This window comes from Scyliorhinus torazame, chromosome 7, assembly GCF_047496885.1.
Source record: "Scyliorhinus torazame isolate Kashiwa2021f chromosome 7, sScyTor2.1, whole genome shotgun sequence".
In the NCBI taxonomy this organism is placed as follows: domain Eukaryota; kingdom Metazoa; phylum Chordata; class Chondrichthyes; order Carcharhiniformes; family Scyliorhinidae; genus Scyliorhinus; species Scyliorhinus torazame.
In genome coordinates this window covers 135,833,100-136,100,926 of record NC_092713.1, presented here as the reverse complement: position 1 = coordinate 136,100,926, position 267,827 = coordinate 135,833,100, and the positions used below count along the sequence as shown (strand labels likewise).

Here is a 267,827-nt window from a genome sequence, read left to right as displayed (position 1 = left end):
TAGCACTGCTGCCTCACAGCGCTGAGGTCCCAGGTTCGAACCCGGCCCTGGGTCACTGTCCGTGTGGAGTTTGCACATTCTCCCCGTGTCTGCGTGGGTTTCACCCCCACAACCCAAAGATGTGCAGGGTGGATTGGCCACGCTAAATTGCCCCTTAATTTGAAAAATGAATTCTAAATTTATAAAAAAAAGAAATCTGGAACAGTATAAAACACCAGCTAGATCACAGCTGGAGTGCTGCATGTAGTTCAGACTACTGTTGTAGGAAAGATAGCATTGTGCTTGAGAACCACAGAGGAAAATAATGAGGATGTTGCCTGAAATGGAGAATTTTAGCTATGAAATAAGATCGGATAGGCTAGTATTGTTTACTTTGCAATAGGGGAGGCTGAGGGGAGACGTAATTGAAGATAATAAAATCCTGAGGGTTCTGGATAAAGTGGAAAATAAGGCCCTCTTCCACTTGGTTGAGGGGTGCATAACCAATGGGCATAGATTTATGGTAAGAGATTGGACGTTTAGAGAAGATTGAAGGGGAATTTGTTTTCAACGATAGAGTGTTGGGGGTCTGGAACTCACCATGCGAAAGGGAGTCAAAACCCCTCATAAGATTTAACATGTACTTGGACTTGTCACACTTGAACTGCTTTAACCTGCAAGGCTATGGACAAAGATCTGGAAAGTGGGACGAGACTGGATGGCTAGTTGCCAGTCAGCACAGACACGATAGGGCAAATAGTCTCCGTCCATTCTGTAAATTTCTATGATTCAATGATAGTGATCCTGAGAGAACAGCCATTAGGATAGGTAATAAATGACTTTGCAAACTGCACTTAGATCCAAAAAGGATTTTTAAATACTTAATGTAGACACTGGGAGATACCAGTGGATTACATTTTAAGAAGAGAGGCTAAATTGATACAACTACTATAGGTTCTTTACTCTTACATCAAAAACTTTCTAAAATAATAAAATTGATTATCCGATGAAACATGAGGATTTACAGTACATTAACAATCTTTGTAAACTAAAGTCTGTAAAAATATATATTGTTGAGAATACAAAGGGTTAACAATTTCATCTTAATACTCACCACCAAATGGGGATAAAGAGTACTCATATAAATATGTGACTCCTGGGATTCTGGGAGAAGGTGTTTAGGCGTGAGAGAGATCAGTTGATAGTGAGAGAGTTCTGTAGTTAGAGATATCGTATAGTTTAGTTTAATATCCTTTTACCTAGGAACTTGTTTGAATCTAATTTAAGTAGTGTAAATAAATAAACTTTGTTCATTTACTTAGCTTGACGTTCTTTGTTCAACACTACATGCTCAAGACATCCTGACAAACAAAACAGAGAACATCACATGGTACCAGGGGTGGTTCCTAACGTTGTATAATAAGATTTAGAGAGAGAAAGAAAAATCTCCAAAGGAAAAAAAAAACTTGCGAAAATCGAGAAACATAAAATCTCAACCAGACTCCGATCGCAAACACGTCGTGGAAGCCAGTCGCATCGAAGAACAGAGCCCAGTCAAAGCTTTACGGAGGGTTTGCAGACCCCAAAGCAGTCCAGGACATTGAGTAAGTTGGTGCAAACTGGAGAAATTTCAAACAACAGTTTGAACTGTACCTCTCATGTCAATGCCTGGGAAACTGGGAGACCCTTGCTCAGAAGAGACCTACTTGGAGGAACATCCCAATTGAAAAAACAAAATTTTTCGAGGACACCTGTTATGGAAGCCGGAGACCAAATCCCAACAGTGGCTAAGACACTAGTGCATTTTTATAATGACTGTGCAGAAAGACCAATTCGCTTTAGGAGTGATTGCATAAGAAATATGGCTTGGTTATTTTTTACAAATAAAGCGTTACTTTCTGAAAAGAAAAACAATATTTAAACTTTGAACCTAAAAAGAACAGCTTACATGCATCTCTCAACCCTGCCATGTGAGTGCCCCTTTAAGAAAGGTTTGGTCTTACCACATGAGTTGTAGCACAGCTTCAGTGATGCCATTTGTGGGTGGAGTTGGGCCGTGGCTGTCAGGTGAGAGGGGGTTAAGTGTTTGGGTTTTGGTTTGTTGCCTTAGACTGCAGATGAGAATCAGTGTTTCCCTGTTTTCCTTTTAAAGTTGTTCCAGGGAACTGAAAGCACATTGGGTGTGGCAAACTGCATTGGTACCTTTAAAGATAGAGTTGCTTTCCGGAAGGAGTTTTGAATCTGCTGGTTGGAGGCTGGATCTCGGGGAAGGACCAGTCCCATTCAAGTGAGATTACAGTGTGCTGGGCCATGCTCTTGAAAGGGGTTTCAGTTTATTGGGTTTTGTATTGAATTGGAACAGCTACTAAGGAGGATTCATTGCGAGTTATTTACATAGATTACTGCAGGTGTTGTGTTTTCTTTATGTTTGTAACTGCTAACAATTTTTTGCTATGTTTTATATATGTTAACTACATTCGTATAATAAACTTTGTTTTGATGAAAGCGTCTAGGAATCTGATGAATCACACCTGAAGTGAAGGCTCTCGTGCTTATCCTAGCCAAATTCAACATAAAAGTTGTAGGTCAGGTGAACTTCACAATACACTTTGGAGTTTCTAAGCCCTGCCCATAACAACTCTAACACATGATTTCCCATTAAACAGCATGTAAAATGAACATACTGCTCTCAACTCCACTTACACAGCCAGGCAAAAATGATACTTGCAATACAGAAGATATTCCTGCTGCTAATGAGGCTCTTTCAGACCCTGTTTGAAAGCCTGTCTCTGAAGCAGTTTTTTTATGGCCTCTCCAAGTTGTTCTCCCAATCCTTCTGCCTCCACCCGTTCGAAAAAGGATTCTTTAATCTCTCTGAGTTCCGTACGGCCCCTCAAAGATGGTTCTGTACAGCCGTGTCCAGACGTGAACTCATTGCTATCTGAACTTTGATTACCCACTCCCATTTACACAAAAGAACAGGGCCATGCTATGCATATGCAACTAAACTCAAATTTAAAGACAAAGGAGGCCATCAGACTATGTAATAGGCTAATGGCTAGCCAGCCAAGAGTGTCCTGGAGGACAATAGATCTTTAGTGAATCACCTCAGCTGAACAGGGGTATCCTATTTATTCTTATTGACAAGTTTAAGTCTGCATGGTTTGGGGTCAGCACTGCTGCCTCATGAAGCCGAGGACCTGGGTTCGATCCCGGCCCCGGGTCACTGTCCGTGTAGAGTTTGCACATTCTCCCCATGTCTGCATGGGTCTCACCTCCACAACCCAAAGATCTGCAGGACAAATGGATTGGTCATGCTAAATTGCCCCTTAATTGGGAAAAATAATTGGGTATTCTTTGCAGGAGAGTTCTCTGCTCAGGTATCCTGACCAAAATCTATTCCTTCACATAGAATCTAGTCACTTCTTTCATTGTTGTATGTGGGATCATACATTATACAAATTGGCTGTCACAGTGATAGTGTTTCAAAAACAACTAAACTTCAGAAGTATAGTGCTTTGGGGCATCTGAGAAGCTAAATCAATACAAGTCCCTCTCCAATAAAAATTCAATTTCATTCTTGAAAGTTTGGGGCAACCACAATCATTTGGAGGTTAGGAAAGGGTAGCAATTCCCATTTTCTACTAGCCAACGTGTGGAATCATAGAAGTTACAGTACAGAAGGAAGCCATTCAGCCCATCAAGTCTGCACTGGCCCTTTGAAAGAGCACCCTACCGAAGCGCACACTCCACCCTATCCCCACACATCCATCCTATCCCCGTAACCCCACATAACCTTTTTTCGACACTAAGGGCAATTTTGCATAGCCAATCCACCTAACCTGCACATCTTTGGACTGTGAGAGGAAACCGGAGCACCCGGAGGAAACCCACGCAGACACAGGAAGAACGTGCGGAGTCCGCACAGACAGTGACCCAAGCCGGGAATCAAACCTGGGACCATGGAGCTGGGAAGCAACAGTGCTACCCACTGTGCTACCATGCTGGAGAATTACTGATTTTACTCTTTATTGGCCTAGTTTTAAATTTAAGATAATTTAATAATCTTTATTGTCACAAGTAGGCTTACATTGCAATGTTACTGCATAAAATCAAGCTTTGTGATTCGAGCTTCAGACTAAAAAAGGGACAGCGATATTGCTAGGTGTTTATTATAGACCCCCAGATAGCGGGATATTAAGGAGCAAATATGTGCGCAATCACAGAGGTGTATAAAAATAATAATAGGGTAAGTATATTAGTTCATTTCAACTTTCCCAACATTAATTGAGATAGTCATCGTGTTAAGGGCTTAGATGGAGTGGAGTTCTTAAAATGCATGCAGGAGAACCTTTTAGCTCAATATGTAGAGAGTCCAATAAGGGACAGTGCAGTGCTGGATCTAATTCTGGGGAACGAAGTCGGACATGTGGCTGATGTGTTGGTGGGAGAGCATTTTAGTGATAGCGACCATAGCATGGTGCAATTTAAGTTTGTCATTGACAAAGAAATAGACACGTTGCAAAAAAAGTTTTTGGATTAGGGGAGAACTGATTTTAGTAAAATAAGGCAGATCTGGCTGAGTTACTTGTGGGGAAATCTACTGAAGAGCAGTGGGCGGGGGGAGTTCAAAAATGAAATGGGGAGGGTACAGGCCCAACATCGTCCCTCTAGGGTAATAGGAAGGAGTAACAAGCCCAGAGAACCATGGATGACCAGAGACATTCAGGATATGATGAGAAGGAAAAGAGAGGCTTTTAGCAAGTACAAGGGGAGCAAATCATTGGAGGCATTAGTGGAGCACAGAAAGTGCAGGATGGAGCTTAAGAAAGCAATTACGAAGGCAAAGAGGGGATATGAGAAAGCTCTGGCTGGTAAAAGTAGGGAAAATCCCAAGATATTCTATAAGTATATCAATAGGAAGAGGATATCCAGGGAAAGAGTAGGGCCCATTAGGGACCAAGGGGGCAATCTGTGGGTGTAGCCAGAGGACAGTGGTAGGGTGTTGAACGAATACTTCACATCTGTCTTCACCCAAGAGAATGAGAAGGTAGATATAGAACTCAGCAAGAGAAACTGTGAAGTTCTTGAGCAAGTTGTCATAGGGAGTGACAAGGGGTTGGCAGGTTTAAAAGTGGATAAGTCTTCCTGTCCGGATGAATTGTGTCCCAAGATGCTGTGGGAGGCAAAAGAGGAAATTGCAGGAGCTCTGGTCACGGGGAGGGGCCAGAGGACTGGACAACAGCTAATGTGCTATGTGGTTCCACTATTTAAGAAAGTTTGTAGATCTAAGCCAGGGAACTGCAGACCAGTGAGTCTCACGTGGGTTGTCGGGAAACTATTGGAGAAAATTCTGAAGGCGAGAATCTATCTCCACTCGGAGAGGCAAGGTTTGATAGGACTAGTCAGCATGACTTTGTCAGAGGGAGGTCTTCCTAACAAATTTGATTAGATTTTTTTGAGCATGTGACCAGGTATGTAGATGATGTAATTTACATGGATTTCAGCAAAGCCTTTGACAAGGTCCCACATGGGAGGCTTATAAAGAAGGCAAATGCACATGGGATAGAATGTAACCTGATAAGGTGGATTCAAAATTGGCTTAGCTGTAGGAGACTGATGGTGATGACTGGAAGCCAGTGTCCATGGCATACCACAGGGATCTGTACTGGGACCCCTATTGTTTGTCATTTATACAAATGACATAGACGACTATGTGGGGGTTGGATCAGTAAGCTTGCGGATGACACAAAGATTGGCCGGGGGGTTAGAATCATAGAATTTACAGTACAGAAGGAGGCCATTTGGCCCATTGAGTCTGCACCAGCCCTTGGAAAGAGCACCCTACCTAAGCCCACACTTCCACCCTATCCCCGTAACCCCACATAACCTTTTGTTTTTGGACACTAAGGGCAATTTAGCATAGCCTATCCACCTAACCTGCACATCTTTGGATTGTGGGAGGAAACCAGAGCACCCGGAGGAAACCCAGGCAGACACAGGGAGAACGTGCAGACTCCGCACAGACAGTGACCCAAACCAGGAATTGAACCTGGGACCCTGGAGCTGTGAAGCAACTATGCTACCACTGCGCTACCGTGCTGCCCTAAGTCAACAGTGAGGTTGAGTGTTTTGGATTACAAAAGATATAGACAGGATGGTCAAATGGACAGGAAAGTGGCAGAAGGACTTTAACCCTGGAAAATGTGAGGTGATACACTTTGGAAGGAGTAATTTGACAAGGAGGTATTCCATGAATGGCCTGACACTGGGAGGTTCCGAGGAACAAAGGGACCTTGGAATTTTTGTTCATAGATCTCAGAAGGCAGAAGGGCAGAGGTTAATAGCGTGGTGAAAAAGGCATATGGGACACTCGAGGCATAATTTACAAAAGCAGGGAGGTCATGGCGGGATTCTATGATCCTGAGGCTAAGTATTGACGCCGTTGGAAACACCGTCACTTTTCTCGACGGCGTCAACACGGCCTCAGGATCAGCATTTCTGGCCCCTACGGGGGGCCAGCAGGGCACTGGAGCGGTTCACGCTGCTCCAGCTGCTGATCCTGTTGCGAACTGGGCACCGCGGGATCCGCACATGCGCAGTGGCACTGGCACCAACGCGCGCATGCCCAGTGGCACCGGCACCAACGCGCGCATGCCCAGTGGCACCGGCGCCAAAGGATGGAACATTTAAGTTATGGAGCGAGGTTGGACAGGCTTAGGTTGTTTTCGCTGGAGCAGAGAAGACTGAGGGGCGGCCTCATCGAGATATACAAATTATGAGTGGCATAGACAGGGTGGATAGGGAGCAGATGTTCCCCTTAGTCGAAGGGTCAGTTACGAGGGGACACAAGTTCAAGGTGAGAGGCAGAAGGTTTACAGGGGATTTGAGGGACAACTTTTTTTACCCAGAAGGTGGTGACAGTCTGGAATGCACTGCCTGGGAGGGTGGTAGAGGTGGGTTGTCTCACATCCTTTAAAAAGTACCTGGATAAGCACTTGGCACGTCATAACATTCAAGGCTCTGGGCCAAAAGCTGGAAAATGGGATTAGGTAGGCAGGTGCCTTTCATGTGTTGGTGCAGACTCGAAGGGCTGAAGGGCCACTTCTGCACAGTATTTTTCTGTGATTCTGTGGGTGACTCACCTCCTGACTACCCAGACCTGTCCACCCATCTACAAGGCATAAATCAGGTGTGTGATGGAATACTCTCCACTGGCCTGGTTGAGAATCACTCCAACAACTCTCAATAAGCTCAACATAATCCAGGACAAAGCAACTCACTACATTGGCACCTCATTCACCATCTTAAAACATTCATTCCCTCCACCACTGACACACAGTGTCAGCAGTGTATTGTATACAAGATGCACTGCAGCAACCCACCAAGGTTCCTTTCGTAGCACCCTTATTATAATATCTTCAGGAGTCCCTAGAAGGTTAAACAATGAAGGTTTAGTTAGGCAAACAAAAGCAAAGGCCACAATGCCACACACAGCACATACACCCTGTCATGATATTCAGGTAAACATCATAGCACATACATACTGATGGACAGATCAACGGACCAATCAACACACACACAACACCACAGCCAATCACAGGCAAGAGCATACACAGTACAAAACAGGGAATACGACACTTCCTGAGCATTCCAGCAGGAGACAGCTCAGGGCACAGAGCTCACAGCAAGCCACTCAGACATCCACCATGTGCTGAGTGCCACTACAAGATAGTATTAGGAATAGGTCCACAGATTCTAGGGTTATGATCGAACCTCAGTAACCAGTTTACCACTGTAAATAAATGTTAGCAACAAAACTGAGTTGTACCATTCACAACCGTGTTGGTTCGTCTGTGTAGCAGAGTACCAAACACATCATAGTACCAGGAGTAACTGTGGGACCTACCTACGGATCCTCCGGAATCTGCCATCCTGCGCCATGGACACCGTCAGCACGCCGCAGCCGCTACAAATCGCTGGAAACCTCGGAGTTAATTGGAAGCTGTTCAAACAGCGCTTCCAGCTCTTCCTGGAAGCCAACGAAAAGGAGAGCGCTTCGGACACCAGAAAGATCGCCATCCTCCTCTCCACGGCAGGTCAACACGCCATCCATGTCTGCAACTCCCTGGTGTTCGCGGAAGATGAGGACAAGACCAAGTACAAGACAGTCCTTCTCAAACTCGACCAACACTTCAACGTCGAGGTAAACGAGAGTTTCGAGAGGTTTCTCTTCCAGCAGCGCCTGCAGGGTAAGGATGAGCCCTTTCAATCCTTCCTTACGCATCTCCGTATCCTCACGCAGTCCTGCGGTTACGACACCACCTCCGATTCCATGATTCGGGACCAGATCGTTTTTGGGGTCACCTCTGGCACCCTATGCCAGCAGCTCTTAAAAATAAAAGGCCTCACCCTAGCCTCCGCAATCGAAGCCTGTGTCCTGCATGAAAACGCGACTAGCCGCTACTCCCAATTTCAGGCAGCCGAATCGGCACAGCAGGGGTCCTACGAGGCCGGATCGGCGAGGCAGGGGTCCTACGAGGCCGAACGGGTCCAGGCGATCGAGTTCCTCCCGGCCCGTGGCCCAGCCGGGAGCGGCCATTTCGCGCGCTTTTCGAGGCCTCCCGCGTTTGTGCGCGCCAAAAACGACGTCGACACAGAGGGACGTGATGCGCAGGCGGCTCGACGCAAGACCGAACTGCGCATGCGTGGTGGCGCAACGAACGCCATGATGTCACGACATGCGGCAACTGTGGAGCCACACATTTAAAGAGGCAATGTCCAGCAAAGAATCGACAATGCCTCCGCTGTGGCAAGATGGACCACTACGCTGTCTGCTGTCGAGCAGCTCAACCTGCCAATGTTCCCCAATTCCGACAACCTCGCAGGGACGTGCGGACCATTCAGCCTCCTTACTACGAGTCGTGCCCAGACGATATCCAGACCAGTGACACAGACGACCGGGATGGCTTCCGTGCTCCGGTCATTGATGGGAACCGGATGTCTCCAGCCAGGACCCACCAGCCGTTGCAAGTGTACACTGTCAATCCGGGTGATGTATGGTGTGCCACCCTAACGGTCAACCGATCACCGATAACATTCCGTCTGGACACTGGCGCCTCCACCAACCTCATAGCATGGTCAGCCTTCCGTGCCATGAAGGTCAGACCACCAATTCGGCAGTCCCGTTGCAAGATGGTCAACTACAATTAGAACGTTATCCCGGCTATGGGATCCTGCCAGCTCCAGGTGACACACAACACACACACGGCCACACTCTCATTCGAGATAGTCAGATCATCAAAGGACTCCCTGCTAGGCGCACAGGCATGCAAGGTTCTCTACCTCGTGCAGCGGGTCCACGCTCTGTCTTCAGAAGGCACATCTGACTTCCCGGATGCAGAATTCAGGGCACAGCTCCAATCGCTCCTCGCCCACAACCAGGAGGCATTCGAGGGCATGGGCACACTGCCCTACACCTACAGAATACGGCTCAAACCGGACGCCATCCCGGTCCTTCACGCACCTCGCAGGGTCCCGGCGCCACTCAAAGACCGCCTCAAGCAGCAGCTGCAGGATCTCCAGGACCAGGGGGTGCTATCCCGGGTCCCGGAGCCCACGCTGGTGATCAGCTCCATGGTGTGTGTTAAGAAGCCCTCCGGCGAGCTCCGGATCTGCATTGATCCAAAAGACCTCAACAACAACATAATGAGGGAACATTACCCCATACCCAAACGGGAAGAGATCACGAGCGAAATAGCCCAGGATAAAATCTTCACAAAACTGGATGCCTCAAAGGGTTTTTGGCAGATCCAACTGGATCAGTCCAGCCGAAAGCTGTGCACCTTCAACACCCCTTTCGGCGGGTTCTGCTATAACAGAATGCCGTTTGGCATCATCTTGGCATCCAAGGTCTTCCACAGGATCATGGAGCAGATGATGGAAGGCATCGAAGGGGTGCGCGTCTACGTGGACGATGTCATCATCTGGTCCACCACACCACAGGAGCACATCAATTGTCTCCAGCGCGTCTTTGCGCGCATACGGGAAAACGGCCTGCGCTTCAACCGAGCCAAGTGTTCTTTCGGCCAAATCGAGCTGAAGTTCCTGGGGGACCACATTTCCCGGTCAGGGGTCCGTCCGGATGCAGACAAGGTGAGCGCCATTACAGCCATGCCGCAGCCGGCAGACAAGAAAGCAGTGCTACGCTTCCTAGGCATGGTCAACTTCCTGGGGCAGTTCATTCCCAACCTTGCCTCCCACACGATGGCTCTGCGCCACCTCGTCAAGAAGTCCACGGAGTTCCAGTGGCTGCCCACACACCAGAAGGAATGGGAGGAGCTCAAAATTAAGCTCACCACAGCCCCGGTATTGCCGTTTTTCGGCACATCTCGTGACACTAAAATTTCGACTGATGCCAGCCAGTCCGGCATTGGGGTGGTACTCCTACAGCGGGATGACATTGCATCATGGGTCCCGGTCGCCTATGCCTCGCGGGCCATGACCCCCACAGAACAGCGCTACGTGCAGATCGAAACCCCGGGAAAGGACCTTATCGTTGTGGATGCCCTATCCAGAGCAGTGAGCACCCAACCTGCTTCGGAGGGGTTCATCTGTCAGGTCGAAGTGCAGGTGGCCTTCACATCGGCAAATCTGCCAGCTGACGACTCCAGTCTGGCCCGTATTCGCCGGGAAACTGCGGCTGACCCCCTTCTACAATGGGTGATGCACCACATGACGGGTGGGTGGCTCAAAGGACAGTGACTGTAGTTCTACAATGTCCGAGACGACTTGGCCGTCATTGATGGTGTCCTTCTAAAGCTGGACCGGATTGTGATTCCGCACAGCATACACAAGCTGGTCCTCGACCAACTACACAAAGGCCATCTGGGCGTCGAGAAGTGCAGACGGAAGGCCAGAGAGGCGGTATACTGGCCAGGCATCAGTGATGACATTGCCAATATGGTGCTCAACTGCCCCACCTGCCAAAGGTTTCAACCGGCGCAGCCTCCTGAGACGCTTCTGCCCCATGAGCTGGTGACGTCCCCCTGGGCGAAGGTGGGTGTGGACCTTTTTCATGCGCTTGGCAGGGACTATGTCATCGTCATTGATTACTTTTCCAACTATCCAGAGGTCATACGCCTGCACGATTTAACATCGTCCGCTGTCATAAGGGCCTGCAAAGACACCTTCGCTCGCCACGGCATTCCGATTACTGTCATGTCGGACAATGGGCCCTGTTTTGCCAGCCAGGAATGGTCGTCCTTTGCTGCTTCATATGGCTTCACACACGTGACGTCCAGCCCTCTGCATCCCCAGTCCAATGGAACGGCGGAGAAGGGCTTTCACATCGTCAAGCGGCTCCTCTGCAAGGCTGCTGCTGCCGGATCGGATTTCTGCCTAGCCCTGCTGGCGTATCGCTCGGCCCCACTAGCCACTGGCCTCTCACCAGCCCAGCTGTTGATGGGTCGCGCCCTCAGGACCACTGTGCCATCCATTCTGGTACCCACAACCAACCATGCTCCGGTACTACACAGAATGCAACAGCAGCGCGTTCACCAGAAGATAGCACATGACACACGGGCAACTGATCTTCCTGCCCTGGCGCCTGGAGACGAAGTCCGCATCCACCTACCAGAAGGTGGCTGGTCGGCACCTGCCGAAGGTCTCCGACGCGTGGCTCCCCGCTCGTTCCTGGTTCGCATGCCTGATGGGTCCATTCGTAGGCGCAATTGCCGGGCTCTTCGCCTACTTCCACGCTTGCTACGGGAACTTGCACCGACACCACGCCCTCCTGTTGTTCCTGATATCGACTTCGTGGAGCTTCCTGCCACCATGCCCCTTCCGTCGTCACCCGTGGCCAGGCCCATTCCCCAGCCGGTGGATCCAGACCCACCCTTGAGGCGGTCAACCCAAATTCGTCGCCCACCTACTAGACTGGACTTATGAGCCTGTTTGTACATTGAACTCATAATACCACTGTGTTAATATGTTTCTGTTCTTCCTTGTCGTTACAGGAGTTCGTTTTTGTCGTTCAACATTTCCCCGTTCTTTGTTAATGGTACAACCTCGATGTTATGTCGCACCCGACATCGCCCCATGTATATAGTTTAGCACCATGTACATGCTGTAGATATTGCACACACACCCATTCAGCTGCACTCAGTACACACCTCTATTTATAACCACACAGGCACATGTTCTTGTACAAAAGGGGGGATGTCATGATATTCAGGTAAACATCATAGCACATATATACTGATGGACAGATCAATGGACCAATCAACACACACACAACACCACAGCCAATCACAGGCAAGAGCATACACAGTACAAAACAGGGAACATGACACTTCCTGAGCATTCCAGCAGGAGACAGCTCAGGGCACAGAGCTCATAGCAAGCCACTCAGACATCCACCATGTGCTGAGTGCCACTACAAGATAGTATTAGGAATAGGTCCACAGATTCTAGGGTTATGATCGAACCTCAGTAACCAGTTTACCACTGTAAATAAATGTTAGCAATAAAACTGAGTTGTACCATTCGCAACCGTGTTGGTTCGTCTGTGTAGCAGAGTACCCAACACATCACACCCCAGACAGGACGACCTATCATGCCCGTCCCAATTCTGGCCGGTTTGTAGTGCCTGGTTCATGAGCCCCAGCTTCTAGGCCTCCGCCCCTCAGTGGGGGAGCCCGCATTTCATGAGCCCCAAGGGGAGATCAATTGGGTGATCCCTGTGGGTCTCGTGAAGATTATTACACTTATCAAGGGCAATTAGGGTTGAGCAACAAATGGTGGCCTTGCCACTCACATTCACATCACATGAAAGAATAAAAAAAGCAAAAACTTTGTTATAGCATTTCAAAGGGGTTCAATATCATTCAAACAATATTAATGAGACCACACTGAGGAATTGCACTGATTAAATACACATATATCTGCATGGTGCTGCAGCAATAATCAGGAGCAACCATTAGCTAGAATACAGCAGAAAAGGAGGCACTTGCCCATTGTGCCCGAGTTGGTGCTTTAAAAAAACTATCCAATTAGTACAGGTCGCCCTATGATTTTCAAGGGCAAATCGCCCTACTCTTTCCCCATAGCCTGCAATGTTTCCATTGGTTAGAAATTACAATTGGATGAGCTTCCTCCACCCTTTCAGGCACTGTAGTTGCTGCGTGGAGAGAGATCCTTGGCTCCACTCTGCTTCTCTTGTGCATTATCTTAAATTGGCAACAAATTAGTTACCAGTTTTCTGGAAACAAATTTTCATTCCTGTTCTCTTTAATCAGCTGATGCTAATACATAGTAGGTTAATAGCTCAGGATTAATTGCAGGGTCTAGTAATTGACACATTGAACATTTCACTCAGTGGGAGGGGATTTTCCCTGCCGCATGTTTTGTGGTGACGGCCGACCGACCATCGTCCAGCGGTGGGATTTTCTGGTCCCACCATTGTCAATGGGGGTTTCCTGTTGTATGGACCCCTCGATGCCGGCAAACCCGTGGAGGGGGTTTGCGACAGTTGGACCAGATGATTCCACTGGTGGGAACGGTTGGAAAATCCTGACGATTAAGCAAGGAAACCCTGTGGGAATGGCTGTTTCTTGGTGAAAGGTTCTTCCATAGCAGCAGCTACAGTAGGCAAAAAGAATCTGATTCAATCAAAGTGCTTTGCAAAATAATTTGTAGATTTTTTATATTTGCTCATGGGATGTGGGTGTTGCTGGAAAGGCCAGCATTTATTGCCCATCCCTAATTGCCCTTGAGAAGGTAGTGGTGAGCTTGACTTGAACCACTGCAATCCATGTGGTGCAGATAAATCTGCAGTGCTGTTAAGAAGGGAGTTCCAAAATTTTGACCCAGTGACAATGAAGGAACAGAGATATGTTTCCAAGTCAGGATGGTGTGTGACTTGGAAGGAAACTTTCAAGTGACGATGTTCCAATACATCTGATGCTCTTGTCTTTCTAGGTGGTAGAGGCTGCATGTTTGCAAGGTGCTGTTGAAGGAGCCTTGACAAATTTCTGAAGTGCATGCTGTTGCCACTTTGTGCCAGTGGTAGAGGGAGTGAGGGTTTAAGGTGGTGGATGGGAATGCTATTCAAATGGACTATTTAGTCCTCGGTTGTGTTAAATTGCTACAGTATTGTTGAAGCTGTAATTGGAAAGTATTCCATCACACCCCTCACTTGTGCTTTGTAGACAGGCCACGGTATACCATTTCTAACTGTGTAAAATCTATTGACCCTAATCTATGTTTCCTGCCAACTTTTTACGGTTCTGAAGAAGATTCAAATTGGACTCAAAACATTAACTGTTTCTCAGCCACAGATATTGCTGAGTCTTTACAGCATTTTCTGTTTTTGTTTCAGATTCCCAGCACCTGCAGTGTTTTGCTTAATTCTAGCTTATCTCGTACCACATGGCTCAATTTTTGTAAGAGATTTCTTGTAGCTATCCAACCTGTAGGCCCTTCAAAAATAAACTCTAAGCATCTCAAACACTTGTCCAGAGGAAGTCCAGTTACTCCAATTCTCCGGAAACGGCGCGATGTCTGCCGACTGGCGCCCAAAACGGCGCAAATCAGATGGGCATCGCGCCGTCCCAAAGGTGCGGAATGCTCCGCATCTTTGGGGGCCGAGCCCCAACATTGAGGGGCTAGGTCGGCGCTGGACGGATTTCCGCCCCGCCAGCTTGCGGAAAAGGCCTTTGGTGCCCCGCCAGCTGGCGCGGGAATGACATCTCCGGGTGGCGCATGCGCGGGAGCGTCAGCGGCTGCTGACAGCATTCCCGCGCATGCGCAGTGGAGGGAGTCTCTTCCGCCTCCGCCATGGTGGAGACCGTGGCGGAGGCAGAAGGGAAAGAGTGCCCCCACGGCACAGGCCCGCCCGCGGATCGGTGGGCCCTGATCGCGGGCCAGGCCACCGTGGGGGCACCCCCCGGGGCCAGATCGCCCCGCGCCCCCCCAGGACCCTGGAGCCCGCCCGCGCCGCCTTGTCCCGCCGGTATGGTAGGTGATTTAATTTACGCCGGCGGGACAGGCATTTAGGCGGCGGGGCTTCGGCCCATCCGGGCCGGAGAATCGAGCGGGGGGGCCCGCCAACCGGCGCAGCGCGATTCCCGCCCCGCCGAATATCCGGTGCCGGAGACTTCGGCAACCGGCGGGGGCGGGATTCATGCCAGCTCCCGGTGATTCTCCGACCCGGCGGGGGGTAGGAGAATTTTGCCTGGGGTCTCAGAACTTTGCTCATTATTCCAGGAACTGAACCTTTCAATCCTGTATCATCTCCTGCTCCTTTATTTCATTTATCTCTTATCTACCCCATCAATTCCTGCAATCGCTTTTGAAACTTCAAACTAGATCATCACCTAATTTTTATCCTCAAGTTTAATCTATACAATCTTTGTTCTTCTCTATTCCTCCCTAGGATGTGCCTGTCACTGACAAGGCCAACATTTGTTCCCCATCCCTAATTACCCTTGAACTGAGTGACTTGCTTGGCCATTTCAGAGGGCATTTAAGAGTCAACCACTTTGCTGAGTGTCTGGAGTCACATGTCGGCAGACCAGGTAAGGATGGCAGATTTCCTTCCCTGAAGGGCATTAATGAACCAGATGGGTCTTTACAATGTTCCTATGCCTACCAGTACAGGGTTCTAACTAAATGTAACTAGTTTTCCCTAAATGGTTAAGGAAATAAAAGACAATAATGTGCTCAATCTCTAAAATGGCGTGAAAGTTATCGCAATTCTTAATTTTCTGAATCTGCATGAATGCACTTTATTGGATATTGGGGATGTAAAAGAAAATACATGAAAATGAATACATAATAGCATGTATTCTTATTCAAAAATGTGAAGTCTTACAGCGTAGTTCTGTTGGTTAATTGCTGGGTGTTTGGACTTCTTTAAATATAATCGCCCCTAACAGGATCGTAGCGACACATATAAGTCAAAGTATTTCATAAGTTAGATGCACTTTAAATTGAATGAATATCATGGTGAGAGCAGTAGGAGGAATATAGTTGGAACATTGTCTTTCAATCATACCAAACAAAGCCCTATAATTCAGCAGAGCTCACCATTGCCACTGTTCCTCTCGAAGCTGTCAGAAACACAGAAAATAGGAGTAGGAGTAGACCATTCAGTCCATCACGCCCGCTCCGCCATTCAATCTGATCATGGCTGATCCTCTAACTCAATTCCACTTCCCGCGCCCACCCCATATCCTTTGGCTCCTTTAGAGTCCAGAAAATCTATTTCCTTCTTAACAATATTCAGTGAATTGACCTCCACAACCTTCTGTGGTAGAGAATTCCACAGGTTCATCATTTTCTGAGTGAAGACAGGCTTCACGTTTCCATCCGAACAACACTTTGTACAGATTAGGTTACCAGCACCAGCCCCAATGGTGGCATCTCACTTTGCCATTTTCACCTAACAAAGCAAACCACCACCAGTGGGTAATGACACATACTGACATTAATATTTAATTCATTCTGCAAAAAAAAAAAAATTCCTTTCAGTGAAAGTCATAGGCTAAACACAAAAACAGAATGAAATCACTGCAAATGCTAGTTGTGGACTTAATAGATAGTTGCTTGGTAGTACAGAACTTGACTCTTTTTGCAGCAATATTTAGTACTGACATTTTATGCAGTAAACCTGTTATAACCGGCCTGCTTACCATTGGCTGGGGACTAATGACAATCCCCTATCCTGTGGGAGTATGAGCTTCCCCAATGAGGGGGGCGGAGAAATCATTAGCCGATTCCCTGTATAAATAAAGCTAGCCAGTTTGGAACCAGCAGGAAGGAGTGAGCAGCAAGCGAAGTTGTTGCTGCTGTTGTATATATATGTTATTGTAAATAAATGTTATTTCTTTGTATCCTTAAAACTCGTGCTGGATTCTTCGTGGGCCTCACAAAAAAAACGTATTTAATTTGGTAGATAAATGTTGCAGCATCATTGTGTTTACTTACTTAACTGATGATCTAAGATCCGGTACTAGCAGAGAGCTTTTAAAGGAATGTTTTAATTATTTTATTGTGGGTTCAGGAGGAACAGAAATGCGGATTCAAGCCGCACAAATGTTTTGCCCCCTACACCCAAAGAGCCCTCCCTGCTGCCAACAGCTTGTGGGTAAGCTTCCCTTTGGTGCCATCTAGTGGCCTCCTGGCACCCAAGCCTCCACTCCGAACAGCAGCTAAGGTGTACAGCTAACAGACGAGGCTAGGGAATCAAAACTGGGATTAAAGCTTCTGGATTGGGCTGCCAGGGAATTTTTTAAGCTTCATCCTACTCTCTCAATGTTCGCAGGAAGCTGCATGCGAGCGTGGAGTTGAGTTGGATTTGTGAAGGTCATGTGCAGTTGACACATCCAGCCCAGAGGTCCTTTCTGACTGAACCGATAAGAGGCAGTAATTTCCATTTTTAAAATTTGAGTCAAAGGTACCATGAGGCATGACCAAAGAGTAGGGCCCCCAAAGGAGGTGGTGCAATTTCTGGTTGGAATTCCAGAGGTTGGGTCTCGGTGGCTGAATTAAGCTCCCAATGGTGGTGCAGAGACAAAAGGAAAAGATAAGAATCAGAGTAACTGAGAGCTTTGTAGGTCCCATTGAAGAAGCATTTAGATGAACACTTAAAACGCCACAGCAGACTTCCGGTTGTGGCTATGCCTAGGTAGGTCGCACGGTCAGCAGCTCCCGCCGATAACGGACTTCTAGGCCCTTTTATGGAGCTCCAGCGGCACTTTGACGGCGATTCCCGGTGTGGGAAGGAAACAGTGAGGGTCCCCCAGTGCTGTATGGAGTGGACCAGGAGTGGGACGATCAAAAAAGCGGCTTTGGAGAAGAGAGGAGAATGGGTGCGAAAAAACAAGATGGCGGCTGGCGGGGATCAGGCAGCGTGGGCCCAGTGGTCATGGGAGCAGCAGGAGCTTTTGAGAAGCTGTTTGGCGGTTTAAAGGCGGAGATGTTGGCCCCTATGAAGGCGTCAATTGAGAGGTTGGTGGAGTCCCAGAAGATGCAGGGGACGGGATCAAGGAGGTGCAGCAGAAGGCCTCTGATAACGAGGATGAGATTTTGGGCCTGGCGGTTAGAGTGGAGGCGCACGAGGCGCTGCACAGTAAATGTCAGGAGAAGCTGGAAGACCTGGAGAATAGGTCAAGGAGGCAGAACCTGCGGATTCTGGGTCTCCCTGAAGGCGTGGAGGGGTTGGATGCTGGGGCGTATGTGACCACTATGCTGGGTACGCTGATGGGCGCGGGGGCTTTCCCACGGCCCCTGGAGCTGGATGGGGCGCAGAGTCCTGGCAAGGAGGCTGAGGGCGAACGAGCCGCCGAGAGCTATGGTAGTAAGCTTCTACCGCTTCACCGACAAGGAGTGTGTCCTGCGATGGGCGAAGAAGGAGCGGAGCAGCAGGTGGGAGAACACCAAAATCTGTATCTATCAGGACTGTTGGGAAGAGCTGCGTCACCGGTGGTGAAGTTGGTCCAGACAGGGAAAGCGGTTTAGCCGCTCAATGGTGGGGGCAGTACCCGAAGCTAGGGGGTTCGAGAGTATTGTGCCTTGTTTTTTTTTCTTCTTTCTCTGTACGCATGGGGTGTGTGTGTGTGGGGGGGGGGGGGACACTCTGTTTACCTCACTTAGGTGTGGGGGGGGGGGTGTTGGAGACTCGTAAGGGGAGCCGACAATGGGATTGGAGGTGGAGGCGGGAGCGGCCGGGGTCAGCATGAGTCAGCTGACTTGCGGGAGTGCAATGGGGTGGGGTAGGGGGATTAAGCGGATGCTTGACTGGGGTGGGGGTGGGGGGTTATGGGGGGGGCTGCTGGGATGCTGCTTTGCTGACTGAAGGAGAATCGGTTTTAAAGGGGAGAGTTGGGATGGGGAGCCTCCGGCTGGAGGGCTGGAGTATGCGGCTGGCGCGGGCACATGTCTGGCCTAAAAAAGGTGATGGCTAGTCGGCAGGGGGGGTGGTAATTAGCCCCCCGACCAGGCTGATCAAGTGGTACATGAGAGGCCTGAATGGGCTGGTCAAGAAGGCACGTGTGTTTTCGCATTTAAAGGGGCTAAAGGCAGACCTAGCCATGCTACAAGAAATGCATCTGAAGATCGCGGATCAAACCAGGCTGAGGCAGGGATGGGTGGGGCAGGTTTTCCACTCAGGGCTGGATGCAAAGACCAGGGGGGTCGCAATTTTGGTGAGCAAGCGGGTGGCATTTACGGCGGCGGGTATTGTGGCAGATAAAGGGGGTAGATATATTATGGTGAGTGGCATGTTGCAGGGGGCCCGGGTGGGGCTAGTGAATGTGTATGCTCCGAACTGGGGTGATGCAGTGTTCATGAAGCGCATGTTGAGTAGGATTCCGGATTTGGAGTCAAGCAGTCTGGTAATGGGGGGGGGGGGGACTTCAATACGGTCCTGGACCCGGCACTGGACCGGTCTAGGTCGAGATCGGGTAAGAGGCCGGCAGCGGCCAAGGTCCTGAGGGGGTTCATGGACTAGATGGGGGGAGTGGACCCGTGGAGATTTGCCAGGCCAAGGGCGAGGGAGTTTTCCTTCTTCTCCCATGTGCACAAGGCGTACTCGCGGATTGATTTTTTCGTGGTAAGTAGGGTGCTAATGCCAAGAATGGAGGGGTTGGAGTATTCGGCCATTGCGATCTCGGACGATGCCCCGCACTGGGTGGAGTTGGGGCTAGGGGAGGAGAGAGGCCAACGCCCTCTGTGGAGACTGGACGTAGGACTATTGGCGGATGAGGAGGTCTGTGGGCGGATTCGGCGGTGTATCCAAAGCTATGTGGGGACCAATGATACGGGAGAGGTTTCAGTGAGTGTGGTCTGGGAGGCGCTGAAGGCAGTTATCGGGGGGGAGCTAATTTCAGTCAGGGCCCACAGGGAGAAGAGGGACAGAATGGAGAGGAAGAGGTTGGTGGGGAGATATTTAGGGTGGACAGGAGGGTACGCGGAATCCCCCGAGGAGGGGTTGTTAAAGGAGCGCCGGAGTCTGCAGGAGGGGTTTGACCTGCTTACCACGGGGAAGGCTGAGGCTGAGTTGCGGAAGGTACAAGGAACGGTGTATGAGTACGGGGAGTAGGCAAGCAGGATGCTGGCGCATCAACTGCGGAAGAGAGAGGCGGCCAGGGTGATTGGGTGAATTAGGGATAGGGGGGGTAACACGGTGCTGAGCTCAGCAAGGATCAATGAGGTCTTCAAGGACTTTTATGGCAAATTGTATGAGTGGGGGGGGGGGGATGAATGAAGCAATTCCTGGACCAACTGAGGTTCGTGTTATAACCTGCCTGCTTACCATTGGCTGGGGTCTAATGACAATCCCACAATCCTGTGGGAGTATGAGCTTCACCAATGAGGGGGCGGAGAAATCATTAGCAGATTCCCTGTATAAATAAAGCTGGCCAGTTTGGAACCAGCAGGAAGGAGTAAGCAGCAGGTGAGGCTGCTGCTGCTGCTGCTGCTGCTGCTGCTGCTGCTGCTGCTGCTGCTGCTGCTGCTGCTGCTGCTGCTGCTGCTGCTGCTGCTGCTGCTGCTGCTGCTGCTGCTGCTGCTGCTGCTGCTGCTGCTGCTGCTGCTGCTGCCGCCGCCGCCGCCGCCGCCGCCGCCGCCGCCGCCGCCGCCGCCGCCGCCGCCGCCGCCGCCGCCGCCGCATATGTTATTGCAAATATATGTTATTTCTTTGTATCCTTGAAACTTGTGCTGGATTCTTCATGGCCCTCACAAAACTGGTGATGAGGGTTAAAGTGAATAGCTGTCGACACTGCTGAAGCCACCTCCCTGGATTTTTGTTGGATACAGGTTGGAAGTTGTTTATTATGCCTCTGTACGAACATTTGGATGTTTTTGATGCTGCGCTGGAAAGCTGGAACCAGTTTGCACAACGGATGCGTTACTATTTCGGGCAAATACTATCACCGAAAATGAGCGCCAGGTGGTCATATTGCTCACCGTCTGCGGCCCGCATACATTTGGGGTGATTAGGAGCCTTATGTACCCAGCTGCGCTGGACACCAAAACGTTTGATGAACTTGTGAATTTAGTGGGGCAGCATTTTAACCCAACCCCGTCCACGATAGTCCAGCGTTACCGGTTTAATACCGCTGAGAGGACACCTGGAGAATACCTTGCCGATTTTCTATCCAGGCTACGCAGGATTGCGGAATACTGTGACTATGGTGAGAACTTGTCAGAAATGTTACGCGACCATTTGGTTTGCGGTATTAACAATGTGGCCACCCAGAGAAAGTTGTTAGCTCAGTCAACATTGACTTTTCAACAGGCCATTCAAATAGTATTGTCCCGAGAGAGCGCAGAACGAGGAGATACAGGGAATGGAAGTGCATGCCTTGGGGCGCAACCCCTTCCATCCGAAAACGTCACACCGCACTCCTGCGGTACCTTGGGCGAGGCAACGTCCAGATCGACGCCAGTGGCCGTCGGACATTCCTCCCCAAAGTGAGCCTTCTCCAGAACCAATGGATGAGGAGCCATGTCCGTGTCAGACTTGTAGGCGCCGACCCCATCGCGGACGCCGGTCCTGGGGGTGCCAGAGGCGCCGTTGTTCCGACCGAAACTGGGACCAGCCCAGGGGCCGTACCTTCCATGTGGATGAACCTGCGGCGACTACTCCTGAGGACATGGAGACAGAGGACGACTGCCTGCAGCTGCATTGTGTGACAGCTCCCCGTGTGGCCCCCATTAAGGTGACAGTACGGGTCAATGGTCACCCGCTTGAGATGGAGTTGGACACTGGCGCAGCAGTCTCCGTGATTGCCCAGAGGACATTCGACTGCATCAAGCAGGGTATACAGAACCTTACATTAACTAACACACAGGCCAGGTTGGCCACCTACACGGGGGAACCATTGGACATTGCAGGAACTATGATGACCCCTGTTGTTTATGGACGCCAGGAGGGGTGTTTCCCACTGATCATGGTGCGCGGCCATGGGCCCAGCCTGTTGGGTTGGGACTGGTTGTGCCATTTGCGCTTGCAGTGGCAGCACATCCTCCAAACAGTTTCTGAATGGTTGACTGAGGTGCTAGGACGATACCCAGAGGTATTCTAGCCTGGTCTGGGGAAAATAAAAGGGGCCATAGCCCGTATCCAAGTCGAACCAGGAGCCATGCCGCGCTATTTCCGGGTGCGCCCGGTGCCTTACGCCTTGCTCGAGAAGGTAGAAGGGGAGCTCACTCATTTGGAAACTTTGGGTATTATCAGGTCCGTCCGTTTCGCTGACTGGGCAGCACCAATTGTACCTGTAATGAAGCCAGATGCCACAGTTCGCTTGTGCGGCGACTATAAACTTACAGTGAATACGGCTTCACGACTCAACCGATATCCAATGCCTCGCATAGAGGATCTCTACGCAAAGCTTGCAGGTGGACTCTCGTTCACAAAATTAGATATGAGTCACGCCTACCTACAGTTGGAGCTGGACCCTGCCTCCCGACCATATGTAACGATTAATACACACCGGGGCCTGTATGAATATACACGTTTGCCCTTTGGAGTATCCTCTGCCTGCGCTATTTTTCAATGCGCTATGGAGGGCATTTTGAGAGGTTTACCGCGTGTCGCTGTCTACTTAGATGACGGTTTGATCACAGGGACATCGGAGCAGGAACATTTGGAAAATCTGGAGGCTGTCCTTAGACGCCTTTCGAAGGCCGGAGTCCGTTTACGGCCCACAAAGTGCGTCTTTCAGGCGAAGGAAGTAGTCTACCTGGGTTATCGGGTGGACCGCGAAGGTTTGCACCCCGTCGCAGAGAAGGTGCGCGCGATTCAACAGGCCCCGCCCCGACTGACACTTCGCATGTTCGTTCTTTTCTCGGCCTCGTAAACTATTACGGGAAGTTCCTCCCCAATCTGGCAACTACGCTGGCCCCGTTGCATCTTCTGCTAAAGAAAAATCACACCTGGGTTTGGGGTCAGCCTCAAGAAACCGCTTTCCGGCGGGTAAAACAACAATTGTCGTCGTCTGGGTTACTAACCCACTATGATCCTGGAAAGCCTTTGCTCGTCACATGTGATGCATCCCCGTATGGTATTGGGGCCGTCCTGTCCCACAAGATGGAGAACGGGGCCGAGCAGCTGATAGCTTTCGTCTCCCGCACATTGACTGCAGCGGAGAAAAAGTACGCGCAGATCGAGAAGGAGGGCCTGACAGTGGTCTTTGCGGTGAAACATTTCCACCAGTACGTGTATGGCCGCCACTTCACTATCGTGACTGATCATAAGCCTCTGCTGGGACTTTTCCAAGAGGATAAGCCAATACCGCCCATTGCTTCCTCACGGATCCAGCGCTGGGCTTTGTTTTTCGCTGCATACGAGTATTCTCTGGAGCACAAACCAGGATTGCAGATAGCGAATGCCGACGCACTGAGCCGATTGCCTTTATCGACCAGCCCCATGTCGACTCCCACGACCGGTGAGGTGGTTGCAACCCTAAATTTTATGGACACCTTGCCTGTCACGGCATCACAGATCCGTGAGTGGACCCAGACGGAGCTAGTCCTGTCAAAGGTTCGACACATAGTCCTGTATGGTGGGCAGCATAGGCAGCTCCCAGGCGAGTTGCGGGCATTTTCCTCCAAGCTGTCAGAATTCAGCGTGGAAGACGGCATCCTCTTGTGGGGGACGCGTGTGATTATCCCGGAAAAAGGACAGGAGCTGATACTAAGAGACTTGCACAATGGGCATCCAAGTGTGACCAAAATGAAAATGTTGGCCTGGAGTTATGTTTGGTGGCCAGGCCTCGACGCCGACATTGAGAAGGTGGCCCAAAACTGCTCCTTTTGTCAAGAGCATCAGAAGCTTCCGCCGGCTGCGCCCCTACATCACTGGGGATGGCCAGGGCGGCCTTGGGCATGCTTGCATGCGGATTTCGCCGGCGCTTTTAAAGGATCCATGTTCCTTTTATTAATCGACGCCCAGTCTAAATGGCTAGAGGTGCATAAGATGCTAGGCACAACGTCCTGCGCAACAATTGAGAAGATGCGTTTGTCTTTTAGTACACATGGCCTCCCCGAGGTGTTGGACACGGATAATGGCACTCCGTTCACCAGTGAGGAGTTCGCGAAGATGAACGGCATACGCCATATCCATACTGCCCCTTACCACCCGGCTTCAAATGGGTTGGCGGAGCGCGCAGTGCAGACATTCAAACGAGGCCTAAAGAAGCAGTCTTCCGGGTCAATAGACACGAGACTGGCTCGCTTTTTGTTTTCGTACAGGACCACCCCCCACGCAGTGACTGGGGTAGCTCCTGCAGAACTCCTAAGGGCCGGAGACTTTGCACCCGCCTTAGTATGGTTTTCCCGGACATTGGCGCAAAGGTACGCCGCACACAAGAACGGCAGGGACAGGGTTTTTCTCGGCATCGGCTGATTCGGCGGTTTACGCCCGGTAACCCAGTGTTCGTTCGCAATTTTGCTGGTGGTGCCCAGTGGGTCCCTGGCATAATCTTTTGCCAAATGGGCCCTATATCTTACCAGGTGCAAGCCCAGGGTCATCTCCAGCGCAAACATGTAGACCACGTTCGGTCCAGAAGACTATCCCTTCCAAAGATTCCCCGCCCCCGGAGCTCATTGCTACAGTCACAGAGACCAGAGACAATGGAAAGTAGTCCTCACAATCTTCCTCTGGTGCCTCACTCAAAGCCTGCGCAGGTCGTTACAGAACCGCGCGGAGATAGAGACGCCGAGATGACAGAGGCAGCAGACTCTGACTCCGAGATAGAGACACAGGACGCATCAGAGGGGGAATCTTCGGGCCCACGGGCCGTGGATATACAACCATTACGCCGTTCATCACGGAAGCGCCGGTCTCCGTCTCGTACACGCCGCCCGATCCAGCGCCTCGTGCAAATGCTGTCCGGCCTGCGGCAAAACGAGTCCGACGCCCTCCTTCGCCAGAGTCTTCGGTGGATTCCTTGGACTTTGAGGGGGAGGGATGTTATAACCTGCCTGCTTACCATTGGCTGGGGACTAATGACAATCTCACAATCCTGTGGGAGTATGAGCTTCCCCAATGAGGGGGACGGAGAAATCATTAGAAGACTACCTGTATAAATAAAGGAAGGAGTATGCAGCAAGTGAGGTTGCTGCTGGTGTGTATACATATGTTATTGTAAATAAATGTTATTTCTTTGTATCCTTGAAACTCGTGCTGGATTCTTCGTGGCCCTCACAAAAGTTCGCTAAGTTGGAGGAGGGGCGGGTAGAGGGATTGGGGGCCCCGATTGAGATGGAGGAATTGGTTAAGGGGTTGGAGGGTATGCAGTCGGGCAAGGCCCCGGGACCGGATGGGTATCCTGTAGAATTTTACAGGAAATTCTCAGAGCTGTTGGGTCCGCTGTTGTTGAGAACTTTTAACAAGGCTAAGGAAAAGGGAATCCTTCCCCCGACGATGTTGCAGGCTCTGATCTCGCTCATCCTTAAGCGAGATAAGGATCTGTTGCAATGTGGCTCCTCTAGGCCGATTTCGCTCCTTAATGTAGATGCCAAACTGTTGGCCAAGATCTTGGCCACTAGGATTGAGGACTGTGTCCCGGGAGTGATCAATGAGGATCAGACGGGGTTTGTGAAGGGCAGGCAGTTGAACACGAATGTGCATCGGACGAGCAAGTGAACCCCCCCTGAGTTGCAGTTCCCCAAGGCATGTGTGTCGCCACCTGTACCATCAACTCCCCACCCCCACCCCCACCCCCTCCTCCAACTCTCGATTTAATCATGCGTCATGTCTTGTGTCTTGCAGGAACTCCTGCCGATGAGGCAGACCCCGCTCGCGTTCCCCAACCTCAACCCCGACCAAAACCCCAACCTCAAGTGGATAGCAGTGAAGAAGAGAACACGGACAGAGACAGGAGCCCTCGACCCACAGCCCGAATCATCCCAAAGCGCCAGTCCAGGGATGACACTGACTTTCTGACACAGCTGTTTCCAACACCCCTAGCCATCCCAGAGACACTCACCTCAGTTGGGCAATTTAGTGAAGAAGCTCCTGGGGCAATATCTGGTCGACCACACATGTGCTGCGGGACAGCAGTTGGAGGTAGGAACCCCCGAAGGGGCGGACAGTCTGAGGGCAGCCTGACCACAGGGACTAGCTGCCATCTAGAAGGATTTTGGATGTCTGGAAAGGGCAGTCCCATTAATAGTGGAGATGCAGTTGCAGAGCCAGAGACTACATGAGGGGTTGTCAGCAACCATTCAGTGCCTACAGGTGCAGTTGGAAGAGTCCAATCACATGCAGGAGTAGGAGGTGGTGCCAACCATGTTTGTCATCCAGGCCACCACCGCACGGGTGGCGTCCATGGTGGAGGCCTTAGGGGTGAAGGTATCGGCCATGGGTCAAGATGTCCAAAGCCTGGGGCACTGTGCAGGCGGTGGCCGATGCCTAGGACAGGGCTGCCCTATCACTGGCAGTATGTACCAGGGCCATCTGCACATTGCAGCGGCGCGCCAGGTCATGACTGAAGGCATCGCCGGTATTGCCCAGGCGCTGGCCAACGTAGCACAGGTGTAGAGGGAGGATGGGCAGTCACTGGTTGATGTGGCACAGACCCAGGTGGTGACACAGTCACAGCGTAATTAGGCGCATTCCCAGAGGGAGGTGGTCCACTTCCTGTGCTCCACGGCCATGAGCATAGAGACCCCAGTCAGAATGGGAGTGGGCCACCAGGTCTGGCAGCGGCAGGTGGTGGGGGAGCCTCCAGGGTTAGCTCCGCTCGCACCCCCACCCCATGGAGTAGCCTGAGGGCTTTCGGGCATCCTGAGGGAGGAGGAGATGGGACCCATGCTGGTGATTCCATAGTTGGTGGTGCAGAGAGTGGGGGGTGGAATACGGGAGTGGTGGTGGTGGTGGTGGTGGTTGGGGGGGGGGGTGGGGGTGGTGGTGCACCCATACGCCCATGACATACTGGGCAACTGCGGCCCACAGTGGGCATTCAGTGGGGTACGCAGCAAGATGGCTGCCTCACAGGTGGCGGCAATGGCATTGGTCCTGTGGGGGGTCACCCCAACCCCACAGCCCATCCACTGGTCACTTCCCATCATCACCCCCAGGCCTGGCGGATGCCCTCCCCAGGTCACTTCCCGTCACCATCCCCGGGCCTGACAGATGCCCCCCACCCAGCCAGCCGTGCCAATGGCAGGACTGGCAGCCCATTGTCATGCCTCTTCATGTTCTACTTCCTCTCTCCCTTGCCAGCGGTGGTGCCTGTTTCTCAATTATTGAAACCACAAGTGAAAAACGTTATCAATAATGCCCCCGATGGAGGCCCCGCAGATTACAAGTTCAGGCCCGCTAATGATATGCGAACGCCGATTACTGTAGTGCGGAGTAGAACGCATTGATGCTGCTGTCGAGACGGCCAGCACTGACCCCGACTTTGGATTCACGACCAATTCTCCGCCCAATCCCAATTCACAATTCTGACATCGCTGGCCGGAGAATCCCGCCCAGGGAGTGACAGGCACACAAGCAGTCTTGATGCAGATATGGGATAGCAGACGTTTGGATGAGCTGAAGCTTAAAGAGATTGGAGGACCACAGATCCATAGAGCATTGGCATAATAGTCTGGAAATGACAATGGTATGGATGAGGGTTTTAAATGGCAGGTGAGCCGAGGTAGGGGGAGGGATGATGTGATGCAATCATTTGGAGGTAGATATAAGCAGTCCGAATGGTGAGGTTATTTGGGGGTACGCTCAGCTTACAAGTCGAATATGCTGAGATTGGAAACATTCTGGTAAGTGTGAGACACTGGATGGCAAAGTAGTAAAGTCATGAAGAAACATAATGGATTTCTGGCAGAGGCTGCCAAGTTGGAGGAAGCTGACAAACATTAATTTCTCTCCCCAAGGATTCTGCCGAATCTTACCAGCATTTTCTGCTTTTATTTCAGATTTCCAGCATCCGCAGTATTTTGCTTTTATTGCAATGCATCAATGACTGGCTGATAGACAAGGGGTGGAATTCTCCATCCCGCTTGCCCTGTTTTCCAGCGCGGCGCATCCAGCTGTCAGCGGGATTCTCCGTCCCCGCAGCCGGTCAATGGGGTTTCTCATTGCGGCCACCCTACGCCATCGGTAAACCCGCGGGCGTGGGTGCGCTGCCGGCAAAGCGGAGGATCCCGCCAACGGAGAATCCTGCAGAAGAAGTCTGAGAACATAGAAAGATGGGGGGTGAGATTCTCTAATCCTGCGGCAGAGTGTCCACGCCGTCATAAACGCCGTCGCATTTTACGATGGCGTGAAAGGGCCGCTCCCACGTCTAATTCTGGCCCCTCCAGGGGGCCAGCACGGCGCTGGAGCGGTTTGTGCCGCTCCAGCTGCAAATCCCGGCGCGAACTGGGCGCTGCGGGATCCGTGCATGCGCAGTTGCACCGGCGGCAACGAGGACATGCGCAGTGGTGCCGGCGCCAATACGGGCATGTGCAGTGGTGCCGCCGCCAATGCGGGCATGCGCAGTGGTGCCGGCGCCAACGCGGGCATGCGCAGTTGCCTCCTTCAACAAGCTGACTCCGACGCAAGATAGCGCAGGGCCACCGGGGCCGGCCCACCGATCGTCAGGCCCGCCAGGCCACACCGCAGCCCCCCCCCCCCCCCCGGGGGTCGGACCCCCCCCCATCCCCCCCACGGGCTGCCACCCGACCCTTACACGCTGAGGTCCCGCCGGCTCAAAGCAGGTTAGAACGGCACCGGCGGGACTCGGCTCTTTACCTACGGCCGCTCAGCCTATCCAGGCTGAGAAGCGGCGGGCCGGCCGTGTAGAGCGGCAACTGGCGTTGCGCCAACCATGCCGACGCCAATGGCACCAATTCTCCACACTGCGGAGAATCACATGCCGACGCGGGGCGTCGTGGCCCATTCGCGGGGATTCTCCGGCCCGCCGCGGGGCTGGGAGAATCCCGCCCAGGAGAGATTGAGAGGTGGAACTGACCATATGCCTGCGGATGATGTAGATGAAGCAATGGGATAGTCCAATCATATATCCTTGAAATTTACCAGCGGTAATTATGTGGGGCTGGAAGAAAAGCTATGGAGATGATCTGGCTTTGATTGGGTAGGTCAGCGTGGAACCAAGTGAGGGATTATTATTAAGCTGGACAATGACGGGCAGGCATTGGAGGATGATAGTTATGGTGCCAGGAAGTGATAGCACTTACAATCACAGAGAATATTGTTACATCACCCTGGGCAAGTGCGTGGTCAATTCCAGCCCCACATGCTCCAGAGTCACAGCACAAGTGAATTAACCAATAATTCTTACAAAGATTCCCGATGACTTTGGTCCTTGGCTGCCCAATAATAATAATAATCTTTATTGTCACAAGTAGGCTTACATTAACACTGCAATGAAGCCCTTAGTCGCCACATTCCGGCGCCTGTTCGGGTACACAGAGGGAGAATTCAGAATGTCCAATTCGCCTAACATTACATCTTTCGGGACTGTGGGAGCAAACGGGAGCACCCAGAGGAAGCCCATGCAGACATGGGTGGAAGTACAGACTCCGCACAGACAGTGACCCAAGCTGGGAATCGAACCTGGGACCCTGGCACAGTGAAGCCATAGTGCTAACCACTATGCTACTGTGCTGCCCAATAATTACAATCACCAGGTTTGTAAGTTGAAATACAATTACTGTTTATTTATACCAAGAATTATCATGAAATACGCAGTAAATACACTGGATAACAACGAGCTAATACCTACTACCCCTTTAACTGACCCACCCTTTACCCACACACAAAAGACAGCCAAACACGGAGGGGTGGAAAGGGGTAGAAATAATACAGATGAAGGTCAAAAGTGCCGTTGCTTCAGATGGTGGTTCTTTAGCACACTTTCTTCACTGCAAGCTTGCTGATTAAAGTCTCTGGTTTACAAGTAGTAATGGTCTTCTTTGCAGAGTCATTCCTTCAGGGTATCCACAGGTTAGAAAATAGAGCACTTACAGCTCGCAGGCTTTCTGGAGAGTCTACTTATTATGAAACTGGGCCTTCAGCTCAAGGTTCGCCTTCAGGTCTATATATTTCTGTAGAGACATTTTATTTCACACCAAACCTTGCTTTCAACTCGTGTTTTGACTTCAGGTCTCTGCAGTCTCAAGACAACGACACCTAGACTTGCTGGAGAGTAAGCCCTCAAAGTGGCCTCATGGAGAGAATTAGTTAGATTTTTTTTTGGAGAGAGTCAGTTAGGTCTCTTCATCCTGGCTCTCAGAATCAAAACTGAAACTAAACTGGAACCTCATGACTCTGCAAACATTCCCGTGGGATCAGATCCAATCACTAGCTGTTACCGGGCACAGCACTGTCTTTTGGGCCAATTCATTGACCATCAGCCAAATCAATCAAACTGAGTCATTGCTGATACTAGCCAGTCTGTAATCACCAGTCTAAAACAGCACAGCCCTCTAGAATCATCTGTTTGAATTAAAGGCACAGTCCACTGCTTCCTTCTGCTTGAATTAAAGATATAGGCAGCCTTAAAGACCCACGTCCGTAAATCATCCATGGATCAAAAATGTGAAGCAAAGATAAAAGAAAGGAGAAACTAAGGGAATAAACAAGAAATAAACAGGAAGGACCCATACAATATTATTTATGACTTTGGTTTGAGCTATTCTTGCACTGTGCAGTGGCAGGTGGTGCAGAGAGAATTGAGAGATGGGCAGGAGATTTAAAAAGCAACTGGATCGGGTAAGAGGTAGCAAAATGGAAAGTCAGTGACTACATTGATGCAGATGCACCCTTCACGATTCTACTGGAAACTACCTCCAAATAGATACGGCTACCAATCTGATATTGAGGGGAATTAATTCAATAGCCCACAGAGTGTGATGCAGGCACTTCCTGCTGTTAGGTCATTTCAATTATTTTAGCATCCAGTTAGTAATAACAGTACTGTTAATTGGTTGGATGCAACATCAAAGGGCTAATATCTTGTGAGATAGCATCATTCAAAGCTAGCCTGCATCGCTTAAAGTTATACTGCACCTCTTAAAGGTGTGGGTGCATTTTGTCTAGAGCGAGTCACTCTGGAAATAATACTGACAGTCAATATTGGCAGAAGGTGGGAGACGCAGGCTCTAAGTTTCTAAGATGTTGCACTAGAGGCCATTTAGGGGGCAGTTGAAAAATGTCCTGCATTCGCAAGGGGACCAGCAGGCTGTCCAGGCACATGCTCAGGAGGCAGTGAGACATGGAGGTCCAAAGATGTGCAGGTTAGGTGGATTGGCCATGTTAAATTACTCCTTGGTGTTAATGATGTCTAGGTTAGATGGGGTTACAGGGATGGGTGGAGGAGTGGGTCTTTAGAATGGTAGGTGAGTAAAGCAACAGCTGCACATACCAAACATATATAATAGGAGCCATATAATAGGCCATTCAGCCCCTCGGGCCTGCTCCACCATTCAGTAAGGCCATGGATAATCGGTTTGTGTTTTGAATTCTACATTCCCATTTATCCTCAATGATTGCCTTGCCCAACAAGAATCTATCTACCTCCAGCGTAAGAATCTTCAATGACCCAGTCGCCATCGCCTTCTGACGCAGAGGGCGCGATTCTCCCAGCCCCACGCTGGGCCGGAAAATCGGCGCAACCGCGCCACGACGCCGGCGCGCGATTCTCCGAGGTGCAGAGAATCGGCACCATTTGCGCCGGCGCGTTTGGCGCGGCGCCGGCCGCTGGAATCGCCCGCCGATTCTCCGGCCCGAATGGGCCGAGCGGCCGTGCCGATACGACAGAGTCTCGCCGGCGCGGTTCACCCCTGGTCGCTGCCGACCGGAACTCTGCACGAACGGTCGGGGTGCGGCCTGTGGGGGGGTGGGGAGGGCGGCTCCTTCACCGGGGCTGGGGGAGGGGGGGGGGGGGGAGAGCTCCAATGGGGCCTGGCCCCCGATTGGGGCCCACCGATCGGTGGGTCAGCCTCTCCCCCCCCCCCCCCCGCAGGCCTACATTCTGGCGCGGCCGGCCCCTGAACGCAGACATCATGTTGAGTCGGGGCCAGCGCGCTAAAGAAGTCCCCCGCGCATGTGCAGGTTGGCGTGGCCCAACTGCGCATGCGCGGGTTGGCGTGGCGCCCATTTGGCATCACGAAAGGAGGCTGGAGCGGCGTGAACCGCTCCAGCGTCATGCTGGCCCCCTGTGTGGGCTAGAATCGGTTGTAGCCGGGCCCGGTTTGCGCCGTCGTGAAACGCGACGGCGTTCACAATGGCGCGAACACCTGGGCTCCATATTGGAGAATCACCCCCAGAGAGTTTCAAAGTCATACAGCCCTCAAAGAAAAAATGTCCTCTCATCTCTGTCCTAAAAGGGCAGGCGTTATATCAATTAAGGGCTTGTTTCCATGCCCAACACAATAACATGTCCAGCTGGAAAAGATGAAATGAGGGAAGCCAGTCTTGCAGCGTCACCATCTCAGGTGAAAAGGCAGGAAGGAAAGGGGTTACCTCCATTTGGGAATGGCCTGTGCCCATCAGGGGTATGCTGTCCCCTTAAAGATGTTACTCCCTTCTTTGTGACCCCCTCTCCCCCCCCCATCCAAACCACCACCAGCCCTGTCCCGAAGGATGCCGATTCGTCCCACGTACTCAGGACTCAGTTCTAAATCTGGTTGCCATGGACCTTCTCCCGAGGACTGCTTGAGATCCCAGCAGTAGCCACCAATGAGTTCTGGTGCTGCTGGGAGTACTCAGCTGTAGTCAGAGTGGTCTCAAGGCAAAGACTTCCATTCCCTGAAGGACGAAAGTCCCAAAATTAGCTAATTGAGGCTGCCCTCTCTGGGTATTATTGCTACGGGGCAGCCATTTTTTAAAGTAGTTTGTCTAGTGACTGGCTTTTCTATGGAGGCCGGGAGATGGGGGTGAGCAATACGTCCCTGTAAAATTCAACCCATACAAGGCTATCTGTTTAGATTATGTGGTCCAATCTTTGGAGCAGGGTTGCAATTGTTACCGACTGGGGACTCTGAAAACAGCGCGGGAGATTTAAAAAGCGCGGGAGCTGCGAGTCGGAGCAGAGATTTTAAAAGATCGCGGCCTAGTTTCGGGAGCCGTTCGGAGGAGGAGGATCAGTCTCTGTCAGGGAGAGAACCTGAGAACATCTAAGACACTCAGAGGGTAAGAAGGTAAGTAAGTGATTTTTACTCATTTTTACTTTTATACCTTTTTCAAATTGTGTATGTCGGGGGGAAACTGAAGGGACATCACAGAAAAGCTGTGGCCTGAGTGGCTGGTTGGGAATCTACACTAAATTAAAAAAATTAAGCCTCGGTAACTAATTAAACATAATTACTTAATTATAATTTAGAGGGGTATCTAAGCCAGAGATCGGAGAGTACTATATTGAGCTTTCGCATTTCTATTAGAAATCTAGTACTATGAAACAGATAGTTAACAGTAACTTTGAAATTTAAAAAAATATATATTTAAAATTAAAACATTAAAAAAAATTTTTTTTAAATTAATTGACGCAATGTCAGTTCGAGAGGTGCAGTGCTCTGACTGTGAGATGTGGCAGGTCCGGGAGACTTCCAGCGTCCCGGATGGCTTCATCTGCAGAAAGTGCACCCAACTGGAGCTCCTCACAGACCGCATGGTTCGGTTGGAGCATCAATTGGATGCACTTAGGAGCATGCAGGTGGCGGAAAGCGTCATAGATCGCAGTTATGTAAATGTGGTCACACCCAAGGTGCAGGCAGAGAAATGGGTGACCACCAGAAAGGGCAGGCAGTCAGTGCAGGAATCCCCTGTGGTTGTCCCCCTCTCAAACAGGTATACCCCTTTGGATACTGTCGGGGGGATAGCCTATCAGGGGAAAACAGCAGCAGCCAGAGCAGTGGCACCACGGCTGGCTCTGATGTTCAGAAGGGAGGGTCAAAGCGCAGAAGAGTAATAGTAATAGGGGACTCTATAGTCAGGGGCACAGATAGGCGCTTCTGTGGACGTGAAAGAGACTCCAGGATGGTATGTTGCCTCCCTGGTGCCAGGGTCCAGGATGTCTCCGAACGGGTAGAGGGCATCCTGAAGGGGGAGGGCAAACAGGCAGAGGTCGTTGTACATATTGGTACTAACGACATAGGCAGGAAGGGGCATGAGGTCCTGCAGCAGGAGTTCAGGGAGCTAGGCAGAAAGTTAAAAGACAGGACCTCGAGGGTTGTAATCTCAGGATTACTCCCTGTGCCACATGCCAGTGAGGCTAGAAATAGGAAGATAGAGCAGCTAAACACGTGGCTAAACAGCTGGTGTAGGAGGGAGGGTTTCCGTTATCTGGACCACTGGGAGCTCTTCCGGGGCAGGTGTGACCTATATAAGAAGGACGGGTTGCATCTAAACCGGAGAGGCATAAATATCCTGGCCGCGAGGTTTGCTAGTGTCACACGGGAGGGTTTAAACTAGTATGGCAGGGGCGTGGGCACGGGAGCAATAGGTCAGAAGGTGAGAGCATTGAGGGAGAACTAGGGAATAGGGACAGCGGGGCTCTGAGGCAGAGCAGACAGGGAGAAGTTGCTGAACACAGCAGGTCTGGTGGCCTGAAGTGCATATGTTTTAATGCAAGAAGTATTACGGGTAAGGCAGATGAACTTAGAGCTTGGATTAGTACTTGGAACTATGATGTTGTTGCCTTACAGAGACCTGGTTGAGGGAAGGACAGGATTGGCAGCTAAACGTTCCAGGATTTAGATGTTTCAGGTGGGATAGAGGGGGATGTAAAAGGGGAGGCGGAGTTGCGCTACTGGTTCGGGAGAATATCACAGCTGTACTGCGGGAGGACACCTCAGAGGGCAGTGAGGCTATATGGATAGAGGTCGGGAATAAGAAGGGTGCAGTCACAATGTTGGGGGTTTACTACAGGCCTCCCAACAGCCAGCGGGAGATAGAGGATCAGATAGGTAGACAGATTTTGGTAAAGAGTAAAAACAACAGGGTTGTGGTGATGGGAGACTTCAACTTCCCCAATATTGACTGGGACTTACTTAGTGCCAGGGGCTTAGACGGGGCAGAGTTTGTAAGGAGCATCCAGGAGGGCTTCTTAAAACAATATGTAGACAGTCCAACTAGGGAAGGGGCAGTACTGGACCTGGAATTGGGGAATGAGCCCGGCCAGGTGGTAGATGTTTCAGTAGGGGAGCATTTTGTTAACAGTGACCACAATTCAGTAAGTTTTAAAGTACTGGTGGACAAGGATAAGAGTGGTCCTAGGATGAATGTGCTAAATTGGGGCTAATTATAACAATATTAGGCGGGAACTGAAGAACATAGATTGGGGGCGGATGTTTGAGGGCAAATCAACATCTGACATGTGGGAGGCTTTCAAGTGGCAGTTGAAAGGAATTCAGGACCGGCATGTCCTGTGAGGAAGAAGGATAAATACGGCAATTTTCAGGAACCTTGGATAACGAGAGATATTGTAGGCCTCGTCAAAAAGAAAAAGGAGGCATTTGTCAGGGCTAAAAGGCTGGGAACAGACGAAGCCTGCATGGAATATAAGGAAAGTAGGAAGGAACTTAAGCAAGGAGTCAGGAGGGCTAGAAGGGGTCACGAAAAGTCATTGGCAAATAGGGTTAAGGAAAATCCCAAGGCTTTTTACACGTACATAAAAAGCAAGAGGGTAGCCAGGGAAAGGGTTGGCCCACTGAAGGATAGGCAAGGGAATCTATGTGTGGAGCCAGAGGAAATGGGCGAGGTACTAAATGAATACTTTGCATCAGTATTCACCAAAGAGAAGAAATTGGTAGATGTTGAGTCTGGAGCAGGGTGTGTAGATAGCCTGGGTCACATTGAGATCCAAAAAGACGAGGTGTTGGGTGTCTTAAAAAATATTAAGGTAGATAAGTCCCCAGGGCCTGATGGGATCTACCCCAGAATACTGAAGGAGGCTGGAGAGAAAATTGCTGAGTCCTTGACAGAAATCTTTGGATCCTCACTGTCTTCAGGGGATGTCCCGGAGGACTGGTGAATAGTCAATGTTGTTCCTCTGTTTAAGAAGGGTAGCAAGGATAATCCCGGGAACTACAGGCCGGTGAGCCTTACTTCAGTGGTAGGGAAATTACTGGAGAGAATTCTTCGAGACAGGATCTACTCCCATTTGGAAGCAAATGGACGTATTAGTGAGAGGCAGCACGGTTTTGTGAAGGGGAGGTCGTGTCTCACTAACTTGATAGAGTTTTTCGAGGAGGTCACTAAGATGATTGATGCAGGTAGGGCAGTGGATGTTGTCTATATGGACTTCAGTAAGGCCTTTGACAAGGTCCCTCATGGTAGACTAGTACAAAAGGTGAAGTCACACGGGATCGGGGTGAGCTGGCAAGGTGGATACAGAACTGGCTAGGTCATAGAAGGCAGAGAGTAGCAATGGAAGGATGCTTTTCTAATTGGAGGGCTGTGACCAGTGGTGTTCCACAGGGATCAGTGCTGGGACCTTTGCTCTTTGTAGTATATATAAATGATTTGAAGGAACATGTAACTGGTCTGATTAGTAAGTTTGCAGATGACACAAAGGTTGGTGGAATTGCGGATAGCGATGAGGACTGTCAGAGGATACAGCAGGATTTAGATTGTTTGGAGACTTGGGCGGAGAGATGGCAGATGGAGTTTAATCCGGACAAATGTGAGGTAATGCATTTTGGAAGGTCTAATGCAGGTAGGGAATATACAGTGAATGGTAGAACCCTCAAGAGTATTGAAAGTCAAAGAGATCTAGGAGTACAGGTCCACGGGTCATTGAAAGGGGCAACACAGGTGGAGAAGGTAGTCAAGAAGGCATACGGCATGCTTGCCTTCATTGGCCGGGGCATTGAGTATAAGAATTGGCAAGTCATGTTGCAGCTGTATAGAATCTTAGTTAGGCCACACTTGGAGTATAGTGTTCAATTCTGGTCGCCACACTACCAGAAGGATGTGGAGGTTTTAGAGAGGGTGCAGAAGAGATTTACCAGAAGGTTGCCTGGTATGGAGGGCATTAGCTATGAGGAGCGGTTGAATAAACTCGGTTTGTTCTCAGTGGAACGAAGGAGGTTGAGGGGAGACCTGTTAGAGGTCTACAAAATTATGAGGGGCATAGACAGAGTGGATAGTCAGAGGCTTTTCCCCAGGGTAGAGGGGTCAATTACTAGGGGGCATAGGTTTATGGTGAGAGGGGCAAGGTTTAGAGTAGATGTACGAGGCAAGTTTTTTACGCAGAGGGTAGTGTGTGCCTGGAACTCGCTACCGGAGGAGGTGGTGGAAGCAGGGACGATAGTGGCATTTAAGGGGCATCATGACAAATACATGAATAGGATGGGAATAGAGGGATACGGACCCAGGAAGTGTAGAAGATTGTAGTTTAGTCGGGCAGCATGGTCGGCATGGGCTTGGAGGGCCGAAGGGCCTGTTCCTGTGCTGTGCATTTCTTTGTTCTTTGTTCTTTGTTTGACTGAACCAAGTTGAGGATCCGTGGGATGTGTGTTTTACTTCCTCTTCTGGAATTAAGTTTAACTTTTTAAGAAATAGGAAAATATTTATCAGGCAGTGTGTAAAAATCATTCTTGTTTTCTCTACCCTTCTATTCCTGGAGCGCGTATCACAAGCACCTCAGCCAGGCTATCCTCATCATCCCGAATATTCTGCATGTTAATTTCTCATGAATAGAAAGGATATTCAGTTTGTAAATGAGTAATTTTAGCACCACATGGAACATTTTGTTCATGAGAGTAAAGCACCCACAGTTGGCACGCAGATTCTTGGCAAAATGTCCCTTAAATCAAAAACAACAGCTGAACCAGATATAAAACCTGGTTCATTTAAGGCACTGGGTCTTCAGGAACACATTCTACTGGAATCAAAGTATTGCACAAGAGAGGTAATCAATGCTATGATTAAAAACAATCAGAATCCAAATCTCTATCGTTAATTAGCTAACATAAGGGCCTCAGGAAAACCTTTTTTGCCTAATTTAGAGAAACAGATAAACAGCACCAAGGACAACCAGCAGAGCCATGAATTTCAGCAGGATTGACATTGATTCTTGCCGCTTCTTCGTGAGCACACGGGTTTTGGTCGGTTTGATGATACGCTCCCACTGTGTGAGGATGGTCTGTCGAGCCTTTGGCCATTTTCCGGGCCCTGTCAGTCGAAACTGGTATGGCGAGCAGGGGCCAAAAAGAACCTGAAATGCCAACTGTGGGTCACTGAGGAGGAGCTGCTTCAAGTTGGGCTTCACACCAATCTGCTCCGCTAACTCATCCATGTAGGGTACGTAATCAACTTGAATAGTGTGCCTTTGGGAGCTGACATACCTTAGAGAGAGGGAGACAGAGAGATGTACAACTTTAAAAATTCCTGACTTTGCCTTGAATTTCCACACCTTTCCCGCATGCCACGACCTCATAGTGCGTTACTATCCCAAGGGGCTGGCAGCCTTCAGTGCGGTGGAAATTCTTGTTGTGAGCATCAAGCAATCTATCACAACCAAGCTCATCTCCTTTTCTCACTGAATGTTCTGACATACTTTCCACCAAGTGTCACTGGGAAGTTAATATTTTCACTAGCATTTGTTTCTACTGCCACTCTCTTTGAGATCAACAAACTCACTGCCGCCCTGCAGTGCACTTACCAGTAGTTGACCTCTGTGGAAGCTCATACACAAACCTCATATGCTACACTCCTCAATATTAAGAAATTATCCTGATCATAAACAGTAACAAACTCCTGAAATTCTAAGAGTTAAAAAAATTGTTTCAAGGGAAGGAAATCAATATTTTCTCAGATCTTTGAAAAATATTAGTTGAGGTTCCAAGGCAGTACACCTGGTGAGCTATGATCTAGGGGTCTTTATTGCATTTTATCTAGTATCCTTAGTGTAGTAAAACACACCAAGATTCTTTGAAGCAGGAGAAAGATATTTAGATACAAGCCAATCCCCGTTTTAAAATCTTGCATCCTCTCCTGTGTTTATATTATTACTAGCAGATTACCTCAGGGCTGTGCTTATGGTGAGCCAAAAGGATTAGCTTTTTTTATTGTTTCTGCAGGGAGGGGAAAGCATTTAAGCCGATGAATCACATTCCATTTTAAAATAGTCATTTGGTAGCAGGGAACTTGAATATTCGCTGAAAGAAAATACTTTTATGTTGGGGCTTTTCATCTTGCATTCATCAGGACAATCATAAGAATACCAAATGCAAGGGAAACAACAAATTTACACTGTATGAGAAGAAAGTGCTGAATGGTAGGAAAGTGGACTCTGACTGGTCGAGGCATTACCATAGAGAATGCACCAGTTGATGGTGACTGGAGTTAACTGCCAAACATGGTTTGAAATTTAAACCAGGTAGCTTGACTCGGATTGGTCTCTTCTTTTCAGCAATTTTCCATTTTTATTTAAATTTGTGATTTTTTGATGATACATTGGGGTTTGAGCTCCGTAAATGTCTATTGACCTGTGAAAAGCATAAAGGGAGTGATGTTCCGCAGGTATCAGGGGCTGGATTCTCCGATTCTGAGACTAAGTGCTGATGCCGGTGTGGGAACGGTGCCGTTTTACAATCGAAAAAAGTGCAAAACGGCAACCGATCCCCCATCTGGTGGGGGGCTAGCAGGCACGCAGCGTAAAGCCCCCGGCTCTAGCTGCCAATACGGCCGGAGAATTGCCGGGTCCATGCAACATGGCGCCACCTGAGCACGGACCCAGCCTGCCAAATAGTGACCTCCTTTGGCCAGGTTAGCCACCCCCGGACCACCCCCCACCAGTGCCCCCAGCCCCTGCCAAAGCCCCCCTGCCCGCGAATCAGTTCCCCCCCACCGACTGTCGAGTTTCCGAAAATAAATACAACGAGTGACCAACGCCGCCAGGAACTCGGCCCATTGGGGGGAGGGCCTCAGGTAATGTACTGAGGCCATCCATATGGCGTGCGGCGTACTCCTAGAGTACGCTGTTTTGGAGGGGGTGGAGCATCTCAAATGCGGCACCTGCCCCAATTATGGCGCCAACGTGGATTCTCCGGCCGATCGCTGAACGCGATTTTGGCGTAGGAGACCGGAGAATCCTGCCCTATGCTGGAACCTAGGTTGTTAGTAGTATATATAAATGATCTGGAGGAAAATGTGGGTGGCGGAGTTGCTGATAGTGCCGAGGATTGTCAGAGGATACTACAGGATACAGATAGATTGGAGAGTTGGGCACAAAAATGGCAGATGGAGAAATGCGAGGTGATGCATTTTGGAGGATCAACTCTTGGTATGAATTATACTGTAAATGGCACAACCCCTAGGAACATAAAACATACAGAGGGATCTGGGCGTGCAGATCCACAGTTCCCTAAAAGTGGCAATACAGGTGACCAAGATGATTAAGAAGGCATACAGCATGCTTGCATTCATTAGCCGGGGCATTGAGTACAGGAGTTGGGAAATCATGTTGCAGCTGTATAAAACCTTGCTCAGGCTGCATTTGGAGTATTGCGTGCAGTTCTGGTCACCACATTATCAGAAGGACGTGGAAGCTTTGAGAGAGTACAAAAAAGGTTCACCAGGATGTTGCTTGGTCTTGAGGGTGTTGGTTATGAGGAGAGATTGAATAAAATAAGATTGTTTTCACTGGAAAGACGGTGGCTGAGGGGAGATCTGATAGAGGTCTACAAAAGTCAGAGAGGCAGAAACAGGGTGGATAGAAAGTCAGAGGCTTTTTCCAAGGGTGGAAATGTTGTACGTACTGTGTACGTTCCCTCGGCCGCAGAAAAATACTTTTCACTGTACTTCGGTACATGTGACAATAAATCAAATCAATCAATCAATCAATTACAAGGGGGCACAGGTTCAAGGAGAAGTTTAAGGGAGATGTGCAGGGTAGATTTTTCGCGCAGAGAGTGGTGGGTGCCTGGAATGCGCTGCCAGAGGATGTGGTGGAAGCAGGCACATTCGCAACATTTAAGAGGCATCTGAATGGATAATGAATAGGGAGAAAATAGAGGGAAACGGACCAAGTAAGGGCAAAAGGTAGTTTTTTTTTAGTTGGGACACCATGATCGGCATAGGCTTTGGGGGGCCGAAAGGCATGTACCTGTGCTGTACTTTTCTTTGTTCATTGAGTGGTCTTTTACCCTGTTACTCAGCCCCCTCTCAATGCTGACCTGACTGGCCCATGCATGCAACAGACACATGGGACAGATACCATCAGTTTTGCCCTGGGCCAAACTTCCCACAGAGTGCTTCCTACAGGCTCTGTCATGGCAGGGGCCTGACCATTCACCCACCCCTTAACTGAAACAGATACAATGTACTGAAAATCGGCTCCGTCCCTAGCCAGATGTGACTTCCCATCTCTTTCCCTCACCGAGATGCAGGTAAAACACACAAGTACGAGCGGACTCTACCCTTCCAGTTTTTCTTTTCTTATCATTCCCTTTCCTCTCCGTCTTACTTAAATCTCTGAGTACTTTTTCCCTGTGGAGGAGACTATTTTAGGTTGATTTACTCTTTCTATTTGAGGGCAGCCAGATGGCATGGAACTGTGATGGGAATGGGAAGGGAAATAGAAAGATGGGTGGATCAGATGTAACAGGCATATATGAGTGACCATTCTGTATACCTGAGTGTTCAGGGTATCAGCAGCTGTGTTAAGGTACACAATCTTAATGGGTGCTATGTGAGGAACCTCACCAAGAGCGACACGTCTTGGGGCTTTGGATCACCTTCTCTATGGAGCATGGTCTTGCTGGTGCTTTTCTTCCCTTAAATACCTGCCAGATAACTTCACATCCATTGACAATCCTGTACTGTCTCTACTGATGTCAAACTCTCCCTCTTTCCTCTGATAGATAGGCGTCCACTTCCTTTCCCTGGTCTTACTCTTCCTTTCGATCAACTGGATGACCACCCTTATACTCTGAGACATTCACAGTATATTGTTCAGCTGACACACCCATTGAATTAACACTAAACTGTTGGTATATTTTCTTTCTACGTTCACACACCGGTAACTAACAGAAAATATTATTTTGCACAATCTGCCAACATAACACCATATTCCACAGAGTACAATGAATTTGATTATTCACTGCTCCATAGTATATATCCAACTCAAAATGCATCCATCTGATAAGGCGACTGATGTTTCCAGTAGTTGCCTTCGACTCATATTATATTGTTCCAGTGGCTTGTTATTGGGATTATTTTGACACTTGAGCTATAATAGGTCTCGTGTTATCACCCAGGATTTTAATAACTCTTGTATACCACTCGGGAGTTTGATAGGTCCAATGCGCTAGGATTTATTCTCCAAGGTTCTCATTGAGTCCCACTGTTATTAACAAGAAAAAGAGGGGGAATGGAGATCTCAACACATTTAGTAAAACTTAATGAAGACAGTGAGTCGATATGAGACATAAAATGAATTATCTTTGCTACTGATGTATAAAATACATAGCAATAGCAAGGTAAAGCAAAGAAGTGATATCAACCTTTTATAGGACCTTGCTTATATCACATTTAGTGCAGTCTGGTCTCCATTTTATGAAAAGGATATGGAGATACTGAAGAAAGAAAAAAAAAGCACACAAGAATATTACTGGTACTAAACGTATGCACTTATCAGGGATGGCTGAATAGACTGGGGCTCTTTTCTCTCGAAAACAGAAGGCGACCTTGTGCATGAATTACAAAACGTTGGTTTGCAGTTGCAGCAGGTAATTAAGAAGGCAAATGGAATTTTGTCCTTTATTGCTAGAGGGATGGAGTTTAAAAACAGGGAGGTTATGTTGCAGCTGTATAGGATGCTGGTGAGGCCACACCTGGAGTACTGTATACAGTTTTGGTCTCCTTACTTCGGAAAGGATGTACTGGCACTGGAGGGGGAGCAGAGGAGATTCACTAGGTTGATCACGGAGTTGAGAGGATTGGCTTATGGGGAGAGACTGAATGGACTGGGACTATATTTATTGGAATTTTGAAGAATGAGGGGGAATATTTTAGAAACATATAAAATTATTAAAGGAATAGATAAATATAAAAGCAGGGATGTTGCTTCCACTGGCGGGTGAAACCAGAACTAGGGGCGTAGCCTCAAAATAAGGGTGAGCAGATTTAGGACTGAGTTGAGGAGGAACATCTTTAGCCAAAGGGTCATTAATCTGTAGAATTCCCTGCCCAGTTAAGCAGTTGAGGCTACTTCGTTGAATGTTTCTAAGACAAAGATAAATAGATTTTTGAACAGTAAAGGAATTAAGGTTTATGGTGAGGGGCGGGTAAGTGCAGCTGAGTTCACAAAAAGATCAGCCATGATCTTATTGAATGACAGAACAGTCTTGAGGGGCAAGAAGGCCTACTCCTGCTCCTAGTTCTCATCCAGCAGAGGGCAGCAGAGTGGAGCTGCTGATTGGCTGTTGCAGGGAAAATTTGCATCTGTGCATTGCGGTCACTGTATCTAGACAGTAGTTTGTGGAGACGCTGTTGTCAAGTGATTGGCTGGTGACTGGTAAGTAGTTTTTCTTTTCCCTGAGGTGTTCATGTGCGGGGCGCAGTGGTTGCTGAGTGAGTGCCTGCTGAGAAGGGGAGTAAATATTTAAAAAACTTACTGTTGGGAGTTTCCAGCTGAATCCGGTCGGAGTGAGGACAGAGTGACTGCTGGGTAAGTGGTAAAGATTTAAATTGTTTGCGCAGGCCCATAACAGCTGATTTCTGTTCTCGTGCGGGGCGCAGTGGTTGCTGGTTAAGTGTTTCATTTTACCTGTATTTAAGTTGGGCAGTTCCTAAACCCTAGACACTACAGTTGTAGGGTCCCCCACCCTTCCACCTCCTCTAACCTAAGGGGTAGACTGAATAACCGGTAAGCTCTTTCTTTCTTTTTCTTGTTTTATCTAGAGGGGATGGCAGGGAAGGCAGTGCAATGTTCCTCCTGCAGAATGTTTGAGGTGAGGGACACCGTCAGTGTCCCTGCTGATTTCACCTGTGGGAAGTGCACCCATCTCCAGCTCCTCAGAAACTGCATTAGGGAACTGGAGCTGGATGAACTTCGGATCATTCGGGAGGCAGAGGTGGTCATAGAGAGTACCTTCAGGGATGTAGTTACTCCGAAGAATCAAGATAGATGGTTGACAGTGAGAGGGGCTGGGAGGAAGCAGTCAGTGCAGGTATCCTCTGTGGTCGTTCCCCTCAGTAACAAGTATATCGCTTTGGATACTTTTGAGGGGGACGACCTACCAGGGTAAGCCATGGTGAATGGATCTCCAGCACTGAGTCCATCCCTGTGGCTCAGAAGGGAAAGAGGGAGAGCAGGAGAGCAATAGTTATTGGGGACTCGATAGTTAGAGGGACAGATAGACGGTTCCGTGGCAACGAAAGACTCACAGATGGTATGTTGCCTCCCGGGTGCCAGGGTCCGTGACGTCTCAACCGTGTTTTCAGAATCCTTAAGTGGGAGGGGGCACAGTCACAAGTCGTGGTACACATCGGTACCAACAACATAGGTAAAAGAGGGGACGGGGATTTAAAACAGGAATTTAAGGAGCTAGGGTGGAAGCTGAGAGCCAGGACAAACCACGTTGTCATCTCTGGTTTGTTGCCGGTGCCGCGTGCTAGCGAGGTGAGGAACAGGGTGAGAGTGCAGATAAACACGTAGCTGCAGGGATGGTGCAGGAAGGAGTGTTTCAGTTACATGGACAATTGGAGCACATTCTGGGGAAGGTGGGACCTGTACAGACAGGACGGTTTGCACCTGAACCAGAGGGGCACCTATATCCTGGGAGGGAAATTTGCTACGGCTCTTCGGGGGGGATTTGTCAGGGGGATGGGAAAACGAGCTGTGGTCCAGAAGCCAGTGTTGAGAGTAGTGAGGTACTGAGGAGGGTATCAAGGTCACAGGAGTCTACCGGCAGACAGAAAGGTGGGTTGAAGTGTGTCTACTTCAATGCAAGGAGCATCCGGAATAAGGTAGGTGAACTTGGAGCGTGGATTGCTACTTGGGACTACGATGTTGTGGCCATTACGGAGACATGGTTAGAATAGGGACAGGAATGGTTGTTGGAAGTTCCGGGGTATAGATGTTTCAGTAAGAGTCGGGAAGGTGGTAAAAGAGGTGGAGGAGTAGCATTGTTAATCAAGGATAGTTTAACGGCTGCAGAAAGGCCGTTCAAAGGGGATCTGCCTACTGAGGTAATATGGGCCGAAGTTAGAAATAGGAAAGGAGCGGTCACGTTGTTAGGAGTTTTCTATAGGCCCCCAAATAGTAATAGAGATGTGGAGGAAGAAATTCCAAAACACACTATGGATAGGTGTGGAGGTCTCACGGTAGTTGTCATGGGTGACTTTAACTTTCCAAATATTGATTGGAACCTCTATAGGTCGAACAGTTCGGATGGGGCAGTTTTTGTACAGTGTGTGCAGGTGGGTTTCCTGACACAATATGTGGATAGGCCGACAAGAGGGGGGGGCCACATTGGATTTGGTACTGGGTAATGAACCGGGCCAAGTGTTAGATTTGTTTGTGGGAGAGCACTATGGAGATAGTGACCACAATTCGGTGTCTTTCACTATTGCAATGGAGAGGGATAGGGCCATACGGCAGGGCAAGGTTTATAATTGGGGGAGGGGTAATTATGATGCGATTAGGCAAGAATTAGGGAGCATAAGGTGGGAACAGAAACTGTCAGGGAAAGGCACAAATGAAAAGTGGAGCTTGTTCAAGGAACAAATACTGCGTGTCCTTGATAGATATGTCCCTGTCAGGCAGGGAGGAAATGGCCGTGTAAGGGAACCATGGTTCACAAAAGAGTTGAATGTCTTGTCAATAGGAAAACGAAGCATATGTAAGAATGAGAAAACAAGGTTCAGTTGGGTCGCTTGAGAGTTACAAGGTAGCAAGGAATGAGCTAAAAAAAGGGCTTAGGAGAGCTAGGAGGGGGCATGAGAAGTCCTTGGCGGGTCGGATCAAGGAAAACCCCAAGGCTTTTTACTCTTATGTCAGAAATAAAAGAATGACCAGGGTGAGGTTAGGGCCGGTGGGAACAAGTGGGAACTTGTGCATGGAGTCAGAAGAAATAGGAGAGGCATTGAATGAATACTTTTCTTCAGTGTTCACCAAGGTGAGGGGCCATGTTTTTGAGGATGAGAGTGCGATACAGGCGGGTAGGCTGGAGGAGGTAGATGTTCTGAGGAAGGATGTATTAGCAATTTTGAAAAACCCTAGGGTCGACAAGTCCCCTGGGCCTGATGGGATATATCTTTGGGAGGCAAGGGATGAGATTGCAGAGCCTTTGGCTTTGATCTTTGGGTCCTCACTGTCCACAGGGATAGTGCCAGAGGACTGGAGAGTGGCGAATGTTGTACCTCTGTTCAGGAAAGGGAATAGGAATGACCCTGGTAATTATAGGCCAGTTAGTCTTTTGGTGGTCGGTAAGTTAATGGAAAAGGTCCTGAAGGATAGGATTTATGACCATTTGGAAAGATGCAGCTTAATCCGGGATAGTCAACACAAATTCGTGAAGGGTAAGTCTTGCCTCACAAATTTGATTGAATTCTTTGAGGAGGTAACTAAGTGTGTAGATGAAGGTAGAGCAGTTGATGTCGTATACATGGATTTTAGTAAAGCGTTTGATAAGGTTCCCCATGGTCTGCTTATGAAGAAAGTAAGGAGGTGTGGGATAGAGGGAAATTTGGCCAATTGGATAAGTAACTGGCTATCACATAGAAAACAGAGGATGGTGGTGGATGGTAAATTTTCAGACTGGAGACCAGTTACCAGCGGTGTACCACAGGGATCAGTGCTGGGTCCTCTGCTATTTGTGATTTTTATCAATGACTTGGAGGAGGGGACTGAAGGGTGGGTCAGTAAATTTGCTGATGACACCAAGATTGGTGGAGTAGTGGATGAGGTGGAGGGCTGTTGTAGGCTGCAAAGAGACATTGATAGGATGCAGAGCTGGGCTGAAAAATGGCAGATGGAGTTTAACCCTGATAAGTGCGAGGTGATTCATTTTGGTAGAAAAAATTTGAATGTGGATTATAGGGTCAACGGCAGGATTCTGAGGAATGTGGAGGAACAGAGAGATCTTGGGGTTCATGTCCACAGATCTCTGAAGGTTGCCACTCAAGTGGATAGAGCCGTGAAGAAGGTGTTAGCGTTTATTAACGGGGGCTTGAGTTTAAGAGCCGCGGGGTTATGCTGCAACTGTACATGACCCTGGTGAGACCACATTTGGAGTATTGTGTGCAGTTCTGGTCACCTCACTATAGGAAGGATGTGGAAGCATTGGAAAGGGTGCAAAGGAGATTTACCAGGATGCTGCCTGGTTTGCAGGATAGGTCTTATGAGGAAAGGTTGAGGGAGCTAGGGCTTTTCTCTTTGGAGCGGAGGAGGATGAGAGGCGACTTAATAGAGGTTTATAAGATGATGAGGGGGATAGATAGAGTGGACGTTCAGAGACTATTTCCTCGGGTGAATATAGTTGTTACAAGGGGGCATAGCTATAAGGTTCAGGGTGGGAGATATAGGAGGGATGTCCGAGGTAGGTTCTTTACTCAGAGAGTGGTTAGGGTGTGGAATGGACTGCCTGCTGTGATAGTGGAGTTGGACACTTTAGGAACTTTCAAGTGGTTATTGGATAGGCACATGGAGCACACCAGAATGACAGGGAGTGGGATAGCTTGATCTTGGTTTCAGATAATGCTCGGCACTACATCGAGGGCCGAAGGGCCTGTTCTGTGCTGCACTGTTCTATGTTCTATGTTCTTATGACCTGATAGAGATTATGAAAATGTGATGGGGGATAGATGAGGAAATACCTGTACACTTGTGGAAGAATCCAAAACTGGAAGACACAAATATAAGAAAGCCACCCTTAAATCCTAGAGGGAATTCAGGAGCAATGTTTTTACTCAAGGAATGGTCAGAATATGGAGCACATCACCACAAGGATTTTTGAGACAGATAGAGCAGATTAATTTAAAGGGAGGATAGGTAAACAAATGAGGGAGAAGCAAATAAAAGTTACATGACAAGGATAGCAGGAAGCTCAAGTGCAGCACAAACTCAGGCATTGACCTGTTGGGTGGAATGGCCTGCTTTTATGCTGAAAGATCTATGCACTATGATACCTTTTGGCCATTTTTTCTTTCTTCTCCATTATCTCTGCCATCATGGTGCTGACAGAGGGCAGTTTAACCAAACCTGGAAAATGAAATACGAAAGTAAAAGACCATTGTTCACAAACCAGACAATCCCTACAGTGTAGATGGAGGCCATTCGGCCTATTGAGTCTACACTGGCCCTCAGAAAGACCACCTTACCTAGGCCCATTCCCCCACCCTATGCCCGTAACCTAACCTGCACATCCCTGGACCTGTAAGGGGCAGTTTAGCATGGCCAATCCACCTAAAATACACATCTTTGGACTGTGGAAGGAAACTGGAGCACCCGGAGGAAACCCACGCAGATACGGGGAGAAAGTGCAAACTCCACACAGACAGTTACCCAAGGGCGTAATCAAACCCAGGTCCCTGGTGCTGTGAGACAGCAGTGCTAACCAGTGTGCCACCGTGCCGCATACTGAATCAGGTTTACCTCTTCAATATTGTAAAAGTAAATGCAGTTACAACAAAAGCACAGTGCCATTTTTGAGAATAATTAATATGCTTTAACTTGCTGTTTGATCAGTGATTTAATCACCAGAGGTTGATAGAAATGCGGATATTAATAATGTCTTAAAGAGCCCGCTTTGAATTCATGATAACACCCAAGAGGTTATTTTTAAGTTAAGAAGCTAGAGTGCAGGGCCAAAGCCCACAGTGCGGGACAAACAAGAGTTGAAAAATGAGAAGAGATTGAGGTAAATTGGAACTTAGTGATTGAGTGGCAGTCTTAGGAAGATAAGTCATTCTTTTGCTTTGATCAACTCAAAAAGAATAAGTTAAAGCAGATGCAATGACTGCTGGCAAAGTCTCTATTAATCACATTTATTTCCCTCTCAATTTCCCTCCAGATGTTGTTAACTATTGCCAGTCCACTGGACCTTCAAGCTAGAGAGGGATTCTGCATGTATTATTCAAGACAAGTAACCGCCACTGACTACTTGGTTTGCCAACATGGTCACCTCACGATTGTTCTTATTCAGCATCCTTACACTGGCTTTCCTGAGCTCGCCACCAGCTGGCAATATAGAGCAGGAACAAATTATGTCTCTCCTCGGTCAAGGCCTTTTGCATTCCCCAGTTGAGAAAGCAAAGTGTAATTGAAGAGATTAAGCTCAATGCAGCACAAGCTGGGAATTGAAACTTCTACGTTCTAGCCTGTTCAGCACAGTGTCCGTCAGAGCATTTAAGGATTTGTGGTAAATCGTAAATCATCTTCACTTTGGCAAAAATATATCTAAATAATGACATTACCTCGGCAACACACCTTGCTGTATACAATATTACTTCGCTCAGCACTATGGAATTTACATGTAACAAAAATGAAGGATATAAAGTATTAAATGTTGCAAGTGTCCACATACCTCTAAAAACTCTTGTGGCCCAACGTGCTTGAAGTTCAGATATTGGCATAATGGCGCCTAGTGGCTGGATAAGACCAATGATGGCCAGAGTTGGCTGCTCCAACTGAAGTGGAAAGACATATTTGTGGAGAGAAACATGGTTTTTGTTGACTTTAACAACAGACTCATCCAGAAATGGATAAGAGAAGGTGTATCCCGTTGCAAAAACAACAACATCAATGTCTTCCACTGTGCCATCTTCAAAGATGGCTGCAGTTTCAGTAAATTGCTTCACATTAGTTTTCACAAGTATTGCTCCTGATATAATGCGATTTGGTAGATCATCATTGACCGTTGGATGTTGGCTGAACATTCTATAAGATAGAGAAATCCCAGCAATAATGAATAGAATACATTGGTGTCATCAATAAAATTTCAGTCTGGGTTTACAAAAGAACTTAGAAAATGGAAGCACCAGTGAATGTATAAATATTGCAGCTAAGTGGTGGGCAACTACAAAAAGAAGGAGTTTAGTGACTGGAGGTCACGAGGATGGAGGTTCCCTTCTTTCCACCAAAGAGTGAAAACCCAGGAGATGCGATGAGCACAGATTTAATGCTATCACATGGGGAAGGACGGAAATTAGAACAGGTTAGATCCAAGACTGAGGTGGGCACTTAGAAGGAGTACGGGGCAAGATACTAGAGAGTACATGTTCACACTCTCTCTGATGACCAGCACTGCCAAAGTTACCACGTTACCAGAAACACAAATTGAGTGGGAAAATAAAATCGGCTGAACCCTGCTTTGGTGAAAGACAAAATTATCACAAGACTATTTAGAAACACAAGTATCTATACTCCTATGGTTAATGAGTTTATCTGGTGCTTGATCGATATAGGAAATGAAAGTCCCCAGGTTCAATCCATGGTTGGTATTGAATTTGCTTGACCTAAGCCAGAGTAATAGGGCTACAATTCGCGCAGTGCCTCTGGGTTCGGGAAAAGGAAAGAATAGTCAGGATTTTTGTTTCTGATGGAAATTTGCACAGGCGGCACAGTGGTTACCACTATTGCCTCACAGCACCAGAGACCCAGGTTCAATTCTGGCCTTTGGTGACTGTCTTTGTGGAGTTTGCACTTTCTCCCGGTTTCCTCCCACAGTCCAAAGATGTGGAGGTAAGGTGTATTGGCCATGCTAAAATTGCCCCTTAGTGTCCAAAGACGTGCAGGTTAGTTGGGGTTATTTATAGAATTTACAGTGCAGAAGGAGGCCATTCGGCCCATCGAGTCTGCACCGGCTCTTGGAAAGAGCACCCTCCCCAAGGTCAACACCTCCCCATAACCCAGTAACCCCACCCAACACTAAGGGCAATTTTGGACACTAAGGGCAATTTATCATGGCCAATCCACCTAACCTGCACATCTTTGGACTGTGGGAGGAAACCGGAGCACCCGGAGGAAACCCACGCACACACGGGGAGGATGTGCAGACTCCGCACAGACAGTGACCCAAGCTGGAATCGAACCTGGGACCCTGGAGCTGTGAAGCAATTGTGTTATCCACAAGGCTACCGTGCTGCCCCACGTTATCCAGTTAAGGGGTAGGGCGGGGGAAGTGGGCCTAGGTATGGTGCTCTTTAAGAGAGCTGGTTCTGACTCAATGGACCGAATGGCCTCCTGCTGCACCATAAGGATTCTATGGTTCTATGTATGTCTTCTGCAGACAGGCTAGGCCTTGGCTATTCTAGGTACTAAAGAACATTTTGGATCAATGGAATATTCCTGCAGGAAAGAGTTGATATCAAGCCAAGAGAGGTGAAGAAAATAAGTAAATAAGAAAATAATTGGGAGAATTACTGAAGTCTGAGAGACAGAATGACTGAAGTCTGAGAGACTGCAAAAAGTAACATAAATTTGCCTGTAGTTGTGAAAAGAAAATTCTGCCACAATACCAACTCACATTTAAATAACATTTCTAACATAGTAAAACATTTCCTCAGAGCATTCAGATATCTGAGACTTTTTTTTCATTAATGTTTTTTATTGGGTTTTTGAATAAAGTATATTTACCATTATGTACACAAAATAGAATACATATATATATATATAGAAGAGAAAGGAACACGCACAAAAAACAAAACAAGCAACAACAACAAAAAAGTTAGAACAAAATAACTGGTCGGGTATTATTTAAAAAAAAAAAAAATTTTTATTAGGGTTTTCACAAACTATCAACAACAGAATGTAAAAGAAACCCAATAGAATTAAATACAGAACAAAGTAAAACAACCCCTGTGCCCCCCTCCCCCTATACATAAATAATAAATTAACACCCCGAGTTAACACAAAGCAAACATAGCAAATATATACACCCCCTCAGATCCCCCAGGGTAAATAAACAAAAATAAAATAGAACCCCCCCCGCCCGCCCCCGGGTTGCTGCTGCTGCTGACCAATGTCTACCATTCTGCCAGGAAGTCCAAGAACGGTTGCCACCGCCTAAAGAACCCTTGTACCGATCCCCTTAAGGCAAATTTCACCCTCTCCAATTTAATAAACCCCGCCAAATCGTTGATCCAGGATTCCACACTTGGGGGCCTCGCATCCCTCCACTGAAGAAGAATCCTTCGCCGGGCTACCAGGGACGCAAAGGCCAGAATACCGGCCTCTTTCGCCTCCTGTACTCCCGGCAACCCCAAATAATTGCAAGCCCCCAGCCCGGCTTGACCCTGGATCCTACCACCCCTGACACCGTCCTCGCTACGCCTTTCCAAACGTCCTCCAGCGCTGGGCACACCCAGAACATATGGATGTGATTTGCTGGGCTCCCTGAGCACCTAGCACACCTGTCCTCTCCCCCAAAGAACCAGCTCATCCTTGTCCCGGTCATGTGTGCCCTGTGAAGCACCTTAAACTGTATGAGGCTGAACCTCGAGCACGAAGAGGAAGAGTTCACCCTCCCTAGGGCATCTGCCCACGTCCCCTCTTCGATCTCCTCTCCCAACTCCTCCTCCCACTTACCTTTCAACTCCACCACCGAGGCCTCCTCCTCCTCCTGCATCACCTGGTAAGTTTCCGAGATCTTCCCCACTCAAACCCACCCCCCCGAGAGCACCCTGTCCTGTACTGTGCATGGCAGCAGTCGTGGGAATTCCACCACTTGCCGCCTGGCAAACGCCCTTACCTGTAAATAACTGAAGGTGTTCCCCGGGGGGAGCCCATACTTCTCCTCCAGTTCATCCAGGCTCGCGAATTTCCCGTCCACAAACAGGTCCCCCAACCTTCTTATCCCTGCCCAGTGCCACCCCGAAAACCCTCCATCTATTCTCCCTGGGACAAACCGGTGGTTCCCCAATATTGGGGTCAACACCGAGGCCCCAACTTCCCCCTTGTGCCGCCTCCACTGCCCCCAGATTTTGAGGGTAGCCGCCACTGCCGGGCTCGTGGTATACCTCATTGGAGGGAGCGGCAGTGGCGCCGTTGCCAGCGCCTCCAGACTCGTATCCTCACAAGGCGCCGTCTCCAGCCTCTTCCATGCAGCCCCCACCCCCTCCATCACCCACTTGCGCATGATCGCCGCATTGGCGGCCCAGTAGTACCCACAGAGGTTGGGCAGTGCCAGCACCCCCCCCCCCCCCCAACCCTACTCCGCTCTAGGAACACCTTCTCACCCTCGGAGTCCCTCGCGCCCACACAAACCCCGTTATGCTCTTGTTGACCCGCCTAAAGAAGGCCTTCGGGATAAACATGGGAAGGCACTGGAACAGAAACAAAAACCTCGGGAGCACCGTCATCTTAACTAACTGCACCCTACTCGCCAAGGACAGTGGCAACGCATTGCACCTCTTGAACTCCTCCTCCATTTGCTCCACCAGCCTTGTGAAATTAAGTCTATGCAGGGCCCCCCCAGCTCCTGGCCACTGGACCCCCAAGTACCTGAAGCTCCTCTCCGCCCTTTTTAGTGGGAGCTCGTCAACCCCCTCTCCTGGTCCCCTGGGTGAACCACGAACAACTCGCTCTTCCCCATGTTGAGCTTGTACCCTGAGAAATCCCCGAACTCCCTGAGGATCCTCATTACCTCCGGCATTCCCCCCACCGGGTCCGCCACATATAGCAGCAAGTCGTCCGCATAGAGCGACACCCTATGCTCCTCCCCGCCCCGCACCAGCCCCCTCCAGTTCCTCGACTCCCTCAGTGCCATAGCCAGGGGTTCAATTGCCAGTGCGAAGAGCAGGGGGGACAGGGGACACCCCTGCCTTGTCCCTCGATGCAACCAAAAGTACTCAGACCTCCTCTTGTTCGTGGCCACACTCGCCATCGGGACCTCGTACAACAACCTAACCCACCTGACAAACCCCTCCCCAAACCTGAACCTCTTCAGCACCTCCCACAAGTACCCCCACTCTACCAAATCGAAGGCCTTCTCAGCGTCCATCGCCACCACTATCTCCGCCTCCCCCTCCCTCGCTGGCATCATAATAATGTTCAGGAGCCTCCGCACATTCGCGTTCAACTGCCTCCCCTTCACAAATCCCGTCTGATCTTCGTGGATCACCTGTGGCACACAATCCTCAATTCTCGCGGCTAAGACCTTCGCCAGCACCTTGGCATCTACATTTAACAACAAAATCGGCCTGTAAGACCCACACCGCAGGGGATCCTTGCCCCGCTTCAGGATCAAGGAGATCAGTGCCCGGGACATTGTTGGGGGCAAAGCCCCCCCCTCCCTTGCCTCATTGAAGGTCCTAACAAGCAACGGGCCCAACAGGTCCACATATTTCTTGTAGAATTCGACCAGGAAACCATCCGGCCCCGGTGCCTTCCCCGCCTGCATGCTCCCTATCCCTTTGGCCAGCTCCTCCAGCCCAATCGGGGCCCCCAATCCCGCTACCAGTCCCTCCTCCACCTTCGGAAACCTCACTTGGTCCAGAAAGCAGCCCATCCCTCCCTCCTCCCGTGGGGGCTCGGACCGATACAATTCATCATAAAAGTCCCTGAAGACCCGGTTGATGTCAACCCCACTCCGTACCACACTCCCTCTCCTATCCTTAACTCCCCCGATTTCCCTAGCTGCGTCCCACTTCCGAAGTTGATGTGCCAGCATCCGACTTGCCTTTTCCCCATACTCATAAATCGCCCCCTGGGCCTTCCTCCACTGCACCTCCGCCTTCCTGGTGGTCAACAGGTCGAATTCGGCCTGGAGGCTACGCCTCTTCCTCAACAGTCCCTCCACCGGCACCTCCGCATACCTCCTGTCTACCTTCACCATCTCCCCCACCAGCCTCTCCCTCTCCCTCTGCTCTCTCCTCTCCTTGTGGGCCTTAATGGAGATCAGCTCTTCCCTAACCACCGCCTTCAGCGCCTCCCATACCATCCCCACTCGGACCTCCCCATTATCGTTGGCCTCCTGGTATCCCTCTATGCTTCCTCGGACCCACTCACTCACCTCCTCGTCCGGCAACAGCCCCACCTCCAAGCACCACAACGGGCGCTGGTCCCTCTCCTCCCCCAGCTTTAGGTCTACCCAATGCGGGGCGTGATCCGAAATGGCTATCGCCGAGTACTCGATATCCTCTACTCTCGCTATCAGCGCCCGAAGTCGATCCGGGAATAAGCCTTATGAACATGCGAGAAGAATGAAAATTCCCTTGCCCCCGGACTTGCAAATCTCCAAGGGTCCACCCCTCCTATCTGGTCCATAAACCCCCTCAGCACCTTAGCCGCTGCCGACTTCCTACCCGTCCTAGACCTGGAGCGATCCAGTGCCGGATCCAACACCGTGTTAAAGTTCCTCCCCATTATCAGGCACCCCACTTCCAAGTCCGGGATCCAACCCAACATGCGCTGCATAAAACCCGTATCGTCCCAGTTTGGGGCATACACATTGACCAGCACCACCCTCTCCCCTTACAGCTTACCACTTACCATTACGTACCTGCCACCATTGTCTGTCACAATGCTCGACGCCTCGAACGACACCCTCTTTCCCACCAAGATCGCCACCCCCCGATTTTTGGCATCCAACCCTGAGTGAAACACCTGGCCTACCCACCCCTTCCTCAATCTTACCTGATCTGCCACCTTCAGGTGTGTCTCCTGGAGCATGACAACATCCGCCTTCAGCCCCTTCAGGTGCGCGAACACCAGGGCCCGTTTGACCGGCCCATTCAGTCCCCTTACATTCCAGGTTATCAGTCGGATCGGGGGGCAACCCGCCCCACTCCCCCACTGACTAGCCATAACCCCTCCTCGGCCAGCCACGCGCCCGCACCCCACGCCCGGCCCGTTCCCCACGGCGGCAGACCCCCGTCCCAACCCGCTCTACTTGCTCCAGCTCCTCCTTGGCCATAGAAGCAGCAACCCGGTTCCCCCCCCCCCCCCCCCCACCCAGCTAGGATCCCACCTAGCTGCTTTACTCCCCCCATTGCAGTCCCCGCAAGTCAGCTGAATCCAGCTGACCCCGGCTGCTCCCGCCTCTCCTTCGACTCCTCCCATTGTGGGACATGCCCTCCTCCTCCATTACCCATCCACGGCTCTCCGCCTCTCCCTTCCATCCTAAGCGCGGGAAACAACCCTCGCTTCCCCACCCCGGCCCCACCCCCTCCAGCCTTCAGAACGGGAAAAAGCCCGCGCCTTCCACGTGCCCGGCCCCGCCACCTCTGTCTCAGCTCCTTTTACAGGCCCAGTCCCCTCACCCCCGACTCGGGCCTCCCCCTCCCCCGCGGGGACCCATCCCCCCTACCGGCCATCCACCCCTACCCCATTTAATTACCCCCCTCCAAGAGCCCACCCGACAGACCCAACCAAAACAGTGCCCAACCCACCCTAACCACCCTCATCGAACCAAACAGAAATAAGAGCAAAGAACCCCCCCTCAAAGTGTAACACCCCAACAGCAATCCCCGACCACTCATCCCGACCCTCAGTTTGTGTCCAGTTTCTCGGCCTGAACAAAGGCCCATGCCTCCTCCGGAGACTCAAAGTAATGGTGCCGGTCCTTGTAGGTGACCCACAGTCTCGCCGGCTGCAGCATGCCAAACCTCACCCCCTTTCTGTGCAGCACCGCCTTTGCTCGATTGTACCCGGCCTTCTTCTTTGCCACCTCCGCACTCCAGTCCTGGTACATTCAAACCTCAGTGTTCTCCCACCTGCTGCTCCTCTCTTTTTTGGCCCACCTGAGCACGCACTCCCGATCAGCGAACCGATGAAACCGCACCTGCATCGCCCGCAGCGGCTCGTTAGCCTTGCGCCTCCTCGCCAACACTCTATGGGCCCCTTCCAGCTCCAGGGGCCCCTGGAAGGACCCCGCTCCCATCAGCGAGTTTACCATGTGTAGCACCATCGATCACACACGAGGCGAGACGTAAAGAACTTCAATCGAGGCTTTATTGAGCAGACTTGTTCAGACACGTTCCCCAGCAGCTCAGTCACAGAATGCAGCTGCGGGGATTAAACCCAGGTTCTTATACCCCTCCTATCTGGGTGGAGTCCAGTAGGTGGAGGATCCAATCGGGATCCAGCATCTGTCCTCCAATAGCTCCTCGGCATTCCTGGTGTACCGTATTACCCCTAATACATACCACCACATTCACCCCTTGTTAAAAAAGAACCCGGCGGGGTGGTGGGTGGTATGGTGGTAGGGGTTTACAGGGTCGGTGCCTTAACCATTGAACTATATACAATCATGCCGCTTTTACTGGGCCACCGAATTATTCACATTTTACCCGATTTACAGCGTTAACTATTTACAACAATGCCGCTTTACTGGGCCACTGAATTATATACATCTTCAGTCGATTCGATGAGTCGAGATGGTGCCCTGGTCGCCCTTTCTGATCGTCTCAGCCCGGGTGGTGGTGGTGGTGCTGGCTCGGGTCCGGTCGACTCTGGGAGCATCGCGATGTCCCCTTCTGTTTCCCTACTCCTGGACGGGCCTGGGAGGAGGACCGATCCCCCCGGGAAGGGGGTGGCTGTGGTGTGCACCGGCGGGAGTGAGGGGGAGGTGATTTGTGTTGGGGGGGGGGGGGGGAGCTCCGGCAGGCGCCAGGTCCCGCAGAGAGACCGTGTCCTGTCGGCCACCTGGGTACACCACGTAGGCGTACTGCGGGTTTGCGTGGAGTAGATGTACCTTTTCCACCAGCGGGTCTGATTTGTGCGCCCGCACATGTTTCCGGAGCAGGATGGGTCCCGGGGCCGCCAGCCAGGTCGGAAGTGACGTTCCAGAAGCGGACCTCCTAGAGATGACAAGGAGGCGCTCGTGAGGCGTTTGGTTAGTGGTGGTACACAGCAGGGACCAGATAGAATGAAGGGCATCCGGGAGGACTTCCTGCCAGCAGGAAGTTGGCAGACTCCTAGACCGTAGGGCCAGGAGGACGGTCTTCCAGACCGTTCCGTTCTCCCTCTCTACCTGCCCGTTCCCCCGGGGGTTGTAGCTGGTCGTCCTGCTCGAGGCTATGCCCTTGCTGAGCAGGAATTGACGCAGCTCGTCACTCATGAAGGAGGACCCCCTGTCGCTATGGATGTAGGCGGGGAAACCGAACAGGGTAAAGATGGTGCCGAGGGCTTTAGTGACCGTGGCCGCGGTCATGTCGGGGCAGGGGATGGCGAAGGGGAAACGGGAGTATTCATCAACGATGTTAAGAAAGTACGTGTTGCGATCGGTGGAGGGGAGGGGGCCTTTGAAATCCAAACTGAGGCGTTCAAAGGGACGGGAAGCCTTTATCAGGTGCGCTCTATCTGGCCTGAAAAAATGCGGTTTGCATTCTGCGCAGATTTGGCAGTTCCTGGTGACTGTTCGGACGTCCTCGACGGAGTAAGGGAGGTTGCGAGCCTTTATGAAGTGGTAGAAACGAGTGACCCCCGGGTGGCAGAGGTCCTCGTGGAGGGCTTGGAGACGGTCCACTTGTGCGTTGGCACAAGTGCCGCGAGATAGGGCATCGGACGGCTCATTCAGCTTTCCGGGATGGTACAAGATCTTGTAGTTGTAGGTGGAGAGTTCGATCCTCCACCGCAGGATCTTGCCGTTTTTTATCTTGCCCTGCTGTGCATTATCGAACATGAAGGCTACCGACCGTTGGTCAGTGAGGAGAGTGAATCTCCTACCGGCTAGGTAATGCCTCCAATGTCGCACAGCTTCTAATATGGCTTGGGCCTCCTTTTCTACTGAGGAGTGGCGAATTTCCGAAGCGTGTAGGGTCTGGGAGAAAAAGGCCACAGGTCTGCCCGTTTGGTTGAGCGTGGCCGCCAGAGCTACGTCGGACGCGTCGCTCTCGACTTGGAAGGGGAGGGACTCGTCGATGGCACGCATCGTGGCCTTTGCGATATCCGTTTTGATGTGGCTGAAGGCCTGGCGGGCCTCTGTCGACAGGGGAAAAGTAGTGGACTGGATTAGTGGGCGGGCCTTGTCTGTGTACTGGGGGACCCACTGGGTGTAATAAGAAAAGAAGCCCAGGCAGCGTTTCAGGGCTTTGGTACAGTGGGGGAGAGGGAACTCCATGAGGGGGCGCATGCGTTCGGGGTCGGGGCCTATCACTCCATTACGCACTATGTAGCCCAGGATGGCTAAACGGTCGGTGCTAAACACGCATTTTTCCTCGTTGCAGGTGAGGTTGAGGGCGTTAGCGGTCTGGAGGAATTTGCGGAGGTTGGCATCGTGGTCCTGCTGGTTGTGGCCGCAGATGGTGACGTTGTCGAGGTACGGGAACGTGGCCCGTAAACCGTGCTGGTCGACCATTCGGTCCATCTCTCGTTGGAAGACCGAGACTCCGTTCGTGACACCGAATGGAATCCTTAAGAAGTGGTATAGCCGCCCGTCTGCTTCGAAGGCAGTGTACTTGCAGTCACCGGGGCGAATGGGGAGCTGGTGGTAGGTGGACTTAAGGTCCACGGTGGAGAAGACCTTTGTGGTAGTATGTATTAGGGGTCATGTGGGACTGGAAGCCTTAATGTCATTGGCTGACAGATCCCGGGTCCTGGTTGGCCGTTGACCTTTAGCTCCGCCCTGAAGGCGGAGTATAAGAAGCCGGAGTCCTCCCCCGCAGGCCATTCTACTATCAAGCTGCGGGGGAACAGACACGCTTAATAAAGCCTCATCGACTTCACTCTATTCGTCTCACGGAGTCTTTGTGCGCTACAATTTATTAAGCGTGCCTAAAAAGGACTATGGAGCTCAGGATCATCCCGGAATGCCTGAGGATCAGCCCCCACGCAGTGAACGCGGCAGCAGCCTTCAAGCACTGGCAGACTTGTTTTGAGGCCTACCTCAGAACGGCCACCGGCCGGGTCACGGAAGACCAAAAACTACAGGTCCTGCACTCGAGGTTAAGCACGGAGATTTTCTCCCTCATCGAAGACACGGAGGATTTCCAGACGGCGTTCGCAGCACTGAAAAGTCTCTACGTCCGCCCAGTTAACCAAATCTACGCTCGCTACCAGCTCGCGACGAGACGGCAAAGTCCCGGAGAATCGATGGACGAATTCTACGCCGCGCTGCTGATTTTGGGACGAGCCTGCAGCTGCCCTTCGGTGAACGCAAATGAACACACGGACATGTTAATGCGCGATGCTTTTGTGGCAGGTATTAATTCCTCCCAAATCCGCCAAAGACTTCTAGAAAAAGAGTCGCTAGGACTCTCAGAGGCACGGGCCCTAGCAGCCTCTCTAGACGTGGCAGCGCGTAATACCCGCGCCTACGGCCCCGACCACGCGGCAGCCCATTGGGCTCCGTACGTACCCGTCGCGACAAACCCACCCCCCCCCCCCCGGACACCCCACAGGCTTGCGCGGTCCAAACGCCAAGTCGCACCGGGGGCGCCCGCTGCTATTTCTGCGGACAGGCGAAACACCCCCGGCAGCGCTGCCCGGCCCGCGCAGCAATCTGCAAGAGCTGCGGGAAAAAGGGCCATTTCGCGGTTGTGTGCCGGTCCCACGAGGTCGCCGCTGTCCCGGGAGAACAGGGAGCCCTGCAAGCCGCTTACGCTCCCCAACCCCCCCAGCGCCCCATGTACGACCCGCAGGCGCAGCCGCTCTGGGTCCCGACCACCGCGGTCCCGGGAGAACAGGGAGCCCTGCACGCCGCTTACGCTCCCCAACCCCCCCCCCGTCCTCACGTATGACCCGCCGGCGCTACCAATTTGGGTCCCGACCACCGCTGTCCCCAGAAATGAGGGAGCCCCACGCGGTCCTAACGCTCCCAACCCCCCCAGCGCCCCATGTGCGACCCGCAGACGCCGCCATTTTGGGTCCCGGCCACCATGAGGGGAGGAAGGGCGCCGCTATCTTGGACCACCCCAGACCTGTACGACGCGTGGGGGTGGCCATTTTGTCCACCCCCGCCGCCATCTTGTGACCCCCCAGCCATGTGCGATGTATGGGGGCAGCCATTTTGTTCATCCCCGACGCCATCTTGGACGGCAACAACGGACCCCAGTGTCGACGGCTCCACGGGGTTCGAGGAAGACGCTCCACTACTACAACCACGTCTCGCGTCAATTACGCTCGATCAAGCTCGGCCCCGGACACTCCAGACGACGACGACAACGGTGCTAATAAACGGGCACGAGACACCATGCCTAGTCGACTCCGGGAGCACGGAGAGCTTTATCCACCCCGACACGGTAAGACGCTGTTCCTTGACCACCTATCCCAGCGCACAAAAGATTTCCCTAGCTGCAGGATCCCACTCCGTACAGATCCAAGGTTTCTGCATAGTTACCCTAACGGTGCAGGGGAGGGAGTCCAAAAACTACAAACTACACGTCCTTCCCCAACTCTGCGCCCCCACATTACTGGGATTAGATTTCCAGTGCAATCTACAGAGCCTTACGTTCAAATTCGGCGGCCCAATACCCCCACTCACTATCTGCGGCCTCGCAACCCTCAAGGTGCAACCCCCGTCCTTGTTTGCGAACCTCACCCCGGATTGCAAACCCGTCGCCACTAGGAGCAGACGGTACAGCGCCCAGGACCGGACCTTCATTCGGTCCGAAGTCCAGCGGCTACTAAAGGAAGGCATAATCCAGGCCAGCAATAGTCCCTGGAGAGCACAGGTGGTAGTAGTGAAGACAGGGGAGAAACAAAGGATGGTCATAGACTATAGCCAGACCATCAACAGGTACACACAACTAGACGCGTACCCTCTCCCCCGCATACCCGACATGGTCAATCGGATTTCCCAATATAAAGTCCTCTCCACCGTGGACCTCAAGTCCGCCTACCATCAGCTCCCCATCCGCCCAAGTGACCGCAAGTACACAGCCTTTGAGGCAGACGGGCGATTATACCATTTCCTAAGGGTCCCATTTGGCGTCACAAACGGGGTCTCGGTCTTCCAACGGGAGATGGACCGAATGGTTGATCAACATGGGTTGCGGGCCACGTTCCCGTATCTCGACAATGTAACCATCTGCGGCCACGACCAGCAGGACCACGACGCCAACCTCCAAAAATTCCTCCAGAGCGCCAAAGCCTTGAACCTCACGTACAACGAGGACAAGTGCGTTTTTAGCACCAACCGGCTAGCCATTCTGTGCTACGTAGTGCGCAATGGGATAATAGGCCCCGATCCCGAACGTATGCGCGCCCTCATGGAATTTCCCCTCCCGCACTGCTCAAAAGCCCTGAAACGCTGCCTGGGGTTTTTTTCATACTACGCCCAGTGGGTCCCCCAGTACGCAGACAAGGCCCACCCCCTAATACAGACCACGACCTTCCCTCTGTCGACAGAGGCTTGCCAGGCCTTCAGCCGCATCAAAGCGGATATCGCAAAGGCCACGATGCGCGCCATCGACGAATCCCTCCCCTTCCAGGTCGAGAGCGACGCCTCCGACGTAGCTCTAGCGGCCACCCTTAACCAAGCGGGCAGACCCGTGGCCTTTTTCTCCCGAACCCTCCACACTTCAGAAATCCGCCACTCCTCAGTGGAAAAGGAAGCCCAAGCCATAGTGGAAGCTGTGCGACATTGGAGGCATTACCTGGCCGGCAGGAGATTCACTCTCCTCACCGACCCGGTAGCCTTCATGTTCGATAATGCACTGCGGGGCAAAATCAAAAACGACAAGATCTTAAGGTGAAGGATCGAGCTCTCCACCTTCAACTACGAGATCTTGTATCGTCCCGGAAAGCTGAACGAGCCGTCCGATGCCCTATCCCGCGGCACATGTGCCAACGCACAAATTAACCGCCTCCAAACCCTCCACGAGGACCTCTGCCACCCGGGGGTCACTCGGTTTTTCCACTTTATCAAGTCCCGCAACCTCCCATACTCTTTAGAGGAGGTCCGTACAGTCACAAGGGACTGCCACATCTGCGCGGAATGCAAACCGCATTTTTTCAGGCCGGATGGTGCGCACCTGATTAAGGCTTCCCGCCCCTTTGAACGCCTTAGTCTGGATTTCAAAGGGCCCCTCCCCTCCACCGACCACAACACATACTTCCTTAATGTGGTGGACGAATACTCCCGCTTCCCAATCGCCATTCCCTGCTCTGACATGACCGCGGCCACAGTCATTAAAGCCCTGAACACCACCTTCACACTGTTCGGTTGCCCCGCATACGTCCACAGCGACAGGGGGTCCTCTTTCATGAGTGACGAGCTGCGCCAGTTCCTGCTCAGCAAGGGCATAGCCTCAAGCAGGACGACCAGCTACAACCCCCGGGGGAACGGGCAAGTAGAGAGGGAGAACGGCACGGTCTGGAAGACCGTCCTACTGGCCCTACGGTCCAGGGACCTCCCAGTTTCACGGTGGCAGGAGGTCCTCCCGGACGCTCTCCACTCCATCCGGTCGCTATTATGTATGAGCACTAATCAAACGCCTCATGAGCGTCTCCTTGTCTTCCCTAGGAGGTCCTCCTCTGGAATGTCGCTGCCGACCTGGCTGGCGGCCCCAGGACCCATCTTGCTCCAAAAGCATGTGCGGGCACACAAGGCGGACCCGTTGGTCGAAAGGGTTCACCTCCTCCACGCGAACCCGCAGTACGCTTACGTGGAGTACCCCGACGGCCGACAGGACACGGTCTCCCTGCGGGATCTGGCTACCGCCGGCAACACACCCCCCCCCCGACACCATTCACCCAACCCCCCCCTTCCTGCCACCGCCGCACCCCGCGACCGCCCCCTTCCCAGGAGGATCGGTTCCCCTCCCCTCAGGCCCGACCAAGAATAAAGCCCAAGCTGAAACCGTAAGGCTCCCGGAGACGACAACACCGGTACAAGCACCACCACCACCACCGGGGCCGAGGCGATCGACACGGACGACCAGACCGCCCGACCGACTCGTGGCGTCGATCTAAATCAATATATGGACTTTTCACAAGAACATTTTGCTTTTCTCCCGATACCTTCTGTAAATAGTTGAAACAGGACAAAATTGTACATACTGTCTTGCCATATGAATGTTTTCCTCCCAGGACCAGCCCTGTAAACCCTTACCACCATGCGAAGCATCACCCCGCCGGGTTCATTTTTGACAAGGGATGAATGTGGTAGTATGTATTAGGGGTCATGTGGGACTGGAAGCCCTAATGTCATTGGCTGACAGATCCCGGGTCCTGGTTGGCCGTTGACCTCTAGCTCCGCCCTGAAGGCGGAGTATAAGAAGCCGGAGTCCTCCCCCGCAGGCCATTCTACTATCGAGCTGCGGGGGAACAGACACGCTTAATAAAGCCTCATCGACTTCACTCTATTCGTCTCACGGAGTCTTTGTGCGCTACAACCTTGTACTGTGCAATCCGATTGACCATGTTGGATATGCGGGGAAGAGGGTACGCATCTAGCTGCGTTTACCTGTTGATGGTCTGACTGTAGTCTACGACCATCCTTTGCTTCTCCCCTGTCTTCACTACTACCACCTGGGCTCTCCAGGGACTATTGCTGGCCTGGATTATGCCTTCCTTCAGCAGCCGCTGGACTTCGGACCTGATAAACGTCCGGTCCTGGGTGCTGTACCGTCTGTTCCTAGTGGCGACGGGTTTGCAATCCGGGGTGAGGTTCGCAAACAGGGAGGGCGGTTCGACCTTGAGTGTCGCGAGGCCGCAGATAGTCAGTGGGGGTATCGGGCCGCCAAATTTGAATGTTAAGCTCTGGAGGTTGCATTGGAAGTCCAGCCCCAGGAGGGTGGGAGCGCAGAGGTGGGGGAGGACATACAGCTGGTAATTTTTGAACTCTCTCCCCTGCACCGTTAGGTTTGCGATGCAGAACCCTTTGATTTCAACGGAGTGGGACCCCGCCGCCAGGAACATTTTTTGGGTGCTTGGCCGAATTACAAGGGAACAGCGTCTTACCGTGTCCGGGTGAATAAAACTCTCCGTGCTCCCCGAGTCGACCAAACACGGCGTTTCGTGGCCGTTCACCAGCACCTTTGTCGTTGTCGTCTGGAGCGTCCGGGGCCGCGACTGGTCGAGGGTCACTGATGCCAAGCGTGGTTGGTGTATCAGATCCTTGTCTTCAGGCAATGTGGAGCCGTCCACGCCGGGGTCCTTGCCTGTCAGCCAAGATGGCGGCGTCCATGGATCGTACGCGGTCGGGGGTGGACAAAATGGCCGCTCCCATGAGTTACACGTGGCCGGGGGTGGACAAAATGGCCGCTCCCATGGGTCGCACGTGGCCGGGGGTGGACAAAATGGCCACTCCCATGGGTCGCACGCGGCCGGGGGTGGACAAAATGGCCACTCCCATGGATCGCACGCGGCCTGTGGGTAGGAAGATGGCGGCGCCAGTCCCCCCCTCATGGTGTCCGGGGTCCAAAATGGCAGTGCCCGTTGGCCGCCCGTGGGTCGCTGGGGGGGGGTAGAGCCCATGGTCTCATTTGTTCCCCGGAGATAGCGGCGACCCCACGGGACTGGCACACCGCTGCATAGTGCCCCTTTTTACCGCAGCTTTTGCAGGTGGCCGAGCGGGCCGGGCAGGGCTGGCGGGGGTATTTTGACTGCCCGCAAAAGTAGCAGCGGGGGCCCCCCGGGTGGTCTGGGATTCTGGCTGCGCACGCTTGCGGAGGGGTTGGGGTTGCCGGGGGGTCGGTCGCGGCGGGGGTCCATGGAGCCCAAGGGGCTGCAGCGCGGTCGGGGGCATAGGCGCGGGTGTTTTGGGAGGCCACGTCGAGGGAGGCTGCAAGGGCCCGTACCTCTGTGAGTCCGAGAGAGTCTTTCCCAAAAAGTCTCTGGCGAATTTGCGACGATGCCAAACCTGCTACGTAAGCGTCTCTGATCAGGAGGTCCGTATGTTCGTTCGCCGTAACCGCTGGGCAGTTGCAGTTTCGTCCCAGGATCGTTAGAGTGTTGAAGAAATCGTCTAGCGATTCCCCGGGGATTTGTCGTCTCGTCGCGAGCTGGTAGCGTGCGTAGACCTGGTTGACGGGCTTAATGTAGATCTCCTTCAGCAAGTTGATCGCCTCTGGGAATTCTTCCGCGCCCTCGATGGGTGAGTAGATTTCGGGACTCACCCTGGAATGCAGGACCTGCATCTTCTGGTCTTCTGTTGGTCTGCCGGGGGCCGTTCGGAGATACCCCTCAAAGCACGCCAGCCAGTGTTTAAACGCGGATGTTGCGTTTGCTGCGTGGGGGCTGATTCGCAGGCACTCCGGGGTGATCCGGAGCTCCATATTCCTTTTTAAGTCTGCTCAATAAATTGTAGCACCATCGATCACACACGAGGCGAGACGTAAAGAACTTCAATCGAGGCTTTATTGAGCAGACTTGTTCAGACACATTCCCCAGCAGCTCAGTCACAGAATGCAGCTGCGGGGATTAAACCCAGGTTCTTATACCCCGCCTACCTGGGTGGAGCCCAGTAGGTGGAGGATCCAATCGGGATCCAGCATCTGTCCTCCAATAGCTCCTCGGCATTCCTGGTGTACCGTATTACCCCTAATACATACCACCACACCATGGTGACCACATAGGCCCCCATGTCTGACCTCTCCAGCCCCTCCGGGAGGCCCAGAATCTGCAAATCCGTCCGCCTCGACCGATTCTCCATCTCCTCGAACCGTTCCTGCCATTTCTTGTGGAGCACCTCGTGCGCCTCCACCTTTACTGCAAGACCTAAGATCTCGTCCTTGTTCTCGGAGACCTTTTGTTGGACCTCGCGGATCACCACCCCCTGGGCCGTCTGGGTCTCCAGCAGCTTGTCGACAGAAGCCTTCATCGGCTCCAGCAGGTCCGCTTTAATCTCTCTAAAGCAGCGCTGGACAACCTCCTGCTGCTCCTGCGCCCCTGCATCCATGCTGCCTGGTCTCCGCCCGCCGCCATTTTGCTCTTCTTCCCTCGCACCTTCTTTGGGTTCACCACCAATTTTTTAGTCGCCGCGCTCCTGGTCCAAGCCATACACTGTCGGGGAACTATTGCAATCTCCTTCCCACACCGGGAAACGTTGAAAAAATTCCGTTGGGGGCCCTGAAAAGAGCCCAAAAGTCCGTTTTTAGCAGGAGCTGCTGAATGTGCGACTTAGCTCCGCATAGCCGCAGCCGGAAGTCCTGGTAGGGTATTATGTGCTAGCTCAACAACAGCAGCTCTGTACAATTGGCAGTATTGTTTTTAGCACTTAAGTAGGCATCTGTTTGTGGGAGGGGGAAACTGGGGGGGGGTACATATACATTTGGGCACCGGGGAAACAATTAGAGAACAATTACAGAGGGCAATACGCGAATGGATCTGGTGTTGGTGTTGTCGCTTGCTTCTCCCGGATGGTTTTTGCTGCCGTTGTCGTCTCGCGATCACCTCCGCTTCAGCCGTTCGTCCCGTCTTTCGCCCGGATTTTCCTTGTTCTCTGCTCCTGAAGATGCCAAGTTTGTTCTTGTTTCCCATGGCCTCCTTCCGGCTGTCATTCCCTTGCCTCCCCCCCACCTCACTGGTTCCCCTCTATTGTTCCCTGTCTCCTCCCTCTTCCATCCCCTCCCCTTCTCCTGTGATTCGCCTTTCTTTTCTCTTAGGTTTAGCAGCTATCCCCCCCCCCCCCCCTCTGCACCGCACCCCCCCCCCGCCCCCTTCCGCCGGTCTATCCCTCCCTCCCCCGCCTCGGCTACTTTCCTCTGATTCTTGGCTACCCGGCTATTCTTCTGCTTGTTCGTTGGCCGCAAACAGGTCCCGGAACAATTGGGTGAATGGCTCCCACGTTCCGTGGAAGCCGTCGTCTGACCCTCGGATGGCGAATTTGATTTTCTCCATTTGGAGAGATTCTGAGAGGTTGGACAGCCAGTCTGCAGCTTTGGGTGGTGCTGCTGACCGCCAGCTGAACAGGATTCTATGGCGGGCGATCAGGGAGGCAAAGGCAAGGGCGCAGATATCTGAGACTTAATCATGTCAGGGAATACTGGTCTGGATTTTATGTTAACAATTACAGTGACGCAATCAACATTCATCTTTATCAAGGCATAACTCAGTCACCAACCTCTGGTATCTGGACAGGCACAGTCAAACATAGAAATAAGGAAGTTGCTCCACAGGTTTTGCCACACCAGTACCTTGAAATAGATATGGCATTAAACACGTGAAGGGCATGAATTTGCGATATGTACCCACAATATACACCACAAAAAGTTGGTACTTGTGCGTCCAGGTTCAAGTAAGTTTTAAGCAGTGTGATAAGTCTTAATTACGGCCAATCAAAGTCTCTGGGATTGAAAATTTACTTTTACAAGTTTGGAGTCCCATTCCTTTAGATTTCAATTGTTGGAATTTTAAAAAAATGTAATTTGTTTTCTTTTGATCTCTTTTATCTCTCCCTCTTAATCCCATCTTTCTTTTCCTTCTATTGCTCTTTCTGTATATGACTTTAGGTCGAATTGATTATTCTAATTGACACTTTCTGCTTTCAACTTCACATGCCTCAGTGAGGATTCTTCAATCTAATTGGGTGAAGAGACACGTTCTTGAGCCATGCTGCTGCTGGCCCTGTTCACACATGGCACAACTCTCAGGTACAGAGTGTCATGCGGAAAATGATCTTGCAGTATTGTAATTCGCCACGCAAAAAGATCATGGGAAGTCTGTGGGGAGATGTAAGCGTTAATGAAAAACAAATGCCATTCCTTTGCCAGTGACTGCAAAATCTGGGCCAGTAGGATAGGTCATCAGAAGTTGATCAAAATGGCATATATGCAAGTGTGACTTAAAGAAGGCGAGAGATAGCTATGCCACAGTGTTCAGTTGCCTAGAACAGAATGCGCTGGGTACTACAAACCTGTGGCTAGGCTGCAGGCCATAGTTTTCATGATCAAAGCGATGACTCATGGCCCTTTCAACAAACCAGGTAGCAAAAAACAAAGGTATATAGGTATTAATGCGGCTGTTAAACCATATATCTCCGGGTAATCCTCTGTCTGCCACACGGTGCACTACCCAAGCACCACTTCTTGTACTCAGAAATACCTACAGGACATTTCAAAAACACAAGTACAGTCGGTTTTAAAATCTTCCCCATGTGCATGCACAGGTAAATGCTAACACTGTATTTTACTTTCCCCCAAAGGGGAACTAAATATGTACAGTTGGTTCTAGTAGCTCCTATTGGTATATTGGAAAGGACATAAACATAAAGAGGGGACAAGAAGCCTTGTAACATGGGTAAAATATCATGAGCATCAAAGTGAATTTGAAAGTGCTGTTTTTAAATGAACTGAGAGATAGCTTTTGTTTTACACATGATGGACATAGAGCGGTGCAGAAATTGGGTCGCAAACTGTCCTTTCCATCAAACCTGCTGCCCATTGCTATCAGCCTCTGCTTTTATTTCAGGTTTCTAGGTTTTGCAGCTTTCTGTTTTTATTTTTATATTTTTCCCATGGTGCGGGGGACCATCAAGCTCAATTAGAGATTGGGACATCCTTTCAAAATGGCAGCCCAATCTCTGAGGGGCCGGTCTGGCAAGCAAGTTCAGCTCCCCAGTGATGGCAGAAATTCTGGGTGCGATTTTACTAAAAGGGAACAAAGTCTCAGAGCAAGCGTGTTTAGCCGCAGGTTTCCCGGCCCTCACAGCGCCGAGTACCACAAGGTTATAAAACAACACTCTCGTTAGACAAAGGGCCTCAGCGGGGAATGTGCAGCCAAGACTGCACATATCCCTGTTTTGTACACTGAGGAGCTCCGCTCATCGGAACTCTTCAGTGTGGTAAGAGAATGGGGCGCCATTTTTAAATGTCGTCCCGATCTCCGAGGCCCCCGATGTGGCTCCCGACTCTCCCCGAGCCCCCACACACTATGGGAGGGACCCCAGGCCACCCCAACCTCCCCCAACACCCGCGCAGTGCAGGGCATCCCTAGTTTGATCGCCAACTTGGCACCCTGACAATGCTAACCCGCCACCCTGGCAGTGCCCCTGCCAACTGACAGTGCCATTTGGACTCCCTGCCAGTGTCAGGCTGGAGCCCAGGTGGCACCGCCAGTGTGCCAGGCTGGCACTGCCAGAGTGCCCGGGTGGCACTAGCTGTGCCAGGGTGCCACCCTTCCCAAAGGGCATGCACCAGGGGGCCTCCGATCCCCTGCGAGACCCCAATGAGCACCGTTCCATCTGGTCCCTGTTTGTGGAGACCACTACTGAACAGCACTCTTTCCTTTCCTAATCTTTAAGCCTGACCAATTCATACTAATCTTTACTTTCCTGCACTGCACAGTATCTTTAAGATTGACGTCTTACATCGCATTACGTATCCTCAAAGGACTGCTTCTTGCTTGTCCCATGTTATGCACATTCCCAATTGTCACACAGCCATGTAATCGTACAGCTCAGAGGGAACATTTGTTTCAAGGGTTGAACTCTGGCGAGACATTATATAAATTAGCCTTGTGATCAGATTGAAGTATTCAGGATTTTGAGAGGAATCAGCGGGGTTGGACTGAGAGATTTCACTCTGCTGCTGCAAGAGTTTTGGACAAGAGGGTATAATCCTAAAATTAGAGCCAGACCATGCATGAGTGGCATGAGGAGACACTTCTTCATGCAGAGGGTGGCAGAAGTGGGTGGTGGAACTCTCCCACACAAAACAAAAAGGAGATGTGAGCTCAATTAGAAATTCAAAAATCAGAGATTGATATCGTTTTGCTAGATAAGGGTCAAAAAAGGATGGAGAGACAAGGCAGCTGGCGGAGTTAACAGAACAGCAGCTACGATGGCAACTGAATGGAGGGGGGGGGGGGGGTGGAGTGGGGGGGGGGGGGAGGGGGGACAGGCACTGAATGATGCACCAACAAATATGCTATTTGTTGTCACATTCTAGATATCATTCTTTACCCTGCAACCTGTGCCATGTGACAAGACGTGGGGCGAGGGAAGATGTGCCGCAAAAGCTGGTTATAACCAATAGGGTTTGGAAGAGCACTAGGTGACAGACAGGTAAAGTTTCAGTGTAAGTTGGTCGATTCTTTTACATTAGTAACTATTTTCAACAATTCTGAAAGGTGAGACGCCTTATTTTGTGGTGGCCCTTACCTGTTTAGCATGTCGACTGATTTCAACTGCAAGGTCACCCCCAGAGTTTCCAATTCCAATTACTACCACTCTCTTTCCTTCAAATGGCAGGGGTCCTTTATATTCCTTACTGTGCAGGTATTGACCCTTGAACTTTTCTATGCCTAGTTAAAGGTAAGAGAGACAACAAGAGGAATGTTACATGCTCAACACACAATTCTGTCTGGTGATAAAAAGCTTGATACACGGGATCACGTGATGCAGGTGTCGGAATAGCGGTGTCTCCATGGGCCCTGCCGCTACTCGTCCTTTAACCCTCTCATTTATCTTGTTCACACAGCACATGCTACCTAATCCGGGAATAAAAACTCCATAGTATTTCTCAAGACGTGTTCTTGGCTAGATGGTATTGAGAAAATGCTGAGGAATCCGAAAAGAAATCGCAGTCGGGTGCAACTGGGGTGGAGCTGTCTCCTTCAATATGTCAACCCGATCCTCGACTCTTGACTCGGCTCTTTCGAAGGCATTGCAGATGATGACTGCAAACATCATTAAAGTCATTGACGTTGACACGGAATATTAGTGCTCACAAGACTGAGTTGCAGAATGCAAATAAGAGGCTAAATGAAACGGAGGACAGAATCCTGATTGTTGCAAATACAACTTGCTCAGCAGAAGCCTGTTTGCAATCCTTGGAAAACCAGCTTCGCGGTATGTCTGAAAACCTGGAGAACTGAGGCCAGAAGAAACATTTTCAGGTCATCAGTTTGCCGGAAGGAGTGGAGGGTAAGCTCCCTATTAAATTTGAGAGCTGGTTGCCACGTTTTCTTAAGCTGGGTGCATTAAGTTGAAAAGGACACACAGTTCAACATCCCGTCTCATAACTAGCCATTTTCAAAACTTCAGAGATCGGCAGAGAGATATGGAGGTGGTGAGCCGTGGTAGCCCCTGGCTCTATGAGGGGTCAAGAGTCTCTTTTTTTCCAAGACTTCTGGCAGCGACACAGCAGACGCCCAGAGACTTCAATGAAGTAGGAAAGCAACTCAAGGCTGTTGGGGTGAATTATGCCCTGCTTTATCTCGCAACATTGAGGGTGGTATCCCACAATTCCACAAAGACATTCGTCAATCTGCCTAAGGCCTTGGGCTATGTGAACTCCATGGAAGGCAATAACTTGTAGTCACATTCTGCAGCTCACTGTAGAATCCGGACATTATCCCTGTTATAATCCTTCTTGCCTGATCGTACGTTATTATTTGTCACTTTAGCAGGAATATGTTACCAGTTGAGCACTATACTGAAGGTTTTATCATTAAGAAGAATCTCAGGGACTTCCATTTATTTTAAGTGGAAATTCTCCTTCACGTCCTCCTTCTAGTTAAGGGGTGCGCTGTGTGGGTGGTATGGGTAGCCTGGTTGCGAGATAGTCAACCGACTCTTCTTCTTATCAGTACTTTATGAGGGTAATCTATGCTTTAAGGTCCCTTACTTTAATCATGATAAATATGAGTAGCCCCATTGCCGGGAGGCGGGTGAGTGGTTTAGGTCTTCATGGATGGGGTTAAATGTAGGAGGAATTTGGCACCAATCCTCATTCTGGTTTAACTTTTCTCCTCTCTTCTGAGAAGTCTGTCTCCTGAGTATAACAAAGGGAAGGAACTGTTGAAGGGATAGTCCTACAAGCCCTCACACGTGTTGAGGAATGAGCCCTTAGAATTAGTGCCATCGTGAATTTTTTGTTTGTTTTTCATTTTGGGGTGAAAGAATTGTTAATTGGACCCTGCAATGGTACAGGCAGGTCTCCTATCCGAGAAAAAGACGTTATTGTATCTGTGATGTTGTTGGCAGGATTGGAAATTGGGGAGGTATGTTTCGGACACGCCCGAATGTGGCCTGAAAATCTTGTCCTATATTTTCTCCGGCTGATTGAGCAATGGCGGTAGCTAGATTAATAATTTGATCCTGGAATGTATGGGGAATACATCATCCTATTAAGAGAAAAACTATTTTGTCTTTCTTGAAAAGAAGAAGGTTGACATAGCGTTGTTGCAGGAAACTTATTTAGATGACAAGGAAAAGAGTTGAGGTGGGACTGACCTGGGCCAGTTCTCTTGCCTCATTCTCAACCAGTAGTTGTGGCTTAACAGTATTAGTCACAGAAGCACAAAATACTACAGTGCAGAAGAGACCCTTCAGCCCATCGGGTCTGCACCAACACATGAAAGGCCCTGACCTTCCATTTAATCCCACTTGCCAGCACTTGGCCCATAGCTTGAACAGAATAAAAATGTCAATAAAAATGTTTCTTTCAACAGAGAGAATTGTATGATGGGCAAGGGCGGAGCAGGGGCGATATGTGAAAGTCAAGGGCCTTTTATATGGGGAATCTGTCTTGATAATGAATATGTACGATCTTCTTAAACATTCACCTGACGTTACTATAGTCTTCCTGGTCATGGACTTTGCTGACCTGGCGTTGGCTAATTCACTTATAGGGTACAACTTCAATTGTCACCTTAACCCCTTGATGGACAAACTTCCAGTAGCCAGAGCCCCCTTCCCCACCCAACCCAACAGGCAAGCGTCGGTTTGCAAAGAGATGGGGTACTTAGATGTGTGGAGAACTCTTCAACCTCGGTGTCATAATATACACCAGTATATCATGGTGCAGGTGCACACACTGATGGACACACAGTGGGACCAATCAACACACACAACACCGCAGCCAATCACCAGTTAGAGCACACACACTATAAAGACAGGGGGCATCAGAGTTCCCGCTCATTCGAGCTGCAGCTTCCTAGTAGGACAGAGCTCACAGCCTGCAGCACAGATCTTCACCATGTGCTGAGTGCATCGACTGGTTAGGACAAGGCATGTTAGACATTTTAGTTGCTGTGATATGAAGAGTCTAAAGTGCTGTTCCTTTTTCACAAACACACATTTATTTCCTTCCGACAGCCTTTGCACAAATCTCACTATACATCGCCTGACAGAGGCTACCTGAAGCCACTTTACATATCAGTGTCAATTAATGGATACTTAACATAAATGAGACAACTAATTGCAATGTCTCTTAACCCATTACTTAACAGTCTCCCCTTCCTTGGAGAAAAAAAATAATTCGGTGAAAACAAAATTTCAAGAAACTCAAAAACACACACATGATTTCCCGCCCCCTTTTTTGGGGGGACGAGAAAGAAAAAAAAAAGTCACAGAAACAAGCGCCCTTCATTAACAATATCCAAAAGTTTCTGTGAACTCGCCCCTCTTTTTGTAAAACAGCCTGACAGTTGATAGCTCCTGTCGACTCATTTAATTTTTGTTACTTCCCCTCTGTGCAACATCTGCTTCAAACTTATGATGTCTATCCGTAACCTCTTTTCATTGACACTTTTTGTAGAGTGCACATTTTCCCACAGGCATTTATTGTCAATGTGACAGTCAATAGGTATATCACCCAATTCCCCAATCCCAAAATTTCTGTCAATATCATACTTATATAAAAGGCCATATCCACCGCCTCTACAAGGCTTAACGTCTCAGCAGCCAAAGTGCTTTTTACCACTCTCCTTATTTTCTTTGCTTCCCACACAAGTGGGCAACATTTACCATTGTTCCCCAAAAAGAAAATTATAAAACCTCATGTGCTTGAAATCCCATCACACAAATTTGCGTAGGACACATCACTATAAACTATGAGTTTCAAGTGCCTAAGGTCACCTAAAACCAGGAACTTCAAAACACACTCCTGCATTTTTAGTTTGGCCAACGCTTTATTTGCTCTTATTATATCTTCCACTTTGGGATCATTCATTTTTGTACTCAACTCTAAGACATCAAAACTCATGTCCGGTCTAGTCTGTCTACCTAACCAGTTCAGTTGCCCAATTAAACTTCGCAGTTGCTCTGTTTCTATCTTTGAAACCATTGCGTCTTTTTGTGAAACTCGGCCACGACTAATTGCTATTGGGCTGATGCTTTCCAAATAAGATTGCTGACGTAAAGTTGCCCCTAACTTAGTCTGTCCAATTTCCAGTCCAATATATTTAAATGCACCGGAAGCCTGACTTCCAACCCTGAATTCTTTCTTCAAACCAGAGATTACAATAGCTTCAAAATCACTAGTCCCACCCCACAAAAAATCACCGACATGCATCATAAAGATGCCAGAAAGATTTCCTTTATAGTGCCAGTAAAACATTGCAGGATCTGCTTTCAACTGACAACAGCCTAACTTTAACAAAACTGACCTTACCGAAAAATACTAGACTCTAGATGCATCATTTAATCCATATACACATTTGTTCAACTTCCAGAGTACCCCTTCTGTGTTAGCTGCTTCTTTAGAAGGACGGAGAAAAATGTCTCTCTGGAGCTGATGCCCCTGCAAAAAGGCAGCTTTTATATCTATAGATTTGCATTCCCATGCCTTTGTGGCTAATAGAGCCAAGAAGATCTTTAAAATAACCTTTCCTGCTGTAGGTGAATCTACCCTTAAATCCTGATCTTCTAAGTTTTCTTCAAATCCCCTTGCCACAAGCCTGGCCTTTGCCTTATAAGTTCCATCCGGAAGAACCTTTTCCATGCAAATCCATCTGTGGGATAGAGATCTTTGTCCCCTATCCGGTACTTCCGTGTATACCCCAAATTCACTCCAACTATGCAATTCTTTCTGTTTAGCTTCTTTGATAACTTTTTCATATAATTTATTTAAGCCACCAAAATCTCACGTGCATGTGGGCTTCTACGCCTATTAGTATTCATAGTCTTACTCATGTTCCAAGATCTTGATAAACTATGTCCCCTCTCCCGCCTGGTATCTCGTTCTGTACTGCTACTGCTTGATCTTTCCCTTCTGCTGTGGGATGTCCTTTCAATAGTTCTCGACCTTTTCCTGCGGACCTGTTCACTATCCGATGTACTATCTGAACTGGCACTGCGTTTCTGTGCCCTCTATTTTTGAACTTAGTTTTCCCAATCCATTGTCTTGACACCTTCCCCTGAATGCTGTACATTCAACCAATGTTTATACTTTCCAGTGGCCTTCCCTGCTCAACTAATAACAGTTGCATCCTTCCATTGACTAGACTCTTCAGGCAAGTATGTCACTTTTGTACCAACTTTTGGTAGTTGCCCTTTCGGAAAAATGGCCTGTTCTAATTCATCAGAAGTGTTGTGTTCCTCCACAGAAACCCTGTCTATATCAGTTAATTGGTCCTCATAGTTCTGTTACACATGCATACCAGATGACTCTGGTTCCTCGTCATGTCTGTCTGCTCTGTCTAAATTTGAAAATGTGTCATCTGTACCATTATCCTTGATGAGTGTACCCTAACAGTTTGATTACCATGTTGCAAAATAATTGTTTTGCCATCTATGCCTATGATCTTCCCTGGGCCTTTCCATTCATTAGAATTGTCTCTCTTATAGTATACCATGCCTCCTTGTTGAAAAAGGGCATCTGATGGCCGTACGTTATGTCTTAAAGCTCTGCGAATTCTTTCAGAAACTTCTGCTTCCAAAAAAGCTTTTCTACTGCTATGTAATGCATTTAAATGTTCAGCAAAACCAGAGCTAATTGTAGTCCCCTCCCAAACTGGAGGCTGGTCATCCAGAATGGACGGAATTCTAGGATTTCTACCAAACGCTAATTGATAAGGACTATAGCCCCCAACCATCTACAATGAATTCTTTGCATGTACTGCCCATGCTAAAGCTGAATTTAGCCTGCAATTTGGTCGATCTGCCAAAATTTTCCGAAGCATGTCATCGATGACAGCATGATTTCTTTCACAGCCACCATTACTAAATGGGCTTTCTGCAGCCGTATTCATAACTCTGATATTCATGTTTTCACACATATCCCCAAACTCATCATTATCAAATTCTCCCCCATTGTCCATAAGGAATTTTGCCGGTGGACCCATTCCTGTCCCTATCCATTTTTCCACGATTTGATCCAGAATTACTCTCTTTTCTTTACTTCGTACAATCGTTGATTGACTAAATCTGGTTGCTAAATCTACAAAATGCAAAATAAATATATTATTTGCTTTATCCCATATCATAAGGTCCTTGGCCACAATGTCGTTAAAATCCCTGGCCAAAGGTAAGGTTACTATCGGTCGTGCTGGTGTCCTTCCTACAAACTTCACAGCGGTCACTAACCTGTTCTATCAGTTTAGTATAGTCATTATCCCTTACCCCTGCATCCTTTAATAAATTTTTCAGCCTCCGAGGAGACGGATGTGCAAATTGCCTATGCAGTTTTAATACCACAAGCTTTTTATCAGCTAAAGTCCCATTTTCAACTGCCATTAACACATCCTTAACCACTCGACTTGAAATATTATTTGTCAGTAATGGAATACAATAGTGTCCCAACTTTGTAAATTGTAAGTCCACCGTCTTTCCAAAAACTGTTGCCTTACCCTGTTCCATATCCAGTTTAATGTGTGCTTTCTTCATCGACGGTCTGCTCAGAAGCAAAGGTATCTCACTTGATATAACATCCATGCTAATGAAATGATTCACTCCGGCAATATTGCAAGGGATCACCACTCTTTTCAGCGACTTCAGAGTATTATCATCCCCAAACCTGAAACTTGTGGAACTTTCAAATTCCTTAACCTTGTTACGATTTTCAGCATTCAAAGAGTCCAGGTAACATGTTAACCAGTCAATTCCACACACAGTAGATGTGCAGCCACTGTCCAATACAGCACAATTGAAGCATTCTGCAACCAACACCCTCATTACCGGCGTAAAATTGCTTGTCAATAGGACAATGCCTTCTTTCTGGTCACTATCTTTTTCCTCTTCTGACTCTTCCGTGTCATGTGTCGCTTCAAACACTCTATCATAATGAGTTGGATAGTTGAAAGCATAAGACACCAGCCACTGTCGGTATATAGCATTGATCCAGACGATGAGTGGTGTGCCACCCTGACGGCCAACCGGTCCCAAATACGATTCCGCCTGGACACTGGTGCCTCTGCCAATCCTATTGCGCGGTCTGACCTCCAAAGCCTTTGTGTCAAACCAGCCATCCTTCCATCAGCCTGCTAGCTATTGGATTATAATGGCAATGCCATTGATGCCAGCGGCTCGTGCCAACTTGAAGTGACGCACAGGTCACGCAAAGCCATCCTTCCTTTTGAAATCGTGGGCTTCTCGAAAGCCTCCCTGCTTGGCGCGCAGGCATGCAAGCTGCTGAACCTAGTTCAGAGAGTTCACTCTCTCTCCTGATGACACGTCTGCCTTTCAGGACACCGACTTCAGGGCGCAACTCGACGCCATCATCAACCAGCACTGCGACGTCTTCGAAGGTATGGGCACGCTCCCTTACACCTACAAGATCTTATTGAAACCGAATGCCACGCCTGTGGTGCACGCACCTCGCAGGGTCCCAGCACCCCTCAAGGACCGCTTCAAGCAGCAGCTGCAGGACCTCCAGGACCAAGGAGTGATTTCCAAAGTCACAGAACCGACCGACTGGGTCAGTTCCATGGTATGTGTAAAAAAGCCTTCCGGCAAATTGAGAATTTGCATTGATTCCCAAGGATCTAAATCGCAATATCATGAAGGAGCATTATCCAATTCCCAAGCGCGAAGAGATCACATGCGAGATGGCTCGCGCCAAGCTCTTCACCAAACTCGACGCCTCAAAAGGATTCTGGCAAATCCAGCTCGACAAATCCAGCAGGAAACTGCGCACATTTAATACCCCTTTGGCAGATATTGTTACAACAGGATGCCGTTTGGGATCATAACTGCTTCAGAAGTGTTCCATTGGATTATGGAACAAATGATGGAAGGCATTGAAGGTGTTCGCGTCTATGTCGCCGACATAATCATTTGGTCCACCACCCCGCAGGAGCATGTTAGTCGCCTCCAGCGCGTATTCAAACGTATACGTGAGCATGGCCTCCGCCTCAACAGGGCCAAATGCTCTTTTGGTCAGACGGAACTCAAGTTCCTCGGGGACCACATCTCCCAGTTGGGTGTGCGGCCGGATGCGGACAAGGTAGCTGCTATCACAGCTATGAAAACGCCAGAGGACAAGAAGGCGGTCCTTCGATTTCTGGGCATGGTCAATTTTTTAGGGAAATTCATCCCTAACCTCACCTCTCATACCACGGCTCTCAGGAACCTGGTCAGGAAGACGACAGACTTCCAATGGCTCCCTGCCCACGAGCGGGAATGGAGAGAACTCAAAACAAAATAGACCACGGCCCCGGTCTTAGCTTTCTTTGATCCAGCAAAGGAGACCAAAACTTTGACCGATGCCAGCCAATCCGGCATTGGGGCAGTGCTCCTGCAACGTGATGAGGCCTCATCATGGGCCCCCGTTGCATATGCGTCACGTGCCATGACCCCCACGGAGCAGCGCTACGCGCAGATAGAAAAGGAGTGCCTGGGCCTTCTGACCGGTGTGGTTAAGTTTCACGATTATGTATACGGACTTCCTCAATTCACCGTCGAGACCGACCATCGCCCGCTGGTCAATATAATACAGAAAGACTTGAACGACATGACGCCTCGCCTCCAGCGTATTCTTCTCAAGCTCCGGCGATACGGCTTCCAGCTGGTATACACCCCAGGCAAAGATCTCATCATTGTTGATGTTCTCTCCAGGGCAGTCAGCACTCCATGTGACCCAGCGGGATTCGTCTGCCAGGTTGACGCCCATGTGGCCTTCACTGCCTCCAATCTACCTGCCACGCATGAACGCCTCGTCCAAATTCACTGCGAGATGGCGGCTGACCCCTTGCTACAGCGTGTCATGCACCACCTAACAGATGGGTGGCTCAAGGGCCAATGCCCTCAATTCTATAATGTCAGAGATGATCTGGCGGTAGTAGACGGGGTTCTTCTGAAACTGGACCGCATTGTCATCCCGCCTAGCATGCGCCAGCTTGTCCTGGAACAGCTACACGAGGGCCACCTTGGCGTGGAAAGGTGCCGCCGACGGGCCCGAGAGACAGTGTACTGGCCCGGCATTAATGATGACATAGCCAACACAGTGCTCAACTGCCCCACTTGTCAGCACTTCCAGCCGGCCCAACCACGTGAGACCCTGCAGCCCCATGGGTTGGTCACGTCACCATGGACCAAGGTGGGCATCGACCTGTTCCACGCGCTGGGTAGAGACTATGTCCTGATCGTGGACTACTTTTCAAATTACCAGGTGATACGGTTGCACAATATCACATCATCTGCAGTCATCCGTGCCTGTAAGGATACCTTTGCTCGACACAACATCTCACTCACGGTTATGTCGGACAATGGCCCCTGCTTCTCACCATACACTATTTATTGCCGCACATGTACATTCTTTTATAAAAGGGGGATGTCACAATATACACCAGTATATCATGGTGCAGACACACACACTGATGGACACACAGTGGGACCAATCAACACACACAACACCGCAGTCAATCACCAGTTAGAGCACATGCACCATAAAGACAGGGGGCATCAGAGTTCCCGCTCATTCGAGCTGCAGCTTCCTAGTAGGACAGAGCTCACAGCCTGCAGCACAGATCTTCACCATGTGCTGAGTGCATCGACTGGTTAGGACAAGGCATAGGTCTTTAGTTCAATCTAATATCGTGTTAACCCACAGTGAAAGTATGTTAACCAGTTTCTGTCTTAATAAAATAGTGTTGCACTATTTCAAGTGTTGGTGACCTGTATGTGTTCCACGGATCCAGAGCACCCAACACAACACTCGGGATAAGAAATTTCCTTTTTTGACCTGTTCCTCAATGTCATACTAGAAGTGACTATTTTTTATGCCAAGAGCAAACACGCCCCCCCCCTCCCCCCCCCTCCTTTTTTGAGATTGGGAAGAAACTGAGTAGATACATGGCCTTTCTGACCAAGGAGAAGGCTGTCTCTAGGGCCATTTCCTCTGTGCTAAATTCCAAGGGTAACAGACTGATCAAAACTGAGGATATCAATAAAACATTTAAGGAGTTTTAAACCAATTTATTTAAATCAGACCAGACTGGGGATGCACTGACACTGATGGAGTGCATCTTCTCTTCTATTTAGCTCCCAGCGATTTCTGAGGAACAATGGTTGGTCCTAACTGCTCCTATTTATAAGGTAGAAGTGACTCTTGCATTGAAGGAGTTTCAATCTGGTAAGACCTCAGGCCCAGATGGTTTTGGAAGAAAGTTTTACAAGAAATTTGAAGACTTGCTGTCAGATCCTTTGATTGGCATGTATAGTCGCTCATTTGAAGCAAGTCTATTGCCATAGATCCATTGAGTGGGTAATATCTCCCTGATCCTGAAGACAGGCAAGAATCCAGGTGACTGTGTATCCTATAGGCCAATTTTTCTCCTGAACGTAGATTTGAAGCTCTTGTCTAAAGTGTGAGCATGGTACCTAATAATAATCTTTATTATTATCACAAGTAGGCTTACATTACCACTGCAATGAAGTGACTGTGAAAAGTCCCGAGTCGCCACACTCCGGCGCTTGTTCGGCTACACAGAGGGAGAATTCACAATGTCCAATTCACCTAACAGCACGTCTTTCAGGACTTGTGGGAGGAAACGGTAGCACCCGGAGGAAACCCACGCAGACATGGGGAGAACGTGCAGACTCCACACAGACAGTGACCCAAGCCGGGAATCGAACCTGGGACCCTGGTGCTGTGAAGCAACAGTGCTAACCATTGTGCTACCGTGCCGCCCCCTGAAGGAAGTTCTCCTATTGATTATGAAAGGCGATTCGACTGGGTTTATAAAAGGATGGAACTAATGTAACAATGTTAGGAGGGGACTGAAGGTTATTCAGGTTTTTCAAAAATAGGCGTTGAATGGGTTAGTGATCTCCTTAGATGTAATGCGGAGAAAGCTTTTCATAGAATCCCTACAGTGCAGAAGGAGGCCATTTGGCCCATTGGGTTTGCACCGACCCTCTGAAAGAGCACCCTACCTAGGCGCAATCCCCCGCCCTATCCCCGTAACCCCACCTAATCTTTGGACACAAAGGGGCAATTTAGCATGGCCAATCCACCTAACCTGCACATCTTTGGACTGTGGGAGGAAACTGGAGCACCCGGAGGAAACCCACGCAGACACGAGGAGAATGTGCAAACTCCACATAGACAATCACCCGAAGTTGGAATTGAATCCGAGCCCCTGGCGCTGTGAGGCAGCAGTGCTAACCATGGTGCCGCCGTGCCACTTTTGACCAGGTAGAGTGGAATTGTTTGTTTTATATGCTGCAGAGGTTTGGGCTTGGAGGGGAGCATGTTATGTGAATACAGGTGCTTAATAAAAGTCTGATGACAGCAGTGCTTAGGGGTGGTTATAGGTCTGAGAGTTTCTGTCTCCAGTGAGGGAATAGACAAGGATCCCCATTATCTCCGTTATTGTTTGCAATTGTCACATAGGCAATTAGACAGGACCTTTGGATTTTGGGTTACACAGTGGAGGGAAGCAGAACAAGATCACTCTTTATGGATGACGTGTTGCTGTTTGAGTCTGAGCCAGACATTTCTGTTCTCGCTGTTATTGGTGTGGTGGATAATTTTAGCCTGTTTTCGGGCTATAAAATTAATTTTATCAAGCCTGAGGCTATGCCATTGGGTGGGCTTCGAGGTGCATTTCAGTGGTCCCCATCAGGGTTTACTTATCTGGGCATGGTGGTTACCCCCTCCTGTATGGGGCCAATTTCCCCCCGTTAATTGCGTCTATTAGGTGGGACCTGCTCCCTTGGTCATTCTTGCCGATTTCATGGTTAGACAGGGTAGCATTGATTAAGATGAATGTGTTGCCTAGATTACTGTATCCTTTACAGATGCTGCCAATCTTGCTTTCTGCTCAGGTCCTAAAGGAAATTAAAGGGCTGTTTAATTCCTTGATATGAAACAAGATAAACCTTGTTTAAATTTTGCTGAACTGTAGCTTCCCAGTTCAAAGTGGGGGCTAGCGGTGCTGAATATTAAAATGCATCAATTAGACTTGCATTTTATGTTTATAAGGGACTGGGTCAGAGAGGACCCTGTGCTGTTGGGTGCTCTGAGGTACAGACGAACCAACACGGTTGCGATTGGTACAACGCAGTTTTATTCCAACTAGTTATTTACACATCTTGGTACTCAGCACGTGGTGACTGTGTGAGTGTCTTGTTAATGAGGTCCTGGCCTTGTCCTGTCTCCAGATGGACTGGCCAGCAGGTGTCGTGTTTCTTGTCTTATACTGTGTCTGCTCTTGTCTGTGATTGGCTGTCGTGTTATGTGTGTTAATTGGTCTGTTGGTCTGTCTATCATGATGTGTGTGTTGTGATGTGTGTTTGAATCTCATGACAGCCCTCCTTTTTTTACAAGATTATGTGCCTACGTGGTTATAAATAATGTGTCCTGAGTGCAGCTAAAGGTGTGTGTGCGTGATATTTACAGCATGTACATGTGGCGTAGCTATATACAAGGGGCGATGTCAGGTGTGACATGCTAACGAGGTTGTACCATAACAAAAGAAGAAGGACGTTGAAATTTGGACCGACCAAACAAGGCCTGGAACGATAAAACAGTGACATGTTACAATACAGTAGTTGCTAAAATGTGACGTGTGAACAGTCTCATAAGTCCAGTCTAGTCGGTGGGCGACGAATTCGGGTTGAACGTCAGGGTGGCACTCCATTCATCGGCCGGATTGATGGTGTTGACCCGGTTCACATCAATGACCGCAACCCGGAAGGCGTCTTGGTCATCTGTGTCGTCGGTTTGGATGTCGTGATGTGGAGGCTGGATGGTCCGCACGTGTCTGCGAGGTTGTCGGAGATGTGGAAGATCCACAGGTTGAGCCGCTCGACAGTAGGCAGTGTAGTGGCCCATCTTGCCACAGCGTAGGCATTGTCGGGTTTTTGCAGGACATTGCCCTTTTAAATGTGCAGCTCCACAGTTGCCGAACGTCATGACGTCATGGCGTTCGTTATGCCACTGCGCATGCGCAGTTCTGTCTTGCGTCGGTGGCACCTGCGCAGCATGTCCCTCAGTGTTGCCGTAGGTTTTGGCGTGCACAAACGCGGGAGGCCTCAAAAAGCGTGTGAAACGGCTGCCCTCGTCCGGGCCGCGAGCCGGGAGAAACTCGATTGCCTGGATGCGTTCGGCCTCGTGGGCGGCCTGGCTTGCCGATTCGATCGCTTGGGACCCCCTCCGTGCCGATTCGGTCGCCTGAAATTGGGCATAGCGGCTGGTCGCATTTTCATGCAGGACACAGGCTTCAACTGCAGATGCTAAGGTCAGGCCTTTAATTTTTAGAAGCTGCTGGCGTAGGCCACTGGAGGCAACGCCAAAAACGATCTGGTCCCGGATCATGGACTCAGAGGTGGTGCCGTAACCGCAGGACTGCGCGAGTATGCGGAGGTGCGTCAGGAAGGACTGAAAGAGCTCATCCTTACCTTGTAGGCGCTGCTGAAAGATATACCTCTCAAAGCTTTCATTGACCTCAACGTTGAAGTGCTGGTCGAGCTTGAGGAGGACCGTGTCATATATAGATTTGTTCTCGCCTTCCGCGAACACCAAGGAGTTGTATACATCGATGGCGTGCTGACCTGCGGTAGTGAGGAGCATGGCAATCTTTGTTTCGTCCGAGGCGTCCTGTTTTTCGTTGGCTCGCATGAACAGTTCGAATCGCTGCTTGAAGAGCTTCCAATTGGTGCCCAGGTTCCCAGCGACTTGCAACGGCTGCGGTTTGTTGTGGGTGTCCATGGCTCAGGATGGCAGATTTGCCGGTAAGTATCGATTCACTCACTGGTACCATGTGGTGTTGGGTGCACTGCGGTACAGACGAACCAACACGGTTGCGATTGGTACAACGCAGTTTTATTCCAACTGTTATTTACACATCTGACTTGGTACTCAGCACGTGGTGAATGTGTGAGTGTCTTGCTAATGAGGTCCTGGCCTTGTCCTGTCTCCAGGTGGACTGGCCAGCAGGTATCGTGTTTCTTGTCTTATACTGTGTCTGCTCTTGTCTGTGATTGGCTGTCGTGTTATGTGTGCTAATTGGTCTGTTGGTCTGTCTATCATGATGTGTGTGTTGTGATGTGTGTTTGAATATCATGACAGACCCCTCCCCCATTTGGCTTGGCATTGAGGCAGACCAGTCAACACACTCCTGATATTTAGAGTGTGGAGGATGGGCTGTCAGCTGGAAGGAAGATCTAAATTAACTTCTGCTTTCTCTCCCATTCAGGGCAACCCAGACATTATGGCCCATAGATTCGATATCTGGCGAGATAGAGGCATTTGTAGGCTTGGAGACACGTTCAGTGTTGCTTCCTTGTCATCTTTTAAGCAGCTATGCCAACAATTTGACTTCCCGAGACACCCCTTTTTAAAATATCTGAAACTTAGAGGCTTTACCCTTAGTAAGAAAACAATAAACAATGGACTTCCAGAGGGGACCATGGAGTGAGGGGTCGCACATTTGGTGGCTCCTGCTCGTGGGGGATATTGCGGATCTTTTCCCCAGTTAACAGCTGGATCTGAGGAGGAAAAAAGGTGCGGGAGAGTGAGTGGAAGAGATTGACCCTTTGGTGTACGGAGCTGAGGGCCAGAAGCGGTCCAAAAAGAGAGAATCAGTCGGTTACAGCTGGTGCGGCGCCTGCGACGCATGTGGGGATGGCGGAGGGGCAGGGAGCGGCCCTGCCGGCTCAGTGGTTGACGGACCAGCTGGTGAGCTTCTTGAACGAGAAGTTCACCCGGCAACAGAAGGAGAGTCTGGAGGATCTGGCCGGGCCGTGGATTTGATCAAGGTGGTGGTCATCCGCGTGGAAACGAAGCTGACGGCCCAGGGTCAGGTGATCCAGAAGATGGAGGAGGTGGCAGGGGAACACGAGGAGCAGTTTGCCTTGATGGCAGCGGAGATGGGGTTGATATGCGATCAGCAGAGGCGGCTCCAGGAGAAGGTTGAAGACCCAGAGAACCGGTCATGCAGGTAGAACATAAGGACCGTGGGCCTGCTGGAGGGAAGTGAAGGAGCCGATACTGGCGCATATGTGGGAAGGATGCTGGAGAAGCTGCTCGGAGAGAGTGCATTTGCACGACCTTTGGAGGTGGATCGAGCGCATAGGGCGCTAATGAGGAAGCCCCAGGGGAACGAGCTGCTGAGGGCGATGGTGGTGCGGCTGCACTTTTTCCTGCACAAGGAGCAAATTATGAAGTGGGCCAGGCAGACGAGGCGCTGCACCTGGGAGGGCAGTGAAATCAGTGTTTACCAAAACCTGGGTCCAGAGTTGGCCAGGAGGAGAGCGAGCTTTAACAAGGTCAGGGCAACCCTCTACAAGAAGGGGGTGAAGTGTGGGCTATTGTACCGGGCACATCTGTGGGTGACCAACGAAGGCTGTGTATTGTACTTTGGTTCGGTGGAGGAGGTGGTAGATTTTGTTAAAAGCAATGGACTGGCAGGAGAATGAGGACTTTGAACTTTGGTGGAGATGCTATGATGATGCTGCTGTTAACTTATGTTTGGGGCTATTTCTTTCATTTTTGGCTTCAGGTTTGTTCTTTGTTAGGGGATGGGGGTTGGTCTCTTTGTTTGGGCTTGGGTAGGGGTTGTTTTTGCTTGCTTGGACTCATATTCGAGCATGGAAGGAGGGAAATCAGTGGGGAGTTGAACCTAGGGCCATGGGCGGGCTGCCAGGCTAGCTGAGCAGGCTAGTTCATGAAGCACAATGGGGAGTGAGTGGAAGGTCAGTGGGGGGATGGGGGAATAATGCTGACAGGGGAAGGGCTTTCAAAGTGTAAGGGGAGGAGGTTCGATGACGGTGGGTGCCCGAGGACGGGCCTGGGGAGGTGTGGGCGATTGAAGGCGGATGTGGCCACGCTACAAGAGACGCACCTGAAGGTGGGGGACCAGATTAGGCTGAGGAAGGGATGGGTTCTGCAAGTATTTCATTCGGAATTGGACTTTAAAACGAAGAGGGTGACGATTTTGGTTAATAAGCAGGTGGCGTTCAAGGTAGGAAATATAGTGGTGGACTCTGGGGGAAGGTACATTTTGTCAGCGGAAAATTGAAGGGCATGATGGATGTCGGTAAACAACTATGCCCCGGACTGGGCCAATTTGGAATCTATGAGGCGGGTGCTGGGGAATATACTGTCATAATATACGTTGGCACATTATGGTGCAATCACATACACACACTGATGGACATGCAGTAGGACCAACCAGCATACATAACAACGCAGCCAATCACCAGTGAGAGCACAAGCACTATAAAGACAGGGGACAGGAAATGGTCCACAGTTAAGCTGGTATTGCTTATACCCACGTTTACAGTATGTTAGCATAGTTGAACAGTTAATAAAATAGCGTTACACCACTTCCAGCATTGTTGGCTTGTTTGAGAACTAGAACACCCAACACGACATGGTACACGGAGTGGCCGCAATCAAGCACTTGTGAGACCTACCTGAAACTTCTCAGCATTCTGGCATCCTACAGCATGGAGAATATCAACCCGCCGCTGCCGCTCCACATCGCTGGCAATCTTGGGGTAAATTGGAAGATATTTAAACAGCGCTTCCAGCTCTTCCTCGAGGCCACGGACAGGGAGAATGCATCGGACACCAGGTAGATAGCCCTTCTTCTCTCCAGGGCTGGGCAACATGCCATCCACATCTTTAACTCCCTGACATTCGCAGACGACGAGGACAAGACCAAGTACAAGACGATGCTCCTCAAATTCGACACGCGCTTCAGTGTTGAAGTCAACGAAAGCTTCGAAAGGTACCTGTTCCAGCAGCGCTTGCAGGGTAAGGACGAGCCTTTCCAATCCTTTTTAACACACCTCCGCATCCTCGTGCAATCCTGTGGATATGGGCCCACCTCCGACTCCATGATACGCGACCAGATTGTTTTTGGGGTCATGTCGGACACACTGCGTCAGCAGCTCCTTAAAGTTAAGCAACTAACCCTAGCGACTGCCATCGAGACCTGTGTCCTGCATGAGAATGCCACCAGCCGGTACTCCTACATACAGGCAGCTGAAACGGCATGGCAAGGGCCCTATGAGGCAGAACGGGTCCAAACGATCGAACACCTCCCGGGCCGCAGTCTGGAGAAGGGCGGCCATTTTGCGCGCTTTCCGAGGCCTCCCTCGCCTGTACGCGCCAAACGAGGGGACGGTAACGGGGAGGAACGCGATGCACAAGCCCGCACCACGCAAGACCGTACCGCGCATGCGCGGTGGCGCAACGAACGCACTGACGTCACAACGTGTGGCAACTATGGCTCTGCCCACTTAAAGCGGCAATGCCCTGCAAAATCGTGACAGTGCCTACGCTGTGGCAGGCTTGGCCACTATGCTGCCTGCTATCAAGCAGCCCAGCCTGCCAACTCGCAACAATTTAACCAGCCTCGCAGGAATGTTCGGGCAATCAAACCCACCTTCACCGAGTCCGATCCTGACTTCATACAGACTAGTGACACTGAGGACAGGGAGCCTTTCCGCATTGCTGTCATAACCAAGAACAGGCTGTCCCCGAATCGAAAGCACCAGCCGCTGTTGGTGCACAGCATTGATCCGGACAACGAGTGGTGTGCCACCCTGACGGTCAACCGATCCCAGATCAGATTCCGTCTGGACACTGGTGCTTCCGCCAATCTCCTCGCATGGTCAGCATTTCAAATCCTGGGGGTCAAACCACCAATTCTTCCATCCAATTGCCAACTGGTCGACTATAATGGTAACGTCATTCCCGCCACCGGGTCATGCCAACTCGAGGTGACGCACAACTCGCGAAATGTCACCCTACCCTTCGAGATCGTGGGCTCCTCAAAGGACTCCCTGCTAGGCGCACAGGCGTGCAAGCTCCTCAACCTCATGCAGCGCGTACATTCCCTCTCTCCAGAGGACACGTTTGACTTCCAAGATGCGGACTTCAAGGCGCAACTAAGTGCCATCAGAAGGCATGGGCACACTTCCCTACACATACAAAATCCTGCTCAGACAGGACCCCACGCCTGTGGTTCATGCACCCGTCAAGGACCGCCTCAAGCAGCAGCTGCAGGACATCCAGGACCAAGGAGTGCTCTCCAGAGTGATGGAACCAACCGACTGCGTCAGTTCCATGGTGTGCGTCACGAAGCCTTCCGGCGAGCTCCGGATCTGTATCGACCCGAAGGATTAAATCGTAAAATCATGCGGGAGCATTACCCTATCCCCAAGCGTGAGGAGATCACGTGCGAGATGGCTCGAGCCAACATATTCACCAAGCTGGATGCATCAAAGGGCTTCTGGCAGATTCAATTGGACATGTCCAGCAGAAAGCTGTGAACTTCCAACACCCCATTTGGCAGGCACTGCTACAATAGAATGCCATTTGGAATCATATCAGCATCTGATGTTCCACCGCATCATGGAGCAGATGATGGAGGGCATTGAGGGTGTGCGCGTCTATGTGGACGACATCATCATCTGGTCCACCACCCCATAGGAGCATATCAGTCACCTCCAACACGTTTTTAAGCGAATACGGGACCAAGGCCTGCGCCTCAACAGAGCCAAATGTTCTTTCGGCCAGACCGAACTCAAGTTTTTAGGAGACCACATCTCCCAGTTGGATGTGCGGCCGAATGCAGACAAGGTAGCAGCCATCACGGCCATGCAGAAGCCGGCGGATAAAAAGACGGTGCTCCGGTTCTTAGGAATGGTCAACTTCCTAGGAAAGTTCATCCCTAACCTCGCTTCCCACACCACGGCGCTCCACAACCTAGTTAGGAAGACGACGGACTTCCAGTGGCTTCCCGCCCACCAGCGTGAATGGGAGGAGCTCAAGGTCAAGCTGACCACTGCCCCGGTATTGGCGTTTTTCGATCCTGCAAGGGAGACGAAAATATCAACGGACGGTAGCCAATCTGGCATAGGGCGGTGCTCCTGCAACGAGATGACGCCTCGTCATGGGCCCCTGTTGCCTATGCGTCACGGGCCATGACACCCACAGAGCAGCGCTATGCGCAAATCAAGGAGTAGTGCCAAGGCCTGTTGACCGGTGTCGACAAGTTCCATGACTAGGTGTATGGCCTTCCCCAGTTCACTGTGGAGACCGACCACCGCCTGCTGGTCGGCATCATCCAAAAAGACCTCAATGACATGACCCCTCGCCTACAACGCATTCTGCTCAAGCCCGGAGATACGATTTCCAGCTCGTGGACACACCGGGTAAGGACCTGATCATAGCCGACGCTCTGTCCAGGGCGGTCACCACTCCATCCGACCCAGAGGGGTTCGTTTGCCAAGTCGACCCCCATGTGGCCTTCACGGCCGCCAATATGCCGGCCACGGATGAACGCCTAACCCACATTCGCCGTGAGACTGCGGATGACCCCCTGCTACAACGTGTGATGCGCCACATGACTGACGGATGGCCCAGGGGACAATGCCCGCGGTTCTATAATATTCGAGACGATCTGGCAGTCGTTGATGGCGTCCTCCTGAAGCTGGACCGCATCGTGATCCCACACAGCATGCATCACCTGGTTTTAGAGCAGCTGCACGAGGGTCATCTCGGCGTAGAGAAGTGCCGACGGAGGGCCCGAGAGGCTGAACTCAGGCCTGGCATAAATGAGGACATTGCCAACACAGTGCTCAATTGCCCCACCTGTCAGCTGTTCCAGCCGGCCCAACCACGGAAGACCCTTCAGCCCCATGAGTTGGTCACGTCCCCTTGGTCTAAGGTAGGCGTGGACCTATTCCATGAGCTCGGCAGGGACTATGTTCTCATAGTTGATTATTTTTCCAGCTATCACGAGTTTGTACGCCTGCACGACATCACGTCATCGGCTGTTATCCGTGCCTGCAAAGAGACCTTTGCTCCTCACGGCATCCCACTCACTGTGATGTCGGACAATGGCCCCTGCTTCACGAGCCAGGAATGGTCTAACTTCGCCAGCAGGCACAACTTTGTACACGTGACGTCCAGTCCCCTGCACCCCCAGTCAAATGGCAAAGCAGAAAAGGGCGTCCACATCGTAAAGAAGCTCCTCTGCAAGGCTGCTGATGCAGGATCTGACTTCTGCCTCGCCTTGCTGGCCTACCGCTCGGCTTCACTGTCCACGGGCCTGTCACCAGCCCAGCTGCTGATGGGTCGCACCCTCAGGACCACTGTACCGTCCATTCACGTCCCAGACCTCGCCCATGCTCCGGTCCTTCAGCGGATGCAACAGTCTCACGCGCAGCACAAGGCGGCGCATGGCGCTCGAGCGACTGATCTTCCTGCTCTGGCACCAGGTGACAACGTCCGAATCCATCTTCCGGAGGGTGACTGGTCTGCGACTGCTGTGGTTCTTCGGCAGGTGTCTCCCCACTCATTCCTGGTTCGTCTGCCTGATGGCTTCATTCGCCGCCGCAATCGGCGTGCCCTTCGTCTGGTTCCACGCTCGCTACGCAATCCTCCACCGGTGCCACGCCCTCCTGTTGTCCCCGACCTGGACTTTGTAGAGCTTCCGGATACTCTGCACCCTCCTCACCTGGCCGTGGCCCGGCCCGATCCTCAGCCGGTGGCTCCTGACCCACCCTTGAGGCGGTCAACCTGAATTCGTCGCCCACCTCAGAGACTTGATTTATGAGCCTTACAATGTTGGACTCAATGCTTTGTTCTTTCATCCTGTTTCAGCATTTCACTAGTTTGTTTATAGTTTGTTATTAGTTTTGTTGTTGGTGTAACACCTTGTTTTTCTTTTCTCTGCACCAGGCACCTTCCCGTGTATATAGACTAGCCTCATGTACATAGTTATGTAAATACTGCACACACATAGTCAGATACACTCATCAATGTTATTTATTCTCACATAGGCACATGTTCTTTGTAAAAAAAGGGGGATGTCATAATATACATCAGTACATTATGGTGCAATCACATACATACACTGATAGACATGCAGTAGACCAACCAGCATACATAACACTGCAGCCACTCACCAGTGAGAGCACAAGCACTATAAAGACAGGGGACAGGAGAGTTCCCGCTCATTCTAGCAGCAGCGAGCTCAGAGCACAGAGCTCACAGCCTGCATCACAGACATTCACCATGTGCTGAGTGCCTCACCATAGCTAGTGATAGGAAAGGGTCCACAGTTAAGCTGGTATTGCTTCTCCCCACATTTACAGTATGTTAGCATAGTTGAACAGTTAATAAAATAGCGTTACACCACTTCCAGCATTGTTGGCTTGTTTGTGAACCAGAACACCCAACACGACATTGACTGAATCAGTCTAATTACCTTGAGGTCTGCAGCAAACCAGGGGGAACGAGTGCTCCAGACAGATTAACACGCCCTTCCTGCCAGCTTGGGTGCGAATTCAGTCAACAGCCATCCTATAAGGGGATTCTCCCCTCCACCCCGTCAAATCCACCCTCTTCCCCAATGGCGGCCTAGCTGTTTTATAAAACTTCAGATAAAAAGCGAAAAAGTTGATAAGTGGATGTCATCTTGTTAAAGTTACCTACCATCTTACTGCAGCCTGCTGGATATCTGAAACTCGAAGATTTTGGATTGGCCCTCTAGTTTCAAGAGCTTGCCTGCCAACCTCATCGTCCCTTGACTTTTGTAAAAAAAAACATCAGGAAGGAAATCTGCCATCCGTACCTGGTCTGGCCGACGTGTGACTCCGACCCACAGCAACATGGTTGACTCGTAGCAGCCTTCTGCAATGGCCTAAGCAAGCCACTCAGTTCAAAGGAAATTAGGAATGAGTAATGTTGGCCTTGCCGGCGACGCCCTCATCCCATGAAAGGTTAAATAAATAAAAAAGGTTGACTATTTTGCCCAAGATAAAATAGCTCACTGGTGGCTATTTTGCCTCTGTCAGAATATTGATAGCTCAAACTCTACCCCAGGAACTTGGGCACAAAAGTCTCAGCTGACACATCAGGGTAATATTGAGGGAGCTCTGCACTGCTGGAGTTGCCATCTGTTGGATGAGACAAAAATCTGAAGGCCCTGTCTGCTCTCACAGGTGGATTAAAAGATCCCATGGTGCTATTTCAAACTGCAGAAGGCGATTCCTATCCAATATCTCAGCCAACCCAAGGTACGATTCCCACGAAGAACGGCGATCTGGAAAAACTCTCCCACACAGCACTTCAACGCAAATTCCACCTGGACAAATCAATGGGAATAATTGTACATGGCTACAAAGTGCCTGGTAATCTTGGCTAATCTCCACAGATGGGATATTAGAGCCAGCCCCCTACGTACCTATGGGAGAGAACAAACTATGCACCACATCACAGAAGAATTTCTAATCCACAGACTCAGCAGAGGCCTATCCACACTCAAACAGCAGGACCGAAGAAACTGCTTGGCTTATGTACTGTGCATTTGCTAAATAAATAACAGGCCATTCATCGCAACAAGTCCAAGCAGGCATTTACATTCCACTCGAGTCTTCTCTCAGCCTTCCTTATTAAACTCCATCAACATAACCCTCATTCCCTTTGCCCTCAAATGCTTATTTAGCTTTCCCTTAAATTCTTCCATACTATTCACCTCAACAACTCCCCGTGATTTTGCCTTCCACATTCTCGGTGAGAATCAACTCAATCAAACTGTTCCATGAATTTGAAGATATTTATTCGGTCACCCTCCCAGTTTCAGGTGAGAAGTAACCCAGGCTATCATTCTTTCCTGATAAGGAAGAACATTGTAGTTCTGGTATCATCCTTGTAAATCTGTTCTTCGTCCTGCCAGTGCCTCTATCTTAATTTTTGCAATATGGCAACTAGAATTGTACAATACTCCAAATGTGGTGTAACCCAGGTTCTTTAAAAATCGCAGCATCACATAACCTTTACCTTTAGAAGGACGCAATTCAGCCCATCGAGTCTGCACTGACTCTCTGAAAGAGCATTCTATCTAGTCCCACACCCCTGCCATATCCCTGTAATCTTTCAAATGTAATCTTTTCAGATAGAAATTCAATTTCCTTCTAAACACCTCGATCGAACCTGCCCCCACCACCTTCTCAGGAAATTTGTTCCAGACACCAACCACCCTCTGGGTGAAAATGGTTCTTATCACATCACTTTTATTCCTTTTGCCAATTGTTTTGAATCAGTGCCTTAGTTCTTGATGGTCTCGAAACAAACAGTTTCTTACTATTTCTCCTGTCCACACCCCTCAGAATTTTGAACAGCTCAATCAAGTCTTCTTTTAACCATCTTTTTCCCCACAAGGAAACAGACGCAATCTCTCCAATCTATTCTCAGTTACAGTTCTTTATTTCTGGAATCGTTCTTGTGGATCTCCTCTGTACTCTCTCCAAATGCCTTCACACCCCTCGTCCTGACGTCCTGAACAGGACACAGTACTCCAGATGAGACCAAACTTTAGTATGACTGTTCTACTTTTCAACTCTGTCCCTTGTGGAACAAACCTTAGTGTGTTTGCCTTTGTGGTGCTCGAATTGACCCATGTCGCAACATTCATTGATTTGTGTATTTGTATTCCCAGATTCCTTTGCTTCGCAAACTATGTAGATTCTTTTTTGCAAGTTATATGTAACTTCCTTCCTTTTATTAACAAATTGTAATACCCCAACTTTAACTGTACTGAAATTCATTTGTAATTATATGCCTAATTCGAAAGCTTTCTGGTGTAGTTTGTTGAAGTCTTCCTCGTTATCGACTGTACCTCCCAATTTGCTGATATCTGTGTAGCACCGTCAATATGACGCGAGGCAGGTTGAGGTAATGTCAATTGAAGGCTTTATTAAGCAGAACTTTATCCCCAGCAGCGTGGTTACAGAATGCAACTGCTGAGGGAAATGGAGGGAAAAACTGGGTTCTTATACCGGCATTTCTGGGTGGAGTCCAGTAGGTGGCAGATCCTATCAGGACCTGGCATCCCTCCACCAATAGTCTGTCGACACGTGGTGTACTGTATTACCCCTAATACATACCACCACAATCTGCAAATTTAGAAATTGTGTTTAATCCTAAAGTCTACATTTTTAATATAATTTATAGACAACCGTGTCTCCAGCATGATTCTCTGAGACACAACTCACCACTTTCTGCCACTCTGAATAGCTGCCCTTTACACCCACTCTGCTTTCTGCCTTGCAGCCAGTTAATTATCAATGTAAAACTGCCCTTTGACTGGCAATGCTCTGGCATTATTCCTTCAGTCTATTATTGGTCCCTTATCAAAGGTCATCATCACATTGCTGTTTGTGGGAGCTTGCTATGAGCAAATGACACGTTGTGTTTCCTTCATTATAAGTGACCACTAAAAAAAAATGATTGTTTTGAGATTTGGGCTGTCCTAAGGCCATGACGGGTGCTACATAAATTAAAATGTATTGTTTTAAATGCCTGCCATATGTTACAGAATGGGCTCTACTCTCTGTATAATTTGTTTTCTCCAGCTAAACGTCCTCAACATATGACTTAATTGATGAATATACGAACTTCCGGTGGCGGTCATAAAGGAGTAGGTTGCACATTTGATAGCTCCCGCCTGTGACGGACTTTTGGACCTTTTTCTCCTGTTTTTCCCCGGAATTTATTGGATGAATCGGTGGAGAGTGAGACATGAGGAGAAATCCCCATCCAGTGTATGGAGAATTGGACCAGAAGTAAGAAGACAAATTTCTACAAGAAAATGCGCGCAGAGCTGGCAATGCAGGAAAGCATGGCGGAGAAGCAGGGCCACGAGGAGTTGGCACAGTGGTCGGCGGAGCAGCTGGTGAAGTTTTTTGAAGATTGCTTCGCCAAGCTTAAGAAGGACACGCTGGACCCGATCAAGGCTTCGATTGATGAGGTGGTGCAGAATCACAAAACCCACGGACGTGCGATCCAGGAGGTGGAGAAAAAGGTTTCCGAGCACGAGGAATACCTAACCGTGCCGGGCACCAAGGTTGAGATGATGAATGACCGCCAGAAAAGAATGCAGGAGAAGCTGAAGGACTTGGAGAACAGGTCCAGAAGGCAGAACTGAGACTACATTGAGAAAGGGGTGGGTTGGCCAAGTATTCCACTCAGGGCTGGACTCAAAGACCAGGGGGGCAGCAATTTTGATTATTAAACGGGTGTCATTCGAGGCAGGGAGAATCGTGTCAGATAGGGGGGGCATATACATAATGGTGAGTGGGAAGCTGGAGGGGGTGCAGGTGGTACTCGTGAACGTATATGCTCCGAATTGGGATGATGTGGAATTTATGAGGCGGATGTTAGGTAAGATCCTAGACTTAGAGTCACATAATTTGATAATGGGGGCAGATTATAATACAGTCATCGATCCGGAATTGGACCGGCCAAAATCCAGGACAGGGAGGATGCCAGCCGCGGCAAAGGAATTGAAGGGGTTTATGGGACAGATGGGGGAGTAGACTCATGGAGGTTTGCACGGCCAAGGGCAAAGCAGTTTTCTTTTTTCTCCCATGTCCACAAGGCATACTCTCAGATCGACTTTTTTGTGCTGAGCAGGGCTCTAAGCAGGGGGTGATGTATACTGAGTACTCGGCAAACGCAGTATCGGATCATGCCCCACATTGGGTGGATCTATGGGTTAGTTTGGAGAGAGGACAACGCCCGCTATGACAAAGCGGTCTGTGGGCGGGTGAACAAGTCCACCCAGAACTACCTGGAAAAAAATGATACGGGGGAGGTCTCTGCAGCAATGGTCTGGGAAGCATTGAAGGTAGTGGTCAGAGGGGAATTAATCTCGATATGGGCCCACAGAGAAAAGGTGGAATGGGCTGGGAGGTATAGGTTAGTTGAGGAGATACTCCAGGTGGACAGGAGATACTCGGAGACCTCGGACGCGGGGCTACTGAGGGAGCGGCGGAGGTTACAGGTGGAGTTTGGGCTGTTGACTACAGGGAAGGCAGTGGAACGGCTGAAGAAGGCAAGGGGGGGGGGGATCTATGAGTATGGGGAAAAGGCAAACAGAACAATAGCGCACCAGCTCAAAAAAAGGGAGGGGACCAGGGAGATAGGGAGAGTAAAGCGCAGAGGTGGGATCACGCTCCTGGACCCAGTGGGGGTGAATGAGGTGTTTAAGGACTTTTATAGCAAATTATATGAGTCGGAACCCCGACTGGGGTGGAGGGGAGGAGGCAGTTTTTGGGTCAGTTGAGGTTCCTGAGGGTGTATGAGGATCTAATGGAAGGGCTGGGATCCCCAGTTGAGATTGAGGAAATACTGGAGGGGCTGGAGGGCATGCAGTTGGGCAAGGCCCCGGGACCAGACAGCTACCCGGTGGAATTCTATAAGACGTTTTCAGAGACATTGAGCCCACTGCTGGTGAAGACATTTAATGAAGCAAGAGAGAAGGGAGTCCTCCCCCCAACAATGTCTCAGGCCTCAATTTCATTGATTCTGAAAAGGGAGAAGGATCCGAGGCAATGCGGGTCATACAGGCCAATTTCTCTACTGAATGTGGACGCCAAACTGCTGGCTAAGATACTGGCCACAAGGATAGAGGATTGTGACCCGGGGGTGATAGGGGAAGACCAGACGGGATTTGTAAAGGGCAGGCAACTCGAGGCCAATGTGCGAAGGCTGCTCAATGTTATTATGGTGCCCTCAGAAGGAGGGGAGATGGAGGTGTTGGTCACGATGGATGCGGAGAAGGCTTTTGATTGGGTGGAGTGGGATTACCTGTGGGAGGTGCTGGGAAGGTTTGGGTTTTGGGAGGGCTTCATTGACTGGGTGCGGTTGCTCTATCAGGCACCAGTAGCGAGTGTGCGTATGAACCGGCTGAGGTCGGAGTATTTTAAACTACACCAAGGGACGAGACAAGGGTGTCCCCTCTCCCCGTTACTGTTTGCTCTGGCCATAGAGCCATTAGCCATGGGGTTAAGAGCCTCTAGGAACTGGAAAGGGTTGGTTTGGTGGTGGTGGTGGTGGTGGGGGTGGGGGTGGGGGTGGGGGTGGGGGGCTCTTGTATATTTCAGACCCGTTGGATGGGATGGGGGAAGTAATGCGAATCCTGGGGAAATTTGGTAATTTTTCAAGGTATAAATTGAACATGGGGAAAAGCGAGATGTTCGTGATCCAGGCAAAAGGACAGGAGAAGAGACTGGGAGAGCTGCCGTTTAGAATGGTACGGAAGAGCTTTCGATATCTGGGAATCCAGGTGCCCAGGGAAAGGGAGGCACTGCACAAGTTAAACCTATCCCGCTCGTAGAACAAATGGAAGGGGACTTTAAGAGATGGAACTTGCTACCCCGCTATCACAGACCGTGAAAATGGCGGATCGCCCCAGATTTCTGTTTATCTTTCAGTGTCTCCCCATCTTCATCCCGAGGGCATTTTTTAAACGGGTTAATAAGGTTATTTTGGGCGCTTTGTGTGGGCGAGTAAAACCCCGCGAGTGAAGAAAGTGTTGCTGGAGCGCAGTCAGGGAAAGGGTGGCTTGGCACTGCTGAACTTTTGTAATTACTACTGGGCGGCTAATATAGCCATGATTAGGAAGTGGGTGGTGGGGGAGGGGTCGGGGTATTTTAAACTACACTGAGGGACGAGACAAGGGTGTCCCCTCTCCCACCTACGGTTTGCTCTGATCATAGAGCCACTGGCCATGCGTTAAGTGCCTCTAGGAACTAGAAAGGTGTGGGAGCGAATGGAGGCAGCGTCATGTAAAGATACAAGTTTGGGAGCACTGATAACAGCACCTCTTCCGTTCTCGCCGGCCCGATACTTCTGGTTTAGCTCACTGGGCTAAATTGCTGGCTTTTAAAGCAGACCAAGGCAGGCCAGCAGCACGGTTCAATTCCCGTACCAGCCTCCCCGAACAGGTGCCGGAATGTGGTGACTAGGGGCTTTTCACAGCCTACTTGTGACAATAAGCGATTTTCATTTTCATTTCATTTTCACGTCCGATAGTGGTGGCGGCTCTGAGTATCTGGGGGCAGTGGAGGAGATATAAGAGAGTGGAGGGAGCATCGGTTTGGACCCCGATTTATAATAACCATCAGTATGTACCGGGTAGGCTGGATGGTTGGTTCCGGAGATGGCAAAATGCAGGAATTAGGAGGATGGGGGATCTATTTATAGACGAGAGCTTCCCCAGTTTGAAAGCCTTGGAGGATAAATTTGAATTGCCAACAGAGAATGGGTTTAGGTATCTGCAGGTATGAGACTTCTTGAGAAGGCAGGTCCGGCCTTCCCGCTGCTGCCGCTACGGGGGATACAGGACAGAGTAGTCTCCAGTACCTGGGTGGGAGAGGGGAAAGTATCAGATATTTACCAGGAACTTTTGGAATTAGAGGAAACTCCGGTGGAAGAGCTTAAGGGCAAGTGGGAAGACAAGCTGGGGGAGAGATAGAGGCGGGTCTGTGGGCAGATGCCCTAAGCAGGGTTAACACATCCTCATCATGCGCCAGGCTTAGCCTGACACTGTTCAAGATACTCCACCAGGCACACATGATGGTGGCCCGGATGAGCAAATTTTTTGCGGTAGAAGACAGATGTGCGAGATGCGCGGGAAGCCCAGCAAATCATGTCCCCATGTTTTGGGCATGACCGAAGCTTAGAGGGTTTTGGCAGGGTTTTGTTCAGGCGATGTCCACGGTACTCAAAACACAGGTGGTGCCGAGTCCAGAGGTGGTGATCTTTGGAGTGTCGGAAGAGCCGGAAGTCCAGGGGGAAAGAGGCTGATGTCTTGGCCTTTGCCTCCCTGGTAGCCCGGGGGCCGATCGTATTAATGTGGAGAGACTTGAAGCCCCCAAGTGTAGAGACCTGGGTTATCGACATGGCTGGGTTTCTCAGTCTCGAGAAAATAAAATTTGCCTTAAATGGGTCAATGTTAGGGTTCACCCGGAGGTGGCAGCTGTTCGTCGACTTTCACGGGGGAAAAAATGTCAGCAGTAGCAGAATTCCAAAGGGGGTGGGGGAGGGGCGGGGGGGGATGTGGAGTGCCAGACTGTTGTTTTATGGTTGGGATGTGTGAAGATTGTGATGGGGGTGGAAATGTTTATTGTACCATGTTTATGTCATTGTTATTGTTATTATTATAAAAATTGCAAATACCCTAATAAAAATATATATTTTTAAAAATTGATGAATATACCAAATAAAGTAAGTGATAGCCATTAGCTGGTACATTCCTCATTACCTTGACCAGAGTCAAGCTGCCTGGTTTAAATTTTCAAACAATGCTTGCTGGTTAACTGCCAGTCACCATCTACTGGTATATTCTCTATGGCAACGCCTCTGCCAATTAGAGTCCACTTCCAACCAATCAGCACTCTTAAGCTGTTGTTTCCCCTGACATTGGTATTCTTGTGAATTATCCTGATGAGTGCAAGATGAAAGCTTTGACAAAATGTCTTTGTTCAGCAATGCTCAATATGCCCATTACCTACTTACCAAGAAAAGAATCCAGAGGATAATGGGGGTTGGCATGGTGACCAGTAGCAATCAGAACAGCATCGAAAATGGCTGATTCAGAGTTTCCCTCACCATTCTGTGTCACAACGTCCCACTGTCCCGTGGAGGAGAAATCTGCTCGCTTTGTTATGCTGCACACATTGGTCTACAGGAATGGAATGGAGAGGAAATAATTTAGGAACATTATTGCTAAATTCATCCTGCAATTTCCCATAGAGCTCTCCGGGATCAGAACAAGATACAGATCACAAGGAACTTTGACATGGCTTGAATTAAATAAATCATGTTGTTATTTTTCTGGACTTCATCCTTTTCGTCTGCGGCATTTTTTGGCGAGCCCAAGACATATATCTGGTTCCCTGAATAAGTGACTTACGTAGACTGCCCAGCTGTCTACGGTTGATCGTAGCACGGTAGCACAGTGGTTAACACAGTTGCTTTACGAGGGCAGCACAGTGGCATAGTGGGTTAGCCCTGCTGCCTCACGGCGCTGAGGTCCCAGGTTCGATCCCAGCTCTGGGTCGCTGTCCGTGTGGAGTTTGCACATTCTCTCCGTGTTTGCGTGGGTTTCGCCCCCACAACACAAAAGATGTGCAGAATAGGTGGATTGAACACGTTAAATTGCCCTTTAATTGGAAAAAAATGGGTACTCTAAATTTATTTTAAAAAACACAGTTGCTTAACAGCTCCAGGGTCCCAGGTTCGATTCCCGGCTTGGGTCACTGTCTGTGCGGGATCTGCACGCTCTCCCCGTGCTGCGTGGGTTTCCTCCGGGTGCTCCGGTTTCCTCTCACAGTCCAAAGATGTGCAGGTTAGGTGGATTGGCCATGCTAAATTGCCCTTAGTATCCAAAAAGGTTAAATGGGGTTACGAGGATAGGGTGGAGGCGTGGGCTTGAGAAGAGTTCTCTTTCCAAGGGCCGGTGCAGACTCCATGGGCCGAATGATCTCCTTCAGCATTGTAAATTCTATGATTCTATGATCCACACAGTCCATCTTTTGAGTTGAATGACTAACTTCTTAGGATGTACACGAGACAGCCAAAGCCATTTCGTTTTAAAAGAGTCCATTTGCTCCCCTCATTTTTCTTTCCAAGAATTGTGATGGCGAAACCTCTACCTAAGTCAATGAATGTTTTCAATGAGTCTCTATCAGCAGCAAAGTAAACATTATGATACAATACTATCTCAGCCCTATCAGACTCCCTGCCCTATTTTTTGGATTTAAAAAAAGAGATGCCGCATAGCTATTTCCAGTGAAGACGTCCATTTGGTCTGTCCCAGAAGCTGATGATGTTTTGTTTCAAATTAATTTGTGGGGTGTGGGCGTTGTTGGCTAGGAAGGTCATTTGTTGCCCATCCTTAATTGCCCTTGAGAAGACAGTGAGAGGGCAGTGGGGGTTGCTCATTGACTCCCTGATTTCCCAGCTTAACACCAGCAACTCGGGGATAGAGCACTCACAGTCTCTGGAAATTCCCATAAATCACAACAGGGTATGTGCATCTTGATTGACAGCAAAAAGAAAAGATCCCGTTATCTAAAAACACCTTGCTGACTTTATTCCTATTTTCAAAGTAACCATCGCAATTCTGCAAAGATGACATTTGCCTTACACCTGCTCCTGAAGACATTACAGGTAACAATCAGGCGATCATCGCAATGGATCCCAGAATACTCAAAAGGAAGTACAACAATAAGGGATATTTTACACTGAGGCAAATTAGAGTTCTGATAAAAGGTTATCAACCTGAAACATTAACACTGTTTTTCTCTCCACAGATGCCGCCAGACCTGCTGAGTATTTCCATCACTTTCAGTTTTTATTTCATATTTTCAACGTCTGCGGTACTTTGTTTTTGTACCAGATTGGAGTCACTGGAGCAAGAAAAGCAAAGCTAACTCTACATGTTCCATTTAAAACATCCTTTTCGTTATTACTAAATTCAGACTGGATCTAGACAGCTCGGCATTTTAACCCTTTCCATACTTTGAGCATTCTCAAGCTGTAGAAAGTTCAACAAGCGTCAGGCAACAGAATCACAGGATTGTTATGGCGCAGAAGGAGGCCATTTGGCCCATCGTGTCTGTTTTGGCTCTCCAAATGAGCATCATGGTTTAGTACCATTCTCCTGCCTTTGCCCCGTCTCCCTGCAAATTGTTTCGAGTCACGTTATCATCAAATGCCCTCTTGAATGCCTTGATCAAACCTGCCTCCACCACACTTCCAGGCAGTGCATTCCAAACCTTAACCACTCACTGTGTGAAAAAATGATTTCTCACATCGCATTTGCAATGTGATGTGGTCACAGATGGCGGTGAAAAGGTCATATCTGAAACGAGTGTTAACGTTTACTGTTATAGATTCAATCACACACGCACCCCTCTCAAGGTCCCACCTGACCCCCTGATCTCTGAATCCTCTGACCTCCCCCCCCCCAGCCCATTCTATATCCAAAGCCACTGCCCACCCCCACTTTCTCCCCCCCCCGTAGGCCTTACCCAATCCGGTAGGATATACCTCCAGCAAGGCCCAAACGACCCGAAGGCCAAACCACTGACCAACCAACCCCTCCCTCCAAAAAGAAGGTAAGAAATTGGGAACGGAGTGGTAATCCGATGCCGAATGTCACTCCGACGCAGTTTAGGCCCATTAAGAAAGATAATCAATATTTAGATCAGAGGTAGGATTGAAGGAATGTTAGATAAATGAAGAAAGAGAGATGGAGAGGTGTAGGGAGGGAATTCCAGAGTTTAGGGCCGAGACAACTGGTGTGCAGCGAAGAAAACAGAAAATGCTCAAGAGGCCAGGATCAAATGAGCATGGATATCTCTGGGGCAGGTGAGACTGATGGAGGTACGGATTGAGGGTTGGGAGGGTGGGGCAAGACAAAGGAGAAATTTGAAAACAATTTTGAGAATTTTAAAATCAAGTCATTGCTTGACCGGGAGCTAATGTAAGTCAGCGAGCAAAAGGTGAATGGAATTTGGTGCGAATTAGGGCCAGGATTTTCCGGTCCCATCTTGGAAGATTTGGCAGAGCAGCCAAAAGTCCACTGACTTTCAGTGAAAGTGGAAAATCCCAGCAGTTGACGGGGCGGGAAAACCACACCCAATGACACAGGCGGCAGCGTTTTGGATGAACTCAAGTTTAAGGTGGACACAATGTGGGAGACCAACCAGGAGTGTATTGGAATAATCAAATCTAGAGGTTACAAAGGTATAATTGAGGGTTTCAACATCAGATGAGCTTCGGGGTCAAATCTGATAGCCAAGTTGTGAACAGTTCAGTTTAGTGTCAGACTGTTGCCAGGAAGAGGGATGGTAGCTGCAGACTGTAGTTTGGAGCAAGAATTGAAAACAATGGGTTTGATGTTCCTCATATTGGACTGGAGGAAATTGCTGCTCATTCTGTGCAGGGTGTCAGATAAGCAGTCCAATAATTAGCAACAGCGGAGGAATCTAAAAAGGTGGTGGTGAAATAAAGCTGGATGTCATCAGTGTACATGTGAAAACTAATGCTGTGCTTTTAGAAGATGTCACTAAGAGGCAGTACTTAGATGAGAAATAGAGGGCCTCGCTTGGATCCTTGACGACACCATGGATAATGGTGCAGAAGCAGGAAGGGAAACCATTGCAAGCTAAGATTCGATAGATAAGAATGGAACAAGGTGAATGCCATCCCACTCAGCTGGATGACAGTGGAAAGGTGTTGGAAGAAGATGATGTGGTTAACCGTGTCAAAAGCTGCAGAAGGATAAGAATCCTGCTACCAGGTCTACCTATAGCCAAACAAGTGTGTACAGAGGCATCGATCGACCAACTGGTGTATTACTCTCAGAGTGAACAACTTCACCAGTGTTCCTGAGGCAAATCACCATCAAGATGACACATGCAGGGGGCGGCATGGGTGGCACAGTGGTTAGCACGGCTTCCATCATAGCTCCAGGGACCCAGGTTCAATTCCAGCCTCGGGTGACTGTCTGTGTGGAGTTTGCACTTTCTCCCCGTGTCTGCCAGGGTTTCCTCCGGGTGCTCCGGTTTCCTCCCACAGTCCAAAGGTGTGCAGGTTAGGTGGATTGGCCATGCTAAATTGCCCCTTAGTGTCCAAAAGGTTAGATAGGGTTACTGGGTTACAGGGATAGAATGGAAGCGTGAGTTTAAGTGGGGTGCTCTTTCCAAGGACTGGTGCAGACCCGATGGGCCGAATGGCCTCCTTCTGCACTGTAAATTCTATGATTCTATTGCCACAACTTGGGGAGAAGCAGATGTAAATCTTACCTTGAACTGTATGTACTTCATCAGATTGAAGTGCTTAACATAAAGGTGGAAGTACTCCATAATCCTCGAGTTATGCATGTAATTTGGGTAATCTTCAGGAATTGGAAAATCACTATAGCACATCAACTCCTTGGAAGTGTTGATGATCAATGATTTATAGATGCTGGCTTTGCCATCTGTTACATTTTCCTGAACAAACATAATTAAAAAAATAATTTGTAAGAGATCTTTGCAGTATTTTGTGCAAAGCATGAACATTAATATTCTGTAACACCCCCCTTAATTTACATTTTTGAGAATTTGAATTGGTGATCTTTTGTCTTACTCGCAGTTTAAAAGCTTTGCCTCCCTCCCACCCGTTCATAGTCTTACACACCTTGATAAAGTCTCCTCTTAGATGTCTGCATTCAAGTGTGAAAAGCTTGATTTCTACACCAAGCATCTGCCTTTTCGCCTCTCTGTCTGCCTCCAATGATCCAATTGCTTGTCTCACAGTGACCGAAACATTCTAGAGTTTAAATCACAAGTTCTCCTATATGTATTGCCTTTATAGTTAAGTATTCCATTGACCTTATTGTTTGTTGCCGAGCAACAGCTGGGCATGTCTAGAATGTCTGGAAAAGAGAATGCTGAGGGTGTGATCTTGTACAAAGCATTTGGGATTGTGAGGAGGTTTAGGGGAGAGAATGTTCCCATTTGTGGACCACAGGACAAGGTATCCACAAATAAGTCCAACAGGGAATTCAGGAAAAACCTCTCTACCCAGAGAGGGATTAGAATGTGGAACTCACTACCGCAAGTAGCAACTGAAGTAAATAGTATAGATGCATTTATGTGAAACTGGATCAACAAAAGTGGGTGAATTCTCCACCTTCCCAGACGCATGTTCCTTGGCGGCACGCCATCGCTGATAGCTGGATTCTCCGTTCCCACCGCCAGCCCAAAGGATTTCACATTGCAGTCACCCCATGTCGCCAGGAAATCTGCGGGCGAGGGTGTGCTGCCGGCGGAACAGAGAATCCCATTGGTGGAGAATTCACTCCAACAGAGAGAGAGAGAGGGAGAGAAAGGGATGCTGATGGTGTTCATTGAAAAGAGGCTTGTGTGCTGTATAAACAATAGAATACACCAGTTGGTCCAAATTTGTTTTGTAAAGCAGAAATACGTTTTTTGTAAAGAGTATATAACCTGTCGTATAACCAACAATCTATATTGGTTTATACTTAAAAATAGAAAGCAACTCATCATTTATATACCTAATTTCTTAGTTTTTAGGAGGTTTTTAAAATAAATTTAGAGTGCCCAATTCTTTTTTTTCCAATTAAGGGGCAATTTAATGTGGCCAATCCACCTACCCCTGCACATCTTTTGGGTTGTGGGGGTGAGACCCCCGCAGACATGGGGAGAATGTGCAAACGCCTCACAGCTTTTAGGAGTTTGTCTCTTGATGTACAAGGTGGTGGGGTTGGTATTCCTGGAATGGTGTTAACTTGTATTCAGTGAAACATCTTTCGTTATGGTTGGGGTTATACTGCATTACTGGTGTGTGACCAAACTGAGAAGATGTATAATGCAGACTCTGTATCGGTGATGAGAGAGCTCTGTTTACACGTGTTCCGCTCGTCGGCAGTAATTCTTAAAAAACTTTGAGTGCCCGATTTGTATGGAGGGAGCATTGAGCAATATTTACACCCTGCTTGACACCCCATTGGAGTTACACAGCATGAAGTGTCAGGGCCCAAAAGTGTAAGAAATCCTCTCCTTTTTTAAACTTTTGAGTTGGATCATTAGCGGACACAGGATCTATATTTGTGCACAGTCTTTGGACAGTGTAATGGATTCCTAGGATTTTACTGCCTTTTAGACAAATGAAGCACCATGGTGCGGCAAATGTGGGGGAGGTAAGACTATGTATATTTTATAAATAAAGTTTTATTGTTGTTTGGGGTGAGACCCACCATGAATTTGAATGGCATGGGCAGAAAGGGATGGAGTTGGAACACTGTGGCTTTCAGTCACACCAAATGGAACTCTCTCAAACACCAGAGCATACCTGAAAATTCCAGAGTCCTCCAATGTCATTGCTCCTCTCAAAACAGACAGGCTCCAAGTCTTCATCCAAACAGCACTTTATACAAGTGATGCCACTGGCACCAGCCCCGATAATAGCGACTCGCTTTGTCATTTTCACCTGACAAAGCAAACTGGCATTAGTTCAATACAATTTAATAGGGTGAAAATACATTTGAGACACCAATATCCATCATGCTCTTCAAATAAATCGAACATTTTTCTCATGAAAATCAAAGACCAGCCATATTACTGGACAGCAAGGCAATTAGAGATTAATAACAGTGGAGGAAGTGGTCACACCAGCTGTGGAAGGAGTGGGCACCGTTGTGCTGCATTTGGTCTATTTTTTCCCTTTTCTGAATGTTAATTACGGTCACGTAACATTACTGTGATGATATGGTGTGTCTCCTTCTTCTGTGGGAGGTACAGTAGTTGGGAATCTTTCCAAACCAGGATAAAATCATTCAATGCATCATGTCTTTTAGTATTGTCATGCATTCACTGATACCGCAGTAGTGCCTTTTCTTACTTTCAGATATTAATGATGCAGCATATTGAATTGTGTAGCAGCGATATACATTTAACAGTACCACAATATTTGTCACTGCGTCTCTTAGCAAAATAAAACTTGAGCTGGACGAATTTCTGCTTTGGGTTAAAATGGCGATCCCAGTGCGATTTGCACCCAAAATTGAAGCCATCTTGAAAGTTGATTTTTCCCTGGTTTTTCATCCTAACCCATTTGCACATAGAATCATAGAATTAATACAGTGTAGAAAGAGGCCATTCGACCCATCAAATCTGCACCAACCCTCTGAAGGAGTACCCCACACAGGCCCATGGCCCCCACCCTATCCCCAAAACCCCACCTAATCTTTTGAACGCTAAGGGGCAATTTAGCATGGCCAATCCACCTAAGCTGCACATCTTTGGTCTGTGGGAGGAAATGGAGGACATGGAGGAAAACCACGTAGGCAATCACCGACAGGGGCAGATCTACTATGAAACTAATGAAGCTTAAGCTTCAGGGCCCCTAGTCCCGGAGGGGCCCCAGAAGCGACTTTAGTCCACATTGCTTAAAAAATTAGGGTCTACTGTATGAGAAGGGTTTTAAAAAAAATAATAATATTAATAATATAGTGTAATTCAATACAAAATAATAGTTAAAATAAAAATTAAAAGATTATTAAAGTATCATGTAGGTTAGCCGTAAACGAAAAAACGTTCAAATTAAGGATGTTTCATTCTAAATATATTTAATATAAAATAATTATAAATAATTTAAAACACTATTAACATTTATGACAGAAATACAAACAGTAGATGACGTGTCATAACAAAAAAGGGAGCTGTTGACAAGGCAATCACAATGCTAATGTGAATTTTCAATGTGATAGTCCTCGTGATAGCGATCTAGACAAGAATTTTTTTCAATAAAGTGTTCATAAGGATACAATATTTTAATTACCCCTACTCAAATATAAATGTTATATTTAGAAAAGTAAGGTAAATAATAAAGGTGAAATAGTGTTAGATTAGCCTAAGCCTATTGTTTTTATGAAGAGCTGAACGGAAGGTAGGCTATGACCGCATAGCCTAGGCTAATATATTACAAGTATTTATGAAAAAGTAATAAAAGGGTAAATTTGTGTGAAATTACAGATGTTTATTATGAAAAGTGTTCAAATAATGGTAAAATTGTGTTACATTACCTTAGCCTATGAGTTTTGGTGGCCTAGTCTTGCCTAACTTAGTCTAGCCGAGCGTAGGCGAGCTTGAACATAGCCTAGTTTAGCCTATTTAGCTTATTTATTATACAATTTTAAAAATGGCACTTTACTTTCTGAGAAGGGATTTTTAAAAAAAACCTTTCTCAGAAAGTAGACCTAAAATGTTTTCCTTTCAAAGCATGCGACAATTGTCGCACGACACAAATTGATTAATTTTTTGTTGTATATATTTCAACAATCCCAAAGTTTGAGAGTCAGTAGCACAGATGTTGTAAAGGCGGAGTGTCGCGGTAAGTTGGCTGTTCTGCTAATGTAATTTTTTCCCCTTTTTAACAGAGTGTAGCGCACAAAGACTCCGAGAGACGAATAGAGTGAAGTCGATGAGGCTTTATTAAGCGTGACTGTTCCCCCGCAGTTCAGTAGTAGACTGCCTGCGGGGGAGGACTCCTGGTTCTTATACTCCGCCTTCAGTGTGGAGCTAGAGGTCAACAGCCAACCAGGACCCGGGATCTGTCAGCCAATGACATCACGGCTTCACAGTCCCACATGACCCCTAATGCATACTACCACATTCACCCCTTGTTAAAAATGAACCCGGCGGGGTGATGCTTCACATGGTGGTAAGGGTTTACAAGGCTGGTCCTGGGAGGAAAACTTTTGCATGTTATTACAGTATGTACAAGGTGTTTTTCTGTTTCGAACTATTTACAGTAATCATCAGGAGAAAAAGACAAAATGTTCTCGTTAAAAGTCCACATATTGTAGTGTTAGATCGACGCCACGAGTCGGTCGGGCGGTCTGGTCGTCCGTGTCGATCGCCTCGGCCCCGGTGGTGGTGCTTGTTCCGGTGTTGTCGTTTCCGGGAGCCTTACGGTTTCAGCTTGGGCTTCACTCCTGGTTGGGCCTGGGAGGAGGACTGATCCTCCTGGGAAGGGGGCGGTCACGGGGTGCGGCAGTGGCAGGAAGGGGGTGATTGGTGTCGGGGGGGTGTGTGTGTTGCCGGCGGGCGCCAGATCTCGCAGGGAGACCGACTCTGTATAACTACTAATAATAATCTTTACTGTCACAAGTAGGCTTACATTAACACTGCAATGAAGTTACTGTGAAAAGCCCCTAGTCCCCACATTCCGGCGCCTGTTTGGGTATACAGAGGGAGAATTCAGAATGACCAAATTACCTAACTTGAAAGGGCAAATGCATTTATGGGAAAGAGAGATCAATAGATGAGATAAGAAGAGAATAGAAGGTTATACTGACTGAGCGAAATAAAGAGGGATGAGATGGTGCTCAAGTGGAGCATGGTTATCTGTTCAGACCAGGTCAGCTGAATGCTCTGTTTTTGGCTGCAAATTCTATGTAATACTTTGGAATAAAGCAGCTCATAATTAGGACCAATCTTAGGCTCATCAAGTGTTAACTTGGCACACACAGGGGAGGCTGTGGCGTAGTGGTATTGTCAGTGGACTAGTAAATCAGAGACCCAGAGGAATACTCTGAGGACCCAAGCTCTAATCCCCCACTGCAGATGGTGAATTGAATTCAATAAAAACAAAAATCTGGAATTAAAAATCTAATGATGACCATGAAATCATTGCCGATTGTCATTTAAAAAAATCCCATCTGGTTCACTAATGTCCTTTAGGGAAGGAAATATGTCATCCTTACCTGGTCTGGCCTACATGTGACTCCAGACCCACAGCAATGTGGTTGACTTAACTGCCCCTCAAGGGCAATTAGGGATGGCCAATAAATGCTGGCACAGCCTGCGACGCCCATGAACATATTTTTAAAAACCTTTGGAGAAATTGAAGATGTACCTGTATGTTGGAATAGGAAAACCAGCTTAGTTAATGAGGGAGTTTCATTGTCATCCTCGTGGGTTCATTACTCTACCAGTAGATATAGTGCAATGAGAGTTACGTTCCATAAAACAAAAACTAGGTGCTCAAACCGATTAGAGGAATTGCAGTACTGGCACCCTAAGCCCTAGAAGGCACCTGCAATAGTTAGTGTGGTGATGTGCATCAATGTAAATGCATGTAGGCTAGCTAGACACTAGAGGGAGCACTAGAAACATCACACACACACACTCAACCAATAGATAAGTTAGATAGGACCCGACCAATGGACATTCACGATACACACAGAGGTGACACGACCACAGGGGAGCATTACACCAACCCATATATAAAGGACACCACACACATGATCTGCCTCTTTCCAGTGGAGACACTCAGTGAGTACAGAGACATGGTTGATTCAATATTACTCCCACCACATGGATTGCAGCAGCTGGTTAGTCAGTCTGGGTAGCTATAGTAGGATTAGCAGTAGTGTCGAACCCGAGTAATAGAAGTGTAAATAGTTTAATAAACGTGTTGAATTTATCTCCACGTCTGAACCTTCCTTTGTCAAGTGCACCACAAGGAAGCCGCTTATGTTACACCTACAACATAACAAATCATGGTACCAGCAGTGAACTGTTTCAATCCATATAGCCATATCTCAGCGTACAGTGACAACCAGCAATGATATCCAGGCAAGATGTTCGAGATCCGGGTTCTGCAGCAGCTCCAGTGCCACGGCGATCTCCGCGAAAACTGGCGGGCATTCCGGCAAAAGTTTGAAATCTTCCTGGTGGCAGCCGAACTAGAAGAAGTGGCCAATCCTGAAAAAACAGAGCTTCTCCTCACCATCACCGGTGCCAGAGCAGAAGAAATCTTTTTAAAATTCAAGTTCTCCATGGGGCAAAACAGGAGCGACTTCCGGGCAGTCCTGGACAAATTCGGCAAATACTGTGAGGAAAACACACTCCAACCAGCAAGAAAAGGTAAGACCCGGGCAGGATGAAGAGAGTGAGTTGAACTTGGGGGCTTTATAGTCCCCAGGGGCTTCCCGCCTTTCGGGGCGGACCCTGTACCTGGTTCTAGGTGATTGGACTTTGTTCCAATCGCTTGGTTTGATTTCTCCAATACTGGAGCGGTTCCCTGATCGATGGGCGGTCTTGAGGTGTTCGTTAACCTCCTTTGTGTTGGCTCCTGCTGGCGCCGGGGAGTCTGGCTTAGTTTTGTGTGTCCCAAATGTTGCTATTATTACCGGGGATTGCTCATTAGTATGTAGATGGCTGCTACATTATCATGCTGATGATCGCTGGTATCGATGCTGTCTGGGCTTTTGCAGAGTTAAATACACAGCAAACCTGCACCTGCTGGTTTCTGCCTGTGTTGGCTGAATTTCCCATCAGCCTTTGCCGTTCGCCATTTTAAATCGGGAGTTGGCCAATTTAGGTGGCTACACTTCTCATCTACTATGGCTTCCAGTAAAGCAGCGCCTTGATTTGTAAATTCTCCTCCTTATTTTCAAATCCCTCCGTAGTCTCACCTTTCTCTATCTCTAATTTCCTCCAGCCCTGCTATCCTCTGAGATTTCAGAGTTCATTTAATTCTGGCCCTCTCTGGCATCCCCATTTCTCATTGCTCCTCCATTGGCTGGGCATGCCTTGAACTGCCTAGGTGCTAAGCTGCGGAATTTCCTCAGAAATCTTCCCACCTTTGGTCCTCATCTTTTTTCTGATAATACGTTCCTTAAAGAATAAAGAACAATACAGCACAGTAACAGGCCCTTCGGCCCTCCAAAACAACTCTTTGAACACGACAAAGAGAAAGTGCTGGAAAATCTCAGCAGGTCTGGTTCCATCTGTAGGGAGAGAAAGGAGCTAACGTTTCGAGTCCAGATGACCCTTTGTCAAAGCTTTTGATCACTCTTTTGGTCATTTACCCTAATGACTCCTTACGTGGCTTGGTGTCACATTTTGCTTTATCCTGACCCTGTATAGTGTCTTGGGATACTTTATTACATTGAAGGTGCAAGACAAGGTTGCTGTTAAATTGAAAATATTGCTGTTAATACAACTAATAACTAGTGAGGGTGCAGCCTAAGGATGGATCTGCTTAATGGAGAGTGGTTTCTACAACAGCACAATGCAAGAGTGGTATTATATGTGCCTTTATGCATCAGTGTCACTGCAGTTCATGCAGCAATTAGTGACAATATGTGAGATCAGGGCAATAGCTGTTGCTTCTCTCAAATAAAACACATGCACAGAGATTGGCAACATTGCCATCCATGTCAGCATGATGTGATTCTCTCCGTGAGGGGTGAACCAAAACAAGACAATCAGCCATGAAACTTTACAATATTAAGCATTGGCACCAAAGCACTGTTTGTTCCTTCCCACAAGACATATGCTAGGTAATATTGCAGAATTCCTGTAATAATACATTATCAATAGCACCAGCTGTGCTAGACAGATACCACCAGCTGCACTGTTCAAGTATATTTGTGGCTGAATCATGAATCATACAATTCATTTTTTCCCCCAATATATGGCAATTTAGCATGGCCAATCCACCTACCCTGTACATCTTTTGGGTTGTGGGGGTGAGACTCAAGCAGACATGGGGAGAATATGCAAACTCCACGCGGACAGTGACCTGGGGCCGGGATTGAACCCGGGTCCTCGGCACTGTGAGACAGCAGTGCTAACCATTATGCAGTCGTGCTCCCCGTTATTTATATTTTTAAGAAGCAATTTCCGGTAAGTTCAAATTGATCACAGGAGTTGCACTGACCCTGTTAAAATGTTGTTTTTTGTGATCAACTTATTTTCAGTTATATTAATCAAATTTTACAAAGTTTCTATTCTCTTAAATAGTTCAAGGAATCGTGTTAATAATTTTTTTCAATAATTAAACGTTAAAATGCTGCCTGAACGCACTGGTTCATGGCCACAATTGCATTCAGGCATGTGGTCAAGGTGGCACAATGGGTAGCACTGCTGCCTTACAGCGCCAGAGACCCGGGTTTGATTCCGGCCTCCTGTGACCGGTGGCCCTGAAGCTTGAACAGTTATGGGGGCCCCTTCGCAACCAGCAAAGAGGTCTGGGTAACCACTGTTATCTTCTTCAATGGGGTTGTTCCACGACAGATCACCACAAATTTTTTAAAAATTTAACCACTACATCTCAGATTTTGATTAAAATTGCTGTTCTGGGTTATCTCACATGTCAAAGTCACTGGTGTGAATAAAAATTTCCCATGCCTTATAATTTTCGAGTTATGGGGGGATGAAAATTAGGGAAATGTTATATACATACATGATGCATCATAGAATGATGAAATAAAACATTGAAAAGTCCACAGTCAATATAATCTTTTATTTTAGACACCTATGAGAATACATACTACATGAAGCACATTTTACAAAGTACTCTTTTTTCTGTTTTTTCCAGCAACATATTCACAGTTTTGTCATATAAGAGCTTCCTTGCAATGTCATTTTCTAGAGACAATGTGCATAAAGAATTTAAGCGCTCTTCAGTCATGGTAGACCGAAATTTGTTCTTTATAAAGGACAGCTTTGAAAAATTCCTTTCTGCTTCACAGCTCGTGATAGGCATTGTCAAGTACAGCTTAAGCGCAGTAGTCATATTGGGGAACACTTCAATTAGGTGTTGCTCACAAATAAGCTGAAGAACCTCTGCGCATTGCATTTTAGATGGAGTGTTTTCTTCTGTGACTGGGATTTCCTAAGGTACAAATATTCTTTGAACTGATAACACTCGTTTACTAATTTGTGATCAATATCATCTTTGTAATGCGATATTATAAGTTTAATACTGTCCTCATCAATTTCAGAATTGTTCATCAATTCTGAGAGGAACTTGAACCTTTTCGCAATCTGCTCATATGGGTCAACCCTCTTGCGTAACTGGATTATCAAGCAGTCATAGAGTTACGATAGAACTTCTATCGTACATTTGTCAGCTTCTCTCAAAGAAGCAATACCACATGTTCCATCTGAAAATTTCCTTGTAACAATGCGTTTGGTAGCATCAGAATAACTTGAGGTGATATCATAGATGTTTCAGTGCAGAAGGAGGCCATTCAGCCCATCCAGTCTGCACCGGCTCTTGGAATGAGCACCCTACCCAAGCCCACGCCTCTACCCTAGCCCCATAACCCCATGACCCAGTAACCCAACCCAACACTAAGGGCAATTTTGGACACTAAGGGCAATTTAGCTAGGCCAATCCACCTTACCTGCACATCTTTGGACTGTGGGAGGAAACCGGAGCACCCGGAGGAAACCCACGCACACACGGAGAGAACGTGCAGACTCCACACAGACAGTGACCCAAGCCGGGAATCAAACCTGGGACCCTGGAGCTGCGAAGCAATTGTGCTAACCACTGTGCTACCGTGCTGCCAGGCCACTAAACCCCACCCCCTGCAGCACCTCACACACTACTAGGCCCCGTCCCTGTAGCACCACACGCACCCTGAATGGACCCGGCCCCTGCAGCGACTCACGTACCACTAGGCCCCGCCCACTGCTGCGCATCACACGGCACTATGTCCCACCGGCTGCATATCCTGAATGACCTCGCCCACTGCTGTGCCTCACACACCACCAGGCCACTCCCCTTGCAGCGACTCACACACCACTAGGCCCGCCCCCTGCAGGGCCATACGTATTCTGATTGGCCCCGCCCTTGCAGCGACTCACACACCACTAAGCCCCGCCGCCTGAAGCGCATCGCTCACTGACTGCCGCACCCCCTGAAATGCGTCACACTGCATGTGCCGTCAGTCACGGGGTTCTGCGCAGATTGGGCACAGACAGCGACCCGGCGCCGGGAATCGAACCCGGGATCCTGGCGCTGTGAAGCCGCTGTGCTAACCAGTGTACTACCGTGTCACAAACCTTATGCTTCTGATTCATAGTGTGCAATCCTATCGGCTGAATTTTCTCTGAGTTCTTTAACAAACGAAAGTAAAGATGATAGCAGAAGATAACCTTCAAATACATCAAAACCAGGGGTTTGGAGTTTCTGACTTGTTTTGTTGAAACGCTCCAGCACTTGTTCCCGAACGACTGTTAAAATAGCATATTCCAGCTTTACCAACTTGTGGTATAAATTCTTTGCATCTTATTTACATTCAGGCTTCTTTTCTGAGTCTTCAAAAATATGTCTGAGAGTTTGTAAAATATCCATATATCCATTTTTTAATTGTCTGGACTGCTTCATAGTGTGCAGACCATCTAGTTACACTTAAGCTCTTTCGAGAAAAATGTAGATTGCCCTGTGTGTTTAAAATCCCCCATCTTCGTGGAGAGCCAGAAAAGAAAACATACAGCTCCTGCAAAATGCCAAAATAGTCAACAACTTCAGGTACAGTAGACACTGCATTTTCTCCAACAAGGCTAAGTGAATGGGCTGCACATGGTACATAGTCTGCGTACCTGTTAATGTTTTTAAAGAGTGCTTGCAGCCCTTTCTCCGAACCCTTCATGTTAGATACATTATCGTAGGACTGACCACGGATATTTTCAAGTGAAAGCTTATGTTCACCCAGGACTTGTTGTATTTTGTTGAACAAGGTCGTGGGTGAATGGTTTTCTATCGGTAAAAATGTTAAAAATCTCTCACAGGGTTTTCTATTATAGCAGTATCGAACCACAATTGCCAGCTGGTCAACATGTATCAGGTCAGACATAGAGTCAACAATAATAGAGTAGTATTTGGTGTCTAGGTTGTTGATTTGATTCACAATTTCACCTTGCACATGTTTTCCCATGATTTCTATCAATTCTTCATATACGGGTTTGGATAGGTAAGTAGCATTTACTTTTTCATTTTTACATTTTTACATTTCTAAAGATGTTCATGTAAAAATGGGTCGAACTCTGCAATAAGTTCAATGGCCCCCATGAAGTTTCCATTATTTGGTGAGCCCCACTTCTCCTCATGACCTCTAAATGCCAAACCTCTTTCACTTAAAAACTTTATTTCTGCGGCCCCCAGCGTCGACGGCTCCACGGGGTTCGAAGAAGACGCTCAACCATTACAACCACGGCTGGCTTCAATGACGCTGGACCAAGCACGGCCCCGGACGCTCCAGACGACGACGACAACGGTGCTGATAAACGGGCACGAGACACCATGCCTGGTCGACTCCGGGAGCACGGAGAGCTTTATCCACCCCGACACGGTAAGACGCTGTTCTTTGGCCATCCGTCCCAGCGCACAAAAGATTTCCCTAGCAGCAGGATCCCACTCCATACAGATCAAAGGCTTCTGCATAGTTACCCTAACGGTGCAAGGGAGGGAGTTCAAAAACTACAGGCTCTACGTCCTTCCCCAACTCTGCGCCCTCACATTACTGGAATTAGACTTCCAGTGCAATCTACAGAGCCTAACCTTCAAATTCGGCGGCCCAATACCCCCACTCACTATCTGCGGCCTCGCAACCCTCAAGGTTCAGCCCCCATCCTTGTTTGCAAACCTCACCCCGGATTGCAAACCCGTCGCCACTAGGAGCAGACGGTACAGCGCCCAGGACCGGACCTTCATTCGGTCCGAAGTCCAGCGGCTACTGAAGGAAGGCATAATCCAGGCCAGCAATAGTCCCTGGAGAGCACAGGTGGTAGTAGTAAAGACAGGGGAGAAGCAAAGGATGGTCATAGACTATAGCCAGACCATCAACAGGTACATACAACTAGACGCGTACCCTCTCCCCCGCATATCCGACATGGTCAATCGGATTGCCCAATATAAGGTCTTCTCCACCGTGGACCTCAAGTCCGCCTACCATCAGCTCCCCATCCGCCCAAGTGACCGCAAGTACACAGCCTTCGAGGCAGACGGGCGATTATACCATTTCCTAAGGGTCCCATATGGCGTCACAAACGGGGTCTCGGTCTTCCAACGAGAGATGGACCGAGTGGTTGATCAACACGGGTTACGGGCCACGTTCCCGTATCTCGACAATGTAACCATCTGCGGCCACGATCAGCAGGACCACGACGCCACCTCCAAAAATTCCTCCAGACCGCTAAAGCCTTGAACCTCACGTACAACGAGGACAAGTGTGTTTTTAGCACCAAGCGGCTAGCCATCCTGGGCTACGTAGTGCGCAATGGGATAATAGGCCCCGACCCCGAACGTATGCGCTCCCTCATGGAATTTCCCCTCCCGCACTGCTCAAAAGCCCTAAAACGCTGCCTGGGGTTCTTTTCATACTACGCCCTGTGGGTCCCCCAGTATGCAGACAAGGCCCGCCCCCTAATACAGACCACGACCTTCCCTCTGTCGACAGAGGCTTGCCAGGCCTTCATCCGCATCAAAGCGGATATCGCAAAGGCCACGATGCGCGCCATCGACGAGTCCCTCCCCTTCCAGGTCGAGAGCGACGCCTCCGACGTATGGTGCGCACCTGATTAAGGCTTCCCGCCCCTTTGAACGCCTTAGTCTGGATTTCAAAGGACCCCTCCCCTCCACCGACCGCAACACATACTTCCTTAATGTGGTGGACGAGTACTCCCGCTTCCCATTCGCCATCCCCTGCCCTGACATGACCGCGGCCACAGTCATTAAAGCCCTGAACACCATATTCACACTGTTCGGTTGCCCCGCATACGTCCACAGCGACAGGGGGTCCTCCTTCATGAGTGACGAGCTGCGCCAGTTCCTGCTCAGCAACGGTATAGCCTCGACCAGGACGACCAGCTACAACCCCCGGGGGAACGGGCAAGTAGAGAGGGAGAACGGCACGGTCTGGAAGACTGTCCTACTGGCCCTACGGTCCAGGGACCTCCCGGTTTCACGGTGGCAGGAGGTCCTCCCGGACGCCCTCCACTCCATCCGGTCACTACTGTGTACTAGCACTAACCAAACGCCTCATGAGCGCCTCCTTGTCTTCCCCAGGAAGTCCTCCTCTGGAACGTCGCTGCCGACCTGGCTGGCGGCCCCAGGACCCATCTTGCTCCGAAAACATATGCGGGCGCACAAGTCGGACCCGTTGGTCGAAAGGGTTCACCTCCTTCACGCGAACCCGCAGTACGCTTACGTGGAGTACCCCGACGGCCGACAGGTCGCATGTAGACTCAAGTTCCAATGAGTATATGACCTCCTCATTCTTCCTACCAAAATGCACCGTCTCTTACATACCTGTATTGAAATTTATTTGCCAACTCCACGCATGTTCTGCAGACTTAATGGCCGGAATTCTCCGATATCGCGGCCAAGTGTTGAAAGCGGCGTAAAAACCGGAGCGACCCACGCCGGCCTCGACCTGTCCAAGTGCGCCTATTCTGCACAACGGAAGGGGCCAGCACGGGCACCACGGGAAGCGTGATGGCGTGGCCCAGAACAGTGTCACAGACGCGCACGGCATAATTGATGCTGCGCCGCGTAATCGGCGCTGCGCCGCGGTCAAATAGACGGCACCCGCACACACACAGGCCGACGCTGTAAGTTGACCGCCCGCCACGCCGAGGTTCCAGGACCGAGATATGGGGGCGCTCCTGGACACCGTGGATCAGAGGAGGGAGGCCCTGTACCCCGGACATGGCTGCAGGGTCGCAGCCAACACCGTCTGGCGTCTGTGGAGGGAGGTGGGCGAAGCGCCGTAGGGATTACACCCAGGACAGGCAGCCAGTGCCACAAATAGCTCAACAACCTAGTCAGGGCAACCAGGGTGAGTACCCAGCACTGTGCCCACGGCACCAACCCCCCCAACCCCCCCACACATGTGGCACCACCCGCGCCCCGCATGGGGGGTAGTACAACCCCAGCTGTGACCCACATGGCTGCAGCCACCCATGCCAGCTGCATTGGCAGGATGGCCTGTGAACCGATGCCAACATAAACCTAACACTGGGCTGCAAGTATCTGTCTGCCTAACACTGCTGATCTTTTTGTTTCCCCCCCTCCCAGGAGAAGCGCGCCCATAACAACCGGGGGCGTGCCAGGACCGGAGGGGATCCACCTGAATTGTGCCCCCTCAGCTTGCATGAACAGAGGGCCCTGGACATCGCAGGCGGACCAGGAGGTTGCCGATGCCGAAATCGGGGGCGCGCCACCAAGTGAGACCCCCCCTGCTTGGCCCGCACCTCCTCCCCCACCCCCTCAGCCCACCCCTTCAGCCCCGCCTGCGTGTCTAACCATGGATGCTGTATTGTGTCTTGCAGGACCACAGGGCGATCGACCCGGCCAGCGGATGCAGCCTGCCCGCAGCCAGTGCCAGGGCAGCAATGCCCCAGGGACTCATCCACGACGGGGAGGGCAGCCACACCAACATCCCCCCGTCCCAGTCGAGTCACGACGCCACAACCCAAGAAACGGAGACACAGGGGACAGACGGATGGGACACCTCGACGCAGGGAACCTACAGCGAGGACACGGACAGACAGGACACACCAAACCAGGACACCCACACACAGAGGACGGAGAGTCAGGACACCCAGGCCAGGGAACGGACGGACAGGACGCACCACCCCAGGGAACCCCGGACTTCGGGTCCGATGGGGACCTCACCATAACGCCACTGCTATCTCCTACACCCCCCACCATTGCAGAGACTCTCACTTTGGTTGGTCAGTTTAGTGATGATGCTTCTGGGACACTCACTGGTGAACACCACACAGCCGTGCCGGTACAGCAGGTGGAGGTAGGAGCAGCCGAGGGGCCGGACGGTCGGAGGGCAGACCGGCTCCAGCAACCAGCTGCCGCCCAGACGGGTCCCGGGTTCCTGGAGTTCCCACACCCACCCATAGACCAGATGCAGTCAGAGAGCCAGGGACAAGTGAAAGGAATGACGGCCGGCTTGCAGCACCTGCAGAGGCATGTGGAGGAGTCCAATCAGTGCAGGGAGTGGTGCCGGTCATGCTTGCCACCCAGGCCGAAACTGCACGGGTGGCACCCGCGGTGGAGGCAATGGGTGCGATGGTGTTGGACATGGGTCAGGTTATGCAAGGCCTGGGGCTTTCTGTGCAGGCGTGGGCCGTGGCTCAGGACATGGCTGCCCTCTCACAGGCAGCCATGAGCCAGAGCCAGCTGCAGATTGCAGCGGCGTTCAGCAACGTGGCTCAGTCTCAGCACGCCATCACTGAGAGCATCGGCACCATTGCCCAGGTGCTGGCCAGCAGCACAAACACCCAGACAGGGATGGCCAACTCCCTGAGCTCCATGGCTGCAAACTTGCAGACCCTGGTTGATACCAGGACGGGCCTCCAGGACTGCGCCAGGTGCCGGGGGTGCCTTGGGTATTGGATCTGCTCGCACCCCCATCCATGGAGAAGCCAGGGGGCCATCAGGCACCCCGAGAGAGAAGGTGGTGCTGGGGCCCGATCCGGGCCCCCTTGCAGGGGAGGTCCTGGAACACGGTAGCACGGTAGCATAGTGGTTAGCACAGTTGCTTCACAGCTCCAGGGTCCCAGGTGCGATTCCCGGCTTGGGTCACTGTCTGTGCGGAGCCTGCACGTTCTCCCCGTGTGTGTGTGGGTTTTCTCCGGGTGCTCCGGTTTCCTCCCACAGTCCAAAGATGTGCAGAATAGGTGAATTGGCCGTGCTAAATTGCTCTTAGTGTCCAAACAAGGTTAGGTGGGGTTATGGGGATAGAGTGGAGGTGTGGGCCAAGGAATGGTGCTCTTTCCAAGGGCCATTGCAGACCCGATGGGCCGAAAGGCCTCCTTCTGCACTGTAAATTCTATGATTATATGATTCTATGAACACTGCCCCAACCTCGGACTCCCCCCCCCCAGCCCCCCAATCTTCCGTCCCAGGTGCATCTGGTGGGCAACGGGCAGAACAGGGTGGCAGCATGCCATCCTAGTTGCCCGAGGTGCAGCCTGGCCCATCCAGGCCGGGCCGCCCCAGGAAACGACCACCAAACGGGACCCTAGTCACAGGGCAGGAGTCACAGCAGACCGCCTCCACTCCTGCCATACCGTCTAGGGCACCGCCTAGACGTAGTCATCGGGTCCGTAAGGCCAGAAAAGTAGACACTGAGTAAGTTGGCACGTGTGCAGGGCACAGACTAGTTATAGGGGCAAGGACACATGTATGTAATGGTTGTAATTAAACTCACTTTCACACCTGCAGAAGCTGCCTCTGTGCTCTGTCCGATGCGTGTGGGGGTGGGGTGGGAAGTGAGCGTCAGTATGGGTGAGGGGTGATGAAACGTTGTTCTCCGCTGAGTGTGGTGCGCGCCCCCCACCCCCCCGGGTCGCACCCGCCACCCGCCCCAAGCCAGACGACAGGCAAATGCGACGCAGTTTCAAGGCCGCATGCAGGGACGGTGGAGGGTGTTACTGTGGCCATGAGTCAGACATTGTCTAACGATGTAGAGCCCAGAGCTCATCGCAGAGCGGGTTGTCATCATCCTCCATGGCCTCCAGTAGACACGCTTCCACTGACGACCGTGTGAGCCCTGCCCATTGTGCCGCAGGTGGATGTGCAATGGAGGTGTGCATGCGGGTGATCGGTGGTGGGCGGTGTGAGTGTGGTGGGGTGCTGCCATACTGTGTCGTCTGTGCCCATGCTCAGCGAATTTCACTCCCCCTAGTCTGTGAACCATGCGATTATCAACTCCTCCTGTGCCCGCTGGCCCAGCCGGTATCGTTGGGCAGCCTCCCGTCCCTGTCCAGACCCTATGTCCCATACGATGTCCCCCCCTCCACTTCCTCCTCATCTGGAGAGGCATGTCCTTCGTCGTGATCCTCCCTCTTCTCCTCCTCCTCCTCCCCCTGCCCTGCCTGCAGCACATCGCCCCTCTGCTGGGCTATATTGTGCAGGATGCAGCAGACCACAACGATGCGGCCGACCCTCTCCGACGGGTATTGGAGGGCCCCGCCAGAGCGGTCCAGGCACCTGAAGCGCATCTTCTGCAGCCCACAGCACCTCTCGACCATACCACTGGTCGCACAATGGGCATCGTTGTAGCGGTGCTCCGCATCAGTCTGTGGCCTCCGTATAGGCATCATCAGCCACGCCACAACGGGTAACCCCTGTTGCCCAGCAACCAGCCCCGCAGCCAAGGGGGTCCCTCGAATGAACAATGGCGGGGATGAATGATTATGCCAAGATGAATGAGTCATGCACACTGCCCGGGTACCGGGCGCAGACGTGCTGGATCCTCATCCGGTGGTCACAGACCACCTGCACGTTCATGAAGCAGGTCCCCTTCCTATTCATGAACACCGCCCTGTCATCCGATGGTGGCCGCACGGCGACGTGCATCCCATCGATCACCCCCTGGATCATGGGATCCGCGGCAAAGCCTGCTGCCTGGGCATCATGGTGGGCGTAGTCCATGGGGAACTGAATGTACCGGTCCGCTATGTGATACAGGGCGTCAGTCACTGCACGGATGCACCTGTGCACCGATGTCTGGGTGATGCCGGAGAGGTCCCCACTCGGCGACTGGAATGACCCCGTGGCGTAGAAGTTCAGGGTGACCGTCACCTTGACGGGCACTGGGAGAGAATGTCCACCAAGTTCCACGCGGTGCCAGGTGTGCTGTCAGGTGGCAGATATGGGCGACAGTTTCCCGTCTCATCCGGAGACTCCTCCTGCGTGCCCTGTCCGGGAGGACCTGGAAGGACATGCGACGCCGGTACACATGAGGCCTCATCGGGCGCCTCCGTCGCCGTGACATCACCATCACCTCCTCCTCCTAATCGTCCTGTCGGGCGGGTAGCCCGCCAGCCTGGGCTGCTGTCACCTGCCCCTCTGCGGCACGCTCCTCGGCGGCAGCCTCCACCGCCTCACATGCACGCCCTTGCTCCAGCTCCCATAGGGCTTCATGCAAGGCAGCAGCCCCCGTCACGGCAGCTAACATCGCTGGGTTATGGTCAAACATAACATTCTGCAGGGGGTGGGGGTAGACGGAATTCATCATTCCACATACCCCACTCCACAACCAGGTGCCATGGGCTATTTGGTCGCCACTGCTGCCAGCTGGCACCCAGCCATGAATAACCCCGGCCCCAAACCCCCACCCCGCCCCTCCCCGACACTCTCCCTCCCCGGCCCTGACCCCCCCCCCCGACACTCTTCCCCCTCCCCCCTGACCCTGACCCCCCCCCCCCGCCCCCCTCCCGACGCTCCCCCCCGCCGACACCGACCCGCGCCCCCCGGCCCTGAGGTGTTTCCGCCCCCGGCACCGACCCGACCCCTCGGCCTTGGGGTGCCTCTGCTCCCGACAACAGCATCCTCCACGGCCGTGCCATTTCGACATCTCTGGCGTCCCCCCTGCGGTCACGTCAGCGGGACTTCGGCCCATCCGGCCCGCAGAATTGCGGCGTTCACGCGGTTCTGGCCGGGTCGGAGAATCGGAGTCCCAGCATCAGAGGGATTCTCGCGCCCCCTCCTGGCGATTCTCTGACCCGGGGCGGACGAGGAAAATCCCGGCCAATGTTTCCCCCGTATTTTGTTGCAGCCTTTATTATTGTCAAAATCCACAACTTGGTGTCATTTAGAAAATCAAAAAATGTTCTTTCAATCTCTAATTGTTTCTGGAAGTAGTGAACAACAGTGATCAGAACACTATCACTTGTAGAACACAGGTTCCCACTTGTCGTTAGTCTGAGTAACTACCCTTTATTCTACTTTCCACCTTGTCGCCAGTTTGCTTTCTATTCTGCTACTTGACCCCCATCTCCACAAGAGTTTATTAGATAAAACACAAGAACAAATTAGATCAATAAGAGTCACATGGTATTGTTGATTTGAATTCTGTTTACACACTGTCACACGGTTAAACCAGACAGGAGCACTATCCCTAGTTCTAATTAAAAGCACAATCTATTTGTACCCCAACTGACTGACACCATCTTGCTCTCATGGCTGCCTTTCATTGCTCCATTGATTCTTGTGTTCCAGATCTTTTAAAGCTGCTCACAGTCCCCAAAGAGGTCAAAAAAAGTTTCCAACACCAAGGTGCAAAGGTATCCTTGTGAATAGCCAGGCATCGATAATGAATTGAACATAGCTTGGATCTCACGGAATCAAGTTTCCATCTAATTTATAATTGGTATATATATCCTCAGCCTGCCTCCTGATCCATAAACCAATATCAGCCTTTTTGGAGGCACACTTTGACTAAAGAAAATGCTCAATATGATGTAATGTTTGTAATTAAACTCACTTTCACACCTGCAGAAGCTGCCTCTGTGCTCTGTCCGATGCGTGTGGGGGTGGGGTGGGAAGTGAGCGTCAGTATGGGTGAGGGGTGATGAAACGTTGTTCTCCGCTGAGTGTGGTGCGCGCCCCCCACTCCCCCGGGTCGCACCCGCCACCCGCCCCAAGCCAGACGACAGGCAAATGCGACGCAGTTTCAAGGCCGCATGCAGGGACGGTGGAGGGTGTTACTGTGGCCATGAGTCAGACATTGTCTAACGATGTAGAGCCCAGAGCTCATCGCAGAGCGGGTTGTCATCATCCTCCATGGCCTCCAATAGACCCGCTTCCACTGGCGACCGTGTGAGCCCGGCCCGTTGTGCCGCAGGTGGATGTGCAATGGAGGGGTGCATGCGGGTGATCGGTGGTGGGCGGTGTGAGTGTGGTGGGGTGCTGCCATACTGTGTCGTCTGTGCCCATGCTCAGTGAATTTCACTCCCCCTAGTCTGTGAACCATGCGATTATCAACTCCTCCTGTGCCCGCTGGCCCAGCCGGTATCGTTGGGCAGCCTCCCGTCCCTGTCCAGCCCCTATGTCCCATACGATGCCCCCCCTCCACTTCCTCCTCATCTGGAGAGGCATGTCCTTCGTCGTGATCCTCCCTCTTCTCCTCCTCCTCCTCCCCCTGCCCTGCCTGCAGCACATCGCCCCTCTGCTGGGCTATATTGTGCAGGATGCAGCAGACCACAACGATGCGGCCGACCCTCTCCGACGGGTATTGGAGGGCCCCGCCAGAGCGGTCCAGGCACCTGAAGCGCATCTTCTGCAGCCCACAGCACCTCTCGACCATACCACTGGTCGCACAATGGGCATCGTTGTAGCGGTGCTCCGCATCAGTCTGTGGCCTCCGTATAGGCATCATCAGCCACGCCACAACGGGTAACCCCTGTTGCCCAGCAACCAGCCCCGCAGCCAAGGGGGTCCCTCGAATGAACAATGGCGGGGATGAATGATTATGCCAATATGAATGAGTCATGCACACTGCCCGGGTACCGGGCGCAGACGTGCAGGATCCTCATCCGGTGGTCACAGACCACCTGCACGTTCATGAAGCAGGTCCCCTTCCTATTCATGAACACCGCCCTGTCATCCGATGGTGGCCGCACGGCGACGTGCATCCCATCGATCACCCCCTGGATCATGGGATCTGCGGCAAAGCCTGCTGCCTGGGCATCATGGTGGGCGTAGTCCATGGGGAACTGAATGTACCGGTCCGCTATGTGATACAGGGCGTCAGTCACTGCACGGATGCACCTGTGCACCGATGTCTGGGTAATGCCGGAGAGGTCCCCACTCGGCGACTGGAACGACCCCGTGGCGTAGAAGTTCAGGGTGACCGTCACCTTGACGGGCACCGGGAGAGAATGTCCACCAAGTTCCACGCGGTGCCAGGTGTGCTGTCAGGTGGCAGATATGGGCGACAGTTTCCCGTCTCATCCGGAGACTCCTCCTGCGTGCCCTGTCCGGGAGGACCTGGAAGGACATGCGACGCCGGTACACATGAGGCCTCATCGGGCGCCTCCGTCGCCGTGACATCACCATCACCTCCTCCTCCTAATCGTCCTGTCGGGCGGGCAGCCCGCCAGCCTGGGCTGCTGTCACCTGCCCCTCTGCGGCACGCTCCTCGGCGGCAGCCTCCACCGCCTCACATGCACGCCCTTGCTCCAGATCCCATAGGGCTTCATGCAAGGCAGCAGCCCCTGTCATGGCAGCTAACATCGCTGGGTTATGGTCAAACATAACATTCTGCAGGGGGTGGGGGTAGACGGAATTCTTCATTGCACATACCCCACTCCACAACCAGGTGCCATGGGCTATTTGGTCACCACTGTTGCCAGCTGGCACCCAGCCATGAATAACCCCGGCCCCAACCCCCCACCCCGCCCCTCCCCGACACTCTCCCTCCCCGGCCCTGACCCCCCCCCCTCCGACACTCTTCCCCCTCCCCCCTGACCCTGACCCCCCTCTCGACGCTCCCCCCCGTCGACACCGACCCGCGCCCCCCGGCCCTGAGGTGTTTCCGCCCCCGGCACCGACACGACCCCTCGGCATTGGGGTGCCTCTGCTCCCGACAACAGCATCCTCCACGGCCGTGCCATTTCGACATCTCTGGCGTCCCCCCTGCGGTCACGTCAGCGGGACTTCGGCCCATCCGGCCCGCAGAATTGCGGCGTTCACGCGGTTCTGGCCAGGTCGGAGAATCGGAGTCCCAGCATCAGAGGGATTCTCGCGCCCCCTCCTGGCGATTCTCTGACCCGGGGCGGACGACGAAAATCCCGGCCAATGTTTCCCCCGTATTTTGTTGCAGCCTTTATTATTGTCAAAATCCACAACTTGGTGTCATTTAGAAAATCAAAAAATGTTCTTTCAATCTCTAATTGTTTCTGGAAGTAGTGAACAACAGTGATCAGAACACTATCACTTGTGGAACACAGGTTCCCACTTGTCGTTAGTCTGAGTAACTACCCTTTACTCTACTTTCCACATTGTAGCCAGTTTGCTTTCTATTCTGCTACTTGACCCCCATCTCCACAAGAGTTTATTAGATAAAACACAAGAACAAATTAGATCAATAAGAGTCACATGGTATTGTTGGTTTGAATTCTGTTTGCACAATGTCACACGGTTAAACCAGACAGGAGCACTATCCCTAGTTCTAATTAAAAGCACAATCTATTTGTACCCCAACTGACTGACACCATCTTAATCTCATGGCTGCCTTTCATTGCTCCATTGATTCTTGTGTTCCAGATCTTTTAAAGCTGCTCACAGTCCCCAAAGAGGTCAAAAAAAGTTTCCAACACCAAGGTGCAAAGGTATCCTTGTGAATAGCCAGGCATTGATAATGAATTGAACATAGCTTGGATCTCACGGAATCAAGTTTCCATCTAATTTATAATTGGTATATATATCCTCAGCCTGCCTTCTGATCCATAAACCAATATCAGCCTTTTTGGAGGCACACTTTGACTAAAGAAAATGCTCAATATGACGTCGCTAATGACCACATCTTTTTGGTTTGAAATATGGTCACGATGGATCAAATGGCCTCCTTCTGCGCCGTAACAATTCTGTGCAATTCTGGACATCGTAGAAGATAACAATAAATTTTCATAGATTATCATAGAATTTACAGTGCAGAAGGAGGCCATTCGGCCCATCGAGTCTGCACTGGCTCTTGGAAAGAGCACCCTACCCAAGGTCAACACCTCCACCCTATCCCCATAACCCAGTAACCCCACCCAACACTAAGGGAAACTTTGGACACTAAGGGCAATTTATAATGGCCAATCCACCTAACCCGCACATCTTTGGACTGTGGGAGGAAACCGGAGCACCCGGAGGAAACCCACGCACACACGGGGAGGATGTGCAGACTCCGCACAGACAGCGACCCAAGCCGGAATCGAACCTGGGACCCTGGAACTGTGAAGCAATTGTGCTATCCACTGTAGCCACCTAAAATGGCTGATTCCCGATTAGAATGGTCAAACCCCGATCTAAAATGGGGAACGAAAGAGGCTGATGGGAAAATCAGCCAACAGGACTCAAACGGACAGCTGCAGGCAAAACAGTGTATTCGGCTCTGGGGAAGTGGCTGTGACAAAGGAAGGTAGACGACCACCCCCCGATCAAGGAATCGCCCCATTATTGGAGCATATCGAACCCAGTGATTGGGACCAAGTCCAATCACTTGGAACCAGGTACGAGGTCTGCCCCGAGAGGTGGGAAGCCCCTAGGGACTATAAAAATAGGGGCCAAGTTCAGATCGACCCTTCTCTTCCTGCTCACAACCTTCGAGACCCTTCGACAAAGAAACAAGTAAGTCTTACTCCAGCGATCGCTACCAGATAGGTGCTCCAGACTATCGACTCGTACCAGCCTTTTTGAATCCCGCAGGCCAGACCCAATTCGATAGACCATTCGTTTCCCTGACCTGGTGGGCCATCACCAAAGTTAAGTATTGGCCTTTAGTGGTAGGTAGTAGTCTAGAAGTAGGATTATTGTATAAGTATTTATTGCTGTATATAATAAATGATCGTTGATTTAACTTTTACTAAGCGGTGTGCTGCATTATTAATCATTACTTGAGCTTGAACCACGTGGCGGTATCAGAAAGATACCTGGCGACTCGTGAGCAAAGGTGACAGAATTAGAGCTAATAAAACTAAGGCAAATAAGAGCAACATTTTGGCAACATCCTGACAGGACCCGATCTAGAAGTGGAAAACCACTCCGGGAGAACCCAAGAAATTTTGATTTAGAATCCAATTGGAAACAAAAAAAAAAACCCACAAGTGTTCAAGCAGTTCTGATTAATAATTCATAATTTGGAAGTGTGTGTATGCATGCGTAACTAACAGGGCTATAAGGTAAAACTGATAGATTTTTGTTGCGTCAAAACTGACGGTAGTCTGTATTTTCGGAAATTAGCGCAAGCCGTACCCGCATCTATGACACCACCTTAGCCCCCTGTTCCAAATTTAAACGAAGCAAGCGGATAGGAGAGATGGCCATGCAGGCAATGCAACGCCTCATGAACCCCGAGGAATTTGCGGTCACAACGACCAGCAGCAGTAGAGTGGGACAGTGTCCCATTTGGGAAGAGGAGTTCCGGAAATATCTCAAGGGCAAAGGATGGCCCATGTGGAATGATTTCTGCGATAATGAAGACTCAGGTCCTGGAAGTATAGGGCATACTTGGTGGGAGAACATGAGTGAGATCCATAAAAAGAACTTAGCAAAAGCTCGCAAGCCGATGGCAATTGTGTCCTGTCTGGCACAATTGCAAGGCACAGAGGAGGTCGTCAAGATGCTCCGCAAAGAAGTAGAGGGCATACATCGGATGAGTAATGTCGATGTATGCGAGGTTGAGAAAGAGAATTTAGAGTTAAGAAGGAAATTAGCAGCAAAGGACGAAGATGTGGCTGACGCCAAACGGGGTCACCAGTCTTGTCTGGCGCATTTGAGTAGTTTCCAGTCCCAGTATGAAAAGGCTTATCAGGACACGCAGCGTGCAGTCCTGGTAAGGAAAGAAACAGAGAAGCAGGTGGAGACGCTACAGAAGCAATGTAGTGATCTCAAGGCAGCCTTGAGAGCGCTCCGCGCTGCAACCACAGAACAAAGACAGAGCACCATAGACCATGCAAAGTGCTGGAAGCAAATTGCAGACCTGCAGTCACTGCTTTCTGTCCAGAAGGGATTTCAAGAAACCTTTGGGGAAAAGTTAGACCAGGAAGACGGCCCTGATTGGGAAGAGTTACAGGATCAGCGCAGAGATATGTTCAGGGAACATGTGCGCAGGGAAAGCCCCAAAGGAGAAAAGCACCCCACCCCCCACACAGCAGGTAGTTCAGGCTCCCATGAACCCTGTAACAACCCACCGCACAGCCACATCAGACGAGGCGGAATTTCTATATTCCACCCCCCTCACAGTAACCCAATTACGGGACGCGTGTGCGAAAATCACACAGTTCCTCCCCGCTTCAGACCCACACCATTTCTTTGCCACCGTCAAACATCAGGCGACCATGTACGGCCTGGATGAGAGAGAGCATGTAAAGCTCATGGTTCTAAGTTTGGATCCATCGGTAGCAGCAGCCCTTCCCGACCCACAGAACGTAGGAGGAGGCACCCTTGCAGAAATGCATACCGCAATCCTGGATGCGATCGGGTATAACCGGAGTGACCCCGCAGATGGCCTAAATAAGTGTAGGCAGAAGAAGTCTGAGCACCCCACAGCGTTCGCAGGACGCCTGTGGATTCACTTCGAAGCCGTTTTTGGAGACGTAGACCGTGCCCATTTGTCCCCAGACAATATGGCCAAATGGACCCGCACCCTTATCTCCCATGCCACAGAGGCAGGACAGAATGCCTGTAATAGTTATGATCCCTTGGAGGAGGCTCATAACAAGAAGTGGGTGGTTAAAAGATTGTCCCGCGTTTGGGAGCAGTCTGTTCACAATAAACCCGCCGCTAAAACCACCGAGGAAAGGCAAGCTGTCGCACACATGCAGGCAGTAAGAACCACTCCTCACAACCCCACCTGGGTAAACGAGGGAAAGAACAGCCCCCCACCCAAATTACAAGAATGTTACAACTGCAGACAGTTGGGACATTTTGCAAAAGAGTGCAATGGCCCCAAAAAGCCACAGAGAGCCCAGCAGACGGGCACTCTGAGTAAGAAAAAGGCAGAGCCCATCCAGAGCGTTAGCGCCTGTTCGGATCAGGCGGACTTGACCGAAACAGACTGATGGTGTACGGGCTCCCCCAGTTGGGTCTGCGATACCCTTTGGGATAGGTCAGGACGACCCGTAGTCGCAGCGAAAATTCGGGGACAGCGTATCGAGTTTCTTTGGGACACAGAAGGGTCCCGCACCACCATAAATTCCTCCACCCTTTTTCAAAAGGACACGTGGCCCACTACAGCCACTATCACCCTCAGCTGCTTTACAGGCCACTCGCAGTAGGGACACATCACAGCCCCTGTACCCATTCAAATAGGAACCATGACCACAAAACATCCTGTAGTTTTAGTCGACCTGCCCCACACAGCAGAACACATCCTGGGGATTGATTTTATGAATTCCCACCACCTATCCTTCGATCCAGTCAACCAGTGTGTCTGGAAGATGGCAAAATCCGCTAGATCCCCCGCAACGCTAAACATAGCGGACTATATGAACAAAATTAGCGCAGTAGCCGAGTTTTGGTTCAACCCCACCACGCTTAGCACGGACAGGCAGGTTAGGGCAGTCCTGCAAAAGAACAGGGCAGCATTCGCGACCCACAAGCACGGCTGTGGACGGATGACTGGCTCCTTACAAGTAACAGGACCGGACCCTAGACCCCAAAAACAGTACGGATTCCCCCAAGAAGCAGAGGGAGAAATCCTAAAAGTTATAGAGAGCTTATTAGAGCAGGGTGTACTAAGATCAGTAGCCTCTACTAATAATGCCCCGATTTGGCCAGTGAGAAAACCCGACGGATCATGGCGCTTGACCATTGATTATCGGGAACTCAAAAAGTTACCCCCGCAGCAGCCCCCACCGTTGCAACAAGTCCCGAGACCATGCTCAAACAGGGACTCCATGCCCGATATTTCACGGTTTTGGACGTCAGTAATGGATTCTGGTCCATTCCATTGGCAAAGGCGTGCCAGTATAAATTTGCCTTCACTTTCCGAGCTCAGCAGTACACGTGGACATGCCTGCCACAAGGCTTCCACAACTCCCCCTCCATTTTCCACCGACAGCTGGCAAATGGACTAGCAAACTTTTCTCGCCCCGAATGTCTGGTACAGTATGTAGATGATCTACTACTGCAGACAGACACAAAGGAAGAGCACATTGAGCTTCTGTCCGAACTCCTGGAATTATTACATTCCATTGGTTGTAAAGTCAACCCCAAAAAGGCCCAGATATTGGAAGAAAAAGTGGTACATTTGGGTACAATTATCACACACGGCAAATGCGAGATCGAGCATAAAAGAATTGACTCGATCGCTAAATTGCCCCTTCCCCAAAACGTTTCAGCCCTCCTGTCGTTTTTAGGACTGGTTGGCTACTGCCGAAACCACATTGACGGTTTCGCCAGCAAGGCAGCGCCCCTCTCAGACCTCCTAAAGAAAGGGGCCCCTTGGGAGTGGCTTCTGCAGCATACGGATGCTGTGGAATCATTAAAACAGGCACTCATAGCCGCCCCCGCACTACAAGTTCCAGACCCGCTTTCCCCTTACGCAATAGAGGTAGCGACCACAGACTGCACCCTTTCAGCCGTGCTGCTGCAGGAACGACACGACCAGTTAAGACCAGTAGCTTATGCTTCCCGACCTTTAGATGCTGTGAAGCAGGGATTTTCAACCTGTGAGAGGCACCTGCTCGCAGTTTTCTGGGCCGTACTTTTCCTACATTACCGGACTGAACCCCATCACCATTTTGACCGAACACACCCCCACCCAACTTTTACTGGACAGATGACTCAAGGACGGTACCGTCAGCCAAATACGTGCAGCTAGATGGACCCTTCTCTTGCAAGGACGGGACATCACAGTAAAACGGACAAAGACTCACACATACTTAGCGGACAATTTACAGTACCCTGGAACCCCCTATGAATGTGAGATCATCTCTCCACACCATAATACAGGCCCCTTTATAGCAGAAATGCCCCCCAGAAAGATAGGAAATTCATCTCAGAGCTCCCCTCACCCGGACACGTGTGAACCCATTAAGATCTATGGATCTTCCACAGTCTTAGATGGGCAACGCATAACAGGTTGCGGGATTTATGTTGAGGACGAGCAGGGACGCGCCCGCGAGGAGATAGCATTAAAACTCCCCGGACACTTAGGCGCGCAGGCAGCAGAGCTTGCGGCCATTGCATATATAGTGGAGCACCCAGATCCCTTCCCCAGCCCAGCAGACATATACTCAGACAGCCTCTATGTCTGTAACAGCCTTACAGAATTTCTGCCCCTGTGGGAAACAAGAGGATTTGTTTCCGCGGATGGGAAACCCCTCCCCTCAGCCGCCATATTTTACACAAAGCCCAGAACAGGACTTTTGGCATCATAAAAGTCCGCAGCCAAGGTTGAAAAGTTACATTGAAAAGTTTGTATATATCCATTTGACTTTTATCGCCTTGAGCAACAGTGGGCAAGAAACTAAATCATTAATCTCAGAGATGGAAGTTCTCCATTCTGGTTATAGTCAGGAGGAACGAGAAGCCTCCCGGTTCACTGTTAACTGCTTTACAGAAAATGTTAAAATACAAACAAATTCATTTTGGAATGTGAAAGTAGTTTTCAAGAAATAGAAACACTGATACTAGGGAGGCGATTCTCCAAAATGGAGACGAAAGGTTCGCGCCGTCGTGAATGCTGTCGCGTTTCACGACGGCACGTAACGGGTGCGGGGATGACCGATTCTGGCCCCGTGTGCTGGAGCGGTTCATGCTGCTCCAGCCGCCCTTCCTGGTGCCAACTGGGCGCCGTGCCAACCCACGCATGGTGGGGACATCTTCAGCGCGCCGGCACCCCTACGCAACATGGCGTGGGGATTCTGGGGCCCGCGATCGGTGGGCCCCGATCGCGGGCCAGACCCCATCGGAGGCTTCCCCCCGGTGAAGGAGCGCTTTTCCCCGCCCCACAGGCTACCCCCCCCCCGACCCTTCGCGCAGAGTTCCCGCCGGCAGCGACCAGGGGCGAACGGAGCCGGCGGGACTCTGACGTCTCCGCGCGGCCGCTTGGCCCAACTGGGCCGGAGAATGGGCGGCCCCGCCCATTCCAGCGGCCCACGGCCAGCGCCGTGTCAAACGCCGTGGCGCGGTTGCGGCAATTCTCCGGCCTGGGGCTCGGAGAATCGCGCCCTAGATTTAAAAAAAAACTATTTTCCAAATTCATTGCAACCATCAAAAGTACAAATCAAGTGTCAAACATTTAATCTATAATTTGGGGGCAGAAGTCCCATCACTCCCCTTCTCACCCCACCCCGCCCCCTCTTCACACCCCACCCCCTCTCCCCGTTACACCCCAACACCTCTCCCCGTTCACACCCCACCCCCGCTCTCCCCTTCTCACTCTCACCCCCTCCCCATTATCAACCCCATCTCACACCCATCCCCTCTCCCCATCTCAAGCCCACCCCCTCTCAACTCCACCCCCTCCCCCTCTCAACTCCACCACCCTCCCCATCTCAATCCCTCCCCCTCTCAACTGCACCCTCCACCCCCACTCAACCCCACCACCCTCCCAGCCCACCCCCACAACCCCTCTCAACACCTCCCCCTCAACCCCCCTCACAACGCCTCCTCTCTCCCTCTCAACCTCATCCCTCCCTCTTCTCAAACCCACCCCCTGCCCCTCAACCCCTCTGCCTTCTTAACCCCCTCCCCCCTTTCTCAATCCATCACCTCCCTTCTCAACCCACCCCCTCTCCCCCTTTCCAGCTCCACCCCCTCTCCCCCTTCCCAACCCTACCCCTCTCCCCTTCCCAGCCCCACCCCCTCTCACCCCTTCCCAACCCCATGCCCTCTCCCCCCTTCCCAAACCCACCCCCTCTCCCCCTTCCCAACTCCACCCCACCCCACCCCTCCTTCTCACCCCCACCCCCTCCCTCCTTCTGAACCCCACACCACTCTCCCCCTTCTCAGCCCTACCCCTTCTCGCCGCTTCGCATCCCCACCCCTCTCCCCCTTCTCAGCCCCACCCCTTCTCCGCGCTTCTCATCCCCACCCCACTCCCTCCTTCTCAGCCCCACGTCCTTCTCTTCTCAGCCTCACCCCTCTCCATCCTTCTCAGCCCCACCCCCTCTCCCCCTTCCCAGCCCCACTCCCCTCCCCCTCTCAGCCCCACCCCACTCCTCCTCTCAACCCCACCCTCCTCCCCCTTCTCAACCCCCCCCTCCCCCCAACCCCACCCCCCCACAACTCCTCCCCCCCTCAACCCCACCCCCTCCCCTCTTCTCAACCCCCTCTCTCCGCTTCTCAATCCCACCACTCTCCCCCTTTTCAATCCCATCCCATCCTCAAGAAAATCGATCTGAGGCCTTCACACTCTTTTTCAATCTGGATGTTGTTTGTTTTGTTTACTTCAAAACTGAAGGACATTGAGTGTGCCTGTCTCACTCCACTTACTGTAATTACAGTGCAATAAAAGTCACCATGCCAGCAACACCGACATCACCAGAATTATCTTCTCCAGGTAACCAGCGAAGGCCAATTCCACACCAGGACAACAATTTTGTCCCTGCAAGCAGGTTTGCTGACTGCTGCCATGATCACTGTTATCTACAGCTGTTTTTTCCCCAAGTCATTGAACAAAGTCCAAAATAACATTGGCATTTCTTTTTATTTTGATAGCGACTTGGAGTGTAGCTACTTAATGACTGAACTGGCGGACGGGGACCTCAATAAACCTAAGTGGAGCAAATACTGCGATTTGTTGCTTAAAATCCAATGTAAGTGCTGACGCTTTAAGATTAATTTTCTCTCCCGGAAACTTTAATTGCATGAACAACACACCATGAAGGACCACAAAGTTTTTGCAACCAGTGGTATAATGCAAGACTTGAATCCAGACAGAATTTACATTGATATCAAAAGGAAAACATAGTTTTTGGCAGGTTTTAACATGTTTTAGTGGTGTGCAGTACGATTCCCTATGGTCCGTATGAAGTCCAGCTCACACAGGTACAAAGGAATAGTACAATGTATGCAATGAAAGGACTTGGAAATGGGGTAAACACTGAGGAGGATATTACGTGACTTTAGGAAAACATAGACTGGTGGAATGGGAAGATGGAACTTTTATTTGTTAATTTACAGTACCCAATTATTCTTTTCCAATTGAGGGGTCATTTAACATGGCCAATCCACCTAACCTGCACATCTTTGGGTTGTGGGGGTGAGACCCGCGTAAACACGTGGAGAATGTGCAAACTCCACACGGACAGTGACCCGGGGCCAAGCTCAAACCTGGATCCTCAGCGCCATGAGATAGCAGTGCTAACCACTGTGCCACTAGCGGGGAGATGGCACTTAACACCAAGAAAAGTGCATTTGTGCGTTTTTGAAAGGAAGAATGATAATAATAACAATAATGGCAGGAATGTAAACTAAATGGCGCAGGATGTGAGACAGCAGTGCACTGTGCCACATGTCGTGAAGTCTATTCTGTGCAAGTAGTGAAGTCTATTTTCTAGAATGGAACCCTCAGCTTTATAAATTGGGGATAGGGTAAAGCAAGGAGTGATACTAACCCTTTTAAAATCCCTGAGCATTCTCTCCAATTCCGGAAATCACACTTTAGGAAGAATGTATAGATCTTGAAGGTAGTGCAGAAGAGATATACTAGAATGATATCAGGGATGAGGCACTTTAATTAGTTGGGGTTTGATAAATTGGATAGAGAGAAACCAAGATGGCAGGAGGGTGAGCAACAGGGGATTTAAGGTAAATGACAAAACAGTCAGAGGGAAGAAGAGGAAAATTATTTTAAGGAAGCAAGTTATGATGATCTGGAATACATTGCCGGGAGTCGGAAGCAGATTCAATGGGCGCGATTCTCCACTCCCACGCCGGTTGGGAGAATCGCCTGGGCCGCCAAAATTTCCGGGGCCGCCGGTCCGACGCCCTCCCGCGATTCTCCCAAGCAGCGGGAACGGCCCGGTCGAGTTTCGCGGGCCGCAGGCCGGAGAATCGCTGGAGACACCCAAAATGGCGATTCTCCGGCACCCCCGCTATTCTGAGGCCCAGATGGGCCGAGCAGCCAGGCCAAAACGGTGGGCTCCCCCTGGCGCCGTCCACACCTGGTCGCTGCAGTCGTGGGCGGTGCGTGAACACTGGGGGGCGGCCTGTGGGGGGGCGAGGGGGGATCCTGCACCGGGCTTCACATGGAATGTGGGGTGGCCCGCGATCGGTGCCCACCAATTGTCGGGCCGTCCTCTCTGAAGGAGGACCTCCTTCCTTCTGCGGCTCCGCAAGATCCGTCCCCCATCTTCTTGTGGGGCGGATTTAGACAGGACGACAGGCGCCGGCCAACCCGTGCATGCGCGGATGACGTCCGTTATGCAGCGCCGGCCGCGTCATCTATGCGGCGCCGCTTTTACGCGGGCGACAAGGCCTGGCGCGGGTAGATGACGCGGCCCCGATACTGGCCCATTGTCAGGGCCTGAATCGGTCGGGACCGGGGCCGTTCCGTGCCGTCGTGATCCTTGACGGCGTTCACGACGGCGCGGCCACTTCGGCGTGGGAGTGGAGAATCCCGCCCAATAACTTTCAAAGGAGATCTGGAAAAGACACTCAAAAACGAAAATGAAAATCCAGGACATTGGGACAAGTGGAGGGGAATGGGGGTAATTGGGCAGCTCTCTCAAATAATGGCCTTCTTCAATCCTGGATGTTTAAAAAAAGAAAATAAAGTAGAAATGAAAATGAAAATTCTGAACTGAATAGTGGACAGTACATTGCATTTACTGCAGTCATACCAACCAATAATGTCACTGAGACAGATTGTCTGCTCATTGTTCCAGATTGCTGCTTGTTGTCCAGAAATTGGCCTGCTAGCTTTCCTTACATTGGTCGGGACTTCAAAACAATTATCATCGAAGCCCATGGAGATATTCTGTGAGATGATAAATATAAATGCAAGCTCCTTGTTTAGAGCACATTAGTGGAATTCTCCACGGTTGCATCAGCCAGGGTACAAATTATACTTTTATCTGGGCTTGGGGAGAAGATGGGAATAGTTCACCAGAGTTTCCAAAAGTAAAGTTGGTCTTCAGTGGCTCGGCCCAATGATTTCCTTCTATCCCCATAGTCTGGTCATTGGTCTGCACAATTACAAGCCCAACCATGCCAACTAAAGCACCAGGAGAGTGGTGCTTCAGCCAAGGTATTGGCCAGGGTCTGGGCCAGACTGGGACTGGGTCACTCACCGGCGGGGTATCAACGTGGATCTCTGACCCCCGGGATGGACAACATGGAAGTGAGACCCCCAGCTCTGTCCACTAACATGCCCCGGTTAGGCTGCCCTGAACTGAACCACACATGTGCCGGAGGCTCTGAATACCCTGCTACTCCTGGGAGTGGGGGAGCTGAACTGAGAGATTCTTGGCTGCAATCGAAAAAATATGCTCGGTTTTTCAGAGAGTTGGGGCGGGCCAGAGGGGGGGGGGGGGGAGAGAGAGAGAGAAAAAAACAAGTAAAACAATATAGTGCGAAAACGTGACAGTCTTTTCTTTGGATTCAGACAAAAAATACAACTTTCTAATTTAACTTTATTTTTTTAAAAATAGAATAAGTCACACAGATCCCACTGCTTTGGACTCTCGCCAGGCTCACTCTATCATTGAAATATATATCGGATTGCGTACAGCAGCAAGTTGCATTTGGAATGTAAGCAAGCGACTGGAAAGAGAGGATCCCTGTCAGCCTGCCACAGAAGATAGCTAATGCCATTTACTCACCCTCTTTCCCGATCCCTTGCTCTCACTCTTCTTCGTTATCCACAAATCTTATCTGGAAAGTGACGTCGTTTCTGCCTGAACTGCTAACCCAGGAAGTGAAATCTGATGAAGGCTGTTTATCCGCTTCTCAAATGCAGGCATTTTTTTTTTCTTCCCCACTGAAATTATTTCATAAGCAAATCATCAACCTTTGCAACACACCACCCAGGGAGGCGATGGAAACAGTATGAGATTCATTTGAATGTAAATTGATGAAGTTGATTGTTTTGTTATGCTCTTGTCGTATCATAAGCTGCTTCCTTGCGTAAGAATCTCGGGCAACCCCTGGTCCCCTTGAACTGTGAAACCGGACTTTAAACTCAGAAACTGTAAAATGGACACCTTTTCAACAAAGAGTTTGGCCAAATTTTTCCCAGCAAGCTTGGCTGTCTGTGAGTGTGAAAGGAATGTTTGCAGCACACACCCCCCCCCCCCCCCCCCCCCCCCCCCACCCCCCGGGCTTACAACTCATCAGTAGACAGACAGCACTAATTGGATCAGCAAAGGGCACAATGGAAATGCTAATAGCCCTGAAACTCCCCCAGCCAAGAAACAATGTGTTGGTAAAAACTCCTTGTATATGTTAATGAACTTGTCTCCATCGGAGCTGGAAAACCCATCAGCATAATCAGGTCGTAATGGCAGCAATCTCCGGAGCGGATAGCAGACTCGAAAATCCCATCTTCTTAACGAGGTGTGGAAGACCGCGATCTCCCAGGACAATGGAGCTCGGTGACTGGAGCTGGCGACCTGGATGTATCAGGAGAAGGGGCGGGACCTGCGGGAACTTTGAAATGATAACTTACCTGCTCACACAAAAGAAGCTGGACTGGCGCGAAAACTTGAATTTTGGACTATAAAAAGGGTGGTCAAACGGCCATTCGCTCTCTTAGGATCTTTTGCTCTTGCTGAACTCTCTGCCCCTACAACATCTCGAATTGAGCTGGACCTCGTGTTCCAGCTACAGCCTTGGATTGTAAGTATCCCGCAACAGCTTGCGAAGCTCCCGGGACTAGTATAGTGGTTGAGGCTTTGGGGAAAGGGGGTGCATGCTCCTATTTTGTCTTTTTAAAAGATTGCTAAAATTGTGTATGTAAGTTTTAGCAAGGTGTAGTGTATGTACATTAACCCTTTGAGTACTTACAGTGATGTATATCACCACATTGATTTCACAAAAAAAAGGGATAGAGCATAGGAGTAGTTTGGAATTTGGTTTGTGATGTGGGTAATTTATGAGGAGGAACTGGTGGTTTTTGGTTACCAAAACTCTCCAATATTGGGGCTTTTTTAGATCATATCTGGGTCCGTTGTAGGCTTAGTGATAGAGAGTGAATGGTCTGATTAGGCAACAACTTAACTGGACTGAAGAGTACTGTGCACCAGTCGGGTCCGACTCAACCCATACCCATCCGTCTTGTAGATCCCCAGCTCAACACAACAATGCGAATCATCACAGGTACCCTCCGACCAACTCCCCTGGCTACCAGTTCTCACCAACAGCCGACCCCTCACATAAGGAGGGAGAATGCAACGAGAAAGCTCCTGGAGAAAGTCGATATCAACCCATGTCTGCCTCTACACAACCTTACCAATCCACCTGCAGCTCGCCTCCCATCATGCCAGGCCATCTGGCTAAGGCCACAATGCCAAGGAATAACAGCAGAGGCCATGTAATAATAATAATAATCTTTATTATTGTCACAAGTAGGCTTACACTAACACTGCAATGAAATTTCAGATTGTGAAAAGCCCCTAGTCCCACAATCCAGCGCCTGTTCGGGTACACAGAGGGAGAATTCAGAATGTCCAAATTACCCAACAGCACGTCTTTCGGGGCTTGTGGGAGGAAACCGGAGGAAACCCACGCAGGCATGTGGAGAACGTGCAGACAGGAGTGGAACCAAACTCCCCACCATTAAAAATCACTTCCTTATCACAGATCACACAGCTGCCCACCCGGCTGCAGCAAATCGGCACAAATGGAGCCTTTCTAAAGTGGAGCCTTGAAGAGAACGCAGACTGCATCTATGGTGTACCCCAAACAATGACTTACACCACTGAAGGCTGCACCTTGACAAAATTCAGTAGAGGGCTCAGAGAGATCCATTTAGCCACTGAGGAAGCTATTGCCTGGTGTTATGTTCTTGTCAGTTGGCCTTATTTATTACAAGAACATTTGTAGTTAAAGCTATAAACGATTTATTAATATTAAGTGTGGGTAAACTATATACAAGAGAACAGATGAAAAAACAGTAAAATCATGCACAAGCAACCTCTCTCTTTGACTTCCTCTAGCCCAGTCATTTTCAAACTCAGGGTCACGACCCGCCTGGTACACTGACATCATGTACTCTGGGCGCAAAATTACTGAGGAGTGCTTCCTCCATTTTGAAGCTGCCAGCAAGCAAGGAACAGGACTGCGTGAACAACTGAAGATGGATCTTTTTGGAAAGAGAGGGCTAGAGACACAAACAGGCCAGGATCTCACAACTGAATCTGCTGGTGAGAGCTTCGCAGGAGAGTCCACGGCAGGACAAAGCAGAGCTCCAGGATCTCTGATGAACAGCCCATACAGAAATGTAACATTGAATGACAAAGCAAGTGAGACCATGAGGGCCAAGCAGGCTCACCTGTCGCATTAAAGGTAAGCGAAAATGGTGGGTTGTGAAGTTTGGCCGGCGTGGGTCCCGAAGGACAGCTGATTGGTAAAAATGGAAAAAAAGTTTGAAAAACACTGCTCCAGCCAGTCTGAGGGGTCAGCTGACTTTAACATTCACTTATATACTAGTGAGATGCCTAGTGGTCAATTGGCGAATTACAACACAACCATGATTTTAAAAAAATTAATTTATGGGATGTGGGCGTCACTGGTTAGATCAGCATTTATTGCCCATCCCTAGTTGCCCTTCAGAAGGTGATGGTGAGTTGCCTTCTTGAACCGCAGCAGTCCTTCAGGTGTAGGAACACCCATTGTGCTGTTAGGGAGGGAGTTCCAGGATTTGTGTCCCAGTGACAGCGAAGCAACAGCGATATATTTCTAAGTCTAGGTGGTGAGTTACTTGGAGGGGAAATTCTAGGTGTGGGGTTCCCAGGTATCTGCTCCTCTTGTCCTTCTTGATGGTAGTGGTGGTGGCTTTGGAAGCTGCTGGCTAAGGTACCTTGGTGAGTTACTGCAATGTATCTTGTAGATGGTACACACGGCTGCCACTGTTCGTCGGTGGTGGAGGGTTGGAATGTTTGTGGAAGGGGTAGCAATCAAGGGGGCTGCTTTGTCTTGGATGGTGTTGAGCTTCTTGAGTGTTGTTGGAGCTGCACTCATCCAGGCAAGTGGATATTGTCCTGGTCTTGCAGCATTTGGACACGGACTGCTTCATTATCTGAGGAGTCGTGAATGGTGCTGAACATTGTGCAGTCATCCGCAAACATCCCCACTTCTGACCTTATGATGGAAGGGAGGTCATTGATGAAGCAGCTGAAGATGGTTGGGCCGAGGACACTACCCTGAGGAACTCCTGCAGTGATGTCCTGGAGCTGAGATGATTGGCCTCTAACCGCCACAACCATCTACCTTTGTGCCAGGTATGACTCCAAGCAGCGGAGAGTATTTCCCCTGATTCCCATTGACTCCAGTTTAGCTAGGGCTCCTTAATGCCATACTTGGCCAAATGCTGCCTTGATATCAAGGCGAATCACTCTCACCTCACCTCTGGCATTCAACGCTTTTGTCCATGTTTGAACCAAGGTTGTAATGAGGTCAGGATCTGAGTGACCATGGCAGAACCCAAACTGAGCGTTCGTGAGCCGGTTATTGCTGAGTAAGTGCCATGTAATAGCACTGTTGATGACTCCTTCCATCACTTTGCTGATGATGGACAGTAGACTGATAAGACGATAATTGGTTGGGTTGGATTTGTCTTGTTTTTTGTGTACAGGACACACCTGGGCAATTTTCCACATTGCCGGGTAGATGCCAGTGTTGTAGCTGTACTGGAACAGCTTAGCTAGGGGTGCGGCAAGTTCTGGAGCACAAGTCTTCAGTACTATTGCTGGGATATTGTGCAGTATCCAGTGCCTTCAGCCATTTCTTGATATCACATGAAGTATTGACTGAAGACTGACATTTGTGATGCTGGGGATCTCTGGAGGAGACCGAGATGGATCATCCACTCAGCACTTCTGGCTGAAGATTGTTGTGAATGCTTCAGCCTTGTCTTTTGCCCAGGTGTGCTGGGCTCCTGCATCACTGAGGATGGGGATATTTGTGGAGCCTCCTCCTCCAGTGAGTTGTTTAATAGTCCACCACCATTCACGGCTGGATGTGGCAGGACTGCAGAGCTTAGACCTATTGCATTTGTTGTGGTATTGCTTAGCTCTGACTATTACTTACTGCTTATGCTGTGTGGCCACAAATAGGCCTGTGTTGTAGCTTCACCAGGTTGACACTCCATTTTTCGGTATGCCTGATGTTGCTCCTGGCATGCTCTGCTGCACTCTTCATTGAACCAGGGTTAATCCCCTGGCTTGGTGGTAATGGTAGAGGGGGGATATGTCAAGCCATGAGGTTGCAGATTGTGGTTGAATACAACTCTGCTGCTGCTGACCCACCGTGCCTCATGGATGCCCAGCCTCGAGTTGCTAGATCTGTCTGAAGTCTATCGCATTTAGCACGGTGGTAGTGCCACACAACACGATGGAGAGTATCCTCAATGTGGAGACGGGACCTTGTCTCCAAAGGGACTGTGCGGTGGTCACCTCTACTAATAATGTCATGGACAGATGCATCTGCAGCAGGCAGATTGGTGAGGATGAGGTCAAGTATGTTTTTCCCTCTTGTTGGTTCCCTCACCACCTGCTGCAGTCCCAGTCTAGCAGCTATATCCTTTAAGACCCGGCCAGCTTGGTCTGTGGTGGTACTACTGAGCCACTCTTGGTGATGGACATTGAAGTCCCCCACCCAGAGCATGTTCTGCTCTCTTGCCACCCTCAGTGCTTCCTCCAAGTGGTGTTCGACATGGAGAAGTACTGATTGATCAGCTGATGGTGGCCGGTACGTGGTAATCAGCAGGAGGTTTCCTTGTCCATGTTTAACCTGAAGCCATAAACTTTATGGGGTCCAGAGTCGATGTTGAGGACTCCCAGAGTAACTCCCTCCCGACTGTATACCACTGTGCCACCACCTCTGCTGGGTCTGTCCTGCCGGTGGGACAGCACATACCCAGGAATGGTGATATTGGTGTCAGGGATATTGACTGAAAGGTATGATTCTGTGAGTATGACAATGTTGCTTAACTAGTCTGTGAGATCCAGATCTCTTCACGGGGAAGAGGGTGGACGCCCTTGCCTTTACCTCCCTGATTGCCCGCCGCTGAAACCTGCCCGGCTGGCGGTCAGCGGCACCACCTGAAGCTGCAGACTGGCTGCACGACATATCGGAATAAACAAGTAGCCAAGAGCCTGGGGCAAGTAACCAAGACATTATGGAAGAGAGGGAAGGGAGGGAGGATCGGGTGGGGGGGTGGGGGGGTGGGGGGGGGGGGGGGGGCGGGGAACAAGATGGAGTAAAATACAGCAGAAAAGGGGAGTAGCAGAGAGGAAGGGGGTGGTTGGGACGGGGGGACAGGGAGGGGCGGGGAGGACAAGGGAAGGATAACAACAAGGGGAGCCAGAAGGGATGAAAGAGGAGGGAAAACAAACTGGGGGGAGAGCACAGGAAACGACAATGACCAACAAGCACAGCAAGGCGAAAGAGAGAGAGAGAAAGAACAGTAAGAAGGAACGGCAGACGGCCGGGGCTGAGGCAAATGGCAAATGGACAAACACAGAAAAGAAAATCGACCAAGAGATGCAAGCGACATCAGGAGCACCCAGGTGCCCTCTTCTTCTGGTCTGTTTTGCTTGTTTTGTATAAAAGCAAGAGAAGGTGGGGGGGGGGGGGGGGAGAAAGCCCTCCCCCCACTTACTGCTATGTGTTATGAAAAAAAATTCTTGTTCCTTTGTATATATACTTGCTGTTTTTATTCTTTGTTTTTCTTTTCTCATTTTTTGGTTTCCATGTGTGTACATTTGTAAGCATATCATATATAAAACCCGATAAAAACATATTTTTAGAAAACTAGTCTGTGAGACAGCTCTCCCAACTTTGGCACAAACCCCCAGATGTTAGTAAGGAGGACTTTGCAGGGTCGACAGGGCTGGGTTTGCCGTTGTTGTTTCTGGTGCCTGGGTCAATGCCGGGTGGTCTGTCTAGTTTCATTTCTTTTTTGTGTTTTCGTAGCGGTGAATACAACTGAGTGGCTTGCTCGGCCATTTCAGTGAGCATTTATAAGTCAACCACATTGCTGTGGGTCAGGAGCCACATGTAGGCCAGACCAGGTAAGGTTGGCAGATTTTCTTCCCTAATCGACATTAGTGAACCAGATGGGTTTTTATGACAATCGATAATGGTTTCACGGTCATCATTAGACATTTCATTCCAGATATTTTTTATTGAGTTTACATTCTGGCACCTGCCGTGGTGGGATTCAGACCCGGGTCCCCAGATCATTATCTGGGTCTCTGGATTACTAGTCCAGCGACAATACTAGAATGCCACTGCCTCCCCTTATCACTACACCTAGATTGGTGATTACTGCACACGCTAAAAACAATAACTGGACCAGTCACATAACTGTTGTGACTACAAGAGTGCGTCAGAGGCAGGAAATTCTGTGACAGGGACCTCACCCCCTGACACCCCACCATCTACAAAGGACAAATCAGGTGTGTGATGGAATGCATTCCACTTGCTGGGATGAGTTCAGTTCCAACAACACTTGTGAAGCTTGATACCATCCAATGAAAAAGCAGCCCATTTAATTGGCTTCCTATTCACAACCCTGAACATTCACTCTCACCAATAATGCACAGCAGCAGAAGTGTGTAGCATATACAAATGCACTGCAGCAACTTGCCAAGGCTTTGCAACAGTACATTCCAAAATGTGCCTTCTGCTGCCTTTAAGGACTGATGTGTTATGCAGGTTGGTTCGATGTGGACTGCACTCGATGCAGGGAAGTTAGAAACAGACGTCTAACACAGGAGAAGATCCAACACTGTTTTATTCAACTAGATGAACTGCTGTACGTATTCAGCTGTGGGTCGATACTATACTGATCTGACTAGTGACCTTGTAGTAGCCTGACCAGACTTACTAGCTACCGCATGGTGTTTGTGCTTGCTAGCTCATGGACTCTGACTGTCTCAGTAGCTGGGTCCCGAGAGATTGGGAAACCTAGTGCCCTCTGGCTTTATAGTGGTAGTGTCGTGTCTGGTGATTGGCTGTGCTGTGTTGTATGCTTACTGGTCATCCTATGTGTCAATCACTGCCTGTCTGCATCTCATTATATACATGAGTGCATATTATGACAAGGACAAGGGCAGTAGGTGCACCACTTGTAAGGGAACACCATCAACTATAATTTACTATCTAAGTCATGTACCATCCTGACTTGGGAAGATATCGGGTGCAATTTAAAGGAAAAGAAACAGAGTCCTGTGTCGAGCGCATTTAGCCGGGTGTTTCCCAGTGCTGGCAGCATTGAGAACAACCCCTCTATCAAATGAGACTCTGCTACATTTCTGGTCCTCGGCGAAGAACGTCCTGCCAAGGCCACACTTAATGCCATTTCCTGCACTGCCAAACTCCTCTCACCAGTGCAGGAAAAGATCGCGGCCCTATTTTTAACTAGACCCCTCACCGTGGCCTCTGGACCCCCCCCAACACCCCAGTAAGGGGGTCATCAAGCCTCTCTGCCGCACCCCACCTTGTAAGGGCAGGGAGCCCCAGCACGGTCATGATACCACCTGGGAACCTTGACACCGCCAGCTTAGCACCAGGGCAATGGCTCTGCTAGCCTGGCAGTGTCACCTGACACAGTGCCCAGATGACATCAGTGGTGCCAGGCTACCACCCTGCTCAGAGCTCGACCAAGCAGGGGCCCCCGATTGCCTGGGGAAACCCACCGCCCCAAGTGCCAATATGCCTGGTCCACGTTTGTGGTAACCTTTGCTAAACGGCACCCACTCAGGGTCTCCAAGGCGCGAGGCTGATAGATCGCGCGCATCACCTTTCCTTCATTGTCACTGGGTCAGAATCCTGGGACTCCCATCCTCACAGCATATGGGTGCACCTACACCACTTGGACAGCGGTCCTTCAAGAAGGTAGATCATCATTATTATCTTCTCATGGACAATTAAAGATGGGCAATAAATGCTGGCTTTTATGAGCGAGTAAAATTAAGATTTCCAGAAAGTATCCAATGGATTTCAATTTACCTCCGGTATCGGCATCTATTTTACAACTTTGTAAATGTGAATGTAGTTTGACGACTGAGATTGACAGCCATCTTAAAAAGATCTGAATTGCTTTCATCTGGCAACATGTTGTTGGGCTACAGCGGCTTCTAACATTTGCCACTTGGGGGTGCACTCAACTAATCTATCTCAACTCTACAGTGACTGGAGATGTCTCACTTCTGTCAAAACATAACGTGTTGCATATTACAATCGACACCTGTGACAACATTTCAAAGGCACCCAACATCCAGAAGAGCACTACTAGCTAACTCAGAATTCACAATTACAGTCGTCAAGGTTAAATCTAATTCTGTAACCATGATGAATGGCAATTGGCTTGAATGGATAATTCTCAACAGTGACAGCTAACTACAACAGGTTACTAAATAAATAGCACATTTAAAAGAAATAACTCACTCATTTTTGTAAATCAGCTGGCTCAACAATGCCATGTTAATAGCTGATGAATGAAAAAAATGATATGCAGTGATTAAATAACTCCTTATTAACACCACACGGAACGTTTTGTTCATTAAATAAGCAACTACTAGTTGGCAGGCTGCTTTCTTGGTGAAATGTTTCTTCCATTGAAAGCAACAGCTGAGCCAGATGTCGAACCTGGCACCGAGTCTTCAGGCACAGTTTCCACAGGAATCAAAAATACATCACATGAGAGGTAATCAATGCTATGTTTAGAAGCAATCCAAATCTGAATCTCTGGCATGAATTGGCTGAGAGAAACTCCTTCGGAAAACCTTCCGACTCATTAGAGAATCGGATAATCAGGATCAAGGGCAACTGGCAGAGCCAAAAGTGTCAGAAGCCTTGACAAAGAAACCTCTTACTGATTCCTAGTGAGCGCAAGGGTTTTGGTCAATTTGATGATGAGGAGATGGCCTCCCGAGACTTTGACCATTTTCTGGGCCCAGTTAGTGGAAAATGGCACAGCGAGGGTAGGGACTGAAGAAAACTTGAGAGGCAATCTGTGTATCGTCAAGGGGGAGCTGCTGATAGCCTAGACAGTAAGCAGGTTATTCAACTATTTGAAACATTACATCTAATCCCAACCTTATTCTCACCTGGCATCCACAGATGTACATTGTTACTGGACTGTCACCAGGAAGAAGAATCTGATTAACTTTTCTTTCTTGCCTCTCTTCTCTGGTTGTCTTCTACCAGTACACCAACTAACTCAGTACAGGCTGGGGGATTGGACTTGGGAATGTCCAGGTTCCTATGACTCAGCACTAAATCCAGCCATCCACCATTGGCCATCAGGAGAGCTGATACACCTCTTCCAATGGTACTATTTTGAATTTTGACGTTATATATTCACGAGAAATGATTCTGTCACAAACAGTAACACACTCCTGTACTATACTTATGGAAGAAAGTCAGGGAGGGTGGAGGTGGTGTGGGAGCGGGGTGGGGGGAAAGGTGCGTAGTTAGAGAGGAGTGATATAGAGGAAAAGTGACAGTGATTGAGTGGGTAGCCTAAAAGTAGTGGGTCAGGGTTCTTTTATATTCCTTCAGCCTCTCCCCATCCCTGTCAGCCTTTCTCCCACGCCCCTCCCTCTGCTCATCTGCCCTTTCTCCTCGCCTGCCCCTCTTTGAGTTGTCCCAGCTGTCGTAATATCCACTCATGTATATAATGAGATGCAGACAGGCAGTGATTGACGCACACAGGATAACCAATGAACACACACGACACATAACAACCAATCACCAGACAGGACACCACCACTATAAAGCACATAGGGCATTAAGACTCTCCCTCTCTCTACAGGACACAGCTACTGAGATAGTAAGAGTGCACAAGCCAGTGAGCACTATCACCGTGAGGTAGAGAGTTAGTCTGGTCAAGCCAGTAGGAGGTTATCAGTTAGATTGCTGGAGTGTCAACTCACAGCAGACTATGTACAGCAATCAGGAAGTTCAATAAAACAGTGTTGGACCATCTCCTGTGTCAGAAGCCTGTTTCTAGTTTCACTGCATCCAGTTGCAGTCAACGTTGAACCAACTTACTTAACACATCACCAGCTGCATTACAATTTACCATGTGAGGGGAGTGACAGCACGGGCTTAAGTGCATTGCCATGATGAGGATCAACTTATTTGGGGTTCACAGTGAGGTGGGGAGCAAAACAAGGAAATATTGTACTGTTCAGTGTAAGGATGGAGAATCAGGAATATCAGTTTTTCAAACCTCCAGCACTGGTCTGGAGTCTCTGATTAATTGTTGTGACACTGCTGTGAGCACCTCAGGAGCAAGATCATAGGGCATTAAAAATTGAAAAAATTGTTTTCATAGAATCATGGATTTTACAGTGCAGAAAGAAGCTATTCAGTCCATCACGTCCGCACCGCCCCTTGGAAAGAGCATCCTACTTCAGCCCACAACTCCACCCTATCCCCGTAACCCAGTAACCCCACCTAATCTTTTTTTTTGGATACTGAGGGCAATGTAGCACAGCAAATCCACCTAACCTGCACATCTTTGGACTGTGGGAGGAAACCGGAGCACCCAGAGGAAACCCACGCAGACACAGGGAGAACGTGCAGACTCCGCGCAGACAGTGACCCAGGTCGGGAATCGAACCCGGAACCCTGGAGCTGTGAAGCAACAGTGCTAACCACTGTGCTACCGTGCTGCCCGAATTCTACATTCTCATCACTCTTCTCCTTCATCTGTTCATCCAGTCTCCCCGATATCCTGTGGAATTCATTACCACAGGAAGTAGTTGAGGCTAAGACATTGAATACATTCAAGAGGTGGATAGATATGGCACTTGAGGCAAATGGGATCAAAGATTATGGGGAGAAAGCAGGATTAGGCTATTGAGTTGGACGATCAGTCATGATCATGACGAATGGCGGAACAGGCTCGAATGGCCTCCTCCTGTTCCTATCTTCTGTTTCTAGACTATTCACCTCAACCACTATCCACGGTAGTGAGTTCTACAATTACACCATTCTCTGGGAAAGAGGATTATTATTTTTTGAAGACTTCCATTTAGTGTCATAGAAATTTTGGAGTTGGGTGAAAGGCTGTTTTATTGGATTGGATGGTTGGCGGCCATGTGATTCAAATTCCAGGAATATGTCCAGCCAGAGTTGGAAACTCCAGATCGCAATGGTGTAAGGCCCGAGTAACTATGGTAATCAGCCTTAGAAAGACTGTCAGCCCTTTTCTGAATACTTTCAAAGGTTTTGCATTGCAGCTTTGTGATTCTGCTGTATCACACAGTTCCACCGTATTCCAATACAAAGATGTGAAAATGGCGACAAGATCGCTGTTTGGGAAGGAATGGTATTTCTGCTTCCAAAGCATACGTTTAGATGTCAGCAGTTAATTTATTTAACAATGGAACTGACATGCTTGTGAGATTAAAATTATCCATTGTCTTTCATGCGTTCATTAAAATTTCCACTCGAAGGCCTCAGCCTCAGCCAAAAGCCTGGGCTTGGATTAGCCATTTTTTGCTTGGAACTATGATGGTGTAAACGGAATTTGGCTTGTGCAATCTGAGCATGTGCAAAGTGCCTAATTTCCCAGCATGCACCAGTGTCAGTCAGCAATACTGAAGAATCTCTTTTTCGTTAATTTCTCCTCAAATGTTCTTCAAAGTTAAAATAGGAAAAGACTGAGGATAAATTAAGGCAAAAAATATATTTTACCTCAGGGATGTCCGGTGGGGATGTCCGGCAGGGAGGATGGGGTGTCTGGGGAGTAAGAGGACGACAGTTGTCAGGGGAATAAGGCTCCACTTGGGTGGGGCTGCGGTTGGTGTCAGTGATCTTGGAGACTGCTTTCAGTGCTGTGTGAGTCTGCTGTCACTGTGTGAGTATGCAGTCTGTGGCGTGGGAGTCTTGGACAGGCGCGTCTGCGGCCACATGGGGTGGGGTGCGATGAGAGTCAAGGAGCCAGGTCTAATGGGCTGGGTGGATGAGGCCCTGAAAATAAAGCAACACTTGGGGGGGGGGGGTTGCTGTTATTAGCTGTCCTGGCTAATTAGGTCTTGAGGCACGACAACAATGAGCTCTCTGAATTAAATGCAGCCTGAGTAAGAAGGGTGCCTATTAGCTCTGCCTCTCCCTGAAGGAGAAAGCAATCGTGCCCTCTAACATTCCTGAGATTCATGCTCGTTGGCCATCAAACCGTACCAAATCAGCTCCCCATAGCCTCAAAGTCAAGGAATGGGATTAATCCTAGATTGGAGGGCTCAAAGCATGGTGGCACGTGATCAAGAGGCAATGGGGTCGCTCCTCTGCTGGGGCTCCAATGCCTGCCTGTCAGGATCCATCAGCAACATCCCCTCCCCCCACCACCACCACCAAGGCGGGCATTGCCATCCGGTTGACCGAGGCCATTTGCGATGAACAAGTACATGACCCTCCTGTAATAACCACTAGTGGTAGTGGGTTGAAGGGAGGGGAAACCCAGAGCGGGGCATACAGATGAGTCTAAATGGATGTAGGCCTATGGCGAGCCAGTGTTGTTCTGGAGATGCGAGGGCATCTGAGCTGTGAGTGTGCGATCACTGCTGGCGAAGGACTAGCTGCATCCAGTCAGGAAGGCCAATGTGTCTGGGGAGTTAATGATAGTCAGCAGACCCAACACCAACATGACTCCCTCTCTCATCCATTGCAGAATCCTCGTCTTCTACACCATGTGGTCCTTTCAGGGTTCCACAAGGGACCATTGTGGTATTTCACAGGCATCCACCCATTAGTGCATCCGTGAGGTGACAGATGCACTGTATGCACAGGCTCTGGATGATATCACTTTGACCTGGATCAGGCTCGGCAGGATGAGAGGGCTATGGAGTTTGGGCATATAGCTGGTCAGCGTCAGATGTAGGGGAGATAGAATGCACCCACATCGCTCTCCACGCCCCGTGGCATCAGGGAATTCCCTTCATCAATTGGAAGGGGTTCCACTCCCTCCATGTCCAGCTGGTGTCCAACCACCAAATGCGTTTTGTGCATGTGTGTATCCGTCTTCCAGCAAGCGTGCATGACAGCTACATCCTCGGGCAGGCACAGATCCCTGGAATCTTCGAAGGACACCCAAGGCTACAGGGATGGCTCCTGGTCACAAGGATATCTCCTCAAGTTGTGGCTGATGGCGCCAGTGCAGAGGCCACAAACTGCGGTGGAGACCAGATACAATGAGGCACAGAGTGCGACCCGTGCTGTCACAAGCGGTGCATCAACCTGTTAAAAATGCAGTTCCGTGCCTTGCCTGTGGCCCTACAATACAGCCCCCAAAGGGTCTCCCACATTGCTGTGGCTCTGCAGCTTCCTGAGGACGGCCTTGAGGAGTGGCACGTATCCTTGGACGTGTAGCAGGGCGTCCAGGAAGAGCCTGCTGAAAATCCTGAGATTGGAGGCTATGTGAGAGCAAGGTTGTGCATGGGCAGGAGGGCTAGAGATGTCCTTATCGCCTTCTGTTTTGTGGAGGAAGACTGCTCGCTGTCTGACAGCATGTTCCCCCACCCCCTTGGCCCCACCCCAAGACTTTGTGACCCCCTCTACAACCAGGGAATAAAGGTGTCTGAAATAACAATCATCAGGGTGCTTAGGCTGGGGAGTCCTTGAGTGCCTGCTGCCCATTCAATGCAGGAGGGCGATGATGACTCGCAGTGAAGAATGGTCTGTGGTGCTCCTCAACTGCTGCTTATGTCTGACTCCTGTCTGTCTGTTGCCTGTTTCCTGTCAGAGTGAAGTTCTGCACGACATTCCTTTGTCCCTTTGCTTTAGAGGGGGATTAGGGACGAGGGTCTAGGGTTCACTGAGTCATGCCTGAGTCCTATCACTGCAAATGAAACATTTACTCTGAGAGGGCCTAACCATCTGGCGGGCATGAAGGCCCACTGAGAACAGCTGCACCCCGATGGGGAGAAACGCCATGCCACTGGGAAGTGGGTTAACGTTCTGAGGGATTAAAGTGGTGAGCAACATTAATATTTAATTTAGTGACATATCAAAATGAAAATCTCCCCAACTATGAGTGACTACCTTCACCTGTGCCCACGCTGTGCCCCTATACCCTCCCACTATGTCTAGGTGTGAACCCAGGATGCAGATCAAAAGTGGAGGTGGCCTGCTGCCTTTCACACCCTGTTGCCTGAGATGGCATTGGCTGGAGTCCTCTGGAGGATCGATTCCTAGAGGACCCCGGCCTACTTTCAGGTGGCACTGGCATTGTAGCGCCATCCTGTTCTGCCTGTTGTGCCTGAATTGTGCCAGTCTCAGGAAGGGGGTGATTCAGATTGGCTGGGCACTCCCTGAGTCTTGGATGGAAGGTCCCACGCTGTCCTCCAGCTGATCCTCCTCCCTCCGTGTGCTCTTGGGCCCCTGGGTTGCTCCATGGGATGGAGATGCAGTTGGAGTGAGCTCTAGAAGCCTCAACGGCATCTGGTGATGTCAGGCATGGAGATCCCCAAATGTTTGCAGTATACAGTTGAAGCCCTCAGCCATGGGCATCAGGGACTGAATCATGTTTTGGAGTTCCCCCATCATGGATATTCCCTCTTAGGGCAGCACGGTGGAGCAGTGGTTAGCACTGCTGCCTCGTGGCACTGAGGAACCGGGTTTGATCCCAGCTCCGGGTCACTGTCCATGTGGAGGTTGTACATTCTCACCCCCACAACCCAAAGATGTGCAGGCTAGGTGGATTGGCCATGCTAAATTGCCCCTTAATTGGAAAAAGAATTGGGTACTCTACTTTTTAAAAAAAAGATGGATCTTCCCTCTTACCCCAGGCTTTCCACTGCGGTTGCCACTTTTGGAGGGTGGTCAGACATTGTCAGCAACATCTCTTCAGTGCGGAAGAAGGCCATTTGGCCCATTAAGTCTGCATGGGCCATGCTCCGATAGAGCACCCTACCTTGGCCCAATCCCCCATAACCCCGTCTAACCTTTTTTGAGGCAATATTAGCATGGCCAATTCACCTAACCCGCACATCTTTGGACTGCGGGAGGAAACCGCAGCACCCAGAGGAAACCCACGCAGACATGGGGAGAAAGTGCAAACTCCACACAGTCACCCGCGGTTGGATTCAAACCTAGATCCCTGGCGCTGTGAGGCAGCAGTGCAAACCACTGTGTTACCCTTGCCGCTCTGGATGGGTCAGACTGCAAGGAAAGGGACATGGTATTAGTACAAGGCCAGGTCAGATGTCTGGGACACATAGAACTCACTTGAGTTTAGTCATCTGGATGAACCTGTAGCAGCTCCTCCCTTTTCTCTTGCAGACCCACCTCGCTCTCAGCACAGGCCTGCTCCTCCCCTACGAACTCCACGACTCTCCCCTCAAAACGAGCCAGTATCTTCAACTCGGGTATCCCACCAACCTTCTTCTCTTGCTTGCGGCGGTTGTGGACAAGCTTATCCTGCAGTAACACAAATGGGGATGAAGTTAGCTGGCCCCTTGGCGGGTCAGATGTCAGTGATATCTGGCATGTGTGGACACGGTGCATGAGCAGGGATGGGTTCTGAGAAGAGGAGTGCTGAGGGTGTAAGGAAGCTTGTGGGAGGCCGAGGGGTGATGGCAAGATGGAGTGCAGAGAGGATACAGGGAGCATTTACCCTGGCAGAACGGAGTAGGTCATTCATCTTTTTATGGCATTGCACTCCGGTCTCTTGTGGAGGGTGTTGGCACTGACCAGTGCTGCACCCTCTCCCAGGTGGGGTTTGTGATCTTGCTCGAGGGTCTCCTGCCAGCCTGAGGGTAAATTGTTCTTCTCTCCTCCATGGCATCAAGCAGATGGGTGAGGACATCCTCCGTGAAGCAGGGAGCAGGCTTCTTTGCTGCCATCCTCCTGGCTTGACTATGAGCAAGTGCTATTTAAATGCAGCACCCCCTTGATTGAACTGCTTCGTTGACCCCGGGGATGGCGAATCAGACATTCACGCCACACCGTGCCATTTTTACATGGACAATTTTTTTCCCTCAGTACTTAAAAATTGTGGTCAGGATCATGCCGCTGGGGCCTTGGAACCATAATATAGAACCATAGAATTCCTACAGTGCGGAAGGAGGCCATTTGGTCCATCAAGTCTGCACCGACCGTCTGAAAGAGCATCCCACCTAGGCCCAATCCCCCGCCCTATCCCTGTAACGCACCCCAACCTGTACACCTTTGGACTTTGCCGCAGGGATTCGCACCGGTTTTCGGACAGAAAGTGACACTTCACCATTTTTTTTGAAAATTCCACACAATAAGTGCAACTATCAATAAAAAAACCTTTCCGAACTGATGTTGGAGGGAAAACCTTACCCTTAGTCTTGCTGAAATCTGTGCATAGAAAGTGGTTCAGTAATTGTGGTTGAATGGAAAGCATGGGTGAATTCCATAAGGATGCCTAAGGCACCTTCACATGAAATTCCAACAATACGTCCTTTGAGAAAACAGGCTAGAGAAAAAGAGAGAGATTTGAGCTAAGGAATATAAACATCTGAAAAAGATAAGCTTCAATCAAGAGAAGAAAATACGGAAGTAAAAACACAAGAAGATGTGACTGTCTATAGTTAATCGTAATGTCTCCTAATCAAAAATGAAAATTGGAATATATAAGATCACAAGATTACTTTAACACAATAAAAACAAAGATTAATCGAAGGTAAGGTAGCTGTAGGTAAGTAGAATGAGAGTTTTGTAAAGGGGTGAAATTCGATCATTCAAGTTGGTTCCTGGAAAATAGGCTCCAGCTGCAACCTCATTCGAAAAAGCTACAGAACAGAGGAATCGTAAAAAGATAAGGGACTGGTTTCTCCGATCCCCGATAGCGAAATTGCCGAAACCCCTGAAAAGCGGCGTACTTTAGGAGTACGCCGCGCACCGTATCCACGGCCTCAGGCGATTGCCTGAGGCCCGCACCGCGATGCTCCGTCCCCGACTGGCCACGTTCCCGCCAGTGTGGGTCTCTCATGGTCTCATCCGTCGGTAACCCAGCACGGTGGTTGTGGACTCAGTCCAGTGCCGCCACAGTCGGACGAGGGCTGATCCGCGGGCAGGGGGGGGCATAATTGGGGGCTGGGGGCACAGTCGGGGGATTGGGGGGGGTCCGGGGCGCGTGAGCCGGCCGAAGGAGGACTATTTTTGCAGGCTGGGTCCGTGGGCTGCGTCCGCCATGAAGCACGGCGCAGCCGCTGCAGGCCGCCACCGTGCGCATGCGCGGCCATGGACCCGGCAATGCTCTGGGCCATATCGGCAGTGAGAGCTGGGAGCTGCCTACGCAGCCCCCCCCCCCCCCCCCCCCCCACCCCACAGAGCAGGAAATCGGTGCCCATTTTGCACTAGTTCCCCTGGCGTAAAACACTACCGTTTTCACACTGGCGTGGGGACTTAGTCTCTCAAACAGAGAGTCCAGGCAAGCTCTAATTTTTGTCCTGCAGAACTTGACAAAACCAGCTCTACCATTTGCCTGAGAATAGGGCATGTTGCTAACTGGCTTTAGCATATTTCACTTTCAGTGATCTTGATATATTACCCTGGTGACCTTTTTTAATTCTGACAGCAAATTCCTCAATCTCCCTTTAAGGGCATCACGGTAGCACAGTGGTTAGCACTGTGGCTTCACAGCACCAGGGTAACAAGTTCGATTCCCGGCTGGGTCACTGTCTGTGCGGAGTCGCACATTCTCACCGTGTCTATGTGGGTTTCCTCCGGGTGCTCCCACTGGTATCCTCCCACTTGTCCTCCCCCCAAAAAACATGCTATTAGGTCATTTGGACATTCTGAATTCTCCCTGTGTACCTGAACAGGCGCCAGAATGTGGCAAATGGGGGCTTTTCACAGTAACTTCATTGCAATGTAAGCATACTTGTGGCAATAAATATTATTATTATAATTATTATTAATTACCCGAATGTAGATTGGGACAATGATAGTGTAAAGGACAAAAGGGGGCAAAAGTTCCTAGATTGCGTTCAGGAAAAGTTTCTGCAGCAGTTTTTGTCCAGTCCAACAAGAATGAAAGAATGCACTATTGGACCTGGTTCTTGGAAATTATATGGGCCAAGTGGATCAAGTGTCAGCGGGTGAACATTCAGGAGACAGTGATCATTAGTAAGTTTTAGGATGACGATAGAAAAGGATATAGGCAATCCAGAGTAAAGTAACTAACTGGGGGAGAGCCAACTCCGATGGGGCAAGAACAGAGCTGGACGGATTAGACTGGGGTGAAAGGTTGTTGGGAAAACTGCAGCAGAACAGTGGGCTGATTTCAAAACAGAAATGTCCCGGACACAGGCACGGGTAAAAGGGAACGGTACAGCAAACAAGGCTCCCTGGATGAAAAAGGAGATAGAAATTAAGATGAGGACGAAAAAGTGTGCTTACGACAGGTGTCCAGTAGAACATACAGTTGAGAACCAAGAGGAATACAGAAGGTCCAAAGGGGAAGTGAAAACGCTCATTCGAGGAGCAAAGAGGGACGATCAGAAAAGACTGGTATCCAACAAAATAAAGAAACCCAAAGGTATATCAATAGTAAAAGGGTGGCAAAAGGAGGAGTAGGGCTGATGTGGAATCTAAAAAGGGAATTTACACATGGAGGGAAGAGGCATAGCTGAGGTATTAAATAAATACTTTGCATCCATCTTTACCAAGGAGGTAGGTGCTACTCAGGACATGGTTACAAATGAGGAAAGTCTGCCCCTAGAAGGATTCAAAATTGATAAGGAGAAAGTGTTGAATAGACTGTTGGTATTGGAAGTTGACAAGGCACCCAGGACCAGTCAAGTTGCATCCAAGAACATTAAAGGAAGTGAGAATGGAAATTGCAGGGGCGCAGGCCTTAATCTTCTCGTCTTCTTTAGACTTAGCAGAGGTGTCAGAGGGTTGAAGAATTGCAAATGTTATGTCCTTGTTTAAAAAAAGGTTGTAAAGATAGTCCCAGCAATTACAGGCCAGTCAGTTTAACATCAGTGATGGACAAGCTTCCAGAAACAATTATTCGGATGGATTGAGTATTCAAATAGAACAATGTGGATTGATTAGGAAGACCCAGTATTGATTTCTAAAGGGGAAATCACATTTAGCTAACTTGCTGGAGCTATTTGAGGAAGTAACAGAAAGGGTCGATGAGGGTAATGCTGTTGATTTGGTGTACATGGACTCTCAGGAAGCATTTGACACAATGCCACACAACCGACTTGTATGAAAAGTTATAGCTCATGGAATAAAAGGGACATTAGCCGCGTGGATACAAAATTGTCTGAATAATAGGAACCAGAGGGTAATGATCAATGAATATTTTACAGGCTGGAGTTTGTAGTGGTGTTCCCCAGGGGTCAGTATTGGGACCCTTTGTTTTCCTGATATATATTAATGATTTAGATCTTGCAGAGAACAATTTTAATGTTTGCTATACTACAAAACTTGGAAGTATTGCAAGCTGTGAAGAGGATAATGTAGAACTTCAAAAGACATAGACAAGTTGGTAGAATGGCAGATAGGTGGCAGATGAAGTTCAATGTGGAGAAGTGTGAAGTGGTGCATTTTGGTAGGAAGAACATAGAGAGATAATATAAAATAAGGGGTAAAATTCTTAAGAGAGTGCAGGAGAAGAGTACCTGGTGTATATGTGCATAGATCATTGAAGGTGGCAGGACAGAACAGTTAATAAAGCATATAGCATTCTGTGCATTATTAATATTGGCATAGAGTACAAGAGCAAGGAGGTTATGCTGAGCTTATATACAAGGCACTAGTTAGAATTTAGCTTGAACATTATGTATATTTCTGGGCGGTCTACTGTAGATGTGAACACATTGGAGAGAGTGCAGAAGAGATTTACAAGAATGGTTGTAGGGATAAGAAACTTCAGTTAGGAGGCTAGATTGGAGAGGTTGGGACTGTTCTCCTTGGAGAGAAAAAGGCTAAGAGGAGATCTAACAGAGATATTCAAAATCATGAGGGGGCTGGATACAGTAGATAGGGAGAAACTGGATCTGCTCGTAAAAGGACCAAGAACAAGAGGGCATAGATTTAAAGTGATTTGCAAAAGAAAAAGCCAATATGGGGCGAAATTCTCCGGAAATGGCGCTATGTCCGCCGACTGGCGCCCAAAACGGTGCAAATCAGTCGGGCATTGCGCCGCCCCAAAGGTGCGGAATGCTCCGCATCTTTGGGGGCCGAGCCTCAACCTTGAGGGGCTAGGCCCGCGCCGGACGAATTTCCGCCCCACCAGCTGGCGGAAAAGGCCTTTGGTGCCCCGCCAGCTGGCACGGAAATGACATCTCCAGGCGGCGCATGCGCGGGAGCGTCAGCGGCCGCTGACTGCATTCCTGCGCATGCGCAGTGGAGGGAGTCTCTTCCGCCTCCGCCATGGTGGAGACCGTGGCGGAGGCGGAAGGGAAAGAGTGCCCCCACGGCACATGGCCCGCCCGCGGATCGGTGGGCCCTGATCGCGGGCCAGGCCACTGTGGGGGCACCCCCCGGGGCCAGATCGCCCCGCGCCCCCCCCCCCCCCAGGACCCCGGAGCCCGCCCGCGCCGCCTTGTCCCGCCGGTAAGATAGGTGGTTTAATATACTCCGGCGGGACAGGCATTTTAGCGGCGGGACTTCGGCCCATTCGGGCCGGAGAATCGAGCGGGGGGGGGGGGCCGCCAACCGGCGTGGCGCGATTCCCGCCCCCGCCGAATCTCCGGTGCCGGAGACTTCGGCAACCAGCGGGGGCGGGATTCACGCCAGCCCCCGGTGATTCTCTGACCCGGCGGGGGGTCGGAGAATCTCGCCCCAGATGTGAGAAAAAACATTCTGACACATTGAGTGGTTTGGGTCTGGAATGCACTGCCTAGAAGTATGGTGGAAGCAGATTAAATAATAATTTGAATAGAAACAATGTGCAGGGGTAAGGGAAGAGCACTGAGTCATGATGCTTGTTTGGAGAGCCAGTTCAGACACAATGGCCTCCTTCCGCACTCTAATAATTCTGTGATTCTTTGCAAGACCCCCATTCAATTCTTCCCTATTCCATTGGTTTCTGTGCAAATAAGGTCTTCAGGCTGCACCCTTTCCAAAACCTGGTCCACTTGAAATGAGCAGACAGTTTGCAGCTTTTCAATTGTGCCATTGAAAAGGTTATCTAAAGCTTTCAGGACTGCATTCCAATAGGCACCACTTTATTTTGCTCAACATTAATATCCCTCCCTCTTCTCCCCCACAACCACAAAATAACTCTGATAATATTCTCCAAGATGTTGACATTCCTTGTAATTGTCATCACTTATATTCTTATTAGACCATATGGGGTCTCCTGGACAACTGGTAGCAATATCCTTTCCCACTCACTTCTTCAAGTCAATGGTCAGCCATTTCTTTCCTCTACTTCAGTATTTATTTCCTCTAGTTGCAGGATGACTACTTCCATTTCCACACCAGCATAAATGGAATTGCACAATGTGCATACCACTATAGGATGGAAGGAGTGTAGCAGGGTCTCACAAGGTGCATCTGGTTATTTAGTGGTTTCTACATGCCACTGTAGAATGTGAAGGGTTTAAATGGGTATCAAAGACTACCAACTGGGGATTTAATGGATCCCATGGGCCCTTGATTAGTCATTTAATAGACCCTGCTTCCCACTGCTTGTGAAGCCAAAAGGCCCTGTGTGTGACTGCTTGAGGATTAAGTGAATCCTGTCAGTCACCATTCAGGCATTGAGTAGCTTGTATGAATTACGGTTCAGTGCTCAGGGGAATAATGGGTCTCCCAAGCACAAGGGGTTCAATATTCTTGCGCATCACCCCTGAGGAGATCGACAAGTTGACAATTTGACAGCCCTTATGGGCAACTGCTTGTTTTTCCATTCTTATCCCGTGTGGAATTCTAAATTCTACTGGCATTGACCAAAAAAACACCAAATATTACGAGGGAAAATGGAGCTTTCAACAATAGTTAGTGAAACCCAATTAAGGCAGTGGATTAAAGCGGACCATCAACTTGATTATCTTTGACATTGATGTGTAAAATCCAAGCCTGTTGGCCATCTTTTCTTTACTCGCCAGTGACTTTGCCATCATACATCAGACAGATTGGAGTTTAGCCAGATCTAAAAATATAAGCAAAGAATTAATAGAAAGTTGCCCACACAAGGAATGGGTGTATCTCACCGAAATTATAAAAGCAAATGTATTCCCAGTATGTAGCAGCACCATGCTGTATTAGACTGAAATGAGTACATTTTAACTTGCTATTCTACCAGTGATTGCATAACAAAGGTGCAAATAAGGCGAAAACCAGGCCAAATATGACACGGTCATCCTCAAAATGGACCAGCACTTTCAAACTGAAGTAAACGAAACTTTCGAAAGATACATCTTTCAGCAACGCCTGCAAGGTAAGGAGGAGCTTTTTCAACCCTTTTTGACGCACCTCCGGATTCTAGCGCAGTCCTGCGGTTACGGCACAACCACAGAGTCCATGATCAGGGACCAGATTGTTTTTGGCGTTGCCTCCAGTGGCCTACGCCAGCAGCTTCTTAAAATAAAGAGCCTCACCTTAGCGTCTGCTGTGGAAGCCTGTGTCCTCCATGAAAATGCGACCTGCCGTTTTGCCCGATTTCAGGCGTCCGAGTTGGCACGGAGGGGGTCCCCAGCCGTCGAATCGGCAAGCCAGGCCGCCCACGACGTTGAACGCATCCAGGCCGTCGATTTCTTCCCGCCCCACGGCCCGGACGACAGCGGCCGCTTCCCGCGCTTTTCGCGGTCTCCCGCGCAGGTGCGCGCCAAGAATAACGGCCACAACGAGGGACGCACTGCGCAGGCGCGCCCACCGCAAGATCGCACTGCGCATGCGCAGTGGCGCAACGAACGCCGTGACGTCATGACGTGCAGCAAGTGTGGAGGTCTACACTTAAAAGGGCAATGTCCTGCAAAATACCAACAGTGCAACAGATGTGCCATGATAGGCCACTACGCAGCCCGCTGTCGTGCGGCTCAACCCATGGATCCGGCGCATCCTCGACAACCTCGCACACGAGTCAGGACCGTCCAGCCCACGCATCAAGACTTCCAGTTAAGTGATGCAGATGACCAGGATGACTTCAGAGTTGCCGTCATTGATGTCAACAAGGTCAATGCCATCAATCCAGACGATGAGTGGTGTGCCACCCTGACGGTCAACCGATCGCGCGTCGCCTTCCGTCTGGACACCGGCGCATCCGCCAACCTGATTGCTTACTCTGCAGTCCAGGCCATGAAGGTCAAACCACTCATCACACCATCCCGGCTTAAGATGGTTGACTATAACGGGAACGTTATCCCGTCCGTAGGATCTTGCCAGCTACAGGTGACTCACAAGGGGTACACGGCCACACTCCCCTTCGAAGTTGTGGGCTCATCAAAGGACTCGTTACTGGGCGCACAAGCGTGTAAGGTCCTTCACCTGGTACAGCGCATCATGTCTCTCTCTCCAGATGAGATATCCGACTTCCCGGATGCTGAGTTCCACGCGAATCTCCATTCCCTCCTCGCTCACAACCAGGAGGTTTTTGAAGGCATGGGGACATTGCCACACACGTACAAGATTCGACTCAGACCGGACGCCATCCCTGTCGTTCACGCACCTCGCAGGGTTCCTGCGCCTCTCAAAGACCGCCTCAAGGCACAACTGCAGATTCTTCAGGACCAAGGGGTCCTATCCAAGGTCACGGAGCCCACGCCATGGGTCAGCTCCATGGTCTGTGTAAAGAAGCCCTCTGGCGAGCTCCGTATATGTATAGATCCAAAAGATCTGAACAACAACATCATGCGGGAACATTATCCCATCCCAAAACGAGAAGACCTCACCAGCGAGATGGCGCGAGCCAACATATTCACTAAATTGGATGCGTCCAAAGGATTCTGGCAGATCCAACTGGACCCGGCCAGCCGAAGACTATGCACATTCAACACCCCTTTTGGCAGATTCTGCTACAACCGGATGCCATTCGGCATCATTTCGGCATCTGAAGTATTCCACCGCATTATGGAGCAGATGATGGAAGGCATCGAAGGGGTACGTGTATATGTGGACGATATCATCATTTGGTCCACCACTCCGCAGGAACACATGCATCGTCTTCGACGTGTCTTCACCCGCATACGGCAAAATGGCCTGCGTCTCAACCGTGCGAAGTGTGCTTTCGGCCAGACGGAGCTGAAATTCCTCGGGGACCACATCTCAAGGTCCGGGGTCCGTCCCGATGCAGACAAGGTTAGCGCCATCACAGCCATGCCACGACCGGCTGACAAGAAGGCTGTCTTAAGATTCCTGGGCATGGTCAACTTCCTTGGGAAGTTCATTCCCAACCTGGCTTCTCATACAACAAACATGCGCCATCTCGTAAAAAAATCGACGGAATTCAACTGGCACCAGTCGCATCAGCAGGAATGGGAGGAGCTCAAGCACAAACTGGTCACGGCACCAGTGCTGGCCTTCTTTGACGCGACTCGCCCTACAAAGATCTCAACAGACGCCAGCCAATCTGGTATTGGAGCGGTACTCCTGCAAAAAGACAGCACGTCATCATGGGCCCCGGTTGCGTATGCCTCACGAGCCATGACCCCTACCGAACAGCGCTACGCGCAAATCGAAAAAGAATGCCTGGGCTTGTTAACTGGACTGGACAAGTTCCACGACTATGTGTATGGCCTGCCACGATTCACGGTCGAAACTGACCACCGCCCCCTGGTCAACATCATTAACAAAGACCTGAACGACATGACTCCTCGCCTCCAGCGCATCTTACTCAAACTCAGGAGGTACGATTTTGAACTGATCTACACTCCGGGGAAGGAACTCATAGTGGCGGACACTCTTTCCCGAGCAGTGAGCACACCACCAGATGCGGAGGGGTTCGTGCGTCAAATTGAGGCACACGTGACTCTGACAGCAGCAAATATGCCAGCTGATGATCCTTGTCTGGCCCACATACGCGCAGAGACGGCGACTGACCCTCTGCTGCAGCGAGTGATGCGCCACATGACGGAAGGGTGGCTAAAAGGGCAGTGCCCCCAGTTTTACAATGTGCGAGATGATCTCACCAATATAGACGGGGTCCTTATGAAATCGCATAGGATCGTCATTCCACACAGTGTGCGCCAGATGATTCTTCGTCAACTACACGAAGGCCACCTGGGTGTCGAAAAATGCAGACGAAGGGCCCGGGCGGCGGTATATTGGCCGGGTATTAATGAAGACATAGCCAACATGGTGCTCAACTGCACAACCTGTCAGAGGTTTCAGCCGGCGCAACCTCCGGAAACACTTCTACCACACGAGATGGTGACGTCCCCCTGGGCGAAGGTGGGTGTTGACCTATTTCACGCGCTCGGCAGAGATTACATTGTTATTATAGACTACTTCTCAAACTACCCGGAAGTCATGCCTCTCCATGATCTGACGTCGTCCGCAGTCATTGGGGCCTGCAAGGAAACGTTTGCTCGCCATGGCATTCCAAGGACTGTCATGTCAGACAATGGACCTTGTTTTGCCAGCCGTGAATGGTCGTCCTTTGCCGCAGCATATGGTTTCACTCATGTGACATCCAGCCCTCTGCATCCACAATCGAACGGGAAGGCTGAAAAGGGTGTCCACATCGCAAAGCGGCTCCTGTGCAAGGCGGCTGATGCCGGATCGGACTTTAACCTTGCCTTGCTGGCCTATCGATCGGCCCCGTTATCCACGGGCCTCTCGCCAGCGCAGCTACTAATGGGTCGCTCCCTCAGGACGACGGTACCTTCCGTCCTGGCACCGACAACAGACCATGAGGCGGTTCTTCGGGACATGCAACTGCAGCGTGATCGCCAGAAAGGTCGGTACGACACACGAGCGACGGACCTGCCCCCCCTGTCCTCCGGAGACAAAGTACGCGTCCATCAACCGTATGGTGGCTGGTCAGCACCGGCCGAAGTCCTCCGACAAGTGGCTCCCCGCTCGTTCCTGGTTCGCATGCCGGATGGTTCCGTGCGTCGCCGCAATCGGCGCGCCCTTCGCCGACTTCCACGTTCACAGCCACACAACACGCCAGATCCTCAACAGGCTTCCGAGGATGACTTTGTGGAGCTGCCGCACATCACGCCCTTTCCATCGCCACCCATGGCCATGCCTGCACAGCAGCCGGTGGTTCTTGATCCACCCTTAAGGCGGTCAACCCGAATTCGTCGCAAACCCATTAGAATGGACTTATAATACAGTTCATATGTTTAATAAGTTGGACAATTTTACATGATAACCTGTTGTTGTTTATCGTTCCAGATGTCGTCTGACTGGACAACTGTTCAAAATTTTTTTTCTTCTTCTCTCGTTCGCATTTCTGTTATGTTATGGTACAACTGGATTCATGTGACGCACTCGACATCGCCCCATGTACATAGTTCCGTCATAGACACATGCTGCACACGACACACACACACTCTTAGATGCACTCACGTCACGATCATATTTATTACCACGTAGGCACATATCTTTGTAAAAAGGGGGGATGTCATGATATTCAAACACACACATCATGATGGACACACTAACAGGCAAATCAGAGTACACAACACCACAACCAATCACAGACAAGAACACCAACCACATAAAAAGCACGAGCACGACACCTGGAGGTCAGTAGGTCTGGGGAGAAGGAAGCATGAAAGAGCTGTTGAAACACCACAAGCAGGGAGCCCCCCACGTGCAGAGTGCAAAGACCAAGTTGTAAATAGTGAGTTTAAATAAACAAGTGTTGTACCATATGCAACTGTGTTGGCTCTTCTGTGTGTTAGAACACCCAACACCACAAAAGGATTTAGATGAAGAAGGGCAATTGTTTTGTCATAAGGGCCTGCTTTCAAATCATTGGACCAAAGACCATGGTCAGAGCAGCACCAAGGGTGAAAAGACTAAATGAGATGAATGGGGTAAATTAGTAAGCAGTATTGGTGAGTGCATGCAATGCTCTACCAAGTCCTCTTTATTTTTCCAATTTTTCCCTCAGGTTATTGGTTACTGATGGGAACCAGCAACTTTACAGCAGTTCTTTTTAAAAATAAATTTAGAGTACCCAATTTTTTTTTCCAATTAAGGGACAATTTAGCGTGGCCAATCCACCTACCTGCATATCTTTGGGTTGTGGGGGTGAGACCCACGCAGACACGGGGAGAATGTGCAAACTCCCCATAACAGTGAATTGAGGCCAGGATCATTACGGCAGTTCTTTACATGCAAGTCTAGGTAAAGGGTTTTGATGCGTTACTTATAGTCAAGCAACCTCACAATAATCCGATGTAGTTATCACCGAGTGATCATGCACACTGTTACCAGTGATTTCCACTGGTCAGTGATCAGGAATTGGAAACCAGGTTAATTATTCCCCTCTTAGTTTGGGGTCAATTGTGTCTCCCCATTTGCAGTCCAGCTGAGAGGGAAAAGAAAAAGAAGAGGAAAATAAATTCACCCTAATGCAATATTATGCTGGGAACTGAACTTGGGACCTTCTGGTAAGACAATGAGAGGGAGCTGGCGTGATACATGTTAGGGTGCAGTTGAATGTGCCGCTATACTCATCATTCCTGCCCTGATGGGATGATTAAACCACATTTGACACTGAATCCTTTTGCTGCTCACCACCTTGGGGTAAACGCTAAACATGCTTTCTTGTTTTTATTGCCCTGCTTCCACCGCTGGTCACTGGCGAATGATATCTCCCTGCAGACTTTTCCAGCTCCCAGTATCACACTGAGGGAGGCATCTCTAACTAAAGCCAGGCACAAGTTTGGAATGTTGGGACGTCATTCTGATAGTTCTTTCCTCTGTTATCCCACCTCCAAAATCCATCATATTTGTAGCATCCCTTTAAGTGCTGGAGTTGAAATTGACTCATGCGAGTTGTCATCAAGTCCATTCAATCTAATTGGTTGGGAAACCTGGAAGTCAGGTGAAAATTCAGTGGTTGGTTTATGAAGACACTTAGTTCTGGATTTCCCATGAGCTGACGGAAAGCCTCATCACTCCCAGTGTTTCTTCCAGTTAAAAATTTTCTACCATTATTTCTCACCAGCAGGATGCTGGGAAGCACACTGTTTGGGTTTTGAAACATAATCGATCTACACGGCATATCTAACATGAGAACAGTGGGTGTAAAGTGGGTAACTTGGGTAACTCACAGTCACACAGAATCATGCATACAAATGTGGTTTTTGTTTTGTATATTTTGTTCAATTTGAAAAGGGGGAGGTTTGGGATTTGAAAAGTAATCAGTGGATGAGTCTTTAGCAACTTGATGAAGCTGGTGAACATTGAACATTAATTCATTTAACTATATACAAGTTCTGCGTGAAGCAGCATCTTGATCCCAGGATATTCTTGCTGGAGGGGCTAGTCTACCTTGGGCCAGCTTTTATATCAATACATAACAAGCCCTAGGTGGGTGGCCTCTGTCCCTTATCTGGGGAGCACATGCTCCATGAGTCCCATGCAGAAATCAATAATGGTTTCTCCGCCGTCATCATGTGGGTTATGACACCCCTCCCCCCAAAGTCCAAATGTCCCCGATCGGCCGCCAATAACGGCAGCCTTTTGTGCTTCTTTTCCCGCTGCACTTCTGCCTGAGGCAACCCAGGGTCAGGTGGAGCTACCATGTCAGATTTGGAGTCATCCTCCTCCTGCTGGATTGGGTAATGCGACCCAGATGGCTGGGACCCCAGGCTGAGGGGTGGTTCCAGATGAGGCGAGGATGCCAATGCTGCCTCAATGGTGGGTCATCGGGAAGTACGGGTTCCCACTTTATCAGGTAGTCCAAATGTTCGCAGTGGGCCTTCCCTTGAACACGGACTTTTATAAGCCAACAGACTCATTCATTCGAGTATGACACCTGGGAGCCACAACATTCCATCCCCAAAATTGCAGACATCGACAGCATCCCCAGAGTGAAATGGTCGTCCTGGCATCCTCAAGTCCCCATCGATGTCGGGCTACCAGACATAACGGAGGGCCAACATTATTGTTTTAGAGGCACCTAGATGGCCACTGTGAAGAACCTGTGGCAGGGCTTCCTGCCCCTGTGGGGCATGACCATCTACACTCCCCACAATATGACGCATCTTCTATACTGAGCTCAGTAAATTTCTAGATGAAAGGCCAAAGGGTCATGAGAAGGACATCCATCTTCCCTCCACTCAACAGTTTGAGGCAAGGCTTCGCCAATCTCGGGTCCCGTTGTGTCCACGTGTGGACTTCAGCAGCCGTCACCAGCAAGGTTTCCATGAAATTCAGTGACGCAATTACCTCATCTGCCACTGGTGGGGATGGGGTCCTCATAGCTAACGACAGAAGGCTGAGGGCATCGGCATGGGCAATTTGCCATTCCGGGTAGTGCTGGAAAGAGTATTCGTGCGCCATGAGCAGGAACACCCAAAGCTGAATCCGAGCTGATGCAATCGGTGGGATTCCCGTATCCTCCCTGAAAAGGCCATGCAGCGGTTTGTGGTCAGTTATAATGATAAAATGTTGCCCATTAGGGATGGGCAATAAATGCTGGCCTAACCAGCGATGCCCACATCTTGTAAACAAATTTATAAAAAATTAATGTACTGATGGAATTTCTTCATTCCAAAAACTACCGCTAAACGTTCCTTCTCTATCTGAGAGTAACATCACTCTGCATCCACTAGAGTCCTCAAATTGAATGCAATGGGTCATTCCATGCCATTGCCACATGCATGAGCCAGCCCCCCCTCCCTCTATACCATAGGGGGTAGCATCACAGGTCAATATTAGAGGGTGAGCCGGATTATAATGTGTAAGAAGTTGCAGGGAAGACAAACGTTTCTTAACAGCATCAAAGGCTGTGAAGCACTCCAGCACGATTCCTGGTGCTTCTTCAATAACACATGGAGCGGAGCCAACAGAGTGGCCAAATTGGCCAATAGTAATTGACCAGGCCCAAAAACAACTGGGCTCCGTGGCGTTCTTCGGGATCAGAGCCCGTTTTATTGTGCAAACCTTATCTTCCACTGGGTGCAGACCATCCCGAGATAGGTCACTGCTTTAGCACGGAACACACACTTGCTCGTCTTCAGTTGGGCGCTGATAGGGGAAAGTCACCAGGGCGCTTCCTGCAGGTTATCAATGGGTTCCTTTTCTGTAGATCCTGTAATGAGTATGTCGTCTAAGCAGACAGTCGTCTTCGTCAGGCCATGTAAAATGTTCTCCATCGCCCGCTGAAAGGTCGCCAGGGTTGATGAAACCTCAAACGAGAGGCGGGTGTACTCAAATCAACCCCTGATGAGTACTAATGGTGGCAATCGTCCTGCACTCTGGGTCTAGCTCCACCTGCAGATATGCATGACTCATGTCCAGCATTTCCAGACAATCTGGCGTATAAATCCTCTACATGGGGCATTGGGTACCGGCCCAAACTCGAGGTCCTGTTCACAGTGAGTTTGAAATCTCTAGAAAGGCAGACAGTCTAATTAGGCTTCATTACCGGCACCACAAGCACGGCCCACTCCATCGGGCGTATAACCCCCAGATTTTGCAGGTGCTGAAGTTCTGCGTCGACCTTCATCAGCAAAGCATAATGTACAGTTCTCGCTCTGAAATATCTGGCCTGCACCTCAGGGTTTACGTAGATTTGGACTTTGGCCCCCTTTAATCTACCCCCCTGGAATACTTCGGGGTATTTACCCAGCACATTGTATAGGTCGCCGGTGCCCATCTGAAAGATCGATTGCCAGTCAAAACGAAGGATTCGTAATCACTCGTTCCCTAACAAATTTGGTCCTGGTCCCTGCACTACAACAACGGGAGTCAAACCGATTACTGGCCATGCATTAATGGAGTCACGGTGGTCCCCACGATTTTTAAAGGCTCCTCAGTGTAGGTCGGCAATCTTGCCTTGGTATTGCCAAGCGTCAGCGATAGGATCCCAGTACAGAAGCTGCCGAAACGTACAGAAGTCCACAAGGGAGACGACTGCACCAGTGTCCATGTCTATCATCACCTAATGCCCATTGACCTGTAGTATCACCCGGATCGGCACAACATTTGGAGCCATGACACAGTTCAGATGGATCATGTAGTCATCCTCATCGGGGCGCCCACGTGCAAGGCCCTGGTTCATGGCGATCTGAGTGACTGGTGTTGATGGCATTCTCTTTGTCGAACCTGCCGGCCCTGACCATCACGCGTACTCCGCCCACACAGTTGGCAATGCAGCCGGCTCTCTCCATCCTCGGGGGAGGTATGCTGCTGGTCAGCAGTAGCACCTAAGATTCGAACCCTGCTGCGGAATTGACTCTGAGGCTGCCCCATTTGAGGATGTCTTGTCAGACCAGCAACGTCCCATGATGCAGAAGGAGTTTGAAAAGAAGGCGGGCCAAACTATGGACACCATGGTCCATGGACCCCTGCAACTCCTGGATCCTTTCTCTGCATGTTCTCGCGATTATGATAACTCAATGGCCCATTTCAAATCGAGGGTGGGTTCCGCTAATAATTTCCTCTGTGTGGTCATATTGTTAGTACCGTACACGAGTCAGTCCCGCAACATCTCCGAGAGAGACGGCCCGAACTCGCAGTGTTCAGCCTGATGTCTTAAATGGGTCCAGATGTCCATAACCAATTCGCTAGGGGACTGCACTGCCGTATTAAAATGATACTGTTGCATAATTACGGAGGGCATAGGGTCATAGTACACCAAAACCAGCTCAACCAGTCCACCAAAGGATTTGGAGTCTCGTGCAGCCGCATGAGTCAAACTCTTTATGATCCCAAACACCTGAGCCCCTCAGGCGGTCAAGAAGAGGACCTTCTTCCCGTATTCTGCCAAAATCCCCTTTGCCTGTGTGGTAGTATGTATTAGGGGTCATGTGGGACTGGAAGCCCTAATGTCATTGGCTGACAGATCCCGGGTCCTGGTTGGCCGTTGACCTCTAGCTCCGCCCTGAAGGCGGAGTAAAGGAAGCCGGAGTCCTCCCCCGCAGGCCATTCTACTATCGAGCTGCGGGGGATCAGACACGCTTAATAAAGCCTCATCGACTTCACTCTATTCGTCTCATGGAGTCTTTGTGCGCTACAATTTATTAAGCATGCCTAAAAAGGACTATGAAGCTCAGGATCATCCCGGAATGCCTGAGGATCAGCCCCCACGCAGTGAACGCGGCAGCAGCCTTCAAGCACTGGCAGACTTGTTTCGAGGCCTACCTCAGAACGGCCACCGGCCGGGTCACAGAAGACCAAAAACTACAGGTCCTGCACTCGAGGGTGAGCACAGAGATTTTCTCCCTCATCGAAGACGCGGAGGATTTCCAGACGGCGTTCGCAGCACTGAAAAGTCTCTATGTCCGCCCAGATAACCAAATCTACGCTCGCTACCAGCTCGCGACGAGACGGCAAAGTCCCGGAGAATCGATTGACGAATTCTACGCCGCGCTGCTGATTTTGGGACGAGCCTGCAGCTGCCCTTCGGTGAACGCAAATGAACACACGGACATGTTAATGCGCGATGCTTTTGTGGCAGGTATGAATTCCTCCCAAATCCGCCAAAGACTTCTAGAAAGAGAGTCGCTAGGACTCTCAGAGGCCCGGGCCCTAGCAGCCTCCCTAGACGTTGCCGCGCGTAATACCCGCGCCTACGGCCCCGACCGCGCGGCAGCCCATTGGGCTCCGTACGTACCCGTCGCGACAAACCCACCCCCCCCCCCCCGGACACCCCACAGGCTTGCGCGGTCCTAACGCCAAGTCGCACCGGGGGCGCCCGCTGCTATTTCTGCGGCCAGGCGAAACACCCCCGGCAGCGCTGCCCGGCCCGCGCAGCAATCTGCAAGAGCTGCGGGAAAAAGGGCCATTTCGCGGTTGTGTGCCGGTCCCGCGAGGTCGCCGCTGTCCCGGGAGAACAGGGAGCCCTGCAAGCCGTTTACGCTCCCCAACCCCCCCAGCGCCCCATGTACGACCCGCAGGCGCAGCCGCTCTGGGTCCCGACCACCGCGGTCCCGGGAGAACAGGGAGCCCTGCACGCCGCTTACGCTCCCCAACCCCCCACCCGTCCCCACGTATGACCCGCCGGCGCTTACGCTTTGGGTCCCGACCACCGCTCTCCCCGGAGAAGAGGGAGTTCTGCGCATCTCTAATGCCCCCCAAACCCCCCCCCCCCGCGCCCCACGTCTGACCCGCCGGCGCTACCAACTAGGGTCCCGACCACCGCTGTCCCCAGAGATGAGGGAGCCCCGTGCGGTCCTAACGCTCCCCAACCCCCCCAGCGCCCCATGTGCGACCCGAAGACGCCGCCATTTTGGGTCCCGGCCACCACGAGGGGAGGAAGGGCGCCGCCATCTTGGACCACCCCAGACCTGTACGACGCGTGGGGGCAGCCATTTTGTCCACCCCCGCCGCCATCTTGTGACCCCCCAGCCATGTGCGATGTATGGGAGCAGCCATTTTGTTCATCCCCGACGCCATCTTGGACATCAACAACGGACCCCACTCCACTACTACAACCACGTCTCGCTTCAAATACGCTCGATCAAGCTCGGCCCCGGACACTCCAGACGACGACGACAACGGTGCTAATAAACGACCACCGCCGCACCCCGCGACCGCCCCCTTCCCAGGAGGATCGGTTCCCCTCCCCTCAGGCCCGACCAAGAATAAAGCCCAAGCTGAAACCGTAAGGCTCCCGGAGACGACAACACCGGTACAAGCACCACCACCACCACCGGGGCCGAGGCGATCGACACGGACGACCAGACCGCCCGACCGACTCGTGGCGTCGATCTAAATCAATATATGGACTTTTCACAAGAACATTTTGCTTTTCTCCCGATACCTTCTGTAAATAGTTGAAACAGGACAAAATTGTACAATACTTTTTTGCCATGTGAATGTTTTCCTCCCAGGACCAGCCCTGTAAACCCTTACCACCATACGAAGCATCACCCCGCCGGGTTCATTTTTGACAAGGGGTGAATGTGGTAGTATGTATTAGGGGTCATGTGGGACTGGAAGCCCTAATGTCATTGGCTGACAGATCCCGGGTCCTGGTTGGCCTTGACCTCTAGCTCCACCCTGAAGGCGGAGTATAAGAAGCCGGAGTCCTCCCCCGCAGGCCATTCTACTATCGAGCTGCGGGGGAACAGACACGCTTAATAAAGCCTCATCGACTTCACTCTATTCGTCTCACGGAGTCTTTGTGCGCTACAGCCTGGAAAAAAAATACCTCATGCGCTCTGCATACTGGTTCCAATCTTCCAGGCCTGCGTCGAAAGCTTCCAATTTACCGAATAATGACATCTTAAAGCTTTATGATGTTATGTCCCAAACAACAACCCCTGGCAGTTAGGCGGTTCTATGAGCGAGCACAGTTTTGTTTAATCCTCGTCACCAGTTTAGTAACTTGTGGAAGCAGGCGAACATTGAACATTAATTTATTTTAACTATATACAAGTTCTGTGTAAAGCAGCATTTCGCTCTCAGTACAATCCTTGTTTGGAGGACCAGTCTGCCAAGGCCCTACTTTGGGCCAGATTTTATATTAATACATAACGAGCCCAAGGCAGGTGGCCTCCACCCCCTATCTGGGGAGCTTGTACTCCATGAATCCCACCGGGAAATCAATAATGGTTTTCCCGTGGTCCTCATGGAGGTTGACACCCCTCCTCCCCCTCCAACGTCTGAAAGTCCCCTATCCGCCTCCAATAGCGGGGACCTTCTGCGCTGCTTTGTCCGCGGCTGCACTTCTGCCTGAGGCAGCTCAGAGTCGGGTGGAGTGTAACGGTTCACTGATCCCCGTTTCCTGGCCAACTGCCGAAGAGTGACATCTAGGTTTTCGTAGTCATGTGAGTACGCCACAAGGCTGCCTCACAGGAAACCAACACATTAAGCAATTCAATAAAGGTTCTCACTGGGAACACTGGTGAAGCACTGCTACCCTTAAATATGAAACACACACTAGTGTTTAAACAAAAATGTAGTTTTGTAAATTGGCTAAGCATGCACAGCAGTCAACAGATTTACTGCACCACAGATGAAAGGTAATTACTTAGGCACATTTCCATAGCAACAGGCATTCACAAACTAGGAGTGCTTTGTGTAGCATCAATGTACTGACATTTTATATCAACAGCTGTGCTTAAGTGCTCCGATCTATATTTAGCCAACAATGACCAGAATGTTAACCTGTAATTCTTGGCTCACTGCTAACAGTCATTATACTGGTGTGGCAAAATCAGGAACAACTTTAAGTGAGACGTTTTTCGAAAAGTAAAGCACAATATATAAGTTTGTAGTCTTTTTGTACTGTTCATTCTGGACTAAATAATGGTGAGAGCCACTATTAACACTAAAAGATTAGACAGGCCAGTGGATTAGTGTGGTCCTGTGACAGGGAAGTTCCCATGTTTAATCTCCAGTCTATGCTGGTCTTAACAGGATAAGCGATAAGGTACTGCAGCCAGCCTCAAAGTCACTGCGTCAGAATGGGGAAAATTGGCCAGGGTTCTCAATTCAGATCATCCAGTGGATGAGCTATGTTCCAGCCTGGCAGGGTGAAGGCAGCCATTTGGTCCCTGAACAAGCAGACAAAAACCCTTGCAAAGTTTGGATGATAACAGGCAGGAGAGACAGACTTGGGAGCAGCAAGATTAGATAATATTATATTGGATATTGTATTCAAACATGATTCATTTCTTTTGTTGGCAATTGGTCGCACGGGTCAATCCAGTCGGCCTTTAAAAAAAATAGTCGTACATAATTTTTTATAGTATTAGACAGAATCTTCTAATTCAATAGACAAATTCAGACAGGGGAATTCTCCCAGTAACAATGGTACCCATTCTTTCTCAAGGTGGCTGCCCCAAGCATCATGCTAAACTGATTTAACTTTTAACCTCTAGTCCATTCATATTACCGCTATAACATGCATATTCTTTTGACATTGGGCAGGAATAAAATGTCTGCAATACAAAGGCAGATGATTCACTTTCAAGAAACTGACATTTAAGAAACTGATCTCTCTTTCAGTATTAAACTGTGCTTATAAGTCTGAAGGTTAATAGTCAGCAAAGATGGTAGAATGACGGGCATTGGTTTTCATTATTGGATCATCTATAGTGTGAAATAGACATCACAATCTATACTGAAGCTCCCACTGTGTCTGATACAGTCCACAGTGTCTTGCCAATGCTTGATACTCGATATCACACCTTTGACATCCCAAGGTGCCTCTCAGGAGGATTATCAAACAACTTTTGACACTGGGCAACATAAGGAAATATTAGCACAGAGGACCAAACATTTCCTGTCATTCTTTTTATTTTATTTTGATCTTGGGATGTGAGCATTGTTGGCAAGGTTAGCATTTATTGTCCATCCCTAACTGGCCTTAAGAAGGTGGTGTTAACGAGGCAGGGATGCCCGCTATCCCCACTCGTGTTCGCACTGGCAATTGGGCCGCCTGCTCTCGCCCTTAGATCGGCAGATTGGTGGACAGGCATTTGGAGAGGGGGCAGAGAGCCTGGAGTTTCACTCTACACGGATGACCAACTCCTCTACGTGTCAAACTCCCTAGCCAGGATGGGAAAGATAATTGGACTCCTCACGGAGTTTGCCACCTTCTCAGGTTACAAACTCAACCTGGGTAGGAGTGACATTTCCCTGGTGAACCCCGAGAGGGAGGAGCGGGTCTGGAAGAAACACCGATTGAAGTGACCCAATCCGAGTTCAGGTACCTGGGGATCCAAGTGGCCCACACCTGGAGAAGGCTCCACAAATGGAACCTCTCCAACCTGGCGATGAGGGACTTGCAAAGATGGGACTCATTCTGTCTGCCGCTGGCCGGAAGGGTACATACGGTCAAAATGAACGTGCTGCCAAGGTTCCTCTTCATATTTAGATTGCTCCCGATCTTCATCCCCAAATCCTTCTTCTCTAAGGTTGACAAACTAATCATGGCCTTTGTCTGAGGGGAAAGAGTACCTAGATTACGGAAGTCCATTTCAGAACGACGTCGACACGTGGGGGGCCTGGCCCTTCCAAATTTTCTGTTCTACCACTGGGCGGCCAACGTGGAGAGGGTGAGAGGGTAGTTAAGGGAGCTGGAGGCAGATTAGGTCTGCATGGAGGAGGCCTCCTGCATGGCTCCAACTCCAAAGGGAACATGCTCAGAAATCTGCAGCTACGTAACTTTCTCTGCAAGGAGACAAAAGAGTTCCCCAAAGACCCAAGCACACTCTCCTGGACATATGGTGGGCTGGACTGGTTAGGGGACGATAAGTGTGGTGACATACACAGGAGGCTCATGGATGAGACCAGATGAAAGTGGGGAGAGGGATTGGGCACCAAGATAGGGGGAGGACTCTGGATCAAGGCACTGCACAGAGTCAACTTCACCTTCTCCTGTGACGGGCCAAGCCCGATGCAATTCAAGGTGGTGCACAGAGCGCACATTGAGACACACATGAGCGGGTTCTTCCCGAGGTGGAGGACAAGTGCCGAAAGATGCCGGGGGGGATCCGGCCAACCACACCCACATGTTCTGGTCATGCCACAGACGCAGTGAATTTTGGACAGTATTCTTCGAGGCTATGTCCAAGGTGGCTTTTGTTTCGGTGCAACATCGTGGGCCGAAGGGCCTGTTCTGCGCTGTATTGTTCTATGTTCTATGTTCTATGTAGTGGGGGTCGAGATGGAGCCGTGCCCGTCTGTGGCAGTCTTCAGGTATCAGAGCACCCAGAGCTCTGAACAGGAAAAAAGGCAGACACCCTGGCCTTCACCTCACTGATCGCCAGGCCATGACTTCTGCTAGGGTGGAAGTCGGCAGCACCGCCCCGGGCCTCAGAATGTCTCATAGACTTGGCCAACTTCCTGAGGCTGGAAGAAATCAAATTCAAAATAAGAGGGTCCGAACAGAGGTTCCACACCACATGGAGCAAATTCACAAACTTATTCTCGGACCTGTTTGCAACCAGCAACCAGTCGGGGGGAGGGGAGCTAGCTGGGGGCGGAGGGAGGGGGTGAGAGAGGAAAGGTGAGAGGGGAAAGGGAAACAGAAAAGGGGAGGAAATGGATAGCCGCCCAGAGGGAGGAGAGCTAGAGAAGAATAGGGAAGGAAGGAGAAGGAGGATCATCTACTGGAGGGAGCATAGGCCTCCCCTAAAAGGACAGACTGTTCTGAAAATCGAACAGTGTTGTACAAATGTAAATACTATCCAGTGTTAGAGCCCCAGTCACGTCTATGGTGGCAAGGAGGGGCCCAACGCTGGCTGTTCAAACCTATGTCATTGAACCATACTTTATGTGTGAAACCCGGTTTTCTTTCTCTTATTTTATTGTTTACTCTGTAACTGTTAGTTGAAATACCAATAAAAATATTTTTAAAAAGGTAGTGGTGAGCCATCTCCTTGAAGCACTGCGGCACGTGTGGTGGAGAAACCCCCCCACTGGTATTCCCTGGAGTGGTTTGCTGCAAACGAACAGCTTGTTATACCATGTCAGAGGACAGTTAAAAGTCAGTCACAATGCAGTGGATCTGGAGTCACAACTAGGCCACACCAATTAATGATGGCAGATCTCCAAATGGGTTTTTACCACAATCTGGTAGTTTCATGATTGTTACTAATTTAATTCCAGATTTATTAATTAATTGAATTTAAATGTCCCAGCTTCCATGTTGGAATTTGAACTCCTGTCACCAGAGAATGTGTCCAGTAATATTACCGCGATCCAACCATCTCCCTTGATCGAAGAGCTCGGCTTTAAGGACTGCCTTAAAGTGGGAGAGAGGGAGATAGGCAGAAAGGAGGACATTCCACAACTTAGGCCCTCAGAAATCGAAGTCTTGGCCTTGTTCTGTAAACATAAGTGATGCAACTGCATCCTAAATTTACCTAGATAACGAGTGGAGAGCGATGAAAATCAAGAGGGTGTAAAAACATCTGGAAATGGGGCAGCACAGAGATCTCAGGATTGCAAGACTGGAGAAGATTGCAAAGATAATGGGGCAAGGCACGGAGCTCATGCATCGCGGGACCTGTGATCTCTCCCTCATCCATTGTTTCCGAAGTAACACTATGCTCTTGCACTGCTTCCTCGGTATGTACCAATGCCAATTGTTCCTGCTCGTCATGTTGGGTGCCATTTACTAAGCTCCTTTGTTCCTCACTGTCGAATTCCCTTGGGGTCAATAGTTGGGGTGAATGCTTCTAATTCTGGTTTCACTGGATGTTGTGTGGTTTCTCTCACTCTCATGCACTGGAACATCTATTGCAGGCAGGAGGAAAAATGTTCAGAATGGGTTCCTGAGGAGTGGAACTCATGTCACTCGCTGTAAAAGGAATGGTACGAGGCACTTCACAGATAATGAAGAGAACAATTGCAGGAGAAACAGCGTTCCCTGCTGAACCCTCAGCTGGTTCATGTGCCGTTGTACTTCAACATCTTCAATACAGATATTAGCCAGCTTCCCCGGGGAGATGTGTAAGAGGGGTACATTAAACCCCGGGAGCAACAAGAGTTAGATAAAAGGATCAGAGGCAAGCCAGCAAGAAGCAGAGAGAGAGAAAGAAATCAGAGGGAGTAGGGAAATTGGGAACAAGAGGGAAATAAAATCATAAACAGGAAAGTGGGAGGGAGGGAGAGAGACTTGGAAAAAAAATAGATAAATAAGGTGAAGGAGATAGGGAGGGGGGATAACGCTACAAATATGAGAGATATCACACTTGAGTAATTAGAATGCACTTCGTGATTGGAATGCGCTTATCTCTCTTTGATGTGGTTGATGTTTGTAAACATTGGGCTTCAGCACTTAGAGTCACTCATCCATGAAGGGAGATGAAATAATCAAGGCTGCAGCTGTGATGTGGAAGCTGTCAATCACAACCCACTACTAGAAAGGAATGTAAATAAAAACAAATTACTGCAGGTGCTGGAATCTGAAACAAAAACAGAAAATACTGGAAAATTTCAGCAGTTCTGACAGCATCTGTAGAAAGAAAAGGGAGCTAACGTTTTGAGCCTGGATGACTTTTTGTCTAAGTGTCTGGAAAGAAATGAATAGCTTGCAGCTAATAGATCTGAGCGTTGAAACACAGGTCACAGATGTTCTCCTTCAAGGAATGGACGCATGAAACGTCCAGGTGAGTGTTACAGTAGTAATTTATTTCATTGCCCCTGCCTGTGCTGCTCTCTAGCTTCCAGACAGAGGTCTGTTTTCTGGGGGGGGGGGGGGGGGGGGGGTGGCGTGGAGGGTGGTCGTTTAATCGGGAGTCCCTCTTGGGGTCCCTGTAGTCAGGGGGTCTCTGTGGGGGGATTCTTTCAGTTAGGAGGGCTCTATAGGTGGTTCCTTCAGTTAGTGGTTATCTGTTGGCAGTTCCTACAGTTAGTGGGTTGCTGGGGGGGGGGGGTGGTGGGGGGGGGGGGGGGGGATCCTATTCATTGAGTCCCTGCGGGTATCCCTATTCACGGGCTCTCTGGGGGTGTCTCCCTATTCATGGAGTTCCTGGGGGGGGGGGGTTCTCCGTATTAAGGGGGTTCCTTGTCGCCTCCCTTTAAGGGGGTCTCTGGGGCGGCTCCTTATTCATGGGGTTCTGGGGGAGTCTCCCTATTTATGGGGTCCTGGGGGGTGTCTCCCTATTAAGGGAGTCCCTGTTGTGGGGGGGGGGGGAGTTAGGTCACCCCCATACTTGGGGAAAAAGGAGAGGCACCTAGGTAATCCAGGGTTGGGGGGGCTGCATTGTGGTGCAGGAGGTAGCTGGCCGCGGGACTCCACTATCGGGCCGCCCGCTCAAAATGGCGGCCCAATAGCAGGATTCCCTCAGTAATCCCTCGTATTCCTCGTCATGCATAAATTTGCATGGCAAGGGAAATTGAATTGCTTCCAGATTTGTCCTCCCAAGGGGAAGGTAAATCGATTGCAATTCTCCTCCAGCAGGAGAACGAAGAGCGCGGTCCATTGGCCGTGCTGACCCAAACATCAGCTCGCCACGGCGCAGTGTGGCCGTTGAAAGCTTGGGGACCCGCTACCGGGATCTGCCTGACTCGCAACACCTCGCGAGATTCACCAGGATCTGGCAAGACTGAGGTAGTGAGGCTTTGGGATTCAACCCCTTCACCTCAGAGACCTAGGGCCGGGATTCTCTGATGCTGCACCGGGTCGGAGAATGGCTGGGGGGGGGGCGGGCGTGCGCGAATCCTGCCACCGTGCTCCGACGCCGGGTCTCCGATACTCCGACCCGGGAAAAACCTCGGCGACGGGAATCGAGCCGCGCGGGCCGCAGAATGGCCACAATTGGCACGACGTGCTGGTCCCTGGGCCTGCTGCGAATCTCCGGCCCGAATAGGCCGAAGTCCCACTGACGTGACCGCAGGTCACGCCAGCATAAATCAAACCTCTTTTTTATCGGTGTCAACCAGTCGTGGTGGCTGACGCCGACGCAGGAGGAAGTAGGGGCCGGCGTGAGGTGGCCGCCACAGTTGTTGAAACCGTGGCTGGGTGGGGGGGGGGGGGGGGGGGGGGGGGGCTGGGGCTGGTGTCGGAGTTCAAGTTGAGGGGTGGGGTGGGGAGTGCAGGAGAGGGAGGTCTAGGGAGGGGGTGTGAGGGCCGGTGTCGGGCGGGGGTGAGGTGGGGTGGGGAACGCCGGGGGGGGGGGGGGGTCTTTGCGTGGCCAGGTGCCAGCTGGCAAAAGTAGGGACCATGTAGCCCATGGCACCTGGTTTCGGAGGGGGTTAATGTGCAATGATGATATGTCGTCTACCCCCATCCCCTGCAGGCCGTTATGTTTGGCCATCACCCAGTGATGTTGGCTGCCATAGCGGGGACTGCTGCCCTACATGTTGCCCTATGAGAGCTGGAGCCGGGGCGTGCCAGGGAGGCGGCGGAGGCTGCCGCAGGGGAGTGTGCCGCAGAGGGGCAAGTGGCAGCCGACCAGGCTGGAGGGCCACCCGTCCGTCAGGACGAGGAGGAGGAGGAGGAGGAAGCGGTGCCACAGCGACGGAGGGGTCCAATGAGGCCTTGTGTGTACCGGTGCCGCATGTCCTACCAGGACCTCACGGACAGGGCATGCAGGAGGAGACTCCGGATGAGCCGGGAAACCGTCGCCCATATCTGCCACCTGATGGCACACCTGGCACTGCGTGGGACTGGGGGAGGACACCCGCTCCCGGTGGCCATCAAGGTGATGGTCGCCCTGAACCTATGCGTCAAGGGGTCGTTCCAGTCGCTGAGTGGAGACCTCTCCGGCATCTCCCAGGCGTCGGTGCACAGGTGCATCCATGCAGTGACGGATGCCCTGTATGACATCGGGGAGCGCTACATTCAGTTCCCTGTGGACCGTGCCCACCAGGATGCCCAGGCAGCAGGCTTTGCTGCCTTGGCCAGGATACCCATGATGCAGGAGGCGATCAATGTGATGCAGATCGCCATGCGGCCACCAGCGGATAACAGGGCCATGTTCATAAACAGGAAGGGGACTTACACCATGAACATTCAGGTGGTCTGTGACTACCGGATGAGGATCCTGCACGTCTGCGACCGGTACCCGGGCAGTGTGCATGACTCGTTCATATTGGCACAATCTTTCATCCCCAGCATATTCGAGGAACGCCACCCCCCGCTGTGGGGCTGGTTGCTGGGCGACAGGGGTTACGCATTGCGGTTGTGGCTGATGACGCCTATACGGAGGCCACAGACTGACGCGGAGTACCGCTGCAACGATGCCCATGCAGCAACCAAGGTAGTGGTCGAGAGGTGGTTTGAGCTGCTGAAGATGCCCTTTAGGTGCCTGGACCGCTCTGGAGGGGCCCTACAGTACCCGTCGGAGAGACCATACTGCGAGATCCAGTGCCCTCTGTTCATAAACGCTGAGGGGTCGCAATTCAGGTGGACCCACTCTGGTCCTGCCACGCTCCCGGTTATGGGCGCGCTTTTCCTGGGGGGAGTGGGGGCGAGATCATTGTTAGGCAGACATATGCTTGCAGCCATCGGTGTATGTTGGTATAAGTTCACAGGCCATCCTTCCAATGCAGCTTGCATGGGTGGGTGCAGCCCTGTGGGTCTCAGCTGGGGCTGTGCCGCCCATCATGCGGAGGAGGGGGGCGGTGCCACATGTGTGGGGGGTTGGGGAATTGGTGCCATGGGCAAAGTGGGGGGTACTCACCCTGGCTGCCCTGACTAGGTCATTGACCTTCTTGTGGCACTGGCTGCCTGTCCTGGGTGTTATGCCCACGGCGCTGACAGCTTCTCCGACCTCCCTCACAGGTGCCGGCTGGTGTTGGCTGCGACTCTACGGCCATGTCCGGGGCACAGCACCTCCCTCCTCTGCTCCACTGCGTCCAGAAGCGGCTCGATGTTCCGCTCCTGGAACCTCGGCGCTGCGCGGTGGGCGGCCATCTTCCCGCGTTGCACTGTTTCTCTGCTGATGGCGTCCAATTAACAGCGACACCATGTGGCGTCAATTACGCCGTGCGCGTCTGTGACGCTGTTCCAGGTCGCGCCGTCGGGCTTCCCATGACGCCCATGCTGGCCCCTTCCATGGCACAGAATGTGCGCACTTTTGCTGGCCCGACGCCAGAGTAGTTTGCGCCCCTTTTGAAGCCGGCGTCGGAACGTGGCCGCGGGATCGGAGAATCCACCCCTTGGGTTCTAAAGGAGATAGCTGAGGAGATTGTGGAGGCATTGGTGGTGATCTTTCAGGAATCACTGGAGGCAGGAAGGGTCCCAGAGGACTGGAAAATGGTCAATGTAACTCCCCTGTTTAAGAAGGGAGGGAGGCAGAAGATGGGAAATTATAGGCCGATTAGCCTGACCACAGTCATTGGTAAGATTTTAGAGTCCATTATTAAAGATGAGATTGTGGAGTACTTGGAAGTGCATGATAAAATAGGACAGAGTCAGCACGGCTTCATCAAGGGGAGGGGGTCTGACAAATCTGTTAGAGTTCCTTGAGGAGATAACAAGGGAAGTTGGACAAAGGAGAACCAGTGGACGTGATTTATTTAGATTTTCACAAGGCCTTTGACAAGGTGCTGCATAGGAGACTGTTAAATAAGTTAAGAGCCCATGGTATTAAATGAAAGATCCTGGCATGGGTAGAGGATTGGCTGACTGGCAGAAGGAAGAGAGTGGGGATAAAGGGGTCTTTTTCATGTTGGCAGCCAGTGAATAGTAGTGGTGTGCCTCAGGGGTAGGTGCTGGGACTACAACTTTCACAATATACATTAACGACATGGAAGAAGGAACTGAAGGCACTGTTGCTAAATTTGCAGATGATACAATGATATGCAGAGGGACAGGTAGTATTGAGGGAGCAGGGGGCTTCAGAAGGATGTGGACAGGCTAGGAGAGTGGGCAAAGAAGTGGCAGATGGAATACAATGTGGAAAAGTGTGAGGTTATGCACTTTGGAAGGAGGAATGGAGGCATAGACTATTTTCTAAATGGGGAAATGCTTAGGAAATCAGAAGTACAAAGAGACTTGGGAGTCCTTGTTCAAGATCTCTTAAGGTTAACATGCAGGTTCAGTTAGCAGTTAGGAAGGCAAATGCAATGTTAGCATTAATGTCGAGAGGGCTGGAATACAAGAGCAGGGAGGTACTTCTGAGGCTGTATAAGGCTCTGGTCAGACCCCATTTGGAGTATGTGAGCAGTTTTGGGCCCATATCTAAGGAAGGATGTGCTGGCCTTGGAAAGGGTCCAGAGGAGGTCTACAAGAATGATACCTGGAATGAAGAGCTTGTCATATGAGCAGTGGTTGTGGACTCTGTGTCTGTACTCGTTGGTGTTTAGAAGGATGAGGGGGGATCTTATTGAAACATACAGGGTACTGCAAGGCCTGGATAGAGTGGACGTGGAGAAGATGTTTCCACTTGGAGGAAAAACTAGAACCAAAGGGCACAACCTCAGACTAAAGGGACGATTCTTCAGAACAGATAAGAGGATGAATTTCTTCAGCCAGAGGGTGGTGAATCTGGGGAACTCTTTGTCACAGAAGGCCGTGGAGGCCAAATCACTGAGTGTCTTTCAAAGAACAAAGAACAAAGAAATGTACAGCACAGGAACAGGCCCTTCGGCCCTCCAAGCCCGTGCCGACCATACTGCCCGACTAAACTACAATCTTCTACACTTCCTGGGTCCGTATCCTTCTATTCCCATCCTATTCATATATTTGTCAAGATGCCCCTTAAATGTCCCTATCGTCCCTGCCTCCACTACCTCCTCCGGTAGTGAGTTCCAGGCACCCACTACCCTCTGCGTAAAAAACTTGCCTCGTACATCTACTCTAAACTTTGCCCCTCTCACCTTAAACCTATGCCCCCTAGTAATTGACCCCTCTACCCTGGGGAAAAGCCTCTGACTATCCACTCTGTCTATGCCCCTCATAATTTTGTATACCTCTATCAGGTCGCCCCTCAACCTCCTTCGTTCCAGTGAGAACAAACCGAGTTTATTCAATCGCTCCTCATAGCTTATGCCCTCCATACCAGGCAACATTCTGGTAAATCTCTTCTGCACCCTCTCTAAAGCCTCCACATCCTTCTGGTAGTGTGGCGACCAGAATTGAACACTATACTCCAAGTGTGGCCTAACTAAGGTTCTATACAGCTGCAACATGACTTGCCAATTCTTATACTCAATGCCCCGGCCAATGAAGGCAAGCATGCCGTATGCCTTCTTGACTACCTTCTCCACCTGTGTAGCCCCTTTCAGTGATCTGTGGACCTGTACTCCTAGATCTCTTTGACTTTCAATACTCTTGAGGGTTCTACCATTCACTGTATATTCCCTACCTGCATTAGCCCTTCCAAAATGCATTACCTCACATTTGTCCAGGTTAAACTCCATCTGCCATCTCTCCGCCCAAGTCTCCAGACAATCTAAATCCTGCTGTATCCTCAGACAGTCCTCATCGCTATCCGCAATTCCACCAACCTTTGTGTCGTCTGCAAACTTACTAATCAGACCAGTTACATTTTCCTCCAAATCATTTATATATACTACAAAGAGCAAAGGTCCCAGCACTGATCCCTGTGGAACACCACTGGTCACAGCCCTCCAATTAGAAAAGCATCCCTCCATTGCTACCCTCTGCCTTCTATGGCCTAGCCAGTTCTGTATCCACCTTGCCAGTTCACCCCTGATCCCGTGTGACTTCACCTTTTGTACTAGTCTACCATGAGGGACCTTGTCAAAGGCCTTACTGAAGTCCATATAGACAACATCTACTGCCCTACCTGCATCAATCATCTTAGTGACCTCCTCGAAAAACTCTATCAAGTTAGTGAGACACGACCTTCCCTTCACAAAACCGTGCTGCCTCTCACTAATACGTCCATTTGCTTCCAAATGGGAGTAGATCCTGTCTCGAAGAATTCTCTCCAGTAATTTCCCTACCACTGAAGTAAGGCTCACCGGCCTGTAGTTCCCGGGATTATCCCTGCCACCCTTCTTAAACAGAGGAACAACATTGGCTATTCTCCAGTCCTCCGGGACATCCCCTGAAGACAGCTAGGATCCAAAGATTTTTTGTCAAGGCCTCAGCAATTTCCTCTCCAGCCTCCTTCAGTATTCTGGGGTAGATCCCATCCGGCCCTGGGGACTTATCTACCTTAATATTTTTTAAGACACCCAACACCTCGTCTTTTTGGATCACAATGTGACCCAGGCTATCTACACCCCCTTCTCCAGACTCAACATCTACCAATTCCTTCTCTTTGGTGAATACTGATGCAAAGTATTCATTTAGTACCTCGCCCATTTCCTCTGGCTCCACACATAGATTCCCTTGCCTATCCTTCAGTGGGCCAACCCTTTCCCTGGCTACCCTCTTACTTTTTATGTAAGTGTAAAAAGCCTTGGGATTTTCCTTAACCCTATTTGCCAATGCCTTTTCATGACCCCTTCTAGCCCTCCTGACTCCTTGCTTAAGTTCCTTCCTACTTTCCTTATATGCCACACAGGCTTCGTCTGTTCCCAGCCTTTTAGCCCTGACAAATGCCTCCTTTTTCTTTTTGACGAGGCCTACAATATCACTCGTCATCCAAGGTTCCCGAAAATTGCCGTATTTATCTTTCTTCCTCACAGGAACATGCCTGTCCTGTATTCCTTTCAACTGACACTTGAAAGCCTCCCACATGTCAGATGTTGATTTGCCCTCAAACATCCGCCCCCAATCTATGTTCTTCAGTTCCCGCCTAATATTGTTATGATTAGCCTTCCCCCAATTTAGCACATTCATCCTCGGACCACTCTTATCCTTGTCCACCAGTACTTTAAAACTTACTGAATTGTGGTCACTTTCAGACAGAGATAGATAGGTTCTTGAATAATAAGGGGTTCAGGGGTTATGGGGAGAAGGCAGGAGAAAAATATCAGCCATGATTGAATGGCGGAGCAAACGCGATGGGCCGAGTGGCCTAATTCTGCTCCTATTTTAATGTCTTATAGGGCCGAGTGGTCTAATTCTGCTTCTGTGTCTTATGGTCTTATAGATGAGCGCCATTCAGACGGGGACCAGATGGAACGGCACTCGTAGGGGTCTCCCAGGGAATCTGAGGCCCAGCTGCATGCCATTTGGGGGGCAGCACGGTAGCATTGTGGATAGCACAATTGCTTCACAGCTCCAGGGTCCCAGGTTCGATTCCCGGCTTGGGTCACTGTCTGTGAGGAGTCTGCACATCCTCCCCGTGTGTGCGTGGGTTTCCTCCGGGTGCTCCGGTTTCCTCCCACAATCCAAAGATGTGCAGGTTAAATGGATTGGCCATGATAAATTGCCCTTAGTGTCCAAAATTGCCCTTAGTGTTGGGTGGGGTTACTGGGTTATGGGGATAGGGTGGAGATGTTGACCTTGGGTAGGGTGCAGACTCGATGGGCCGAATGGCCTCCTTCTGCACTGTAATTTCTATGATAAATTTGGGCAGGGTGGTGCCCTGGCACTGCTGGTGCCACCTGAGTACCCTGGCAGTGCCATCCTGGCACCTTGGCAATGCCACATGGGTGCCAGCTTGACACTGCCGTGGTGCCCAGGTGGCACTTCCAGCTGGCATGGGCATGCCAGGATGCCAACTTTGCATTTTGTGGCACACGCAATAGGGCCAAGATTGCCAGGCGTGGATGTTGGGAGTGGGGGGGGGGGGTAGTAGATCCTCCCATTGTGTGTTTGGGCTGGTGGAGGGAGGTCAATGATTGTTTTGGGGCCTCGGAGATCGGGATGCCACTTAAAAATGGCACCTGATCTCTCACTGCAATGGAGAATTCTGGCGAGCAGAGCTGCCCACTGTACAATACTTGACTATGTGCGGTGTCGGCCTTGCGTTTCCTATTCAGGCCCTTTATTCAATGTGAGTTGCGTTGAATAGCCATGTGTTTCTCGGCACTGCAAGCGCCAGGAAACACGGGGCTAAACATGCTCGCCCGGGGACCTTGTTCCCTTTTGGGAGAATCACACCCATTGTCTCCGAAACAGAGAATCCCACCCATTAACTCTGTTTTCTCTTCCTGCAGATGCTGCCAGGCCTGCTGAGTTTTCCCAGCATTTTCTAGTTTTGTTACTGAAGAAGCATGTGGTAAACCACTGTATTGTATTGCTACAGCCTGGGCTTGTCCCTGCTCGCTCCACCTGTGGCTCCTCCCCTCGAGCTCATGTATAAAGGTGGCTGGTCTCCGCTTCTGATCCTGTTCGGGATCAGAGGCCAGGAGGCTTTCTGTTTAGTGTATTAAAGCCTCAGTTACGTTCACCACTCGTCGTGTGTTCATTAATGGCATATCACTTTAATACACTAAACATTTAATATGAATTCATCACTCAAGCCTGGAGCTGGACCCACAGGTAGCCGACGTCACTGCAACTTTCAAGCACTGGCTAAGCTGCTTCGAAGCGTACCTCGGATCCTTCACTGAAGACTTCACCGACCTCCAAAAGAAGCAGAGCCTCCACGCACGGGTCATCCCGCAAGTTTTGAAAACGCCTCTCCCATAACACCGCCATCTTCGATTTCGGCCGCCACGTGCGACCCATGGGGCCGCCATCTTTAACGCCATTTTGTACTTCACCCGACACGCGCGACCCACGGGGGCCGCCATCTTTGACGCCACCTCCGATGCCACCCGCGATCCATGGGGGCCGCCATCTTGAGACCACTCTGCAGCCTCCCGGGAGCCCTGCTCACCCGATCGTACGCTGGCCGCCGCTACCTCCGACCGGCCTACCCATCCCCTTCCGAAGCTTGCCTCCATCACGCTCGACCAGTCCCGGCCTCATCACCTCACAAAATCAACGATGACCTTCCGGATCAACGGGCACGAAACGGCCTGCCTTTTCGACTCCGGGAGCACAGACAGCTTCATACACCCAGATACGGTAAGGCGCTGTCCTCACCCAATCTTACCCGCGACCCAGAAAATCTTCCTGGTTTCACATGCAGTGGAAATCCGGGGGTACTGTGTCGCGACCCTTACAAGGCGTAGAGTACACTAACTTCAAACTCTATGTCCTTCCCCATCTCTGCGCTGCCCTATTACTGGGGCTCGACTTCCAGTGCCACCTCCAAAGCCTTACTTTAAAGTTTGGCGGACCCCTGCCCCCCCTCACCATCTGTAGCAACGCGACCCTTAAGGTCACCCCACCCTCGCTCTTCGCTAACCTCACCCTGGACTGTACGCCCGTCGCTACTAGGAGCAGGCGACACAGTACCCAGGATAGGACCTTTACCAGGTCGGAGGTCCAGTGACTCCTACGAGGGGGGGAACATAGAGGCCAGTAACAGCCCCTGGAGAGCCCAAGTGGTGGTCGTCAAGACTGGGGAGAAGCATCAGATGGTCATCGATGACAGTCAGACCATCAACCGGTACACGCAGCTCGATGCGTACCCCCCTTCCCCGCCTATCTGACATGGTCAATCAGATTGCGCAGTACCGAGTCTTCTCCACAGTTCACTTGAAGTCCGCGTGCCGCCAGTTCCCTATCCGCTCGAAGGACCGCCAATACACTGCCTTCGAGGCAGATGGCCGCCTCTACCGCTTCCTCAGGGTTCCCTTCGGCATCACCAACGGGGTCTCGGTCTTCCAACGGGAAATGCACCGAATAGTTGACCAGTACGGGCTGCGGGTCACGTTCCCGTACTCAGATAATGTCACCATCTGCGGCCATGACCAGCAGGACCATGACGAAAACCTCCGGCACTTCCTCCACACCGCCAAACTCCTGAACCTCACTTACAATAAGGAAAAATGTGTTTTCCGCACAACCCGCCTAGCCATCCTTGGCTACGTTGTGGAAAACGGAGTCCTAGGGCCCGACACCGACCGCATGCGCCCCCTCCTGGAACTCCCCCTAACCCACTGCCCCAAGGCCCTGAAGAGATGCCTGGGGTTCTTCACCTACTATGCCCAGTGGGTCCCCAATTATGCAGACAAGGCCCATCTGCTTATTCAATCCATCATTTTTCTACTAACGGCTGAGGCCCGCCTGGCCTTCAACCGCATCAAGACAGACATTGCCAAAGTCGCGATGCACGCTGTGGACGAGTCCATTCCATTCCAGGTGGAGAGCGATGCGTCGGACTTTGCGTTGTCCGCTACCCTCAACCAGGCGGGCAGGCCCGTGGCTTTCTTCTCCCGTACCCTCCATGCCTCCAAAATTCGACACTCCTCCGTCGAAAAGGAAGTCCAAGCCATTGTAGAAGCTGTGCGACATTGGAGGCATTACCTGGCCGGCAGGAGATTCACTCTCCTCACTGACCAACGGTCGGTTGCCTTCATGTTCAATAACACACAGCGGGGCAAGATCAAGAATGACAAGATTCTGAGGTGGAGGATAGAGTTCTCCACCTACAACTACGATATCTTGTATCGACCTGGGAAGCTCAATGAACCCCAGATGCCCTATCCTGCGGTACATGTGCCAGCGCACATGTTGACCAACTCTGGGCCCTCCACAATGACCTCTGTCACCCGGGAGGTCACCTATTGTTTTCATTTTATCAAGGCTCGCAATCTGCCTTACTCCATCGAGGAAGTCAGGATCGTGGCCAGGGACTGCCAGGTCTGCGCGGAGTGCAAGCCGCACTTTTATCGGCCAGACAGAGCGCACCTGGTAAAGGCCTCGCGCCCCTTTGAGCGCCTCAGCGTCCCCTCCACTGATCGTAACGTGTACTTCCTCAACATTGTTGATGAGTACTCAAGATTCCCCTTCGCCATCCCGTGCCCTGACATGACCTCTGCCACCATCATCAAGGCCCTGCACAGTCTTTTCACCCTATTCAGGTTCCCCACCTACATCCATAGCGATCGGGGTTCCTCCTTCATGAGCGACGAGTTGCGTCAGTTCCTGACCAGCAAGGGCATCACCTCCAGCAGGACGACCAGCTACAACCCCCGGGGCAACGGACAGGTGGAGAGGGAGAACGCGACGGTCTGAAAGGACGTCCTCCTGGCCCTACGGTCTAGAGGTCTCCCAGTCTCCCACTGGCAGCAGGTCCTCTCCGATGTGCTCCACTCCATCCAGTCACTCCTGTGTACTGCCACCAACGAGACTCCTCACGAGCGTATGTTTGCCTTCCCCAGGACGTCCACCTACAGGGTCTCGCTCCCGTCCTGGCTGACAGTTCCAGGACCCGTCCTCCTCCGGAAGCATGTGAGGAGCCATAAATCAAATCCCCTAATCGAGAAGGTCCTGCTCCTCTATACCAATCCACAATATGCCCACGTGGCACATCAGGACGGGCGACAGGACACAATCTCCCTTCGGGATTTGGCAGCTGCAGGTTCCCCAGCGACCATCACCACCATCCCCGACCCGACATCGTCTTCCCCCACCTCTACCCACCTACCACAAGAGCTGGCACCCGCAGGCCCATACACCGCCCCCCCCCCCTCCACCGACTCAACAACTGGGTGAAGAAGAGGACAACACGCTCCCGGACGGGCAGGTCTCGACACCAGTGCCCACACCACAGCCAGGACTGAGGCGATCACGGCGGAAGGTAAAGGCCCCCGACAGACTCGACCTTTAAGTCCACTTCACCCCCGCTGGACTCTTTTTTTTAACAGGGGGTGAATGTGGTAAACCACTGTATTGTATTGTATTGTTACATGCCTGGGCTTGTCCCTGCTGGGTCCGCCTGTGGCTCCTCCCCTCGGGCTCATGTATAAAGGTGGCTGGTCTCCGCCTCTGATCCAGTTCGGGATCAGAGGCCAGGAGGCTTTCTGTTTAGTGTACTAAAGCCTCAGTTACGTTCACCACTCGTCGTGTGTTCATTGATGACATATCAAAGCACTGCTATCTTTAAGCATGAAACAAACACTGCACTGGAATGTCAGCCTAGATTGTGCTCACACCTTTGGAGCAGGTCTCACCGAGATGGAAGTGTTACTAGTCACAGCTGACCCTAAAATGTGGAACAAGGTACATAGGCCGAAGGCTGATTAAAAATTAGCACAAGAAGTAAGAAAACATTTCCGTGCACAAAGATAGCACTATTTGAAGTGTTCTCCTGGACAGAGTAGTTGAAGCAAATTCTAAGATTTATTTAGTTGAATGATACATTGGGAGGTATTGTAAACTGTTCCTGCTTGAATTAACTAAATGGCCGAACATCTTTCACCATCTATGTTGATCGTCTGATATTTGTGTTTAACCCACACCTGTGCACATAACATAACTGATCGGGCTATCAGCCAACTCTCTATTCATTGTCCTCCAGATGCTGATCTAAATCATTTTAACATAATCTTCTCCAATAAATTCACAGGTTTCCAAATTGTTTGCCGATATCAATTTTCATTTATTAATCCTTTAGGGAGAACGTTTCGCAACAAAAACCCCTTTCTTGAGGAATGAAAAATAAAACATGCAAAGTTATAACCCGTGATTGCATCTCACTCTTAGCAAAAAAAAAAGACAATTTACTAATGAAAATGAAAGTGAAAAAATATGAAAAACCAAAGATTGGGAAACAGGTGCAATAAAAGTGATGCTCCACAAAACTCAATGAGATTCACCATGCACATTTTATCCATGGGGTTAATGTAAGGGTGATTAAGCTTGTCGTAAGCAAACATAATGACACAACTCAGATGTAGGAGTGTGTAAATTTATTGTAAACCATTCTGGTACAAGCTTTGACTGTCTCTGCAAATGGAACTCAAGCCAATCTTAATGTTCTGAACTCAGCTATAGTTTGGGCATTCATATCTTTAATTCTCCCACTATATCCTGACATTTCTACCACGATTGGTCTGCACAGATGATTGACGAATGCAGATAAATATCCGAAAAGGAATATTTTCACAATTTGCATGCTAGGATCTAAATGAAACAGTAAGTGCCTTTACTGTGGTGCAGTCTCATTGTAATTCAGCTTCCTTGTCGAGGCTGATTTATGTATATTGAGCACTTGTGTATGATCCCTATAAATGCAATTTGCTTTCAAACTGTCAACGGCCATAAACAAAGTATTAAAGATTTAATAGGAATAGTACATTTCCCTTATCCCTAACCTAGCCTAAGAATCTTCTCCTCTGTAGATAAGAAGCAACTGTCATTCCTCTCTTTGCTAAATTACAGCTTCTTTACCACATAAACATGAATCTTAACTTGACGTACAGCACATCTGACAACTGTAATAACTTGGGTATTATAAATGTATCAAGCAAGAATCAATAATTCCTCCAAGCATTTTTGTTTGCAAACTGCCTCGAGTCTTGCCTGCTTCAATCTTGTAATTTCTCCTTCATTCATTCACAGAAACAAGAATCAGGTAACAAGGTTGAGTTTAGATGACAAGGTGATCTGAGATCAACCCCTGCTTTAAAGATGTAATTTAAAAAAATACTAGAGTAGATTGCTTCTTTGAGCCTATAAGAAAAGCTTGGGCGTCTGATGCCCCACACTCTCCATCTCCCCAATTACAATATACCCTTGGTATTCGGTCCCATTACTTCTAGTTGTGTCTGTGATTCATCTGATTTTTCCCACTGATTTCTCACCCGGAGCAGACACTAAATTAAGACTGGGAGTTTAAATAGCCCAAATTTCATGTCTGGAACAATGGATGAGTTTCAGCCTCTCACTCACCTGCCCAGAATTAAAATGCTGTGCATTATCCTCCACATGACACAAAGACCAAGAGCAATCAAGGCCTGGACTAAAGGCCACTGGTGGAGCAAAATAAAAGGTCAGGGCTCAGAAGAGATTTGACAAAAGTGTCATAGATCCCGCGCTTTGGGTAAATCCGGCGAGAGCATATTCAAGTGAGCCTAACTGCACATTTGAATTTGCAAATTTAGGCCTCACCCATTGTGGGCGGGATCCAGATTGTGACGCCTCGAGAGACCTTGTCGCTGCCAAAGTCGGGAGCGACAAGCCGTTAGATCGTGGCCTATGTCACTAGTGGGTGCTCCGGTTTCCTCCCACAAGTCCTGAAAGACATGTTTGTTCGGTGAATTGGACAGTCTGAATTCTCCCTCTGTGTACCTGAACAGGCGCCGGAATGTGGTGACTAGGGGATTTTCACAGTAACTTCATTGCAGTGTTAATTTGTGACACTAATAAGGATTATTATTATTATTATTATTATTAATACCTGCCTCAGTCTTTAACACTATCATTAATACTCCCTTTGTTTTGTGTCTGTGACATCTTTGTTAAATCTCTCCTGTGCTTTCACCTATCTCTGACCTTCTATTTTACTCCACCTGCTCTCTTCAACAGTATAAAACCCATCACATTTCTAACTCTTTTCAGCTCTTAAGAAGAGTCGTACGGACTCAAAACGATAACTCTGTTTCCCTCTCGACACTTGCTGCCAGGGCTGCTGAGTTACAACAGCATTTTCTGTTTTTATTTCAGATTTCCAGCATCCATAGTATTTTGCTTTGATATTACTAAAGGTCTGGTGTTTTCATCGGTATGCAACTTTGCAGCACCTGATCCAGATGAAGAATGTAATAGGGCATTATCAGACAGTGGCCCTTTCATAAATGTGTCAGTGATATGGCCAAACATCTGAGAACTCTGGGCTGGGAGAAAAAGAAGGAGATTCATGCATTATCCCCACAGGAAAAATAAACCCACTTGTAGTTTTCTTCGTCGCTCAAATATACTCAGAGTCACTGTTTTATGCAGAGTTCCCTCTGAGTATGTGCGTGCGTACATCAACAATCTGCTGCTTTATTCCAGTCAGGCAGTGGGCAGTAGCTATCAGAGTTAACAGTTCCCATTCCAGATGCTGCAGCTGTTCTCCAGAAATAATGCCCTGCCAATCCTCCCATAGTTGTATGTGAAATTATAATATTTTATCTTCCTCATCCAGGTTTACGATCTCACTCCTGTGTTTGGGCGGATAATTATCAGTACTGTATGCCTCTTATAAAATAAAGTTTATGGGATAATAAGAAGAATCTTTATTATTGTCACAAGTAGGCTTACATTAACACTGCAATGAAGTTACTGTGAAATACCTTCACAAAAGGGCTACTTTATGATTATATTGTACAATGTTAAACGTTTCATACTTTTTACAGATCCAGACTATTCCCTTAAACAGTTTCTGCAACCACTTCACAGCCTTGTCTGTACTGAATAGAATCAACATCTATTCCCAGTCAAACTCAGATTTGTTTGTTGTCATAAGCTCATTTTTAAATTTGATTCAGCCGAAGCAAAACTATTTCTCGATTAATTCTAATGCGTTGAACCCCACCATAAAATTGTGCGATTGATAATGCTTAGAGCTTTGGCTGTCTACCTTGCTTTCTTCCATATGTCTACAAACTATGCACTCACTTTGATGCACTGTTTCTCTCTCTGATGTCAATACATGCCATTTTCAAGCATTTGATGTTATCAGAAATATATTGGTGTTTTTCTGAGTTTCCAGCATCATTGACAAGAAGGATACTGAAAAATGGACGGCACTATAGCATAGTGTTTAGCACTGTTGCTTCACAGCTCCAGGGTCCCAGGTTCGATTCCCGGCTTGGGTCACTGTCTGTGCGGTGTCTGCATGTTCTCCCTCTGTCTGCGTGGGTTTCTTCTGGGCGCTCTGGTTTCCTCCCACAAGTCCCGAAAGACGTGCTTGTTAGGTGAATTCAATATTCTGAATTCTCCTTCTGTGTACCTGAACAGGTGTCGGAGTGTGGCGACCAGGGGCTTTTCACAGTAACTTCATTGCAGTGTTGATGTAAGCCTACTTGTGACAATAAAGATTATTATTATTAAGATAATTATACCTATTACTCTCTCATCCAGTCCTTTCCTGTGTATCAGTCGACACCTTAATGGAAATGCTGATGTGAAATGACTAGAAGGGCAGAATGTGAATTAACATGCATTGGTGAGAAGGAACACAAGTACAAGAGCATAACCATAAATCAAACTTTGTCCATTAAAGTAAGGTTGTCATTTACAAAATTTAAAATCCTCAGGCACTCAATTGTACTTAACCCGACACAAGTGAAGTAGTAATATTGGTAAAGGAATTCCCTGTAAAATGATTGCAAGCGTTTAAGTCAGATGTGGTAAATTTTTAACTTCCTAGTGGATTGAACCCCTTTATAGAAGGAGCCCAAACTCAATAGATAGGATAAATGACTGAGGTGATAAGTATCCAGTGTGCTACTGCAAGCTCTTTGTGCTGAATTTGTAAATTACCTCAATGGATTGGATTGGATTGGATTTGTTTATTGTCACGTGTACCGAGGTACAGTGAAAAGTATTTTTCTGCGAGCAGCTCAACAGATCATTAAGTACATGAGAAGAAAAGGGAATAAAAGAAAATACATAATAGGGCAACACAACATATACAATGTAACTACATAAGCACTGGCATCGGATGAAAAGATTAGAACGAGTATAGGTTAAGTAAAAAGTGGATCTGTTTGGGAGAGCTCGCAGAGAGTCGCCTCGCTCCAGCGCCATCTTGGAAATTGTATTATGCAGCTAAGGACCCGGGGCCTTAGTTCATGACAACATCAAGATTATAAAATGTAGTCATTAGGTACCACCAAGCTTGACTGTAAGCGCTTGAACACTGTAGATTACAGACATTAAAGGCTGCAATTACAGGTCTACAGCAATGAGAGGCGTCCCATGCTCAACATGGCATCAACAAAATTCATGCAGCTGAGATTGGCGTTTCTGGACCATTGTTCAACAATTCTCCCTCCGTTTTCACAAGCTTAAACCACCAGATATTCAGAAAGCACATTTCCAGTGCCTGTTGTGCTTGGTGAATATTATGTAGCATTCAAAGAATGGTGCCTGTAAAAAGTGCAAGGTATTAGATCTGTGGGGGGGACCTCACATTCTAATATCTGTGTCTTGGTCTGAAGTGATGAGCTGCTTTCAGATTATACAGCTGTCCAGGCCAAAAAGACCTCGGATTCTGTGAGCAAGCGTAGTATAAAGGATTGCTAACTATTATGCTGCTAGCCAGAGTGCATTATCTTTGATGTCAAATGATATTAGATCTCATGTAACTGGAACTTGAGGGAAGAAGTTTCTAACGGGATCCTCCTAAAGTCCATCTCTTTAGTATAAATAGTCAAAGAATGCTCATTAGTTTGCAATAGCATGGTTTGCAGACCTCTTCTATCAAAGGTTCCCAGAGCCCACATGCTGGCAGTGGTCTGAGAACTATTTACTAAGGATCCCAGTCATTGCCGATAAAGGCGGGAAGTTAAAGTCATCAGTTAGGCAGAGTACATTCGTGAAATGGCGGCAGCAGCAGCAATCGGAACGACTAATCCTGACCAGAGTTCCATGACAGCTGATTAAAAGTGCACGGAATAACGGAGAAAGTCTTAACTCTACTCCAGCCCCAGACCTCAGGTAGGACCTTGACTAAGCTGTGCACTAGAAAAGTTGGCACAATCGAATCAGTCGATATTGGACTGCCTCTGGACTCACCCAGAAAACAGATAAGGAACAGGGCAACAATCCTCAGTTGTGCCGAGTACAGTTTAAGAGAGAGGTGCGTTGAAGAAACTGTTAAGTTAAAAAATGTCATCCAAGCCTTTGATTCCTACTTCAACGCGATAGTAACACCATTCAACTGACATAGCCAGGGACCTGAAGAGAACATTGCTTTATTTATAAACGACCTGTAACACTTAGCAGATAACTGTGAATATGAGACATTGAGACAGGAGCTTATCAGAGACAGAGTTGTAGCTGGGGGTGGTTGATGAAGCATATTTAGACAAAATCTTACTTTGTCAAAAGCAGTTAGCCAGACAGGCGAAACTTTGCAAGCAAAGCAGGCTATTCATCCAGGGTGATAGGGAGCCTTACTGGGGCGAAGACCACTGGCTCAGTCCATATCGTCAACCATAGGGCTATCAGCGCAGAACCACTATGAAGAGGGTGTGGTGGTTGCCATTGGTCCACATCAGTGTTCCGGCGGGCAAAACCTTCATTGGTGCAAAGCTGGCCCAGCCATGAATGCCGGGTGCCACTCCTGCCACAAGAGGGGGCATTTTAAAATAATATGCCGCTGCAGCAGGAAACTTCAATTCTCAGGTCAACAATTTAAAGACGACCATTCCAATCTGCAATTGTCTAGGAAATGGAGGATCCAGAAAAAAAAGATGAAATATTCTTCTCAGGTGAAGTGGCAGAGCTGTAAGAGTCTTTCTGTTAAGCTGCTATCATATTTAATGGCCAGAACACAATTTTTTTAGCTAGCCACAGAGCAGGAGTGTCCATTCTTTCATAGATTCATAGAATCCCTGCAATGCAGAAGAAGGTCATTCGGCCCATCGAGTCTGCACTAACCCTCCGAAAGAGCATCCTACCTAGGTCTAATCCCCATATCCTATCCCTGTAACCCCATCTAACCTTTGGCCACTAAGGGGCAATTTAGTATGGCCAATCCACCTAACCTGCACATCTCTAGACTGTGGGAGGAAACTGGAGCACCCGAAGGAAACCCACAGAAACACAGGGAGAAAGTGCAAACTCCACACAGTCACCCGAGGTCGGAATCGAACCCGGGTCCCCGGTGCTGTGAGACAGCAGTGCTAACCACTAGCCAGCGTGCTGCCTGATCCGATATCACACTGTGGCTGGAATCTCAATTTCTCCAGTCCTCTACCATTCAACTGTACAGCACAGGAGGTATTTAAATCAAGGTGCGAGGAGAGATTACTGCTCCATTTTGTAATAAAAGGAGAGAGCTCTCAATACTTTGGTAAGTCCTGGGAATGTGAGGGTAAAGGATGCTGTGGGAGATTCAGGGGGAGAGGGGTGGTGATCACAGCACAAGTGGGTAGGCCGGGGGGGGGTGGCAGAGCTCCAACATTCCGGAGAGGGAGGGTCCCCAAATCGGAGGGGGCCTTCAGACTGATGCGTCCCCCTGACCCCAAAATGGGGAAAAGGTTTTTTTAAAATATTTTAATGGGAATTTTTGCACTTAATCTCAAAACTTTGAGAATAATATTAAAACATTAATAATAACCAAAACAATAACAATGCCAATACAAGTATCGCAAGCTGCCACTGCGTCTGTGACGGTAGTCTCAGTTCTTAAATTTCCGACATTATTTACATTAGTGTATATCATGCAGCTTTCTAAAAAAAGTTGTCTTTTTGGGAAATTTTCACGTTTAGTAATAAGAATTATACACAACTTTGCATACATATTTACAATTTACTACCAGGACTCTTTACATTGTTTATAATTACATTTGATTTGCTTGAGGGGGGGGCGAGGGGGGGGGGGGGGGGAGGCGAAGGGGAGTCCTGTTTCCCCCTTGAATTCCTGAGGGAGGTTAGAATGGTCCACCTTCCCAGTTTGACCTGTGTGGGAGGGATCCATGTCCCCTTGTGTGAATGGCCTTCCTCCCTGTTTTCTCTCTGCTACATGTGAGCTCCCTTTCATCGATGCAGTACTCCCTGCGCCCCCCTTCCTGCCACCCCCCCCCACCCTTCCTATTTGCTCCTCCCCCGCTCCCAGTTAGTTGCTGGCAACCAGGTCTGCAAAGAGGTTTGTGAACTTCTTCAACGTGGCGTGGAATCTATCCTCGGACCCCCTTATTGAGAATTTTATTTTTCCCAGTTTCACTTGGCCAGGTCCGAGAGCCACTCCGCGACCCTGGGTAGCACTGCCGACTTCCAGCCTGGCAGAAGTCTCCTCCTGGTGATCAGTGAGGCGAAAGCCAGGGTATCTGTCCCCTGACCAGAGCTCTGGATGCTCTGACACTCTGGGACCACCTCAGATGGGCACGGCCCCGCAACCCTGGACAAGGCCTTGAAAAAGGGCGTCCAGAATACCCTGAATCTGGGGCAGGACCAGAACATGTGTAGTTGGCCGGGCACCCTGACACTGCTCATACTTATCCTCCGCCACCGGGAAGAACCCGCGTGTCTTGTTGAGGAACGCTCTGTGCAGCACCTTGTGCTACATCAGGCTTAGCCCGGTGCACAAGGAGGTGGAGTTGATCCTGTGCAGCACCTTGATCCGGAATCCTCCCCCTATCTCCATGCCCAGCTCCTCCTCCCATTTCCGTCTGGTCTCGTCCAATGGGGTCCTGACCATTTCTATGAATCGCCTGTGGATTTCTCTACATTTATTGTGTCCTAACCAGTCTAGCCCTACCAATGTGTCCAGAAATGTGTGTCTGCGTCTCTGGGGGAACGATTTTGTTTCCTTGTGGAGAATGTCACGCAGCTGCAGGTTCCTGCAGTGTCCCTCTGCCCTCCCGCCACGTCCCAAATGTGGCGTCGATCCTCGCTGGTGTGAACCTATGGTTGTTGCAGATGGGGGCCCTCTATGCATATCTCGCCAAGCTTGACATGGTGCTGAACTGGTTCCATGTCCTTAGTGTGGCCACTACCACCGGGCTCCTGGAGTGTGTGTGGGGTGGGAGCGAGAGGGCTGGGGTGGCCGACACTCCTCCAGACGAAGGCCATGATTCACTTGTTAACCATGGTGACGAAGGATTTGAGGATGAAGATCTGGAGTGATCTGAATACGAAGGCAGCACCTTCATTTTGACCATCTGTACCCTCCCCGCTAGCGTAAGAGGGAGTGAGTCCCATCTTTGCAGGTCTCTCTTCACCTTCTCCACCAGGCTGGAGAGGTTCCATTTGTGAAGCCTCGTCCAGGTATGGGCCACTTGTATCCCCAGGTACCTAAACGTGGCTTGGGTCACTTCAGTCGGTGTTTCTTCCAGCTCTGATCCTCCCTCTCGAGGGTTCACCGGGAAGGTTTTGCTCTTTCCCAGGTTGAATTTGTAACCTGAGAAGACACCAAACTCCCTAAAGAGTCCTGTTCTCTTTCACATGCTGGCTAGGGGGTTCGACTCGTAGAGGAACAGGTCACCCTCATACAACGAGACTCTATGTTCTCTGCCCCCTCTCTGAATTCCTGCCCATCACTTCACCAATCTAAGGGTGATGGCGAGTGGTTTGATTGCCAATGCAAACAAGAGTGAGGGTAGTGGGCATCCCTGCCTCATTCCCCTGTGCAACTGAAAATATGCGGAGTTGGTGGTGTTCGTCCATAGGCTCGTCGTAGGAGTGCTGTACAGGAGCTTCACCTACGCGGTAAACTCTGCTCCAAACCCAAACAATTCAAGTACCTCAATGAGGCACCTCCATTCTACTTGATTGAAGGTTTTCTCGGTATCCAAGGGAGGCGATCACATCTGGCGTCCTCTCCCAGGAAGGAGTTATCATTACATTCAGCAGGCGTCTAATGTTCGCTATAGTTATCTACCTTCGACAAACCAGGTGTGATCGTCCATGATTACTTCTGGCAGGCAGTTCTCCAGGCGCCTCGCCAGTGCTTTCGCTAGGACTTCTGCATCAGTGTTTAAGAGAGCGATGGGTATGTGTGATCCACACTCTGTTGGGTCTGTGTCCTCTTTGGGGATCAGTGAGATTGAGGCCTAGGCCAGTGTGGGCGGCAGGGCACCATTGACAGTGAGTCATGGAATATTGCCCGCAAGTGCGGGGCCAGCGCTGCTGCAAATGTTTTGTAAAAGTCGACCGGGAACCCATCCAGTCCCAGCACTTTCCCTGACTGCATGGAATTAATGCATTGCACGATTTTGCCCAGTTCTAGCATTGCTCCCAGCCCTTGTTTCCTGTCCTCCCCCATGTGGTAGTCACCACTGTTTGTATAATACTTGTATTAGAGGTAATACGGTAAGGCTCCTGTACTACAGGTACGGGGGTAGATCCCTGCCTGCTGATTCCGCCCAGCAGGCGGAGTATAAATGTGTGTGCACACCGAGCTGGTACCATTTCTGGTAGCAGCTGCAGGAGGTAACACATCTCTGCTTAATAAAGCCTCGATTACTCTGTACTCTCGTCTCGTCAGAATTGATAGTGCATCAATTTATTAAGCAGAGATATTATGGTGATGGAACTACGCATCAAGCCTGATCGCCTACAGCTGCACCCGCAAGCAGCCAACGCCGCGACTGCCTTCGACCACTGGCTCGCTTGTTTCGAGAGCTACCTCCGATCTGCGACGGACCAACCCTCGGGTGAACAGAAACTCCAGGTCCTTTACTCACGGGTGAGCGCCGATATTTTTCCCCTTATCCGGGATGCGCCTACTTACACGGAAGCAATGGAGCTCCTGAAAGGACATTATATTCGCCCAATCAACAAACTGTACGCCAGGCACCTCCTGTCCACGAGACGGCAACTCCCTGGTGAGTCTTTAGACGATTTCAGGCGGGCCCCGCACATCCTGGTGAGGAACTGTGATTGTCAGGCATTTTCGGCAGTCGAACATACTGAACTTTTAATCAGGGACGCTTTTGTTACGGGCATTGGGTCAGCGTACATCCGCCAGCGCCTATTAGAATGGGGTACCCTCGACCTTGCGGCAACCAGGCAGCTCTCAAACTCACTGACTGTTGCCTCCCGTAACGTACAGTCGTACGCCCCCGACCGCATGGCGCCCTCATGGACTTTGTGGGCCCCACCAGCGGTCGCCCCAAGCCTGCGCCGCACAGCAGCCAGCCAACCTTGGGGGGCCCAAATGCTATTTTTGCGGGCAGACAAAGCACCCCCGGCAGCGCTACCCGGCGCCGAGCGTAATCTGCAAGGCCTGCAGGGAGAAGGGACATTTTGCTGCGGTGTGCCAGGCCCGGTCGATCGCCGCTGTATCCAGGCCCATTGTTCCTGCACCCCCCACCTGCGGCCCGTGGGCGCCGCCATCTTCCTCCCAGCAGAACACGTGCGGCCCGTGGGCGCCGCCATCTTTAACGCCGCCCGCCACGTGGGCGCTGCCATCTTTGGCGCCATTTTGGAAGGCGCCTCAGGACCCCGGCTCATCGGGCACCTCATCTGGCCGCTCATCGCCTGGCACCGCCGCCGACCAGCCCGGGGCCGACCAATGCCAGCCGCAGCTCGCCTCCATCACACTCGACCAGTCCCGGCTGCACAACCTCGCAACCGCGACGATGACGGTTAAAGTCGATGGGCACAAGACATCCTGCCTTCTTGACTCCGGGAGCACGGAGAGCTTTATCCACCCCTCTACGGTAAGGCGCTGCTCCCTCGCGGTACACCCCGTTACCCAGAGAATCTCCCTGGCCTCCGGATCCCACTCCGTGGAAATCCGGGGGTACTGTATCGCCACCCTCACCGTCCAGGGTGTAGAGTTCAGCAACTTCCGGCTCTACGTCCTCCCCAACCTCTGCGCTGCCCTGTTACTCGGCCTGGACTTCCAGTGCAACCTCCAGAGCCTAACTCTAAAATTCGGCGGACCCCTACCACCCCTCACCGTATGCGGCCTCACGAACCTTAAGGTCGACCCACCTTCCCTGTTTGCAAACCTCACCCCGGATTGCAAACCTGTCGCCACCAGGAGCAGACGGTACAGCGCCCAGGACAGGACCTTCATCAGGTCGGAGATCCAGCGGCTGCTGCGGGAAGGTATCATTGAGGCCAGCAACAGCCCCTGGAGAGCTCAAGTGGCTGTAGTAAAGACTGGGGAGAAACACAGGATGGTCATTGACTACAGTCAGACCATCAATCGGTATACGTAGCTCGACGTGTACCCCCTCCCACGCATATCTGATATGGTCAATTATATTGCACGGTACCGGGTCTTTTCTACAGTGGACCTGAAATCTGCCTACCACCAGCTCCCCATCCTTAAGGCGGACCGCCAATACACTGCGTTTGAAGCAGATGGCCACCTCTACCACTTCCTTAGGGTTCCCTTCGGCGTCACTAACGGGGGTCTCGGTCTTCCAACGTGAGATGGACCGAATGGTTGACCGGTATGGGCTGCGGGCCTCCTTCCTGTACCTGGACAACGTCACCATCTGCGGCCACGACCAGCAGGACCACAACGCTAACCTTTTCAAATTTCTCCACACCACCAAACGCCTGAATCTCATGTACAATAAGGAGAAGTGCGTGTTCCGCACCAACCGCTTAGCCATCCTTGCCTATGTGGTGAAAAATGGAGTTCTGGGGCCCGACCCCGACCGCATGTGCCTCCTCATGGAACTCCCCCTCCCCCACTGCCCCAAGGCCCTCAAATGATGCCTGGGGCTTTTCTCCTATTACGCCCAGTGGGTCCCTAACTATGCGGACAAGGCCCGCCCACTCATCCACTCCACAGTTTTCCGCCTGATGGCTGAGGCCCGCCAGGCCTTCAACCGTATCAAGGCCGACATCGCCAAGGCCGCGATGCACGCGGTCGACGAGACCCACCCCTTTCAGGTCAAGAGCGATGTATCGGACGTCGCTCTGGCCGCCACCCTCAACCAGGCAGGCAGATCCGTGGCATTCTTTTCCGCACCCTTCATGCTCTCCACCTACAATTACGAGATTTTATATCGCCCCGGTAAACTCAACGAGCCCCCCGATGCCCTATCCCGAGGTACATGTGCCAGCGCACAAGTGGACTGACTCCGGGCCCTACACGCTAGTCTCTGTCACCCAGGGGTCACCCGGTTCTTTCACTTCATGAAGGCCCGCAACCTGCCCTACTCCATTGAGGAGGTCAGGGCGGTCACCAAAGACTGCCAGGTCTGCGCGGAGTGCAAACCGCACTTTTACCGGCCAGACCGAGCGCATCTGGTAAAGGCCTCCTGCCCCTTTGAACGCTTCAGCATGGACTTCAAAGGGCCCGTCCCCTCCACCGACTGAAACACATACTTCCTGAACGTGGTCGATGAATACTTCAGATTCCCCTTCGCCATCCCATACCCCGATATGACGTCTGTCACGGTTATTAAGGCCCTCAACACCATCTTCACCCTGTTTAGTTTCGCTGCTTACTTCCACAGCGACCGGGTAACCTCCTTTATGAGTGATGAGCTGCGTCAGTTCTTGCTCAGCAAGGGCATTGCATCGAGCAGGACAACCAGCTATAACCCCCGGGGAAACAGGGAGGTGGAGAGGGAGAATGGGATGGTCTGGAAGGCCGTCCTGCTGGCCCTGCGGTCAAAATATCTCCCGGTCCCCTGTTGGCAGGAGGTCCACCCCGACACGTTCCACTCCATCCGATCGCTACTTTGCACTGCGACTAATGAAATCCCCCATGAACGTCTCCTTGCCTTCCCTAGGAAGTCCACCTCCGGGGTTTCGCTCCCAACATGGCTGGCAGCTCCAGGACCCGTCCTCCTGCGCAAGCACGTGCGGCTCCACAAGGTGGACCCGTTGGTCGGAAGGGTACAGCTGCTGCATACGAACCCGCAGTTACCCCGATGGCCGCCAAGACGCAGTCTCCCTCAGGGACTTGGCACCAGCTGGATCCCCACCCACGGTCCCACACCACCGAACACCTCCCCCTTCGATTGCCCCGGCGCCACCCACCCTCCCCCCAGCGCACCTCACTACAGCCCCCACCCCAGGACAATCCGTCCTCCCACTGGTTCCACCCTGGGATGAAGATGAGGACTACACGCTCCCTGAGTCACAGGCGACCAAGCCGACGCCTGCAACACCACCGGGACCGAGGCGCTCACAGCGGAGGATCAAGGCACCCGACCGGCTAGATTTGTCCATTTTCACCAGACTGTAAACTTTAAATCCTCACATACCTGTAAATAGCTTTCCACCACCCCCCTGGACTCTTTTTTTAACAGGGTGAATGTGGTAGTCACCACTGTATAATACTTGTATTAGAGGTAATACGGTAAGGCTACTGTACTACAGGTACGGGGGTAGATCCCTGCCTGCTGGTTCCGCCCAGTAGGCGGAGTATAAATGTGTGTGCTCACCGAGCTGCTACGGTAGCAGCTGCAGGAGGCAACACATCTCTGCTTAATAAAGCCTCGATTACTCTCTACTCTCATCTCGTCATAATTGATAGTGCATCACCCCATAACCAGTATATTGAGTCTGTCGAGGAACTGTCCCATCACCGAATCCCCATCCGGAGGTTCGGAGGTGTATAGCCCTCGGTAAAAGTTTGCAAAGGCCTCGGTACTCTCATTTGGGTCTGCTAACATCCTACCATTTCTGTCCCTCACCGTAAGCTATCTCTTGCGGCTGCTTGCTTTCTTAGCTGGAGAACAGATCAAATTCCATCTGCAGCTTTTTCCTTTCCGCCAGCAGTTCCACGGTTGGGGCTGTGGAGTACTGCTGATCCACCTCCAGATTTCGCCCCTGATTACTGTGGTGGTATGTATTAGGGGTATTAAGGTACCCTGTGATGCCGCGAGGCTATTGGTGGATAGACGCTGGGTCCCGATTGGATCAGCTGCCTAGTGGCTCCACCCAGTAAGGCGGAGTATAAGAGCCCGGGTTCTCCCAGCAGCCGCATTCTGTAACTGTGCTGCTGGGGAACAAGTCTGCATAATAAAGCCATCGATTGACTCCTTCTCATCTCGTCTCGTGAGTGATTGATTGTGCTACAATTTATTACACAGACTTTAAAGGACATGGAGCTCCGAATCACTTCAGAGTGTCTGCGAATCAGCCCCACGCGGAAAATTCAGCGGCCACTTTTAAACACTGGTTAGCGGGTTTTGAAGGATACCTCCGAACGGCCACCTGCGTACCTACAGAAGACCAGAAAATGCTGGTCCTGCATTCCAGGGTGAGCCCGGAAATCTACACTCTCATAGAAGACGCGGACGATTACCAGGCGGCGCTCGCCATGCTGAGAGGACTCTATGTTCGGCCCATCAACCAGGTTTACGCACGCCACCAGCTCGCGACGAGACAGCAAATCCTCGGGGAATCGCTGGACGAATTCTACAGTGCGCTGCTAATACTGGGGAGAAATTGCAACTGACCACTGGTTTCGGCTAATGAACATACGGAGTTACTGATTCGGGGTGCTTTCGTGGCAGGTATGCTTTCGTCCCAAATTCGCCAGCGATTGAGACTGACTAGGCCTCAAGGAGGCACGGGCCTTCGCTGCCTCGTGGCATCGCAGAACGCCCGTGCTTACTCCTCCGACCGCGCGGCAGCCCCTTGGGCACCGTGGACCCCCACCGCGACCGAACCCCCGGCACCCCCTGCAGGCCTGAGCTGCCAGAGCACCAGCTCACTCGGGTAAGCCCCGCTGCTTCTTTTGTGGGCAAGCAAAACACCCCCGACTGCGCTGCCCGGCCCGCTCAGCCCTCTGTAAAGGGTGCGGCAAAAAGAGGCACTTTGTAGCAGTGTGCCAGGCCCGGGGCGTCTGCCGCAATCTCCGGGGGAGAACCAGGACCCCAACCTCAACCCCCCCAACGATCCATGTGCAGCCACCGGGCGCCGCCATCTTGGTCCCGAACCCCATGCGGAATGGGCGCCGCTATTTTGTGCTCCTCCGGCCAGGTGCGATCAATGAGCGGCGCCATCTTGTCCACCCCCGACCGTGTGCGACCCGTGGACGCCGCCATCTTGGCTGACGGCTAAGGACCCAGGGATGGACGGCCCCACGGGGCCTGAAGAAAACGCCCCGATGCAGCAACTGCGACTGGCTTCGGTGACCCTGGACCAGTCGCGGCCCCGAACGCTCCAAACGGCATCAACGACGGTATTCATAAACGGGTACGAGACGCCCTGCCTGATCGACTCTGGGAGCACGGAGAGTTTTATAAATCCCGAGACGGTAAGACGCTGTTCCCTTCCGATCCACCCGAGTAATCAAAAAAAATTTCTGGCGGCAGGGTCCCATTCTGTAGAGATCAAAGGGTTCTGCATCGCGAACCTCACGTTGCAGGGGAGGGAGTTCAAAAACTACCGGCTTTACGTCCTCCCCCACCTCTGCGCTGCCACACTCCTGGGGTTTGATTTCCAGTGCAACCTCCAAAGTTTAACGTTTAAATTCGGCGGCCCTATACCCCCACTATCTGCGGCCTCGCGACCCTCAAGGTCGACCTGCCTTCCGTTTGCGAACCTCACCCCGGATTGCAAACCAGTCGCCACTAGGAGCAGACGGTACAGTACCCAGGGCCGAACCTTTATCCGGTCAGAAGTCCAGCGGCTGCTGAGGAAGGCATAATCCAGGCCAGCAAAAGTCCCTGGAGAGCTCAGGTGGTAGTTGTAAAGACCGGGGAGAAGCAGAGGATGGTCATAGACTATAGTCAAACCATCAATAGGTACACGCAGCTGGATGCGTATCCTCTCCCCCGCATATCCAATATGGTCAGTCGGATTGCACAGTACAAGGTCTTTTCCACGGTGGACCTTAGGTCCGCCTATCACCAGCTCCCCATCCGTCCGAGCGACCGCAAATACACTGCTTTTGAAGCAGGTGGGTGGCTGTATCACTTTTTAAGGGTTCCATTCGGCGTCACTAATGGGGTCTCGGTATTCCAACGGGAGATGGACCGAATGGTTGACCAGTACGGTTTGCGGGCCACGTTTCCGTACCTCGATAACGTCACCATCTGCGGCCACGACCAGCAGGACCACGATGCCAACGTCCACAAATTCCTCCAGACCGCAAACGCCCTGAATCTCACATACAACAGGGAGAAATGCATGTTTAGCACCGACCGTCTAGCCATCCTCGGCTACGTAGTGCGAAATGGAGTTATAGGCCCAGACCCTGAACGCACGTGCCCCCTCATGGAGATCCCCCTCCCTCACTGCTCCAAGGCCCTGAAACGCTGCCTGGGCTTTTTCTCTTATTACGCCCAGTGGGTCCCCAACTACGCGGACAAGGCCTGTCCGCTAATTCAGTCCACGGTCTTTCCCCTGTCGACAGAGGCCCGCCAGGCCTTCAGCCGCATCAAATCGGATATCGCAAAGGCCACGATGCATGCAATCGATGAGTCCCTCCCCTTCCAAGTCGAGAGCGACGTGTCCGACGTAGATCTGGCGGCCACCCTCAACCAAGCGGGCAGACCCGTGGCCTTTTTTTCACGCACCCCCCACGCTTCAGAAACCCGCCACTCCTCAGTGGAAAAGGAGGCCCAGGCCATAGTGGAAGCTGTGCGACATTGGAGGTATTACCTGGCCGGTAGGAGATTCACTCTCGTCACTGACCAATGGTTGGTTGCCTTCATGTTCGATAATGCACAGCGGGGCAAGATCAAGAACGACAAGATCTTGCGGTGGAGGGTCGAACTCTCCACCTATAACTATGAGATCTTGTATCGTCCCGGAAAGCTGAAGCCTTCCAATGCCCTATCCCACGGCACATGTGGCAACGCACAAGTGGACCGCCTCCGAACCCTCCACGAGGACCTCTGCCACCCGGGGGTCACTCGGTTCTATCACTCCATAAAGACCCACAACCTGCCCTACTCCATCGAGGAGGTCAGGACAGCCACCAGGAACTGCCAAATCTGTGCAGAGTGCAAGCCGCATTTCTACAGGCCAGATAAAGCGCACCTGATAAAGGCTTCCCGTCCCTTTAGAGCGCCTCAGTCTGGACTTCAAAGGCCCCCTCCCCTCCACCGATCGCAACACGTACTTCCAGAACGTGATTGACAAATACTCCTGGTTCCCTTTCACCATCCCCTGCCCCGACATGACCGCGGCCACGGTCATTAGAGCCCTTGGCACCATCTTTACACTGTTTGGTTGCCCCGCCTACATACATAGTGATAGGGGGTCCTCCTTCATGAGCGACGAACTGCATCAATTCCTGCTCAGCAAAGGCATTGCCTCGAGCAGGACGACCAGTTACAACCCCCCGGGGGAACGGTCAGGTAGAGAGGGAGAACAGAACGGTCTGGAAGACCGTCCTGCTGGCCCTACGGTCCAGAAGTCTCCCAGTTTCCCGCTGGCAGGAAGTCCTCCTGGACGCCCTCCACTCCATCCGGTCGCTGCTCTGTACAACAATGAATTAAACACCTCACGAACGCCTCCTTGTCTTCCCTAGGAAGTCCTCCGGAACGTCACTTCCGACCTGGCTGGCAGCCCCGGGACCAATCCTGCTCCGAAAGCATGGGCGGACGCACGTATCAGACCCGTTGGTCGAGAGGGTTCATCTCCACGTGAACCCTCAATACGCCTACGTGGTGTACCCTGACGGCCGACAGGACACGGGCTCCCTGCGGGACCTGGCGCCCGCCGGAGCTCCACACCCCCCCCCAACACCAATCACCCCCTCCCTCCCACCGGCGTACCCCACAGCCGCCCCCTTCCCGGGTGGATCGGTCCTTCCCCCGGCCCCGCCTAGGGGTAGTGGAGCAGGAAGAGGCATCGCTACGCTCCCAGAGACGACGGTGCCTGAACCAGCACCTGCATCACCACCGGGGGTGAGACGATCGGCGAGGACGACCAGGGCACCCATTCGATTCATCGAATCATATAACAAAGCAAGAAATGCCTCTGTAAATAATTCAGTTGCCCAGTAAAAGTGACATTGTAAATAGAACTGGTAGTGGGTACCGGAGCATAGCCGCCATGTTAGCGGCATCCTAGGTACCGACTCTGTAATCCCCTACGGCCCACTACCCCCACTGGGTTCATTTTTAACAAGGGGTGAATGTGGTGGTATGTATTAGGGGTATTACGGTACCCTGTGATGCCAAGAGGCTATTGGTGGATCGACACTGGGTCCCGATTGGATCAGCCGCCTACTGGCTCCATCCAGTAAGGCGGAGTATAAGAGCCGGGGTTCTCCCAGCAGCCACATTCGTTAACTGTGCTGCTGGGGAACAAGTCTGCGTAATAAAGCCATCGATTGACTCCTTCTCATCTCGTCTCGTGAGTGATTGATTGTGCTACAATTACCACCTTCAGTTCCTCCCAGAACATGGAAGGTGAGAGCTCCCCGTTCTGGTTGCAGGTTACATAACCGTCGATGGCTTGGGATATCTTTGCACAGAATTTCTTGTCGGCAAGGAGAGCTGCGTCCAGCCCCCATGGAAGGCATCGGGCCTGGCTCTTCTTCAACCTCACATCCATGTAATGTGGGGCATGGGCACGTGGTAAGAGATTACAATTGTGGACTATTCCGCCTTATTATCCCTGGAAGCATCCTTTTCCCTACGACAAAAAGGTCTATACGTGAGTAGGATTTGCGCATGTGGAAGCAGGAGAATTATTTTTCTCGCGGGTGATTGAACCTCCACGGGTCTTCCATCCCCCTGCCCCAACTACTCCATAATGACCATAAGATATAGGAGCAGAATTAGGCCATTCGGCCCATCAAATCTGCGCCACCATTCGATCATCATGGCTGATATTTTTCTCATCCCCATTCTCCTGCCTTCTCCCCATAACCCCTGATCCCTTATTAATCAAGAACCGATTCTATCTTTATCTTAAAGACACTCAGTGATTTGGCCTCCACAGCTTTCTGCGGCAAAGAGTTCCACAGATTCACTACCCTCTGGCTGAAGAAATTGCCCCTCATCTCAGTTTTAAAGGAGCGTTGCCTCAGTCTAGGGCTGTGCCCTTGGGTTCTAATTTTGATGTACAATTCTCATGCCATGCCTGGCACGGTTCCTGTCCTGGGGTTGGATCTGTCCATTATTGGGTCCTGTAACACAGTTAAAGTATCCCTATGATAAGTCATTGGGTGTCTAGGTCTGGGATTTCACCCATCATTTTTTTGATGAATTCTGCAGTGTCCCAGATCGAGGCATAAAAATATTTACCAAGACTACCGGGGCCCCTTCCAGGGACCCGCTGCCCCTAACGCTTTGCCTCCCTCTGGATCAGTCACTGTTTCCCTGTCACCGTGAATGAAACTTTCCTGTTGATTAATATGGCCACCCCACTTGTCCTGGTGTCGAAACACGAATGAAACATTTGTCCCACCCAACCCTTCCTTCCCCGCAATCGGCCCCTCTCTGCTGTAGGAAGGCTACGTCCACCCTCAGACTGTTGAGATGGGTGAGGACTCTGGAGCTTTTCACCGGCACGTTGAGGTCAACCACGTTCCATGTTACTATCCGGATTGGGGTGGTGGGGGTGGGTGGGAGGGGGGGGGGGGTGGAGCGAGCTGCCTCCCACCTCCCCTCCTGTGGGGTCAGCCTTACACACCATGGGCCTGGCTCTGTTCGTCCAGGCCATTCAAGATGGCCACCGACAACCTCCTCATTTTCACCATTTCCATGTGTTGTCTGCCACAACCAGCGCTCTACCCTCCCCCTCTCTGTTTCTCCTCCTGTACTCCCCTATCCTTGTTCTCCCTCTCCTAGTCCCCCCTCTCCCCTTGGCATTTCCCCCTTGTTTACCTCCCCCGACATCCCTGCTTTTCGCTCTTTGTTTCCCCTGAAGTTCTGTTTTTCTCTTCCCCTCTGGCAAGCACTCCCTCCCGGGAGGCGCATCACAGCCTCCTCCTTTGCTGTGCTTCTGTACACCAGCCGGCTCCCTGCTCGCTAGTGCAGCCTCCCCACCGTCTACCTCACTCCCTTCTCCTCCCCTCGTCCTTACTGGCTTTTCGGCTGGGCAGCTGATTCTTTCCCATCCTGCTTGACAGTGCAGTCGATGGGGGGTGGGTTTAGTCTGGGGGAATATGAATACTTTTGGTGCCCGTTTGTCAGGATTGAAAGGCCTTGACCGAAGTTCCTAGACAAGAGCCACTTTTCATGCGACCACTCAGCTCATGGCCGCCAAAGGATGTCTCAGGGGGATTTTTGACAGGTTCCCACCCTCCCCACTCCCACCAGCCTAAATATTGAGGTCGGGCAGGAATGGGCCTTTGTGACCACTTAAGGTCTTTAGTAGGTGAAATAGCAGGCTTCCACCCTAGGCCTGCCTACCTGCCCAAGTGCATCTGGGTTTGGATGGGATGGTTCCCAGGGCGAATCCCATCCATGCAATTTTATCTCCTCCCAACAACCCCTCTCACCCACCTCAGAACCTGTCTTGGGGAAGGATATGGTGGCACAGTGGTTAGCATTGCTGCCTCACAGCGCCAGGAACCTGGGTTCAATTCCGGCTTCGGGTTACTGTCTGTGTGGAGTTTGCACTTTCTCACGTGTCTGCGTGGGTTTCCTCCGGGTGCTCCGGTTTTCTTCCACAGTCCAAAGATGTACAGGTTCGGTGGATTGGCCATCTTAAATTGCCCTTAGTATCCAAACGGGTTGCTGGGTTATGGGGATAGGGTGGGGCCCTCAGAGGGTCGGTGCACTCGATGGACCGAATATCCTCCTTCTGCACCGTAGGGATTTTCTATTCTAATCTGTGCTACAATTCTGGCCTATATATCACTCCTAATGAATATTGCTGTTCTTTCAACAGAGAAGCTTGTAAAGCTTCTTTGTTCACCAGTTGCAGAAGAAACTCAAGTTGACTCAAAACACTGTGGATCAGTCTTCATAGAGAAAACTCCATCCCTGCGACCACAGGAGCATTCACAGATCTTTCATTTCTCTCTGAGGTGAGGTTAGGTGAAGCGGGACTCAGGTGCACCAAGAGGAAGGTGATCAGCCACAAGATGACTTTCTGGAACTTAATTTGCTTTGAAACTGGGGTGGGGGGGGGGGGGGGGGGAGGGGAGGGAGGGGGCGTCAAGGGGAAGGGGGGGAATAAAGAGATATGAAGGAAAAGAACAGGAGTGTAATCAATTGGATAGCCTTGCAAAGGAATAATGGGTCGCATGAACCTCTTCTGTGCCATGTCATTCTATTATGGCAGGTGGGCTGTTGCTTCTTTAACACCTATGAGTATAACATGTGACATTTTAAAATATTTTTGTGAAGCTATTCCAGGTGGACTAATCTAGTTTTTTTTAAAAAGAGCCCCTACCTGCTAGAGGGTTAATAAGCCTTTGTGAAGTTTACAATCAATACTGTTTATGTTTGAAAAAAAAAACATCAAATGACATTTACATTAAAGCTCTTGACTTTTAGGATTGGTAAGATTTATGATATTGTGGGGTTGCCATTATTGAGATCATAATTCACTGCATGAATAATGTCTTCCCTTCTTGCCACTGCTTTTGACATTCTATTCTCTGATTATTGGCTACTGTGTCAGTTAAAACAACTTCCCCTTAGTTACTCAGTAAAAACGCCTCATAATTTTCAACACTCCAATTAGCTCTCTCCTGAATCTTCACAGCTCTAAGAATCCCACCAAGAGAGAAAATATATTAATGCCACATTTATATTGCCTCGAGGATATAATGTTGTTTCTAATTTCACAAGTGTGGTCGCCAGGAGCATATTTTCAGTGTCTGCTGACATCTCTGGGGAAGGCAGCATTCCACACTTCAGGGAGTCGAGCAGTAGTTTTAAGTGTTTCAAAACAATTGATAAAGAGAATTGGCTTCTACTCAACCGCTAAACATTTATTTTAAAAATGCTACACCATTATGGGGGGGACAGGACGATAGCACAGTGGTTAGTACAATTGCTTCACAGGTTCAGGGTCCCAGGTTCGATTCCTGATTTGGTCACTGTCTGTGTGGAGCCTGCACGTCCTCCCCGTATCTGCGTGAGTTTCTTCCGGGTGCTCCGGTTTCTTCCCACAGTCCAAAGATGTGCAGGTTAGGTGGATTGGCTATGCTAAATTGCCCTTAGTGTCCAAAAAGGTTAGGTGGTGTTACTAGGTGGAGGCATGGTCTAAAGTGGGGGGGCTCTTTCTAAGGGCCGATGCAGACTCGATGGGCTGAATGGTCTCCTTCTGCACTGTAAATTCTATGATTCTGTGATAAGGTTTTCAAAAAAGCTAAATGTTGCAGCGGTTTGACATCCGAGAAAGTAACCATGGTGAAATTTTCCAGCTGTTCATGTGGCGAGCCGTTCAAAATTCCATTGACTTTGACGGGAATGGAAGATCCAGCTGGTGGGGAAGGGCTGTAAGATTCACCCCACCAATTCTGGAAACACTCAACAGGTCAGGCAGGATCAGGTCTCCCTCAGAACATGCTCACTTTAACGTGTAAACGGTACCTTTATATAATGAAGTTTCCCCGAAAGACATGCTTGTTAGGTGAATTCCCTCCCTAACAGCAGTCGGTGTACCTACACCTCAAGGACTGCAGCGGTTCAAAAAGGCAACTCACCACCACCTCCTGAAGGACAACTAGGGATGGGTAATAACCAGCGGAGCCCGCATGCCGTAAATTAATCTTTTAAAAAATTGGACATTCTGAATTCTCCCTCAATGTACCCGAACAGGCGCCGGAGTGTGGCGACTGGAGGATTTTCACAGTAACTTCATTGCCGTGTTAATGTAAGCCTACTTGTGACACCAATAAAAATTATCATTATTATATCTGTCACTTTTAAACTCCAGCCAATGTCCATTCTTTCTGAAAGAAGCAGTTTCACTGATGATGCATTCTAGCATAATCGTTCTCAACTGCTTTTTCCTGTAGCTTCCAGGATTCAATCACTCTTCAATCCTCATTTGAACATCAGCGAGATAACATGAACAGGGCTGAATGAAGCACCGGATAAAAGCAAATTACTGCGGATGCTGGAATCTGAAACCAAAAGAGAAAATGCTGGGAAATCTCAGCAGGTCTGGCAGCATCTGTAGGGAGAGAAAAGAGCTAACGTTTTGAGTCCAGGCGACCCTTTGTCAAAGCTAAAAGGCATAGAAAGTGGGAGATATTTATACTGTGGGGTGAGGGAATGAAGGATGAGTCTTAGCCACAGAAACCAAGAGAAAAAAGTGCTAATGGCAGTCGCCAGAGAGAATAAAAGGTGAGAAAGGCCAAACAGCAGAGAAACTAGCATCAGAGGGTAAACTGTGACAGATGTAGGGGGAAGGGGAAGCAAAGGGGGGAAAAGGTAAGGAGACGGGGGATAGGATGGTGGGGGTATATATATATAAAGAAATAAATAAGTAAAAGATAAAAGGCAGTTAAAATGTAATGGAATGAAAACAAAGGGGTCAGGGTGGGGTAGAGTTGATCATCTGAAGTTGTTGAATTCAACAATTTAGGGGTGGCACGGTGGCTAGCACTGCTGCCTCACAGCACCAGGGACCTGGGTTCAATTCCGGCCTCGGGTAACTGCCTGTATGGCGTTTGCACTTTCTCCCAGTGTCTGCGTGGGTTTCCTCCGGGTGCTCCGGTTTCCTCCCAGTCCAGAAAAGTGCAGGTTAGGCAGATTTGTCATGTTAAAATTGCTCCTTCGTGTCCAAAAGGTTAGGTGGGGTTACTGGGATGGGATGGAGGCGTGGGCTCTTTCCAAGGGCCAGTGCAGACTTGATGGGCCGAATGGCCTCCTTCTGCACTGTAAATTCTATGATTCTATGTAAATTCTATGTATAACAACGTAAGATTGAAAATGACAAGCTGCATGTGTTACATAGATGACTGTGGGTTCTTTAATCGTTAGTACTTTGGGTGTAAATCAATGCCCCAGTATGTGAATGACTCTCGTTGAAACTCTCATCATTGGATTTTCTGAGTGTTCATGGCTCTGTGGTTTTCAGTGTGGACGCATGGAGCCTGGATTTGATGAATAAACAATAAGTAAACCTTTATTGTTCACACACATCAGCGCAAGAGCAAACCTTCTTATTTAAACAAGTAGAAACTGTAATATCCTACACGGTACCCTCGGGGTGGGAATGCCTGCCTTCCCTATGCTCCTTGCAGAGTACGAGCTCCCCCTCTGGGGTTGGGGATTACCCAGTGTATATAAGGTCGGCCAGGAAGGCACCGACCAGAAAGGAACTCGGTAGGGATATACTGGGAAGTGTACATATATCGTTTGTAAATAAAACTTTGTTCTTATTTTTACTCGGTGTGAACTCCCCTTGTCCTTATTTAAAAAAGATTTAAGTATAAGCCACATACTCTGAAAATTCTTTTCTGCCCTACACAAACATACACATCGTCATAAACATTAATGCTGTCGGTACTGACCTTATTTCAAGTATGAAAGATGGACAACTAGGAAACAATCCATTTCAGATGGGATGGCTCGATATGGTGCACCTTTGCTAATTGGTGAAGAGGCCCATCTTTTAGAAGCAGGTTAGTGTTGTAAGTTTGCAAAACCAATGGTTTTTAAATTCAATGCTGCATTGATAGGAAAACTGGGATACCAGATCTGCTGAGCTAGCAGCTGGTTTAAAAACTGGTTTGATTTCTTAGGACAGTGCAAAATGCACTGCTGATGTTTAATGCTATGCCAAATGATACAAGACCATAAGTCATAGGAGCAGAATTAGACCATTCGGCCCATCGAGTCTGCTCCGCTATTCAATCATGGCGGATATGTTTCTCATCCCCATTCTCTTACCTTATCCTCATAACCCCTGATCCCCTTATGAATCAAGAACTTATCTATCTCTGTCTTAAAGACACTCAGTCATTTGGCCTCCACAGCCTTCTGTGGCAGAGGTCCACAGATTCACTACCCTCTGGCTGAAGAAATTCCTCCTCATCTCAGTTTTAAAGTAGCGTCGCCTCAGTCTGGGGCTGTGCCCTCTGGTTCTAGTTTTGGCTATGCTGTATGTCTCCTCGCCCCACTAATTTGATGCTCGGTTTGGCTGGTTGTGACAATGTGATTTATAATATGCATGCAGTCATAGTGATGCTCATGATCAGTTTGGACCTTTAACGTACTCAGCTTCAAAGCAGAGGTCTCTTGAAACAAAAATATTTTCCAGCACTTAAGACTTTGATTATCAATTCTTGGCCTTTTGGCTCCAATCAAGGGGTGCACTGCCATTTCGTGGCAGCTTAAATCTTGTATGTCTTTCTTGTGAAGACCATGAATTGGATTCAATTTGAATTGCTTTTTGGAACAAGCAATGAGATGGATTAAGGGCTTGCCCAGTCCACTCTGCGCATTGGCTTTGTAAGTTTAAGAATGTAGTAAAAGAAATTTGAAAAAAAAAACTTTTGATTACATCAGTTAACAATTGACTCAATACATACTGTAATCTCTTATGATTAAGGTTTATGCTGTCTTTTCACTAAATACATTCTAAACTTGCATTGGAGCTAGGAATAATAAGATTGCTCATTCCGAGAATGCTTCAGGACATGGATGACAACCATACAATACTTTCTCATACAAACATACAGAGAAAATAAAATTGAAAATACATTATCAAACCAGAAATTCACGTGATCCATTAAACAATATTAGATGATGCAAGTAATGCCTATTCTTGTAGGTGGCGTGACAGTGAGGAGCCAGAATGAGGAAAGTTGGGGCCAGGTTCCGGAAACTCTTGCAAGATTCAGACCTACTAAAACCATCCTTATTCCCAATTCTCCGATTTCAATTTCCATAGTGTACAGAAACTAACATTTCTACTGAAAGATCGCAGGTTTTTAACCTCTGATACTCTTCAGTAGCCCTGTTTTTTTTCCAATTGAGGGGCAATTTAGCGTGGCCAATTCACCTACCCTGCACATCTTTGGATTGCGGGGGTGAAAGCCTCGCAGACACGGGAAGAGTGTACAAACTCCACACAGACATTGACCTGGGGCTGGGATCGACCCCGGTCTTTGGCGATCTGCGCCACCCTTCGGTAGCCTTTTTGACAAAAATTTAGCTAAAGCATTCTTAACATTTTAAACATCCACAGACAGGTTATTCTATTGGGCTATATTTTGTTGGAACAGGGCATCCCATGACATGCCTGGTTAGTCATTCTTTTTATAGAACCCTTCAGCTGATATTATGTGCCTATAACTTTCTGGAAGTAGCTAATGACAGCATGATTAGGGCAATGGGGCACCTTGGACCCGACTGAATAGTGGGAACAACACTCTTTACCCAATGAGATTTAAAGATTAAGACCTAAACAGTGCAAGAACTTTGAAGAGGCCCCTTCGGGAGTATTGCGTCCAGTTCTGGGTGCCACATTTAAGGAGAATGTGACTGCATTAGAGAGATTGACGAGAGTGGTTCCAGGGTCAACGAACTTTAGTTTGTCAATAGATTTGAGAAGTTCGTAATGTTATTCTTGGAGAAGAGTCAGTACCCAATTATTGTTTTTCCAATTTAGCATGGCTAATCCACCTACCCTGCACATCTTTGGGCTGTGGGGGGTGAGACCCATGCAGATACGGGGAGAATGTGCACATTCTATCCACAGTGACCCAAGGCTGCGATCGAACCTGGATCCTCGGCGCCATGAGGCAGCATTGCTAACCACTGTGCCACCAATGCCGCCCCTCATAGGCTGAAAGAATAAAAGAACTCCACACTTAATTGTTCATTTTATAGATGACATATTGTTGCCAGTTGTCAACAATTATCACATAATTAAATGGGTACTCCCACTGTTCATTTCTTATTAAGTTTCTATGGCAAGATTTGTGGGCAATTACTGTGCAAATTCAACAACTAACTTAATCAATGAAATTCGGGAGAGGTTAAAGGTAAAATCATATTTTTAAAGTAAATAGAGTAGCACAAATTATCCAGCAACTCGTGGCGATTCAAAATTCATGGGTTTCTTTTCCTCATTACAAGTTGCTGGCTAATTTGGACATTAATAATGGCTCGCTTCATTTACACGCCAAGATTTTTCAGCAATTTCTGGCCCATTATATTTTTACTCCTCACGGTCTGAAGTTATACCATAACTATATTCATTCTTTGTTCTCTAAATTTGCATCAATGTCTTCTTGTCCTAGAAATACTGCTAAGCATTCAGAGATCCAGGTCATTTAGTCTTTTAAAGGTCCTAAGACTTGCAGTAAGGTCACCACTAAACACACATTCTCAACAGTACCCTACCCCTAAATATCCTTCATTTTTTTCATTGTTCTGGCGCCCTACCTTATTTACATTTGCTTCTCTCTAGTGAACTAATACAATTCCCATATTTATTGATGTTGAAGATTTGTCATTGCTGCCTCCTTTAACATTTTATTTTGGACTCCATCAGCACTGGATGCCCATACTTTCCTTTACTGTACTCTATCCATCTATCAACACTTTTGTGAGTTATTTCTATTTGTGTCGATTCTTGGCTGTTTAAATTCCTACTCGGTATAACGGAATGCGGACCTTGTAAGTCAGAAAGGAAAGGGTAATGTGTGAGTAGCATTTGGTGCAAGATACACAGTGGTGTTTTGGATGAGTTGAATTTATGGAGGGTGGATAATGGGAGGCCAGTCAGGACAGCATTGGAATAATTGAGGTTTCAGCAGTAGGTGGACTGAGGTGGGCAATGTTAGAGTTGGCAGTCCCCGGTCTTTCTGATGGAGGATAAAAGAAAAAAATTATGTAATACCTTTCACAGCAACAGGAAGTCCCAAAGCACTTTACACCAATGAAGTACTTTGATGTATAGTCACTGCAGTAACATGGGAAACCCGCCCACAAATAATGTCAACAAAATAAGATTATCTGGTCAGCATGTTGATTGAGGGATAAATATTGGCCAGGACACTGATCGGAACTCCACCACTCTTCTTCGAAATAGTGCCATAGGATTTATGTCTGAGGGGACAGGTGCCATCGCCCTTTAGCATCTCTTCTGAAAGGCAGCACCTCAGATAGTGCAGCACTTCCTCAGTACTGCATTGGAGTTTCAGCTTTGATTCTGTGCTCAGTCCTGGAGTGGGGCTTGAATCCACAATTTTCTGACTCAGAAGGGAGTGTTATCCACAATTTTCTGACTCAGAAGGGTGTGTTATCAACGGAGCCAGAGCCACCAGGTCAGGGTTTAAGGGCAGAAGCTTAGCTGCGGGTTAAATAAGATGCCCAGGATGCAAGTAGCCTGGTTCAACCTTACATGGAGATGGAATCATGGTATGAGTACAGTTTGTGTTACAAGTTTATTATTGCCATAAAACTCTGGTATTTAGTAATCCTCAATATTATGTCAAACTAATAATAGTACCATAAGAATAATGTTGAGCATTTTATTCATTACCTCAGCTAATGGACCTAAATCTATACGGTGGATAACTTAAGTGTGTTTATAGCGCACCCATTATAAACCCAAATTTATTGTTGTATAAATTCAATCATTTCTCTCGCAACAAATAAAAATCTCAGAACCTGTTTTGCTTACAAAAATTATTTTAGTAAACTTTTAAGAAAAATGTTGCAAACAACACATGGCTAACAATCCATTGTTGCAAATTGGTTATCTCAGAAATGTAAATTTTATCTCTTGAGCTTTGTTGGCATTCAAAAAGGTGTTCACATTCCTACATTATACAGCAATGAAAACACAGCTTTGCACTTCAGTGAATAAGGCATGCAAGTGGAATTTCTAAACTCAACATGACTGCAGCTGAAACTCTTCCCTTTGTGGTCAAACTCCACAGGTTCTCCCAATCATATAAAGATGCATCTTTACCTTTTGTTTTCCTTAGGAAGCAGATTGTGGATGAAGTCTGTTTGTTTGTAAATCCTGAACACTTTATCATGGAAAATTGTGTTTGGTGATGTGTGTGTGTGAAGCGTTTGACATTGATGCATATGGACAGGGTATGTGAGACGCCAGAGCTTATGCATTTTCAAAAAAAAAACAAAGCGAGGTTGCAGACAAGGATTAAGATGGGAATGTAGATCGAGGCATTTTGAAAGTTGGTACTGGAGCTCTCAAAACTAAGTTATGCCAATGTGTCATGGGGAAATTAGCTCTTAACACTCAGAAGAGTGAGGGGGGCTCATAGAAACTTAAAGGCAGGGATTCTCCACCCCGCTGCGCCACATTTCTGCCTCGACCGTCCGGCGGGAGTCTCCGTTACGCCGGCCGGTCAATGGGGTTTCCCATTGTGGGGCAACCCCATGCCGTCGGGAAACCCCCGGGCGCCGGCAAATTGGAGAATCCCGCCGGCGGAGAATCCCAGCCATAAAATTCTAACAGGATTAGGCAGGAGATATTCAGAAAGAATGTTTCCGATGGTGTGGGAAGTCCAGAACTGGAGGTCATAGTTTGAGGATAAGGGGTAAACCTTTTAAGACTGAGGTGAGGAGAAAGTTCTTCACCCAGAGAGTGGTGAATCTATGGAATTCACTATCACAAAAGTAGTTGAGGTCAAAACATTGTCTAATTTCAAGAAGGAATTAGATATAGCTGTTGGGGCAAGAGGAATCAAGGGATATAGGGGGTGGGGGGGAAGCAGTATCAGAGTATTGAATTTGATGATCAGCATGATCATAATGAATGGCGGAGCAGGTTCGAAGGGCCAAATGGCCTACTTCTGCTTCTATTTTCTATGTATGTTTGTATGTAATAGCAAATGAGGATATCAGGGCGCCACAGACTAGGAGTCAAGGGATAGTGATCAGAAACTGCAGTCCATATTCATGTCAATGCAGGGCCGCAAGATAATTTTCAACATCCTCTCTCTATCACGATCTAAGGCTGGATAATGCCACATGTTCTATGGGATCAAACTAGAGACCATTCCAATCTGTACACATTTGCATTACCCTACATCAGCGAATCTATCAAATTAATCAATAAGTGGCAATCTTTTATAATGTGCATAAAATGAAATATTGAAATGATTTTATTGCACAAAACCTAATTCAGGTGTCCTCTTTGTTTCACATACATGGCCAACTGTGTTTAGATTAATTGGAGACTTTACATCTTAGTAAGCAAGGTTTTTAATATTGTAGTTGGCAGGTTGCTAAACTAGACACCTGGTGGACAAAGCATACATGTGAAAGTCTGGATCTTCTGAGTTATAGTTGGAAACGAGGAAAAATGCATCACAGGAGCAAAGTGACATGACAGACATGCACTGGAATCATTAATTTGAGAATGCTCTGCCCAAATAAGGGCAGCAGTGGTTAACACAATTGCTCCAAAGCTCCAGGGTCCCAGGTTGGATTCTCGGCTTGGGTCACTGTCTGTGCGGAGTCTGCACGTTCTCTCCGTGGGTTTCCTCCGGGTGCTCCGGTTTCCTCCCACAGTCCAAAGATGTGCAGATTAGCTGGATTGGCCATGCTAAATTGCCCTTGGTGTCCAAAAAAGGTTAGCTTGGGTTTACGGGGATAGGGTGGAGGTGTGGCTTAAGTGGGGTGCTCTTTCCAAGAGCCGGTGCAGACTCAATGGACCGAATGGCCTCCTTCTACACTGTAAATTCTATGATTCTTTGATACCAAAGCTCAAGTTACATACTGAACATGAATTATGTAGAGAGAACAACATAAATAAGCTCACATCATGATTTTTATTGTAGAAAATAATTTAGGAGGCATAAAATATTTAAACACAATTGCACATTTGTAACCAGGTTTGTTCTCATATTTTTAGTTATTTTAACATTCCACACCATTTCTTTTCAAGATAGTGTATAGACACCACAATGTCAGATGCATCAATAATCTTTAACTAAGAACAAGTCAAACAAGTTACATTTAAACCTCTGCTAAAAAGCAATAGTAAAAATACCTCATTTATCTGTCTGATATTGTTTCCAATGTCTTTTGTAAATTTATCAAAGAAGCAGTAATTTATGGCAGCTTTTCAAAGTAGATACATCTCCTGAATAGCTGAGACATTACATATTAATTAGAAGTGATGAACAGATATTTGTGACAGACCACTTGCTGCATGATAATCAAGTAAAAACAAAATGTAATTCCCAAATGTTGAGTAACCATATCAGATTCTTCAGTGCAATCATCTTTGTGTGACACTTTATACTTGTTAAATTACATATTGAAGCATTTTGTGTCCAGATGTGATCTTCAAGTGTACTCAATCAATATCATTCAATATTCTTTCTAATCAAGGAGTATTGCAGACTACTTCAGCTAAAGCTAACCAGGACACTGGCCTTTCCCACCTCCCTTCAATACTGGCTGGAATCACACCCTGAATGAGTCATTTTGTGATGCATTGATTTCTCTCAGTGTAAAATTAAAAATTGCGCATCACGCTCAAATTACAAATTACATAGTGGAGGTGATTCAAAATAATTATATGTTGAAAAACAGCCTCGCTAGTATTCGGGCATTCAAGGATACATTTCAATTGGCCTTTGCCTCCTCCATCCTATAATACATTTTGGAGGTTAAGATAACTGGAAAGTGTTTTAAAATCAATAGGAGGTCCAGAGTAGGAACAAAAGCTAAGTTAAAAGAAAAACTTGAATACCAAAACTGGAAAGAGGAAATATGAGCGGAGGTGATAAACTTTCTTTTAAAAATTGCAATTTATTCTTTCACAGGATGTGGATGTCACTGACAAAACCATCATTTGTTTCCAATTCCTATTTATCCTCAATAGGAGTAGCTTGCCAAACCATTTCAGAGGGCAGTTGAGAGTCAACCACATTGCTGTGGGTCTGAAGTTACATGTAGGCCAGACAGAAGAAGGGCAGCAGATTCCAGGACATTAGTGAATCAGATGGGTTTTTACGACAATCTATGATAGTTGCCACTATTTAATCTAGATACATTGATTATTCCGGCTGCCATGGTGGAATTTAAACCCAAGTCCCCAGAGTAGTAGCTTGGACCTCTGCATTAGTAGTCCAGTGACATTACCATTACACCGTCATCTTCCCTATGTATTTCGCCACTATAGACTTATTGTAACACTCTATGCTGACATGGTCTTGACCACTGGGTAGTAGTTATAGTGTCTTAATATTTGTATTTTTTTCAAGTCAGAAAATTAATTGGCCATCCCAGGAGGCCCAAACAAAATCTACTACTAACTTGAGCATTATTCAGAGGTATGGTCATACTTTGGTGGAGATGGGAAAGTGCATGGGTTGAGTCTTACTCTCGCAGGCACTGATTAAATATGCCAGTCGTGAGAAGAATCGCTGCTTCTCCGTGCTTATTAGTTTTGCATAATTAGCAAACACAACCCTATATAGTCAGTTGTTATTTATAGCTAGCAATAAAAATAATGATTAACAACTGCTGCTAATTGGGTTAGCAGGGATGACTCTTTAATTGTATCTCAATCCTGAGAATTGCAATTGTTATGCAAAGGAAGTTTGTTTTTAAAAAAGCCAGAAATAACTTGCATTACAACATAGGTGTAACTTTGACAGAACAATATTATCTTGGTTACAATTATAACAGGTTTTCCCACAAAACAACAATAATCATAATTCACAAATTATACACATTAGCCACAATTGTGCACAAACATATTGAAGTATTATTACACACCACAAATGTCAGGTTTACAGTGTTGCAGCTTTGAGTTATGGTATGTGAAGGATTTATTCAAGTTATATAGCACAATTACTCTTTGTTGTCCAGTTGTAGTATTACGGAATATATTACTCAAGCAAATATTTGGATACCTTAGCTGCCATACTGAAGATCATAAATACAAAAGGATGGTTTTATTTACACGTATGTAAATAAATGTATTTCAAAATGTTGTCTTGAATGTGATAGAATAATGGATGCATTTCAACAAATTGTGAAGGATATTGAACATTTATGCATTTATACACAGCTGGTACAATGAATATTTTAAATTAAATTTTGATGTAAAATCCAGCTGGCCTGAATAACAAAACTGGTCGAAATCGATGTATTTTAAAAAGAAATTCCATTTGTTTAATTTTATATCCCACACATTTCATGCTGATTAAGAGGCAACAGTTTACTTAATATCAGATAAGTCAACGTAGTACATGCATAGTGTAAACTGGGAATTTGTAAACTCACAGTAGAAACTAACATCTAAGATCACAGCAAGCTGTGCCGGTGATTTTGGGGGATCATCAATTTGCCTGTTGCCTCGTGGGGAGTTATGTAAGTGATATAGGACTTCTGTAAAAGCTATGCCGAAGCATTGTGCAACTCCAAAAAAAAAGTCAACCTAGCACTGTATGTTCATCACAGAATGGACAACAAGGGCATGCCAGCTGTATAAATACTGTTAAATCTACTTTGCGCACACACACATTGACAGGAGGAGTGGATTTTGAGTATGTATTACATGGGGGATATGGGTTTTGGAATGTCACAGGAAGTTGCAATGCATATGAATTGCTCCCAGTGGATAGTTTAAAAAAATGGAATGGAACAGTTGTCATCAGTGCAATTGCGTCACATGCTTTGAAACGGCTGGTTAGTGGTGCAGGTCGTTTTATAGCACTTTCTACGCATGATAAAAACAGTAGGTTTGGTCAGCATGCCCCATTCATAACATCCTGTCAGTAGCTGCCAGGGGAAAGGCACTAGATGAAGGCTTGGTGCCATTGTTGGATGGGGAAGGAAGCAATACTGACTAAAAATATTACAATCTCAAGTAGGCACACAAACTGCTGGTTGGACTCATGCACAAAAAGGAATACCAATGATCTTGGTGGTGGGGAGTGAGGGGGATAAACAGCAAGAAGAAACAAAAGGGAAAAGCAAAAGAATGTAATTCAATTTTACATTTTATATTGCTGTTTTGTTCAACATAGCTGGATAGACTGCATTAAATCATTCTGAAGGCAGTAAGCTCCACTGTGATGGAAACGAGTTGCACGTGGAAAGATTCAGAAATCATGCAACTGCACAAAACAGAGAAACACATTGATTTTCAGCTTTATTTACACCTCACAAGGGAAAATGAAAATTTTCTGGACGCAATGAGTTCTGCAAAAGACTGACCAGGATCTATTTAAAATATATTAAACTACAGAGGCAGTTAAGGGCTCACAATTTATTGAACTTTTCCTATTTGCTATTCATAAATAACAAAAAACCTACAGATTATTTTACACAAGTTCCTGGTTCGCACACAATGTACCTGGTAGAAATCGGAGAGAACCAAGTGCGAAGACTGTTTTTGCCTCTGGGACCTGGCTAAAGTTTAACTTAAATAGGTGGGACAAAAGATTTTCCACCAATGGGACTGAAATTAATTCGGGACCAATTACCCATGAAGAAGAATACACATTAGGAAATCTGTCCTGAAATATATGACTGATTTATCATTTATAATCTTGGAGGCTGTAATGTAATGTCACATTGGGCTAGTAGTAAGAGTGTTATTTAGATTGGAGGCTCACATAACAGAAGCCCGCAAAGTATATCTGACCTACATCATAGATAGCGTGATGGTACCTCAGAGACTCTGGGCAAGGAATGGAAAATACTCATCTCACCCCATCGTCTTTCACCTAAACAGACAAATGCACAAAAAAGGTAAAAATAAGCAGAGGCAATGTTTTCGTAGAAGTTGTTTTGGCAGTTTTGAACATTAATCTAGATTGGCTGAAATAAGATACAGTGTCAAAGTGAAAGGTCATGACATGTATAAAATCAAGTCATTGTGCACCTCAACCCTACCAAGCTACATTATGTTTCGGTATACAGTACAATTATAGGTTGGAACACATTTACCTTACAAAGAAAAATTCTACACTAATATATAATTAATTAAATTCCCAACAATCTCAGAAATGTTTGCAGGTTACTGGATGACAGCCACATGTATTCCACCAGGCTATACTGCAGATACCCCATGCTAAATCCACAAACAACATCAGTCACATTGTGTCTTCCCAGCATCACTCGCGAAAGTCCCACGATACACACCCACAGCATAACCAGAACACGTAGAGGAACAGCTAAAACCAAGTGATTGAGGAAGAATCGGCCTCCCAGTGCTGCTCTGGTTGCATGGCCCGACGGGAACGAGTATCTGTCCACGGAGAACGTAGCAAACATGTCCATCTTGTTATGTGTAGGCCGGCGCCTGCGGACCAGTGACTTGACAATGCCTACTAGGACCAGATCCAAGATCAAAGCTAAACAGGGAAACAAACCAATTATTATACGCTGTAAGTCAATGTACAGTAACACTGCTCCCCATTACATCAAACTGACTGGCATTAAACTTCTGAACTCTTGGGCCACTGATGGGAAAGAAGCAGAGGCAAGTTTGTGTGAGGTTTTGAACAGAAGGTTTAACTACATTCGTCATGAAGACCCATTTTAATTAAACCAGAACATCACTGTACAGATGGTGTTAGTTTTGTGCACGGTGGGGGCAAAGCTTCCTTTGGAGATGCAAATGTTAAAGCATTCCTCAATCACAGAACAAACCTCCAATCCATGAATGTGCAGAGAAATCAATTTATTCCCGTGCATTTGTAAACAAAGATACAGGAGCAGAAATATTGATTGAAAACATTTATTTTAGAACTAATTCATCATGGAACTGTCTTCTGCAAAGATGCCATGTTGAGTTAATGATACATAGGCATCTAAGGAAGGAAAGTCTCCAGAGTGGGCAAACATTTTAACGATCATATTACTGCAAACAGTGCACAAGATTGGTTTCCTTAAAATCTATTGAACAGGATAGAAATCAGCCTGTGTCACGTGAATGCACAGAAATACCAGGATCTAGAAAATATAAATGATGTAGCACAACAGCGCTTACATGTGCAGTAACAATCTGTAAACACAGGTGTTGTAGATTTAAGAAACTAACTTATTAAATCAATTTCACACATTAGGATAATAAAGTATGCAGTTTGAGATATTATCTAATGAGGTGCTCAAACATACAACTACCCTGCCAGGATTGAGAAGAAAGAAATGTGTCTTATTTTATATACTCACTAGCTGATCTCCCATGGCCTTGCCTATGGGAATTTGAAGAAATGTGTATGGCCCAGATTTTACATCAGTTCCAAATGGACACCACTTGCCGTTCTAATTAGGCAGTGGTAAGCCAAAAACGCATGCCTGTTCCACCATTCATAAAGATGGGTGATTCCGACCTCAATTGCACTTTCCTAACCAATCCAATAATTCTCAGAATTAAAGTATCTACTGATCTGAGTCTTGAATATATAACCTGTGGAGTAGAATGATTTATCACATCAGTATGAAATGGTCATCTCTTTATCCTGAACCTATGCCCCCTAATTCTAGACACTAAAACCAATGGGATATATGTGGTTAGCTGTAGTTGCATCTAGGCAGTCATAAGGAAGTATTGCGCTGCATTGTTTCTACAATTTCAACTATAGCAAGTTTTTTCTTTTAGTACACATAGAGCATCACATGTTTGAATTTAAGGAACATAACTCGAGTCACATCCAAAGTAAACCTTTTTATGTCAATTAAATATGGAGTTTTGTTTACAGCAGGAATAATCTGCAAGTTCTATACGTTCACATTATTTGTGCCTTTTGAATGAGAAGTTGTCATTGTACAAGAATAAGCAGGCTTCCCAAATAAATGTAAAAATCAATTCCTAGTGATTTAGATCAGTCACAGTTCAGAATTTATCAATCACATGCTTCATGGAAAAACAAGTTTTTACTCTGAAGAAGGAAGATTTCCATTTTGTCACAATAGGGGTGCTTCTTGTGATGGCCTTTGAGGGACAGGTAGGAAAGTGAAGTTATAAGGTCACATAATCAGATCAGCCATGATCTTGCTGACTGGCAGAGCAGGCTTGATTTGCTGAATGACTTCCTCCAGCTCCCTATTTTTATGATCATGCGATCTTAACAGGGCAAGGAATGGCATGTCTCTTCAACCAATCAACTTGAAGAATCGTTACCAAGACAGAGGCAAAACCAGGAAGTGTAACTTAAGAGTATTTAATTTAATGTAAACTCTTTTGAAAAACGTGAAGAAACGAGGAGGAAGATTGATGGGATTGAGAAAGAAATAACAGACAGAAAATAAAAGTAAAAACCTTTCTTTGAAAAAAAAGCTCCAACAAAATTGAAATCGGAATGAATGAGTTTCCACACTTGTAAAGGTATATTTTCAGTAGGAGGATTTAAACGCAACGCTGTTAAAAATTCATTGCACTTTAATAGATACGGTCCAACTATTTCTGTCATGTTTAGTGGGTAAATATAGCAAAACCATGTCCTTTGTGTACTTGAATGGTGAGGTTCTTGGCAAGCTACTACATTGCAAAGTTTGTGGAAGAACAGGATAACTCGTAACCATTTCTAGAGGTTCCTATATGATTTGTTCCGGTGGCAGCCTCACCGGTATTCCTACCGCAGAAGCAATAAAAGCGAGCCTGTCAACGCTTACCAATTTAAAGGCGTAAATCAGACAACTTCTGGCATCCGCACATATGCAGTTAAACCCACAAATCATGATGTTGCTACCCACGTTGCTCTGGAAATCACCAAAGCTGCTTTCAAAGTTTAGAATTCATTCACAAGAGTATATATGATGAACTAGGACACAACTTAGATATACACCTCTATGCTGAGATGAACTATTATTGCACTTCTCAGCATATCCACATTATTAATGTTACATAAACAGGCAATATATGAATTATATGAGCTGAGTGTAGTGCTTAAGCAAAGGGGGAAAGTAAGGCAGTCATTTCATTTAGTTTCTTCACATCTAGAAATTTTCAAAATTGCCAATTTGTAAATTTCCCCACATCAACATTTAATTCATCTCATCACCATGTCGCTTTGACCAATAGTTGTGGGCAGATAACATAATTAATAAATAAACAAATATTTGGGGATCTGTTTAACGTATGGAATTCAAATCACAGAACCACCTTATTTTAGCTCACAGAAAAAGAATACTCCATTGATCAGAAACTGGGCCCAGAAATAAAGCATGAAGAGTCGGCACACCTGAGGCCCACCAGTCATGTTGACTTGACTTTAGTGTTAATTTGATCCTACTCCAGCTTGCTTTAAAGTTCTTGGGCGCGATTCTCCACTCCCGCACCGGTTGGGAGAATCGCCTGGGCCGCCAAAATTTCACGGGTCGCCGGTCCGACGCCCTCCCGCGATTCTCCCAAGCGGCGGGAATGGCCCGGTCGGGTTTTGCGGGCTGCAGGCCGGAGAATCGCCGGAGACACCCAAAATGGCGATTCTGCGGCACCCCCGCTATTCTCACGCCCGGATGGGCCGAGCGGCCAGGCCAAAACGGCAGGTTCCCCCCGGCGCCGCCCACACCTGGTCGCTGCCGTCGTGAGCGGTGCGTGAACGCTGGGGGGGGTGACCTGCGGGGGGCGAGGGGGGATCCTGCACCGGGGGGTACTTGAAATGTGGGGTGGCCCGCGATCAGTGCCCACCGATCGTCGGGCCGTCCTCTCTGAAGGAGGACCTCCTTCCTTCCGCGGCCCCGCAAGATCCGTCCGCCATCTTCTTGCGGGGCGGACTTAGAGAGGACGGCAACCACGCATGCGCGGATGACGCCCGTTATGCGGCGCCAGCCGCGTCATCTATGTGGCGCTGCCTTTACATGGGCGACAAGGCCTGGCGCGTGTAGCTGACGCGGCCCCGATCATGGCCCATTGTCAGGGCAAGTGGTGAGGGGTGGGAAGTTCAGTCCACAATTTTACACAACATATTTAATGCCACAGAAGCTGTCCTTGAATAGGGAAATGTGGGAATACAACTGGAGGAGTGGCCATTTGACCCTTTGAACCTGTTTTGCCATGTAATACGATCAGGGCTGATCTTCTACGTTAACTCCACCTTCCCACCCTATCCTCATATTCCAACATTCCCCTAGTTCCAAAAACCAATCTCTCTGTCTTGAATTTACTCAACAACTCACTGAGGCAGAGAATTCCAAATATCTGTAACCCTTTTGAGTGAAAACATTTTTCACCTCTCCCAAAAAGGCTGATGCCTTATGCTGAGACGATGACCCTTGGTTCCAGACTCTCTAGCCAGGATAAAAACATACTCTCAGCATCTACTCCATCAGCTCCTTAAGAATTTTATATTTCAATGAGATCACTACTTATTCTTCTAAATTCTCGGCAATATAGGAATAGTCTTCTCAATCAGAAGACAGCGCCCTTAACCTAATGAACCTTTGCTCACCTAGTGAACTCCCTCAATTGCAATATGAATGAGGAAGAAAAGGTGCATGAAAGATTTGTTTTTAAACTTCCTGCACTGATGGTGAACACCTTTAGTCTTACCAATGCTGAATAAATATCAGCAAAGACACAAACATGCAAATTTGAACAGAACTTGAACTCTAAACTACCTTGTGGTTACCCTGCTTTTCCAATCATCTCCATCTGGGAATTCTAAATTTTGTTTCAAGTACAAAGCAAAATTGAGTTCACTACCAAGTCTTATCAAGTTTGAGTATTTTCCATCTGGAAAGAATTGCACAATTCACAGGGTCAAATGCTCATCCAGATCTGCTGTGTCAAAGTCCAGGTTTATATTGTACTAACAAACTGGGATAAGAATTAGTGCTGCTAATGATTTTCCACAATGGATCTGGGAAAGAAACAAAAGGAAAAATCATCCCAGTAACAAAAGGAATTGGGCGTTGTTCACTGTAAATATTTCCTTAAGTACATCATTGGTCAGTCCGAGAAGCTTTTAGAGCATATTACATTCCAGTATAAAAGCAAATTACTGCGGATGCTTGAATCTGAAACCAAAAGAGAAAATACTGGAAAATCTCAGCAGGTCTGGCAGCATCTGTAAGGAGAGAAAAGAGCTAATGTTTCGAGTCTAGATGATCCTTTGTCAAAGCTAAAAGGCATAGAAAGTGGGAGATATTTATACGTAGGGTGAGGGAATGAAAGATGACTCATAGCCACAGAAACCAAGAGAAAAGAGTGTTAATGGCAGTCCCCAGAATGTGCCCATGCCACCCAATATCCAGTCTGATAGCGCAACCCTGGATTTAATCTCTTCGGACTGAATAGTGCCCTTTGCGGATGGCTTCCTGCGCCCTTCTCCAATCTTTTAGAAAACAGGCCAAGAAACATTCAGTATGACAACACCACATAACAAATTAAGCTGCTGCATTCACAAACTAGCAATCAAAATATATTCTATTTACATAATTTGATCTCATTTCTCTCCTCCAAAATGTGAAGGAAAATAAGAAACCACATGCTCTGTCCTTTTTGTGAGTTAATTTGTGGCTATTTGTATCACCTTTCTTTCAGACTAATTATTAAAACCCATTAACATTGTTAACTTCTAGGCTCATTACTCAGGCCTACACCACTCAGGCCTTCTACAAAGTCTTATTTGACTTTGTGGATACTCAGATGAAAAGGATTGTGCAATTCTACGTGGAAAACACTTCGCTTGGTAACACTTTGTACTCAATTAGACATTGCTCGCAAATCATTTTCAAACGAAAATTCTTGGAGGAATTGGGCTTTAAAGTCGAAAAGCAGATTAACCACTAGGTGGTTTCAGTTCCAGTGCTATTTTCTGTTCACATTTTCACGTGGTGTATTTTCTTGTTGAGACAGACTGACCAGGAGGTGCTCTTTTTGGTCCATGAGTGTTCCCAGTTTGGGTTGGGTGGGGGGGGTGCTGCAATGCCAACTTCCACTTCCTTCATGGGAGACATAGGCCTGTGAGAAAACATCTGCTGTTCTCATATTGAAGGAATGAGCCGAGATGAGGTCATTTCACCCAGCGCAGAATAGGGTAGGAATAGACTGGGTTACGGTTCCAGAAAAAGACATTCTCGAAGGTCAGTGTTTGTTGTATTCATTAGCTCTAGAATTACCAGGTGGTGACGTAATGGTATTGTCGCTGGACTAGTAATCCAAGGACCCAGGATAATGATCTGGGGACCCGGGTTTGAATCCCACCATGGCACGTGGTGGAATTTAAACTCAATAAAATATCTGGAATTAAAAGTCCGAATGATGACCGTGAAACCATTGTCGATTGTCGGAAAAACCCATCTGGTTCACTAATACCCTTTAGAGAAGGAAATCTACCATCCTTACATGGTCTGGCCTACATGTGACTCCAGAACCACAGCAATGTGGTTGACTCTTAAATGTCCTTTGAAATGGCCGAGCAAGCCACGCAGCTGCATTCAATCGCTACAAAATCATAAAAAAGGAATGATACCTGACGGTCACCTGTCATCGACCCAGGCCGGTGGCCCAAGCAACCATGGCAAACTCAGCCCTGTCGACCCTGCAAAGTGCTCTTCACAAATATCTGGGGGCTAGTGCCAAAGTTGGGAGAGCTGTCTCACAAACTAGTTAAGCAACAGCCTGACATTGTCATACTCACAGAATCATACCTTACAGATAATGTCCCAGACATCACTAGCACCATTCCTGGGTATGTCCTGTCTCATCGGCAGGACAGACCCAGCAGAGGTGGTGGCACAGTGGTATATATTCAGGAGGGAGTTGCCCTGGGGGTCCTCAACATCAACACTGGACCACATGAAGTCTCATGGCTTCAGGTTAAACATGGGCAAGGAAACCTCCTGCTGATTACCACGTACCGGCCACCATCAGTTGATGAATCAGTACTCCTCAATGTTGAACACCACTTAGAGGAAGCACTGAGGGTGGCAAGGGCACAGAACATGCTTGAGATGGGGACTTCAATATCCATCACCAAAAGCTGGCCAGGTCTTAAAGGACAGCACTGCCAGACTGGGAATGCAGCAGATGGTTAGGGAACCAAGAGGGAAAAACATACTTGACCTCTTCCTCACCAATCTGCCTGCTGCAGATGCATCTGTCCATGATAGCATTGGTAAAAGTGACCACTGCACAGTCCTTGTGGAGACAAAGTCCCATCTTCACATTAAGGATCCCCTCCATCATGTTGTGCGGCACAACCACCGTGCCCTCTATCGTGCTGTGTGGCACTACCACTGTACTAAATGGGATAGGCTTCAAACAGATCTAGCAACTCAAAACTGGGCACCCATTAGGCGCTGTGGTCCATCAGCACCAGCAGAATTGTATTCAACCACAATCTGTAACCTCATGGCCCGGCATGTCCCCACTCCACCAAGCCAGGGATCAATCCTGTTCAATGAAGAGTGCCAGGAGCAACATCAGGCATACCAAAAAATGAGGTGTAATTATACCTGGTGAAGCTACAAATCAGGCCTATTTGTGGCCACACAGCATAAGCAGTAAGTGATAGATAGAGCTAAGTGATTCCTAAGCGAAACGCAATAGGTCTAAGTCCTGCCACATCCAGTCGTGAATTTTGGTGGACAATTAAACAACTCACTGGAGGAGGAGGCTCCACAAATATCCCCATCCTCAGTGATGGAATAGCCCAGCACAATATATGCAGAAGACAAAGCAGAGGCATTCGCAACAATCTTCAGCTAGAAGTGTTATAGAACATTACAGCGCAGTACAGGCCCTTCGGCCCTCGATGTTGCGCCGACCTGTGAAACCAATCTAAAGCCCATCTACATTATTCCATTATCATGCATATGTTTATCCAATGACCATTTAAATGCCCTTAATGTTGGCGAGTCCACTACTGTTGCAGGCAGGGCATTCCACGCCCTTACTACTCTGAGTAAAGAAACTACCTCTGACATCTGTCCTATATCTATCTCCCCTTAATTTAAAGCTATGTCCCCTCGTGCTAGCATCACCATCCGAGGAAAAAGTCTCTCACTGTCCACCCTATCTAATCCTCTGATCATCTTGTATGCCTCTATTAAGTCACCTCTTAACCTTCTTCTCTCTAACGAAAACAATGTTGAGTGGACGATCCACCTCGGTCTCCTCCAGAGATCCCCAGCGTCACAGATGTCAGTCTTCAGCCAATATGATTCACTCCATGTGATATCAAGAAACGTCTGAAGGCACTGGATAATGCAAAGGCTATGGGCCCTGACAATATTCCAGCAATAGTACTGAAGACTTGCGCTCCAGAACTTGCCGCACCCCTAGCCAAGCTGTTCCAGTACAGCTACAACACTGCATCTACCCGGCAATGTGGAAAATTTCCCAGGTGTGTCCTGTACACAAGAAACAGGACAAATCCAACCCGGCCAATTACCACCCCATCAGTCTACTCTCCATCAGCAAAGTAATGGAAGGAGTCATCAACAGTGCTATCAAACGGTACTTACTCAGCAATAATCTGCTCATGGACGCTCAATTTGGTTTCCGCCAAGGTCACTCAGCTCCTGACCTCATTACAGCCTTGGTTCAAACATGGACAGAAGAGCTGAATGCCAGAGATGAGGTGAGTGACTGCCCTTGACATCAAGGCAACATTAGAGTATGGCATCAGGGAGCCCAAGCTGTACTGGAGTCAATGGGAATCAGGGGAAAACTCTCCACTGGTTGGAATCATACTTGGCACAAAGGAAGATGATTGTGGTGGTTGGAGGTCAATCATCTCAGCTCCAGGACATCACTGCAGGAGTTCTTCAGGGTAGTTTTCTATGCCCAACCATCTTCAGCTGCTTCATCAATGACGTGCCTTCCATCAAAAGGTCAGAAGTGGGGATGTTTGCGGATGACTTCACAATGTTCAGCACCATTCGCGACTCCTCAGAAAAAGCAGTCCATGTCCAAATGTAGCAATCAGGCTTGGGCTGACACGTGTCAAGTTACATTCGTGCCACACAAGTGTGTCAGGCAATAACCATCCCCCTTGACATTTATTGGCATTACCATCGCTGAATCCCACACAATCAACATCCTGGGGGTTACCATTGATCAGAAACGGAACTGGACTAGCCATATTAATACTGTGGCTACCAGGGAAGGACAAAGGCTAGTAATCCTACAGTGAGTAACTCACCTCCTGACCCCCCATAACCCTGTCCATCATCTACATGGCACAAGTCAGGAGTGTAATGAAAGTCTCTCCATTTGTCTGGACAAGTGCAGCTACAACAACACTCAAAAAGCTCGACACCATCCAGGACAAAGCAGCCCACTTGATTGCTCCCCCTTCTACAAACATTCAAACGCTCCACCACCGACAGTGGCAGGTTCGTATACCGTCTACAACAGTGTTCTTCAAACTTTTGTTCCTGGGACCCATTTTTACCCACCGGCCAACCTTCGGGACCCAACCCGGCCGACCTTCGCGACCCACGCCGGCCGACCTTCGCGACCCACCATTTTCTCTTACCTTGTTTGCTGCTGACAAAAATGGAGTAAATGGTTTTGGGTCCCTTTGGCCCTCGTACACGCTCATCCAATGGAACCTGTTGGATGAAGGGGAAGCCTTCCAGTGTCGGGAAGTATGGAGTCTCAATCTGTCCAAAGTTCTGCATTTTTTTCCTGTAAAATTTTGTCAAATAAAACCCCCCCGAACTTGTAAAAAAAATGAATGAAATAAATGAAAAAAATAAAAATAAAATGAATAAAACTGAACTTGTAAAACAAAAAGCTGCGACCGTTTTTAAAAAAAAGCGGTCGCACTGCGCATGCGTGACCGATCATCGGCGCGCATGTGCATAGTTTTGCGCATGCGTGCCGATGACCTGGCACGCATGCACAGTGTGGCCGCATTTTTTTTTACATGTTCGCAGCCATTTTGAAGGCCGCTTGCAGCCGGCGTTATTAACAGCCGGCTGCTGTGGCTGTTGCGCGCAGATTTGCGCGATCGGGAGCGCCACGACGGACGGCTCCGCGACTCTCCCGACACCCGCCCGCGGGTCGCGCCCCCGAGTTTTACAATGTCTGGTCTACAAGATGCACTGCAGTAACTCATCAAGGTTCCTCAGACAGCACCTCCAAACCCGCGACCTTCTAGAAGGACAAGAGCAGCAGATACCTGGCAACGCCACCACCTGGAGGTTCCCCTCCAAGTCGCTCACTACCCTGACTTATATCGCCGTTCCTTCGTTGGGGCAAAATCCTGGAACATCTCTGGAAATCCTGAACAGCACAGTAGGTATACCTGCACCTCAGGGACTGTAGCGGTTTAAGAAGGCAGCTCACCATGACCTTCTGAAGGGCAACTGGGCATGGGCAATGCTGGCCTAACCAGCATCGCTCACATCCTGTAAATGAATTTTTAAACAATATCCAGCAGGAGTGACAAGTGAACCATAGCTGTTTTACTGGGCACTTGTGGTTTTACTGCATGCCATGCGTGTTTAAGACATGGATGGTTCAATTATGGAGATAGGCTCTTGCTACTGGCATGATCAACCAGGTAAGCAAAATAATCTGTATGAGTTTATCTGGCTTTATTTTTTGGGATGTGGGCATCACAGCCACGGCTGACATTTTATTACCTATTATAACTGTCCTAAACTGAGTCACTTGTCTGGTAACATCAGAGGGCAGCCACACTGATGTGGATTTAGAGTCACAACATAAGCTGGACCAGGTAAACACAGCTAGTTTTCCTCCCTAAATAACACTGGTTAACCAGGTGTTGCATTTATGATGCTTCAATAGCTCCATTCTCACTTTTGTTTCCCCAGACTTTAAAAAAAAAAACTGAATTCAAATCCTCAAACAACCATGGTGAGGTAGTCCAGGCCTATGGATGATTGTGATAACAATCATTACACATTCTCTATGCCAGTGGCATATTGTTTTAAACTTAAACAAATTCACTGTGTTATCAAGAACAGCTCAACATTAAAATTATTTCCATAAATGAAAGCTGCATGACAATGGGCCAGATGTTTTTAAAATTTAGAGTACCCAATTCATTTTTTCCAATTAAGGGGCAATTTAGCGTGTTCAATCCACCTACCCTGCACATCTTTGGGTTGTGGGGGCGAAACCCACGTAAACAAGGGGCGAATGTGCAAACGCCACACGGATAGTGACCCAGAGCCGGGATCGAACCTGGGACCTCGGCACCGTGAGACAGCAGTGCTATTCACTGCTCCACCGTGCTGCCCCTCAATGGGAGAGATTTTAATCCATTTGTTGCATTTATTACACTGGAAGAGCTGTACAAATGGCAAATGTGCAAACAAAGTTAATAAATTATAGTTTTTACAACACAGAAACTGACCATTCAGCCCAATGGGTTCATGTCAATGTTCGACATGAACCTCCTTTATCTCACCCACATCAACATATTATTAGATTCCTTTCTCCCTCATATGTTTGTCCAACTTCTCTTCAAATGTATCTATGCAAGTTGTCTGAACTACTCCCGTGGTAGAAAGTTATACATTTAACCACTCCCTGGGTTCTCCTGAATTCCCTGGTGAATTTATTCGAGATTATCTCATATTTATGTCCCTTAGATTTAGTCCCCAAGGCAAGTAGGCACATCTTTGTGATGACTATCCTAACAAAACCTCCTTGTATAATCTTAAAGACTTCTATCAGGTTACACAAGAATACAAGAACTAGGGGCAGGAGTCGGTAATTCAGCCACTCGAGCCTGCTCAGCCATTCAATATGATCATGGCTGATCTCCTCTCCCTCAACTCCACTTTCCTGCCAGTTCTCCGTAACCCTTCAATCCATTGGTAGTTAAAAATTAGGCAACATGCCTCAATGACTCCCATCCAGTGGCTCTGCCTTCAATTGTAATGAAGTGCTTCGAGAGGTTGGTCATGAAGTGCATCAACTCCATACTCCCAAAACGCCTAGATCCACTGCAATTTGCATATCGCCGCAACCAGTCCACAGCAGATGCCATCTCCCTGGCCCTACACTCAGCCCTAGAGCATCTCGATAACAAGGATTCCTACATCAGGCTCCTATTTATTGACTACAGCTCCGCCTTCAACACCATAATCCCAGCCAAGCTCAAAACCGAGGACTTGTCTCTTCATTCTGCAACTGGATCCTCGACTTTCTGACCCACAGGCCACAATCAGTAAGAATACACAACAATATCTCCTCCACAATAGTCCTCAATACTGGGCCCCCGCAAGGCTGCGTACTTAGCCCCCGACTATACTCCCTGTACACACACGATTGCGTGGCAAAATCTGGTTCCAACTCCATCTACAAGTTTGCTGACGACACAACCATAGTGGGTCGGTTCTCAAATAATGATGAGTCAGAATACAGGAGGGAGTTAGAGAACCTAGTCGAGTGGTGCAATGACAATAATCTATCTCTCAATGCCAGCTAAAATAAGAGCTGGTCATTGACTTCAGGAAGCAAAGTACTGTACACACCCCTGTCTGCATCAACAGGGCCGAGGTGGAGATGGTTGACAGCTTCAAATTTCTAAGGGTACACATCACCAAACATCTGTCCTGGTCCACCCACGTCGACGCTACCACCAAGAAAGCACAACAGCGCCTGTACTTCCGAGGAAACTAAGGAAATTCGGCATGTCAACAATGACTCTCACCAACCTTTACAGATGCACCATAGAAAGCATCCTATCTGCATCACAGCCTGGTATGGCAACTGCTCAGCCCAAGATCGCAAGAAACTTCAGAGAGTCGTGAACACACAGCCCAGTCCATTGCACAAACCTGCTTCCCATCCATTGACTCTATTTACACCTTGGAAAGCGGGCAGCATAATCAAAGACGCCTCCCACCCGACTTACTCACTCTTCCAACGTCTTCCATTAGGCAGGAGATACAAAAGTCTGAGAACACACACAAACAGATTCAAAACAGCTCCTTCCCCGCTGTTACCAGACTCCTAAACGACCCTCTTATGGACTGACCTGATTAATACTACACTCCTGTATGCTTCACCCGATGCCGGTGTCTATGTATTTACATTGTGGACCTTGTGTTGCCCTATTATGTATTTTCTTTTTCTTTTATTTTCATGTACTAAATGATCAGTTTGGGCTGCTCGCAGAAAAATACTTTTCAGTGTACCTCGGTACACGTGACAATCTGTCTATCTGCTCCTTAAATTTACTCAACGTACTGGCATCCACCGCACTCTGGGATCGTGAATTCCACAGATTCACAACCTTTTTAGAGAAGTAATTTCTCCTCATCTCAGTTTGAAATCTGCTACCCCTTATCCTAAAACACTGTCCTCTCTTTCCTAAAGAGCCCCAGTAAGTTCAATCTTTCCCAAATGGTATAACCACTCAGCTCCAGAAGAATTAGAGTAATTTTTTTTTTTTTTGCACCTTTCCTAATCTGCCAACATTCTCTTTATGTCCATAAACTGTCCATATTACTCCAAGTATAATAAAAGAAAGGTTTCAAGCAAGTTCAACATTACGGTTTTACTTTTCTATTCTGTCCCTCAAGAAATTAACCTTGTGGGTTTTTTAAAAAGGCCTGATTGAGACCGTCAGTGACCACATCTGCAGCAAGTGTTGGCTGCTCAAGGAACTTCGGCTTAGAATTGATGAGCTGGAGACCGAGCTGCACACACTGCGGCACATCAGGGAGGGGGAAAATTACCTGGACGCTTTTTCAGGAGGCAGTCACACCCGGTAGAATAAGTACTGTTAATTCGGACAGTGGTCAGGGACAGAGTGGCATGACTGCAAGGGAGGCAGGTAGGGGGATCCTGAGTTTAGGAGTTGAGGAGCCTCAGCCCTTGACATTGTCCAACAGGTATGAGGTACTTGCTCCCTGTGTGGATGAGGAAGAGGGCTGTAGGGAGGATGCGTTGACTGACCACTGCACCGTGGTACAGGAAGCCATTCAAGAGGGGGGAGCAAAAAGACAAGTGGGAGTTGTAGGGGATTCTATAATTAGGGGGACTGATGGCATCCTTTGTAAGCCAGGTCGAGAGTCCCGCATGGTATGCTGCCTGCCCGGTGCCAGGGTGAGGGACATCTCTGATCGGCTTGAAAGGATTTTGGAGAGGGAGGGGGAGGATCCAGTTGTTGTGGTCCACGTTGGGACTAACAACATAGGTAAGACTAGGAAAGAGGACCTGTTTGGGGATTATCAAACACTAGGGACTAAATTAAAGAACAGGTCCTCCAGGGTTATAATCTCTGGATTACTACCCGAGCCACGTGCCAATTGGCATAGGGTTGAGAAAATTAGGGAAGTTAACACATGGCTAAAGGAGTGGTGCGGGAAAGAGGGATTCCATTTCATGGGGCATTGGCATCAGTACTGGGGCAGGAGGGACCTGTACCGTTGGGACGGTCTTCACCTGAACCATTCTGGGACCAGTGTTCTAGCGAATAAGATAAATAGGTTGGTCACAAGGACTTTAAACTAGCAAGTTGGGGGGAAGGGAAGTGAAAAACATTGATACTGAAGAACTGCTGATAACTCAGAAATACACCTCAGCAACAGTCAGTGCCTCCAGAGACACATTTTGCAACTGCACAAGTTCAAATATGTTTACTAGCAACCGTTTGATAGAGCTAATAAATAACTGTGATAACACAGTAAATAGAATTCACACTCCTGAAGTAATCTCACCCTGGGCCATAAATTGCAGATGGAATTAAATCTCCAATCACTGATGTGCATATTCAATTTAAGAACAGTATGTATATAAATAGCTGTCGAGCATATGTTTTGCAAAGCAAGAGCACTTTATTCAGTTCAGATCATCAAGTAGAAGTGATCTAGCATGCTTTTCCAAATGAAAGTGCTGCTTTGAATGGCTAGTCCACTTGTCAATGTGTCATCAGCTAATTAAAAGCTGCCAGTTGTATTTGCACCTGAAACAATTTTAATTCATAAGCAAGGAGGGTTGAAATACTCACTACTTAATTAAAAGTGATATTTTGCAAATGATTTGGTTTTCAAACCACTGATTTAGAAAGTTCTTAATGAAAATACTGAAGTACCAGCTAGTGGTTTCTAGCCCAGGATGTTGATTGTGTGGGATTCAGCAATGGTAATGCCATTAAATGTCAAGGGGGGTGGTTAGATCCTGTCTTGTAGGACATGGTTATTGCCTGGCACACTTGTGTGGCATGAATGTCACTTGACATGTGTCAGTCCAAGCCTGATTGCTGCATTTGGACATGGACTGCTTCTTTTTCTGAGGAGTCGCGAATGGTGCTGAATATTGTGAAGTCAACCGCAAACATCCCCACTTCTGACCTTTTGATGGAGGGCGCATCATTGATGAGGCAGCTGAAGATGGTTGGGCATAGAAAACTACCCTGAAGAACTCCTGCAGTGATGTCCTGGAGCTGGAATGATTGACCTCCAACCACCACAATCATCTTCCTTTGTGCCAAGTATGATTCCAACCAGTGGAGAGTTTTTCCCCTGATTCCCATTGACTCCAGTACAGCTTGGGCTCCCTGATGCCATACTCTAATGTTGCCTTGATGTCAAGGGCAGTCACTCACCTCATCTCTGGCATTCAGCTCTTCTGTCCATGTTTGAACCAAGGCTGTAATGAGGTCAGGAGCGGAGTGACCTTGGCGGAAACCAAATTGAGCGTCCATGAGCAGATTATTGCTGAGTAAGTACCGTTTGATAGCACTGTTGATGACTCCTTCCATTACTTTGCTGATGGAGAGTAGACTGATGGGGCGGTAATTGGCCGGGTTGGATTTGTCCTGTTTCTTGTGTACAGGACACACCTGGGAAATTTTCCACATTGCCGGGTAGATGCAGTGTTGTAGCTGTACTGGAACAGCTTGGCTAGGGGTGCGGCAAGTTCTGGAGCGCAAGTCTTCAGTACTATTGCTGGAATATTGTCAGGGCCCATAGCCTTTGCATTATCCAGTGCCTTCAGACGTTTCTTGATATCACATGGAGTGAATCATATTGGCTGAAGACTGACATCTGTGACGCTGGAGATCTCTGGAGGAGACCGAGGTGGATCGTCCACTCAACATTGTTTTCGTTAGAGTGAAGAAGGTTAAGAGGTGACTTAATAGAGGCATACAAGATGATCAGAGGATTAGGTAGGGTGGACAGTGAGAGCCTTTTTCCTCGGATGGTGATGGCTAGCACGAGGGGACATAGCTTTAAATTAAGGGGAGATAGATATAGGACTGATGTCAGAGGTAGGTTCTTTACTCAGAGAGTAGTAAGGGCGTGGAATGCCCTGCCTGCAACAGTAGTGGACTCGCCAACATTAAGGGCATTTAAATGGTCATTGGATAAACATATGCATGATAATGGAATAGTGTAGATGGGCTTTAGAGTGGTTTCACAGGTCGGCGCAACATCGAGGGCCGAAGGGCCTGTACTGCACTGTAATGTTCTATAACACTTCTATAACACTTTAGTGTGGGGCTTAGGTGTTAGGAAATCAAAATTTGTGAATCTTCGCAAAATCTCCAGTGCCCGACCCTTCACATTTCCAAGGAATTAGAAAACATTGGAGTTTCTACAGAAGTGGCTAATAATTAAACAAATAAGCCTGCACCAATATTTTACAGGTAATTTACTTTAAACTCCCACTTTGGAAAATACTGGCACTACATGTAATTTGTTTTCCAATTACAAAAATGTTCATATATATTGGTCCGGACCAAAGCAATGCAAAATTATTGTAGTTGGCTTGTAATGGTATGCAAGAGGGTAGCTATAGATTGTGAAAGGTGGGAGAAAGTCTAAAATCAGAAACTTCTCAACTTTTGGAAAGTGCTGGATCAAGTTTGGAAAGCTCCTTAATATTCAACTAAAATTGCTTTGTCAACTTAATGTTCCCCAAGGCAAATAAATAGAAGGGAATGCACAAACAGAGACACCTAGAGCTGAATGTTCACAGGTTTTTTAAGGTGGTGGAGAAGTTGAGTAAGCTGTTATAAAGTATACAGGATCTTTGGCTTTATAAACAGAGACGCAGGCGAGAAAGTAATGCGAAACTGCTAAGGCCCCTAGCTGGAGCATTGTGACAGCTCTTAGCATCACACTTCAGGACGACTGTCAAGGCTTTAGACTTAAGAGGGCTCAGAGGAAAGTTACTAGAAGGTTATGAGGAATGAGGTGTTTAGGTTATGTGGATATATTGACTACATTTTTCCAAAGAGCACAGAATGTTAAAGGAAGATTTAATGGATGTGTTCAAAATCACGATGGGCGATGACAAACAAGTAGAAGAAACTATTTCAAGTAGCAGGCAGGTCAGTAAGCAATGACATATTGGCAAAAGAACCAGAGGCACGATGAGGAGAATGTCAAAAAGCAAAGCGAGTGGTTAGTATCCAGAACACACTGTCTGTAAAGGTGGTACAAGCAAACGTAACAGTCATTTCCAAGAGAATTGAATAAATAATTGAAGGGAGTGAGCAAAGGGTTACTGGGAAAGGGCAGAAAATTGGGAATAATTGGATAGCTCTTTCAAAGAGCTGCACAAGCTCGAAGGGGCAAGTGGCCTCTTTCTAGAATTCTATTTATAACTGTTATGGTCCAGGGTTTAGAAAACTCCAAAATATATCATGGAGTTCACCTGACCTACAATTGTTTATCGATTTTGGTTACAAAGAGCACAAGAGCCTGCCTTTCAGGTGTTATTCAACCTGACAGTTCCAGATCGACAGTTCCAACACGCCACAGCAAAAAACCGCACCGACCTCCTCAGAAGGCAAACATGGGACACAACCGACAGAATACCCTTCGTACTTTCCCGGAGCGGAGAAACTACAACATCTTCTTCACAGCCTTCAACACGTCATCGATGAAGATGAACATCTTGCCAAGGTCATCCCCACATCCCTACTACTTGCCTTCAAACAACCGCGCAACCTCAAACAAACCATTGTTTGCAGCAAACTACCCAGCCTTCAGAACAGTGACCATGACACCACACCACACAACCCTGCCATGGCAATCTCTGCAAGACGTGCCAGATCATCGACATGGATACCACCATTACACGTGAGGACACCACCCACCAGGTACGCGGTACATACTCGTGCGACTCGGCCAACGTTGTCTACCTCGTACGCTGCAGGAAAGGATGTTCCGAAGCGTGGTACATTGGCGAGACCATGCAGACGCTGCGACAACGAATGAACGGACATCGTGCAACAATCACCAGGCAGGAATGTTCCGTTCCAGTCAGGGAACACTTCAGCAGTCAAGGGCATTCAGCCTCTGATTTCCGGGTAAGCGTTCTCCAAGGCGGCCTTCAGGACGCGCGACAACGCAGAATCGCCGAGCAGAAGCTTACAGCCAAGTTCCGCACACATGAGTGCGGCCTCAACCGGGACCTGGGATTCATGACGCATTACATTCATCCCCCACCATCTGGCCTGCAAAATCCTACCAACTGTCCTGGCTTGACACAATTCACACCTCTTTAACCTGGGGTTACCCCATCTCTGGATCTGGAAAGATTTAATCACCTGCTAATGGTCGCATTCCAAGCATTGTCTGGCATCTTTGAATCTGTCCATATATGTGTTTCTGGAATATACCTCTTCATTCACCTGAGGAAAGAGCAGCGCTCCGAAAGCTAGTGACATCGAAACAAACCTGTTGGACTTTAACCTGGTGTTGTAAAACTTCTTACTGTGCTCACCCCAGTCCAACGCCGGCATCGCCACATCATTATTCAACAGAGGCCTTAAGCACTTTTAATCAAAAACAAAGTTTATTCTCCAAATTGTTAACATTTTTATAAACACACACAGTCAGCATTTTTATCAACTACGAACATAAATACCCCACACAGCTACAGTACTCTATGTATAACCCTTAATAAATCCCCCCTTTGCTGTTCCAATTTAGTAACAAGATCCCAGAAACCCTTTTTCAAAGATGTGGCCCAGCACACAGCACTCAAGACCTGGTATTGACACTCTAGCTTCCTTTCAAACAGCAGGTTTGAATTCCTTCCAGAACACAATTATTTATTTTCAAGTTATTAAGTAATCTGGAAACAGCTTTTAAAATGCAGATAGAGAGAACCCTTCTGTTCAGCCTGTGCAGAATCAACCAGTTCAAACTCAAAACGAAAGTAAAACCAACTCAAAAACGAAAGTAAAAACCCAGGGCCACAGCCCAGCTCCACCCACAATGACATCGTTGAAGCCATGTGATAAGCCAAAAACATTTCTTAAAGGGACACTCCCATGCCATAACTGTGAACTAAGTACATTGCTGAGGTAACACTTAGAAAATGTAGGGCGCGATTCTCCGAAATGGAGACAAAGTCCCGACGCCGGAGTGAAAACCGGAGTGTTTCACTCCGGCGTCGGAGCCTGCTCCCAGCCCTATTCTCCCGCCCCTGGGGGGCTAGGAGCGACGTCGCCTATTTTACGCCCGCTGGGCCTTGGCACCGTGTAAAAAGCAGCGGCGCGTCAATGACGCGGCCAGCGTCGCGTAAATGACGTCACCTGCGCATGCGTGGTTGCCGTCCTCCCCGAGGCCGCCCCGCAAGAAGATGGCGGATGGATCTTGCGGGGCGGCGGAGGAAAGGAGTCCTCCTTTAGCGAGGCCGGCCCGCCGATCGATGGGCACCGATCGCGGGCCAGACCCCTTCGGAGGCCCCCCCGGTGCAGGAACCCCCCTCCCCCCCCCCCCACAGGCCGCTCCCCAGCGTTCCCGCGCAGTTCTCGCCGACTGCGACCAGGTGTGGACGGCGCCGGACGGAATCTGTCGTGTTGGGGCGGCCGCCCGGCCCACCCGGGCCGGAGAATCGCCGCTTGCCTTTTGCAAACGGCGAGCGACGATTCTCCGAGCGGCCAGGCGTGATTCTCGCGGCACTGGTTTGGGGTGGCGGGGGGGGGGGGGAGAATCGCGTGCGGCTGTCGGGGCGGCGTGGCGGGACTCACGCTGCGCCATGGCGATTCTCCCAACCGGTGTTTTTTTTTTGGGGGGGGGGGGGGAATTCCGCCCATAGTATCTATTTGCCTCTCGTCAAAATTGAAAAATGTCAAAAGAAAACTGGCAATATTTTGACCAGAATCCGTTTCAATCATTCATGAGATGCGGGCAGAGCTGGCAAACTCAACATTTATTGCCCATTCTAATTGTTCATGAACTGCTGCAGTCGAATGGTGTAGGTGCATTCACGATGCTCGTTGGTGGGAAGTTCCAGGATTTTAATCCAGTGACAATAAAGGAATGGCCAAGCAAGCATTGTGAGAGACTTGGTGAGGAAATTGGAGGTGAAGATGTTCCCATGCACCTGTTCAGCTTGTCCCTCTAGGTGGCAGAAATCCCAGGTTTGGAAGGTGCTGTCAAAGGAGGTCTGATGAGTTGCTGCACTGTAAACGGTGTGTATATATACTTGTAAATGGAATGCCATCAGGCATGGTGCATTAGTGGAGAATGTGAATGCTTGAGGTGGTGGATGGGTGTTTTTTCCCTAGTTGGTTCCTGGAGATACACTCATCCAGGCAAGCGGAGCACATTCCATCACTTTCCTGATTTGTGTCTTGCAGATGGTAGAAAGGTTTTGAGGAGTCAGGAGACAGGTTACTCACTGTAAAATACTCAGCCTCTGACCTGGTCTTGTAGCCATAGCATCAATATGAATATTCCAGTCACGTTTCTGGTCAATGGCGATCTCCAGGATGTTCACTGGGAGATTTGATGCTGGAAATAATATTGAATGTCAGAGGGGGATGGTTTGACTCTCGCTTATTGGAGATAGTCTTTACTTGTGTGGCATAAATGATGCCTGCCACTTCTCAGCCCGATCCTGAAATGCTGTCAAGTTTCACTACATGCTGGCATGGATTGCTTCATCAGCTGAGGAATTGCAAGTGAACACTGAAATCATCTAACAATCCCACTTCTGACCTCGGGATGGAGGGAAGGTCTTTGATGAAGCAATGGTGATGGTTGGGCTAAAGACATTATCAAGAAGCTCCTGCAGCAATGTTCCAGGGCTGAGATAATTGGTCTCCAGCATATGACTTCAATCAATGATTTTATGTTTACTAAAGCTCCTTGGTGCCACCTTTGGTAAAATGCTTCCTTGAATACAAGGGAAGTCCCTCTCACCTCTGGAATTCCTTGTCACATTTGAGACCAAGAATATAATGAGGTCTACAGTGGTCCTAGCAGAATCCAAACATAGCATCTGCAAACAGGTTGTTGGTGAGTAAGTGCTACTTGATGGCGTCCATCACATGCTGATTATTGAAGTTAGGTTAATAGGACAATAATTGGCCAGATTGGATTTGGCCTGCTTTTTGTAGACAGCGCATACCTATGCATCCTCTTTGTTGGGTAGATGTTGTAAAGTTGTAGTTGTCCTGAAACAGTTTGGCTAGGGGCACAGCTAGTTCTGGAGCTAACTAACACATGTTAGTGAGAGGACTCTACAGGATTTACTGGGCTGGGTGTGCCTCTTTCATGTCCAGTGCCTAGGCCAACCACATTGCCATAGATTTTGAGTCACAAAAAGGCTAGATAGGGTAAGGATGGCAGATTTCCTTCTCTAAAGAACATTAGTGAACCAAATATATTTTTAATAAAAAGAGGTTTCATAGTCGTCATGGCTTTTTATTTCACATATATTTAATAACTGAATTTAAGTTCGCCGGCTGCAACCAATATCATTCCTCCAGGCCTCTAGATTACTAGAACCACTCTGTCATTGTACCTGCATGATAAGTAGAAATACATGCTTTAAGGCATGTGAAGTTACCCACAAGTTTATTGGTTCAATGTCAGCACCAAATCTAATATAATGGCTCAAAATAGATTATTTATGAAGGTAACCACACTTTTAAACAACATTTTGTGGCATTCACTAAAACTAATCCTGATGTTACACTAATAGTCAGTTTCCAGAAAAGACGCACAGATGTTTTCACAACTGTTTTTTTCTTTTGGGTTCATTACAATCTAAAAACAAATACATTTTTTTTTCTTGAATTGGGACTTCCAAATGACTGCACAAGCAGCACAGCACTTTCCTTGAGTGGGAGCAGTTAAGGTAATGGATAATGCAGGATCAGCTGCCAGAACATGTCATTTTAACAGAATGAGAATAATGTCTCAATTTCCTTTCCGCAGGCTGTGTACTTTGTTAACAGGTGCCCTGTATCGGGGTCTTTTCAGAAAGGGACAGAACTGCCTTCCCATCTGCAGCAGGAGTTTGATACCACACAACCTGGTGGCAAGTCAAAAGAAACTAGCTTTGAAATCTAACAGCTCCACGACATTCAATGGGATTGGGCAATAAATCAGCATACCAGATCATTAAATTTATTTGGTTTGAGATGAGAAGAATTGTAGTATTAACATAAGGTTATCACACTCAAGTGTCAAATTCACTTTATTGGAAACAAAAGTATAAGTTATTCGATTCTTAATGTAAAGGTTTGTGCTAAAACGTCTACACTTGCTGAAAATCACCAGCACCAAGTAAAATTCTACAAAGAGCACCAGTATTAGATTCCAAACGTATGAGCTAAGCAAGCATAGAACGTGGAGAATGACACACTAATCACATGAAATGAAGAATTATTTTACTATAGGGAGCAGGAATCTATTATGAGACATATTGGGGGGGGGGGGAAAGGTCACCTCTGGATATCAATGAAACAAGACACAAATTAATTGAGTTTAGGTAAAGTTTGACAATGAAGAAGTTGAAATTCAACAGGTTGGTGGGGGAGATATTAAAGGGGGGTGCTAAGTCTTCTATGAGGCAAGTACATTTTTAACTTTAACTATTGTTGCGGGGGAGAGGGACCTGGGGTATACTCATGTTAAATCAATAATCAATAAATTAACAAAAATGAAACGGGTGGCAGCCCCTGGTGGGGCATTGGAACTAAAATAAAACATCAAAAGGAAACTTAAGTAATTAAATGAAAATGTCATTCCTGGGGGTGATGATGCAACCCAGCCTCACCGGTTGAGCACAAATCATTTAAGATTGCAGGGCAGGTTGAGAGACAGGTTAAAGCATGTTTGACAAACCTACTTGAGGACATAACCAAGAGAATAGATAAGGGAGAGACTTCCGGTGGAAGCGATGTGCTGAGCAGATGAACATCAGGTCGCTCTCCTCCCAAACGAACCTAACAGAGGCGACTTATCAGGAATTTCAGCTTAAAAAGCCCACCAAAACCCAGCCAAAGACGAAAGGCACACAAAGGGAATATGACTGGAAATAATAAATCGAGATGTAAGAAGCAGAAGCGAAGGAAAAGCGCAGGAGCGGAGGGTGTGCAGGCAGGCGGCCCCACGAGGCCGAACGGAGGTTCAGGCAAACCTGGAAGGGGAAAAGCTGGCGCACTGAACAGCGGACGTGGCAAACATAGGGGGATGAGTGGAGAAACGTACTGAAAAGGGAGCTATACGCCATAAAGGAGGCGATCAGGATGGAGCTCCACACTATGATGAAGGAGGTGCTATCGGAGGCGACAGACAAAACGCAGCGAACCCATCGAAGGCCTGGGAAGGAAGGTGGAGGCACAGGAGAAAACGAGTTGGAGAAGGCCACCTCGGACCAGAGCGACAGGATTCTAGCTCTGGAAACTGAGCTGAGAAGGTTGGTAACGACCTAGGGGAACCTAAGAGGGAAAGTGGGGGACTAAGAAAACAGGTCCAGACAGCACAACGCCAGAATAGTGGGTCTGCCAGAGGGGATAGAGCGCAGAGACCCAACGGGCTACATCGCCCAAATGCTGGACAAGCTAGTGGGAAGGAAGGGATTTCCAAACCCCCCAGAAATGGACAGGGCGCACAGAATGCTTCGACCCATGCCCAAAGCCGGGGAGCAGCCCAGAGCAATTATCACAAAGCCGCGCCGGTTCCAGGACAGGGAAAAATCCTAAGGTGGGCCCGTCAGACGAAATTGTGCAGATGGGAAGGGAAGAATATAAATGTGTACCAGGACAATGGGGCGGATCTGACAAAAAGGGCTGAATTCAACAGAGCAAAATCAGCACTCTACAAAAGTGGGGTGCAATTTGGGATATTATTCCCGCCCAGACTCTGGGTAACATTCAAGGGAAAGGAACTGTATTTTAACACCCCAGCGGAGGCTGATGAGTTTGTTAAATCAAACAAATTGGGGAACAGCCACAGCAGTAATGAAAGCCAAATGGACGGAAAAGAAAATGGAGGACAGACCGCAAACAGAGTCAATGATAGCATGAACTGTACACATTTGTTTTCTGTTTTGCGTGGGACTGTGCTGCCTCGTTTTCGTGCTTGTTTCTTCTCTCAATGCGATGGGCGGGGGAACGGAGCAAGGGAAGAGAGGGTGAGAAAAGCAGACAGGAGGGCGAGATAAGGGTTGGAAGGAGAAAGGTAAAGCAGGACCAGAGCTGGGCAAGTACCGGGAGGGGAGCCATCGTGCTACCAAGGAGGGCTAACATGGGAGGCCAGGAAGAAAGGAGGGCCGGGGCACGCCTCTCTGGGGAGAGGGAGCGCCTGGCACAAAGAGGGGGGGGGGCAGGGCACAAGGGGGGGTGGAAGAACATGGGGGGGGGGGGGACAGAGGGACAGGGGCTGGGGGAGGGGTCTGGGGATGCACAGAACAAAAGAGAAGCAAAGCGAAGGTTGAGGTAGAGAAACAGAACTGACACAGGCCTCGGCAGGCATGGAGCAGGGCGAGGAACCAAGATGGCACCGCAAACAGCGACTCGGGAGGGCACCAGGGCGAAGGGAGACCCCAGAGTGCAGAGGTGAATCCATGTGGCGTACACATAGCTGGCGGCCATGTTGGTTGCCCCCTGGACAAAGGGAAACCCCGGAGCGCTGGGGCTCGATCTCATGGTGAGGGCGATGACCGTGTCCATTTTGGACGGCCACTTAACCAAGGGAAACCCCGGAGTGTAGGGGCGCATCCACCAGGTAAGTATGGGTGATCCCACAGGATCGGGGGGTCAGAAACCCCCCCACCAGGATTGTTACCTGGAGCGTAAGAGCACTCAACGGCCCAGTGAAAAGATCCAGAATCTTCGCCCACCTAAGATGCCTAAAAGCAGATACAATCAACTTACAAGAGACACACCTGAGGGAGAAGGACCGACTACTGGGAAGGAAGGGCTGGGTGTTACTGGGGTGGGGGTTGGGAGGGGAGGGGGGGGGGGGGGGGGGGGGAGGTTTACAGAAACCAAGACAGTTACGGACCCAGGGGAACGGTACGTCATGGTCAGCGGTGTGATGGAAGGGGCACCGGTCACACTGGTAAATGTGTACGCTCCCAACTGGGACGACACAGAATTCATAAAGAAGACCATGGCGGAAATCCCCGACCTTGACACACACCGACTGATTATGGGGGGGCGACTTTAACTGCATGCAGGACCCATGATCCGACCGATCAAACCCCAGAGCAGGGAAAAAGACTGGCATGGCTAGGGAGCTAAGGGCCTTCATGGAGCAGATGGGGGCAGTGGACCCATGGAGGTTCCTGCACCCGAGAGAAAAGGAATTCTCATACTTTTCACAAGTGCACAAGGTATACATCCGTGTGGACTTCTTTGCAGTGGGGAAATCGGTGCTTCCAAGGATCACGGGAACGGAATACTCCGCGATCATTATCTCCGACCAACTCCACACTATATGGATGTGAGGTTGGAGACAGGCCGGGCCCAGCGCCCCGGTGAGGAGGCTGGACACGGACCTCCTGGCCGACAAAGCCTTCTGCCAAAAAACATCGCAGGCCATAGGCAACTACGTTAGTAACATCCAAAACGGGGAGGTCTCACCCTCCACGTTTTGGGAGGCACTGAAGGCTGTGATTAGAGGAGAGATCATAGCCTACAAGGCAAGTAGAGATATGGAAGGGAATGCGGCCAGGCAACGGCTGGTGGACTCCATTCTAGAAGTCGACAGAAAATACTCCAAAATACCCCGACCGTAGAGCTGCTGGCGGAGAGAAAAAAGCTGCAAATGGACTTTAACCTGCTACCCACTAGGAAAGCAGTACACCAACTCCGCCAGACACGGGGGACCTTCTACGAACACGGAGACAAGGCTGGCCACCTATTGGCTCTCCAGCTGAGAAAGCAGGCAGCCATGAGGGAAATAGCGCAGGTTAAGGATAGCAGACGCAGACTGCTAACAGAACCAAAGGAGGTCAATTGGCATTTGAGACCTTCTACCGGGGACTATATACCTCCGGGCCCTCCAACGGGGACGTGGGAATGAAACAGCTCCTAGGCGGACTGGAACTACCAGTTGTGGGGGAAGACAGGCGGGGGGGGGGGGGGGAGACATGTTTGCGGACTCACTGGCAAGGGGTACCCTGCCCCCCACGCTAGCGTAGGCCACAATTTCACTGATACCCCAAAAAGATAAAGACCTGACGGAATGTGGATCATACAGACCCATTTCACTGCTGAATGTGGCCGTGAAAATACTCGCAAAGGTCCTGACTAAAAGGCTGGAGGGTTGTGTACCAGAGGTGGTCGCAGAGGACCAAACAGGCTTTGTCAAGGGTAGGCAGCTCAGTGCAAACATCAGGCAGCTCTGAACGTAATAATGACCCCCCGGGTGAGAACACCAGAGGTGATTGTCTCCCTGGACGGAGAAAAGGCCTTTGACAGAGTCAAATGGAACTACCTCCTCAAGATACTGGAATGGTTTGGGCTAGGAGCAGGGTTCACTGCCTGGGTGAGGCTCCTGTATAACGCTCCCAAAGCGAGTGTCCGAACTAACACCACCAGCTCTGAATACTTCCAGCTACAGAGAGGAACAAGACAGGGCTGCCCTTGTCCACTCCTGTTCGCCCGAGCGATCGGGCCCCTGGCGATAGTCCTGCGGGATGCGAAAAGCTGGAGGGGAATCCAGAGAGCGCAGAGTCTCACTCTATGCAGATGACCTGCTCCTCTATGTCTCACAGCCACAGGAGGGAGTGAAGGCAATACTGCAAATCCTGAAAGAATTTGGAGCCTTTTCGGGCTACAAACTTAGCCTGGGCAAAAGTGAGACATTCCCAGTGAACCCAAATGGGGGAGGGGCAGAGCTGGCAGGGTTCCTGTTTAAAACAGCCCAGAACAGATTCCGCTACCTGGGGATCCAGATAGCCAGAGACTGGACTCAGCTCCACAAGTGGAACCTGACCAGCCTGGTGGAGGAAGTAAAAAAAAAATAACCTACAGGAGGTGGGGCTCACTCACACTCTCCCTGGCGGGGAGAGTGCAGATGATCAAGATGAACATACTGCCAAGGTTCCTCCTCCTGTTTAGATCCATACCAATCTTCATCCCCAAGGCATTTTTCCAAAATGTAGACAGTCTAATCATGGCGTTTGTGTGTGTGGAGGGTAAGAACCCGAGAATTCCCAAACAGACACTGCAAAGAAGGAAAATCAAAGGGGGCTTGGCTTTACCGAACCTACAATGCTGCCATTGGGCAGCAACGGCAGAAAATGTGAGGGGTTGGGTATACGAACCCGGCACAGAGTGGGTACAAATGGAGGAGGCATCCTGTAAAGGAACGACCATCCGGGCCCTGGCTACAGCAGCACTCCCATCCTCCTCAACAAGATACACGAGCCCAGCGGTAGCAGCCACACTGAGAACGTGGACCCAGTTGAGACAACACTTCAGGATAATTAAAATGGCCCCTATCTGTGGCAATCACAGATTCCCCCCAGCCATGCTAGATACCACCGTCAAAATATGGAGGCGGGACGGGGGCACACTGACGGTCGGGGACTTTTACGTAGGGCGCAGACTGGCGACACTGGACGAACTGACGAGGAAGTGGAAACTAGCAAAAGGACAGGAAATGAGATACCTCCAAATAAAACACTTCCTCCGCAAAGAGACAGTGGGGTACCCCGGGCCCCAGAAACCACACTACTAGAGGACCTGATAGGCACAAGCAACGAGAAGGGGGGGCTATGTGGGAAAATATACTGACAGTTACTGGACAGAGCTCGAACACCACTAGACGAGACCAGGCAAAAAAGGAAAGACGAACTGGGGACAGAGGTAGTGTGGGGTCTCTGGAGCAAAGCACTGAGCAGGGCTAACTCCACCTCCTCCTGCGCAAGGCTCAGCCTAATGCAGCTCAAAGTGGTGCACAGAGCACATCTGACCAGAACCCAAATGAGCAGGTTCTTCCCGGAGGTGGAAGATAAATGTGAACGATGCCAGAGGGACCCGGCCAACCACGCCCACATGTTCTGGGCTTGTCCCAAATGCTGGGTTCTGGACAGCCTTCTTGGCTGGGTTCTGGACAGCCTTCTCCGAGGCAATGTCCAAGATTGTGGGGGTGAGGATGAAGCCATGCCCGAAAGTGGCAATCTTCGGGGTATCGGAGCAGCCAGAACTACACATGGGGAAGGGGGCTAACGCCCTTGCTTTCACTTCCCTAATCGAACGGCGGAGAATCCTGCTCGGCTGGTGATCAGCAGCACCACCCAAAGCTGCAGACTGGTTCGCTGACCTTTTGGGATTTCTCCACCTGGAGACGATTAAATTTGCCATCCGAGGGGCGGAAGAAGGCTTCCTGGATACTTGGGGGGGGGGGGGGGGGGGGGGGGGTTTGTCGGCCTGTTCCAAAACCTGTTTGAGGCCATCAACGAGGTGTAAGTTAAGAATAAAAAACCAAGATAGATGAGGAGCCCAAGGACTGCGCAACCCAGAGGGTTAGGGGGAGGGCGAGAAGACAGAAGGAAGGTGGGGAAACCACAAAAGAAGAGAAGAGGAGTAACCCCCTCCCCCTTTCCATGAAAATAAAAGCAAAACAACGCTGAAGTTGGGGGGTGGGGGAGGAGGAGGAGGAAAGGAAGGGAGTGGGTGGGTCCATAAACCAATCCAGAGAGCAGCAAAATGTATATAGGGTCAATTAAATGAAAGACAAAATAAACCTCTCTGTACAATAAAGTAAATTAACATGGGTAAGAAAAATGTGATGGGTATACATACAATTGTTTATAAATATGAGAAATGCCAATGAAAAGATTTTAAAAAAGAATAGATAAGGGAGAACCAGTGAATGTGGTTGCACTTAGATTTTCAGAAAGCTTTTGACAAAGTCCCACATAGGATGTTAGTATGCAAAATTAAACTACATAGTATTTGGGGGTAACATATTGGCATGGATTGACAATTAGTCGATAGACAGGAAACAGATTAGGAATAAATTAATGTTTTTCGAAGTGGCAGGCAGTGTCCCACAGGGATCAGTGGTTGGGTCTCAGCTACTCACAATATGCATCAATTATTTGAATGAGGAAACCGAATGTAATATTTCCAAGTTTGCTGACACACAAGACTTGGTGGGAATGTGAGTGGTGAGGAGGATGTTAAGAGGCATCAGGGTGATTTAGACAAGTTGAGTGAGTGGGCTAATACATGGCAGATATAACGTGGGACACTGAAGCTCATTGTATATCCTTTTCAAAGGCTGACTAGTCTGCTTCAGTGCTCCACGTTTCTATAACCTACTTCATATTGTCGTAGAATGGTTACAGCACAAAAGGGGCTGGATAAATGTGAAGTTATCCACTGCGGATGGAAAACAGAATGGCAGAGTATTATTTAAATGGTGATAGATTGGGAAATGTTCACGTAGAAAGGGTGTCCTTGTACACCAATCACTGAAAGCAAGCATGAAGGTTCAGCAAGCAGTCAAGAAGGCAAATGGTATGTTGGCCTGCAGGGATATTATTTCCTCTGGTTGGGTGGGTATAGAACAAGGATATGGGGTCAGCCATTCAGGACCGAGATGAGGAGAAACTTCTTCACTCAGAGGTTGGTGAACCTGAGAAATTCTCTACCACAGCGGTAGAAGCGCTGTGGAGATGTGGAGGCCAAGTCACATAATATATTTCAGAAGGAAATAGATAAGATTGCTGGACTCTAAAGGCGAAGAAGTGTGGGGAAGAGTGCAGCGGTATGATACTGAGATAGAGGATCAGCCATGATCATATTTAATGGCGGAGCAGGCTTAAAAGGCCGAATGACCGGCTCCTATTTTCTAGGTTTTTTAAATCGTCTCCTGGGTTTCATACATCGGGGCATAGAGAACAAAAGCAAGAAAGTCATGTATCCACTGGTTTGGCCTATTATATCCACATCTTGGGAAGGATGTGGCAATATTAGAGAGGGCGAATTAAAGATTCACAAAATGGTTCCAGGGATAACTTGTGTAACATGGATAGATTGGAGAAGATGAGGCTGTTCTCCTTGCAGAAGAGAAGATTGAAAGGAGATCTGATAAGAGGTGTTCGAAAATCATGAAGGGTCTGGTCAGAGTAGATAGGGAGAAACCATTCCCATTTGTGGAAAGATCGAGAACTAGGGGACACCGATTCAAGGCGGTTGGCAGAAGAAGCAACAGCAACAAAGGAAAACTTTCTTTTTCACACCAGTGGTTAGGATCTGAAATGCACTGCCTGACAGTGTGGTGGATGCAGACTCAATTGTGGCGTTCAGAAGAGAATTGCATCATTATCTGAAGGGGGAAAAACTGAAGGGCCAAGGGGAAAAGACAGGGTGTGGCCCCAGGCAAACTACTCTTGCAGAGGGATGTCAGCAGACACTAGGGTCGAATAGTCCCCTTTGGTGCTGTATTCATTCAGCGACAATATGAAGTAGGCCATAGGAACATTTAATAATAATAACCTTTATTGTCATAATTAGGCTTACATTAGCACTGCAATGACATTTCTGTGAAAAGCCCCTAGTAGTCACATTCCGGCGCCTGAACAGATACACAGAGGGAGAATTCAGAATATCCAATTCACCGAACAGCCATCTTTCAGGACTTGTGGGAGGAAACCGGAGCGCCGGAGGAAACCCACTCGGACACAGGGAGAAGGTGCAGACTCCACACAGTGACCCAAGCCAGCAATCGAACCTGGGATGTTGGAGCTGTGCTGCCTGTGGAGCACTGAAGCAGGCCATTTGGCTTTTGAAAAGGATATCTAATTAACCATGGTGCCTCACTCCTTTTCCACAGTCCAACCTGTTTTCTTTTAAAGTGGTTATCCTTTAGAAACTTTGGACTATTGCAAGTGCCTCCAGCACCCTTCCAGGCAGTGCATCTCACATCATTACAAAATAGTCTGTGCAAAAATAAAAGAAGATTCATAAAAAGAATGAAAATAAATGTAATCCCCCTCCCCTCGGTTCTTTTGGCAATGATGTTAAATGTGTGTCCTCTGGCTAACTGGGCCCTGGGAAGTTCAGGGGATGGGAGATTTAAAGGCTCCACTTTGTCTCCTGGACTCACCCAACAGGAGGTTGAGCAGCACTTCCTGGCCGGCGGTGCTGTCGCTCTTGCACAGACAGTACAGGGTGCCTCCTATCCAGGGGATGCCGTGGCCAGACACCTCGATCAGCTTCATGATGGGCCTGGCGCTGCCCCAGGGCGAGTCCTCGGTGGCGCACACCCCCAGGCGCTTGGAGAGCCACAGGTCGATGGCCAGCAGCGAGCGCAGGGCGATGCCGAGCAGAGACGGGTTCAGCTTCATGCAGTCGTCGTCGGGCTGCGAGGAGGAGGAGGCCGAGTCCCGGCGGAGGCCCAGGCCCGAACCCGGGCCCTCCACCTGCTGCACGGCCCGGTGCCGGGGTGAGGGAGGCTCGGAGGCCGCTCTCTGCAGGGCGGCAGGCGGCTTGCTCAGCACCAGGAACTCCAGCCTCCCCCCGCCGCCGCTCTTCAGCTCCCGGTTCCGCGATTTGGGCGAGTGAGCCGGCATCTTGTCCGCCCAACTGAGGCAGGAGAGGAGCAGCAGCCTCCTTCACAGCAGCCGCCGCCACAGCGCCATCTTCCAGAGGGGAAGGAGGGGGCTGGGCAGCTGTCAATAATACCCCCCCCCAGCAAAATCACACCGAGAGTGCAAACACTACAGCAACACTTGTCTTCGTTAGCACTGAATAAACTGCAGCAGCAGATCTGCATGTATTGATATTGAATGAACTAGCAGCAGATCAGCATGTACTGGTATTGAATGAACTGCAGCAGCAGATCTGCATGTACTGGTATTGAACCAACTGCAGCAGCGGATCTGCATGTACTGGTATTGAATCAACTGCAGCAGCAGGTCTGCATGTATTGGTATTGAATGAACTGCAACAGCAGATTTACATTGATTGCCAGTGAATAAACTGCAGCAGCAGATCTGCATGTATTGGTATTGGATCAACTGCAGCAGGAAATCTGAATGTATTGGTATTGAACCAACTGCAGCAGGAGATGCATGTATTGGTATTAAATGAACTGTAGCAGCAGATCAGCATGTACTAGTATTGAATGAACAGCAGCAGCAGATATGCATGTACTGGTATTGAACCAACTGCAGCAGCAGATCTGTATGCATTGGTATTGAATGAACTGCAGCAGCAGATCTGCATATACTGGTATTAAATGAACTGCAGCAGCAGAGGTGCATGGACTGGTATTGAATGAACTGCAGCAGCAGATTGCATGTATTGGTATTGAATGAACTGTAGCAGCAGATCTGTATGTACTGGTATTGAATCAACTGCAGCAGCAGATCTGCATTGATTGGTAGTGAATTATCTGCAGCAGCAGATCTGCATGTACTGGTATTGAATGAACTGCAGCAGCAAATCTGCATGTACTGGTATTGAATCAACTGCAGCAGCAGATCCGCATGTATTGATTGGTATTGCATGAATTGAAGCAGCAGATCCGCATGTATTGATTGGTATTGCATGAACTGCAGCAGCAGATCCGCATGTATTGATTGGTATTGAATGAACTGCAGCAGCAGATCTGCATGTACCGGTATTGAACGAACTGCAGCAGCAGATCTGCATCTATTGGTGTTGAACCAACTGCAGCTCCAGATCTGCATGTACTGATATTGAATGAACTGCAGCAGCAGATTTGCATGTACTGGTATTGAACGAACTGCAGCAGTGGGTCTGCATGTACAGGTATTGAATGAACTGCAGCAGCAGATCTGGATGTACTGGTATTGAACCAACTGTAGCAGCATATCTGCATGTACTGGTATTAAACAAACTGCAGCAGCAGATCTGCATCTATTGGTGTTGAACCAACTGCAGCTGCGGATCTGCATGTATTGGTATTGAACAAACTGCAGCAGCAGGTCTGCATGTATTGGTATTGAACTGTAGCAGATATGCAGTCATTGGCAGTGAATAAACTGCAGCAGCAGATATGCATCAATCAGCACTAAATAAACTGCAGCAGCAAACTTGCATGGATTAGCAGTGAATGAATTGCTGCAGCAGATGTTCAATGAACTGCAGCACAGACCTGATCACATTAATATTGGAAGCAGCACAATATGAATTCCCAATAAATATACAAAGCACCAGATTTTTACTATCCTAACAGACCTACGTGTGCTCCATTGATTTGTTGCTGCATCAGACCTGCATGCGATTTGGCTTCATTTTATGTCTGCTTCAAGTTTACACTCTACCTTTTCTTGCAACACTGTATTGACAATGCATGTGTTACTACTACAGCACATTATATTGAGAGAAAATAAAATAAGCTTACATTTAATTTGCACTTTTTATGATCTAAGGTCATTCAGAATCTTTTACAGTCATTAAGGTCAATGGATTTTAAAGGAATTAGATGAGCAAATTGCAAATGCTTCACCATTATCTTCTGAAGCTCTCTTGATTCAAGAATTGTCCCTCCAGATTGAAAAAATGCACATGTAACTCCATTATTTAAGGAAAAACAAGAAATAGAAAGCAGGAAATTATAGATAGACCTATTAGTCTATTGGATTATTGGATTCTATAATTCAAGAGAGAGTGATGCTGTACTTCGAGAAATGTGAGCTAATTAGAGAGAGCCAACATAGATTGGTATAGGATAGATCATATCTAACAAACCTAATTGAATTTTTTTCAGCATGTAAACTAAAGTAGTGGACAGGGGAATGTCTATGAATATAGTTTACAGAAGGCATTCAATAAGATTTCACTAAGAGGCTGTTAACTAAAATTAAAGCTCATGGATTTGAAGGAAAATTACTGACCTGGTCAGGACATTGGTTAGGTGATGGAAGAAAGAGTTGGGATAATGATCCGTATTCAAATTGGAAGTAAGTGACTAGTGGTGCCCTACAAACATCTGTGCTGTTGCCTCAACTATTCATTATATTTATTAGTGACTGAGTCAATGCAATAGTGAGCCAAATAGCCTCGATTGCTGATGTCACAAAGATAGCTGGCATTGGTGTAGGTGGTAGCATAAAGTTACAAAGAGACATTGATTTGTTATATGTGAGGCCAAAATTAGGGCAGATGGATTTCAACATGGGTTACTGCAAGGTCATCCAGTTTGGATGGATAGTTCTGAGTATTTTTGCAATGGTGGAAAGTTAGGGATTTAGGGAACCATGGACACTAAAATGTGGTAGCGAGGAACAAAAAGATAATGAAAAAGGCTAATGGAATGTCAGCCGTTATAACTGGAGGACTAGAATATAAAGAGAAAGACATTTAGCTACAGCTATGCAGAGTCCTGGTTGGACTAAATCTGGAGTATCAGGTGCAGCTCTGGGTATGCATCTTAAAAATTATATATGGGATGTGGAAATGCAATGATGGTTCAGTAGAATATTACCAGGAGTCCACAGGTTAGATTATGAGGAGAGATGATGCAAACTGGGCTTGTTAGCGGCAAGATGGCACAGTGGTTAGCACTGCTGTCTCACAGCAGCAGGGACCTGGGTTCGATTCCAGCCTTTGGTGACTGCATGGAGTTTACCCGTTCTCCCATATGGGTTTCCTTCAGGTGTTCCGGTTTCCTCCCATAATCCAAAGATGTGCAGGTTAGGTGGATTGGCTGTGCTAAATTGCCCCTTAGTGTCCAAAGTTGGGTGGGGTTTCAGGGATGAGGTGTAGGCTTGGGTAGAGTGTCCTTTCAGAGGATCGGTGCAGACTTCTTGGGCTGAATGGTCTTCTGCACTGTAGGAATTATAAGTTCTAAGTATTCCCTAGGATATAGAAGGTTAAGGCACATTTTCTGCTGATGGGAGAGTCTAGGACAGAGACAAATCAGACAACAGTTAGCAAACACTTTTTCACTCATAGCGTGATAGAATTGTGAAACAAAATCCCATAAAAAGCAGTGGAGGTTGGTCACTTAATAACTTTAAATCTGAGGTCAATAGATGTTTGCTTGCAAAGCTATTGAATTATACACGGCATCAAGGTGGGTGGAAGTAGCTTTTCACTGTGGTAATATAGGAAACACAGCTTGCAGCAGTGTTTTACCGATGTTGGTTGAGTTACTGGGCATGATTCTCCGGCCTCGTTGTGCTCTAACTCAAGTGAAACGAGGCTGGTGAATAGCGGGAGAGGCCGAAAATGAGTATGGCACCAGGCGCCAAACATTTTGCAATGCACCCGGCCCGCTCCCGTAGGCGTAATTGGGATGCTGCCGCAACGTCGCAAGAAACCAAATATCACCGCTTAAGCCAAATTTCCATACAATTAACGGGAGCGACCCCATATCAACAGCCTCCCATGATTCAGCAGCCTCCCCAGCAAGTTGTCACGCTGGCACTGATTAATACCTTTTTTGAAAAACGTGAACCTGACGGAAGGGCTTCTGTGGAGAGTCGAGGTGGCGAGTAGCCATCGTTGCTCACAGGCAAAGAGCCCGGGGGCGCTGTGCTTGCCACCTCAGTGCTCGGGTGGGGGTCACTCGCAGGGGAGGGCTGCCATGGAAGGGTGGAGGGGGGAGTGGTTGTGCTCAAGGGTATTTAATGTGTTATACAATTCCCTACTCTCCCGATGGTACTGCCCACCCAATACCTCTCCTCCTCCGCCCTCCATCAGTGCCCTCAATGATCCTCGATATGCTTTTCCCTCCTAGCTCTACCACTGAGTGTCTAGGTGTCTCCCCACCTTGCACAACAGAGATGGAGACAGACAGCTGCTTACCTCAACCTGTGGCCTTCGATGCCGCCAGTGGGCATCATCTGGTGGCTGTGGGGCCAGAGGGCCCCAGCCCACTTGTCGGTGGCACATGCACAGCCGTGCCGCCCTCTCCTGACTGTGAGACGCGGCCTCTAGAGGGGTGGAACTTCGGGAGAGCTGGTGGCCACCGTCGCCACTCCATGCGACAGGTCCAAGTTGGAACCCAGCGCCCCTCCTCCGAGTCAGTGACCACAGGGCCCTGGGGTTCACCTTGGGACAGAGAGGCACCTGGTTCGAGCCCTGCTATCCCTGCACCATCTGGCTTTGCCAGCCCTGGCGGTTCCCCATTGCCTGCACCATCATGTTGACGCCCTCGGTGATGCTCCTCAATGACTGGGATGCGCTCTGCAGTGCCTCGACAATGCCCACCTGCGACTGGGACAAGCTCTGCAGTGTCTCGGCCATTCCCATCTGAGAGTGGGACATGTCCTGCAGCACCTCATCAAGGTCAGCCTAGTACTGGATAATATCCCCCAGCGAGGCAGACATTCTGCCAAGACCCTCAGCCATGACCGTAACTGACTGCGTGATGCCTTGGACACCTTCACTAATGGTGCCAATGTTGTACAACAGACTCTCCAATGCGGTCAGCTCCCTAGCAGTGTTGGCCTCGGTGGCATGCGTTGCCAGCGACATCTCCAGTGCCTGTCGCCTCTGGGACTCCTCCAATCGGCCATGGATCTACTGGAGTGTCACTCGCATCTCCCTCTGAATGATCTGACCGCACCCTATAGTGTCCATCAGCTCTGGGTAACCCTGTTCCAGAGGCTCAGCATCAGGCTGGGACCCAGCTGGGATCCAGCAGATCTCCAACTGCTGCCTCACCTAGGGGTTCCTGCCTCCACCTGATGTGGTGCTCACTAAATTGTGCCCCAGTAGCCAGTCCACTAACGTTTTCCACCGAGGTGCGTGTATCTGCGCTGGTGGAGGGTGGGGGTGACAGCTCTGACACCTCGATCGTGTCTTCCTCGGAACTCCCGTCCGAGGTGGTCTCCCGGGAGGCTGGAGAGGGGACACTGTCTGTTGGAGGACCTGTGGGAGAATGGATATGTGGTCAGTGAGAGGGACGGGTCAGTCAGTAAGGCAATAACAACTCACGTTTGACAGGTCCTCCGGGTGGGGCCCGGTTGTTCCTCACCTCTGCGACTTCCACCGACCTCCACGTGGGTGACCGCTCTGTCCTTGGCCACCCCCGTCACCTCCAGGGCCCCTCCTTGAAGGAGGTGAGGATTCTTATGTCCGGCAGACCTTCACCAGTCTGAGCCCTCTCCTGACGGTTGTGGGAAAACTTCCCTGTGGAGACACAGAGAGGGCATCATTAGCCACACACGTGGTTCACAGTGGTGGGAGGGGATATGAAGGAAGGGTTGGGACGTTGAAGGGAGTGGGGATAAAGGGGGGGTTGAAGAGAGATGGGGGGTGTAAGGAGGGATAGAGGCCGCATGGAGAATTGGGCAGGTGGATGCTCACATTGGGGCGGAAAGGTCTTGAGAGAGGGGTGGGTGTTGGTCTCCACTCACTCGTGCTGCCCAGTGTAGGTTGTTGACCTTTTTTCAGCACTGGAGGCCAGTCCTCCTGGTCACACTCCCGCCGCTCACAGTTGCCGCCACCTCACCCCAGGCAGCAGTGGCTGCCCTATGACTGACCCTCCGGGACCCTCGAGGGAACAGAACATTCCTCCTGGCCTCCAAAGCGTCTAGCACCCTCCCCAGGTCAGCATCCCCGAATTTTAGGGCTGGTCTCCATGGCGCCATTGTTGCGAGCTGGCTGGGGTTGGCTGAGCAAGTGCAGTTTAAGGGCTGCTTGACCTGGTGAGCACGGTGCCAGAAAATTAGCTAACGAGCCTTCATTTGCGGCGAGGGATTGGTAGAGAGATTGAGTTTCGGAGCCATGAGGTCATGTTGCAGCTGTACAAAACTCTGGTGCGGCCACATTTGGAGTATTGCGTGCAATTCTGGTCGCCGCATTATAGGAAGGATGTGGAAGCATTGGAAAGGGTGCAGATGAGATTTACCAGAATGTTGCCTGGTATGGAGGGAAGATCTTATGAGGGAAGGCTGAGGGACTTGAGGCTGTTTTCGTTAGAGAGAAGAAGGTTAAGAGGTGACTTAATTGAGGCATACAAGATGATCAGAGGATTAGATAGGGTGGACAGTGAGAGTCTTTTTCCTCGGATGGTGATGTCTAGCACGAGGGGACATAGCTTTAAATTGAGGGGCGATAGATATAAGACAGATGTCAGAGGTAGGTTCTTTACTCAGAGAGTAGTAAGGGTGTGGAATGCCCTGCCTGCAACAGTAGTGGACTCGCCAACACTAAGGGCATTCAAATGGTCATTGGATAGACATATGGACGATAAGGGAATAGTGTAGATGGGCTTTAGAGTGGTTTCACAGGTCGGCGCGACATCGAGGGCCGAAGGGCCTGTACTGCGCTGTAATGTTCTATGTTATAAGCCTGTGGGCCTCTTTAGCGCCGGAATGTGGCGACTAGGGTCTTTTCACAGTAACTTCATTTGAAGCCTACTTGTGACAATAAGCGATTTTCATTTCATTTCATTTCAAGTGAACCAATTAACATTGAACTGCATTGCCGACCTTGCTGGGACGAGCACCGGGAAGCTTGCAGCAATTCCTGCTCATTATAACACTTAGAAATATTTCCAGAGTATCGTGCCCACAAACTATTGATCAGGGCACACACTACTCTTCTTCAAGTACATGGTGCACTGATGGGATGTGAGAACACCTCTCAGTGCTGCACTGCCAGCCCTGATTTTTGACTCAAATCTCCAGATGAGGACTTCAGCGCACAACATTCTGACTCTTCCAGGTGTCACTGCAGTCACAGGGCCTCGGCTAACATCTGTAGAAAATATTCAATTGTTTGGCAAATCCTCTCACTCTGGTGGTGGGGGTGGAGAGTTACCAAACCAGTTTATAAGCACATGGTGTATTGAGGGCGCAGAATCATAGAATCCCTGCAGTGCAGAAGGAGGCCTGGCCTGATCGGCCCATCGAGTCTGGCCAATCCACCTAACCTGCGTATATTGGGACTGTGGGAGGAACCCGGAGCACCTGATGGAAACCCACGAGGAGGACATGCAAACTCCGCACAGTCACCTAAGGTCAGAATCAAACCTGGGTCCCTGGCACTGTGAGGCAACAGTGCTAACGGCTATACCACCATGTCGCCAACAAAGCCTAGTTAGCGCCATCTCTCCACAGTACCCAACGTCAGGTCTAAAACATTCGCAGAAGTTCTAAGGGCAACACATTTTAAAAAAATCTACAGGCAAATTACATCCAACCATGCTTGATTTCAATTGTTAATTTATGATTGCGTTTGTAAAAATAACTTTCAATTCATTTCAATTCAGCAAAATGTGTGGTGTTCCATCAATGCTGGAAATACAACAAGAGGCTCAGGGTTAACGGTTCCGACACATCTGTCATCAGATGTGAACTTCTGAGAACGGGTTGACTTGTCTCCTCACTCTTCACATGCTGTGCATGATTTTTTTAATGTCACATTGACAGTTCTTTGATCCCCAGCGCACAGATGTGCAGAGGTTTGCCTTCCTAATGATATTTTGCGGCCACTGGAGCCGCGCACAACACTATGTGTGACTCAAGACTTTTTGCCTGTCGAGTCATGCTGGATCCCTTTTTTCCAAAGTATTAAACCTTTCTGTGCTGCATTGCAATGCTCCGAACGCTTGGTTTGAGCTTGGTTCGAGTAAACAGGGGAGAGGTGCGATTTTTCAATCCGCGTATTCCTGCCGTGCAAAAGGGGGCGCCTCTCCACAGCTAATCCCCGGGAATCCTGAGCCAGCGGGGGAGCATTCTCTTAGTCCTCTTTTACTGGGAATATCCAGCCTATGGGGTCCCAGGAGGCACAAAAAAAGGATTTTTTTTTCTATCTCCTCTCTCTGTCGCTCGCAACCAACCCGCATTCATCTTCAGCATCAGAGCAATGGACAGCGTGCTGTACTGGAGACAATGAAGGTGCCCTCTCCACACCGTGGAAACGTAAATGTTGATTTGCAGAGAAGGAGCGGGTTTACTTGTTGGGAACGCCTGGCGGTTGAACCATTGCTGATTTAACGGAGGAATGGGGCCAGCACTTCATTAACCGTTATCTCGGAGGGCACAAGAGAGGCTGTGTTGTTCGATGTGGCTCCCAGACAGATGCAGACTATGCTGGAACCAGTGGCCACGGTGCCTTTCCTCCGCTCCCACGGCCACTTCATTACCACGGGAAACCCGCACATCCTCTCCTTCCTCTTATCTTTTTGCCAATATGCCGCCTCGTCTTCCTCCTGCTTCCTGCCGTTTGTGACATGACAACAAGGAGGAGAAAACCACACAGGAGAGGAGCTGCAACCCGGAGCCGAATGACGAATTCAAACTGAAGGCGAAAGACTGTATCAAAATTGACGAGCTCAGCAACCTCGGCTGGTGTCAGTGCTGAATTCTGCACAGCCTCTATTTGCAATCTTGTTGGGCTTTAACCTAATATATATCTACATGCATATATAGTAATCCTGGAAGGATGGGTTGTATTCAGAGTATAACTTGTAAATCAAGGATACGGCGAGAGAATATAGTGGTATATGACGTTTCTGCTACGATTGATCAATGCCCAACTCTAATAGAGGAAAATTCTCCTATTGTTTTACGGTACAAGACACCATACTTCAAGGCATCCGCCCGGGTGGTGATGCCTCCCGTCCCCAGGAATGAAACGTGGGTAGTTGGATGGATTCAAGCTTGTAACCAAATGGAATTTTTCAACACTTACAGCGACCTCGGAATGTAAGGGAATTTAACACGGTATAGTATATGCAATGCACTGACATTTCATTCTGCAATGCACCGTGCGATGATCATTTAGAGACTACAGTGAGCATTGCAACATGACCAGTACTAGATAAAAATAGAGCAGTTTCATCGCTGGTTTGCAATGCAAAAGTATTTGCACAACACATCATCTTATTTAAATATACTTGTGTGCGGGTGTTGCTCCTGATTATGACAATTCGGCCGTGGTGAATGGGTGTTGTAGCTGCAACGAGTGAGTTAATTCATTCCATTGCATCGTGTGCAAATAAAGTGGACATATGTTTTTTTGTTAATGTGCATGATTTGTCTATTATTTTATCAGTGTCTGGTCACCCGATATATTTCTGTTCAGGTTTAGTGATAGGAGTGTCATTCACCCTGTGCTTCTTGATGTAGCGAAACAGTTAATTTTCTGTGTAGACCAATACTTTCAGACTAAACATGTTCACCCGCCCACCTTTCTCTCTGTGAAATGCGAGTCATGTCTGAGTGAGGTGGTTAAATACGGCTAACTGACTGTCTACCACGCAAACTGTTCGAAATAGTTTTAAGGTGCAAATTCAAATCTGCAATGTCAGGCCTACATATGATTCACATCACGGGTTCAAGTTGGTCCCACGAATTTAAATTACATTTTAATAAACCAGTCGTGATCAACGTGAAGCGAGGCTGATATCTGAAGTTGCTTAATCATTGGCTACCGAACTTTCAAGCAATGATCCATCATGAAATTTGATTTGATTTATTATTGTCACATGTATTAGTATACAGTGAAAAGTATTGTTTCTTGCATGCTGTACAAACAATGTATACCGTGCATAGGGAAGCAAGGAAGGAGAG

The 267,827-nt window shown here is 49.2% G+C and overlaps 3 protein-coding genes and 1 long non-coding RNA gene across 8 annotated transcripts in view; 2 read left to right on the top strand and 2 right to left on the bottom strand.

Annotated features, from left to right (window-relative positions):
* Positions 1-31,957: 31,957 nt before the first annotated feature.
* On the bottom strand, positions 31,958-138,462 carry LOC140426589 (flavin-containing monooxygenase 5-like). Of its 3 annotated transcripts, none has more exons than XM_072511537.1 (9): positions 138,301-138,462; positions 106,559-106,696; positions 104,506-104,694; positions 100,208-100,373; positions 70,876-71,018; positions 68,632-68,819; positions 49,477-49,829; positions 48,080-48,152; positions 31,958-38,289 (listed from the first exon to the last, which is right to left on the bottom strand). In XM_072511537.1, exons 2-9 carry the CDS (start codon positions 106,688-106,690, stop codon positions 37,947-37,949), a joined length of 1,587 nt encoding a protein of 528 aa, XP_072367638.1. In that variant the 5' UTR covers positions 106,691-106,696; positions 138,301-138,462; the 3' UTR covers positions 31,958-37,946. The 3 variants fall into 3 exon arrangements, with proteins under 3 accessions (XP_072367638.1, XP_072367639.1, XP_072367637.1); XM_072511538.1 differs by lacking the exon at positions 138,301-138,462 and adding an exon at positions 134,969-135,059; XM_072511536.1 differs by lacking the exon at positions 138,301-138,462 and adding an exon at positions 109,974-110,108.
* On the top strand, positions 134,970-138,790 carry LOC140426590 (uncharacterized). The gene is made up of 3 exons (XR_011948236.1): positions 134,970-135,090; positions 135,194-135,291; positions 138,130-138,790. It is a non-coding gene; the product is annotated as an uncharacterized lncRNA (long non-coding RNA).
* Positions 138,791-222,014: 83,224 nt separating this feature from the next.
* On the bottom strand, positions 222,015-258,106 carry plpp6 (phospholipid phosphatase 6). Of its 2 annotated transcripts, XM_072511535.1 has the most exons (3): positions 257,435-258,106; positions 246,754-246,865; positions 226,362-226,581 (listed from the first exon to the last, which is right to left on the bottom strand). In XM_072511535.1, exons 1-3 carry the CDS (start codon positions 257,898-257,900, stop codon positions 226,512-226,514), a joined length of 648 nt encoding a protein of 215 aa, XP_072367636.1. In that variant the 5' UTR covers positions 257,901-258,106; the 3' UTR covers positions 226,362-226,511. The 2 variants fall into 2 exon arrangements, with proteins under 2 accessions (XP_072367635.1, XP_072367636.1); XM_072511534.1 differs by lacking the exon at positions 246,754-246,865 and having other exon boundaries at positions 222,015-226,581; positions 257,435-258,099.
* A 7,755-nt stretch (positions 258,107-265,861) lies between these two features.
* The window catches only part of LOC140426587 (protein FAM78B), a 19,010-nt gene continuing 17,044 nt past the window's right edge, over positions 265,862-267,827 (top strand). Inside the window, exon 1 of one of the 2 annotated variants that reach the window (XM_072511532.1) lies at positions 265,862-266,960. In XM_072511532.1, the coding sequence (XP_072367633.1) occupies positions 266,698-266,960 (263 nt within the window). In that variant the 5' untranslated portion in view covers positions 265,862-266,697. The remainder of the gene's footprint in view (positions 266,961-267,827) is intronic. The other variant, XM_072511533.1, reaches the window with a different exon arrangement.

What these genes read in the sequence shown, in the direction of transcription:
- LOC140426589 (XM_072511536.1), bottom strand. Translation starts at nt 110,090, where the DNA reads ATGTTCATGGGCGTCGCAGGCTGTGCCAGCATTTATTGGCCATCCCTA. An exon ending in TGAAGTACATACAGTTCAAG is followed by an intron (nt 100,374 to 104,505) that starts GTAAGATTTACA and finishes CCATTCCTGTAG; the next exon opens with ACCAATGTGTGCAGCATAAC. An exon ending in GGCCTGCAGCCTAGCCACAG is followed by an intron (nt 49,830 to 68,631) that starts GTTTGTAGTACC and finishes TCTATCTTATAG; the next exon opens with AATGTTCAGCCAACATCCAA.
- plpp6 (XM_072511534.1), bottom strand. Translation starts at nt 257,900, where the DNA reads ATGCCGGCTCACTCGCCCAAATCGCGGAACCGGGAGCTGAAGAGCGGC. An exon ending in GCTGCTCAACCTCCTGTTGG is followed by an intron (nt 226,582 to 257,434) that starts GTGAGTCCAGGA and finishes TTCCCTGTTTAG; the next exon opens with CTTTGATCTTGGATCTGGTC.